Source organism: Zootoca vivipara, chromosome 4 (assembly GCF_965207765.1).
Source record: "Zootoca vivipara chromosome 4, rZooViv2.hap1.1, whole genome shotgun sequence".
In the NCBI taxonomy this organism is placed as follows: Eukaryota; Metazoa; Chordata; class Lepidosauria; order Squamata; family Lacertidae; genus Zootoca; species Zootoca vivipara.
Window position 1 is genome coordinate 90,958,537 of NC_142587.1, and position 286,545 is coordinate 91,245,081.

The following is a 286,545-nucleotide window of genomic DNA, read 5'->3' on the forward strand; positions in this document are numbered from 1 at the left end:
TGTCCTGAATTCAGTTCTCTCCAGGCTGACATGTGCAACACTGAAATCCCCCCCAATGTTTTAATGTGTGTTGCAGCTGGCTGTGTTACATGGCTGCTCTGTCACGTTTGTGATTAAGTATTTCTCGCTTAATATCACACTGCATTCTGCAAATCAAGTCAGATGTTGGCCATTGCCAGCTGTAACAAGCATTGGATTTGGGGTGGGTGGGGGTGGGAGGGAGGGAGAAGGTCCAGTGCTTTTAATACTGCAATGTGGGCCTTTCTGAACTCGCCCCAGGCAATGAAGCCAAACTTGTCCCAAGTCGAGTTTCATTCCAGAGGTCCCAGTTTGTGCTGAAGGAACATGGGAAGCTGCCAGAGCCCATGAGAACAGCCAAAGTTGGCAATTTTATTGATAGATTTGATTTGTCTGGCTCTCCCTCCCAAAGCAGCCCAAGCCAAAAAGGTACTAATCATCACGTCAAGGTTTTGTGGCCATTTAATCTGCTTTCAGTGGTGGCGTAAGGTGAACCCCCTCACACATTTATGGTCTCATGGCCATGCCCTCTGCTGTTGTTTTGGTGTCACCCACTCTGCCACCCACAAGTTCAGTGCGAAACGTCCCTCGGCACATGCATGAAATGTGTTCTTGTGGATATTTGTGGTATCAGCAGTGTGTGTATGCATTTAACAGATTTTTCAACAAAATGGTCTCTTCAAGCTCTAGGTCAGAAAGCCTGGCGTCTGAGAAACAGGTTCCGTCAAATAATTTTATTCTGTTAAATCAATCCAAACATTACAACCTGTCCAGTAAGGAAATGTTTTAATAATCAGAGATGAGAGGTGGCAAGGCTCACTGTTTCCTTCCAACCGTTCCAGTTAAAATCACAGGCTCCTTAAAATGTTTTTTTTTCTAATGGATCATTACACAAAAACCATGATCACCAAGAAATATGGAACACAGAGGACAAGATGAATGGCGGAAGCAGCCTTTGCTCCCAGAGTCCCCAACTCACCATTTCATCCTAATGAAGAAAAACTCAAAATGCCCCACACTCATTACTTTGGATTCTAAGCCTGTTCACTTGAAAGCAATCCCACTGATTTCAGAGAAACTTGGAATAAACATCAGGAAGAACAGTCAGACAGTAAGAACTATTCAATGGTGGAATGGTCTCCCTCAGGAGGTGGCAGACTCTCCTTCCCTAGAGTTTTTAAAGCAGAGGTTGAATGGTCACCTGTCATGGATGATTCAGCTGAGATTCATGCACTGCAAGGGGATTGAAACAGATGACCCTCAAGGTCCCTTTCCAACCCTATGATTCTATGATTCTTCCAATTCTATGATTCTATTTCTGGTGTTCAAATAAAGAGGTGAAAGAGGAAGTGTGAGTTGTGCTTCTCCCCATACTGCTAGGTTTGGCCCAAAGTGATGGATGGGCATTCATCTGATCCCTTGCCTTCTTAAAAGACCAGGAAGCCTACAGAGAAGAAGCCGCAACATTCTTGTGCCCCCCTCCTCTGCTTCCTGCAAACATTCAAGGCAACTCCTTCCTTCCATGGAGTTTGTTTGAATCTGACCTCCAAGTTACAGATCCTTATACATGAATCATGTGGACAGTATTTTGGTGGGGGGGGGGGAGAGAAAGAAGAGACATTGGCCTCTGTTTTTGAGTTTGCTTCTCAGAAAAAGGGAGGATGAGAAGGTCCACACTTTGTGCATATTACTGTGGAATGAGTCCTTTAAAGTAATCTCCAGGAAAGTGTGGACCATTTCCTTCTCCCTTGACCAGTGCTTTGGACAAGAGAACTCGAGGGACTTTGCAGTGAAGAGTAACGCCTCCTCCTCTTCCAGGAATGCTGTTCCTTCAATCAAAACGTAATGGCCCATGAAACGCCAGTTTTCACTGCGAAAACGAAAAATCTCAAGCCTCATGAAAATTTGGCACAGCCTCAATGAACAGTTTCTAGTGGTGAATGAGATCATCAGGACCTGCTGGTTTGTCTTCTGGGGGTTGCAAAGGGACAGTCAATTTTCCACTTGTGACACAATTCTGCTTAAGTAAAACTGGGGGGGGGGGATTCTGTTACGAGGGAATTTCAGTCTGACAGAGGATTTCAAGCCAGCACAGAGACAGAGGTGGTTCAGTGGCCTGAGCCAAACTGTACCACTTTAGATGTCATGGCACAATTACAGTACGTTTGGTTGTGAACAAAGGTGTATAAAAAGATCTCGGCTGAAATAGAAAAACATGTTATAGACCCGTAAGCCAAAATGCCCAGTAAGGTGTTCAAACTAATGAAATAGAGTACAGAAGAAACATAGATATGGTCCAAAAATCGGACTACCCTATTCTGATGGGTGAATCTCTCCTTTGCTGTCCATGTACCTCCAAGAATGGACGCTCAGCCTGGTTGCTGAGCTGCCTTCCCCCTTCCACACGCTTTTGCTGCCAAGTTAGCTCCACCACGAAGCTCAGAACCACTGCAGGCATTCATGACACCTGGGCACACACTGGTTGCTGAGCCATTTTCATGGTATCACGATCCTCATTCCAGGTCTTTCAATCGAACCATCTCCATCTGCTCTGGGGCCTCCTTCCTTGAACGTCCCACGTTGTCCTGGAGAAGAAAGAAGCAAGGGCCAAGCACTCAACTCTTGGTAACATCAGGCATGATTCTGGGCCACTCGTACTCTGGAGAGCAGGAAGTGCGAGCTTCTGGTGGCTTGTCACCCACTGCACGACACCAGAGAATTCAGGCCTCTGAGCACAGGTTGCCCATACAAGGAGGAGGACCAAGCTTCACACACGAAGGTCTGGACGGTTTGATACTTTGGGGCGGGAAATCGTGTCGATATAGCTCCAAGTGCATGGTTGCTTCTGTGTACTGCAACCACCAACTCTAAGCCCTATAAGTTAGGTTCTTGACCCATACCAGAGCTTTTCTATTCATGGAATTACATGGAATAGTCAGGCAATGGGGCTACTGTTGGCTGTGGAGACAACTTTCACTTCCAAGGGGTTTCTCTTCTTTTGGGGTTCATGTGGGTGGCATAATGTCCCTGAGTTCAATGCCTGTACTCTTTCTAGAATCTTTACCAAATAAACTTTTGCCACTGGTATCCCAGTCAGGGGATCTGTTAATCATCTCTTGTAGGTATGCAAAAAAAGTTTTGTGTAGCCAGCTGTTGACGTTTTCGTTCTTCAAAGACACTTCTGACAATCATTCGGCAGCCGTAGTGGTTCACTCATCGGGTGCTGTGTTAGTTAATCATACTTTTCCCCTACCTCAAAGAGAAGCTATGGATTCGTTTGGCAACCCTGATATAAAATTTAGTGCATGAGGAAAACCCAACAACATGTAACAAGTATGACCAATACTCACTTAAAAGGCCAACGTGCAAGTTTATGTGTTAGAGCAGAAAATAAACGGAGGCAAATATATTGGTCCATTTTTTTAAAAAAAATCAAACAGCAATGGTAGCATAATACCTTTATTAGTTTTAACTAAAATTAAATAGTTCATGACACAGTGAGTGTGCTTTTTGAGTTCACCAGAAAAATTCATTGGGAACGCTGTTAAATTTTAAGAAGAAATAGGAAAAAAAGAACTTGCTGGCTTTTTAAAAAAACAAAAAGCCAGAATCAAGAGTACTTAAAACTACAGGCTTTTACATCATATTTTTCTTCCAGTGTTGCGCTTTATAACCAGCTTGAAGGAAAGTTCTCACAAACTCAAAATATTGCTTGCTCCCTGGGATGTTTTAAATAGATATTATGCTACTGCTGTTCTTTGGGAATATAATTTCACTGTTATATAGAATTGGAAATTATTCTGTTAGGTAATTTTCATGTGCACAAATACACACACTGCTGGAAAAGCGACAACTCTGCAGCAATTGAAGAAGAATCTGAACAGTATCTCTAAACTTTCTGTTGTTTTTCGAAGCACAGACATTCCAGCTTCTGACAAATTGGACGAATCAAAATACAATGTCTTTTCCATCCAAAGGTTTGGGAGCTCCTTCACTGCAGCCCACACCCAGCTGCACTGAATTGATCGTAGAAATGGAATCTGGACATCAAGGTTCCATAGGGATCAGACAGGGAAAGAGGGGCAGTGGATTTCGAGCAATGACCAGCTTGCCCTAAATTTAACATACTTGTAATATGGCTCTTTTATATTGGCTACACTTTTTTTTTAAAAAAAGAACAAAATCTGCAGAAGCAAACAGCATCAATGTTCTCAACAAAATCAATCTGTTTTGCTCCAACTTTCAAACTTTGGGGTTCTGACTCCTTTGGAAGGCCACTGGGTTACTGACATAGTACGGAGGCTTACAAAAAATCAAGTCAATTCCATATTCTAGGGCACAATCATCTTCTTAAGTCTTTTGTATATAGGTTTTCAACTTTTTGCTCTTCAAACCATCTAGTATCTTGTGAGGCTCAGCTCAAAACCTGAAGAACACGACTACATTCCATTCTGTGATGGTCTTGTCCTTTCTAGTTATTCATACACGTATCTGAAGAACTACATTACTCAGGCCTAAATGCCCACTATTTTTTTTTTAAATCTCTCGGCAGCTTTCGAGGTATGCAATTCGACTTAAGGGAAGAGATGCTGCTGTGGGGGGGGCTTTTTCAAAGCCAAAGCTGGATATAAACAGTACAGTCATAAATATGGTACTAGACATTGGTACCTTTAAACATTTTCCAGTAACAATGTTGTTGTTTTTTAACCAACTATCTGGAACAGAGAAAACATTCCCCACTAAAATCTGACTTTTAAAATAAAATCTATAGAATTCTGACATTGCTATCGCCAATGTCCCTTTCATTATTTTCTAAATGTAAAAATATCGTTATTAAGTTATCTACCGGAATGAATTAAAATGAATTGTTTTCAAAATGGTGTTATTTTTATTTTAAGTACATTCACGTACTTTAACCCACCCACCCCGATCTTTTTTGATATATTAATCCATTGATATATAATTCTGTCAAGAAATCTACCAGGTTGCGTCAACCAGCCACAGTGATCCAGAGACACTTTCTACTAAAGGAGCGGCAGAATTAAAAGCCGCATCTCGCTACGGTGCTTCAGCAACGCTTTGATTGGTAAGATAACGCAACTCACTGAAACAATACTGAAGTGGAACACAAGCCCTCTTCGGTCTATTTGACTGTTAAAGTTAATTTGACTTCTCAGCACAAACACCAGCCAGACTTCGTCCCAGGCCAACGTCTCACTACCAAGATCGCTCAACAGGCCTCTCTGGTGGAGCCACTGAATATCTTGGGTCAAGCGCAGGTACAAAGTCCTTGAAATGCATAGATGCTTCAGTACCAAATACATCCAAAACTTTCCTGTTCATGACGGCAAACCTAGAAAATACAAGGCGGGGGTTTAGCACATTGCATCACTTGGGAGCGTAAGGCAACTCTGATTCTGAATGAAACTTGGTTCCTGCAAAGCATTCACTTATGAAATAAGTCATGAAAACTCACAGAATTGTGCCTGCCATTGTTTTATTGAAAATGGAGTCTGAAATTATGGATTTATCAAAAGGAACATGACTATATATATATATATATATATATGATAGACCTAGCTAAAAACTCCCTCATACTAGATACACGAGTCAGAAAGTAACTTTTATTTGCTTTATAAAAGCTTTTGAGTGTTTACAAGACTCAACCAAAGTCTTAAATGGTTCAAATGAACTCCTTTAATGGACTAGGATTTGGTGGCCAGAGAAATTTTGGATATTCTCTTCTGAGGACTAACATAGCAATATCTTTTGCAGACTGAGCATATATTCACAGCAACCCCTTTTCGTGTGGCTCACTACTCTGTCAGTAATAGCTTGCAATGTGCTGCACACTAATGTGTCCTGCGTCAAACAAATCCCTTTCTTTCTCCTCTTCTCCAGTCTGTAGCTCCTCCTTCTAGTTGAAGGAAGTGTGGCAATGTGACACCTTACCAAGTGTTAAGTCCAATGCATTAACAATTACGGAGTTCCTGGGTAGCTTGAGGTTTCTCCTTCCCTGTTTGCTTTTCTTCTCTTTTTATTTTTATCTACAGCTATCTCAATTATTAACCTATGTCTGCGTTCAGATAAGCTACCCACCCTGTCCCTTCCTTTTAATCTAAAACTTGGGAGCATTGCACACAAACTGCATTCTACCCTAATCACTGCAAATCAAAGAGTGAAGCCTCTTGATGCTATAACCCTTACAGGTGTCAGGTATGACATGATTTTCAATTGGTTGCTTTAGCATTATGGTGTATTTTAATATATTTTTAACCTTCTGTTGGAAGCCGGCCAGAGTGGCTGGGGAAACCCAGCCAGATGGGCGGGGTAGAAATAAATTGTTGTTGTTGTTGCTCCTGCTGTTGTTGCTGCTGCTGCTGCTGCTGCTGCTGTAAGTAGTTGACTGTTTTTAAAAACAAGTCAGAATCGAAATTATCTTCCAGAAGTGCCAATGCAGACGACCCTTTTAAGTTAGGATAAAGACACAACCACAGACATGTAGGCATGTTTATACTCTACATATCACAGGACTTGTGATGGTGTGCAAATGCAAATATCCATTCTTAATCCTGAATTGAGAAACACTGTTGGTAATTGACATGGAAATGAAACCTTGAGATACAAGCAGAAACCAAGGAAATTCAAAGGGAATGGTGCTTTCCTGACGGCAACCATCCTATATTTTGAATATACAGCCAGCAAGATACTTGGGGGTGGTTGTTCTTTCTGATGGCCTCATTTAGCAGACTGTACAGTGGTACCTCGGTTTATGAACACAATTGGTTCCGGAAGTCTGTTCATAAACTGAAGCGTTCATAAACTGAAGCGAACTTTCCCATTGAAAGTAATGGAAAGTGAATTAATCCGTTCCAGACGGTCCGCGGAGTACTTAAACTGAAGCGTTCATAAACTGAAGCGAACTTTCCCATTGAAAGTAATGGAAAGTGAATTAATCCGTTCCAGATGGGTCCGCAGCGTTCGTAAACCGAAAATTCATAAACCGAGGTTCCACTGTATTGATCTTTCTCCCAAGAAAGAGTACCAAACGTCTCACAGAATTGCAATCTGCAACTGCTCTATTAAAATTGCTGCTGGTTACTTACCTTCCCCTTGTTAGCCGTAATAGAAATTTCCAATATGAAGGTCTCAAGTTTTGAACTTCCATCACGGCCTACAACAACAAAATCTGAATTTAACCATATTCTTATTCTTACTCTTCTTATTTCAATTCATGTACCACCCTTTATCAAAAGATCCCAGGGTAGTGTACAACTCTAAGAACACATTTTACAGAGCATCCATAATAAAAAGACATAATAAAAATCATAACAACAGTCAGCGTAATAAAATAATCATAACAGTCCCACCTGCCACAGCTTTAATGTCACACAAAGGAAGGGATGGGTTCAAGTTCATTGGCTGCTCAAGTCAGCAGACAGCTGCTACATGTTCCAGGAACACACATTTTTCCCCATGAAAGCCTCAGCAAGTCTTTGCGTCTAACAGCATAAAAAGCTCTGGCAATCTTGCTATTGGGAAACACAGGAAGGAGGCTACCGACCTTTGTGTTGTTGTTGTTTAGTCGTTTAGTCGTGTCCGACTCTTCGTGACCCCATGGACCATAGCACGCCAGGCACTCCTGTCTTCCACTGCCTCCCGCAGTTTGGTCAAACTCATGTTCGTAGCTTCGAGAACACTGTCCAACCATCTTGTCCTCTGTCGTCCCCTTCTCCTAGTGCCCTCAATCTTTCCCAACATCAGGGTCTTTTCCAAGGATTCTTCTCTTCTCATGAGGTGGCCAAAGTATTGGAGCCTCAGCTTCACGATCTGTCCTTCCAGGGAGCACTCAGGGCTGATTTCCTTCAGAATGGATAGGTTTGATCTTCTTGCAGTCCATGGGACTCTCAAGAGTCTCCTCCAGCACCATAATTCAAAAGCATCAATTCTTCGGCGATCAGCCTTCTTTATGGTCCAGCTCTCACTTCCATACATCACTACTGGGAAAACCATAGCTTTAACTATACGGACCTTTGTCGGCAAGGTGATGTCTCTGCTTTTTAAGATGCTGTCTAGGTTTGTCATTGCTTTTCTCCCAAGAAGCAGGCGTCTTTTAATTTCGTGACTGCTGTCACCATCTGCAGTGATCAAGGAGCCCAAGAAAGTAAAATCTCTCACTGCCTCCATTTCTTCCCCTTCTATTTGCCAGGAGGTGATGGGACCAGTGGCCATGATCTTGTTTTTTTTGATGTTGAGCTTCAGACCATATTTTGCGCTCTCCTATTTCACACTCATTAAAAGGTTCTTTAATTCCTCCTCGCTTTCTGCCATCAAGGTTGTGTCATCTGCATATCTGAGGTTGTTGATATTTCTTCCAGCAATCTTAATTCCGGCTTGGGATTCATCTAGTCCAGCCTTTCGCATGATGAATTCTGCATATAAGTTAAATAAGCAGGGAGACAATATACAACCTTGTCGTACTCCTTTCCCAATTTTGAACCAATCAGTTGTTCCATATCCAGTTCTAACTGTAGCTTCTTGTCCCACATAGAGATTTCTCAGGAGACAGTTGAGGTGATCAGGCACTCCCATTTCTTTAAGAACTTGCCATAGTTTGCTGTGGTCGACATAGTCAAAGGCTTTTTCATAGTCAATGAAGCAGAAGTAGACGTTTTTCTGGAACTCTCTAGCTTTCTCCATAATCCAGTGCATGTTTGCTATTTGGTCTCTGGTTCCTCTGCCCCTTCGAAATCCAGCTTGCACTTCTGGGAGTTCTCGGTCCACATACTGCCTAAGCCTGCCTTGTAGAATTTTAAGCATGACCTTGCTAGCGTGTGAAATGAGCGCAATTGTGCGGTAGTTGGAGCATTCTTTGGCACTGCCCTTCTTTGGAATTGGGATGTAGACTGATCTTCTCCAATCCTCTGGCCATTGCTGAGTTTTCCAAACTTGCTGGCATATTGGGTGTAGCACCTTAACAGCATCATCTTTTAAAATTTTAAATAGTTCAGCTGGGATATTATCACTTCCACTGGCCTTGTTGTTAGCAATGCTTTCTAAGGCCCATTTGACTTCACTCTCCAAGATGTCTGGCTCAAGGTCAGCAGCCACACTACCTGAGGTGTACGAGACCTCCATATCTTTCTGGTATAATTCCTCTGTGTATTCTTGCCACCTCTTCTTGATGTCTTCTGCTTCTGTTAGGTCCTTACCACTTTTGTCCTTGATTATGGTAATCTTTGTACGAAGTGGTAATTATGATTATGGTAATCTTTGATTATGGTAATCTTTGTACCGACCTTTGTACATGGGGTCAAACTGCCTCCTTGCTTCTAAATATTTTTACTCAACTAAATATTTTTACTCACATCAAGCAGCTTCCAACTAAAGATCAAACACTTACTGCCTGGAAGCAGATGGCTGTGGACACAGCGTAGATGATACTGTCAGCATGGGGAAAATAAGGTACCTTTCCAGCTTCGATGCCTTTGAAATACATGGCCTGTTAAATGAAAGAAGCACAGAGCAAAGTATTCTTACAAAGGCAAGAGATGCAACAGAGCCAAGAAGAGAGTGGCCACTGCTTCCACTTTCCTGCTCTAAGAATGCCAGGTGCTGAAGGAAGAAATGGCCAATTTCTGCGAGGCAAAGTGGGAAACTGAAGAAGGAAGGAGCTAAGAAGAAGAAGAAGAGTTTGGATTTGATATCCCGCTTTATCACTACCCTAAGGAGTCTGGAAGTGGTTAACAATCTCCTTTTCCCTTCCTCCCCCACAACAGACACTCTGTGAGGTGAGTGAGGCTGAGAGACTTCAGAAAAGTGTGACTAGCCCAAGGTCACCCAGCAGCTGCATGTGGAGGAGTGGGGACGCGAACCCAGGTCACCAGATTTCGAGTCTACCGCTCCTAACCACTACACCACACTGGATCCCAAGAGGGGAGCTTCCTGTTTGAATTCTTTATTTCATTTTTTTGCAAACTTGTGATGCTGCCTATTGACCGCCATGTGGCGCCAAACTCAAATCCCAATCTGGCCACAGCTTTTACAGCGTCTCCAGAATGCTGGGGGAAATGTCCAAATTCTGTGACAAGGAAACATGTATTGTAGACTACCTAAATGATTTTGCATAGCTTACAATGCATCTCTTTTTAGCATGGAACTGAGTGAGGAAGAGGGGAACAGTACTAAGACGACACGATCAGTTGCAGCAGGAGTGGGAATAAGCTCTAGGAATTATATTGGGCAGTACTTTCATGTTTGCAGTTTTGCTAGTTGCCGTATTTTTCTGTGTATAAGACTATGTTTCCCCCCAATTTTTTAAGTTTGAAATTGGGGGTCGTCTTATACATGGGGGTGTCTTATAGACAGAAAAATGCGGTATTGCTAGTGTAAACAGCTGCCTAACATCATATTGCATTAGTCGATATTTTAGGTCCAAGCAATATAACTCCCTCCTATATAGTGTTGGTGTTCCTTCCTTCCTTCCTTCCTTCCTTCCTTCCTTCCTTCCTTCCTTCCTTCCTTCCTTCCTTCCTTCCTTCCTTCCTTCCTTCCTTCCTTCCTTAGAGCAGTAACTAATCAGCCCTCTAAAAGCCACTTGAAATGGCATGCTCTTTCGAAGCATTTTTGGTTTTGCTTTTAAAGAAAACAATGGAAGCTTATTTCCAGCCCCACCGTTTCTCCTCCTAAGCAACACGTCCCTCTTTGGTCGGCTAGCTTTTGGCCGCCATGACGTAGCAATTCATGCAGAGATTCTGCTTTCACCAGCGTCCTAGTGCCCTGGAGTAAACTCGAGAGAGAATAAGCAGCCGCTGCGTGGTGCAGTATTACACAGCAAGTCTGGAACCAGTAGACCTCATCATTTAGTGAAGTGAAAAGATACAAAAGGGAAAAGCCAACAGGTGCATGAAATGCTATCCTTCCAAGCTGATTCCTGGTGTTATTTCCTCAAGGGAAAAATTAACATGTGGAAGCAACCTTTTAGCTTTCCATGCGAGATATACCAGTTCAGCAACAAAGCAAGCACACAAACACTCAGGGTGCGGTTCTCAAAGAAGCAGCCTACACCTGCTGGTCTGTGCCTTTTCCATTATTATTATTATTATTATTATTATTATTATTATTATTATTCTGCTGAGTGGGGTATCCCTGTTCTGTTGCCTATTCACACAGAGCTCCGTCTTCCTAAAGTGAAAATATGCAGGTCAGATGTGGGTGTAACAGACCCACTGGCTCCAAACTGGTACAGAGGAGTAGATGTGCTCAGAATTTTCTTCCTCCTTATTGTTTTACACACACACACACACACACACACACAGAGAGAGAGAGAGAGAGACACATCAAGCTTACCTCTACTAGTTTGGAAGCCAGGTACATAGAGATAGTAGTACTTTTGTAGAACATCATTGACATTCCTGCCAAGGATCCTGAATGAACAAGGAACAAATCGGTCACCTTTTTTACCGTGTACTACATGAAATTCTGTAGCAACAATGATCCAAATAATGGACAACAGAGCTTAGGAGTCCAGCAGGATCAGACCAGAGACCAACATAGTCCACAATCAAAATTCACAGTGGCCAGGAAGATGACTTTGGAAGCCCAAAGGCAGGGCATGGGGGCAATAACTCTTTCCTCCTCTTGTTCTGTACACAGTGTTTCCCTGCACAGGGCCAGCAGACATAAACTGTCCTGTGAAAAGGAAGGTCTGAGCAGGGTATTGTGTGGGTTTACTTTTTATCTGCAGGTGTATATAAATGGTATATAAAGCCATTTACAAATACAGTGGAACCCCTACTTACGTATTTTATCCGTGTTTCCCATAGGAATTCATTGCCTTACCTCCCTCGCTGCCTTGGGCTCGCCGCCGGATCGGGCCCTCGCTGGCCCCGTTGCCCCGCGCTCACCGCCACTGCCAGATCAGGCCGTCGCCGGCCTCGCCTCCCCGTGCTCACTGCCACCGCCGGTTCGGGCCTTTGCCGGCCTCGTTGCCCCATGCTCGCCGCCATCGCTAGTTTCTGCCTTCACGGCCGCTGCCGTAAGGCCGGCCTTCTGCAGTGAGTGGGGCCATGGAGGAGCGAGAGGCAGAGGCCTCAGCCGCCCGCCCAGCCCGTACCTGTAGCGCGCTCGCCTGCCTGCCTGCCTGCCTGCCGATGGCTTCTCTTTCTCCTTCGCCTGCTCTGAGCTCCGCGAACGCTCGGATCAGGCGAAGGAGAAAGAGAAGCCATTGGCAGGCAGGCAGGCAGGCAGGCGAGCGTGCGTGTGCTACAGGAAGCGGCCGGGCGGGCGAGGCCTCTGCCTCTTGCTCCTCCGCGGCCCCGCTCGCTGCAGAAGGCCGTCCTCGCGGCAGCGGCCATGAGGGCACGATCTAGCAGTGGCGGCGAGCGCGGGGCAACGAGGCTGGTGAGGGCCCGATCTGGCGGTGGCAGCAAGCGCGGGGCAACGAGGCCGGCAAAGGCCTGATCTGGCAGTGGCGGCGAGTGCGGGGCAACGAGGCCAGCGAAGGCCTGATCCGGCGGCGGTGGCGAGCGCGGGGCAACGAGGCCGATTAGATGTCGAAGAAATTCGTAAGCGCACCAAGCAATGGGAACTCACTCCGTCGCGGGGATTCAAACCGCCGACCTTCCGATAAGCAAGCCCTAGGCTTTGTGGTTTAGACCTCAGCGCCATCCGTGTTCCCTCATTCCAAGGGCACTTATGGTATTGATTGGTTTTTTTATACATAAAGTCAATGCAGTCTTTATATAAAGGCATTCCCATGGCCAGACCCCCCCCCCCTGACCTGCCAATACTTGTGACATTGGCACTCTCTCCCAAGTCCCTACTTTCTCCAACATCATGCTTTCACCTTCTCCTATATCCTGGAATACCTGCTTTCCAGCCCTCTGCAAGCCCTACCATAACTTCCTTCTGGCCTTGCTTAAGCCAAATGAAAGCTAAGGGGTTTTTTCTTTGCTGACGGAAGCTGGACGTATTGCAAACATTCTGTCCCTGACACTGTCCATGGCCAATTCTTACAACATTTTGGGAACTAAGCTGATCTCCAACAGAGGCTGCCTCACTGCTCCCATCCCAAAATCGACAAAACCGTATGAAACAAGGAAGCAGAGGGCTCAGGTTCCAAACCAGCACCTCTCTAGCGGGTAGGCAAATACTTGGCAAGTGGGCCACTGCCATGGAGAAACATGGAGGTATACCTGCAATAAGTGCATGCAGTTCATCATCCAGGTTCCGTACCCAGCGCAGGAAGCAGCTTGTACCCTGTGGTTTGAGGATAATCACATCAACCTTGTTAGAGCTATAATCTAGTAACAAAGCTCTCAATTATATCTTAAAAATTTAATCAAGTCAACTTAAAGCCTCTGATTACGGCTCTGGCTCTTGATGAACACTTAGTAGCTGCTCAGCATGATGATTTATAAAGCAATCTCAACATGGTATTTGGAGATAGACTAGAAGGTCATTCTGAAACAAGGACAAAGCCTCAGCCAAATCCGAAATTGTTCATATATACACAGCCTCTTTGTTTTTCAAAATATCATTTCCTTCCTTTCTATACATTTTACCCAAACTGCTCCTCACCTGAGTCAATATACTACTTGGCTGCTTGAAAACTGGCCAATATGAAGGAATTGCTTCCAGACATTCTCCACATTATTTGGAATGGGGTGGTAAGAATTCTGGAGTGTACTGCTTGGGGGGGGGGGGGTTGTCATATTAATGCTAGTGGAAAAAGCTCTCTGCATGTAGTAAACTGGTGCTTCAGGGAAAGAGACTCCTCTCTCTGATGTGCTAGCTTCATATACGCAGGGAGCTAATTACATGGGAGAGCATTAAAAAGTAAGAAATCCCCCTGCCTTGCAATCTACAGTCTTGAAGAGTACAATGCAGAATTCTGCCACCAGCACTTTTAGGGTCCTGGAAGGTATACAAGGGAGCCTAGAGCAATAGGTCTTCCAGAGGAAAAGTTCCAACGTGCATTGTCCCTAGAAAGAGTGAGCATACAGGTAAACCTGGACTTTGCTTGGGTACAGCTCCATTTATATATATCCTCAAGCGGTGTGGTTGCTCTCAGAGAATCTAGTGGGTTGCTCAACAGTATAACGATACAATCTGCCATAATCAAATGAGTAGAATATCAATCATGAAGGCAGAAACCACACCTCTCCAAGCAGTAGGTGAATGGTGCTGTGATGCACTAATAAATGAAGACTTCTCTCTGTCTTGCAAACAAGGTATGTGTCATGCCTTTCAGACTCCCAGTTCATTGATGTGTTCTAAAACTGCTCATCACATTGACCCCCTCACCTCTTTTCAAGCTAAGCTTGTTTCCTTTTTGTTTGTTTTCTCCCTTTTAAGTTACAGAAACAATGCAACCCGACAGTGGTTACAAAATTCCTCCATGGTCAAGGAAGCAGAAATCAAGGGGATTCTCCCCACTTGCAACCAAATGAGCCAATATTCTACTAACACTCAATAAAAATGCTCCCCATTTAGTAAAAAACACTCCCCGTACACACACACACACACTTCAACTTGCTGATTAGGGCCCTTAATGCAATTTATTTTTTAAAGAAAAAAAGATGGTCCGCATGAGTGTGTGGTAGGTTATGTGGCTCAGTCCCTAGAATGATACAGATGCTCGTTAAATATTTCTGCTGCTGTAAAAGAGCAACTTTAGGATAATTAAATTCCAACTTTTTAACTTTTCAGCACTTTAGAAACTTACTTTGTATATACTGACAAATGACCCCAGAAAAGCCCCAAGCTGGAAATTTTCTTTGTTGTAGAGGAGCGAGAGCAGCCGGGAAGGTTTTGTAAACAGATGCCGGAATGCTGACGGGATCCGAAGGCAACACTGGATCAAGTAACCAACGCTAAACATCCTAATGAAGCCCTAGAGAAGATATTAAGAACGTGACATTTAGAGAGAGGGAGGCAGAGCAAATGAAAGAAAAACAGCCCTGTCAGGAACTTCACAGATAAATCTCACTTATAAAACAAAACACTGGGAAGGTATGCTGTGCAAACATTCACAGAAACATTACCTTGGAACCTACAATCAAAACGTCCATCTAGTTTCCTCCTTTTTTCCCGATTCCCAAGGGTTTCAGAGTGTAAAATTTCTCCCTATGGATAGTATTCAAATTAAGTTGTGCTCAGAGTAGACCCATTAGAAGTAAGGAACCCAACATGGCCATGTTCATTAATTTCAGTGGGTCTACTCTGGGTGAAATTTAATTGAATACCAACCATAGCTTATTACAGTTTTACCCAACCCTTCATCCAAGGAGCTTCGGGCTCACCTTCATTTTCATATAAACCCTGTAAGGAAGGCTAGGCTGAGGGATGGTAAACAGCGAAAGTAATGGGTTCAACCCCCAGACGGGGCAATCTGAATATTCCTGCTCTGCTGGGGGTTGGACTTCCCTTCCAACTCTACAATTCAATGATTCCGTATCTGAAGGGCACCCAGTGACCTCTGTGGCTGTATCTATCCTGTGCCAGACCAACAAATCAATCATTATGCCCCAGTGGCTCTCTGTAGACATTGAAACACCTGCTCCAGGAGGACTGAGCCTGATTCTCTGCCCAACCCAAAATCCTCTGTGTTGAGTGGGCCCTTAGACCAAGGGTAGACCACCCACTCCCTTGCGCATTCCCTTTAGTGTAACATGACAGCTGTTCGTGTCTTGTGTCAGCTGATGGCCCTTGAGAGACTGACAACAACCAAAACAACGCAGGGCAAGAAATAGAGAATTACTCCACTACGGTCTCCTCCAACATCATAGTGGCAGTAGGAGTATCCGAGGCCTGGAGGCTTACTGGGAGAGGGGGAGGGGACTTATTAACACTTCTGATTTTCCAGTGCTATCTGCACCTGCAATAAACATGAACAACAGTTCAGTGAAGAAGGCAGGTGAGGGGCATAACAGCAGCTATTTCCAGGCTAGGCGATTCAGCTGCAGAATGGGAGTCAGGACATCGGAGCTTTCTTTTCTAGAAAAATAGGTACCGGTACTCCCCGGTGAAGTTACAGTAAGTGCCACACTTTTTAACCATCCAAAAGAGGTGCTGGTGCTGCGTACCTTTGAGCACTCCTTGAAAAACAACAACACTGTGCCAGAGATCTATGGGGAAGGCAGAGCCAGGAACCTTTTTCAGAATGAGGGCTGCATGCTCATCTCAGCAACCTTTGTGGGGCGGGGCACATGCCTCTAGTGGAGGGAGGGGCAGAGGCAAAAGCAGGCGGAGCAATGAATGTGGTTTTTTTCCTTTGTGCAGCAGAATAGTTTTCTACCCACACCCCTTCTCTATCCTCAAAACAGGCAAGTGAGAGGCATTATCAGAGTTCAAAGACACATCCCAGCCATGCAAAAATACTCGAAGGAGAAAGGGAACTAGGACTGGTGAGGGGCAGAGTTCTAAATTCCCTGGGTGCCAGGCATGTCTTGCCACTGGCGCAGATCCAATTGCAAACTACATGGAGATTTCCGAGCACCAGGTTGGGGACTGACATCTCCTTTGAGTCAGCTGACTTGTGCAGAGGCAAAGACATGTGTCTTGTGCTTCTGCGCTGCCGCACGAATCATGGACCCCTTGCTGGGCATCTTAATCCTCCATCATCACATCAAGCAAAGTAAGTGCAGGGCTGAGTACAGATCTATCGTGCTGCACCGTAACGGAACTCGCAGGCCTCAGTTTCAAAATTACCAGTTAATACCATTTCCACTGTGTGGGTGTGGGTGTGTTTCTTCTCCTTGCATACTGGGGCAAGTGAATTGTTGTAAGAGCAGGCTACAGTCAAGCAATGTAGCTGAGATAATAGAATCATAGAATTTCAGCATTGGAAGGGACCGTGAGGGTCATCTAGTCCAACCCCCTGGCAAATAGACATTCTGTTGTGGTGCCAGCCGGGCCAGATTTCGGTTTGATGAGGCCCTAAGCTACTGAAGGTAATGGGGCCCTTTATATTTCCAGCTGTCCTTTGTCTACAACAAATTGTCACTTTTTTTTGTTGAATATATGCTATATGTACTTTATGTATCTTATCAAAGTAATTGTTGAACTTAACCTTATATTTTGAAAATGTACATCCAGGTTTTTTTCCTTTAGATTTTTTTTTGGGGGGGGGGGCAAGATAGTGGAGCCCTAAGCTATAGCTTGTTTAGCTTATACGTAAATCCAACACTGGGTGCCAGTAACTAGGTTTAAGGTGCCACTGGGCCTGAGGTTCCCCCCCTCCTCTTACAGGTTGATATCCAACTAAGTCATACTCAGAGCAGCCTGAAGTTACTTACGATCATACTCCTCCTCAGAGTATGATCAACACTGCATCTCACCCATATACACCTTTGCCCTGCCCTGGTTAACTCTTCTTTGTTTTATTATTTTTGGAATATATTCTATGCCACATCGAAAACTTCAGTTAGTAGCTTGAATCTAAATCCTGCAAATGAATAAGCACATTTGTCCCCCTCCCTTCTTTTTTCACTTAATTTGAAGGCAGACTCCCCACGAAAAGTTCGGGAATGTTAACTTGATGGAGAAAAGAAACATTCAGATGTGCAAGGTATTTATTTTTCTCCTTAAATCCATGCCAATGGATCAAGTCCTTCTCCACACAGTTGTGGAACAGAAAAGGAAACAATGAGATGGGGAAAGCCTTATGCCTCGCACTCAAACATCTGGAAGACTGTGGGAACTCTGAAAACAAAGATCTTCCTGAAAACACAAGCACTAGACAGCTATATTCAATCTCCAGCGTATTCAATTCCTGGGTTCTTTCAACAACCACTCTGCAAGGTGTCTTGCGAAGCATGCACTAAAGCAAAAGGATATCCATGTACTGAACCGTTCAAGCTGCTCAGCCAATGTTAACAATATGTGGTTTGTTTCCATGTGCAGTCCAACCTCAGGGTGTATTAGAATAGAAGTTAAGAACATGGGGGGAAATCCTGCTGAATCAGACCAAGGCCCCATCTAGTCCGGCTTCTCAACAGCGGCCTGCCAGAAAGTTCTGCAAAGCCCACAGGCAAGGGTGGGAAGGTTGCTTGTCCTTAGCACTGAGAATTAAGAACACTCAAATGCCAACCATCATGGCAAATAGCAACTGAGAGTCACACCCTCCATGGATTTGTCCATCCTCCCTTGTAAGGCACCACCACATATTAGGAGTGGATTCCCTGCGTTAATTACATATTGAGTAATCTCTCCTAAATGTACTGCCAGTTAATTTTAGACCAGACTCTGGGTGCAGTGGGAAGGCAGGGCGGAGGGCTAATAAATGAGTCTGAATCCTGGCAAGATAGAAGCTATGTGGGTGAATGGTTCTTGGATCCAGAAAGCAAGTCAGTTGCCTGCCCTGGATGGGGCTGCACTCTCCCAGAAGGAGCAGGTGTATATTCTGGGATCCAGCTCCATCACTGGAGGCAAACCTATTTGAAAGCTTTCCCACAGCAAAGTCTTCCAGCGGACACATCGGGGAGCAGGCTAACCCACAGTGATACAATTGAGACAAAGGCTGCATCATAGCTCACCCTCCTCCCAAAGAAACTTGAACTTAGTGCTGGCAGGCACACCACCTTCTGAGCACAATTTTAGTTGGGACAACTCTGTTTTGCAATAAACTGCAGCCATCCAGGTTGAGAGCTTGTGAATGGGGGGGCTCAAACACAACAAAATCCATTTTATTGTGTTTGATATTGTGCCAATAGCTATAATTCTAATTCATGCATCAAATGAAAGATTTCACAGGCGCAGAAAGTCTACCGTGAGATATAAAAGAGCAGAATAATTTTAACCAACTTTTATGGCCCGATATGCCCTCTCTGCTAAGGATTACTTTGTGAAACAGGTTTTTGAAAAACGATTAAAGGATTCAAAGACCTCTTCCACATATACTCTTACAAATATCATCACACAATCTTGTTCAACAGACATATTTTTAAAAAACCTGATTCTGTTTCTCACATTGAAACTCAGTACTAGGTAAATATTCAAAACAGAGAGTAACAAATCAGATTGCTGCAGGTGCAACACATTCATAAATGGGGCTGGGGTGACTCACTGCTTACTCGTTTTATTGGCTAATTTTCTCCTATGTATCTGCTCCCCCAGCCAACTTCTAAACTCATGGCACTTTCAGTACAGGTTGTAGTCATAACAATGATGATATCAGCATGGATCATGAGATCTAAACATTGCCTGTTTCTTATTTAGCACCAGCTTTTCTACATGTATGGTTTCTCTTTTTCTCTTTCTTCCAAGGTTTACTCCTTGTTTCTTTTCTTAACCTTTACAAAACAGGCTCTTGCAGTACTCCATTTGTTCCACAAGTTAAGCTTCCATACAGATTAATTGTATGTCACCTTACCAGCGGTTTGGTACAGGGATAAGGTTGCCTCTAAGTGCCACAGTGGTTACTAAACCAGTCTGAGAATGCTCACAGCTTGTCCCGTGAATTATTTTCACCACGGGGATCAACATCCCCTTAGTACATTTCCCACCCACCTCTTCCTGCAAAACTTACTTTGTGCGTTGGAGCCATTACGTAAAAGTGCCCCTGCCTCCAACCATCGTTTGCCATTATTATCATTGTTATTGTTATTTTACTGGAGGGGGAAGGAAATTTGCTACATCTTTGCCCTTGTTCACGCGGCAAATTCAGCGTAAACAGAGATGGGTCAGTGGGAAGCTTGTGGTGGAACTTCTGTTTCCTATCACAAAAGGAACACACAGACCAAGCTCTCCATCTTCTTTGAGGCTCTCTATAAACATTCAAAGTTACTTGCACACCAGTAAAATGTCAAGAGGGAAGCAATGACAAACCTTTGTATCATAGGTAGCCAATCTGGTGCCCTCCAGAGGTTTTGGGTTACAGCTGCCATCACACCTAACCATTGGACATGCTGGCTTGGGCTGGAAGGCACCACAATGACTACCCCTGCTCTATATTCCTTTATTATTATTATTATTATTATTATTATTATTATTATTATTATTATTCTTCCCTGTGAAGATCCCACTTCTCTAGACTAGGCTCTTGAAATGTCTAATGTGCAATAACTGGCTGTGTCATCTGCTGTTCCAAGACTGGTGAATTTTAAGTATTGGCCACTTTTTGAATTAGGAGAATTTATTTGTTAAGTGCATTTTGTCCAGGACATAGGAAGAGTCCTGAAAAAGTGGAGCAAAGGTCCATCTAGCTCATTAACAGTGACCAACCAGAGGCCTATGGAGAGCCCTCAAGCTGGAATTAAGCACAACAGCACTATCTCCACTTTTCTTGTCGCAGATTGTGCCCACTTTGTGGGAAAACCAGACAAAAGCAAACACACAAGCAGGTATGACGATAGGAAGACAAGCTGTTTGGCAGGAAAGGAACGTCTGACAAATAGGTCAAGCCATTGGCAGCCATCCTTCCCAGACTTTGGGGGGAGGGGGGAGCCACAACCCTTTCATAATGAAAATTACAAAACCACGTATGTTCTTTCTTAGAAGACAGCTCCTGCTGATTTTGTCCAGAGACATCCTTAGGAAAAGCTCAACAATACTGGTGGCTCTCTCAAAAACCTCAAAGCACATGTACCGAGCTCAGAATAAATTATCAAAATAGCAAGGTTTTGCTTCTGTTTAAGTGATATAAAACATGATCACATGAAACCAAGGCCCAGCAACAATGTTCAAAAGTGTTTGTTCCACTTTAGTCTGGCCCAGCTTCTGTAATGTAATACCAAGGAACTTCAACAACTTCGAAATCGAGCTGGACAAGCCTACGGAGCAGATTACAGAGGTTTCTCATCTACCGTCCCAGCTGCAAATCATAGGCTAAGCAGGAACCTAAGTATAGACAACATCAGGCATGGACAACATCAATGCTGGTATAACAATTAAAAGAAACCTGGCTAGGAGGAAAGGGATATTTGTAAAAGAAAGGAGGCATAAGTTGTCCTTAAGCCGGTTTCTCTATATTCCTTAACCAAAATCAAAAAAATTGACAGGATAATGACTTCACCAGCTACCGAAAGGGATGAGAAACTTGAGAGAAATCAGATGCAGTTTGCTGGATCACATGGAAAAGAAGGGCTATCCAGTTTCCACTTTACCTGGAAACTTGAATCCTGAACCAGCAAACTACCATTCAAGTTAATAGGTAGTTCACCTAAACAGATGAATGTCTGCTCACATTGCCTGCTGAACATTTGGCACTGACTTCTTAGGAAACCGATGTCTACTACTTCTGTTACTACTAGCGAGGGAGGCTCCTTTCTATTTTAAATATATCATTTAAGAAAAAATCTCGTTGATATATTTATAGTGCTGATTGCTGTGTGAATATCATTTTACTGGCTCAGTGTATAAGAATTTTGGGTGCGATTAAATGGGCCAGTGAGCATTGATAGCTATGACGGCGGTCATTACTTGAAATATGCATGTACAGTGAAATTGAAACCAGCTAAGACTCTTCAAGTGGAAGACTTCATGTCTTGTGCAGGACTTGAGTCAATGCATAGATTTATAAGTAACTCAAACCATCAGCCTCTCTTATTGATTTTCTACCCTGACAACCAAGAATGTTTAGTGGATAATTTTTTTAAAAAAAGATCAACCGCTTACAGGTTTTTATGATCAAGCGGCATGCTAATGGTTAAATAAATAATTAGAAATATAAATCTGAAGGTAATCAGCTTTTCCCTATATAACTGGGAACAACAGAATTAAGTTTAAATCACCACCGCCAAGGTAAAATTTTAGAAAGCAAAAATTACACTTTTAAAATTTATTTAAAATATGTGTTTGCCCATGCTGGCTGGAGTTAATTGGGATTTTATACTAACATACCTGAAGGGCAATAGAATGGGTAAGCCTGGTGTAAAACATGGTGTAAAACCAAGGTCTTTAGTGCTGAGCTGGCTTACCAGCCCATAAGGGAGGTGCTGTGGTCTAAACCACTGAGCCTCTTGGGCTTGCCGATCAGAAGGTCGGCGGTTCGAATCCCTGTGAAGGGGTGAGCTCCCGTTGCTCTGTCCCAGCTCCTGCCAACCTAGCAGTCCGAAAGCATGCCAGTACAAGTAGATAAATAGGTACCGCTGCGGCAGAAAGGTAAACTGTGTTTCCATGTGCTCTGGTTTCCGTCACGGTGTCCCGTTGTGCCAGAAGCGGTTTAGTCATGCTGGCCACATGACCCGGAAAGCTGTCTGTGGACAAACGCCAACTCCCTCGGCCTGAAATCGAGATGAGCGCCGCAACCCCATAGTTGCCTTTGACTGGGTATAACCATCCAGAGGTCCTTTACCTTTTACCTTTTACCAGCCCATATTCTCAACTGTAGCTGTGTGCCTGCTTATGTGTCAATTCTTAGTGTGGTAACCAAACACACAGAAAGAAGTTTCATTCTTTCCGTGTGCCAAAGATGTGCCCATTAAATTTGCAATTTCTATCCCAATTATCCTGCAAGTTTTGTTATATGTTTGATAAGGAACTGAAACCTGTACTTATGTCTGTGTGGCGACCCAAATCTGTGCTTAAAACAGCTTCACTGGCTTGGGTCATGCTGCTAACCAGCTGGCTGTAATGCACTTCAAGACACTGACACAATGGCACATGGCACCTGCCATATTTTGAGGCCGAGTCAAAATATGCAAACTGTCAAGCTGCACCTTCTCTTTCACATGCTGTTCTTCACACTTGTTGTTGGAGAGCCATAACAGTTTACTATGGAGATCTGAAGGGGAGAAATATCACGGCCAATAAAACTGCAGACACTTCCCAAAAAGCTGCCTCGCCCCGTACACATTGCTTCTAAAACGCAAGACCAAAATGAGCTGGAGTCCTACCAAAGGAAATGTGAGCAGGTGCTCCCACCTGTGCCAGTCTAACTGCAGCCAAAACAATCTCCCCACACAGTTCACTCTCTCTTCCAAGGGAAAGAAAACCCACACCGATCGTATTCTGGGAGAGGATAGTTCATATCAATGAACACGGACCGCCCTTCCTTCGTGCAACAACTGTGAACTTTCTCCCATTACCCTTAAAATACATTCACAGGCTCGGAGAGTCCAAAAAAATCGACCCCAATGTGCCAGGGAGGCACAGCTGTATAAGTGCCGCCTCTGCCGAGAACAGCACATTCCTGGTACTTGAGTTGAGGGAACGGCTGCAAGTGCGATCTGTTACACGGTTCTGCGCGCAATTAAATCGGACAAGGCTCTCAGAGACTTGCTTTTCACTCACTTTAGCAGCTTACCACAGGCACTAAATGAACACCAGTGACAGTGGTTACCACGTAAAGAGAAGCGGGCATCTACTGAAGAACCTTTCCAATGAGTCAGTTATGTAAAAGACACCGCAGAAGGCTTCACATATTGGAGCTTTGAGGTCCCCTTTGCCCGTTGCACCTCTCTTTTTAAAAAAATGCTTTTCTAAAAGAACACAAGGATTGCCCTGCAGAATTCACATGAAAAATCTAGCATTCTGTCTGCAACAGCAGCCAGCCAAGTGACTCTGAGCACTCATGAACAGAGCATGAAACTGTGCTCTTTGTCCTCAGCACACGGGATTCAGTGCTATACTGTCTCCGTACATAAATGTGATATTCGTTTACTGCGGCTAGCTAGTAGCCATGGAAAGACCCATTCTCTGGGAGGGTATTTCTAAAGAACATGGAAGACACAGTGTGTGAAGCAACTCTTAGAACAAGTTCAGTGGGGAGGGGGAGAAATATCACCAGGGGCCTGGAACTGGGGAGACTGGCAGTCCAGAAACCCAGCCAGATGAGCAGGGTATAAATATCATCATCATCATCATCATCATTTGCACCTTACTCTGCACCAAACCATCTGCCCCCTTCCATTTATGAAGCTTGTGTGCCTGTTCCAACCACACTACAATAATAATTAAAAACTATTGTTTTAAAAAAGCAAGCCGTTTACATATATGGAATAGACCATGAAAGGATAAAATGCACAGTCTTGATGTTTCCTGTTAGATCCCTTGTAGATAATACAGCACAGACATCAAAGAGGAACACTGCATTACCCAAAGAAAATGCACTTTTCACACTATGCACTCTCCCAACTCCCCTCTGCCCTGAACACTGCAATTGATAGAAATCTAGAAACCACTACAACATTTTTCCAGGCACATGCATACACAAACAGGACCCAGAGTAGGAAAACCTTTTTGTGACTAGGGATGGATGGATCACTCTTATTTCTGGTCTGTGTCAATTCTACCGTGTATGCTTATTTGTAATTACAGGTAGGTAGCCGTGTTGGTCTGCCATAGTCGAAACAAAATTTTTAAAAATTCCTTCTAGTAGCACCTTAGAGACCAACTAAGTTTGTCATTGGTATGAGCTTTCATGCACACTTCTTCAGATACACTGAAACAGAATATAAGGGTCTGGTGACTTCTGTTTCAGTGTATATGAAGAAGTGTGCATGCACACGAAAGCTCATACCAATGACAAACTTAGTTGATCTCTAAGGTGCTACTGGAAGGAACTTTTTTAGCTTATGTATTTGTAAGTGTCTGTTCTGTCCATCTCCACATTAATCTGCAGATAGATTTTTTAAAAGTATGAAATTCTTATTTTAAAAGGTACTTAAATATATAATTACACATGCATTTTCTCACTAAATATGTATTTTGTGATGAAATACATATTTATGTATTCAAATACACATTTCAGTACTGATTACTTTATCTCAGTGCACGCACTTCTAAAAGTATCCTATCCTAAAATATGAACTTTTATAAGGCATTTTGGTATGTCTTTTGAGCCAAGAACTGTACTGCAAAATTTGAAGAAGTGCAAAATCAGGATAATTGTGCTCCAATCTTAACATGAAGCTGGGAGGTACAAATTAGCTCAGTTTGCTAAAAATGTGGACCAAATTCCCCCCCCTCCATCCATATTAGTGACATACATCAACTTTTTATCTCTAAATAATAGTTTTAAATAGTTTTCTAATGGTGAATTATGTTATTTTTTCCACTCACTTTAACACAATATGAGATGCAATTATCTTCATAATGCTTACAGCATCTGTGCCTTGGCCCATGTTTGCATCTGGAAAATAAACACAAAAAACAGAGCCCTGCATCAGTATTAACCACCAAGTTGCTTTTTGCATACCAAACACATAAATTATCTACTTCCACCAAAATGTGCAGAATGTTCTATAGCTACTTCTTCTTTTGTTATAAGTGTGAAGCAAAAAAGAAGAAAAAATGTAAAAGTACTTAAAGATCCTGTACAAATAAAGGCAAGACCTTTGTTCTAGGGAGAGCTAACACAGCTAAGAAATTGAATTGCGAACCAGGAAATCCTCTTTTCAAATCTTTCCTTTCCCATGAATTCACTAGGTAGCCTCAGAACCACACTTAACATTACATTAAATGAATATTCACATGCATGGGATTTTAAAAAAATCATTATTATTTTAATAAAAAGCCATGGAGGACATTGATCCAGACCGGGACCATGGGACAGGTGGAGAGACGTTTGATCCTGGCTTGGTCATTTTAACCATTGCAATAGTTCCATTTAAAGTAGCACCCCACCCCACCCACCCACCCCATATCCAAGTTGCTACTTGTTCCGGGAAGGAAGCTGCTGCCTGAACCTGGAACTTGTAAAAGAAACAGGATTTTGTGATCTCTGACTTATGTGCATATTGCACAGAACAAAGTCAGAGGTGAGCCCCCACATCTTGTTCATCTTTCTGACTTGCCCATGTGCTCCATGATTCAGCCAGGATTGTGGCAAGTGGTACAGTGTGGGCTGCTGGTTGGAAGGTCACAGAGAGGGGCACACAGATGACTGGAAGGTTGCATATTCCTCCCTCTAGGTTTAGGGGGAAGTTGTACTCTTCGCAGCTCACAATACTTCACTTTTCATTTGCATTACAGCTATGTGGAAATTCTACTGTTGTGGATTTGAAAAAGATAAATGCTTTGGGGAGGGCTCTCCAGTTGTTGGGACATATCAGGTTGACTTACAAGAAAATCAATTTGATGCTGGTTCTAGAAATTAGATTTTCTTGTAGTCAAGTATTTGCGGTTTGAGGACAAAATAACATTACTCAATCTCTCGATTGTGCCAAATATTTTTGGAAGCTTTGAATTATGCGCTGCAAAAGCGTATCAGTCATAAATCACCCATGAGGTCAGTTTGTGTAGCAAAAATTGTAATGAGGATGTGATCAAGTTACAGACATTCAGACTTAGTTATATCTGAAAGGAAACATATGGGAGAGAAACTTGAGAGAGGATTAAGATTAAGAACTCAATGGTTTTTTTGGTCATATGCAAGTGGGTCGGTAGAAATACCAAACAAAGATCATTCTTCTTAATTGTTGATCATTTGGGCCTTTTCTTGAGAACCCCTGGAATGAGCAGTTTCGTTTCGTGGGGCGACTGCATTGCCAGCTTTCGTTATATCTTGTATGTGTCTCAGCTGAATTATCCTAGACTAATCCAGTGATACACCAAAATGAGCTCTTCAAACCAAGTCTCCTGAAAATCAGACTCTTGGCCTCTCCTATTCAATATAATTTTCAGGCTTGAGGGACTGTTCTTTGTAACATCATGGGAAAGTCTACAGGTCATATATAAAGGCAATGCCCTGGACCAGAAGTGGACGGCATTGCTCCCCTGGCTTCCCTAAGATGAGCATCACTGCTATATATCTAGGTACCAGGAAGCTTGAGTGAGTAGATTGGCCTTCCCAAGGTCCCTGCTGTCTTGCCCCTTTCTTGGTAACTGGCAGCACTGTGTGCCAGGTGTCTGGAACCAAGGCTTCTGGTAGCAGAACTCAGGTGTCACTAAGTTAGCTGGCCAGGGTATGGAGCGGTTGGGAAGTTTTCTGCTCCACTTCAGAGCCACTAGTGTGAATGGCAGAGAACAGCTAACAGTTGAGCGGAAGACAGGTAACACAAAGGGTCAAGCTAAAATGCTCAAATCTCATTTGACCATTTGTCAGTGACTTGGCAAACTGGTTGGCACGGCAAATACAAATCCATGAAATTCTACACTCACACTTTGTCCACAAGTTTCTTTGTTGCCGCCACTATGTTCATTCGCTGTGTCATTTCTTCGCTGTGCTTTGTTTTTCTCCCTCTCCTTAGAAAGGCTGCTTCCGGTGCAAAAGAATGTGTGGGAATTTCTTCCTTCCCTACAATGAATCTGGAAGAAAAGAAACAGAGATACACACAAGTCACCAGCTACCTGATTTCTGCAATGCCATTTTCAAGCACTGGATTGCAGTTGCCTCTGGCTAGCTTACTGCTGGAGCAATTTTATAGCCATGCAATTCCTTAAAATATGGCATGTTGCCTAAAACTGCAAGTTTTAACGTTCTGTTGGTAAATAGTATTAAATAATAGTGTTCAGAAAGTAAAAACAAACAAAACAGGTAAACATATTTTATTTACGAAACGATATATAAATGCAGGTGCTTTCTTGAGGCATCTGTTATATTAAGCAATGTCGGGGGATGATTATCCAGCACATAATGAAAGTATTATAAATGGAAGTAGTATATGTTTTCCATCAAAAAAATAAAAGTAAAAAGAGCAACAAGGCTGGAAATCATGCTTTGAAAAGAGCTTTTGTTTCTTGCATGTCTAATTTCCTCCCACTATGTTTGCACATATTTCACTCAATCTGGTCTGATCACTTTGGGCTACAAAGGAAAAAACACTTGCTTTGTTTTACTTACTTTAGTGCTGAGAATGTAAATCCTTTCAAGCCATCCTTGCACCTGAAATATAAACCAAACGTTTTGGGTGTGGTTAATTCGATAGTTCCCAAATTCAGAGCAGCCAAACAGCAGAGATCATTTAAAGCATCAGAGTCTTGCAACCTTCTTCTATACAAGGCCAGAAATTCAGAGATAAAATGACCATATGTGTACCATAATTATTTCGTTATTGTTTGCCTTTGCAATTTTTTTAATTAGAGCGTGTGCAATATAAACTGAACCCAACAGAATTCCCTCCAGATGACCAAAAAGCAGCTTATGTAAGCTTTGGCAAAAGAAAGAAATGCCTCAAGCCCGGCAACGGAAAAAGCCAGTTTGGTTTCCATTTCGACACTTGCCAAGAAGTTCTACCATTCTGCCAGCAGATGTCCCTGATCAGCAGCAATTCAAAAGTCTGTTGCATATGCCAAGAAGTTAACCAAACAAGTAATTCTGCTGCTGGCAAAGAAGGAGCGGGGGGGGGGGGGGGGAGAGAGACAGATTTTCATTCGGTCAAGCGCCAAGGGCAGCTTCTCATAACGCATTTCATACTCAAGTGCAGATGGCAGAGGACATGGCCACGACATCAGTGACCCCATCAGCCGAGTCATAGCTGAGTGGTGCAAATATGTTTCCAACACAACTTTCCCCTTTAAAGGACACAGAAGCAGCAGCCTTCTGGCTAAATGGACTGGCCATGCATTAATTTATACCTAATAAATGCTATGGAGACTAGTCACGTCAATACTTCAAAAAGAAGATAATGCTGTGACTTTTTTTACCATTGTTATAAGGGGGGGGACTGCTCCTTTTCCCTTATGAGGTACCCAACAGCCCATATAGAGTCCTTGTGTCTAGAGTCTCTATCAGTAGGAGAAAACAACAGAGACCAATCAGAGAATACTGAGAAGCAAAGCAGCTACGGTAGTAAGCCTGATCTTGTCTACAGCAGAAAACCTGTCTGCCAGGATACCTGCTAATGGTCACTGATTGCATTACTTGGGCAGTCTGCCATTCCTTTGGAGATGCTAAATAGGTAAAGGTAAAGGGGCGCCCCCCCCATTCATACATACCGTGGTTCTCCTAAAATAAGACATGTCTTATATTTATTTTTCCTCCCAAAAAAACACACCACGGCTTATTTTCAGGGGATGTCTTTTTTTTAAAGCTTTTTTACTTTTTACCGGTATTAAGCTTTCAGAGGGTTTTGCTGGGTCGGGGCTCCGTGCGGCGTGCGCTGCTGCCCTTGCCGGGTCCCGCTGAGTCGGGGCTCGGCGCAGCGTGCACTGCTGCTCTTGCCGGGTCCCGCTCAGCCGGGCCTCGGCGCGGCGCGCGCTGCTATCTTTGCCGGGTCCCGCTCAGTCGGGGCTCGAGCGGGAGCCGGCAAGGACAGCAGCGCGCACTGCGCCGAGCCCCGACTGAGCGGGACCCGGCAAAGACAGCAGCACGCGCCGTGCCGAGTCCCAACCCAGCGGGACCCGGGAGAGACAGCAGCGCGCTGCGCGCCAAGTCCCGACCCAGTCGGGGCTCAGCGAGGCGCGCGCTGCAGAAGGGCCATGCAGACCTGCTCCCACCACTAACAATACCCCAGTGCATCTTATTTTGGGGGTATGTCTTATATTTTATTGCCTCCAGAAAATCGTGCCATGGCTTATTTTATAGGCACGTCTTATTTTGTGAGAAACACGGTACAGATAAGCCCTTAAGACAGGATTTGAGAGCAAGGAGACAATGGGGAGGTTTTCCCATTTCCTTTGTCCTTGCAGAGAAACATTTGAGGTCAATTTGGGAGAGTCAAAATGGTTTCAGGACTTTTTTCCTGTACTGTTTCAGACATGTGGTTTATATATTTATGCATGTGTTTGCCTGGTACATTTATGAACATTTGTATCTTAGACCTTATAATTCTCATAACATCAAGAGCATTAAAAATACAAAAAACATTCTTTATTAAAGAATCTTTAATAAAAATTCGTTATTTATTTTTTAAATGTGGTACATGCCACTGGGTGGCTCAGTTGGTTAGAGAGTGGTGCTGATAATGTCGTCAATGTGGCAGGTTTGATCCCCGTATGGGAGAGCTGCGTTTTCCTGCATTGCAGGGGGTTGGACTAGATGATCCTCAGGGTACCTTCCAACTCTACAATCCTATGATTCTATGAATGCCTAGCTGAAGAAAGCTTTCTCAGGACATAAACCTCTCAAGCGTTCTAAAAAGTAACATTCAACAAGTAAGGAAGGGGGCTGTAAACACAGTGTGAGTAAACTCTGCACACAAACGCTCCAGTTGCAATTCCAGTTGACACCATTACGAATTTATCTGTGGCCTGTCCATGTAGTACGACTGGCAGTATGATCTGAATTTGGGGGATTATGGCTGAGAAAGGGTGATAAAGGTGCTTTCGTAGGATTTGCCTACCAGAGTTAATCAGCATGCTACTAAGGAGAATGATTTGCCATGGAATCCAATATAATTATTACTTTTAATAATTCACAGAACACACACATTTATTGTGGCAAATGCAGCTGTGAGAAGGGACTCCAAAACTCATATCAGATTATCTGTTTTAAGTTTCTGAGCACAGGGTCATGCAGAATGGAACCGGTTTCAGCCACAAACCTATTTGTTTCTTTTTATCAGCTGCTTTTATATAGTTGCCCCCAAATGAGTGTTATCTGGGCAGCTCAGCTCACAAAACAAAACAAAACAAACTTTCATAGAATGTATTTTAAAATGAAGTTTTATAGTTCCCCATCCTGATATCTTAGCATAAAGGTATAAATATTTCTAAGTAAATAAAATACAGTTTAAAACCAATTAAAAATATTTTAAAATCCGTTTTAAAAACCAGAAACACAATTTCAAACTCAATGCAAACTCAAGGGAGTGGGCTTGAATGATATCTGATCTAGGGAAAATGATGAAAATCAAGTTAGCTCTTAGGAATCAAGGAACACTTTCACACAAAATGGTACAGGTGTTAATCATGTAGTTTATAAGGTAAGCAAATGATATTTTTATAATAGAAGGCTTTCTGTGGAGAGCCACCACCACAATTTTTAGGAGAACAGAGGGAAGCCATGACAGAAGAACTGACTTGAAAGCCGTTTCCATGCGCTCTGCATCTGTGACCTGAGCTCATAACATGCTGCAATCAACCTTTAAATAGCTGTTAGCGTGTATCATGATTTTTCTCTCTCAGCTGTTTGGCGCTATCACCATCACACCTTAAGTCATCAGAACATTTGGCCTCCACTATGATAAGTGTGTGTACTTCACAGACTTCAAAGTGAAACGGTTCATTTCGAGTCCCCAATCACTTGGTTCAAAAACATTATACTGCAGCTGCCTAGAAATATAATTCCCACGTTTCAAGGAACACAACGAAGTTCGGGAATTATAGTGTGTGTATCAGGGGCATGGGAAAGATCGCTTTGTCTTGCAGCATTTTAAGTCAGAAGGGTAACGATTCTGGATGAGTTTAAACCGACAAAGCAAATTCTACTTAAGGGTATTATTTCATGCTCATTCTGAACCATAATGGTTAAAAACACACTGCCTTACCATTCTCAAAATCATGTGCAACAGTCTCAAGTCCTGAGCATTAAAACGAGACACAACCATGTTGCTGGCAAATACCCACCATACAGTAAAGTGACTTTCCTGCAACATTTTTTTTTTTTTGGAAGAGCACCTGAACCCTTGTAATGAAAATGAACTCCAGAAAGGCTCTATACTACATAACTTTTGAGTCAGATACACTGAGCATCTGACAAGCAGGCCAGCTTCTCTATGTGCAAGTCAGATGTTCAGGAAGTGCCATGAAACCACACTCTTTTTCCTATTTTCATAATAAGTGAAGCAAGTTGCTGGACTCAAAGGAATCCAAAGGTCACCTGAGTTCATGCTCCAGCACCAAAAGCAATTAGCATCTGGGCAATGATTTGAAGAGAAATAAACTGGCAAAGGCAAGAAGCTATTTGCTGAGACAGAGGACGACAGAGGACGAGATGGCTGGACAGTGTTCTCGAAGCTACGAACATGAGTCTGACCAAACTGCGGGAGGTAGTGCAAGACAGGAGTGCCTGGCGTGCTCTGGTCCATGGGGTCACGAAGAGTCGGACACGACTAAACAACAACAACAGCATTTGCTGAGACAGCCCTCATTCAAAAGCAGAAAGAAAGGGGGGGGGGAGCCTCTATTCAAAACTGGGTACTAATCTGTGGCTGTATAAGAACATTTCCGAAAGCAGGAACAACCCTTGCCCCAGGTTAGCAGAGCTCCCCTTTTACTGAAGCCAGCTTCTGCCCAATTTCAGTCTAGCCCCAAACCAAGACTAATTATTCTTGGGCTGTGCATGTAGGCATACCTAATCTTCCCCCCACCCCATTGTGCAGAAAGGCAAAGAGGTCTCCACACCACATCGTAAGGCTAAATGTCACCAATTAGGTTTCTAATTTTTTTGATTAGTGTTTCTTGCTGAAAGTCTCTCAAAGGTTCTCATTCAGAGACTGACTGGTGATCCTTCCACAAGGGCCCTGCTGATGAGGTTTAATTACTGTACGTTTTGAACAACACGCACCACGTGTGACGAAAACAACAACATCCAAAAGTAACCCTCAGAGCAAAAGCAAATGAGGGGGGAAAGGGGAAGCAACTTTTCTTATAGAAAAGCTGTCATTAGAGCACACACAATTCTAAATGTGTTCTATCTTGATAATGAATTGGATCCAGGCTAAATTAGTTGCACTTAGGTCCCACTGAAACCAGAAAGACCTCGCTTAGGCATAGCTACCTTTTCACACCGATGTCAACAGGACCCAAATACAACTAAGCCTAAATCCAACCTAAACTTCACATTTCTATTCTATTAGAAGTGATGAAGTAGGACAGGGCAAGGAGATTTCATACGCAATGATGGTCACATCACGAAGAAGGATGTTACAGGGGGAAAGTCTTTCCTTTGGCATTTTGGTCTCCTACAGCAAGTAATTTAGGATTGAGAACTATTACTTTAGGTTTCAGAAAGGAGTAGAGCTTAACAAGCAGTATACAACTACCAGCAGCCTAAAACCGATGACCAGTTAACACACGTGTAGATCGCAAAGTGACAAATTAATTCTTACGTTATACACAGAAAGGGACAGGTGATATCAACAGGTGATATCAGCAATGGCATCACAATAAAGGAGTGCCCGCCCCTCTCAGCATGAATAGTCGCAACGCTGGCAGCAAATAACCACATCTTTGCTCCCAGGACTTTAATTTATCACTTGGTGGAGAATGAGGGTGCCCTCTCCAATGTGTTTGGCCTCTGTTGATGTTTTAGAGTTGGTTTTTCTTTTCTATAACATGCTTTATTATGCATTATGCTTTTTATACTGGGATTATTTTAATAAAGAGCAGGTTAGAAATCTCCTCAGTAAATAAATAAATGAAGTCAGAGTACACACAGCAAAATCAATGGACTTAAGTTACTCTGGTTAAGACTGGAAACCACCCCAACAGACATGACTTCTCAAAAGTCACAAAAAGCCAAAAGACAGCAAGTTCATCTTTCTAAAGTTACTGCAGAAAGGTATGTCAGAATGAGAAAGCTAGGAGCAATGTGATGGTTCCCAGCATTTTTTAAAAAACCTATAGCTGGTTATGGCTGCAAAATTATGCTTGTAAGCATATCTGCTGGAATCTCAATAGTTAAAATCAAGATGTCTCTTTGTAAACTGCTTTGGATGTTTGTTTTTTTAAAAGCAATCAAGCTGTGTATACATTTTATAACAATAAAAATAAAATAATTAAGAATACTGCATTTCCTTCTCTTTCACATGAAGATGGAACATAAAAATAGTTTCAAGGAAATTACATTCATTGGGAAGCTGGGTACAGGATGAATAGTAGGTCTTATCTTTAGGTAAAGAAAATAACATTTCAGCTTTATCCACAGAGAATCTTGTTACCATAAACTAGCCAACTACAAAATAAGAAACGAAAACAACTGCTTCAGACTCATGGCAGATACTGCTTCCACTTTTAAAAAATATAAACAGCTCACAGTAACCAAAGATTTTCAAAATGAAAAGCAAGTGTCAGAATTCATTAACTGTCCACAAAGAAGTTAAAACGTGAAAGCTGAAAGTTGACATGTTTGGTCTAAATTTTGAAAATGCACTTTACAAGCTTTTCTTAGGAAATATGTGCCAAGAATTGACGGTCCCCAAATTTTCAAGAAGGATTTAATAAAGAGGAGAGATTAAGACTGTTCGGGGGATTGCACCAGGAACAAATCTCCAAGTTGGCAACCAGGTTGCTAGCAACATATATGCTTCTATCAAAATCATTCCAGAAATGTTCCCTTTCCAAAGCAAATGATTTGCAGGATATTTCAGAATCTGCTGTTTCATTACAGTAATTAAAGGGGTCATGAGATATAACCAATGATTCCATCCATGCACCAGAAATCAGCTGAAGCAATTTCACAAGACAGGAGGGAAATTATTATTTTTAACAGCCTCCTCCACCAGAGAATATTTTACATTTAGCTTCTTCCTCTAGTTGCCTATAGCATTTATAGTTTCTTAGGTAGCCTAGAAAAAAGTAACTTTTAAAAGCCAAACTTTCCTTGACTGCTATTTTGGTTCTGTTTGTATCATACTGTGAAATTTGAAATATTAAGCTGTTTAGAGAAGCTTTTGGATCAAATGAACAGTTAAGGGCATGAACAAAAAAACCCTTGTTCTGATTATAAAGTCTACCACATTGGCTGACATCACCCAATTAGGATTTTTAAAAATGAATTTTGTGTTTGGAGAGAGAGAGAGAGAGAAACACTCTGGTAGTTACTTCAGCTCCATGTGTTCAACAACAGACTTAAAGGGAGAAGCGTTTTATGGCATGTGACTTGCATCAAACACCCTGAGAATGTTTTTGAAACATGTAGTTTTGCACAATTTCCGGGGTTGATTTCCACACTTCTGATATTTATGTTTTAGTACCATCAACATTTCACCTCTCCCCCCTCCACCTCTCTCGCCCTTTCCTTCCTAACGTCTCAACAAACAAAACTGATCTGTAAAAAATGTTACTTGGGGGGAAAAGAGATAGAGAGAGAGAGAGATTACACATACAGTGGTACCTCGCTAGACGAATGGGTTTTGCAATCGGAGGTTGCCTCGCAAGACGAATTCATTTTGTGAAAAATTTGTCTAGCGAATCGCGGTTTCCCATAGGAATGCATTGAAATTCAATTAATGCATTCCTATGGGGGGAATTTTCAATGCATTCCTATGGGATTCGCAAGACGAATTTTTCGCAAAACAAATTGACTCACAGAACGAATTAAATTCGTCTTGCGAGGCACCACTGTACTTTTGTAAACCAAGAAAACCTTTAATAAAAATACATTTAAAACAACAACAACAACAACAACAACATTTGACTACTGTAATTGACTCTACATAGGGCTAGTTTGGTAGTGTAGGTGGTAAATTGTGAAAAGCAATGGTTTTTAGCCTGCATCATATAATCATCAAAAGGAAGACTAAGATATATCTTTTAGACAAACCTTTCCCAGGTATCTTTACACTATTACTATGATAAACATAACCCCAATGCCTCTTATACAGACAAGAAGCAAGCATTAAATAATTCACCTCCTAGTTCATATTGCCAGGGGGACTCCCTGCAGAGAACCTCCCCCCATCATCCTGACCAGCACTTCGCCCAGCGACAGCGCTAGCAGCAGGTCAGGGGAAAGCGGAATGGAAGGGGGAAGGCTCAGCGAGGCATCAGAGCCCTGGCAACGCTCTGGGGAACAGACGGTGGAGGGAGGGCTCGGCGAGGCTTCAGAGCCCCTGCACCACTCTGACCAACAAGTGGAGGAGGGACAGCCAGGCACTGCCCCAGCCAACAAGGGGAAGAAGGGGCACCACTCCTTCTGGCGCCTGAATTGAGGTGCACGCCCAAACGCAGGGCTAGGGGACGGCGTTTTGGGGTGCCCAGGCTATTATGCTGGCCCCGAAGCAGACGGGCGCCATTGCCGGATTCTGAGAGTGACTAGGAGGTCATGTTTTCTGCTATCTCTGCACTGTAAATAGTATGCACAATAAAACCTTAAAGACACAACAGACTGGAGCGTCTTTACTCGGGAGTTGCCACAACAACTCCCTGACACATATGAATTAAGTCAGGGGTCAGCAAACTTTTTCTGCAGGGGACCGGTCCACTGTCCCTCAGACCTTGTGGGGGGCCGGACTATATTTTGGAAAAAAATATGAACAAATTCCTATGCCCCACAAACAACCCAGAGATGCATTTTAAATAAAAGGACACATTTTACTCATGTAAAAACATGCTGATTCCTGGACCGTCCCAGATTTAGAAGGCGATTGGGCAGCATCCGGGCCCCGGGCCTTAGTTTGGGGACCCCTGAATTAAGTAATGTTAGATAACATTATATATACCGGTGTATCTCTCTCTCTCTCTCTCTCTCTCTCTCTCTCTCTCTCTCTCTCTCTCTCTGTGTGTGTGTGTGTGTGTGTGTGTGTGTAACAACTTTTTCTTTGACAGTTACTTCAACCTTCTCCACCATGAATCCATCAAGATACAAAATATATCCATTCACTTTCTGACATGCTAAAAGTACAAATGTAAACATTTTTGACAGGGCAAACAATTGACTGTGGCAAACAGGAAGCAATCAGTCAAGAATGATTTCTCTGAGCAAGCTGGGAGACCTAAAATAGCTATGGGAAGCTGCAATCTGGAGTGGGAAATGAGGGGGGCTGGAGGTGCTGTAACACTTTCTCTGGAAGCTATTTTTCTTATCAAAATCTCCCACTCTCCTCCCACCAAATGCTTCTCACCTAATTGGGCAAGAAGGAACTTTCTGGTCACACAAATTTAATTTGAAGAGGCTGGGAAGGAATGTCCTTAGACAGAAAGTGAAGTGCCCCTTATAATATTCTGCTGATAAGACAGACAGACAGACAGACAGACAGACAGACAGACAGACAGACAGACAGACATGGAAAACATTCAAATGACTGGACATAGGGATAAGGGAGAAATTTGGTTTGGTTTGCATCCTAATTGTGGGCCTGCAGAATCTGTACTTCCTGAAATGTGACCTGAACCATATCTACAGGTGAAACTTGGGAAATTAGAATATCGTCGAAAAGTGCATTTATTTCAGTAATGCAACTTATTATTTTTTTATTTTAATTTTAATTGTTACAAATGCTTTCTTTTGAAAATTCCACAGTAATAAAACAAATAGTTACAATAATACAAAAATAAACAAAAAATAAACATCGGTATTACATTTCATTAATTACATTCCATTTATAATTGACCTGCCTAACGACAAATAATTACAATTACAACAAAAAAAGGCTTGATATATCTTGCTTTGCATGTCATGCATCTATCTCATATATTGGTTTCACCTTTTAAGTTGCATTACTGAAATAAATGCACTTTTCGACGATATTCTAATTTTCCGAGTTTCACCTGTATTCTTCGAAATTCGCATTTTGCCAAATCTTGCTAAACAGTTCTCAAACAAACAAACAAAATCATACAAAAAATTGTATATTGGGAAAAGGTATGAAATAAAAATCCATGTATTTGTGAAAACATTCGGAAACCAAGATGCGGCTTCTGATTGGCTGCAGGAAGGTCCTGCAGCCAATCGGAAGCCACGTCGGATGTTCCATTTCCAAAGAACGTTAACAAACCAGAACAGTCACTTCCGGGTTTGAGGCGTTCGGGAGCCAAAATATTCAATTCGCAAGGCGTTCATCAACCAAGGTACGACTGTATTTTTCTTTTTTTGGCTTCATTCAGAACTGGTTTACTGTACTTGTTTTTATAATGGTATGATTATATTGTTGTAACCCACCATGGACCTTATGGTGAAGGACGGATAAGAAATCTTATATATAAATATATAAATAGATAGATAGAGTCCTCCAAAATTAGGAGCTGCTGTTTTATGAAGCATGAACCATTTCTTTCCCCCCACCCCAAATTATGAGTTTCAGATACTGGGAATAATGAAGGGATTCATAACATGGATTAGGATGTTACAAATCATAGTTGACATGTGAATAGGAGTCTTTCTAAGTATCAATGGGCATTTTAATCTCTGAACCAGAAGCTATATTTAGGGCACATTCTTTAGTGAGAACGCTCCTGGGCTGACAACATACTAAATTATTATGCCCGAGTTTGACAAAATGTAAATGGCTTATTATAATCACATCTTGAAGTAAGCCCCTTATTTATCTTACTTTTATAATGTTTATTAAATCAACAGGAGTTATTTTTTTCAAAAAAAAGGGGGGGACTAAGGCTGTGTTAATAAAAATAAAGTATCACAGCAATTTTTCTATTTATTTATTCTTAAAAGGTGTATGAAATTTGCCAGTTGCTACACAGGACTATGGGGCGAGAATAATTTACTGTCCTCTTCTCTTATGCCCAAAGTCATTCTGGCAAATCCTCCAAAATTATTTCAGCAGCCTGAAATGTTTAAGGTAGTATTCAACTAGGTTTTGCTCAGAGTCGCCCTACTGAAATGAACGGACTGCCGTAAGTTAGTCATGTTCAGCAATTTCAAGGGATCTACAGTGAGTCAAATGTAGCTGAATACCATCCAGTATATTTAATCATAAATATGTGGTGTCTTTTTCACCACTGTTGCGCTCTGCCTGTGTAGATACTATCCAATTTGTATACCTCCCAAGGTTGGGGGGACAGGGACATGCAGGCAAGCAGCAGGACACCAGCTTAAATAGACACAATAAATCAAACAGAAATGAATACTACTCGGCAACGGCTCTATCTTCCAGTGCCAGGCTGGAATCGGACTCAAGTAATTGCAAGGAGCCTATGTCAATAGAGGACTTAAAGGAGTTGGGCTCAAGCACTCATCAAGACTGTGCACAAGTGACGAAAAGAAACAAACCGCCAGAGAACATTAACATCCCTGGAAACCAATGTTTACCAGTCCTGTAGCTTCAACAGGAAAGCACAGATTGAATGAAGCTGGCTGATAAGACTATGGAACTCATACACCCCACACAATATCCTCAGCAATAAAGGTCGCAACCTTTTGCCCTCCAATCAATCACATAATAGAGACAGAGGTCCCACTCCTTCACTTAAAACCTTTGTAATTATTTGCTAGACACTTCAGTAATTGAGAAAGCACACATGCAGCGTTTCATTGCTGGCTATTTCCAAATGACACACACACACACACACAAAGGAAACACTTGTGTGAAAAAGAAAATATATTCCTTATATTTAATATATAAATACAGAACACTGTTGCTTTTTCAGATCATTTATAACCTGCTTTTAAAAAAAAAGTTCATAGCTCATCTACAAATAAAAAGAAACCAAGGCACCAGAACTGTAGTAAGAACAAGCCTCTTCTCTCCCACAACCTGGTTAATATTAAAAGAAGTTGTTCTTCCAAAGATTGATTTTAAAATTAACATCCTGCCATACTAGCTAGTAGAAGGCGCTCACAGAAACTATAATAAAGAGCATGATATATAATAAAGATCTTTATATAATAAATATCTTTAAAATAAAAAACACACACAGAACTTAAACGTCACGTTATCAGTAAAAGTTGAGAGAATATTTTTGAATTTCCAGAAGGTAGGGGTATGACAGAAACAGGCCCGTTTTGCAGAAATTAACATCAAATCAAAAGCCAGACAGAGAACACAACAGCTATGGATCTTGACACTTCCTTGATTGTCAAACTCTTACTACCATATATAGTTAGTAAAATTTACTCATAGTGGCAGCTGATTTCAACCTAGGAACAGATTTAGATCAGTTTGACCACAAGTGTGGTAGAGACCGTGTATATGTGTGTATTTTAAGTAGATATATATACATACGAAATGGTGATGCATCCATCATTTCCTTGGCTTGAATAGACTAAAAAGAAAATCACCAGTACCCATCTGTGCATGTACAACAATGAATCAGGCTTAGGACCCACTGCTGCTTCTGCTATGCCTAACACTTTCAGCTCCAAAAAGTGTCTGGTTCCATAAGCTGCCATTTTGTTTTCCCACAATGCCCCAGAGTGACACTACACTGGGGGTAATGGGGGGCGGGTTTTACATGGTGGCTCCCAGTCCCAGCTATCTGGGACTCCCCCGTATCCCCAGAGGGTCCACCAGAGGGCATTTTGCCCAGAGTCCCCTTGAATCTGGAGGTGGCCTTGACAGCTCTCAATTTACTCTGGAGCAGACACTGTGCATGTGGCAGCCTGCTAGGTTTCCAGTTACAGGTATAAACTTCCAGTGAAATGAAACAAATTCCACAGAACAGCAACAGACCTAATTACAAATAAAACATTCAAAAATAAAAATCCCAACTCTACACCCAGCCACAAGCAAGGAGCCTCCGCTGGTTTCAATAAAACGTAGATGTGTGTAACTGAATGCGTGGTTGCAGCCAATTTTGCCAACTGGGTATTTTCACCTTGCTGTCATCCCTTTGTGCTCACCCTACCCCAAAATGCTTCTTTTAAAGAAGATTTGGGGAAGGGGATGAAAACTATGCCTTGCACTTCCAGATTCCAAGAGTTTCGCTGGGCAAAACAAAGAGCCCAGGCTTTCTCTGGACCCATTCAGAATCTCCAATGAATAAATCAAAAGCCTTTGGGAACTGGGTGGCCTGTATAACATCCAGGAATATATGAACTGGCATCCTCGCAAAGTAAATATTTTCCTTTTTTCACACAAAAGAAATTGCTTTCTTAGCCCTGCGATGGTAAAGGAGGTTACAATAAGCTGCTGCTGTATAAACCACCCAATGTTTGGTGCAGTCCCAGCATTAGTGTATCTTGTAGAGAGATCTCATTTCCACCTTCAAACAGCAAAGCAACAGGGGACTCAAGCAGGGCTTTGAACAAAAGCCTCAGACATTACAACACACATCTAACTTAATAAAGTGGCTATGGAAATGTAATTTTAAATGTAACCTAGAAACCAGGCTTTCGACTGTTGTTTAGCTGTGTCTTTAAAAGTCAAGCGTCTGGTCTCTATTTCGGGTAACTGCAGGCAAGAGAGTCAAATATTGCTGCTTTTGCCTGCTGAAAAGCAAGAATATGCAGAAATCCTAAGAATGTACAGATCCCAAACTCGTTTCCATTGCTTGAACTGCCAATCCCCTCTTGTTCACAATCCAATTATTCCACAATCACAAAAACAAAGTTTAAATATCACAGGCTCCTTAAAAGGGGTCATCTATTTCAATAGTATTATTCTCATGCACTTAGACCATTGAGAAAAGCCCTGTTTTATATCCCAAGCTCAACCAGAAGCATGAGAGAAATGTTTCCTATACAGGAACTTTAACCTCATTGTTATAGCAGGCTTCTGGTATGGCTGGCCTATAAAACTTTTTCCCCCTTGGCAGTGTTGCATGCATGTTGTTGTTTTAATATTGTGATTGCCAAGTTAGTTGTTTTGGAATTCCAGGAAGTAAGACACAAAGGCAGACTAGAAATATCTAAATTAATTAATTAGTTAATTAAAATCAAATTGTTTCTAAATGAAATGTTAGGTAAATTCTTCATCTTGCCTGCTCAACCTTTAAAGTCTATCAAGTCAAGTAGCCCAGTTTTCACCTGGGCAAACCATTGTTTCACATGATGTTCAAGTGAGCCACAGGCCTGGTTTAAGCAAAATGCTTATCAAGGATTATGAGGAGCAGTGAGCTTTCAGTCTGTATGTTTCTCCATCCTTCTTTTCCTCCGGCATGGATGGCCATGAGGAGATCAGAACAATCTGATTTCAAACCATCCAGTGTCACACTAGGTACAAATTCAAGGAACTCTGGGGAGTTTAAACTCTGGTTTGAAAGCAAAAAAAAATCTTATACCATGATTTGATTCTGACGTGTTTGAACAATCCAGAGTTTTACCAGAGTTCCCTCAAAGTTCAGCCATGACAAGGAACTCAGGAATCTAAAGCTTCCTTGCAGCTCTGCCGCAAGAGGAGAGCATGGGTCTGAAGCTGGCTCCTGCTCACTCATGTAACCCTAAAAGACAGTGGGCAATCAGCCTCTTATCAATTCTGACATCCTCTTTGTTTTGTCTCCTGTTTTCACATAGGAGAAGAAAAACTGCAGGTTTGTCACCTGGATTTGCAACAACACCTGCTTAAACACAACTGTGGTACAAGAGCAATGGTTATTGGCTTCTTTCCCGCAATTGCAAGAGCAAGATGACATACGGGCTTTGAGAAAACCAACTTTCAGTATTTTCACAGACACATTAAATCCTTTATTTTTAAAGCATCTTTCAGCAGTTTGCAGAGGTCAGTAACAGACACATTCACCGCAGTGCAAGTTAATTCTCCCCTGTGCTCCCAAATGTCTTGGTCTGAAAGCCTATCAAACCCTGTTTTCATAAACCTCTATACAGTACACTTCAATTCTGCTCTGTTTCTTAAAGTTTCCAGGATGGCTTAAGCATAGTGCATCAGACTTGAAGGCTCTATGTCCTTGATTTAAAAGTAAATGCATACCTGAATAAAGTCTTTCACTGGCTTCACACTTTCTTTATTAACACAACAATCTGCACATGTGCTGTTCAACAGTTGAAAAGGACCTATGCAGCGTCTGAATATAAATCAAACAAAATCCTTGTTTTGTCATCTAAAATGTCAAAGCAGGTAGACAAGAGGTTTTGCCTTTTAGCGCAAACCACTGCTAGTCACATGGCAAGTACAGGGTTTCACAACGCAGAAGGGAAAAACATTACTATATGCCTGGACAGTGCACAGAGTCATTTTTTTACTGCCCACTTGAAAGACAAGCCCTCCTCCCACAACCCCTGCTATTCTGTGAAGCCAGAACACAACTGCAGCAGCACCTGTGGCTATTAATGGACCTTTTCAATGCTGTATGCAGGACAACAAGAGAAAACTGCAGGTTGCCATATGCTGTGGCAAAGAAAATGCACTGGCATAGCAGCGATATTGAAAAGCTGATGAAATTTCTTTTTGAGAAGTTTAGTAGAGACAATGCCATTTGATCCTGGGTTATAAAATACCACCAGAATCTGAGGCTAAAAGTCCTCTTTTATGAAACTATGCAAGATTTTAAATTCCTCCCAGAATTAAATATCTTTTAAAAAACAACAACTGCCCTGGTCTTGAGGACTGAGAAACTCTAGGCAAAGAGAATGAGAGGGGACCAGAGATAAAGTGGGGGAAAATTCTCCAGGAAGGTTATGGAAGGTGTCGCCAAAGCTAGCCCTAAGTAGGGGCAGATGGAAGTCACAAGAAAGTGCATGCAAAGAATTTGAGGTAATAACAAGCTCAGCCAAAGTTTTAAAAAAGGAAGTAGCAAGCTCCAGATTAATCCCCTCTACAGTTGTACAATCAAGGGGTTCACTGGCATAGTTTCAAAAAGGAAGAAAAGGAAGGGGGGCCCCACTGCCGTGAAACAATTTCCTGTTATTCGGTCCAGCAGGAACCATCTAGCGTTCTTCACATATGGAAGAGGTTCGTCCTCTCCCATGGGGTTTGGATTCAGTCACTAGATGTCTCCTTAATGAATGTGCCAGACAATTGCCTGCACAACCAAAATATAACACTGTCAGAAGTGACAAGGCCTGAACTGGGCCCACAACCAGATGAATCCAAGCTGTCTATGTTTCTGCTTCTTCGTACACAAGTGTAAAAATAAATCAAATGCTGCTGCGCTGACAGCACACACAGTGTTCCACACACCACAGACAGTGGGTTAAAAAAACAAACAAACCCTGAAGTTAAAGATAACTTAGGTTTTAGGTATGTTTCTCTCTTTGGTGATCACTCATGGCCAAGTATGATTGTCTTCCATGAAAACGGTCTTAACAGTGAGTCCATAAGCGACTGTGGAGGCCAATTCTGGATCCACACATCCTTCCACAGTGGGGACATAGGTTTCCGGGAGGGAGGTGATCATGGTGAGGGTTTGTCAAGCATGTCTTCCTCTTGGCATGTTTCTCCCTTTCGTCCTGAGTTCGAGTGTCTTCAAAGCCCATGGCACCTTTGGTAAAGGTTGTTCTCCAACTGGAGTGATCACAGGCAAGTGTTTCCCAATTGTTGGTGTTTATACCACATTTTTAAAAATTTGCATTGAGACAGTCTTTAAACCTTTTTTGTTGACCACAAGCATTACGCTTTCCATTTTTAAGTTCAGAATAGAGTAGTAGCTTTGGAAGACGATAACCAGGCATCTGCACAACATGACCAGGCCAAAGAAGTTGATGTTGAAGAATCATTGCTTCAACACTGGTGATCTTTGCTTCTTCCAATACACTGGTATTAGTTCGCCTATCTTTCCAAGTGATGTGTAACATTTTTCGGAGACACCTTTGATGGACTATTTCAAGGAGTTGGAGATGGTGTTTATAAGTGGTCCATGTTTCACAAGTATACAGTAAGGTTGGTAGTGCAATAGCTTTGTAAACCATCATTTTGGTTTCCCTTCAAACGTCCCGGTCCTCAAACGCTCTGCACTTCAATCAGGAGAAAGCCACACTTGCAGAGCTCAGGCGATGCTGGATTTCGGCATCAATGCCAGCCCTTGTGGAAAGATAACTCCCCAGGTAGTTTCTTCTTTTCACCCTGAGCTCATGCTTCTTTGAGGTCCACGACACCTTTGGTAAAGGCTGTTCTCCACTTGGAGGACTTGCAGGCCAGTGTTTCCCAGTTTTCAGTGCTTATACTACAACTTTATAGATTTGTATTGAGAGCATCATTTTGTTGTCCACCAATATTTCACTTTCCATTCTTAAGTTTGGAATAGAGTAGTTGCTTTGGAAGACGATCAGGCATCTGAACAACATGACCAGTCCAACAAGGCAAGGAGTTCAAAGGGGTAGTTGTTACTTATTTTATTTCTGATCTACCCTTCCTTCCAAGGAGCCCAGGGTGGCAAACACCAAGTGGTAAAAGAATACTATTCAAAATAAAATAAAATCATATTTAAAACAAGTATAAATATTCAAAAACATTAACATTATCTAAGAATGTGTCAAAGACACATAAAAGTTGAGCCATAAGAGCTCCTTCTTACTCAAGAAAATAAGAAATAAGGTAAAAATGCACTTGCTAGAACAAGTAACTTTTCATTTCCAAACTCTGGTATAGGCTTGGCAAAGGTCCTGGCATTTCCATATTCTCAGGAATATGTGTTGGTCTCCAGAACATCAGAAATCCCCAATAGCTCTTGCAAACCGCAAAATCAGGAAACTGTGGTACAAAAGCTAAACAACTGTCCCAGAATTGACTAATATTTGGGGGGCGGGGGAAGGTGGGTTGTATATGGACCACAATCCACAGATTAGATGGCTGGCTTTAAATAAAGTATATAAAGGGTTCCAGCTGAAATCTGTGATGGCCAAATCAGACTTTTTCACATCTTCCTGGTCACCTCACCACCAACACATATCAACACAGCAACAGGAAAACAGAAAAAAGGATGCAAATATTTTGAAAATAAGTCACTTGGCAAGCCTGAAACTGTGTGGGAGCTAGACTTTTTCATATCATTATCTGTTTGTGTACTGCTCACCCTTCAATAATCTTGTACTTATCTTATGGCAAAACGCCCAAAGAGAAAACCACAAACGTCTAACCACAAAGTATCTTTACTTTTCCTACTCTGGGCTAAGAACTTAGCTCACAGGAACAGAATTCTAAGTATTTTGCGATGTCTGAAGTAAAAGCTATGCATTTCTAATGTGCCAATTTCCAGTAATCTCTGAAAATACACTGTGGAAACATGTTTATCTAAATTGATTCTTATCAGGCCAGCTGATAATATAACAATGCTGCGTTGTATATAAAATCTATGGAGTGCTGACACGTACACAGTGTCATCCAAACAAGAATTTTACACACTGTTCCAAACAGAACAAAGACTTTTTGCAGTTAACAGGTGGTGTCCTTCCTGCTTCTGCCTTTGGTCCACACCTCCAAATATAAGAACACTTTAGGTATCATGATTTTGAAAGATCATCATTCTTAAATGCTATTGGAACGACACTGATTTGGACCAAAAAAATGCATAAATAAGGAATTTTTTGTTCTTCTTTTTAATAGTGCTGGTTGTATTGATTAATTCTGCTAAATTACAGTATTTAAATAGTGCTGTCAAGTTAGATATTACCTGCTAGCATTCATTTTTTTAAAATAATATTTTATTAATTTTTCCAGAAAAAAGGTTGACAAAACACTAAAAACAATAAAAAGAAAGCAAAATAGAAAAGAAAAAATACAAATACAAAAAGAACACAAAAAACAAAAACATATAAAGCATTGTATCTTATCTCCCTCACAATGTATATTGGGACCTCCTCGGGTTCCCGTCCCTGCGGTTCTTGTTTACATTTCTAATTAGCAGATTCTATATCAAAATATTCACCTTATAAAAACTTCTTCTTTCCATCTAAATAACATCTTCACATATTCCACAGTTCTATTTACAACTTAATTTCTAATCTAAAATATTACTTTAGCATGTTTTTTTAAATACAATTTAAAATCTTTCCATTCTTCTTCCATCGCTTCTTCTCCCTGGTTGCGGATTCGTCCGGTCATCTCAGCCAGTTCCATTAATTCCATCATCTTCATCTGCCACTCATCAATCGCCTGCTAGCATTCATAAGCCAAGATATGAGCAAGCCTCGTGGTTGTGCCTGCAGGCCCTCCACTCAAGCCAACGAACAAGCCAGAAACCCTTCAAATAGTTTTATCCAAACCAGGAAACTATGGTTAATGGTTTTAGAACAAACCAACAATGGCCTGATGTCCTAGTTTTTACTAGAGCTGTTAAACCACAGTTGGCTGGCAAGTTGAAGCAGGAAGCAATAGTTAATGGAAGGTCTCCTGCTTTGTTAGCTTGCTCAAGCAAAGGGATGAATTAAGAGGCTATGTGTGTGATGAAAAGGCTCATATATTGTCTACAGTCTATTCAGAATTACATCCATGGAATTCAATTGAACTTAGTTCAAGTAAGTGATTACAGGGACTGCAGCCTTTAAGAGAAATAGAAACACACTTATTGTCAAGTTAGGCAAATTGGTCCATCTAGCTTAGTATCGTCAACACTGAGTGGCAGGATTCAGGCAGGAGATTTTCTCAGCCGTGTCTGGAGATGCCTGGGATTGAACCAGGGAATCTTTTACATGCAACGCACTGAATTATGGCCCTTCTGCTTAGCATAGAGCAGGCATAGGCAAACTTGACCCTCCAGATGTTTGGGGACTACAACTCCCATCAGCCCTAGCTAACAGGACCAGTGGTCAGGGATGATGGGAGTTGTAGTCCCAAAACATCTGGAGGGCCAAGTTTGGCTATGCCTGGCATAAAGCTAGCAAGGTTGGCTACATAGGGGTTTCTCTGTGGGGAACTTGATCATCCAGCCAATCCAGCCATGACTTTACCTACGCCACACCTGCTGTTCACAGGGAACTCAGCTGCCCCAGGTGTAGGGCAGTTGGGTGTGGTTTGGGGAAAACAGTGCTGCAGGCCGAATTAGGGTCCGTACCAGTCCACACTGGAGTCGTGGGCTGGAGGTTCCCTAACCCTGACTTAGATGACAGAATGCATGTGTCAAACAGCAAAGTTAACTGTAAAATTGCAATCGATATCTAACCCTATCCAATTCAGGCTTATTCATAAGTAAAACCATCTTAATTCAAGCATGCATTCTCCCAAGTAAATGTGAACAAAACTGTAAACCAAGAGCTCTAACCAAAGAACTGCCAGGCTATCAAGTCTACATCTCGGACAGCGTGCATCAACTATTATAGAACTAAATCACAAAACATGTTTATATGGGAAAATAAAAAATTCCTTCAGTAGCACCTTAAAGACCAACTAGTTGGTCTTTAAGGTGCTACTGAAGGAATTTTTTTATTTTGCTTCGACTCAGACCAACACGGCTACCTACATGTTTATATGGGGTTACAGAATAAATGCTAGGGCAGCTTTGCAGGCAGTAAAAATGTTTAGGAATGCAAGATGTATAACAAAGAAAATAGATTATTATTTCTGCCTCATGGAAAATCTAATACACTAAGAAACAGGCCTGGAAATGCAAATTTTAAAAAGAGTTGGATATTTAATCTGAGACTGCCGGAAGTTTCACGCATGGGGCACTTCCACTTTTAAACTGTGGTGCCTCTGTGCCAGGCCCAAAGAGAGAAATCAAATCCGCAAAGCTCAATTGCTTTCCCATCATCAGCCTTGTAACATCAGCCTTGTTCTCAGCAATGCCCCAGGAACTGAAGCTGCAAGGGTAATGCACATCATTGTTGGCGATCCAATCGCAAAAGAAAAAGCATTCTGGGCAGCTGGGACACAGAGGTCTGCTGTAGCCCCAAGCAACTTGTTCCACGAGGCCTGAGAACCCGAAGAGCTATTTCCCCGCTCTTTTATTTCGCATCTGAGGATGACAAGAACATGATTAACAGCCAAAAGGCCAGTCACATCAATGCATTAAGAGGACAAAAGAGCTTTGTGATTGACAGAGGGGACCTAAAAAGGAAACCCGCTCATTCTTCCCCCAGGAATGGCTCTGGACAGAGACGCCTGAAACTCTAGCCCTTAAAAGCTTCTCTCATTACTACCAGCTCACCTTGCAGGTAAGCACCTTCCTGGTTCAGAAAGTCAGTCACATATCTGAAATAGAGCCACCGCTAATAACTGATAATGGTAGGGGCGTGGGGGGGGGGATATGCGCAATCAGTGGCTGGTTGTGCTGTTGTAGTTTTTCCACTGCTTGTCTGCAGGCAGAGCAGAGAGGTATTGTCCCTGCAACTGGATCTGGGGACCAACGATATAACCAAGGAGAGCATATGATTTACTGTTTGGAGAGAGCCAGTATCAAGGAATTCCCAAACAACCACACAGAAGCCAACAAGGGGAGAAGTTACAGTTTTGATCAACCTGATGAATATGGTAACTTGAGAAACTAAGGGCTGTTGCATCAAATTGGCTGTAAACGTTTGAGAGTAATGAGGGGACTCTTTTTTCTACTACAACCAAGCTGTATATATATTATATGAAATAAATAAATAAACAATGATGCTATAAATTTCCACAGAACAAAAAAAAAAGACGTTTCAAATCCCTAGGTGACCTTCCGGGGTGGGTAGGGGGAGTAATACTGTTTATTTGAAATTTACCAATGGACGGAGCTAAATAGATCATGTGCAAATGAACTCTCACATAGTAACACAGGTGGCGCTGTGGTCTAAACCACTGAACCTCTTGGGCTTGCCAATTGACAGGTCGGCAGTTCGAATCCCCACGACAGGGTGAGCTCCCGTTGCTCTGACCCAGCTCCTGCCAACCTAGCAGTACGAAAGCACGCCAGTGAAAGTAGATAATTAGGTACCGCTGCGGCGGGAAGGTAAATGGAGTTTCCGTGCGCTCTGGTTTCTGTCACAGTGTCCTGTTGTGCCAGAAGCGGTTTAGTCACATGACCCAGAAAGCTGTCTGCGGACAAAAGCCAGCTCTCTCGGCCTGAAAGCGAGATAGCACCGCAACCGCATAGTTGCCTTTGACTGGACTTAACGGTCCAGGGGTCCTTTACTCTTTTTTTTTATAAAAAAAAGCATAATAATGCTTTCCCCTCTTATCCCCAGATAAGAACACATGAATATATACACACACTTGCAATTTATCCCTGCCTTGGGCGTTTAAGAGGCACAATTCCATACACAGATACGCGCTGATATTTCTCCTCTTAAACTACAGCGGAAAGATGCTGAAATTAGGAATGGGGGAGAAGGGGGGATGCTCTCAAACCTGCCTCTCTGGAGAAAACCTCTTAGGTCTTCCCTTCTCCTTCTCCATTAGAAAGCCCATTCCTAGTTAACACAACCCAGAAAGATGGGGCCAAAGCCAGGCCAAACCAAGTTAACAATGGCTATGAGGCAGTTGAGGGGGTCTGCTGGATCCCAGGACTTGGACCATAAAGCAGAGGATTTGGACCAGATGTTCTTCAGATTCTTTCCAACATTGAAAGCCTGACTGCATGAATTTCATCAGAAAAGACACATGGAGCTATGGAACATGACGACTTCCTTTGAAAGAACTCCAAGTATAACGATCAACAAGCTGCAATAACTATTATTTACTGACTTAATCTAAAACATGGAATCAAGCTGAAAGGAAGTCATCCTTCTCAGTGTTTTATTTTTCCCAAAAATTTAAGAAATAGATGTCAGCTGGATATAAAATTAAGGTATCATAAGACGTGCACATTATGCTTCCAATTCTCTCTCCCACCCCCACCCTCTTTTTTCAGTAATGAATGCACAGTAGTAGTTATTTGCAGTAAGGAAAACCTCTAAACATCTACTGCATGATACTGGGGCCTCAGTATAGAAAGTGGAAGCTTATTAAATTAGAGCTTGTATAATAAAACACTCTCAGAAAATGGACCCTGGCTCAAAAATATCAGATGTGCCTCTCACTGGCACAGCTAATGGAATTACAGCAGGGATTAAATTTCACCCACTGAGACTTCAGTAATTACTGCAGAATACATTTCAATTTCATGTGGTATGTTGGTATAGTCATACGTTTTCACGAAGGCCAACACTTCTTCTTACTCACTCACTCTGTCAATAGGAGAAGCAGTGTGTAAATGGAAACATTAGGCATATGGACTACCAAACTCCGAAATAAACTGTATCAGAGTAACTTACTTTAAAAACTTGATCTTTAAAGGAAAATAGTCGCTACTTGAAATCTGGAAATACAAAGAAGCCTGTTTTTCCCTCACTTGACCCCAACTAGTGTGAACAGCAGTATCAAGACAACTCGGTTCTCAAATGGAAGCAAATACATCTTGTTTGTTTGATCACTTAGCCAGGTTGAAATCATAAAGCCCACTGGGAAATTATCTATACAGTAGAACCTCGGTTTACAAACGTGATCCATTCCACGGAGGCGTTCGTAAATGGAGGCATTCGCTCCCCGAAGGCACGCTTTTGCGCATGTGCGACGCGCCGATAGAGCGCTTCTGCGCATGCACGAGCTGCGCAAATTGCGTCTGCGCATCGAATGCCGCGGAACCCGGATGTAAACACTTCCGGGTCCGCGACGTTCGTAAACGGAGGCGTTCAAACAGCCAACCTACTGATCGGCAAGCCCTAGGCTCTGTGGTTTAGACCACAGAGCCACCCATGTCTGCCGTAGTGGAAACACCCGTTGGTCTGCCATAGTCGAAACAAAATAAAATAAAAGAATTCCTTCCAGTAGCACCTTAGAGACCAACTAAGTTTGTCATTTGTATGAGCTTTTGTGCATACACATGAAAGCTCATACCCATGACAAACTTAGTTGGTCTCTAAGGTGCTACTCACTGGAAGGAATTCTTTTATTTTATTTTTACATTGTAAAGACTCACTCCGCTCCACTCCTGCTGTGAATGCCAAGTTGCGACCACTGATTGCCGCCGAACTTGCCTGCAAGTACATGGGCGAAGAGGGTGAGAGGAGCCGCTGCAGCAGACTCCTCTAGCTAGCCTCTTCCTCCTCAGCGTGGAGTGGTCGCTCCGGAGCCCGATCCTGTGGCGGAGGCAACCATGGCGAAGCGCACACACACACACACCCCTCCCCGCTGAAGCAGCTCAGGAGCCAGGTGGGAGGGGAAAGAGGCAGGAACACGCGCCTCCTCCTCGCGCAATTGGCTGGCTATGATGTCGACGCCCCCCGAAGGGGAGGCAGCGGTCACGCGGTTCTCCGCAACCACTCTTCCCTGCCAGCCACTTTTTGCACTGAAACAAACCGCGAGCTGTAATTTATACCTTTTTTCCCCTTCCTTTTTAGCTTCTGGGGGGGCAGCTGCCCCCCCCCGTACGCCCATGTACACTAATGAGCTAGAATGTCAGTATATGATAAACAACACATGCCTGAAAGGTAACAGTTAAGTGAAGATGCTCTGACACTGATGTAAGGAGTTTCCTTTTTAAAAAATATTTTATTTTCCAAAAGATTTAGAAGGCGATTGGGCTGGATCCGGCCCCTGGGCCTTAGTTTGCCTACCCATGTCCCAATGCATCCCCAGGCACGGTGGCTGAATGCCTGTTCTTGCAACTACAGTGGTATCTCTAATTACGAACTTAATTCGTTCCGGAGGTCCGTTCTTAACTTGAAACTGTTCTTAACTAGAGGCGTGCTTTCGCTAATGGGGCCTCTTGTGCCGGCAGCAGCACACAATTTCCACTCTCATCCTGGGGCAAAGTTCTCAACTCGAGGTAACTCTTCCAGGTTAGAGGAGTTTGTAACCTGAAGCGTTTGTAACCCGAGGCGTTTGTAACTCGAGGTACCACTGTACTGTTTCAGTGTGGATCATAGCAACATATGATCAGGGGGGGGGGAAACTCCACCTGGAACAGCATCCAGCTCTCACAGTGGCCAACCAGGTGCCTGTGGGAAGTTCACAAGCAGGATATGGGCACAACAGTGATCTGTTGGCTTGTAATTCCCAGTAACTGGTGTGCAGTTTCCTGAAGCTGTGTTTGGCATTATTACGCCAGCCACTACACAGCATTAGCAAGCAGTGATTTCACAGTGGCCTTACAATCTTATGTGCGCGCAAGTCAAAGAAATGTCGGTCTCCAGAATTTAACGAACGCCTACATTTTAAAAGCCTTTTTGGGGATTTAACTCCCCTAATCTGTAAGCAGAGCAGCCAGTGCTTCCCTGTGGGCTTAATAAAGAGACCCATTGTCAAATACATTGTTAGAGGCTGCTTTTGCATAACAGATTTCATTTGCTCCTCATAATCCCACAACACGATTTTTAGCTCCGTAAATCCAGCATTTCATTTAGGTTTCTTGTTCTTCTGGTTTGATTTCTTCATTATACTAATCAACATCAATCCTCATTAAACACCAGAATGAACACTGCTGACTTCCGCAAGGAACAAAATTCCACCAGTGACTCAAGTCAACCATACAAATCTATTAACATTCCTTCATTTAAAAATGTCAAGCTAATGGGTAAGGACTTGCCATTAAGGGGGAAGGGGGAATCCTAAAGGCATGAGAATTCTACCACAATACATAAAATGTATAATGAGAACTGGTAAAGTGAATTATAAGGATTTCTACCTTCAGGGCACAGAATACATTATACAAAATATGCAATTCAAAAGGGAAGTAAATTGAAAGGATGAGCTTTTCTATTTGCAATTAAATGAAAGAAAAAATTACTATATGGATGTGAATATCTAATAGTACTGAGTATTTCTACAAAGGTGTTTCATTTTTAAAGCTTCATTTTATGAAAGCTTATTGGACTGAAGAAGAAAGGGATGTATTCCCAACAACAGTGGGATATGTTGTTGAGTGACCAGTGGTTTTATAAGTAAACAAATGCTGAATTCTCATTTTGGCTAGAGAAAAGCAGTCAAGTGCACCTCCAGCTAGAAAAACCAAAAGAAAAATCAAAACAGCTTGATGTTTCATCAGACAATTCTAGTAGATCAGTGGTGTCCAAACTTTTTTCAAAAAGGGCCAGATTTGATGAAGTGAAGGGCCATGAGGGCCAACCAAAGTTGTTAACCTTTTTTTACGATTGAAGTTGTTGAGCTTTTTTATGATTGAAGTTTGTTGAGCTTTTTTTTAGGGTTGAAGGTTTTTTTTTTTTAGGATTTTACCCCAGGAAATAAACTGCCACAGGGGCCAGATTAAACTGACAGGCGGGCTGAAATTGGGCCCCTGAAACCGACTTTGGACATGCCTGAAGTAGCTAAACGACTTGACTTTAACTGAAAATGTTGCAGTGTTTAAAGGTTGGTTCAAATCTCAATATGTTAGATTACCAATATTAAATGGGGCTGGTTTTAGGGACGGAAAAAATATATATGCGATGAGCTCATTTATTGGCAAACTAGTGTTATTCAGCCCGTTCACTAAACGGGCGCTAGAACATGTGAGAGGAGCGGCAGGGCCGCGGCCTTCCCTCCCTCTCTGCGCTCGGCTGCTGCGTCTGGGATGAGAAGGAGAGGCAGCCTTCTGAAGCCCGCTTCCTCCCGAGTAGACCTGCCTTCCCTCCCTCTCTGCACTCGGCTGCTGCGTTTGCTGCGTCTGGGAGAAGGGGATGCAGCCTTCTGAAGCCCGCTTGTCCCGAGTAGACCTGCCTTCCCTCCCTCTCTGCGCTCGGCTGCTGCATCTGGGAGGAGAAGGGGAGGCAGCCTTCTGAAGCCCGCTTCCTCCTGAGTAGACCTGCCTTCCCTCCCTGTGTGTGTGTGTGTGCGAGAGAGAGAAAGAGAAAGAAAGAGAGAGAGAAGCGCACGGGTCTATCTCGCAGCCTCCTCCTCGCACTGCTGCTTAGAAGCGAGTGGTTGGCGGCCGCAGGTAGGTAAACGGTAGGCAGAGGGGTTGGGGGGAGAGCGCGCGTGCGTGCGTTCCAAGTCTCTGGTCCAATCCCTGTGTTCCTGGGGCACATGCGCAGTAACCCAGGGACACTTGGGAAAACTTGGACGCAGAGACACTTGCATATTATTATATAGGATATGCCACGGGGCAAAGCACTAATTAATGAAATGAAGGAAAGTTGCAAGACCAGGATGTTTGTTGAGTTTACACACAGTACGTCCTACATGTGACCCACAGAAAATCTGTGAGAAGGGTTCCTTGCAGACACCCTACATTTCCAAAACAAGATACTACATTGATACACATCAGATGTTCAAGCTTGTTTCCAGTTCTTATAACACTTCCCCGCTTTTGCAACTAGATCTTGAAGAATAGAAGAGCTTAGATATGTCACCCTCAATTATGGGTAAGATAAAGAGACATAATCACACAGCTGGTGAGAAGATGTCCACTCAAGAATGAATGCACAAGATGAAATTAAAATTATTGCTGGTCAAAGCTTCTGGATGGAAGCAAGGCATGGCTTTTTATGCATGCACTCCCTGTGTTACACACAACTTATTGCGCAGTACATATTGGTTTCTCTTTTTCTTGATTGACGTACATCTGGAGGGAAGCTTACATAAACTGTTTTTTGGTCATCTGGAGGGAATTCTGTTTGGTTCAGTTTATGCTCCACACGTTCTTATAAAATTTGCAAAGGCAAACAATAACAAAATAACAAAATAAATAATGTATGGACATCTTCCCAACACTACCCACATTCCTCTGAGTTCATAAATGTGGAAATACAAGATTCACATTTTCATGTACGATTATATCCAGTGTTAGGTCATATCTAGAGAAGACCCACTGAAATTGATGGACATGACTAATTTAGGTCCATTAATTTCAATGGGTCTGAGTGAAACCAAGCTGGATATAGTCTATAATGTTGTCTATTTTCCTTTAAAACTTTGCAAAATGTATTACATTATCAACTGAGAACGAATCACATGGATTACACTTTCCTTGCATTCTGTGTCCCACTGCTCCCGCCCAGCTCTGTTACCTTTGTGCAAGGCCACAATCTGCCATTGTTTGCTATCAGAATCCTTCAACTGCCCAGCAATCTTTCCTCCCATTTGGCTTTATTTAAAAATGAGGTTTTCTTTAATTCACAAAAACACTCACACAAATATTTTCTCAAAAATCTCCAAGAAGGACCCAATCCTACCCTCTTTCTAACCCTGTTTCGGCACCCTATTTAATTGCCATGCCGGCCCCATGGAAGAGATACCCTAGATCAGGGGTCAGCAAGGTTTATCTTGCCTGGGCCGGATTGGTCCTGCAGAGATCCGTCCATGGGCCGGATCGTGCACGTGGGTGGGTGTGCGCCCGCCCCCTGCAATTTTCAGCATCTACGCATATGCAGACACGATTTTCGGTGTCTACACATGCGCAGACACAATTTTCGGCACCATGAAAGCAAGTTCTTGCGCTGTGCTGTGGCGGTTTGGCGGTTTAGCGCAGTGCGCGAGCGGGCATCTCAATTTGGGGGCGGCTCATGGGCTGGTCAAATGACCTCCATATGGCCGCTTCCGGCCCATGGGCCTTAGGTTGCTAACCCCTGCCCTAGATAATCAACATGCAAATGTTGGAGGAAGTGGAATTTGAAGACATATGGTTTTCTTTTTATTTTCCACAAGCTTGGGTGTTCAGGGCAAAAAGAAAAATGTTGCTGAATGTCCGGGCTGAACGAATGGCTGTCTGGGTATTCTGTTCTGGGAACAAAGGAGGAGAAAAGATTGCATTACCGGAATCACAAGTTATGAGGCACTACCTAAATGGCATTGGGGTCATATTTCACTAATCATCGTTCCCCGCCCCCAACACTAGTGCAGCAAATAAATTTATGCAGCAAATAGAATACCTTCTATCTCAAGTTCCATTAAGATTTCAAAGAGTTCTCACAATACGGAGAACAAACGAGGCCAAACAAAAATGGTAGCTAAATGGGCACACATTATTTTGTGGGATTTCTCGCACTCATCTCTTCAGAAGTGGACTTGGGACTTTGATCTTGCAGACAATAGGACTCCTTTTGTACAAGTTTGGGAGACTTGTCTTGAGCTGTAACTGAGATGCACTCATATATAGGAGCAAAATTAAACTGAGATAGAAACATAGAAAAGGGGAGGATATACAAGTGTATGTATCAGGGTGCCAGTTTCATTCTCCTCCTTTTTTGTTGAAATAAATGGACAGAAACCTCTTGCATCCTTAATAACTAGTTTCTGCTTGCAACCCTAGCTTTACACTTTCCTTTCCAAAGTTTAGAACAGATGAATTAAGACATGTCCATTGTGAATCACCAGTAAGGATTAATTACCATAGCAACCAATCTAAGCCATTGCCCATACAACATCAAGAAAATTGCTGGATTTTCTTAAAGGTATGTTTCAGTAAGCTGGCATTTAGGTATGTGTCATGAATAGAACAAAAGGTTTGGCCTATTCTATATGGATTTTTACCACCATATGAGGTAACTATTTTAACATCAACCTAGTTAATTTTGTATTCTTTGACTATATAAAATAACAGTAAAATGTGTAAGAGATTTAAAAAAACCTAAAGTAGAAGATACTGCACATATTATGAGAATCTCTTTATTTAACAAACTAACTCCCTCCTTTTATTTATTTATGTTTACAAAAGAGCCTAGCACTGGCAACATATGGAAGAGGAATTCTTGGAAATTTGTAAACTCTCCCTTAAACTGAGTTCAAGAATACACATGGATAAAGTAAGATATTCATCTCCATATCTACTGATACAAATTTGATTTGGTAAAAAGGCAGGAACAAGTAAAGAATGCTCTAGACAATTATCACAGTGGTTTTTAACACATGCTTTTGAATTATGCAGTCAGCAATTTTGAACACATATTTTTTCATGCTGCAGTAGATAAAAGCCAAGCACCACTCATGCTTCTGCCTTCATAACCATCATTTGTGAAACTCTGTCATAATTCAACAGAAGTTGGAGAAACCATTTATAGCACAATCTGAACCATGTCTACTCAAGACCAAGGCGCATTAGACCACAGAGGGGCTGACCGCCAGGTAAACATGTACAGTAAAGGATAGTAAACATATCTGTTTGGTTTTCTAGGTATCTAAGCCAGCTATTACTGAGTAGGTTTTTGTTGTTTCTTTTTTAGTTAAAAAAACCCAGAAAACCTGAAAGACACACATTGACCATATTCCAATGCTGTGGAAAGGATGAACTTGGACACAAGAGAAAAAATATAAGGAAAAGATGAAGGAGATCACAGAAAAATCAGGGCATGATTTATGAAGGCCACAAAGCTTCAAGGTCTAAGGGACACATATAAAAGTTCCATGTGGCCGACAGCCACAGGTGATGCTTAATTCTTGACATGTCACTTTTTTATGCTGCAGGAGCTTCTCCCATCTTTTCCTCAGCCCCATTTCATTTTCCAGTTACACCAGGCTGCCTACTGTTTCTCCCGCTCTAGTTAGCCTTCCTGCCATAGTACCTGCAGATCTCTTAACTTGGTGTCCCATATCAATGATGGTGCTACTGCTTCTTGCGATGCCTTCAAGAATATGGCTAGGGAAGGGGAGCTGGAAGACGAACTGAACTGATTGTCCTCTACCATAGGGAGCCTGGAAGCCACACTTTTAACGAACGACAAGCTATTTTATGCTGCCAAGCATTCAGTATCAACATACACATAAGCATACACACCTGGAACACAAAAGAATACCGCTGCATGGGCAATCGTTTAGCCCGCAGTGACTTTCAAAACCAGGACAGAGCCATTTCAGTGTTTTCTACAGCACCTAACACATCACTAGCGCTAAATAAAATTATGCTGTCACAAGAGCTATATGTGGCTTCAAGATGAACACGCTCTTCCCAATGCAAAGTAGCACATTTTGCAATGTTAGTCATATTCAGTGTAGACATATAGAAATTAGTGGGGTGAAGACCTTTCATTTCAGTGGGTGTACTGTGGATGTGACTTGGATGGATATCACCCATACAAAATTGTGGGGAAATGGAAATGGGAGAGAACTGACCATCTCATACTAATCACATTAGTGCTGCAGAATATCTTGTTGCTTTCGAATAATGAGTAATCTAACCTAACAGCCAGCAAGATGAACTGCTGGATTTATTTTCTGCTCACATTTGTTGTAAACTCATTTAAGCTGTTTGCTAGACTGCCGGGATCACAGACTGGTTAAGGGAGATGCCTTGGTAAAATGCCTGATTTTAGCATGCATCACCACAGCCAAGTTAAGACAATGAAAAGAGCTGTCAAAAAGCAAAGGTCAGCCACAAAACGATGTGATCATCATGAAAGACGCCAAGTGAGAAATAAGCTAGCCAAGGAAAAAGCAGACAGAATTATGACTGTTTTCCTCCTTCACAGATCCCATGAGCAGGTTTATAAGAGGTTTATGCAATTTGTTCAACTTAAACTACTTGAACGACTTACCAGCCACAAGCTTTGTCGCCAAGATTTGGGGGCTTGTTCTCCCTTCTCAAAATCAGCATTATAGAAATGCTGACAATATCCAAATGAAAATATCTATGCATCTTCACCAAATGAAGCAATTCAAACATACTGAATGCTTTGAGGCTTTCCTGTCTTTGCACACACCCCATTCTGTTTTAAGCACGATCCTAAAGAAGAATTCTGGAGAACTTGGTAGTTTGGTCACAACTTCGTGGCATTTTGGTTTATCCTATTATCACTTACCCTATTGTGGCTTTTAGAATTTTTCTGAAGGACCAACACAACTATCTACCTTTTCTGTCAACCTTGTAACATAACAGATTCCCCAGGGCTTTTGGAATATGGAAGCAGAATCTCTTTTAACATTTTAGTGGCTTGTAGTATTGTGGAGCAAGATGGTTTGCGCATATTACACAGATACTGGCCCGATTGCACCGGCTGCCCATTGGTTTCTGAGCCCAATTCAAAGTGTTGCCCTTGATGTATAAAGGCTTAAGTGGCTCAGGACCACAATATCTCATGGAACACGTCTCCCCATATGAAATGACCTGGACCCTGTACTCCTCATCTGTGACCCTACCTCATGTGCCTTTTTGCTGTGGCTCCCCATTTGTGGAATGCTGTTCGTAGGGAGGCTCGCTTGCTGCCTTCATTATGTATCTTTAGGTACCAGGCAAAAACCCAAGGGAAACCCAGCCAGATAGGTGGTGTGTGTGTGTGTGTGTGTGTGTGTGTGTGTGTGTATATAATTTCTTTCAGGTCTCTGGCTAATTAAGCAATCTATTTGTTGTGGGGGGGTGTTATTATTTTGATTATTATGTTGTTTATTTTTGTGTTTTTATCTTGCAAACCGTCCTGTGATCCTAGGATGAAGGGCAGTATCAAAGTTAATAACTAAAATAAAATAATAAATAAAGGAGGGGCTTGTTTTAGGAGGTGTGTATTACATGTTAATTTATTGATACTTGCACTTAGACTCTCGGCAAGGAACAAAATGAATAAAAACAGATAGATATGAATTATATTGAATAAATATTTGCATTCATGTTCTAATTTGTGTTCAGGCCTACTTTATGATTTTCCTCAAAACTACAGGAAACATTGAGAAGACCCTGTAGAAACTGGTAAAATTCTGAACCTTCTATGAAGTTATTGGCCAGTTATTCCCCCCCCCCCCCGATAATCTGGGAAGGCCTCCCGTGTCAACTGTGTAACAGCAGAAAAACAAAACAGAGATGGCTGCCATTTCCCCTCCATCTTCTTCCTCTAACAACTTCTCCGGCTCCACCTCAATATATGCACCAAGTACGGTATGTTCCTAACCAGCAGTTGGAAATTACGTAATGACTGGAATTATTATAAAAGAAAAGCTTCCAAGTTTTTGCAGCTATTTGGGAAAGTCACAGCTAACAAATGGAAGTAACCATGTTTTCTTCAGAAACCTATAAGACCTGGAAAGTTGTAGTTACTGTAGCAGGGTACCCAGTATAAGGCATAATGAAGCAATTTAGGGAACGGAGGAATCAAGGGTCAAAAGGTGCCTTAGCACAGCACCTTAGAGACCAAGAGAGGAATTCAACGCCATGCTGTTACAAGCATTTCACAAGCACAAGCATTTCTGGATGCCCAACGGAACAATCTCCCCTCTCCACCCCCTTCACACTGTTTTTGGGGTTCTCTCTACACACACACAGGGACGCGGATGGTGCTGTGGTCTAAACCACAGAGCCTAGGGCTTGCCGATCAGAAGGTTGGCAGTTCGACTCCCAGCGACGGGGTGAGCTCCCGTTGTTCGGTCCCAACTCCTGCCCACCTAGCAGTTCAAAAGCACGTCAAAGTGCAAGTAGATAAATAGGTACCACTCCGGCGGGAAGGTAAACGGCGTTTCCGTGCACTGCTCTGGTTCGCCAGAAGCGGCTTAGTCATGCTGGCCACATGACAAATACCAGCTCCCTCACCCAGTAAAGAGAGGTGAGCGCGCAACCCCAGAGTCGTCCGCGACTGGACCTAACAGTCAGGGGTACCTTCACACACACACACACACAATCTGGGATGGGCACAGGGGGAGGATAGCAGGGAAACTCCATTACACTAGCAGAAGTCCTTACATCAGATACATGAAATGAGTCGCAAAGATTGTAGGCATATATGGCCTTACTACGAGGGCCATTAAGTTTCAGCCCAGTTAAGGAATGAGTTCTTAAAAACAAGAAAGAAGCTTGTGGCGCCTTAAAGACTATCAAAATTATTATGGTATTATTTCATGCATTGTACTAGCCTACATCAGATTTGATTCATTAGCAAAGCATCTAATAAGTGGCAAAGGAAATGGATTTTTCGAATATTCAGAAATGGAAAGCAGCCACAAAAAAGGATTTCAAATGCTTCATGGCACCAGGAACCACCAGACCTGAACTAGTGTTTGTAGCATGCAGGGAAAATATTTTGCAGCATTAACGAAATGACCAACATTTAAGCCAACTGTTGTGTGTGAGAGGCGAGAGTGGATTTTGAGCTATGTAAATAATCCGATTATCACTTTATTTATTAGCTCCTGAATTCTTTTATTTACTTGTCAGGGTTCCTAGCCCACCCTCCAAATGGAAAATAACTCAAGGTAATTAGGGCAGAAAACAAAAAATATTAGTAAGACACCATTATCCTAAAGAGAATCAAAGGAAAGGAAAGTTTATTTTTCACAACATCATCACAACTTTTTCCAGTACTAGCAATATTTTGGCTGGTTTTTAAGACTACCAATAGTAGGCAGTTGCAGAATTTCATTAGTATGTGGCAGTCCATGAAAACATTATCTTTTTCTCTTTATACCCAAATTAATAAGTGGATCCTTACAGGACACTCCTCTTTCCACTGCCTTTTTAGCAGATGGTGCTGCAGAGTAAGATTTCAAGAAGCTTAAAAATTTGCAGTGTAAGGTAATTACTACCAAACCTGTTTTTTTGGAATAAATCTAAACTTTTTTTAATTTGGGGAAAACGTGAAGTTATAAAAACCAGCCAAGTTTTTCAAATTACCCTTTAACATAAAGTATGAAAAAATATAGGGCAACATACCTGAAAAAGAACATAAACAGGGCAGCAGTAATGCAGAACAAAAGGACCTACAAAAAGGAAAAATAACATTATTATAAATAGTTGTTACCAAGAAGTGTGTAGACACTGATTCTGGGTTGTGAAAAGCTTGAAAAAACCGGGGGGGGGAAGAGGCGTGAGGATTCAGAATTATCTGTATTTTATTTTATTTTTAAAAAATAATTGAAGTGTGATAGTATAAGTGAAATAAACTCTTGCAGCATGGTTATCCTGAATTCTCTACATAATGCATATTAATAAAAAATGAAATTTAAATTATCCCTTAGAGCACAATTGTAAGGGAAATGAACTTGTTTCAGATCACCTGATTCCGTGAGATCGGGATCCCTGACTGCACTGGATTCCATGGAATAACCAATCTTATGATTTTCAGCTCCCCCAAACACATCATTTTGGGAAAAAGATCAGTGGGTCAGAATAAGAGTGCCACACTATTTAATGTTTTCAAATTTAACAAGTTTGAGGTCTCTTCAAGACCCCCTCATTTCCAACGTGCTTTGATTCCAACATTCTGAAGATTCCTGCCTCCTGATGTCCAAGTGCTAAGGGATTTGGGAACGCTGCATGGAATACTACAGCAATGAGATGACAGAGCAGGAGTCCAAAAAGTTTTATGGGGGGGAAAAGAGCCCTGCCGTTTTGATACTGTTATGGCCTCATCTTTCTTTCTGGTTTCCAAGCCTTCTTTTTAAAAAAAAAAAAACAAAACTTAAATTTTCTGTGGAATCATTCTTCTGTCAAAAGTTGTCACTAATGAGAATGCTCCGGGATTTATTCTAATGTTTAGCTACACATGTTTTGTGCAGTGTCAAAAAAAAACCCTGTGTGAAATATGTTTTTGTCATAAGATGCTAAGTGGTTTCTTTAAAAAAAAGGAACAGATGAGAAATGAACTTTGACGTTGAAAGTATATACAGATGATTAGCAACTGACGTGACGGAATGAAACATGGGTTAAAAGAAAGCTGCACAGGCAATTTCCCCCCTCTGTCTCTATCTAAACATCCCTACGGACACAAACTTTGTCCTTGTCCTAGGCAGCACAGAACTCCTGCCAAAAGCAAAGTAGTGTGGTTTCAGCAGCCTGTGGTCCAAAAAGTGCCTCCAGCAGCTGCAGTTCTCCTCTGGCCTTGAAGGAACTCCCTCCTGTTCAACCTTCAGAAGAACTTTGGCTTGGGAGCACAGTTAGTTCTCTCTCTTTCAACAGGCAGCTTAACAAATCACAGGACAAGCTGCTGACTCTCCTTTCAACTCCTTGTCCTTCCTTCTCCCACCCTTCTGTTTTCTTTTCTCATGTATAACATGAGAAGGATAGGTCTCTGCTGTGACCTACTGCCGTTCCCAGGATTCCTGGAGCTGTGATCCTGTTTGCTAGTCTTAGTTTTGTCCTTCACCAGTCCCGGAGAACTATTCCTTGAAGAAGACCCAAAGATTCGTAGACTTGTAGAGTTGGAAGGGAACCCAAGGGTCGTCCGACCTCCAGCAATGCAGGAAGCACAGCTAACTCACACCACAATGACTAAGCTTCTGGAAAAGTGAGGTCAACAGAAGGGAGCATCTCCCAGGCTGAGATGAGTCCTCCTTCCTCTGCTAGGCCCAACAGACAGAAGGCGGGTTTACAGACTGAACTAGACTGGCCAAGAAGTACAAAGTCACCAGACAAACTGAAGGATGGGTAGATATACAGTACAGAAATCAGTAAGTTGGCATCCTGGAGTGGATTCTAGAAAGCACTGTAAATAATATACGAATCAGAAGAAATAACTACTGGCAACTTCCCATTTGTGCACATATAGCTCACATGGGCCATTTTGGGCAATGGAAGGTGGCGGGGCAGGCTTATGCTGACCCATGTGGGGCCTTGGAACGCACTCCCGTGTAAATGGGGAGTTGCCTGTATAGAGTTTTCAAGCAGCCATTTTGTGAAAATCCTGCATTAACCCTTAGTATACCACAACATAAAAGTAAATAAAAACAGAAACTTCAGCATATTTTGAGGGGGGTAATAGCCACTTTGTAACAGAGAGAAAATCCTGGTCACAAAAATTATAATTTGGGGTTGAGGCTCGGCTTTATGGTGGAATGGAATCCCGGTACCAAACTACAGGATAAGGATAAGGAATAATATCTCTCCCCAAACGACTTGGGGGGGGGATGTCCCTTTACTCCCCCATTCTTTTCAAGACACATCTATTTTTCTTCCTCCCTCGCTGTCTTTTTCACTTCCCCAAATTTCCTGTTTTTTCTTCCTTCCTGTATCTTTCTCTGTTGATTCTTATTTTCTCTTTCCTCTTTCATGTTCTGTCTTTCAGTTGCAAAAAGTTGCAGGGAAGACAAGCATTGTGCTGGTTGTTTGTAAAGAAGAAAGCTTGGGATATATCTCCTGCATGTCCCCGACAGACATGCAAGTTAAACCTAAAGAGGCTGGAATTCTCCCAGTCCTGCTCCCTTCCCCAACCGTTAATGTACATTGGAGGCATTCGTCAAGATTTGGGCCAAGCGACAACTAGCAAGTCCACAGAAGCATCCAGACTATGGGCTGACATACAATTATTGCAACAGTTAACTACAATTGCACATATATAAACACTGCTTGCAACTCCCTGCCGTTTTCTCCACGTGCTTCCATTGCTACCTTCTGGCAAAGATCCATGCATAATTTCAGCACAGATATGCGGCCCCAGTTGCATCTCAGCATGTTGGTTTAAGTTAATTATTTTATTTTTCCAGCAGTGGGCGATGCTGGCAGCAGTTCAAATTGCTACAAGGCCTTTTTGATCATTAACAGCCAACTAGGGAGCATGTGATTAAAGGCTGGATTCAAACTAAGCTTGCTCCACTGGGTTTTTTCTCCCTCACAAAAATAGCCTCTGTTGGTTTTTTTCAGATTTAAAAAAAACCAAACACTCAGACTATTTGTATTGTTTCTATACTTCATGACAAAGATGATGAAATTTAAAAGCACCTTTACAAAAATCTAGGTCACCTGCAGGTACAATAATGTTCTAAAACTTAACCTTTGATGTTTGCCAACTCCACAAAACAAACTCTTCTCACTAGGGAGCTTGGCTTGAACATTATGTACAATGCATTGTACAAATCAGCACAATCCTGAAGGTAACCTTGCTGTAGTTGTGTGTTTTTTTTAAGGCTTAATCTTCTACCAGATAAATTGCTCCTTTACCTTTACCTTTTACTTCTAGTTAGATGAAACTGGCAGGAAGTTTCTCATGTAGCTACTTAAAACATTTTTCAGTGGCTAAAAAGTGGGCGATTTCAGGGACGTAGAAGCCACATTCACACCATACATTTAAAGCGCTGTGATACCACTTTAATCAGCCATAGCTTCCTTCAAAGAATTCTGGAAGCTGTAATTTCTTAAGGGTGATGAGAGCTATTAGGAGCTTATTAGCCCTTCCCAGAGCTACAGTTCCCAGAATGGTTTAAGAGTCAAGCCCTCTTCCCAGAGAGTGTGAATTGTGGCTCTGGGGCGGAAATGGGGTCTCCCAGCCACTTTCAGCACCCTTAAGAAACCTCTGTTTCCAGAATTCTTTGGCTGTGGGGAACCCTGACTGCAGGGCCGTCTTTACCCGAGTGTGCAAGGCACCCGGGCACCGAATTCTGGGGAGCACCAAATGGATACCTACTGTATACCAGTCCCTCTCAATCAGAGGCAGTGAAAAGCAATGGAGCGAAAGTGTCCCGTCCCCCGTCCCCGGGTTGCTCTGTTACTCTGTCAAAAGCAGTTTTTCCTGCTGCTTCGTTACAGGTGAGCAATTCCCTGCCCCCCCAAAAAAGCTCAACAACTTTGAGTCCCCCCCAAGAAAAGGGTCTTTGGCTTTTCCCCCCCTAAATTTGGGGGCGCAGGGCAGATCTTTGCACCCCGGCAGCACATATGCTAAAGACGGTCCTGCTGACTGCTTTAAAGTGGTGTGATAGTGCTTTAAATGTATGGTGTGAATGTGGCCAGAGACGAAATCCAATCCTCTTGCACAGGATTGTAATATTGGGAGTGGTATGCACTTCGGGTAGCAATACAACACTTACGGACAATGGTTGTGATTCAAAGGGCTGTTTTGCTAATTGGCCAGGACAGCCTCCCCAGATCAAGTCCTCTGTGTCCTGGCAATACTGCCTAACTGGCTCTGCTCCAGTCCTTACTTGAGTGTTTTTGCCTGTCTGGGATGTTTCCCTGAACTACGGTGATGCTTCTTGCTTTTTATCAGGGGCATGTTTTTAAGCAGGGATGCTACAGCACCTCCTGCATTTTTAAGCATGGGGGGTTGTCTCTCCACACCTTCCTTGATAGTGGTGCTACCTGTAGGAAAAGAGCAAAAGTGAATGTAGTCTATGATACAGAGATTAGGTGTCACCTAATGAGGCTGAAAAAGATTTCCTATCTCACACTCTACACAGAAATCCCTTTTGTATCTAAATAGTGTTGTAGCAACAAGCTCTAAAGATAAATATCCAACTATCCCACACGCCCACAAAACAAAACAAGCTAAAGTTATATCTCATAGCCAAAAAAGGACAAGAAACATGGATAGTTATTTTTTAAAACAAATAGATTTCATACTATATAAAACCATAACTGTGTGTTCAGTGGAAACCAGAGCTGTAAATTAACCTGCACTCTGTTGGAATTCTACTCCAGATTTTTTGCCTTGCCATGACCCATTCAGAGTTGATTGATGTCAGAAGGTCAACAAGCGGAGCTCTGCAACATATAGAGCTTGAAATCTTCCAGCTGTACAAATAACTACATCCAGCCGAAAGACTAAAAGTATCTTGAATGAGTGATATATGTTTGACGAGTTCTTTTTATATCATTTACTTTCCCTACGCTGTTTTTATTAGACGCTCATTAAACAACCTAGATTTCACACATCGGCAAATTGCATGCATAAAAGCACCAACTGTTGCTGATAACTTCACAGTAGCAAATCAAAAATTCATTTCTGAACATTAGCTGAGGCAGAGGTGCAAAACCTGCTGCAAAGCAACTAGATTTTCTAGGAGTGCTATATAGTTTTCCCTCCTATTCATATCAGTCATAAAGTTCCACGCAAATGAAAACTGGAATGCACAACGCAATTTGCTAGTTTAACTAACATTTAATTGGTTATTAATAACTCCTAACCAAATTTTAAGTCATTTGTTATGACTGAGCTTAAAAATATTTGTAGTTTTTGCCCTGTTACTTCCTGTGTAACTTAACTTTAAGTTTTCACAAATTCCCCCCCAAAATTAACAGCTCTCCCTGAAAACCAACCTCCTACCCCTTGCTCAGTATTCCTGTCTACTCTAATCCAGTAATAAGCTCCAGTTATCTGTCAATATTAAAGGGGCAAGATGGCTAATTAAAAGAGAAATTACAGTTAATTACTTAAAGGAAGATGATTTCATTTGGTGCTATGTGTCTTCAAGTACTTTCAACTCCAGGTGTTATTTAACAAAGAGTTCTTAAACCCCATTCCAGATCTCATAAAAACTCTTTGAACTATATAATTACAATAAATGCATATATATATATATATATATATATATATATATATATATATATATATATATATATATATATATAATGTGCAAAGGGCACACACATCCACGTGAAACATTTTGTTTAAAAAATCAACAACTGTGAAAAAACAGGGAGCTACTTGGCTGTATAGTTACTATCGGACTCTATACATCAAGCACCAAGTCCTTACATCCTATGACACTGTGCTTTGAGGTGTGAACCACAGGCAGTTGTGGTCAGAATGCTACCACCACACTGGCCAGAATATTCCTGGTCATTGGAAATCAAGGAGTCAATTCTATGCCAACAACATTTCTCTAACTTCTTCTGCATTTCCTTAGTCACAGCAACTTGTCACCAAGGAAAGCCAGGAGGTTCTCCTACATATGAAGGGTGGTATACGAATTTGATAAATAAATAAAAATAATTTGCCCGCTTGTCAAATCTGGTGCTCCAGGCTACCTTCCAAGCTTCAAGATGCTGACCCTTCCCACCTAAGGCACAGAGATACTTCACAGGGCCTTCAAAAATCCCACTGCACAGGTTTCGGCCTGAGTTAACATCATGCTTGCTTTCAAAATGGACTGTTGTGAAAGGTTTGGCCTAGGAGCCCTCAGCAATGAACAGAAACACTAACATGTTTTCTAATTGTATTTCTATCTGCCTAAGGCATGTACTTTTTAATAAGTAACGCCAAGGAATTTTAATGTCTCTAAATTGCTGCCCTGCAGAAAACGTGGCAAATGCGAGCTCAAGTTTTAGGAACATGAGGCTGCTGGGTTTTTTTGTTTTTTTTCACACACTGTCATGCAGCTGTCCTGGGTTTATCGTGGAACAGCTGTTTTGGATATCACTAACAGGCAGAGCACCTCAGTGCTGGGGTTTTTTTAAAAAAGAGGGAGGGAGACCTCCTGTATTCTTTCAGCACAAAATATGATGGGAAAAGGGAGAGATGCAGGGTACTGGTGCAATTTACTCTTGAATAAGGTAAAAGAATAAGCAAGAAACAAATAAATCCCCTCTTCAGGAAATGAGGCCTCACCATTCTAATTTGAGTGAGGTGGTGCTTTTTTAAATGACAATAAAATAATAGTAATAAACCTTTTAAGCAATATGTTTTAAGAGGCCCGGTCAGGATTGCTTTTGTATGTCAATTTCCACATCATGCTCAAGTTTAGTCACCAGTGAATGCAATTCTTAGGAGGCAAAGTTTAAAACAAATTCTTAGGTGGCATTGCAACAAATTTTGATACCTTGGATTTAAGATGCATCAGTATCGTACAGGGGCCAAAGTTTTTAATTACGGTTTTTAACTGCTTTCAGTGCTAATTTCAATCTCTCTTGTAAGTCACTTAAGAGGTTTTGCTACAATCAGGCGGCATACGAATTTTGTTAATAATATAATATAATATAATATAATATAATATAATGCCTCTCCCCTGGCCTACCAGAGTACCTTCTGTATTGCAATGGTCTTGGTGCTCTCAGTGGGGGAAATCAGCTCACTCAAAGTGTGTGGCATCCAGGGAATAATGCCACAGTTTGCTTCCAGTTTGTGTGCCACTACGGTAGTACAGGAGTGTCGAATGCCGGCATTCAGAGATTTCACCATACAACTGCTGTGGCATGACTTGGAGAGCACTAGGTATAGAATCTCTGGCCCATGGGCCAAACTTGGCCCACCAAGGTGTCCAATTTCTCACAATACCTTCTTTCCCCATACTACGCCTAGCCACCCATCAGCTGGCGTCACTGTTGATGTCAGCTCATAGGCAGGAGGGCAGGGTTTAATCTTGTAATGGCTGCACAAACCCATTCCCCACAAGAGATAAGACTGCACAGCCAGGGCTAGATTAGCAGAGCATGGATTAAAGCCCTCTGCAATTGAAGCAGCTCTTGAATGAGAGCCCCTTCAGAGGGGCAAAGGCTTTCTGACTGTTCCTGTGCTTCCATCTGAGCCTCTGGAGCATGGGTAGACAAACTATCCAGCCCAATCGCCTTCTAAATCCAGCCCACAGATGGTCCGGGAACCAGCGTGTTTTTACTCGAGTAGAATGTGTCCTTTTATTTAAAATGCATCTCTGGGTTATTTGTGGGGCCTGCCTGGTGTTTTTACATGAGTAGAATGTGTGCTTTTATTTAAAATGCATCTCTGGGTTATTTGTGGGGCATAGGAATTCATTTTTTCCACAAAAATATAGTCCAGCCCCCCACAAGGTCTGAGGGACAGTGGACCAGCCCCCTGCTGAAAATGTTTGCTGACCCCTGCTCTGGAGGCTCAAACAGGAGAGTATCAGCTTCCTTAAAGCCTTTTGCAGGTCTACCCCTTTCCCTTTAAGCCTCTGGTCCTTTTTGTTATGTCATAATGACACCATTGATTGACAGATGAGCGGTCTCACGCACCTGTTGAATTTGACCAGCAAGACAGGTCCTGATGAGTGCCTGGCCCACGGAGCCAAAAGGGCTCCCCACCCCAGCGCAGACCTTCATTCTTAATTTGTGGACGTGGCTGGACCATATTAAAAGAACAGGAAAGGTACACTGCATACAGGGCCAAGGATGCAAAATTCACTAGATCTAACTTTCAAAGAGCCGAGCAAAGATATGCATATGAAATGTGTTTGTACACAAGTCAAAATTCTTAAGTACTTTCCACTTTATCATCTCCTCGGCTATCTTGAAACTCTTTAACTGCTGCAGAATTATAGCAAATATTTTGTACGCCTGTTGCCTACGGGTAACAGGAGTTTGCCCTGTAAGAATCGTGAAGCTTCTTTGGACTTCTTAAGATCAGCAGGCAGGCTGGCATCCAGTATTTCACATACTGTTTCACAGTATGCCAAGGGAAAGGAGATACTCAAGAGACAATTCACCAGAGCTTCTTGACCTTTGCATGAAAGGCTGAACCGACCTTCATCGGGTTCACTTCTATAATTGTTAGTTTTTAATTTGTTAAGTTTTTTTTAGGTATTTCTTTTTAAAAGATTATTTAAAAGAAAAAACCAAAAGCATGCTATAATACTACAATATATAACTATTAATGCAATTTACTATATCAATTAAACTTATTTTCACAGCTACGATTTAATAACCCTGCAAGTCTTCAAATAAGAACAAAGATCAACAAGATAAATAATCACTTCCATGCCTGCCGAATGTTATTTTACAACCATGTTCTTAAATATCCCCCAGCAGAAAATATAGATTTCCTGAGGCTTACACTCAATTATTCCAATATTAAATAAAGAAACTCAACTTTAAAAAAAAATGCCTTGCTCTCCACACACACACCCCAGTAAGTAGGTTTCTTCACCTTACCGGGCATACCATTATCTTATGCTTTAATTAATCAACAATCTGTTGATTGATAAGTGGTATTTTTCCAATTCTGGCCTATTACGGTAGTATTCTAACAGTTGTCACCAAATAAATTATCATTTCTATGTCATCTTCTTGTACTCAGCCTATAAAGTAACCTAATAACATCACCATTCACCCTCTTGGAAGATCATAACCCCCCAAAATTATTTTATTTCTGATATAACAATATCCCAGAAAAACTGGATTTTTTTTATACACACATAATGTGGAATAGGCTAGCTCCCGGCAAGTTGTATCTCCAGCAATGATCTGCATGCTCAGGGTATATTTCATTGGAAACACAAAATAAATTTAACACATATTTATTTGGCTTGCCTATTCCATTAATTTCAACAGAATAAACATGTTTCCTTTGGACAGGGGGATGAAGCCAGAGACTACAGGAAAAGTTAACAGTGATCTCAAGGTATCTCATAAAAATTCCTGTGGAATACTCTGCCCACAGAGATTCAGCAAGCACCTTCTGTGCCAACTTTTAAATACCTGCTGAAAGCCCATTTTTCTGACAGGCCTATGCAGGAGCATTTCTCTGACAATGGTTTACTGATTGTTTTTTAACTTTTTTCTTTTATTTTATTTTTTAAAATGTGTTAAGTTATCATTTTAATGTTGTAAACGACTCCAATATGTTTTGCAATTTAGCAGTAAGTAAGTAAGTGTACTCAAAAAGACCTAAGATATATAATACAATTTACAAATTGATTCATACTGTGTACTTATGTCATAAGCTGAAGATGACAGCTTTCTCCTTATATACAACTTATATAATATTAATTTTATCTGATAACAAAAAACACTTTATCTTGCTTGCATAATCACTACATCAGTTCATTTATCATTTACACCAGCAAGGCTTCATTGCGCACATAGATAGTTTGTCCATGAACATTTCATACTGAGGTATAGAACATTTGCATGAAATTGCACAAGGGGGAGAATTGCAGATTTTCAATGAATTTCAGAGTCTTCACACTTGCAAATCCTTCAAGGTTAAAAAATAAAACTAGGAAGAAGAATATTAGTCTCAGGAGTCTGGAAAGGAAAGGAAAATTGCTTAAATCTAGGTAGCCTGAGCGGCTGAAGTATTTTCTGTATTAGGTTCTACACCTAGTTTTGTCACAGTCATCATGAATTTCCATGCAATTTTTGCAGGGCTATTAGGTAGCATAACAAACTTAGTTTCCAAGCACTTTTTGGGCAATTGTTCCATAAATATGATGGCAGTATAGTGCAGGCATCCCCAAACTTCGGCCCTCCAGATGTTTTGGACTACAATTCCCATCTTCCCCAACCACTGGTCCTGTTAGTTAGGGATCATGGGAGTTGTAGGCCAAAACATCTGGAGGGCCACAGTTTGGGGATGCCTATAGTACGACAGCTAGACTGGTGACTGGGAGCGGCCGCCGAGACCACATTAACACCGGTCCTAAGAGACCTACATTGGCTCCCAGCACGTTTTCCGAGCACAATTCAAAGTGTTGGTGCTGACCTTTAAAGCCCTAAACAGCCTCGGTCCAGTATACCTGAAGGAGCGTCTCCACCCCCATTGTTCAGCCCGGACACTGAGATCCAGCGCCGAGGGCCTTCTGGCGGTTCCCTCACTGCGAGAAGCAAAGCTACAGGGAACCAGGCAGAGGGCCTTCTCGGTACTGGCGCCCGCCCTGTGGAACGCCCTTCCATCGGAGGTCAGGGAGATGAACAACTACTTGACATTTAGAAAACACCTAAAGGCAGCCCTGTTTAGAGAAGTTTTTATTCTGTGATATTTAAATGTATTTTGGTATTTGTTGGAAGCCGCCCAGAGTGGCAGCGGAAACCCAGCCAGATGGATGGGGTATAAATATAATAATAATAATAATAATAATAATAATAATAATAATAATATTTTCTCTCCGAGTTCATACAGCTTTTGAACTTAGCAATCCAATTGCTTTTGTCACAGTCATTGCAAACATTGGTGTGTTTAGCCATTGTGTAGTTGTGTGTAGTTCAATAAACATTTATTGTTTTTTCATTCTCCTGTTAATCTGTACTATTACTGAGAATTCCTGTTAAGATTTTATATCATCTGCTATCATCACAATCAGATGGAGAAGAAAAGTCTAGGAATGGTGATGGTGGTAAGGAAACATCCCAACCTCAACAACCCAAAAAACTTTCTGCACTCCCGTAAATATTTGTCATCACTTTTCAGGCCCGGGGCAAGGAATTTAGCAGCAACCCGCCACTGCTCTGCCTCCTAAATTCATGTTTTATGGGAAATGAATAAAACAATTTGTCAGGCGCGGATTGGGCTCCTGGCCAAGTTAGCTACACCTACACCAGCACAGCTGTTAAGATACTCTTGAACATTTCTGCCAACAAGCCCCAAGCAAACTGCAGAGAGATAAGATCAAAAGGATGCCTAATACATGATATTAAACCAGAGATTGTGTAGATTCTTGTTAAATCAGTGTTGTCTGATCACAGTGAAATTATTAGAACTGGCAATTACAGAACACGCCTGAGCCAAAATAGAGAACACCTGTCATTAGAGAAGGGAGGGTGGAGGGGAAAACCAATTAAATCCCTAGATTTTATGGTTCACTAACTCTATATAAACATACATGCTTAAGTACTACATCAGTTCTTTGTAACTACAAACCTAATTGCTTAGCCTTTAAGCTGATATGTTTTGTCCTCTTTGCTTCAGATAAATAAAACAGAATGACAGAACGGCCACAAAGCTCTCATTTTGTCCCTTTCTGCTGAACCTTGATGCAAGTTCATTTCTCAAACTACGGCTTGAAAGGACAAGAGCTTTGCAGATAGGGCAAGCTTTAAATCTCAGCATGGTAAATTATCTCCATTGTGACTGTGGTAAGCAGTCTTCTAAAGGTCTTCAAGAGGGGCAGTGCACATCTGTGGTTAGCAGAAAGGAGATACTGTATAACATCTTTGGTGCATCCAATCCACCTCCACTCTCTCACACCCAAAACATTTACAGTACATGCGTACATGTCATGAAACTGCTTGGGTGCTCTGTGGAGGGGAGTGCAGTATAATACAAAATTAAGAAACTATATGCACTTCATTTAATGTATTTTCCCCTGCTCAATAGTAAGTCAGTCCCCGCCCTCGGCTTACAGTCCAAAAGACACTACACAAAAGAAGGGATTAGAAGTGAGGAGGAAATAAGCAAACTCGGGCACCAGTTCTTAGTTACCAATTTCTTCTGTTTCAGTTTCAGTGTATCTGAAGAAGTGTGCATGCACACGAAAGCTCATACCAATGACAAACTTAGTTGGCCTCTAAGGTGCTACTGAATTTTTTTAATTTTGTTTCAACTACGTCAGACCAACACGGCTACCTACCTGTAACAATTTCTTCTAAGTATTATTTCTGGCAGGTAGAGAGGTAACAAGCTTACTGAAGGAGCTCATTCTTTGGAAATTGGAACATGGTGGGGCCATGTTCGTCTTCCCCTTGCTATGATGATGTTTCTTAGAGGTAGGTGGGGACCCTTGGGCTATGGTAGGGGTCAAACATTAGATGAATAAATTTCTACAGTATAGCACTGTTTTGTCCATTATCAAATGGACAAAAAAAACTCACTGGTTCTCTATTTGCAGGAAATTATGTATTATATGACCCAAGACACTACAAGTGAAACTGTCAGTAGGTTGCCCCGTGCTTTTACTTTTAAACAAATATTCAACTTGTATCCATTATCATAAAATCAACTGCACAACAGTAAAACACATCCTGTTTCCTTGGTGAAAGGAAACTTCAAATTTTTTGTGACTTTAATACTTGGAAGAGGCAGGGAGAAAATGGGGAATGATTTCGTTTTTAAAGGGAGTGTTGCTGGGCCTTTCAGGGAACTAATGAATTTTGCCTCTCAGATTAAGACACCTTTAAGCAGGAAGTGTTGGACAAGCAAGTCTCACAGGACCTAAAGGTAAAGGGACACCCCTGACCATTAGGTCCAGTCGTGACCGACTCTGGGGTTGCGGCGCTCATCTCGCGTTATTGGCCGAGGGAGCCGGCGTACAGCTTCTGGGTCATGTGGCCAACATGACAAAGCTGCTTCTGGTGAACCAGAGCAGCACACGGAAACACCATTTACCTTCCCGCTTGGAGTGGTACCTATTTATCTACTTGCACTTTGACGTGCTTTGGAACTGCTAGGTTGTCAGGAGCTGGGACCGAACAACGGGAGCTCACCCCATTGCAGGGATTCGAACCGCCAACCTTCTGATCAGCAAGCCCTAGGCTCTGTGGTTTAAACCACAGCGCCACCTGCGTCCCCTCGCAGGACCTACACACTACTAAAAAGCCTGCCTATTTCTCAAGGCTTCCCCGCCATTCTCAAGATTAAACCCATTTCAGATGAAATGGCTCTACAAAGCCTATGGACAATCTCCTCTAGAGTATTTTCAAAACACTCACATCACTGTAAAAGGTCAGCCTGGCTGCGTCCAAATACCAGTGTTGTCCCTGCCCAAGAAAATGGAATGAGAGGAATAAGCAGGATCTCAGCATGGCAGAACTGCTAATAACTTCACACTGAGATGATGATTAGGAGTGAAGTGGAGTCATATGGTCATATGTAATCCTTTTGTAACAGTCGGGCACTCAAACTGAAATTCTCCAGCTCTTTCAGCTTTTAGTACTCAGACCCTCACAATAGAAGCAGGTCTAATTGGTGTGAAGGGCGATGCAAGGAACTACCCTGCCCAGACTGTGTTTTGCAGGATTCTTACAGGTGGATTAAAAGTTGTGCCTTTGAGAATTAGGGTTGGCGAGGAGAGAAGGAGTAACAGATTCTGAAAAACACAGAAAGGAGGAGGGGTGGGTCAAACACAGACTCATTTAACTAATGCTTTAATGGGAAATGCTCTTAAGGAGAGCGGGTGGTTCCTGGTACTTATTGTTTAGCAGTTTGGGGAGCTGCCCTTTGCTTGCATTCCTTCACACTAATGAAATGGGGATGGCACTGTAAGGAGTGTGGCTAGTTCTGAGTATTTTCTGTAAAAAGATCGGGAATTGAGATTGAATGTGGATCTAATTCAACTAGTATCCAAGATGTATAACATTTGTGGCTGGGATTAAGCTGCTTCTAGGGTCTTATCCAAAACCATGATGGATAGGAAAATACTCTTTGACTCGAGGGGCCCTGAGCCATATAATGCATAATTTCCTTCAAGGAGGAAATCGGCACTTTTCTGTCTGTTACATGGAATTCTGTGGATGGATTGTATAATTAGAAGAACACAGTGTTCATTTGGAAGGACAGCACAATTGGGGTGGGTGTGGTATTAGTAGGATGGTGTGTACAAAAGTGTGTGAGAGTGAAAGAGAAGAAATGTAGGCTATGGTTAGGATAAATCCTTCCACACGCACACAGAAATATTTCACACACAGTCCAAAAGTAGGGAATCCAAATACCACACACCGAAAAAATTAATATAATTAGTTCATTGACAATTAGTTAATAACTGTTGTTCCCCTGGTGATTAATGATAAATTAATACAGGGGAAAGTGGAACAGCCAGAATAAATAAAGCTCAGTTCCAAAGTTAAAGCCACATTGTTCTTTTCACTGTGATAAGTGACAAATCCTTTAAAATCACACCAGGAAAACAACAAATAAAGCTTACAAATCCATCAAAAGGTCTCAGTGACATCACAAACCACAAAACAGGGTTGGAGTGTTTTGGACGGTAACCAGACCCCAGAATTAGAGTCTGAAACAACAAATACCATGACAAACTTGATTGCAGTTGCTGTACTTGTCCTCCCTTTTGACTTGACGTAATTGCTGTACCTTTCAAAAACACAACGGTTCTCAGAGCACTAACTCAATTATATCAAGCAGCGCACACTCATTGCTGCTGCCTCTATCACAACTGCTTTTTAAAACTGCCCTAGTGAGATTGGCTGTTATTGGCAGATGATTCTGTACTTGGCTGAAATGAATTCTATTTTGCTAGTTCGGAGCACTACAATCAGTTCCTTATCAGAGCTGAGCACCCATCTTTTGTGTATCTGGCAGGATGCAGGTTGTCATAAAAGTAGTATTGCGTGCCACCTATCAAAATAATGCTCCTTCCACTGACAAAAGGAATTAGCTTCTACATTTCCCCAAGGGAATGCCAGGTGGCACTCTCTGCATGGCATTTGCATAAACACCTGCCTTATAGAGACATGAGCCCATTAGGACCAGGAGGAAGAGTACACTGGAATCTTGATACTCTCTGGTGGCTTTAAACATCTGAGACACCAAGGGAAGCACTCTAGGACTCGGAACAATGTGAGCAAGCAGCCAGCCGTTTGCTGTCTTCTGTTTTCCTTCTTCTTTCTTGGTACAGTGGTACCTCTACTTACGAATTTAATGCGTTCCGAACACACATTTGTAAGTCGAAAAAAATTGTAAGTCGAATCCCATAGGAATGCATTGGGAGAAAAAATTCGTAAGTCAAAGCAACCCTATCTAAAAATTCGTAAGTAGAAAAAAATCCTATCTAAACCGCATCCAAGATGGCGGACGGAGCTCCATTTGTAAGTAGAAAAATTCGTAAGTAGAGTTATTTGTAAGTAGAGGTACCACTGTATTCACATTGGCCAACCGGATGCCTCTGGGAAGCCCTAAAGCAGGCATCCCCAAACTGTGGCCCTCCAGATGTTTTGGCCTACAACTCCCATGATCCCTAGTTAACAGAACCAGTGGTCAGGGATGATGGGAATTGTAGTCCAAAACATCTGGAGGGCCGAAGATTGGGGATGCCAGCCCTAAAGCTTTAGTTGATTTCCCATAAAAATGTCTAAAACAGTTAGGGCACTGTCTAGAAACCCTGTTTATCACTCTTTATTTTTAGCTTGGTGCTGCCTGTGACACAAGCCCACCTGTCCCTTTTATAATTGCCTAGTTTCTTGTGTTCTCCATTCTCTGTAAATGTCACATCCTCCCTGCCAAATTCCCAACACAGGAAAGGCTACCATTTTACTCACTGACAGTCCTCCCCATCAGCCTGCTTGCATTTCCCTGGCTAGGTGACTATGGTTGGCTGGGCAAAGTCACCTGTCAGTCGGTACCTACCTGGGGCCAAAGGCCTTCAATGATGCCTGCTGCCAAACAGCCCTTTGTCTTTCTTGTTTTCCCCAACCTGCAACTGATGCCAGACACTGACAACACCAGAGATGACCACTAAGTACTGCATATTCTCCATTGTTTTCTTGGGAATATTAGAAATATACTGATGTAGTGTTGTAATTCAGTCTTGATATGCATATTTACTGTTTCTTTCCCTCTTCCTTAGTGCATATACACTTTCTGAATAAACTGCTGAATTGCGCTGGGCTGTACTGGTTTCTGCATACACTCAAAGACTGGTTGTCCTCCCGTGTTGCTTACACCATTAAAGTGTCAGGGAGAGCAGAAGGGGGTATGGGCTGAAGTTGTCAAGAATCATAGAATCATAGAGTTGGAGGGGACCCCAACTGTCATCTAGTCCAACCCTCTGCAATGCGGGATCTTTTCCCTGAGACTTCATTGGCGACTGGCTCCATAACCCAATCACTGCAACTAGCTTCACACACACTGCCATTTTGTGACCAATCTCAGGTGGGACCCTGTATTCACAAAAGTAAATACTGCAAGCCTGAAGTCTGCTCATCCCTGAAAAAGAGCCCTGATGGCCCACCATGAATCAACGGAAATCTCATTCCATCATGTCATTGGCACTGCTTACATACCTTCAGGACAGATCCTGAAGCTGAGGCTACAATACTTTGGCCACCTCATGAGAAGAGAAGACTCCCTGGAAAAGACCCTGATGTTGGGAAAGATGGAGGGCACTAGGAGAAGGGGACGACAGAGGACGAGTTGGCTGGACAGTGTCTTGAAGCTACGAACATGAGTTTGACCAAACTGCGGGAGGCAGTGGAAGACAGGAGTGCCTGGCGTGCTATGGCCCATGGGGTCACAAAGAGTCAGACACGACTAAACAACAACAACACATACGGTACCTTCAAGCCACAACCGCAAGCTTGTTTTAACAAAAGAGAGAAAATTCAAAGTAAATAATCCTATATAGCTAATTTCTGAACCCAATTTATTACAATCGGTACTTTTTCTGCCCTTGCAGAGAGTGGCCCTACACATACAGAACTGTTTTACATGTGCACAGGCACCTATAGATTAGAATGTGTTGTAATGGATTTTGTTGCCTCGGTTTGTTTCACATTTTTGTCATCCCTTACTGCCAATTTTTGTCAACACTGTAGTTTTTTTACTTGTTCCATGGAAGCTTTAAAACTGGATTTATTTAATGATTCTGCCAACTTACTGATATTTTTATCTACAGTCTTACATATCAATATATTTTTAAATGAACACTTTCATAAATAAAAAGAATATCCCTTCTATACTGAACAGATAAGAATTTTTCGGAGGATGCTGAAACTCATCCCTGTATTCAAAACACTTGTCAGATCTACCTTTAAATTTAAAATTAAACATACAAAAAAGCTTTCTGGAAATCTTTGTTGGTCCTTTTTTATCATGCATTTCTACTAAAAAGCTTCAGTTACAGAGGTTGATGATACTTTGCATGTAAAACAAACAAACAAAGAATCCCTGTTATTTGCAGTTGCTAGCAAATATATTTCATTACATGCAATAATTGGGCATATGACTTTTACCACCAGGCAGACAAAATAACTGCAGTCGTTTCATGTAAGCTTCCTTTGTAACATAAACCAGATTTTTAAGCCATGAAGTCCATGCAATTTTCGTTAAGCAGCAGCTTCCTGAGAACATTTGGGGGGGGGGGAGAGAGAGAGAGGTCCCAAACTGCAGAGTAAGCACAAATCTAAAATACCTCTCACATTTCCTGGGACAGGAAACTCTGTAATGTACAGCTGACGTTAGCTGTCACCATATGATAAAATTAACTTCTGGGGGTAATAAGGTCTCAGAACAATTAACATTTTATACTTGTTGATTACTTTTGGAAACCCACGAAATCAAAAGAATTGCTAAAACTATGGAAAGCAAAGATAATTCCTTGTGACGAATGAAAAATTGAGAAGTGTAACTTTGTTGAAGCTGACCTAGAAGCCACAAGGGCTTTCATATTATGATCTGAATACTTTGGGGTATTTTGAGAGGAGGAGGAGGAGGAGGAGGAGGAGGAGGAGGAGGAGGAGGAGGAGGAGGAGGAGGAGGAGGAGGAGGAGGAGGAGGAGAAGAAGAGAGAAGAAGAAGAAGAAGAAGAAGAAGAAGAAGAAGAAGAAGAAGAAGAAGAAGAAGAAGAAGAAGAAGAAGAAGAAGAAGAAGAAGAAGAAGCAGCAGCTATTAAACTTATTGTGCAAGAAACTATGTTAAAATTATGTAAGGGCCAGTTTTATATCTATCCTAGTAGTGTGGGGAAATGAAAGCCCCACATTCGGAGTGAAGTTCAATATGACTGATTTTGCAACACACTAGGGAGAATAAAGCTCAGCATTTTGCCTTTTACAGATGTAGACTTTTCCACTTAAACATAAAACAAGACATTTTTAAAAACAAAAACAACCCCTCAGCCTGTCTCCCACATCTGTTCTCTTTTATTTGGGGGGGGAGGGGATAATAAGGATGAATAAGGTTGGGGAGGAGCCTACACAACAGGGTAGAAATTCAGCTTCGCTCCCTCTGCACCAGTGAAAGGATAAAGGCTGAGGATGGATCACAGCCCCCCCCTTCTTCCTGCTTCCTTCAGAGAGTAATGCAATGGTGGGGCACATACTGTAATTTGCACACACAGGGTCCCAGGTTCAGTCACAGGCATCATTAGGTAAGGCTGGGGAAAGACCCCTGCTAAGGTTTTTGGCTAAGCTGCATATAGCACCTCAATACTTTCCGAGCTATTGGAATTAGCCACCAGTTGGGTGGCATGGAAACTGCCACTCGAGTGTTTTCTTTTGGAATGACTGCTGCAAAAATCAAATCCCTCCAGGTCAAATGAGCTAGAGAACAAGGAGGTGTGGTGCTGTGGCAGGGTTGGCCCGGCCATGATATATCTATGCTCATTAAATGTTTTAGGCATTCCTTCTGCATTGCCACACAATTAATCATGCGGCTATCCTTGATTAGCTCTGGACAGGATAGCCCTGTCTTGCAAAGGTCAGTAAGAAGGGGTTTCAAAATTCCTTCTTTTAACTTATCTAGCTTGAAATTTGAAGCTGCTTTTATCTCTACTAATGTGCAGATTTCTCCACAGGTTCCTGACAGGTTCGCTACCCCCTCCCCCTTTCTCCATCAGCTCACATTCTGCTCTCAATCTACCCATTTTGTAACATTTATCGGAAAAGCAGAGCAAACATAGTAGCATAAAGACCAGTGCATGCAAAACAAGCCTATATAGGAAGCCAGCAAGACTACAAAAATCCATCTTTCCTTTTCCTCCAAAGACATTGCCTGGAAAATTACCTGTAGCATTATGTCTCATATTTGTCTCTAAGTAATTAGTTGCTGTGAGGTTTACTATGACAAAGCCAAAATGTTTACAACTATTACATTTTCATCTGGGGTTGAACAGAATGTAGAATATGCCAGTTTCAAAGAGTATTAACCTATTAACCTAAACCTACTCCTGCTAGAAGAAAAACTGTTAACTTTTGGGCCTTGCAAAGGAATGGAAATGGGAAAGAAGGACAGGCGCCTCATTTATGAATTTTCATAGTCCATGAAACTGGTATGAATTTTTAAAGGATATTTCTTAAAAAGCAAATGTAAGCAACTATATGTATACCACATCCTGTCTCACAAGACAGACTTGAATAGTTGACCTCCCGATGACCTCCGTAGAGCTTATCACCTCAGTTATGGAAGCACTCATTCTCTTGTTTCAAATGGACACCACAAGAAGAAAAACCTCCAGAGCAGCCGCCCTTCATTATACCCCACCTGGAGCCCATACAGTCATACAAATATACCGTATTTTTCAGTGTATAAGACTATGCTTTTTGCTTTTAAAAAAAAATAGGCAAAAATTGGGTGTCGTCTTATACACGGATAGTGAATGCAGGGGGGGGGACGTGCGATTAATGGCAGCAGCAAGCAGGAGATTGGCAGCAGCGATTGGGCAGGTGATCGGTGGCTGTGGCAAGGCCAGCTTGCGATTGGCTGCGGCAAGGCGGGCAGTGATTGGTGGCTTCGGCAAGTGGGCAGGTGGGCTGTTGGTGGCGGCGAGCGGGCAGACAATTGGCAGCTGCGGCGAGGTGTGCGATCGGCATTGGTTGTGGCAAGCGATCGGCAGTGGCGGGCAGGCTGGTGAGCGATTGGCTGGAAGTGACCTCCCCCACCCCCACCCCAAAAAAGCTAAACAACTAAATTTCTAAATTTCGGGTTAAAAAAAATAGGGGTCATCTTATACATGGGGGCGTCTTATACACAGAAAAATATTTATATCAAGTCTTGGGAGTGGCCCCACTAGGTGAAAGCAGAATTAGGAGCAGCTGATGTTTGAAGATCAATCACTTCCTGTCCACTAGCAGGAAATTTGCACCCTCACTCAAAAGCTCTCCCAAAGTTCACATCCCTTTCAGCAAATTAATTGTAAGACACACCAGACTGCCACATCACTTGACTAAGTTGTGCCTAAATTGCTTTCAACAGTGAGTGTTCTGCTGCTTAAAACGTTACATATGAATGATTTTGTTCCATTTCTCATTATAACCTTACTATAGAGAATATCTTACACTAGGAAGGGGGAACCAGCAATGTTCCAGATGCTGTTGTGTTACATAAAATGTAATTAAGGAAAGAATTTTCTTTGTTCTATACACATATTACAACACACATTTAGTTTGCTAAAAAAATATCCAGAGAAACTCTGACCTAGAAAAAGTCCAATTTATTAATTTCGTGCTGTAATTCTACAGCCTTGGCCATTACAATGAGATGTTCCACCCCACCACCCGCCGAAGTAAGCTATCCCTTTTTGGTCCTGAAACAGGACAGAACAGTATTGTTAACATGGCAACAGGCATTGAATAATGCACTATGTTTAATTATGCTATCATTTTAGCATGTTTGCAATTTCAGGTTCAGAAAGCTCAGGAACTGGCAAGCCTCATGAACATTTCATTCAGGTAATTGATGTTAAAAACTTTGTGTCTTTCATCAGTGAACAGGAAGTTCTAAATAAGTCTGCAGCTTTTGCATAATTATATTTCTGGCCTATTTCCTGTGAACTCTCAGTAGACTCTCCTGTAAAGCAAAACCCTAAGTTCACATCCTCTGCAACCAAGCCCAAAGCCCTCTATCCCTTTCCCCCCAAGAAAACTGCTTCAGGCACGTACACGAGAAACCATTTTTTAAAAAACTGCCAGAGCATGCAAGCATGGTTAGGTCACACAAAACAACATTGCCAAGAAAGAGAGGTACGGCTTTATCCAAATTACTGTCTTGTAGAAACAACACTAGTAAAGAAAAATATTATTTTTCTTGCTGCTATTGTAAAAAGTAATTCAATATTAAAACCTAAGCAGCAGGGAATTTTTGATAACTGCTGCAGCTCCCTGGGGTGTTCAATTAAGGTATTTTTTATATTTAAAAATACTACTTCACATGTGAAGCCCTTGTTCATCTGTGGAGTGTTTTGTATTCTGAGAACTCAACAAACACTGGTAATCCCAGGAACCCCAAACAAGTGGATTTCAAATGACCCAGTGAGTTAGTTCAAAGAAATAGCTGACTTCCTTTAGCCTGGTTTCAATGGACCTGACAGGGTGCAAGTCTTCTTTTGTGGCCCATGTCTTCATTATACTGTGGAGTTTCATTTGTTACAATGTTGTTGTTGTTGTTTAGTCGTTTAGTCGTGTCCGACTCTTCGTGACCCCATGGACCATAGCACGCCAGGCACTCCTGTCTTCCACTGCCTCCCGCAGTTTGGTCAAACTCATGTTCGTAGCTTCGAGAACACTGTCCAACCATCTTGTCCTCTGTCGTCCCCTTCTCCTAGTGCCCTCAATCTTTCCCAACATCAGGGTCTTTTCCAGGGAGTCTTCTCTTCTCATGAGGTGGCCCAAGTATTGGAGCCTCAGCTTCACGATCTGTCCTTCCAGGGAGCACTCAGGGCTGATTTCCTTAAGAATGGATAGGTTTGATCTTCTAGCAGTCCATGGGACTCTCAAGAGTCTCCTCCAGCAATTTGTTACAATACCATGTGATAAGGTTGAGTCTTTGTTTGGTTTTTTAAAAAGCAAGATTTTGCCCAGGGGGCTGAACGACAGCCACACTTCTAGTCATCATTATCCCACCTATCTCCTTTAAAGGCACAATACATTTTTGGCATGGGGCATTCTGAACACTTTTAGCCTTTCCTGCAGCCATAATGCAAATACAGACCTACGTTACATTCTACAGTATTTCAAAATCCTGTTATTCAGTTTTCAGGTTATCATTCACAGAATGTTCAAATATTGCCCCCAAAGGAGCCAAGCCCTGAGGAAGAATTTCAGCACCTCCTCCCATATTCAAAAATTACATAACTAGAGAAGGGCCCTTTAAAGAGCATGTCAAGCTCATCCAGGGAGGTGGGGTCCATAGCAGAACAGGCCTTGCAATCCTTCAACTCTTTGCTGAGGCAATATCCTTGCCTACAATAGAAACAGAGCTAAAAACCAACAGATCACACGGAGAGCTTTCCATGGTCCTGATAAGACCTGCCTGAATCTGGATGTATCTTGCCCAGTCTAGCTCCATTCTCTTGAACCTGAGTTCACGGACGCAATTTTAAATAAGTACATGCAGTACCATTTCCACCAGGAGGTCTCCACCTGCAATATGGCCATTACTTATTAACTTCATACAAATTTTGATGATTCTGCTTTAAAATACTTGACAGTCCTATCCATGTTATAGGGATGTCCAGTGTTGCCTATGCCAGTACTCCTTGCTCTCTGCTAGGGACACAGGTGGCACTGTGGCCTAAACCACTGACCCTCTTGGGCTTGCTGATCAGAAGGTGGGCAGTTTGAATCCCCGTGACGGGGTGAGCTCCCATTGCTCTGCCCCAGCTCCTGCCAACCTAGCAGTTTGAAAGCACACCAGTGCAAGTAGATAAATAGGTACCGCTGCGGTGGGAAGGTCACACTTTTTCTGTGCACTCTGATTTCCATCACGGCGTTCTGTGCACCAGAAGCAGTTTAGCCATGTTGGACACATGACCCGGAAAGCTGTCTGTGGGCAAACACCAGCTCCCTCAGCCTGAAAGCAAGATGAGCACTACAACCCCATAGTCGCCATTGACTGTACTTAACTGTCTAGGGGTCCTTTATCTTTACCTTTACCTTGCAGCTTTACTGTTTTTAAGACCCATCCAGAATCATTCAATGATCAATCCCCAAATTACATAAGAGCAGCAGCTAAGCATTCAAAACCTCAGGACCATATAATACTATCCTGTCATTCCATTACAACTCTAAAGTGGTAGACAATTCTATTCAACATTGCTGAAGAGATTTATATTAATCTTTATGATATCCCAGAATAATATGTGCATGAGACTCTTAATCTCAGGGTCATGAGTTTGATCCCCATGTTGGGCCAAAGATTCCTGCAATGCAGGGGGTTGAACTAGATGGCTCTCATGGTTCCTTCCAAGTCTACAAATCTATGAAAATCCTTGCTGGGTGGGAGGACATTTTATCTACTCCTGCAAGAAACATCCCTTGGTTTGTTCATAACACTCTTCAATAAAAGGCAATTAACAATATTGTGATAGTTCCCCTCCCCCCACCCGCACAAAAAGCCACAAGCAGTAAGCCAAGAACAAACCTTGGTTCCTAGTCTTATTTCTTGCAAGCGCAGCAAGAGCAAGGGAGAAGCAGAGTAAAAACGTTTTAGCTGCATGTTCACATTAAACCATAGTTTGTTTTAACTATAATTTAATGTGACGTATGAACTCAGACATTATTTACATGAGCATATGGCAATTTACCAATCTAGTGTCACTGAAGTAGGTAGGTACACTCCTTTTTCTCCAAATCCCAGCTGATACTTTATTTGCTATTCCTTTATGTTTAACCAGCACTCACATGGTTTGTAAGAAATAAAATAAACCCAAACTGAAGATTTAGTACCCTTAACAAGAGCCTCATTTGAAGTCATCAGATATCCTTAATATTAAGACAGTGACTTCAAATATTTCACGGAGGCCACCAAGAAATGGATTACCCACAAGTGAAATATAATCTTTGCCTTTAAGCCCTTGGTTCTGCTATCCCAGCCCCACTTATAAGAATCCAGCAAAAAGACTCCTGCCCCTCACCTTTCAGAATCACCGGTGTCTCACTCTCCCCTCCCATTATTGCTTTCATTGTATTAAGAATTATTAAACAGATTTCTTAAACACTATTTTGCTACTTGACCAAGAATCCCAAGAGTTCATCCTGCTCCCCGCCACATGTACACCATACTTTAAGTAAAAAAGAAATGAACAGGAGAAAAGATAAACAAGAAGAAAAAATGAAAATTGGGGAGGGAGCGAGTCCAATGTTACTCAATTCCAGACAGGGAGATTCCTCTTGTAAAGCACTAAATGCCTTGCAAGTGTCTGATCTGGTCAACAGTTGAATCAGAGGCAGCATACTTTAATTACCCATATTTGCCCTAACTCTGGCCTACAGGCTTATATTGACACATGGGTTATTCCGCAGCACATATTTACTCTGTGTAGAAGCCTCAAATAGAAGAAAAGTAGATACAAACCACCAAGCTCACAGAGACACCAGAATCACTGTTGTATTAGCCTTTTATATTAAAGAGACTCTGAGTCCAAGCTGAATGAGCTCAGCGGAACCCTAGTTACCTTGCTAGACAGCACCCCTTTACCAGTATTGTCCTAAAAAAATTGCACCATGCATTTCTGGTCATTGTACGGCTCTGCAATCCAAAAGAGTGCAGAGAACGAGCTTTATTTCAGAGGGCTAAAGTTGCACAAAACTTCTGAGAACACATGTGTTCAACTAAATAAAATGTTTTACCCTGCCTATGTGGGCTCTCAGCAGCAATTAACCAACAATATTATTCCCAAGCTGTTCTAATTTCCTCTTCACACTTTTGAACCGAGGTGCTGCCTAACTAGAAACAGGTTTGCAAACCTAACTTGATTGAAAACATTGAAAGAAAACATGTGCCAAAAGGAAATGGGCAAAACCTATAAGGAAAACAAGAATCCCTTCCCCATTTTAAACAATGGGTAATGTTAAAAAGAACTGCCCAGCAACTCCAGTCTGAACTCAAAGATAAATTCTGAACTTTGCTCCTTATTTTTATAAGTCTGAGAGTATATGCCATTAAAAATCATCATCCTCAAAACATTGGGAGGAAACAGGAAACACCATACAACTCTTCATATGTGTCATATTTTTTTTAGCTGAGGCTTAACCTGACCTCAGGAGGACCCTAATGTTTATGGGCCAAAGGGAATAATTACCAAAAGTGAAAACAACTGAGACAAAACCAGAACAGCCTAGGCAGGCGGCACATTGCCTTAAGACAGCCAGAAGTCTGACTGTTGAATCGAGTAACACATGCTGATGCTGACATACTTCATCACTTTGCATCAGTGCAAGATATAAATTGATATTTGGAGCTATCACGTTACTGAAAAAGAGCTGGGAGAAATGCTGTCTTTTCACACAAAATTATCTTTATGTCATGAGCAGGTAATTTTAAACGTAGTACATCGGAGCCCATTTACCCTAGGGCTCTAAGCAAAGGAATGCTATTATGCCATTATACTTGTAAGCAAACTGAATGCTTTCTATTTTGAATTATGTTCTTTTTATTTTTTAAAAAAAATAAAGTATGGACTGATTCATACCCTCCAACATTTCATGGATGAAAACAGAGACACTCTTGTGTATGAGAAGGCAGAGCCAGGGGCTGTTTTGCAGCCCAGTGCCATGGCCTCGGAGAAAATAATGGGTCAGCCATTTCACCAGGCTATAGCAAAGAGAGAAGTGCAGCAGAGCAGGGGCCACTCTGTTGGCATCGCTAAAAGAGCAGGTGTCGTTGGCCTCTCCTCTCCCTCAATGATTTGAATTCAAGCTGGTAATCAGGGCTGGCCCTACCATTGGACAGAGCGATGCAGTGGATCTTTCTTGGTATTGACATCAAGATGATCAATAGTTACTGAGTCTTTTTTGAAGATGGGGACAGCATTTGCCTACCTCCAGGGACCCAATAATGGACCCAATAAATGACTAGTGAAAAGATTTGTCAGTGAACCCATGCCCCAGAATTTTTTTTAACAAATATGGTACAGTGCTTTTCTCCTCACCACTGAGCCACGACAGCCTCCCCTTTCCCAACACACTTCAAATTAAAAAGAAGGCTTACAGAGCAATGGCATATCTCTGACATGGATTGGAGTCCTAGCAGCCTCCTTTTTAATTCATTTATTATTTCATTCATTTATTAAATGTATATCCCACCCTTCTTCCCAAAGCAGCCCAGCATAGCAAATTTATAAATATGGAAAAGGTTATTACGCTTGGAACAGCCCAAGCTGCAGCCACAAAAATGGTCGAATTTAGGGAGGCTATATCTACGCACCACCAAATGCCTTTTCATTCAGAATGGATCAAATGTTTCAAAAGCTGGTGCCGAAAAGTACGTATAGGAAAAAAATGATGTTAAAATCCAATTGCACACATAAAGGAAAAAGCCATTCAAAGCTTGCCCTTCCTGGGATGCTGCTGTGAGCTAATGTAGTACGGACAACTCTCCATTTACGCATTTTCAAGGTGCACACACACACACACATCACCTTGAACCTGGAAGTTGCATGAAAAATGGCAAAAAGTGCATGAATCTTTGCCAGTGCAATCCCAGGAGCCTTCGCACCAACCTTTGAGGCCTGTGGAGCGTTGGCGTTTGAGCAAGGTGATTTGGAGGAAGTGATTGTAGTAGAGCAGGGTTGTCCAACTTCCAAGAGACTGTGATCTACTCCCACTAAAACAAAAACAAAAAACAGGCAGTCATCTGCCCATTGTATTGACCAAAGTTGTTGAGCTTTTTGGGGGAGAGTTGTGGAGTGCTTGTTGCTTGCTTGCTTGCTTGCTTGCTTGCTTGCTTGCTTGTGGCCGGTCGATCAGGATCACACGGTCGACCAGGAACGATCCACAATCGATCGGTAGATCGCGATCAACCTGTTGGACATCCCTGTAGTAGAGTTTGTGAGAGTTTGGGTTTATCAAGGGTTTCCAGAAGCTTAGAGGGTGTATGGAGGCTTCTCATTGGTGTTCCAAATATACACAATTTCACTTAAACGTGCGGTGCCACAGAATAGATGCGTAAACAGGGAGTTGCCTGTACCTGTATCCATATCTGATTTTAATGTCAATGTTCTAGTAAATAGGCATCCTGTTCATTTCCAAGACCCTGCTTAATTGCATTTGTGTAAAATAACAGGATATTTCACTGCTATAAAATGTTAGACAATGGAACAAGGTTCCAAAAGAAGCTATCAATGAGGCTATTCAAATCAGGATACTCCATCCATCCATTAACAGCCATTTATGAATAATTAACTCAATCTGTACAACAATGAGGGTGGCTAGGCCAGCCTGCTCATTAGAGGACCACTTTTGGCATTAGTGGCCACAGGCTGAATTGGTACTGATGAAAAGAGAATTTAAAGGGGTGGGGGCTTCGGCGAAATTAAACTGTTATCTGAGGATTAGCAACTGCGGCTGGCAACAGAGTGCAGGCAGTGCTAGAAAGTAACTGAAAGCAAAGCTACATTTGTTCAATACTGTATATTGTATCTGAAGAAGTGTGCATGCACACGAAAGCTCATACCAAAATAAAAACTTAGTTGGTCTTTAAGGTGCTACTGAAGGAATTTTTTTTATTTGTTCAATATGTGAGTGTCTTACTTAACCAGAACACAACATTTAACAATAAAATGTATGGATGTTTCTCCCACGATTTGGACGTTACGAGTGTAGCTCATTTCCAGCATCTAAGAACTATGGGGAGGCATACCACATATGCCTGGTTTCTTGATTTGGGGAAAGAGCAATAATTTAAAGGCGAGGCAGCTGGCATTTTTAAGGAGAGATACAAATGCGAACTCCTGCTTTCTGGATGTTTGTGTGTCAGCTTCAAAGTTTTCCAAATTGTGAAATATATCTCAGCCAGCCAGCTGGCGGTACACGCTCATATAAGAGATAGTAAACAACTCGGAATCCTTCAAGAGAACTTGGCAGCCGTTCCATCAGCTTTATGAAATCAAGATACAATATGGACATTGAATTGTACAGAAGTTCCTCAGCGATGTAACTCAGGAACCTAACTGTGCCTCTTTAAGTTTACCATGTGACTAAATGCATTCTGTAATTCAAAAATGTCAAGTATCTTGGTAGAAGCCCAGTGCAGAGATTGCTTCCAGTCCTCCACATCTCCCCGGAATCCTTTGTGTGTGCTAGTTATGTAAATATACAATATGAGCTTGTGGGAACAGAGACTGTTGAGAGATGTGGGGCTTGCAGAGGAAGTCAGCAACTCAGGCCCTGTTTTGGTGGCGTGGAGCCATTGATTCACAGCTCCTTCCTGTTCTCCAAAATACAATACTAGATGTCCTGGGCTATCAGAAGGAGCCCATGTTTAAGTTCTTCCCTTAACTCCTGCTGCCCCAGTTTTGAACATATGTAACACTGGCATGGGGAAGAGCCATGAGAGTTGTTCTAAGAATTTTAAGGTCTCAAATATAGAATATTCATAAATGCACAAATATCTAAATATATGAACCATGTGTCTGAAATAGTATAGGAGAGGAATCTTGAAGCCATTTTGACTCTCCCAATGACCCCAAATATTCCTCTGCAGCAGCAAAGGAGCCAAATGGGAAAGCCTTCCCATTGTCTTTTTGCTTGCAAATCCTGTCTTAAGGGCATATTTGTGTATAAATAGGGTGAGCCTGTGACCTAGATTTAGGAACTAAAGTATTAACCATCACAAAAGAATAGCCAGACTGCCCAGGTAATGCAATCAGTGACCATTATTAGGTATCCTGGCAGGCAGGATTTCTGCTGTAGACCGCCTCCTTCTGTGATGTATGCATGAGGTTTTGGGGGTGGTCTAAAAAGGGACGCGGGTGGTGCTGTGGTCTAAACCACTGAGCCTCTTGGGCTTGCTGATCAGAAGGTCGGCGGTTCGAATCCCGATGACGGGGTGAGCTCCCGTTGCTCGGTCCCAGCACCTGCCAACCTAGCAGTTCGAAAGCACATCAAAATGCAAGTAGATAAATAGGTACCGTTCCGGCGGGAATAGGTACCGTTCGGCCTGTAAAGCGAGATGAGCACCACAACCCCAGAGTGGTTTCCAACTGGACTTAACTGTCAGGGATCCTTTACTTTTACCTTGTGCCTTGGGCTCCATTACACCAGAAAAAAGTAAGGCAGTGGGTCAAGGACGAAAAGTCCCATTTCATATTTTTGCAGCAGTGCCTCAACTGATTGACAAAGAAGAAATGAGGGCCACGCATTAAGTCGCTTTGATAATTTTTCCCCCAGAAATGTAAAGAACAACAACCAACAATGTGCTTACATTGCTGTTCTTTGGAAAGACAGCTCCTTGGGGGCCTGGCTGCAGGACCAGATACGTGAGGCAGAGGCCTTTGCCATGCCTGTGACAAAATGGAATTTATGCAACGGAGAAGAAAGACACACAAAAAGGGGGAGACTGCAGAAACCATAAAAGACTGGAGAGATGAATTCAGAATTCTCATCTCTGCCAAATATTTTCCTCCATTATTTTTGCAGTTCTGGGCAGCCAGGATATAGAAAGCTTCAACTGCAGTGCCAGCAGAGAAGGCTGCAGGAATTTTTACTCCTCTGGGTCCCAGGGACCTTCCCACTTCCCAGCAGAGCCCTGTTCCTCTCCAGCCTCTTCAGTTGCTGGTCCCTTTCTCACATTTATTAGAAGTTGGCTGCAGGGCTTACTGCACATAGCAATTTTTTGAAGAGACCATGGTAGGGACAACCACCTCCTCCACCGTCACCATGGATAGGCTTCATTGAGAAAAGCCTTCTATCATTTTACTCCAGTTTCCAAAACAAGGAAAGAAAGGAAAAGCCTGCATCCCACAAAAGCACATGTGGAAAGTAGTGGAAATTGCTGAACTGCTTTATATTTCAGTCTCATCTCATTAAGTTGCATTGCTTACTTACTCATTGTTTTGTTTCTCCTCAAACTGCCTGCTTACACTCACATGAAATTTCTAGTTACGGTGCTTCCCTCCAAAGAGCTATTAACTTGGGAGTTGGAAGGAATAGGGCATGATGATTGCTCTACCTCCTAGCAAAACCTGAATTTGGAGGTTTGTTGAACCACAGAAACACACAGAGAGAGACAAGCAAGAGGTGGAGAAAGAGCAATGAGGAACTTTAATACTTGCCACACTTCTGCAAGATTCCAAAATCCAGTAGCAGCCCCAGAGCAACTCGTTTTTCAGTAGCTTGAACACACGGAGTCCTCTCAAAAAACAGAAATACTTACATTTCTATTTTTGTGTAATGAATGGAAAGACAGATCCACAGCTATAACAGGAGCTTCTATATAGGAGACTAATTAACGCCATATGTCTGTGCAAATTACTAAACCAGATGTGCTCCACAGAGTAAGAAAATACTTCATATTCCAGTTTTCCAAAAAAAAAAAAAAACACCACCAAATGAAAAAAAATGAGTTAGAGAACAAATAATAACAGTAGTCATCAATGATTTCTTCTTAATATATCTTTATATTCTGATTTTTATATATTATATTCTATGGGGGGAGGGATTTGAAGGTCTAACAACAGAGAGTTGGGTAGCCAAAAGCCAAAATACCCAACTTCAGCAGTATGCCATCACATGGGGCCCCAATTCAGCAATGTAGCATGACAGAGGTTGTGCACCTCCTGCTTGGTGGTTTTTCTTATATATTTGCTGTTGTTGCATTCTTTCTCCAAAATGACAGAAGGAGGTTTTAACATCACCGTTTTTAAAACACAATTAGTGGTTTGGCAGATGACTGAGAAAGGCAAAATGGAAACAAAATGTGCACTTCATTGTATCCCAATTTAAAACAAAGAACTACTCACTGGCAAAGAGAGAGGATGAATGAGTGAGTGTGTTAGGGGAAACACAGACATGACATTTGTATTGTAGTGAGACACCACACTGGAAATGTGCCCCCTACATTCAGTTCAATTCTTCTCCAGAGCTAAAACAGTGGTAGATGGGAAGGCGAGAAGGTTCTTCAAATTTTAAATAGAAAGCAGCTGTTCATGTCTCAGGTTGGCTATCCTCCCTACATGTTTTCAGTCACCTCAACCCAACCTATCAGTTTTAACAAGGAGAAATAGCAGGGATGGGCATAACCCAGACGATAACAATGAAAACCTTCCCAACAAAACGCTATTGACTAACAACGAAAAGCCCTGACTAGCAACCAGAAGTTGGTTACCATTTGTAAGCTGGATTGCCAACTTTAAGGAGTGCCATAGCTCAGTGACAGAGTACATACTTTGAGAGCAAAAGGTCCTCCCAGGTTCAATCCCTGGAATCTCCATGAAGGACTGGGAAAGAATCCAGTCTCAAACTCTAGAAAATCACTGCGAGTCAGTGTAGGTAATGCGGAGTTTAGATTTGGTGGACAGAGTGCCTGAAGAACTATGGATGGAGGCTCGTAACATTATACAGGAGGCAGCAACGAAAACCATCCCAAGGAAAAGGAAATGCAAGAAAGCAAAATGGCTGTCCAACGAGGCCTTACAAATAGCGGAGGAGAGGAGGCAAGCAAAATGCAAGGGAGATAGGGAAAGATACAGGAAACTGAATGCAGATTTCCAAAAAACAGCAAGGAGAGACAAGAGGGTCTTCTTAAATGAGCAATGCAAAGAAATAGAGGAAAACAATAGAATGGGGAAAACCAGAGATCTGTTCAAGAAAATTGGAGATATGAAAGGAACATTTCGTACAAAGATTACCATAATCTAGGACAAAAGTGGTAAGGACCTAACAGAAGCAGAAGACATCAAGAAGAGGTGGCAAGAATACACAGAGGAATTATACCAGAAAGACATGGAGGTTTCGTACACCCCAGGTAGTGTGGTTGCTGACCTTGAGCCAGACATCTTGGAGAGTGAAGTCAAATGGGCCTTAGAAAGCACTGCTAATAACAAGGCCAGTGGAAGTGATGATATTCCAGCTGAACTATTTAAAATTTTAAAAGATGATGCTGTTAAGGTGCTACACCCAATATGCCAGCAAGTTTGGAAAACTCAGCAATGGCCAGAGGATTGGAGAAGATCAGTCTACATCCCAATTCCAAAGAAGGGCAGTGCCAAAGAATGCTCCAACTACCGCACAATTGCGCTCATTTCACACGCTAGCAAGGTTATGCTTAAAATTCTACAAGGCAGGCTTAGGCAGTATGTGGACCGAGAACTCCCAGAAGTGCAAGCTGGATTTCGAAAGGGCAGAGGAACCAGAGACCAAATAGCAAACATGCGCTGGATTATGGAGAAAGCTAGAGCGTTCCAGAAAAACGTCTACTTCTGCTTCATTGACTATGCAAAAGCCTTTGACTGTGTCGACCACAGCAAACTATGGCAAGTTCTTAAAGAAATGGGAGTGCCTGATCACCTCATCTGTCTCCTGAGAAATCTCTATGTGGGACAAGAAGCTACAGTTAGAACTGGATATGGAACAACTGAGTGGTTCAAAATTGGGAAAGGAGTACAACAAGGTTGTATATTAAAAAAATTCCTTCAGTAGCACCTTAAAGACCAACTAAGTTTTTAGGTTGTATATTGTCTCCCTGCTTATTTAACTTATATGCAGAATTCATCATGCAAAAGGCTGGACTAGATGAATCCCAAGCCGGAATTAAGATTGCCGGAAGAAATATCAACAACCTCAGATATGCAGATGACACAACCTTGATGGCAGAAAGCGAGGAGGAATTAAAGAACCTTTTAATAAGGGTGAAAGAGGAGAGCGCAAAATATGGTCTGAAGCTCAACATCAAAAAAACCAAGATCATGGCCACTGGTCCCATCACCTCCTGGCAAATAGAAGGGGAAGAAATGGAGGCAGTGAGAGATTTTACCTTCTTGGGCTCCTTGATCACTGCAGATGGTGACAGCAGTCACGAAATTAAAAGACACCTGCTTCTTGGGATAAAAGCAATGACAAACCTAGACAACATCTTAAAAAGCAGAGACATCACCTTGCCGACAAAGGTCCGTATAGTTAAAGCTATGGTTTTCCCAGTAGTGATGTATGGAAGTGAGAGCTGGACCATAAAGAAGGCTGATCGCCGAAGAATTGATGCTTTTGAATTATGGTGCTGGAGGAGACTCTTGAGAGTCCCATGGACTGCAAGAAGATCAAACCTATCCATTTTTAAGGAAATCAGCCCCGAGTGCTCCCTGGAAGGACAGATCGTGAAGCTGAGGCTCCAATACTTTGGCCACCTCATGAGAAGAGAAGAATCCTTGGAAAAGACCCTGATGTTGGGAAAGATTGAGGGCACTAGGAGAAGGGGACGTCAGAGGACAAGATGGTTGGACAGTGTTCTCAAAGCTACGAACATGAGTTTGACCAAACTGCGGGAGGCAGTGCAAGACAGGAGTGCCTGGCGTGCTCTGGTCCATGGGGTCACGAAGAGTCGGACATGACTAAACGACTAAACAACAACAATGCGGAGTTAAATGACAAAGTGGTCTGGTCTCTGTTTATGGCAGGTTCCTGTGTTCCATAGTGCAACAAGCATGTACAGATTTCTTGAGGGGGTACCAAATAATGATCTGTGGAACTTTTAAGCATTTGCAGATGTCCAAGCTCACAGCAAGTTTAAAATGTCCCCACAGCATTCAAATTTATTTGCTTTCAGCTTTAATGTTTGGGGTCACTGCCTTTCCCAGCACATCCTATATGTAGATGGGGATACAGGTTTTCAGAGATGCCAGGAAATGCTTTCTGCAGTTGCTCCCCAGGAGAAGAAACAAGGAGTTCTCATTCTCTAAGCCCACATGGCCTTGTAATTGTACATCTGCCGGTTGATTTCCCATTATTCTTTCACTTTATTGGACAGGCAGAATGCCAACCACAAAGGCTGCTCAAGCAAGTTGTGGAAAGAGAGGATAGGAGAGGAGAGGAGAGGAGAGGAGATCCATATGTGGTCCAAAGGAAAGCAGAGCAATATCTTTGGCACCAGCTTGGCTGCAGGAGTTGCCAGAAGGAGGCCTTTTCTTCTCTCAAAGAAGAAACCTGCTTTTAGTTTATTGCTTATTTCAATTTTTACAATGTTTTAAATTCTTGTTAATTGTTTTTATCCATAATTTTACTGTTTTATATTTTTTGTAAACTACTTTGAGACTCATTTTACAATCAGGCAGCATATACATTTTATGAAATAAAGAAATAAACCTCCTTTAGAGCTTTCTAAGTTGGTGGCCATCGCAAATTCCATATTTTAACTATGTATGTGTGAAGAAGCACTTTCCTTTGTCTGTCCTGAATCTCCAACATTCCGTTTCATTCAGTATCTCTGAATTCTAGCATTATCATGAAGATGCCAGACAGAGAATTTGGCATACAGAGCATGTGCTATAAAATGAGCTCCAGACTTTCCACATTGGCACACCTTTGTTTCAGTTCGTAACACTGTGGATTTCCCACCTCTTATCCCATTTGTGTGTGTTTCCTGTACGTATGAGTTTCTTCTCATAAAAGGTGGGCTGTTCTATTTCAAGACAACTCAAAGGTGCTGAAGATATACTGTTAAAGCATCAGTGTGCTTCACCTTAAAAAAAAAAAGGTACAGAGGGTCCAGTCCTGCAGTTAATAGAATGCCCCGATCCACAGTGCAGCAAAGGGGGTGTGCCGTCAAAATAATTTAAAGAACCTAAAGAATTTAAAGAACCTAAAAAATAATTCTAATTCAATAAACATTGTGTAATATGAACTGCAACGTAGTGGATTTGGTCGGTTTCACTGACTTTACAGTTCTATTACTCTTTGTTAAAGCATCTCTTTGAACTGCTATGTAATGGAATCCCTCTCTCCTAGGAAAAAAGACATATTCACACTTTTAGTCTTAGTCAAATATTGGTAGAAATGATTTGAGGAAACACAGGATTCACTGGGCAAAAATGGTAAACTCCGACATATTCTGGAGCTGCATGCATTCTGCTAGGCACAGAAAGAATTGCATGGCGTCCAACCAATTTCAAATAGCTGGCATTGTCATAGGCTCCTATGATGTAATTGGAGGGAAAATTCCACAGTATTAACTTGCCCTTAATCTTCATTTTGCCAAGAGTTAACATTCTTCAAGCATACATGTTAACAGGGTTACAGGGTTACAGAATTCTAGAAAAGCATTATTTTCTCACACTCTGACTGAACATTCCAGGAAACCTTTACTGTGCTCAGCTTTTCACAAACATCACATTTGAGACAAACAAGTGTGAGATGTTTCAGCTCCTGGGACCATATTCTTAAACTCACCTGTTTCTAAAAATCTGGAATTTCTCTAGACCATAAAACTAGGGTTGCTAATACAGAATGCTCAAATTTTAACAAGTGTGTGTTTGTATGTACAAAGGGAAAAGAATACATGTAGAATCAAAGTTTGTTATCTTCTCCACAAATTAACATGATAGCAGCAAAGCATTCAGACAACAAGGAGGGAAACCAGAGATGACTGAACAATCCGTGAGAACGGAACTTTTGAACCCACTATAATAATGACATCTTTGTGATACGAAGGAGAGGGGTGAGGAGATCAGATGTCTAGGATCACATCACTATTTTGCTCCATAATATGCCTGTGACTGGGGCCTGGCATGCCCTCAAGCTGAAACTATACATGAAAAAAAGGCAAAACATGCCGAAAACAATATTAATTAAATCAGAATCAGCTTTAAGAGTAACTTTCACTGCTTTTTCAGTCTATAAACTGCAGGAAGCAGTTTGTGAACTGAAGATCTCTTTCATGCACTATACATCTTATCAAACAGACAAATCATTATGCTGCTAAGTCAAGAGTTAAAAATAAAAAAGCACAATTATTCAGCAGTTTCAAGAATAAATTCCTTTCTTAAAGAAGAAATGCCTTGTTTTAAAAGGTGCATTTCAGAATTACCCTTGTTTGGACTGTGTTTTTAAAATTCCTCTTTTCTAGCAGCCTCTCATGCCTGGTACTGCCTGGGAATTCTACACCACCACCACCCATTTTTTAAAAAGTGGTGGTTAAAACCAGCACATTTTTAAAAAGGTTAGTCCATAATCTTCATTCAAAACAGTGTCCAGTTGTATCACATAGACAAAAAACTAACTGCTCCTTGATCTCAGGAACCATCGTGCAAACTTTGGTTACAATATTTTAAAAGGTGCCCAAATGCAAACCAAACAGTCAAACAACTTTCCAAAATATATACCGATAGTAGATAAATCCTGGTATTAAAATTAGTGTTTTTTCAGATAATAAAATAAAAAGTTCTTTACTAAATTTGCATGCAACCAATCAGTCCAAGGAGCTCAGACAAGTGTTTATCCTCAAAGCAACCTTTTGAAGTAAGCTAGGTTGAAAAATTGTGATTTACTTGGTCACCCATTGAGTTTCATGTGATTATGTTCTGTAAGACACATGTGTTGTGCTTTTGAGGGGTGCAGTTGGCAATTTCCACAAAGTTTTACCTAATTAAATGTTTCCATGGGGTAGCAATGATAAGACTTTTGCAAAGAAAACCAATCGTGCCTTAAAACCTAATAAACTGGCATAAGCATTTGGGGGTTCAAGTCCAATTTTCCATGCTGTAAGCATTAAGTGAAATCTTGGTTTGTAGATATACAAATGAGAAAATTTTATGGTGGGCATTGAACAGTAATAGTTACTGTAAGTGATAATGAGAACTTAAATAAATAAACTTTTAAAACCTTTTAATAACACTTTTAACCTTTTACAGTAGCAACCTAGTGATGACTGTATTACTAAGATGATTGCATTGACACCTACAGTCAGACAGAGAACCATTATACAATAATATAATAATAACAATTTAATATTTATACCCCACCCATCTGGCTGGGTTTCTCCAGCCACTCTGGGCGGCTTCCAACCGAATATTCACAAGAAACACAGGTGTCCTGGCATGGGTAAGGCAATTAACACACGTATTTTGATTTATTTCTTTATTTTTTATATATTAAAAAAAACAAGTAGCGGCATTAAGACAAAGGATTTTTTACCATTCTACAGATGTGATGTACCTGGTTTACCAATGCCAGGATAGCTACAGTTTCTATTATTGATCCTTGCAAATTATTCCCAGTCCCACTACTAGTAGTATCTCAGCAATTATCCTCCCTACCATAAAAGGTTAAAGCTGTGTCTACGTGACATAAATTTAAACTCCAATCAATCTCTTCAATGTTTGCATCTCATGACCATGCAACTTCCACAGTACAAGTTTCTCCTTTATAGACTTGCCGACTTGGATTTCATTTCATGCATCTGACTTGAGTGGGCTTGAAAGCACAGAAGCTTATGCTGTAATAAACTGGTTAGACTTGGAAAGGGCCTGTTTAATATCTTTAAACCCATCCTCCCTGTGCTCACTTCAAAACGAACTAGCATGCTTAGAAATAGGGAATTAGGAAACTAGTGGTTCTGATTAAATTGTGAGGGTTAAGGTCTTGTCTCCAACTGCTATGTTTTAAATAGAATTTCAGTTATGAACTGGTTTCATTCTTTGCTCTCTTCCATAAACACATATACAATGGTACCACTACTTACGTTCACCTCCGGTTACGTATCCTTTGGGATACGTACGCAGGAAACCCGGAAGTATTTTTCCGGGTTTCACCACACACACATGTGCAGAAGCGCTCTACCGCACCACGCGCATGCGCAGAAGCGGTCCACCCGGTTGCAGAAATCTCAGGATCTGACTGGAGCTCCGGAACGGATCCCGTCCGCAACGGGAGGGACCACTGTACCGTGTTTCCCCTTTTTTAAGACACCGTCTTATAACTTTTTTTCCTCAAAAAAACACACGGTGGCTTATTTTCAGGTGGTGTCTATTTTTTTTTTATTACCACATAAGTACCGGTATGGTAAAGCAATCTACAGTACATTTATCCAGGGCTGTCTTAAGGGTGCTGCCGGCGGGGCTGGAGCTGTTGCTCAGAGGTGCAGTGTCCAGCCTCGCCTCTTCCTTGGTGCCCTCCAGAACTGCGCCTATCACTATATCTTATTGCCAAGTCTTGCGGGGGGCGGCGCGGAAGTGACACCACCGGCTTGGCCACCTCCTGCGATGCCAGAATGTTCCCAATCAGAGGGGAGGCAAAGCGTGGTGTCCAAAAGCCCCCCCCCCCCAAGAGCTGGGTCTCTGAAGGTTTGTAAGTCCTACATACCAGATCCTCCTCCAGGAGAAAAGGAGAGAGAGAGATAGATTATTCAGAGCCCACCAGAGCCACTCCTCCTCCAGATTTGCAGTGGGTCTGTTGGCAAAACGAGACGGGGAGGGGATGTCAGTTTTTTAAAAAGCCAGAATGTGAAGCCATTCTGAACCACCCTATGGCCATAGAACATCTGTAAGCAGCATTGCCCAGGAAGATACCATTACCTTCCCCATTGGGCAAATGTACACCCAACTGGAGCCACTTTATGCTTCCAAAAGCATGAGAGAGAGAGAGAGAGAGAGAGAGAGAGAGAGATGTGCACACGGGGGGGGGGGGAGAGAGAGAGACGCGCGCGCAAACACAGAGAAACAGACGTGCACACGGGGGGGAGAGACGCGCGCGCAAACTCACACAGAGAGAGAGAGACGCGCACGCACACAGAGAGAGACAGAGAGAGACGCAAGGGGAGAGAGAGACGTGCGCGCGCACAGAGACGGACGTGCACACACACACACACACACAGAGTGCGGCGCTGCTTTGCGCTTTGTCGGAAGCGGCGGTGGCTGCAGCGTTGACAAAGCACGAAGCAGCACCGCACTTAGGGGAAGATGCCAAAGGAGGGGTCTGCGGAGCCGAGGCAATGTGTGAAAGGGACGGATGGTGAGGAGGAAGCGGGGAGTGAACCGAATGGGGCTTTAACACGCCCGCACGCGCAAAAGGGAGGCTCGGAATGTGGAGATCGTTTCTCTTAAAGTGCCGCAAGTAAAGAGCCTCTCTCTCTTTCCTCCTGCCGCTCGTGCCCTTGGTGCTCCGTGCGGCGCTGCTTCGCGCTTTGTTAGCGCTGCAGTCGCCGCCGCTTCCGGGCGCCGACCTGACCCGGCAGGCTTCCTCCTCCTGCCGCAGCCGGCATTGCAGGAGCTGGATCCTGCTGGCTTGTGCCCTCGGTGCTCCGTGCGGCTGCTGCACGCTTTATCGGCTGCTGCGCAGCCGCTTCCGGGCACTGACCCGACCGGGCAGGCTTCCACCTCCTGTAGCGGCCACCGTGCTGGGTCCCACTAGCTGGCTGGGGCACTTGGTGGTCTTGCTCCGCGTGGCACTGAAGTATGGCTTATTTTCAGGGTATGCCTTATATGTCTCAAATGCTTAAAAACCCTGCCCTGGCTTACTTTTTGACTATGTATTAAAAAAGGGGAAACACGGTATGTATAACCCTTCCTTCACCCCTTTCACAAGCACACCACTAGAGCCATTCTCCTCCCTCTCTCCCTCCCTCCATACACATAAATGCATCACTCCTTTTGCAGTCACATACCCTAATTTTCATGCTTATGTGCACACTATTATTATTATTATTTCCACCCCTTCATTTGCCACTCAGCTGTCATATTCATACCTCTCTCATGACATTTGCTAACATATCTACAAACGTTTCTCTTCATTTATTTGGACACACTCTGCAGTCCCAATGTAATGATTTGCCCTGGGACTTTTAAATTTGGTGACTCATCCCCATCCCTCCTCCAGAGAAGTGGAGCTAGGGTCTATGCAGCATCTTGTGCACCCACCCACCCATGGTGCTAGGCAGCATCCTAAATCTATGACCTCTCCCTACTTTAATGCTAAATGTTTCTCTTGGGGCTCCTTCAAGTAGAATTAATAGATCCTGACTTGAACAGGAGTTAAGACAAATTAGCAACTTCTGAAGTTGATGACACGGACCCTTTAAATTCTCATTATTTTTGATGAGCGGAAGTTGCTGGGCACAGCAACTTAATTCAAGGAAGCCCAACGTGACACGATTGTGGAGCTTATTCCAAATATGTCTCTGCGGAAGAGCATGTTCCATCACAAAAGGCCTTTTCCTGAAACATCCCAAACCTTACTGTGTGTTTCATTCTTGTCCGATCAGCTGCTTCAACCAGTGGAAGTAGATCATCTGCTTGACCAAGCAGATGCTATCAGTTCCAGAATAGTCTATAGATATAAGACCTCTTATCGCTTGTTACACTCTGGGGAGAAAGCTCAGAACAGGCCCAGTCCAATACATCCCTGCCCTCACCACAAAGTAGCAACTGGAACAAGCTGTGCCTGCATTTATTTGGATATGATTCCCTTCCTGAATACCAGATCCGTCCCCAGAAAGAAGATCAAATAAACACACCACAGCCCAATTCACTTATTTCTGCTGGGAGGGAAGAGGCTTGCGAGACCTCGAGACTCACAAAAGGTGAAATGTTCTCCATCTGTAATTATGAAAAGCTGGGAATTAGATGAGCTAATCCTATCAGAGACCATTTTATAGCCTCCTCCCCCCCCCCCCACAAAAAGAAAAAACTCCACACCATCAAGTACCTGCTCTAGGGACTTGGCAGAAGCTCATTCACAACACTTGCCAGGCAGCTGCCGAGATATTGCTTCAACCCTGGCCATATCCCAGTTGTTTGGCTGCCCAAGAAACATGATCTGTGTAGAAATCTCAAAGCTATTTGTGTGTTCATTAGAATATAGATGGGCAGTAAGAGATCCTTGAAATTCAGCATTCAGTAGGAACCTGGATGCGAGCCAGATCCTTCTCAATCTATTGCTGAAAACAGGAGCATTTTGAGATGCATTTTCACCCCTGCAGGCTAGCAGAGAAAGGTGTGTAAGACGGTCATAGAAATCAAGTTGGCAGCTTGCCCTAAGAGAAAAGAGAGATGCTGGGAAGAATCTAAAGACCGGCTTCACAATGTTTAGGGAAAACACACTGCTCCTTAACTCAGCAACCATATATCACTTGCCATCTGCAGCCTGACTGTTCTTCTGCTGGCATATGGATATTATCTTATACCTCCAGCTTCCCAGTGCCCTTTTGCAGCCAATAAACAGGAAATTTGCTGACATGGTCCTTACTGTTTAACCCCCGAGACAGAAACACCCATTCATCATCATCATCATCATCATATTATTATTATTATTATTATTGATTGAGTTTATGTACCGTACTACCCTTCATCTTCATCTGAGGATCACAGGGCAGTTTACAATATAAACACATACAAATACATACCCTCATAACAAACAAATATACTCCACAGTATATTTTACAGTGTTTATGGCAAATACGTTCACATTATTGCAAGTTTAATTTGAGAATTACAGCACAAAATTGCCCAGGATGTCTTTTTATAAAATAAAAAAAACCAACAACCTCAAGATTTTGAGTAAAAACCTGTGGAAATCAGGGGAGCAAAGGGTTGGATTTGTAAATAAGACGGGTGTTGCTTAGCAGCAGGCAAACAGTGTAATTTCCTCCAAGAACTTCCCTGAGAATCATACCATTTTGGGAAACATGGGAGAGGATCACAGTTGCCTTTGTCCAGCAAATCTTTATTCCCAAAGTGATATTTTCAGAATTCTATCCAGCTTTTCTATATCTGATATAATATGGCAGAAGGCGGATGACACTGTGAAATAAGCCTTCTTAATGACAAGTATCTCAGTTAATTTATTTGGGGCCTGAGAGGCTTCAAGAGGCAGGAACTTAAAAGACAGACGTCTTGCATCTTTCATGGTCCCTTGGTGATGGTCTCCAAACTCAAATGACAACTATTGTTAAAGGCAGAAAAAGAGGGTATAGAGAAAGACAGGAATGGCTAGAAATAAAATCGCAGCTCAATGCTCTTTAAATTCCCAGTGCTCTAAAGTTATGTTCAGGGCTGACAAAACCTTTACAAAATAGTCAGACATCAACATAATGGCTAAGAGCGAGAGGAGAAATGGGTGACCTCTGAACCACTAAACATTCTCCAAAAGGCGAGTCTTGATGGAAATACTTCAGCAACAAGGAGAAAAATGTGCTCAATCCTGAAGGCAATTATATTCTTGAATTTCATTACCTCCCCTGATACTATTAGACATCTTGGAGATTAGTCAACTTCATGACCATAACCAGTCTTGAGGTAATTTTTCACAACCCTGTGACTGTTGCTGAACAGGAAAACCAGTCCAAGAATTATCTGTCTCACTTGGATGAATGACACTTGGCAGCAACGGATTCCAAATCTCATGCCAAAACCTTGTCAATAATTCTGTAATCCATATGTAAACAGCAAATAACACAGCTTTCAGCACAAAAACCTGGTTTCTTATGTGGAAAGGTTGACAAAAGTAAACTATATTCATAGCCAGAGAGGCTATGGGGATGACTCTCCTGGCATGCAGAAAAGCTGTAAGCAGGAAATAAGGGGGAAGATTTCCCTCAAATATTCCAGCATTATAAAGTGCAAATCCATCTGGACCTGGAAACAAGCCAACCCTGAAGAGTCCTTAGTGATTTCTCTTGTTTGAACAGTATTTTTTTTTATTTAAGAAAAGTTGTTTGCTTCAGTGCAGTGTGAGGATCTGTTATTAATTCAGGACTAGTCTTGCTTTTCTCTGCCTATCCCCAGCACCAGCCGCGCTTACCACATTGACAGAAATTATCTTAAATTTGTTTTTAAATAATGCATTATTTTAATATATACTAGGTGATGTGTACTTATTAAAACCAAACACCAAGGATCTGACCACAGGCTTTTCTGTCTATACTCATCCGATCTGTATCCTTTCTTCAGCTTCCCAACTATTTAGCTTTTGGGGATTTCACCACCAGATTAGCACTTCTGAACTAAGCAAGTATACTTGGAACTTCCAAGTATTAATCTCTCCAATTCTGGGTTTAACTGCATTTTCAGTAAGAACACGGAAACACTCAGCATCTGCAGCTTTCTTTTTACTTTTTATTTCTAAAATGTTTATGCCACTTAACATAATAAAATAAACTCTACACAGTTTACATTAACAGATCAAATCTGTTAAAATTTTCTAAAAATGAATTAAAAATAAAATGCAACTATAGATCACAAACAAAACAAATTAATTATCTTCATAGCCACAAATCTGAAGGTTTGGTCCTTTTATAGAACTCTGTTATATATGCTTTCCACTTTCAAAGTACAGGATAATCCTCACAAGTACAGCATCAAGCTCTTTCTAGATAGATACACAGGCTGAACAAACCTATGAAGATATTCTTGCAATCCTTTAGTTGCAAGTTTGATTTTTTTCCCCTGGAGATCATAGCATCACCCTTTAAACAACAGTTCATTCACCTAAAGGCAATCACGAGCCCGCTATATGCTTGTGTGACTATGTTCATATTGGTATTCCTGATAAAGGCCAAAATATATGGTGTTCCATGGTGTACTCTTCCCCATTAACTCATACAATATATCTTGTGAACTCTGATCCATCTAAAAGGCATACACATTTCAATAAGCAGCAAGCCATGACACGCATGCGTCAGTAAACGAGGGGAATTAAGAATAAGAGAGCTGAGTGGGGGTGCTCGTGTAATCTCACTGTATAAAAGTTGTACAAGTGACAATAAAGTATTTCAATTTCAACTCACACATATACTCCAGCTTTGCAATGTGTCAATTGACAAAGAGTTTTTGAAGAACTCCCTGGACAACAGACTGCAGGATGGTTCACCTGTTTCATTGGTAAAGCCTTTAACTGACCCTTTTTTACTGAAGGTGCAAATCATCTTTGATTGGTGATACTATGCCCTGTTGTGGTTGAAGCTTGGTGGGCAATGGCTTTGAATTGTTATATGGTAGGCTGGTGGGCATGTGCATTTGTACTCAGGAAAAACTGAGTTGAACCCTTCTTTTCAAAGTCTCAATTCCTACTCCCGCTTACACAGTCTGTAGAACCCTTCTAGTTGCTGTATTTTGACTGATGTTCTAGTTATTTCAAATATTTTATATTGTGTTGTGATGCAACATGCCCAAAGATCAATAAAACTGGTGAAGTGCAGGATATAAATTGAACAAATAAATAAATCCAATATAAAGGAACAAATCTTGCTGAAACTGAACATAACACACATTCATCAAAATTGCTCATAACCTCTCCATCACTCTGGATTGCATTCTCTTCGGTCCATTGCAGATGGAATACTGGTCAAGAGATCAGGAGCACCTCCCTTCTCCCACTTGAATTCCCCTACCTTTTCACAAAGTCAGGGTTCCCCATGATTACTATGGCACTGCTGCAACTTTGTATTGTGGTCACCATGAAGCTTTTACTTTACGTCTTTGGTAACAATCACCACTAAGTTCAACAATGAAACAGGGTCATGTCACAAATATTATACAAGTGGGATCTGGGAGGGAGGGAGGTGAAGTTGCAGTTGGAGGGTCCCTATTGACTCATCCACACCTTATTTCAATACATTCAACATCCTTATTTCTCAACATTCAGCATCCTATGGCAGGGGACCCCAAACTAAGGCCTGGGGGCCGGATGCGGCGCAATCACCTTCTAAATCCAGCCCACTGGCGGTCCAGGAATCAGCATGTTTTTACATGAGTAGAATGTGTTCTTTTATTTAAAATGCATCTCTGGGTTATTTGTGGGGCATAGGAATTAATTCATATATATTTTTCAAAATATAGCCCGGCCCCCCCACAAGGTCTGAGGGACAGTGGACCGGCCCCCTGCTGAAAAAGTTTGCCGACCCCTGTCCTATGGCAACTGAGCATGCTCAGTCCTCACCGGACTAACGGGAGTGTGCCTCATTAGGTTTATTTTCTTCTAAAGATTTATTGTAGTTCTCCTTAGCCTGTCACCTACCCTCCCTCCTGTGTATGGTGAAGAGGTCCTGCTCTTTTGACAACATAAGAATTGTATCTCCCCCGCCCCGAACAGGAAATAATGATGATCTACATACAGAATGATCAATTTCTAAATCATCATCATCATCTTTCACAACTCTAAGTATTTTCCCCCAAGATAGCACAAAGTTCAGTTCTAAGACTATAAAAGGCAGGAGAAAACAAACATAGTCTTACCTCTCCGTGTCTTAAAGGAGTAATTGTTCCTCTTGACACCCCCATGCGAAATAGAGTTTCCGTGGCCTGCATACAAAAAAGTAAAGTTATTTCCAAAAGCAGTCAAATCTGGAATCCTTTTTTCAAATATCTGCAAAAATAAAACCATACTCACACACACTAGCTTAAGAGGTAAGTTCCACTGAAATCAATGGGACTTACAGTACTTCTAAGTCAACAGAGAGAGGACTGCAGTTATTAAATAATTTCTGTAAAACCTACATTGCATTCTTTCCAGGTGAAAGTGCTAAATGAAGGAAATTTTTACACAAAGAAGTTGACACTGCATGCTGATGGGGAAAAACAAACATGAACATACACACACACCCAATAAACAGCATTTAAAACTGTTAATTTATTACAGAAAAGTAATAACAGATATATCTCATGAAATGAAGCGATCTGTCTTCTGTGTAGCTCAGCGCAACAGCTTTTAGAGAAAGCTAATTATAAAGAAAACATAAGCCTTTTCAACAATGGTCACCCACAAAATAATGCAGGCACGGAATAATCCTCTTTTGATAAAACAAGAAAAGAGAAAAACAGTTGAACAAATTGCTTGCCGTTTTTATCAGTGTTTCTGACTGAATGAACTAAATGGTTGGCGTTAGAAAGACTCGTCCCATTACAAGAGGAATGCCCTTTCATTAATTGTAAGGAGAGGAACATGACACAGATAGCTTTTTAAATGCACAACATACATGGTGAATTGCTTTCCTAAAATCACAAAGTGAGGTGAACATGAATGCATAATACTTTTAACTGTCCCTCCCACTTTCCACTGGTTTATAAGCATTTTTATTTCCTCATACTTTTAACTTTTTGTTTCCAATGAATGACACCGCCTACTCGCAAACTTTTATTTATTAGCTCATTTACACCCACGTAAGTCCATACCAGCTCCAATACCTACTTCTGTTTCTCCCTCTTGAAGATTAAAGGGGTGAGAACCTCATGCAACCTTTTGTGTTCTTCAGAATTGATTCCTTTCATCCATTCTTTCCACCAACATTTTAAGGATGTTTCACCCAAATAGAACATTCTGTCAAGACTGCTAAGCTCCCTTTGTTTCCATTGAAAACCAGTGGTGTGTGTAACTTTCCTTCTTCTCCCACTGGCAATAGATCTCTTTTAATATGCTTGTACTCACACAGCTAAAATAGTCAAAGCTCCTAAAAGAAAAAAGAGGTGTTCACATCATTTGTGAATCTAGGGCCACAGATTCCTTGATAGGATCACCCCTCACATGCGCTGAGTGCAGATAAGAAGATTAGAACTAGACTTCCTACTTAAACTGGAGGGAAAGGCCTAGCATTCACAAAAGCTTCAAGAACAGGGGCAGCAGCAGCAGCAGCTGACTATTTAAGGGGTTATGTAATTAGCCAATACAAAGAGCAAGACTGGGAAGTATAAGAAGATGTCCTGTTAACATAAAAACCCCGTGGCTGTAGCAAAAATGTTAAGTGAGTTAATAAAGTCCACCCTTATAAAATTATTTTAATTTTTAAAAAATGTTTAAAACCTCATAACATAAAGAGGAAATTGAGAATTTTGAATTTGGGGTGGAATTTGGGTTGAATTAACACGGAAATTTAAATGCTTTGGAAATTTCATACACAACCTCAACATGCTCAAAGTGTCTTTCAGATTTTAATAGTGCACTACTGCTGCACAGAATTAGGGCTGCAATGCACCTAAGCTCTGCTTCCATGAAAGAATCCAACCGTTTTAATATTCTAATCAGTTTTAATATTCTACATCAGAATATGACTTGACCACCATACTTCCATGTTCTGATAACCTCCAGATTGTATTATGGCAATGCGCAAATCTTAAAGATGACTCAGAAACTTCCACTGGTCAAAAATGTAGCAGTCAGATAACTGGCTGGGAATCTAGATCACATGTTAAAGTGAATGTATTTGCCATATAACCCATGTTTTAAAATAGCTGTATTATTTGCCAGTTCACTTCTGGGCCCAATCCAATGTGCTTGAATAGAATCTCATGAAAAAGCGCCCTGAACTATGAAAAAACTACCATAGTGGGTGAGTGCATGCTGTTAGTAAGCATTCCAAAAAATCCAGCTTTTGCCATGGTAGCCTGCACCTGAGAAGGGAAGCTCTGGTTTTGGCCTAGAGAAGCAAGGGAAGAGCCTCCATTACTGTAACTGAGGCTGTGAATGTTCAAGCAAGCTGAGTTACACCACCTCTCCTCTTAAATGCACTGATTGCTTTCTCCTTCACTGTAAATCTCTGCCATACCTTTAGTTAGGAAACTAAAACATCAGACTCTTTGAAGTGTTGAGTCAAGATATGATCACCTAAAATGTCACTCCTTTGGCTCATAGCTGTCAAGTTCTCCCCTTTTTTAAGGGAAATTCCCTTATGCTGAATAGGCTTCCTTGTGAGAAAAGGGAAAACTTGACAGCTATGCTTTGGCCTTCTCCTATCCTCCTTCTAACCAAGTTTGTTTCATTAGCTACAGGCTTTTGCCACAAGAGCCAAAAAGACATGTTGATCCCCTTTCCCCTGGGAAAACAAAATAAGGATGAATTTTCAAAAGATCTTTCTCAGACATTTAGAACAAATACTTCCTGGCTGGCACCATTGCAATACTTTTAACACCTGATCATTGCCAGCAAGACAGTATTTAAGAGTCTTTGTCTTTTCTCCTTACCAACAAAGGTATAAAAGAGCTATCAGCTTTCTGCACAGGGCCTTTCTTATGTACTTTCCCCCACCGCACCCTCCCTCTCCTTCCATTATCTTTCTCTTTCTCTTGCTAAAGAGGTACCTCAAACTACAACACATCTAGCAGCAGAACAAGGGCATGTATTAAATCTGCCTTCTCTTCTAAGCTTCTATCCCGGCCCCCACCCTGCCTTTCCATTTTCAGCTTGCTCTATTTCCCTGGTATTTCCCTGGATATGCTCTTTTCTTCTTCCTGGGTTGTCTCCCCACAAAATCCCACTCTACTTTGCTCATTACACACAGTGCAAAAGCAGAGTTTTAATACTCTGCCAATGACCCCAAAGTCTCCCACTTGCATTCTTTTTAGTCGAAACAAAATAAAAAAAAATTCCTTCCAACAGCACCTTAAAGACTAAGTTTTTTATTTTGGTATGAGCTTTCGTGTGCATGCACACTTCTTCAGATACACTGAAATAGAGGGGGTATCACTCAGAAGGGTGGTGGAAATGGGTGATTGATTGACTGACAGATAGCTGTTGACAACTGTAAACGACTGCAAATGGTCTTGCATGAAAAAGCAAGAGGTGAGATGGCTGAAGATCACTTTATCATGTATAATGAGATAATAATCCAGTCTCTGTTCAAACCAGGTCTCTCCATGGTTTTAAGCTTGGTGATAAGTTGCAATTCAGCAACTTCTCTTTCCAGTCTAAAGAGAAGTTGCTGAATTGCAACTTATCACCAAGCTTAAAACCTTGGAGAGACCTGGTTTGAACAGAGACGTTGAATTCTTATCTCATTACTAGCTAGCCCTGCCACACGTTGCTGTGGGTCATCCCTGTGATTCCCCACTCCTACCCTGTCCCGATCCATGACGTATCCCGCCCCTCCTCCCTCCAACCCCCTGGCTCATCCCTGTGTTTCGGTAGGATACCCTTCCCTCTGTTTTCCCCGGGGAGTGTTGTCCCCTGCCCCCTGTATCGCCATACATTGGCTCCTGCGCACGCATCGTGAACATTTTTATATATTTAGATTAAAAAATTTTGAAATAAGAACATGAGAAGCAGAAGTTATTATTGTTTAATTTTATTTTTGGGGTTGTCATTTATTTTGGTGGGTATTGTATGATTTGGGCGTTGTTGTGTGTTTTGGGGTTTGTGTGTATGTGTGTGTGTGTGTGTTGTTATTTGGATTTTCTATTTTTGGAGTTGGTGACCCAGAGAACCTAGAGAACTACTTTAATAATCCCGACCGGGGGGGGGGTCAAATAGTGAAGACCCACAGCCCCGTAGCAACAGAAGGCGAGTTCTGACGCACCCGAGCTGTTCAGTTCCATAAAAAATATTCGAGGACTTAAACTGGGGAGAGAAAGTGCATGGTTTTGGTTTTTTTAAAAGACGCAGAGGCTTGCAATCCCCAAACTTTGGCCCTCCAGATGTTTTGGATTACAATTCCCATCTTCCCTGACCACTGGTCCTGCTAGCTAGGAATCATGGGAGTTGTAGGCCAAAATATCTGAAGGGCCGCAGTTTGGGGATGCCTGGTATAAGGCGTAAGTAAAAAGGGGAATGATTGCCCTTACTTAAAATGGCCGCCGGAGCCTCACACGTGACACAACGCCTGCTAAATGTTAAAGTAAAAACCCCTTGCCGTGCCCCCAAGTGCGTTGCTGTGGGTTATCCCCCCCCCGGGCCTAGTGGGGGCCTGGCAGCCTGGCAGGGGGCTACATAAAACAAAGGCCGTGCTGCAGCCTGCGATCCGGGCACTCCCCCTCTCCCCCCCGGGCCTAGTGGGGGCCTGGCGGCATAGCAGGGGCCTAGGGGTCTGATAATGGCCTTGGTGTTTCAGTTGCTTGGTTGATGATGTCATTATTTGGTTTGTGGGTGTGGTGTATATTTCACAGGAAGGGAGGGGGTGTACTGTGGGAGGAATTCCACTTGAGGGCGCTGTTTTACTTTGTGGAAAAACAGGATTCTACCTGCCCAGGTGTGAGATTTGAGGGATTTTTTTTCTAACAACGCTCGGGGAGTGGCCAGGATCGTTGTGTCAAAATTTCAGGACGATCGGTCAAGCGGTTACGGAGAAAATTGGAGCCCGCACTTTCACATTTTTTATATTTATATATATATAGATACATGATAAAGCGATCTTCAGCCATCTCACCTCTTGCTTTTTCATGCAAGACCATTTGCAGTCGTTTACAGTCGTCAACAGCTACCGGTATCAGTCAGTCAATCACCCATTTCCACCACCCTTCTGAGTGATACCCCCGCCCCACCCTTTCTCTACATATAAGGTTGGGAAAGTTCGCTTCAGGTTACGGTAAGTATGCTTCAGGTTAAGTACAGACTTCCGGAACCAGTTGTGTACTTAAACCGAGGTACCACTGTATATATCAGAGAAAGTGTGCATTCCGTAGAACACTATAAATTGGCCCTCATAATACCCACATTGAAGCTGCTAGATGGGAGCATTTTCCAAAACAATATGCATTTTATAGGCGGCAATTTCCTTCAAAATGACAAACAATGCAAGCACATTTGACTCAAAGCTTATCTTTCACAACTGAATAGCACATTGTTGTTTAAGAGACTAAATGTCTAACAGCACAAAAATTTGTTTCTGATTGGTCTATAAGAGGGACGAATGGCTGTACTCTAGGGAACAGCACTGATATGGTGGCCAACCAACTGCAATGCTAAGAAACAGGTGAGTATGTTGTAAGAACCCAAGATTTTTTTACATATTCTCACGGTGGCAGAATCCATGTATCATGCACCAGAATCCTGTATAGACTAAAAATCAAATTTAGACAATGGCTGTTTTTGCACATCCAGGAAACCATATTTAATTGTTTAGCATGAAGAAGCAGGTGGTTCCCATGCATAGGCGTAGCTAGGGCGCACTGGGCGCCACACTGCAGGGCGGGGCGGGGCACTTCCCGGGGAGCCTGGCCTGCAGCGCACCCGGGCCACGCGTCTCTCCTGGGAGTAACTCGGTGGCTCGGGGTGCCTGCAAGCTGTGCTGGCCAAAATGGCAGTGTGGGGCTTGTGTCCACCCGCCGCCTCTCCCTCAGCCGCCCTATAGCTGAGGAGGAGGCAGCAGTGGACTCCGTGGCGGCTCCGCACCCTGCCCCAATTTGCCCCGCCCCATGGGCGGCTCACATGCACCACCCTGGGCCATAGCTGCCAAGTTTTCCCTTTTCTCGCGAGGAAGCCTATTCAGCATAATGGAAAATCCCTTTAAAAAAGGGATAACTTGGCAGCTATGCCCTGGGCGCCTGAGTGGCTAGCTACACCACTGTTCCCATGTCTCCGTTATCACAAGTAGGAACAACAAACAACAACCCCCGACACACGTGTTATGAACAAACCAAGTTTCATAGTTTGCTTTACTCCAAGTAAGCCAAGCAAACCACAACCTATTATCTATCTATTTATTGAATTCATATCCCACTCTTCATCAACCACGTGATTCTAGGGTATGTAACAATAAAAAAAATGTAACAATAAAAACCAAGGTGAAGCCAATGTTTGTTCTCTACTTCCCAATCATAGTTTGTTTGGAGTGAAACAAGACACAATTCCTGGTTTGAATATAAAGTTAAACCAGGGGACGTAGTTTCTTGCTCCAGCTTGCACTATTTTATTTTATTTTATTTATTTTAGATTTATATACCACCGTTCATCATAAGATCTCAGGGCGGTTCACGTTATAAAATACAGGGTAAAAACAAGAAAATAAATAAAACGAAACAGCAAAACAATAACCTCCCCTTCCCACAGACACATTTAAAAGGCTGTAGAATATTAATCAGCCAAAGGCCTGGTGGAAGAGGAACATTTCCAAGTGAAATCAACAGGATGTAAAAGAACTAAATTTATGCCCAAAGAAATACAGCAATATATTTTAGTCCTATAATATGTAGCAAACAGTTGTATATTATGCTCCAGTTCCATGTCACATCCTTTTTCCAAAGTGTTTACTCAAAGAGTAGGAGTCTCCCTCACCCGACATTCCAAGAGATTGGAAACATGGGTCACACATAGGAGTAGTACCAGATTTAAAGTGCCCCTCCTTCTGTTTCAAATCCTGGATAGTGGCCAGACATCCCAACAAAAAATACAGTTGAATTTAAAACAAATGATCTTGCAGCACCTTAAAGGCACATGTTTATTGTAGCATAAGTTTTCATGGGCCACAGCCCGATTTATCTGAGGAGTTAATAATTAAATTCAATTAAAATGTGTGCTTTCCCCCCTAGAAATGCATATTACTTCATCACAGACCAGATACAATGTGACAGCAGGCTGCAGTATTATATTTCCTCATAACATTTAAATAGCAAGCCAATTATTTTGCAAGATAGCATGCCAATTATTTTGCTCATATCAGTTTTCTATCATGCACAGCATGGATTCAACCAAGAACTTGCAAACTCATGAAAACCTCTAGTTCCAGTATTCATAGCTATCAAAAAAAGGTTTTAACAGCACATCTTTCACAGAGATATAATATGGTATTATTGTTAGAATTCAACCCCCAAAGAACAGCTGAAGCATTTCCAAGAGAGTTACAGTAAGTCAGCCATGCTACTTGACACTTGACAACTTGCCTGAATCCAGCAGAAACTGCCACAGATAAGCAGCCCATCAGGCCAGCCCAAACAAGTGAGATGCAGGTCTGCACCAGGTGGCAAACATCAGGAGCATCTTTTTGCATTTTATTGTACTATATTCCATACATAAATAAGCCATGGGAGCCAAAACTGCCAGAAAATGATGCAATTTAAACTCAACCTTTTCCCAGATTTGACTTTTTGAAACCAACTCACAATTTTTTCCTTAAACATGGATGTAAGAAAATTGCTTCAAAGTTATGAACAAAGATAAAGAAGATTAACAAAAATTAGCAATCTTTGTGTTGGAACTATCAACAGCTTTTCTCCCCATGTCATGGAAATTAAAGGTGTAAGGGGGGGGAAGCTTATTTGTTACATTTATATACCACCTTTTTCATCTATGGAGCTCAAGTACATGGTTCTCCTATCTGTTTCATCCTTACAACAACCCTGTGAGGCAGGTTAGGCTAAGAGATGGTGAGTGGCCGAAGGTCACCGAGTGAGCTTCATGGCCGAGTGGGGACTTCAACCCTGCTCTCCCAAGTCATAGTCCAACACTCTAACCAAATTCACCTTCCATTATTTTCATTAAACTATGTGAAAACAATCAGTTAGATCAGAAGGAGAACTGGTTTCTATATGGTTGCTGCAGTCAGAATTTGGGGTTTTGAGGTTATGGTCAAACAGATAATTTATTTAAAGTATCAAGAAGGAAGACGGAGTCAAGGTAACTTTTTGTTACAGGAAAATGTATGTTGTGACAATAATAAAGTGGAAATGGGGGGGGGGAATCTGAATAGAGGAATTCCTGATCCAGCTAGAGTGATACTGATTTTATATAAGCATACTTGTGCATTTTTTAAAATTAAATGGCAGGGTAAAAATGAATAAATAATATACAGGAGCTGGAAAATGTGAACCAAGGAGCTATGTCCTATGCATACAGTAACTTTGCAGTAAAGGTAAAGGACTCCTGACAGTTAAGTCCAGTCGCGAACAACTCTGGGGTTGCGGTGTTTGTCTGCAGACAGGAAATCAGCCCTGAGTGCTCACTGGAAGGACAGATCGTGAAGCTGAGGCTCCAATACTTTGGCCACCTCATGAGAAGAGAAGAGTCCCTGGAAAAGACCCTGGTGTTGGGAAAGATTGAGGGCACTAGGAGAAGGGGACGACAGAGGACGAGATGGTTGGACAGTGTTCTCGAAGCTACGAACATGAGTTTGACCAAACTGCGGGAGGCAGTGCAAGACAGGAGTGCCTGGCGTGCTATGGTCCATGGGGTCACGAAGAGTCGGACATGACTAAACGACTAAACAACAACAACAACAACAACAAGCTTTCCAGGTCATGTGACCAGCATGACTAAGCCGCTTCTGGCAAAACCAGAGCAGCGCACAGAAATGCCGTTTACCTTCCCGCCGGAGCGGTACCTATTTATCTACTTGCACTTTTTGGGGTGCTTTCGAACTGCCAGGTTGGCAGGAGCTGGGACAGAGCAATGGGAGCTCACCCCATCGTGGGGATTCGAACCGCCAACCTTCTGATCAGCAAGCCCAAGAGGCTCAGTGGTTTAAACCACAGTGCCACCCCAACCCAGCTTTGCAGTAGAGCACAACATGTACTCATGCACCAACTCTGGTGCTCCATCATAGCTCGAAAGTTTAAAGTAGTGATCAATATACCGGACAACAGGATTCCCAAGCAGAGGAAGTTTATAGAACGTCTCCAAGATGTTACAGGTCAAAAAGGGCCTCAGATGTGCTGCTGACTTTGTCGTTTCAACATGAGGAACAAGAAAGTTTCTGAAGTGACTTGTCAGCACCAGGGGCTAACGCTCATGAATAATAGTTCCTCAGCCACAACCTGCCTTAGAGGGATGAATATCTTGCTGTGCAGAGACAGGGCACATGCTGGTCTGCTTGCATTAACATAAGCAACAGAAACACTTCTTGCTTACAAAGCTACATTGAGAAATATTAGGTTTACGAACAAGATGAGGGCAACTTGGAATACAGATTGTACAGATCCTGTTGAGAAAATGTAAAGTGGGCAGATGTGGGACAACAGACTTACTGTAAGGTTCAAAAGATTTTTGTTTTATATATTTCATAATTATAACAGTTTCAATTGGTAAAATTACGCTACCTTTTACATTCCCCTAAAGGCCAAAACAGGTTTATGTGTGCAATATTTATAAAAGGAAGACGTCACCATCCCTATACTAGTTGTTTTTCATGTATATTGATTGAGTCCCATGATTTATACATATTTTAGGAAAGTAGAAAATGCATCCTGTCCTGGCTGCCAGTGATTTATCACAAGCCCTTGGTAAACAATAAATATTACCAATTGCATCTAATTTGGGTGACAAAGCTTTTTTGTTCCAATACACATATGTCATGCAATCCCTCTGAACTAATCAGAAACAGAACAAGACTTAACTTATTTCACATTTCTTGACATTACCCCGCCTCCTGTCTAGACAGATGGCTAATTAGAACGGAATCATTTCTTACAGAGGATACGTAATATGATACAGAACTAGTTGGTGCAATATTTACTTTTGGAGTATAGTCAAAGTGAACCAAAGACCTATAATTAATTGGATAGGAACAGTTAAAAGCTCAGGAATATACTATAACGGTGATATTTTCATTTTAAAAATTGAGCATTTTCCCTAGAAAGTGCATTGGTTATGTAAAGGAAGGCAAGGAATAATGGGCTTTGAAGACTGACTTTTTTATTTTCTTACGTAAGTTATATCCTCTACCTTTGACATAAATTTTGCTGCCAAGCAGTAAAAAACAAAAGCATAATTTAATAATAACTAATATAAAGCAAGGGACGCAGGTGGCGCTGTGGGTTGAACCACAGAGCCTAGGGCTTGCTGATCAGAAGGTCAGCGGTTCGAATCCCTGCGATGGGGTGAGCTCCCGTTGCTCGGTCCCAGCTCCTGCCAACCTAGCAGTTCCAAAGCACGTCAAAGTGCAAATAGATAAATAGGTATCGCTCCAAGCGGGAAGGTAAACAGTGTTTCCGTGCGCTGCTCTGGTTCGCCAGAAGCAGCTTTGTCATGCTGGCCACATGACCTGGAAGCTGTACGCCGGCTCCCTCGGCCAATAACGCGAGATGAGCACTTCAACCCCAGAGTCGATCACGACTGGACCTAATGGTCAGGGGTCCCTTTACCTTTAATATAAAGCATACAAACTAAAGCAGTAAATTAAAACAGCAACTGAAAGCGGAAATAACCCATTCAAATAAACAGTAAAATTAAACTGCTCTATTCTTTTATTTTTATTTTTTAAAAAACCCACTTAATTTAGCAGTTTTTTAAAGCCTGGGAAAACAGATATTTTTGTCTGTCTACATAATAGTAATGAGGCCCCAAGACAGGCTTCTTTAAAAAGAGCAATACAAAAGCAAGGAGCCACAACAGAAAAGGCCCTCTCTCTAGTTGCCAGCCACACTTCACACAGAAGGAGAACCCAGAGAAAGTTTTTAGATTACAGTCTCAGTGGACCAGCAGAGTGATATACAAGGCGGCTCAAAAGCAGCACCTGTATATTGTCAGGATTGAGTTTCAATTTATTGACTCTCATCCAGTCTGACACTGCTCCCAAACACCAATTTCAGTGTCACGTGACTGAGCTGGAAAGACAAACCTGGAAATGTCATCAGCATATTGGTGACATATTTGTCTGCATCCTGCAAAGGTTTTAAATTTAGTAGACATTTTGATGCAACTGAAAGTACATCACAAGCCGCTGATGAAGGCAATTTTCATAGGACAGAAGAAAGGTTGTAAGGGTAGCTTAAGCAAAACTTGATCCACCCTTATAACTTTTTGGCTAAGCTTTGGGACAACCTTTGAGGAACGTGCAAAACAAATTACAGTACTTGCAAGTTGCAAGATTGTGCCAGGAGAGACTTTTGGCCACACAAACCCTTAGTATGCCGTTCTTATGCTCAGGGTCGGCCCTATGGGCAGGCTGTGTGGCGCAGGGCACCACGGCGCCGGCCCGCCAGGGGGGCGCCGCAAGCTGTGCCCACCCGCTGGCCGGCCGGTCCGCCAGTCCGCCGCGCAGCTGCGCCCACGGCAACTGCGCTGTGCCTGCCCGCCCACCGCGCAGCAGCGCTTGTGGCAGCCGCGCTCCGCCCGCCCGCCCGCTCACCGCGCTGGGAAACAGGGCGGGGAGGCGTCGGAGGGATCCGGCGCACCACGGCGCCAGGGGCGCTTAAGACGGTCCTGCTTATGCTTAGAACTTCTGGTTATCATAAAGTTTCACCAAGTCTGAAACAAAAATGAGGAATGGCCTTTCAATTCCCCTTTTCATTTAAAAAGCCATGATATGAAGGATCCGTGGAAAATAAAGAGTTTTGGTCCGGCAACAATAAGAGTGGCCCTGCCAAGATCAGCCTGCTGAAATGAATATATTTTTATTCAAAGCTCCCTAGTATTACTTGTTACAGGCTCAAAGAGAGAGACAGGGGAGCATGGCTGATAAGAGCTTGCTCCCATTCCAACTATGAGAAAGAGAAGGGGGAAGAAGACATCAAAACACAGCTTAAGGCAGGAGAATCCAACGAACGTAATGTTTAGTGAAAGGGCTGTGCTATTCATAAAACACCTCAAGTCTGCTCTGATTACCTTCAACACAAACACACACACAAATTGTCCAGAGATGCAGTATCAAGGAAAAGCAACCTTGAGAATCATGGCATCTCAATAAGGATTCTGACTCCATGCTTTTTTGCCTCTGAATTACCCAATATTGGAGCAATCCTTCTTTAAAGTATTTTGAAGACAACCATGGTTAAACCTTCTTTGTGCAATTGCACACACACCAGGCACTCACTACCAAATCAAAAATAAACTTAAAGGCATGGCCAAAAGCTTTAAAGCAAAAAGTCTATACTACTCCCTACAAAATGGTGGTGTCACTGCAGTGCAAAGACAAATCCTTATTAGATTCCAGAAGCTGCAGTCTCTGAGGCTGGCGCCCGTGGAGCTAGTAATTCAGGAATGAATGAATCCCCCAGTGTGCTTTACAGCAATTAAAAAATGTATATTTCATAAACTGGCACTCCTGTCGCTTCATTTGTGCTAATTGACCACAATGCAAAGCATTATCCTGATATACCGAACTGCAAGTTTTAACAGCCATATAAACAGGGCACCAGGACAGAATTCTTTGTGTGATTAGGGACAAAAAGGGGAGCAGATTAATTTGTCACTAGCTAAAAAAGAGCAGGGCTGGAAACAATCCAACACTTCTCAGTAAGTGTTGTTTTACTAGCACAGTGCTGTTGTTAAGTAGACTGTAAATGAACTTCTATCCTGCCTAGATGAATACTGGGAAACAATCACATCACTGTTTTTATAAAATGTTTAAGGTGTTTCAATACTACCCCCATCTCCCTCTAACACTGTTTCCTACACCAGCTTCCTTCAGCGACAGACTTTTATTTGGGCCATAAATCACTTAAAATTCAACTTGGTACCCAGACACATAGCTGAAACTCTACTGGCAAAATGCAGTCTTATAGTAGTCTTAAGTCACAGCTCCAACAAGCCATATGTCCCTACCACCTACCAATAATTCTGGAGCAAAAATAAATTTCCACCAGTACTTGAATCCTAGATAAATTTAGGAGGTGTTTTCAAACACAAAAATGTCCATTTTGGGGGGAAAAACAGCATATTCTGAACATAAAGACTCCTCCTTTAAGAGGATTGACCCTGTTTTTTTAACGTAAAAAATACTTGCTGTTTATTAAGATTTACACCCTACCACTCAGGAATTTGTCAGGGCACCTCACAGCAACATATTTAAAACAAAAAATACATAAACGTAAGTTGAAAATATCAAATCTATTAAAGTACAATTGTTATCATTAAATATATAAATTGAAACTTAAAAGCCTAAAAAAATACAAACCTCTTTGCCTAGCAAAAGTCATTAGAGTGGACACTAGGTAAGTCTCTAGAGGAGAGTGTTGCAAAACTGGGGTGCCACTTTTCCCTGGTAACCACCAGCCACACATCTGAGATGTCGAATCTAGATACAGGCAGACACCTTTGGAAACAGGATCTTCTTTATGTACCCTGGCTCCAAGCTATAAAGGGCTTTAAAAATTCAAGACCACTGTGAATTGGGCTGAGAAACAGACCTGAAACCAAATGAATTGGTGTAGGATGCTAATAACCAGTCTCAATTAGCAGATGAGCAGTCATTTTGTGAACCAAGTACAGTTTCAGAACCATCTTCAAGAAGATGTATGGATCTGAGTATGTAGAAGAAGTGTGTATCTGAAGAAGTGTGCATGCACACAAAAGCTCATACCAATGACAAACTTAGCTGGTCTCTAAGGTGCTACTGGAAGGATTTTTTTTATTTTGTTTCATCTTCAAACAATTACCATAAAACAGGTAACTTGGAGATTACCAAAGCATGGATGTGCCAGCCTTCTCTGTCTAGGTGGGAACCCAAATGGAATGCATTCTAAGTTGGCAAAAAGGCTGTTCTACTTTTGCTATTAATATGCATTTAAATAATTCGGGAGTAAAACCCATCTAGAATAAAAGCAGCATGGGGAACATTTTAATACTCATATGTGGATTGAAGTATTTCTCCATCTTTATTCAAGGCTGCAATGAAACGGCTGTGTAAGAACAAAGAGCTAATTATAGAAAGTCAATCACAATGAAAATTAGGAAGACTAGTAAAAAGGAATTCAGATAGGTAGCCATGTTGGTCTGATGCAGTCAACATAAATTAAAACATTGAAAAATTGTCCAGTAGCACCTTAAAGCTTATACAGTGGTACCTCTACTTACGAATTTAATGCGTTCCGAACACACATTTGTAAGTCGAAAAAAATTGTAAGTCGAATCCCATAGGAATGCATTGGGAGAAAAAATTCGTAAGTAAAAGCAACCCTATCTAAAAATTCGTAAGTAGAAAAAATCCTATCTAAACCACATTCAAGATGGCAGACAGAGCTCTATTCGTAAGTAGAAACATTCGTAAGTAGAGTTATTCATAAGTAGAGGTACCACTGTAACCAGAACACACAAAAGCTTATACCCAGAACAAACCTAGTTGGTCTCTAAGGGGCTACTGGACAATTTTTTTAATTTATTTTATTTAGTAAAAAGGAAGGAGCATTCATTTCTTTATCCCAACGGATAATGCTGCAAACACAAAGGTCTACACAGCTGTCTTTGGATACTAACCCCTTTCTCCAGGATACCTCATTCTGATTCGATATGACCGTATCACATTAAGTTTAAATACCCTTTGGGTATTTGGGTGGAATCCAAATTTTAATTTAAAAAAATCTGTTTAAGTTATCCTCTCATTGTTACTTATTTTGTTATGGGTGAATGCTTAAGGTTACATACAGGATGTGTATGTACAGTGGTACCTCAGGTTACAAACACTTCGGGTTACAGACTCCTCTAACCTGGAAGTAGTACCTCAGGTTAAGAACGGTTTCAGGTTAATAATAATAAACTGTATTCATATTAGCCAAAGGCCATAGCAACACGGTTTCAGGTTAAGAACGGACCTCTGGAACGAATTAAGTTCGTAACCAGAGGTACCACTGTATTTAGCCCCTTCGCAAGCATTTAATCAATCTCGGCATCTTTGCGACCCTGCAGCACTTATTAGCTGTAAAACCTTAGCAATAGCATAAATAGAATAGGATAGGATAAATAAATACTGCAGAGCAGTAAGTACAAGTGTTTTGTTGCCAAAGTGCTGCCTGGTGAACCAACTAGCAGGATTACCACTAGCAAAATCTTTAAAGACAGGCATTAATGGTTGACAACTTCATCCCCATTCAGGCAGCTCAAATTAAATACTGTATGGCCAGGAATACCAGTCAAAACAATTTCAGTTTTCAAATATCTGGAACCAATTAGCTGAGGGGGAAAGTTTCCAAAGGGCCACCCATTAATAAACACAAAATAATTTGCGTCTGCTGTCTTGTTTGTGATAATTTTTTTATTGCTACCTCAGTTTCAGATGTCACAGTAATTACTTCCACATTCTGATTAAAACACGAATTGAAGCCACATGTTAAAAGCCTCTCTCTCTCTCTCTCTGTCAAAAACAGAAGGAATAAGCTCGGTTTTTAAAGTTATTGAAACACTGACAGCTAAAAAGAGTGCTGCCTCATTTCTGAACAACAACTGGACTCCTAAGTTTCACTGCCCTGAAGCAATAAACCATTGTAATAGCTCCTAATTGAATCCCTTCAAAAGAAAATTTGTTAACCCTTCGATGAAAAAGTAACTAGGCTCTCTCAAAGATTTACAGTAATTAGAAGATTAAGAGCTATATTAAAGGCAGGCAGTACCACTGTGACAGAGACCCACAAATTTCCTCTTCCATTATGTATTTATTTTGATTTACAACCTCTCATCCCAAAAGTTTGGGATGACATCATTTAAACCTACAGTTTTAGTTAAGAATGCTGAAACAAAACATCTATCAATATAGTTTTATATACATAGTTCTCTTTTCATTGTTAGCTTTCTTTTCATACATACACACAAAGACACATGCACAAGCGCAAGTCTCTGTGCGGGAGTGAGAGGTAACTAGGCACAAACACACACACATGCTTATATAAATTAATGTACAGTGTATTGCAAGAGGAGAAGCCATTTCCCAAATATTTTAGGCACACTTTTATCAGATGGCTTTCCTCTCTTTCCGACAGGAAAGCTAATCTTTCAAATTGTGACAGCTGGAAAGGAGTCAGTCCCAGAATGACTGGTAATCTCCCCACTCCCTAAAAAGTTCTACTTCCAGCCTGCTTTTATTTATTTAATAATTTTATTATTATTTTAAAGTATCCCATTTTTTAGAGCAATGTGCTCCCCCGGGGGAGGGGCATACAAATCATTACAGAATATAAACACAGCGATTTATAACAGGGTGGGAAGCCTATGACTTTTCAAATATTGTTGGACTACTATTTCCATCATCTCCAATCTTTGACCATGCTGGTTGGGGCTGACAGGAACTAGAGTCCAACAACATCTGGAGAGGCAACTGGTTTCCCACCCATGGTTTAAAAACATCAGTTAACCCCCTTAAAATAGGCTGCAAAGGCACAACTAAGCAGCAGAAAGAGAGAGAGAGAGAGAACAGCAATAGGGCAACGGTAATGCAAGGGGGGGGAACTAGAAGATGTGAGACTTCCCAGGAGATCGCGTTCCAAAGTTATGGGGCCACCACTCTAGAGACCCCATCTCTAGTGTCCATCTAATGTCAGGCCAGAAAGCAGGGCCTGCAAGGCTGACCGTAAAGCTTGGGCAGGCATAGGTAGCCATTCAGGTAACATGGTCCCCAACTATTTTATTAACATTCCCCACTTTAAAAAAATAATAATGGATGAAGTACTTATAGATTTAAGTAATGAGCAGCATAATATTGATTGATTGATTGCGTTTGTATCCCATGTTTCTTCCAAGGACCTGTAAAATGGCATACAGTAGGCTGAGAGAGATGCTCACTGACCAAGTTCATTGCTATGAAAGGATTTGAAATGGGATCTCCCACATCCTAGTTCAACACTTTGACCACTATACTACTCTGACTCTTACTTGTGCCTTAGTGCCCCTATTCACCTTGCATTTGTGGAACAGGAGCCACCGAGGCACTGCCCCTTCCCATTCCATGAAGGCAATACAGTACTGGAATCCAGGTCCCTCCCTCCCTCCCTCTAGGAACCCATCCTTAGCCTGCCATGAAACATTCCCTTCCTGTGTGCTTCCTCAGAACACCTGGCCTCTTTGTAGACTGGGTAGCATGTTGGTGCAATGTTTGCCCTGGAATCTGATGGGTCGGAGTAAGGCTTTGTTAGTTATATCATGCCTGTTTTAGGTTTCCAGTTTTATAGAACTGCAGCTAGCTTTTAGGTCAAAGAGGTTATCAGGATGAAACAGAAATATTGAATAGGACGAAAAGAACTGTATAGACTGTGGTGCCAAGCTGCACTTTGCACCCCGTACCAAAAGCTGTTTTATAAGCAAGCACTTCTGCACAGTACCAGCCGCAGCTTCTGAAGAGTTTTAACGCAGCAATTGGGAAACTCTTGTGGTGAAGTTAGCAAGGGGGGGGGATTACGTGCTCATCACCAGTAAAATTTACTAAAAGCTTTCACCGGGGCACTGACACCAAAAACACACTGAATGCCAAACAGTTTTCAACAGCTGACAATAATTTTATCTGGCAATTCTGACCAGAACACTTTTACTTACAAGACTCCATGACAGGGATCCAAGCATTAGTAATACAGAATGGCAAGAACTTGTTCGCCAATCTTATTTAAGTCATTTCATGACGAGAGCCAAAACTGGGGAAATATTTTCCAAAGTTTAAAAGGTGAAGCAACCTCAAAGTGAAAACTTCTTGACTATTCTATTATTTTAAGTTTATGGGGAACATTTAATGCATTTGGACTTTCACTCAATTACATTTTCCAAGAATATTTGGTGGGAGGGGAAGAGAACCCCTTTGCTGCACATTACACATTTTCTCAACAAGCTGACTCGCTTTACAGCAAGGATTAAAAACTGGACACTCTTAAGCAGTCTATGAAATGTAGACTCTCTTATGCAGTTATCCTACATGCAATACCATTACTCCTCTCCTGTGAGGTGATTTTGGGACGGGGTGCTCAAATACCTTCTCAAATACTTAAATCCACGTGATGCAAAGGTCACTGCAAAGATGCAAGTCAGCCAGAAACTTCGAAATAGCTCAGATAGCTTCTGTACATAAGCAAACAGAGTTTTGAACTGGCCTCTTAACTTTTCAAGTAATTCTCTTCCCTAACTTACCTAGCTGCCCAGCATACTTCGCATGTCTAAGATTTAGCCCTTCCGGGGAACAAAGTTAGTTTGAACAGCTACAGGAAGAAGATTGGGCAAGACGAAAAGATCCATCTATATGACAGATCATTCCAGGTATAGATATTTTGACTTTTTTTCTATTTAAATCAGTAATTTTCTCTCAACAGTTTTCTTTTCTTTTTGCCCCTTAAGTAATCAACTTGGGGGATTTTCTTTTCCTTTGGCTTTTAGCAACACCAATCCTGTCTGCAAAGTGACCTGCTTTCCATCAAGATTGACATTTACAAGCTTTCCTAGAGTGTACCTTCCTCCACTTTCTTCCATTAATCAAGACATAAGGAGCATATCACAGAGACATGATTCCACCTCCCCCATATGCCAACTCAGGGGCTGTGTTTGTTATCTGCCTTGGTTCCAGCACACTCAAGTTCCATTTAAATCTTTCACTCTGCCATTTCTACCAAGCACCTAGCTGTCCATTTCCCAAACCTCTGACAACTTTCCCCTGAATTAAAGTTGTTTGTTTATTGATCAGGGGAGATAAATATTGCCTTTGTAGTAGCATATGGGAGATTGGAAATTCAACAAAACAGATGTATGTACACAAACACACTGCTAATCCAAATAGAAGGCTAGGACCTTAGCAGGTTGCATAGCTCAAAGACAAATGATGACAGAATCAGCACATTTCTTCTGCTTCATGGCTGAACTTGAGCCTGTCACCACAGCATAGCACAGAAAAAATATGCAGCTATAATTGCTCAGAATTAAACTCCAATGTGCTAACAATGAACATGCATATTGAAAAGATCTGATTTGAGTTGCATTTGCAGTTACATAATAATTGCATTCAGAGTCAAAATTCTACACAGATACTGATAGGGCTGGGCTGGGCTGGGGCAAATAATGAAGCTTAATGCAGACCAGGCAGAAACTTCCAAATTGCAGCCTAGTCTTAATCTGGTATTCCATTTTTCTGTTATGAAAATGGAAGTGTCAGTGGCAGAAAGGATGTGCAGGGAGAGAGTCTTTGTACTGACCACCTCCAGCGCAAGGATCCTTCAGAAGCAAGTTGCTGCCAGGAACGTTATGTACAGGTGTATTTCGATGCATTGAATAGAATGGAAGTTTGTGAGTCATGGCGGTGGGGAGAGCATGTGTACAAATTCAACAGGGCTTTGTTTGTTTGTTTTGTTGCTATTTTGTTAATGTTGTTAATATTGTTTTATAGATATGAATGCTGTAGTCCTTTGTGAATCCTATAATAAGATTTTTGGTGTAACTGTGATGTTTAGCTTACAGTATTTGTTAGTTGCTTTGTTAATAGTGTTACATAGATGGCAATTATTTTATTTGTGATTTGTGATTGTTTTGCTGGTTATTTGTTAAGTATTCCATACGATTTATGCTGTACTCATAATGTTCCATTATGTTGTTTTTATCTTTTGTTTGTAAGCAGCTGTGGGATTTGATTAAAAGGCAGCATAGAAATAGAATAATAAAAAAGTCAGTTTTTATTGTTTTATTATTTAGTAAATGTCTATGTCGCCCTTCATCCGAAGATCACAGGACTGTTTGCTTGATCAGGGTGTAGGTGACTGGTCCTGGATGGAGTTTTCCACCAAGGTCAGGAGCATAGCACAGAAGTGCTCCTAGATTCAGCACTGTCCTGGGACCAGGTAAGAGCTGCTCTGATCCATTCGTAACAGACAAGGCTGCTACAGGACCATTCTCAACATACAATTTAGTAGGATGGACAATGCAGACGTGAAGTGCTTTACTCCTTCAATAAGTCACTATTTGAGAGGGCCGATCTTACATGTCAGGCATTTGCATGATTTTTCTAGTCCTTACATGATTTTTCTAGTCCTTACATGATTTTTCTAGTCCTTCCCCAACACATCTCAAGTTTGTACACTGCAGAAAAATATAAATGCTGAAGTGCATTCCCATATCAAGCTTCTAAAGCATTTCTTGGGAGAGTTGTAAAAAGGCCACAAAGAGATGCTTTATCTGGTTCCTGCCAGAATTTCTGGGCTGAAGTGACAGATGAGATTTCCTGGGGCTAACATGCCATGGCCAATTAGCCATGTCAATCCACAAGTATGCCAGCTGCCAGGATCTAATATTATTAGTGCATGATTTTAAAAAGTGAAGACATCAGCAATGTTAAGAGTTCACATAACTCCTAATTTTAAAACTTGCCTCAAAAAGATTTATTGAGGTGGCAGCAACAGCGACCTTAGATTTCAGCTTTTAAGAAGTCAATATGAGTACTCTCCATTTCCTTTAACCTGATTATATAATGCACTGTTAATCAAATTAGCTTCTATTACAAGCCTTAAAAAATCTGAATTATCATGTATCTTTTGCTTATGTTTCATATAACTTTCTTATTTTCAGGGTATCAGTTCATAGCAGTATTGTCTTTGCTACAGCCCAAACTGCTTATTCCACAAAATATGAGATGCTTAATATATACACGGCTAAGCAATGAGGGCATCCATTTCAAAGGGTAGAAATGCATTTTTGCAAAGTGTACTGAGCACTTTCAAGCTAACGCAAAACATGCTTGTTCTGTGATTGCTTTAAAACATGTGCATTTCATTTTAAAACAAGAATCTCAGTATTGTTGAAAGTTCGACTAACTTCCTTACAAAGTCACCAAAACAAGCTGAAGTCATAGAGAGCAGAGATGGTTTTTCCCACCAGTTGCTTACATGAAGTGTAGTTCTAGAACAAACAGAGAAGGCTGACATACCAATAGCAAATCCCTTTAAGCCTACACAAAGCCCACCTACCACTTTCAGGAGGGGGGGGGCTGATTTATTGTTAAGACACTAAGTAAGTCCTGGAAGTTCCTAAATTCTCAGAAGTCTGCTACATAGTAACTCAGTGTGGCTGCCCCTGTTCTGTGTAATGGCATTCCTGCCACGATACTAGATGAGCCTGCTTACCTGCACTTTCTGGAAATGACTGAACACATTTTTTGTTCTGCTGGGCTTTCCCAGCTGGATAAATGGATCTTTCTCATAAGTGTTCATTTGTTCGGGTTTTTAAATCTTCTTGTTAATGTAGTTGCTGTTTTTTTGTATTTTTAACCTTTTTAAATGATCTTGTATGCAAATCTCCTTGAGACACTGATTTAGAAGGCAATTAATAAATCAATGGTAATAAAGTCAGATAAAAAGCATTTTATCTTTTTCTTTGCTTACATCACTTCCAAGGCTGTTTTAGCATTCCTGAAACTGTTCATTAAAATGGACTACAATTTCACTGAAATATACTGCGTATCACTTGGAACATCTTTAGTCTCTTCCCGTGCAAAGCACACTCCTACGTGGTTATTGCGGTATATTGAGACATAATTATAGAGCTGATACATACTTAAAGAACCACGCTCTCAAAGCTACACAGATCGCTGTTTCCTGGAACCTAATGGCGAAACACCCCTACATGTGCCAACTGTGATATAGGTGAGAGCCTTCTCCATACTCATACTCGGTAACACCTTACTGTTGGTAAAAAAAACCCAACCCTGGTTTCTTTGAAAGCTGTTCTGCAGCAGTTTGATTATTTCTGCATTGACTGTTTTCTTGAAATCTTGTAGCAAATTTTTATGTTCTATGTACGGTAGTTGTGGCTATGGTTTTGCAATTACAATGGAACCTCGGTTTATGAACACCTCGGTTTACGAATTTTTGGTTTACGAACGCCGCAGACCCATCTGGAACGGATTAATTCACTTTCCATTACTTTCAATGGGAAAGTTCGCTTCAGTTTATGAATGCTTCAGTTTATGAACAGACTTCCGGAACCAATCACACCCATGCTTCAGGTTGAGTACTCCGCGGACCCGTCTGGAATGGATTAATCCACTTTCCATTACTTTCAATGGGAAAGTTCGCTTCAGTTTATGAACGCTTCAATTTAAGTACTCCGCGGACCGTCTGGAACGGATTAATCCACTTTCCATTACTTTCAATGGGAAAGTTCACTTCAGTTTATGAATGCTTCCGTTTATGAACAGACTTCCGGAACCGAGGTACCACTGTAGATCTTAAAGTGTGTTTTTTATTTTAAAAAATTGTTTTGGATGCCCTAGGTGGCAGATAATCATGTACTTAAGTTTTAAAATAAAGGAAGTTCTGAAGAACATTAGTAGTCACACTGTCTTCAAAAAAGTCAACAGATAATTCCACCAGCCAAAGCAGGATTCATTACCTAAGTTCAACCAATCCTCAAACAGCATGTTACCTATTTCTGTACCATTTTCTAAAAAGCCATGGAAAATATGCATGTGACTTTCAAACAAAAATCTATTAGAACGATAGAAGGCAGAATTTGAGTATACACGAGAAAGTGTTTTGAACACCAAAAATATTCTAATATAGAGACTTCTACCCTGCTGATTTGAATTGAGTAGCAATAATGAGTGTAATTCCGGTTCACTACCACAAATCTTTCTTTTTCTTTGTCCCATAATGGTATGAGTGTTCTCCAACAGCAATTACTCACAAGTGGGGAGGGAGGATACTCGTCTGCAACATTTTATGGTCTTCATACAGCTCAAAGGGACACAATGCATCAGTTTATTAGTATTATAGCACAAGGGTTTAACCATGCTCCACTTTTTGCTTTCTTCTACATATGTAGCATGTAATAATTATAATACATTTATTATATTTATAGCCAGCCCATCTGGCTGGGTTTCCCCAGCATACCTAAAAACATGATAAAAACATTAAGCATTAAAAAACCTCCTGGTACAGGGCTGCTTTCAGATGTCTTCTAAAAGTTGTGTAGTTCTTTATCTCAACATCTGAAGGGTGGGTGTTCCACAGGGAGGGTGCCACTACCGAAAAGGCCCTCTGCCTGGTTCCCTGTTAACTTTGCTTCTCGCAGTGAGGGAGCCAGCAGAAGGCCCTTGGAGGAGGACCTCAGTGTCCGGGCTGAATGATGGGGGTGGAGATGCTCCTTCAGGTATACTGGGCTGAGGCTGTTTGGGGCTTTAAAGGTCAGCACCAACACTTTGAATTATACTAGGAAACATACTGGGAACCAGTGAAGATTCTTTAGGACCAGTGTTATATGTTCCCGGCAGCGACTCCCAGTCACCAGTCTAGCTGCCGCATTCTAGATTAGTTGTGGTTTCCAAGTCACCTTCAAAGGTGGCTTTTATGCTTTATTTCTTGCAAAATGAGTTGCATTTCCACACAATAATACTAAAACATTTTGGGCACTCTTTACATCAGGTGTATTCAGACCTAGCAGCAAGCCATGGTTTAGTCTTTTGTGCATGAGCATCAATAATCCTTGGGCTCACAAACCCCTTCTTCCCTACTTATGCCTCACCTTGTATAGTACAGCCTTCTAACTTCCCTCATCCATGACTATTAGCCAGGAATCATCATTGGGGATGATGAAGTTGTAATCCAAAAACATCAGGGATTGAAGTTGTGGGGGACTGCTATGGCTAATTCTATCTACGGTAATTTATATAGCAGACTTCTTCAAAAATTAAATAACCCATTGGCCTTGTTTGGACATAACGGTAACCCACAATTTAGCATTATGAGCATTGGTTTTCCAGTTTTTCTTCCAGTGCTCAACAGAGGAGAGGGGATGCACTCGAGGCCAAGGCCCATGCAGATATAGTACCAAACTATGGCACAGAGGTATGCCTGAACTGGGCCAATATCTTAGGAAAAGGAAAGGGGGGGGTGAGAGTAAGGAAAGCCACCACTGCTACTGTTTCAGTAACCTTAGTTCCCCCCTATGATTGCTACTCAGAAAACAATCTCTTTAGAATCTTTTATCATTTTATTTTTACTTCATTCCTCTAAGTGGAAAGAAAACTTTGGTAAGTAATGGTTTGAAGCTTGGGGGGAAAGCTGGAAGTTTCAAACGACAGCATTAGAGAAATAAGAACCAAAAAGGTAATACTGGGTTTCATAACTACCCATTTTTAATTGTTCCATTCCCTTTAGTTGCAAGTTCTCCAAGGACACACATTATTTTATAATTTTTATTGCTTTCTTTGCAACTTAATTATTCTACTCAGTACTGCAATCACCATGTGAAGCTTTCTGAATTACTCCCACTCCTGCCACTCGTTTTTCCTTCTGTTTAAGTGCCTAGAATTTTACACAGCTTTATGCGATTCTTCTAGCTCCAAAGCACTTTATTCAAATGGAGAACATTTTGCCAACTTGTCATCTACTGTGCCTTTTACTTTCAAGGAATCTAAGAGGGATCTTATTTACAGTCCTCTCCTACCTTATTATCCAGAAATAACTGTAGTGATCACGTTTCACTTTCTCCCTCCAGCTGGAATCCTGGGGTTCGCTTTGATCCCAATATATCTTTAGAGGGATCGTTTTATATATACACGTTACCAATACACCCCTTTTACCATCTTAGAAATGTCTTGCCTTCAACATGTGCAATCCAAAATAGATCTGGAAAGACTTGTGCATGTTTGTTGAGCCTCCAGGACCAGCTACTATCATTCTCGGTTCCTTGGTATTACAGAAATGTTGATTCATTGATTGCAACTGGTTCAGATTCTGTAGCCCACATTCTCAGCTACATAAGGTCTCATATTACTTTATGTGAATTCTTTTTTTATTTTTTACACTAACTTCCAGAGAGATCAATTATTATGTTATTCAACTTGCATGTCACAAATAAAGCCTATGGTGCTGTACAACATCTGCATTCATCTGTCTTAGTGTTTGGGTACTGTTAAATTCAAATTTTCAGAACCGCAATGTACCCAAGACTACAAGATCACCCATGTCAGTTCAGTGGTGACAACCTCAATTTTAGTTCAGTATCTGGAATCCTGGTGTCTATGTTCACTTGACAATACCAGGGCTCAACAGGAAGTCCACATTAGCAATATAATTCCTTCGGACATATTTATTCTTGTGACAATAGAGAGCAGAACTTAAAAATTAAGAATCAAAGTTCTGATATTTTAAAAAAGCCAACCTTACATCATATTATTTGCAATGCAGATATCAACCAAGTATATGGAACAATAACAGATGAAAAATAATATATACCACTTGTGAAATCCTAAGCAATCTTCCCAATTGAACCTGTCATAGTTAGAGATAGTTGGAGATCTATAAAAGTCCTTTTTGGTAATCTTTTACCTTAAGGCAGTTCACTGAAGACTCCCCCCTTGTGATCTTAATTTGACCATGAATAGCCTACACACATCTAGAAGAATGTTAAATGACACAAGCATGCAGAAGACAGCTAAATAAATTATTTCTTATTCACAACTGCCTTATGAAATTTGTATTCCCAGTGCTCTGATGCTAAAGGTGCTTTTTATTTTTAAAAATCTGTAAAATAATAGTCTACTTTGATAATTCTATTCTTGCTCATATATATATAGTACCTATCCTAATACTAGAATTAGTTATCCATACACCTCAAGGAAATAATTCTCTCTACTACCATGGAATTAAAATAAATAATTTTAATTAGAATTAAAAATATGGTAGTTATTGCCACCATAGGTCCATAAACACAGGAATCACAGCTTACCAAGTATGTATTTCTAAACTCCCCATCATTTGGTTAAGAAACAATCTGGTTGTGGCCTGGAAATATGATCAAATTATTCCTCTCTATAGACCTTCACAGCACAACTTTGCTTTGCTTTATTAATAGGCAGCTGTGTTATTGTATTACTGGAGCAAGCATGGTATAATTTCCTTGATGAATCTGAGAGACTCCAGAGAAGCATATCAAGAAGGTAGCATCAAAAGAACACTGAAGAATGACACACTTTGAATTGTGATTGTATTTATTTTCAAAAAAATTCAATACAGAAAGCTGATGATGGAAAGTAAAAAAGTCACATTAAACACACTGTTCAGAATAAGTACCCACTTGACATAAAATTTAATATTTACATATGCAAGTACAATACGCAAGAGAATTTATCTGGAAGAAAAATAGTTTACCCATTTGCCTACAATATTAGAAGTAAATAGAACATATTTTCCACTTCACCATCTAGCTAAGAACCTTCAGGATCTCTGAATTAGTTGGTGAAATCTAGGTACTGACTGAGCCAGTAAATTATGTATCACATTTAAGGGAAACTCGTCTTAATAACAGCTTCCAAAATGATTCCATTTTAATACGTAGATGAAATGTTAAGAGTATTACTTACCAAATTTGCCATGTAAATTGTAAGCAGCCCTCTCCTAGAGACAGAAACCAAAACATAGAATTATTAAGCCATACTGAGCTTAACTGCTGATTTATTGCACACAAAAAAACCCAGAAGTTCACTTTAAGTCTACGGAAAAATTCTACCCCTGCCTGAAACCCCAGAGAGCCAGTCAGCATAGATAATGGTGAGAATGATGAACCAATGGTCCAACTCATTGGCTTAGCACAAATGTGCTGGCTTCCAATGAGAAGATTGGTCCTCCCAAGGGGGACCCCACACCCACTTTGCTCCTCCCGTCCTTTTTAGCTCAGTGCAGCATGATCCTTGACCATTATCTGTGGCCAATGTTTCGCCTTTGGTTAAAGATTGTGGTTAAGGATGAGAGCTCCTCACCAGGATCCCAGGTTCAGATGGCAGGCAAAGCCAAGCCTTGCTTTAGCTGCCATCTTGCCCTGATCTAAAACCTGGGAAGGAAAAAGTGGGGTGGCTTACAATGACTTGTGAACCAAAGCCGGTATAGGACAACTTCCTATGTTCCTACACACTCAGCAGCCAGAGGGCTGAAAACACCAGCTCTGCTTTAGAACTCATTCACACTAGTGTTTTGCTTTGGTGTTTATCCCACACTGGTTGTTAGTTTGAAAGAGGTGATTTGTCATTACATTTGCATTTCTACGGTAATAGCTCCTTGTTCACTACAGAGTTCAGAGGCTGTGTTTGAACTGTCCATCTACTGCATTTGTATCTTTATCCTTCCTCTAAGGCAGGCATGGCCAAACTCAGCCCTCCAGATGTTTTGGGACTACAATTCCCATAATCCCTGGCCACTGGTCCTGTCAGCTAGGGATGATGGGAGTTGTAGGCCAACAACATCTGGAGGGCCAAGTTTGGCCATGCCTGCTCTAAGGCAACATGGTGCCATCAGGATGTTATGGACTAAAACCCATTGGTCATGCTATCTGAGGCTGACAGTAGCTGGAACTTCTAAGTTCAGAGGTGTGTAAGATGCACAATTTCCCCGCTTATCAGTGAAGTAGTTTAAGGTGCAAGATAGTGATTGAACCTGTGTGAGGATTTGAACCCAGCTCTCCCCAGTCCAAATACCACACTGGTCATAGGTCTCAGACACTACATACAAAGACCCCCAGATTCCAACTCAAGCTTTGATCTTCAATAAACTAGATCTGATCTCTTGTTGATGCTATGAGAACTGCTGCTTCAGCTCTATTCAACTTTCCATGATCCAGTTACAGATGTTGTAACTTTATTTCACAATAGCTCTATCTAGTAATACTCTCAGCATATGTGCACATGTAGCATGCACATGAATTTATACTCAGTGCTCCCTAGTAGAGTTATACCAGGTATATGGTTTAATGCAGGAATAAGCAAACTCAGCCCTCCAGATGTTTTAGGACTACAACTTCCATCATCCCTAGCTAACAGGACCAGTGGTCAGGGATGATGGGAATTGTAGTCCCAAAACATCTGGAGAACCGAGTTTGCCTATGCCTGGTTTAATGTTCAGCTCCTTGCCTGAAGCAAGTAGAAACTTCCCTCCCAATGAATCATCTGGAATTGCTCAAAAGGGCAAGTGAAAATGCTGCTGTCGCTCCGCCTGGAATAGAGGTGAATGCCTGGGTGAGCCAGGAAGAGGACAGGATGCCACTGCAACCCTTCCCTTCCCTGACCATGGGACCATCTGCTGCCATCAACAGAAGCAATGCTTACCTTCCCCCCACCCCCACCCCCGTGCTGCTTCGCCCAAATGTCATGCTGAGCCAAGCAACACCATACTGTACCTTGGTAGCTTTTGACTTTATCTTGTTTTAAGATCTTTCAATTAAAATAAAATACGTTTGGCAATATTTCAATAATCATTTTGCATTCTACAGGGGCAAATCCCTGTATTTATTTGGCTTAAACTGGAGACGTGAGTTAACATCAGCATTATTTTCTGACCATAAATGTGATAGCATAAAACTATTCATAGCTGTTTTTCTTCAGCAGGTAGAATCTGATCCGCAAATACAGACCTTTTTATATAAAAAGTAAAACATACCACTTAACCTGTACAGCTAAATCCAATACACATAATCCAAACCCATAATCAAATCAAGAAATCACCAATTTTCCTTCCAAACAGCTGCGTAACACCTATTACCAAACACTGAAAATCCTACAATTCCAGATCTAGAACTAAGATGGGGATGGAAGGGAAGTCTGAAATAACAAAGCATTACAGTTGATGTTTAGGTTATGCTTAATCACTCACACCCACCTATTTCCTACTTTCAGCAGAAGTCTGACAGTGAAATACCAGTGCAAAAGTTCACTTAAAACCAACAAGAACAGCTAAGCTTTCATAATAATACAGAGAATGCAAAACACAGACTTAAGCAGTGACTTTTCAATATAAAAAGAACCCAAACATAAGTTGTTATGAAAGCAAATACCTATCATGACACATGGTTTATAGTGTCCTGTACAGTCACCATTTCAGACCTCCAAAATGCCTTTGAGTAAAGTAGACTCAAAAATAGAATACAGCAGGAGAGCTGTCTAAGACCAATATTCACTTGAACACGCACACACAGAAAGCCTGATCAAAATGGCCAATGCTAAAGAATAAGCACAAGATCTATTCTACAAAACATTCCAAAATTGTTTTAAGTAATCTGGAGTTGGGGGAGGGAGGCAGAAAAAATACTTGTGCTGTAGCTTAAGCATATTATCAGTCAATTTTGCACTACTAGAAAAAGACATATTTATAAACGAAAATGTTGCATGCATGTAGCAACCATTTTGCATGGGGGTTCCCATCCAGGTCCCCACATGCATTTAGCCCACCCTGTTCTGCCCTCTTTCGGGTCCAAATGGACCTGCGCGTTGGCAGTCACATGTTAACTGGACACACGCACTGCTTGTACTTTAATGTATCCACTAGTGCTATTAGCATTTTCTTTGTTGTTTAGTCGTTTAGTCGTGTCCGACTCTTCGTGACCCGATGGACCAGAGCACGCCAGGCATTCCTGTCTTCCACTGCCTCCCGCAGTTTGGTCAAACTCATGTTGGTAGCTTCGAGAACACTGTCCAACCATCTCGTCCTCTGTCTTCCCCTTCTCCTTGTGCCCTCAATCTTTCCCAGCATCGGGGTCTTTTCCAAGGAGTCTTCTCTTCTCATGAGGTGGCCAAAGTACTGGAGCCTCAGCTTCAGGATTTGTCCTTCCAGTGAGCACTCAGGGCTGATTTCCTTAAGAATGGATAGTGTCGCGGTCACCCTGACCTGCACAGCACCCCCGGACGTTTTATGGTCTATTGATGACTGCGCCAACGACAAAATAAATATCTGCTGTCACTTAATAAGCACTTCAGACCAGGATAGTGTGAAAGTAAAAATATGTTGCTTTATTGTTCATACATAAGCGTAATGGTTTCAGTATTAGTCTTAGAATGTTCCAAATTACAGATGTTTCCTATACCGGCCTATTACCTCTAATTTATAACTATTACCGGCCTATTACTGCTAAAGACAACTAACTGTATTCGTAAATGAGCACACAAACTCTCTATCCTGTCTGATTAATAACCCACACCATCTATGCTTCACCTCAATATTTAAAATCAGCTCTCTCGCTACTAATAACCAACCGACTAACTCCAACCAACTACCTCAACTAACTGACCACCAACTGACTCTCTGACTCCAGGGGTGGGGTTTTTATACTCTGCCAGAGCCCACCCCCTTGGGTTCTAACAGTTCTGTTTTATTTAACCCTTAGTAACCTGGCTTAACGTTTAGGCCAGGGGTTCCCAACAAAATTTTCTTGAGGACCCCTCATCGAGCCGCTATTGTGACAAGGACCCCCATTAATTCCTAATCCTAAAATTAAAAAGTGAGAGCCAAATTAAGAGTCTTTTTATATTTTATATTTATACGTTTTTTACAGTTGCTTGAACATCAAACGCATTTTCTTCCTCTTCATCTGTAGGCCTTTGTCCTTTTAACGAACCACTTTTTAACCAACGGTCCATTTTTAACTACGCGAACTGTAGCTTCCGCGAAAAACAACACTTTGTTTACAAACACTACTGATTTGCAAAGAGGCAGCGTGCGCCAGGGAGGAGGGAGGGGAATGGAGAAGACAGGGTACCTGCGCAGTAGCGCACAAATGAAGCAGACGTGCGCAAAGCATCTTGGGGAGGTGAGCGTTAGTAGAATGCGCGCGCTGCCTCTTTGCAAAACAGTAGTGTTTGTAAACGGCATACAGCAGAACTACTGCCTCTATCTAATTCTAGTTTTGCTCTAGACTCTGCTCATGCAGGAAGTGGCCAAAACAAAAAATCTGTTATCATACAAAATATATTTAATATATTTTTTATTCTAATAGCATCCTGCGGACCCCTCTGGCATAGCTTGCGGACCCCTGGGGGTCCCCGGACCACCTGTTGGGAACCACTGGTTTAGGCTGATCGCCACAGATAGGTATTAGCATTTTCTACTAATGTCTATTTGATTATCTGGATTCAGATACAATGATTTTACAGTGACCAAAACTTCGTTGGGGGAAAGTTTACTAAACTGTCAATCTTATTTTATAGATGGGCAATTTGTTTGTTTATTTTGTCAGCTTGCTGTTATGTGATTCTCTATTTAAATGTTAATTGGTTTGTTACCTAGCAGAGGTGTGATTATTTAGTTCTGCTGCATGCTGTCATTCATGACTCTGCCAGCCCTAATAGGCCCATGAAGCGCCTTCCAACTCTATGAGATTCTATGAAAATGTATTATAAGTGCAGCTTATAGCTACCTTAAAATTAAAGCAAGTGACCTGTAACATCAAAAGATCGACGACTAATTAAACTAACCAAGACCGCAATCTTCCAGGAACATCCTCTCTTCAAGCCCTAATGAAGAAAGATTGATCATTATGTGCTGCTATAACATTTGACTCATATGCATTTCTCAAGGCGGCATTTCAAACAGTGGCATGGGTGCCTATCCATCTTTCTTTGCTAATATGCAAAGGGGCAAGGCTATGCACCACAAGATTAAAGGAACTATATATGGCACAAAATCCTAATGAATACACTGACTCGCTCTTATGCAAAAAAAAGAAAATGCTAGTGAATAGTGCCATGTCTTAAGGATGCATGTTAATTCACGAGAAAAGGTGGTCACAAAGCTTAATTTGAAATTTAAAACACTTTATGAATGCAGATCTGGAATGGAGATGAACTCCAGCCAAAAACATTAATTGAAGTAATGTGTGAAATAACAATCTCATACATTTTTCAAAATAAAACTTGGATGCCTTCTAACTGGAAAGTAGTTGATACTGTGCCTATGTTTATAAAAAAGGAAAAAACAGAAGAACTAAGCCCTCTGTTGATTTGACCTCAAGAAAAACTGCAGAACAAATATTTATGGAGGCAAGAATTCAAAAATATGGAAGGAAATAACAAGTAGGTGGTTCGTGTTCACCAAAAGCTGATTGTGTCAAACTAATTTAAAAAGATAACTAGTTTACTGGCGTAGAGCATGACAATTGACAAAGTTAGCTCACCTGCTTGAGAGTTTACTACTATTTACCAGACTACGTAGCACCATTCATGGGGCACACTTCACTTGCTCCCATGCACGCCTAAGGATATGTGACATGGGACAAACAAAAGGAGACCCAATGTACAATGCAGCTTGCCATAGGGAAGACAACTCTTGACATGCCTCCCAATAGCCTGTAGAAGCCTTTTCCACATTGACATGGGTTTCTTTTCCTCCAAAATCTCTCAAGATACAGTGGTACCTCGATTTACAAACACAATTGGTTCCGGAAGTCTGTACTTAACCTGAAGCGTACTTAACCTGAAGCGAACTTTCCCATTGAAAGCAATGGAAAGTGGATTAATCCGTTCCAGACAGGTCCGCGGAGTACTTAAACTGAAAATACTCAAACCGAGGCGTACTTAAACCGAGGTATGACTGTAGACAGATGCCAAGAGAACCCATAGGATGGAAAGAAACCCATAACAGCAATTAGAAAAGCCATGTAATTTTTTGAACTCTGGAAGTTTGACACTTAAACGTTGGGTAGATGTGTATCCTAACCAGGGGTTGGAAACTTTCATGGAGAATAAGGCTATTAATGGCTACCAGCCATGATGGCTGGGTACTACTTCCACTTTGGACCTTGTTTTCAAAACTGAGCAGAAAGAGGGTGATCTGAAGGTGTGGATATTGGCAGCAGTCCCTTGTCATGGCCAGATCACTTCCTGTTGAGATTTAGTCTTTCGGCACCTTTTCCCCTCTGCAGAGGCCGGGGTACTATTATGGTCTGCCCTCAGAGGCTGATGGATCCAATGGGTTTTCCGATGGCTCTGGGATGCTTTCCCGCTAATATGACTGGCACGCCTGTCAAAGCCCTGGCTGACCTCTAGAACATCCGAATGGCTTGGGTCAATGGCATGATGGCCCCTGAGTGCATTCTCCTGCTTTGTGGAGCCTGTTTGGCTCCCTGCTATACTCTAGAGCAGAACTTTCCAGACTTTTTATGTTGGTGAGACACTTTTTAAACATACATCATTTTGTGACACAGTAATTCAGTTTTACTAGCAAACCAGAGGTTAAACTAACCCCTTTCCAGTCCCGGGAGGAGCATGGGGAGCGTCTGCATCACACACCTACACAATGCAGCCAACACACTTGAGGATAAAATTGCTTGCATCCACCAGGACATGGGTAGGCAAACTACGGCCCGCGGGCTGGATCAGGCCCAACTGCCTTCTGGATCCGGCCCGCGGACGGTCCGGGAATTGCCACATGGATCGCACACATGTTCTTTCCCTCTCCCTCACACGGCAACAGTGGCAGCGCCTCCTCCCTCCCTCCTCCTGGCTTCTCCCACTCTGCCTAGAGAAGGAAGAGGGCTTGGCTTTGTTGGTGCCAGCAGTGGCAGTGCTCAAGCGGCCACCATTTTAAGCAGCCCCTCTCTGGAGCCCTGCCGCTCGCAAGACACAGGTAAGCAGCCACCGGGGCTCGTGGTGCTCTTGCATCATTTTTTCCCTTCAAAATATAGTCCGGCCCCCCACAAGGTCTGAGGGACAGTGGACCGGCCCCCTGCTGAAAATGTTTGCTGACCCCTGCACCAGGACCTTCACTGTTACAGCAGATGACTCTCAAGAGGTGTCCAGAGCACTAGTCCTGTTATGCTGGATGAGTTTTAGCTAGTAAGGCTCAAGGATGTGGACAAGGTTCTTGGATCGGTCAGGGCAACCTGACCCTTGCCCCTCTTGGCTGATAAAAACTAGCAGGATTGGGATAGCTGGCTGGGCCAGGGGGGTGATAAATTCCTCCTTGCGAGAGGGAGTGTTCTCTGCCTGTTTGAAGGTGGCAGTGCTGAAACCACTCCTCAAAAACCTTTCCTGGGCTGTTCTTATGTTCTTACTACATCAGTAACAAATATTTCCAGGGTAGCTAACAATAACAAAAAATCAAAATACTTGCTAATGCTGCACTCTGGTGATGTTCACAGTTGTTTTTTAAGCAAGGAATTTAACTGGATTTTAATTTGATCATAAACTATGCAACACTGAAATATCATTCAAAACAAATTTAAAATTGACATGGTTTTTACAGAGCACTCTGGACCTTGAGCGGAAGAGATCCCTTCCAACGGATGCATTTATATTTGAACAAATGAGTATAAGAATCTAACAAAGGAGATAAAAGGTTATTTGAGGAAGGTCAGAAACCAAATAGGCATGAACCAACCTAATAAATATGAGGAAACAACTAATCTTCCCCCTCCACTTTTACAACAACACCGAAGAGTTCAAATACTTGGAAGATGAGACAATAAAACTCCTACATATCTAGTACAGGAGCATTCATCTAAAAATTCCCAGGACATTTTTGGAAACTGCTTCGGTGGTCAAAGCCTTTCTGCACTTTTGTGCAAACTGAGTGGGAGAGTTTCAAAGGCAAGCAAAATTCATGGTAAGCTCCCAAAGCTTAATTTTCACTGAAGTGCAGGCATCCATCATTTTTGCCCCTAGAAAGAAAAAGGAGGGGAAGCAAGCACAATTTCAAAGACTTAGCATTGGCTCTGCAGCCCATTCAAAGGAAGAGCTTTTGACTCTACTGTACTTTTCCAGTTTGGTATTTGGTTCACTTTTTGCCAGGATCACAATGTCATTTTCCCACCTCCACAGCTATATGACAGCATAACTTCAATGACAGCTACAATCCCCAAGACACTGAAGACTAACTACTCAGGATATTCCCTAAGGCTAAGCCATTAAAAGCTTGGCTATTTTCCCCCTAAAAGAAGCCTATAATTTTCCACTGCGAAATGAGTTGTGTATCTGAATAGCTCATCCAGATTTACATATTATGGGACATATCTTCTGCCGCTAGTATTTATGAAGAAGGATAAATATCTGACACAAAATACCTATTCTGTGACCATAATTCCTTCATGTTTTTGAAATTTCACACATTGGCCAAGATTTCTCTTTTATTATTAAATACGATATTCTTACAGATTTCTCCTATTTTCATCTGTTTTGAGAATACTGTTTCACTAGTTTTAATGATTTATTCTTTTTACACCGCTAAATATTTTAAATATTACATGATTCAGACATGTTTTAAAATAAGTACTTTGCAAAAAAAATTCTATACAGCCAACATTAAGGAAAAAAACATGGCAATGATCTGCATCAAAACAAAAAAAAATACATTAGCAAAATAAAAAGAAAATAAATCACTAATCATAAGATCATATTTTATTTTTATTGTTGCGAAACAAATTAAGTTATTTGATCGTACAAAATATAATGGCAAACTGAAGAATGTTTGCCTATGAATTGTTCCCTCTCCCCTAAAGATATAACACATGATATAATTTGAAGCATTTCTCCAGTGTTCAGGGTTTGAAATTAGCAGAGTGCCAGGCGCATTTTGCACCTAAAGATTCTCCATTTGCGAGCACCTCAAAAAGCCTGGGTGCAATTTTTTACACCTGGCTGACACTCAAGGTTTACTGAAATGTATGTGCTTTGAAGCCCCGAAATATATGTTAAGGATAGACAATATGTTAAGGAGTTTAACAATAAAGAATAGTGTTTCAAAAACTGAAGTACGGTACCAATAACAATTTCCGCTAAAAATGTGATATTAACAATGTGTCACTTACGTGACATGCTTATCAAAATAATAGAAAAAAAGTGTTGCCAATCCACACAGTGGCGACTAGACAGTCTGTTTTGGCACCCACAACCCAGGTCCCCGAAGCCATTCGGCTCCTAGCTTTTCTATCCCAGTTTCTAACACTGCTGTTGTGCCAAATTTTTAACTATCTTGAGATCAGAACTGTATTTCCTTGTATTACCCCATACATAGGCGTACCCACCACGGGGCAGGGGGGCAGCTGCCCCCCAAGCTGGCCCAGACCTCTCCGCTGCGCACGGGAGAGCCCAGTGAGTGACGACGAGCGGCTTTCTCTCTGAGGCGGAGCAGTAGCGCAACTTGCAGCCAGCCACCCAGTACACCAAGAAGCAGCAGCAGCAGGAGGAGGATCTCATCTTTAATGTTCTAAATATATTAATTTTACCTAAGTCTACTTTACAAACTTAATCTATAAATGTTCTCCTTAGAACATGTTCTCCTTAGAACAGTGTTTACTCATGTATTGTTCAAAACATTGCCATTCTAGCCTTAGTTTCTGATTTGTCTGGCATCTTATGGCTGCTGTTAATTTTGCCATTTTGAGTCCTACCTCTGTCTTCAAAACCCCTGCCCTTCTATTAAAGTTATGCTTGGGGGAGATGGCAAAACACACACACACACACACACACACACACACACACACGGTATTATGCTTCAGTCGGAGAAAGGAGGGGAAATAACCTGTCTTCTATCAAAACAAGACAGGAGGACATATTGGCCTTTCAGAAATCATATTCTCAGAAGCCCTGGTGGTTTATTGGTTTCAGACTTACATTTCTATTAAAATGAAGAGGTTTGACTGATTTGTACACCTTGCTTAATGCCCACCACAGTTGCTGCTTGCCAAAGAATTTCAAGACTGGTTGCAAAACTCATTTCGTACACAAAAAAGCTCATATCAAGCAGGCAGAAAGCTTGAAAGGCTGCTCTTGCATCTTTTTAGGAAAGTGTAAGTCACAATACACAGCAGAGAGTTAACTTATTTTATCCAAAACCATATTTTGGGGGGCTGCCAAAAAATCAGCCCCAAAAATCCACTGCCTTACCATCAGCCAGGTTTTTTCCCTTCCCAACTCCTTGCTTTGTTTACTGTCAGACGAAGAGGTCCAAAAAACTCAAAAACCTTGCACACTATTCTGTGAGCTTTTTTCCCCAGGGCAATACCTTTATTATGCCAAATATGAATTTCAAAATGTATTTTAACCAGACTGCTGCCTTGTGAAGTTAAAATAAGGCCATTCTGAAGCAGGGGAAAGCTCCAGGGAACAGAAAGTATTTTATGGAATTAGCTGGTAAAGTTTAACCATTCCAAGCTGCCACAAACATTAAATTGCAATAACATTCAGCCCATGTACAATTTGTGTTCTAAGTTGTCAAATCCACAAAAGCCACAGCAATTTTCTCATGTTTAGCTTATAGCACATATACTGTGGCATATTTAATAGGCAACATACTATAATCAGTAATAACAGTATGCCAAACAATCAATCTCTGTTAAGAAAGTGTTTATTCATGCACCTGGAGAGCCAACTTTAAAAAAAAATTAAAAATGACAAAAAGATCCATACATATGCCTGCCAATTTTGCACAGGCAATTAGTAACATTCCAGAGTAACCATGTTTAATATATTTATGCTTGTGATCAATACAGACTTAACCAGAACTCTGCACAGTTTAGATTCTAAACAGAAAAGGGCAAACTCATTATAAGCATAATGCCAGTCTAGTATTAAAATGAACACATTTAAATTTCTTTACTGCGAGGGTCCCACCTCAAACTCTGGAACGATCTTTCTAAATATCCAGCAAATGTTAAGGGCATTATCCTCCCTTCCCACCCATCCCCCATTCCCAAAAGGAAGTTAAAAGGTGTTAGAAGTAGCCTATGGTACATTTTTATTGCCAAATTACAGAACCTCAACTCAGGGCTTTATAATGGCACCAATGACAGAGCCTGCTCTACAGCAAGGAGACAGGCGCCACTATAATGTTAACAGCAACTAAGTAAACACTAATTCTGCCTAGAGGACAGGGCACTTGAAGAAGGGAAAAGGAAAACACACACAGAGGTCCCTTCAAAACCACTCTAGATCTTTATTTTGATTAGTTATAATTAGGTTTCTTTTCTCCAGTTCACAGTGGTGTAATTAACCAAGGTAAAGAGTAAAGGGCTAGGCTCATTAGGCAAAAGAATGCACAATTAACTTCTGGAGAGATCTAATTGCCTTTTCTCAAACTGTGTGAAAATTAGCACTTTACTGTTATTCAACATGCAACTCCATTTCCATTGCTAGGCTAAAAATGACAGGGTCTAGGTAGCAGAGTTAAAATGAACACATACATTTAGCTGCCCTATCTTGTATCTAGGTGCTGCTTGACTTGTTGTTGTTGTTGTTTAGTCGTTTAGTCGTGTCCGACTCTTCGTGACCCCATGGACCATAGCACGCCAGGCACTCCTGTCTTGCACTGCCTCCCGCAGTTTGGTCAAACTCATGTTCGTAGCTTCGAGAACACTGTCCAACCATCTTGTCCTCTGTCGTCCCCTTCTCCTAGTGCCCTCAATCTTTCCCAACATCAGGGTCTTTTCCAAGGATTCTTCTCTTCTCATGAGGTGGCCAAAGTATTGGAGCCTCAGCTTCACGATCTGTCCTTCCAGGGAGCACTCAGGGCTGATTTCCTTAAGAATAGATAGGTTTGATCTTCTAGCAGTCCATGGGACTCTCAAGAGTCTCCTCCAGCACCATAATTGTTAATATGATTAACAATATGATTAACAATTGTTAATATGACACCACTTGTTAATATGATTCAAATGCAGCTTTTTATCAAATGAGGGGGGGGGGGACACACAGAGAAGCACCAAACATTTTTCCAAACTTTTAATTGCGCTAGAACGTAATGCTAGAATGCCAAGACAGAGAGAAGATGTGCCTTTACCCTTCTTCTCAGAAAGAAAAAGGAAGAGAAAAGCACTCCCTCCTTTGTGGCCCAACTCAGTCATCTCCAAAGCAGGCTCTCTGGGAAATGGAGAGGTGAAATTGGCAAACAGGAATTTCACCACTTCCTCTTAATCTACCATATATAGAACAAACACATATGGAGAGAAAATTAAGTACAGTGGCACCTCGGTTCTCGAACTTAATCCATTCTGGAAGCCCATTTGGCTTCCAAAACATTTGAAAACCGAGACATGGCTTCCCATTGGTGAGCAAACATGCTTAGAAGAAGAAGAGTTTGGATCTGATATCCCGCTTTATCACTACCCGAAGGAGTCTCAAAGCGGCTAACAATCTCCTTTCCCTTCCTCCCCCACAACAAACACTCTGTGAGGTGAGTGGGGCTGAGAGACTTCAGAGAAGTGTGACTAGCCAAGGTCACCCAGCAGCTGCATGTGGAGGAGCGGAGACGCGAACCCGGTTCCCCAGATTACAAGTACCACTCTTAACCACTACACCACACTGGCTCTCAGTGTGATTACACTGCAGGTTGCATATGAAGAGACAGGCAACAGCTTTCTTTTTTCTTAACAGAAAAGAATAAAACATTTTGCCTGATTTCAAGGTAATCAATTTGATAGCACAAACCCACTGCCAGATTACTGTGCTTTATGCACAGCTTTGATTATGTTGACAATCATTCAGTGTCAACTAACTGAAGGGAAAATAGAAGGCTTTTAGCCATTTGCTAGCTTGCCTTCATGTTCCCTACATTTTCCTAAAGATACAATTGAATATTGCATACAATAGTCTGGCCCAGAACCTGAACACATCAACACTTACAATGGAGGTCTAATTTATAAGCATTTCATTCCTGAACTCAGTCTGATATGGATGCTCTGTAAGCAAATGCCTGCAGGGAACTTAAAATAGAGTGCCCACTGGGAAGAGATTAAGTGATTATTTGTTACCAGCTGCTAGATATGTTTAAAAGGCCAGAAACGTATTTAAGAATTTTAAAGTAAAACAATTACTGTCCTGCACAAATTAGACCCACTGAAACGGGTTACTAACATAAATCCATTCATTCCAACGGATCTGCTTTAATTTAGCTGGATACAACCTATAGCTTCTGGAAAGCCACCATTCCTCAAAAGTACAGAAATTGCACCAAATTTGAAATGAGCAGAGAATATCCATTCCTAACAAAATTGGGGGGGGGGGTTGAAGGTTGTTTGTTTTATCTCAGTAGCCAGAAGAGTGGTTGTATAAAATATTCAGTGAGTGGGGAGCAGCGAAAATCTTCAGTGCTCTGCATAATTCATTGCTCCTCCCATAATTTGCATAGCTATTTATTTGCCAAATAAATCTGCGTAATTTATACAGGCCTCTAAAGACACTGGAGGAAAAGTATTGTGCAATTAGAAAGCAACTATCCCACAGTCATGAAGATATATGATCGGGTATTCCGAAGTTTACTTCTGGGTTCAAGGGCATATACATTTCAGTTCTTTTTTCAACATTCCCAAGTGAGCTGCCTTTCAAATTTCAGCAAATAACTAATTGGGAACTAGCAATCAACTTCAGCATCACCTTGTCTTCCCCTCTTCTATCCACCCTCACTTCTTCACTCATTCTGATCAGTTTTTTTTTCTAATAGCAGCCCCTACTCTGACTAGTTGACAGCTGTAAAGGTCTCTGTGTTAATGAATAACAGCAAGTTAGCTCACCCAAGTACAAGCCTGAATGTTCCCCTGCTAGACAACCAGACTTCTGTGCCTGAGCAGGAGAGATAAGAACTTGCACTGCACAAGAGCTCAAAACTCCATACTGAAAAGCTGTAAGGGTGGGAGCTTTATTGAGCCTTTTTTAGAAAAAAAGAAAATCCACAGATTTGGTTAAAGAAGACCAAAAGTGGGGGGATTCTATGCTATAGGAGTGATGGAATCACCTTGAACCTAATCTGCTTCTGAACCAGATGTCTGGAAATGGACTTCAACACAATTCTGGATTAATTAACAAGCACCTTATTTCCTTGCAAGCAAAAGTGAGAAAAATATTTCAATGCCCTAAAATCATGGTTAAACAGAGACCAGTGCCCTGGAGTTTAGTAATATGAAACTCTGAAAATATCTTAACACCACACAAAAGCAGCAGTAAAGTGAACATTTGCATCAAACTCCACAAGTTGCTTGCCCAGAAATTATCCACTACTGTATTTCCGTATTACCCTGACCACCGTTCGCGGTGGGGGAAATACTACATTTCTTCGCAAGTAACAAACACTGACCCAAACACAAGAAGGGTACCAGGGCAAACAAAGCAGGGAGGTTACCCCATAAGACCTAATAAGAGACAAAATGGGTTATGGAGTTGCCACCCTGTAAGAAATTTCTTGCAGTCTCCCAAGTGGCTATCATGTTACATTAAGTTCTAGTTACAGGTAGGTAGCTGTGTTGGTCTGCCATAGTCGAAACAAAATAAAAAAGTTCCTTCCAGTAGCACCTTACATGCACACAAAAGCTCATACCAATGACAAACTTAGTTGGTCTCTAAGGTGCTACTGGAAGGAATGTTACATTAAGCCACCTTAAGGAGGGATCATTTGGAGGGGTAGGGAAAGGGTGTTAACAGGTACAGTTCTTTTAATGCTTCTTGGGAGACAGTATGAAAATCTACTGCCAAGCTCTGGCTTATTCTTAACAATGTGTGTATTTTTCCAAGCAACATTTCTTTTTCCTTAGTTTTAGACGTGCAATAAAAAGAAGTTCAAATTGTCCTTGGCAGAGATGCAGAAAGCTGTCCTGATTTTCCTTGAGGAATGAAACAGTAAAGCCAATTGGAGTGATAGCGTCAAAGAAGCTAACTTTCAGGAACCCTATCAAGCCCACTATCTGAAAAGCGGTTAACGAAAAAAGGAAAGTTTAATTGCTTTCAACCATTAGAAACAGGAGCAAGCAGAAGCAGTATTCTCTTCAAAAATTGGCTTTAACAGTCCGTGTCATTTTCCCTTCAGCAACACTGAACAGCAGGAATGGGTAGTCACCTTCCAAAGACTTTTAGGTTCCAGGAGGAGGAGTTTGGCGAAATACATTGCCCTAAGATGCAAAAACAACAAGAGCGTAAGCCTGCAGCCAATTACGCCATATGCCTGAAGATTGTTTCTGAGACCATCTCTTTGGGCAGGCAGCTGCCATTCTGCCGCAGAGAGGAGAGGAGGGGCATTCATGTGGCTCTTGCACCATTCTTGACTCCCAGGTGGGGTGAGGGAAAAGAACACAACATCCTTCCCCAAGCAACTGCAACTTAAGTGACAAGACTTGTGTGCTCTCTCACCTGTTCCTTATTCCCAGCTACCAGTGTGAGAGAGAAGCTCCATGATTATCTACTCAAGGCAGATGCTAGCACATCAGCCATGGCACTGTAAAAATGGCATTGAGCTCCAGTACTCCCTACCCCCTACATGCACAGTTTTGCACAGTTCTGGTTAATGTTATCTTCCATATCTATAGTATGGCTCAGGCTTGGTTTCTAACTGCCTCAACCATTCCTCATAAGGCTTGGTTTCCAGACCCTTCATCCTGGTCACCCTCCTCTGCTCAATTTCCAGCTGCTCAATATCTTTCATCAACTAGCCTGCACTGACCGGCAGCAGCTCTCCAGGGTTTCGGAAGCCTACGCTATGGAGACCCCTAGCCTGCCTAGAAGGATGTGGGGATGGTCTCCATTTAGAAATGGGGCTACAGGAAGAAGGATGTGAAATGAAGATGCAGCCCAGCTGCAGGCGGAACAGCAGGTGCCTCTGAGTTCTGATAAAGGAGCATCACCTCTCAGGAGGGGCCAGGTCCAGGTGGGGGGGGGGTTGCCACGGTGACAAGGACCCGCCCTCCTTTGTGACATCTCTTGCTTCTCCTTGAAAAGCCACTGACTTGGAGCAGGCCATTGTGGGTTAGTAGTGAGGAGAGTGGAGAGGAGTTAGTGGCGGTTGGTGGAGATTAGGCGGAGGATTAGTGAATTGTTATTTTTTCATTTTCTGATTTTGATTTCATTTATTACTTTTATTTGATTTATTTTGATTTTCTTTTATTCTTTTAATTTTTTAACTTTTATTTTATTTTGTTCTTTATTGTAATATTTTTGTTCTTTGTTTTTTGTGCACATCTGTGCATATTTTGTATATATTTTTATTTTGTACATAGAATAGTAGTTAGGGTTAAGTGTAGGCTTAGGGTGGGGGTTAGGTGTAGCTGCTGGAGGATGAACAACTATACCTCCTGGGGGTCATCCAGAGGTGCCAGGCAGCTGAGCTCAGGGGGGCTCCAAACCCTGAAGTGCTCCAAGCAGGCTATGGCCCAAGCCATTCTGGTGAGTGATAAGAGGTGTGAGGGACCCCCACAGGGAGGTGGGGGGAAGGAGGGGCTTTGGGGAAGTGATTGTTCATCTGCCGGAGAGGAGGACCCTGCCAGCTTAGGGCATGGGGTTGCCATTCCCCAGGAAAGCCAAGCCTGGTGTTTGGGGTCAGAGCTGTCCTCCGGAGGCCCTGGAAAGAGCTGGTTTTATTCCTCTGTTCTCTTCCAGGACATCTTGGGGCCCTTGGAGCACTTCAGGGATCGCCCCCTGGCCCTGACCCTTTCCTTGGAGGTGTCTTTGGCATGGACGGGGTTGTGGGGGGTGGGCTGGGGGGGGCAGAACTCCAGGGGGAGTTCCAGGTGGGAAAGAGCAGGCAGGAGGGAGAAGGGGGCAAGGGAGACTCGGAGGAGGTAACGTCTAACCCTCTCCCTTTCATCTCTGCAGCACCAAATTTCAGGTCAGATATCATCAATGCGATCCTGCACTGGACCTTTGAGGCCGTGCTGAAAGGGGCCAAGCTCTCCAGGGTTGAGAGCTTGACTTCCCTTCACAGGCTCTTTCTTCTTCACATACTTACAAGATTTAACCCAGCACTCAACTTCTCTTCTCTCTTTTCCCGCAGAAACTGAAGCGGCACTTCCGGCTCCTGCTGGGGAGTCTCCTTATGGAATTCCCCCAATCCCAGCACCCTCCTCCAGTAAGCATCCTGGTGGCATCAGGAGAGGTTTTAGGGTTGCCCCCTATCCCTTACTCAACGGACTGCCCCATTTCTGGGGCACAGAGCCTGTTTGGCCCCCAATTTGGTCCAAGACCAAACTGTTAACCCTCATTGTTCAGGAGTGCCAGGGACTCTGTGGTGGGGGCAGTGGGGGACGCTTTGGCCCAGACTGGCCCCTGACTCAGAGACGCTCTTTCCTCCCGCAGGACCTCCAAGGATACACCCTTGGGGAAAGTGGGGAGGCTCAAAAACCAGCAGCCAGCAGCATTTCTTTGCTGCTGGCCATTGCCTGGAAATTCACCCACCTCAGAGTAAGTACCTCACCTTCTTCCATTTATTTCTCTGGTTGCTTCCATCCCAAGAGCACATCCCCAAATGACTTTCAAGCAGATGATGCGGTGTGTGTCCCTGGGGGCCAGGATGAGGCCAGAGGCTTTGCAGAAATGTTATCAGTATACCCTTGCAGAAATGTTATCAGCAAAAGAGGGCAGTAAGCAGGCACTAGGTCTGAGCAGGGACAAGGGCTTAACAGTGCTGGATGAAGGAAGAAAGCACAGCTCATTTCCCCAAGCCAACACAAGGAGCTGCTCCCGGCCCCCTGCAATGGTCACTTTGGGACAGAATCTGACCTTGTGTTCTCCTCCAAAATGGTCTAGGTGAAAAGAGAGGGGAAATGACACAGACGTTGCTCTCTGCAGTTGCTTTGGAGGAGAAGGGAGGACTCTGATTCCCTTTGCACAGAGAGGACCATCTGGGGAGAGAGAGGGCTGGTTTCCTGCAATTAACTCTCCCTGCAAATTTTGCAGGGTTCCCATACTTGCATGCTCATATTTTAAGAGATAAATGGTACAGACCAACAGAGCGAAAACAAACTCTGTGGGGAGGGGAAAGTAGACAGTCTGCCCATTTTCCTTCTCCAGTTCTTGGCAATCTCTTTATGCCAGCTTCTTGCCAGGCCTATTTCCTTTCAAGGACCTTAGCGGCAGTTCATGAATACTGCACCTGTTCCCAATAATCCTTTTCGCCCTCTCTAGTGACTCCTTCAGTTGTAAAGAGCAGCTATGGATGAGAACAGCATGAGCACAGCAGGAGGGGAAAAGGAGGACTTCATTCCTAAGGACATCTTTAGGAGTCTCAGGAGAAGCAGGAGACTGGAGAAGGGCAGGCAGGCGTCTGAGATATGTGTAGAGGTCAAATGGAGTAATATGAATGGTACTTTCATGATATCTGGACCAGTGCAATGTATGGGAAAGCTGCAGGGTGTGTCAAATCATGGAGCAAGAAAGTCAGATTGTATGTTCTGCAGATTTTTACAAAGCCAGGGTTTTTGAAGAAGGTCCTCTGTGAAACCCGCCACTCCAGAGAAGTAAAGAACAGTGGTACCTCAGGTTACAAACATTTCGGGTTACAAACTCTGCTAACCCGGAAGTAATACCTCGGGTTGAGAACTTTGCCCCAGGATGAGAATGGAAATTGCGTGGCAGCGGCAGTGGGAGGCCCCATGAGCGAAAGCGCACCTCAGGTTAAGAACGGTTTCAGGTCAAGAACGGTTTCAGGTTAAGAACGGACCTCCGGAACAAATTAAGTTTGTAACTACCGTGTTTCTCATATTATAAGACACGTCTTATATTTATTTTTTCCTCAAAAAAACACACTATGGCTTATTTTCAAGGGATGTCTTATTTTTTTCCTCCTCCTCCTGCCGCGGCCGGCATTGCTGCTGCTCCTATCACTATGGCTTATTTACGGGGTATGGCTTATATTCCTTGAATGCTTAAAAATCCTGCTATGGCTTATTTTATGGGGATGCCTTAAAATATGAGAAACAGGGTAGAGGTACCACTATAAAGAGTAACACTGCTCATTCAAAGCACACACCCCTCCCTCTACGAATCCTGGGCACTGCAGTTTACTCCTCACAGAGTTGCAATTCCCCCAGAATTCTTTGATTCAGCCATTATACAAACATCTTTTCTAAAAAAAGTGATGAAGTTAAATTAGAGAGTAGGTTAACACATACATATAAGAACATAATTGATTACACCAAAGGTTTAACTAGCCCCACATCCTGTTTCCCAGAATGGAAGCCCACAACCAGGAGATGAGGCCAAGACCCCTCTCAGGCAGCTGTTTCCCCAGCGACCGCAATCCAAAGACATGCTGCCTCTAGTCCTGAAGGTGGCATATAGCTATCATGATGAGTAGCCATGGATAAACCCCTTTTTAAAAAACAAAAAAGCCTTTAAGTCAGTAACCATCGCATCATGAGATAGCAGAGTCCATCATTTAACCACGAAGAAGTCACACAACTCCATACAGATTCTGCACAAGAACAAGCAGAACACGAAAGCACTCATTTATTCCGGTGGGAATTCCTAGCAATTTTATGAAATTGTGGCTATTTGGCAAGGAGGTAAGAAAGCAAGGATTCTATTTGTATGAGGCAGGGTCACAAACCTGAGAAAGACAGGCATGGAGAGATTAAGTAGTGACAGCTTCAAGCGTTGGGAGGAGCAACAGTATAAACACAGCAGAGGGCTGGCAACCATGACGTTTACAGTTATTGCTGAGGATACATTAAGAGCAGAGGGATGAGGACTAGGAGTAATGGGGAATACCTGGACCTATACAACAGAGAATTCTTATCCTCTAGAAAAACTTCCTGAAAACAACAGAACCTTAACAGCAACTAGCTGCGCATTTTTACTCATGTATATATAAACCAGCAACCCTAAACAAAACCACCATGTATTTTTTCAAGTATTCTACCTATCCACACTGCAAGTTCTTAATAATAATGATAATTTTATTATTTGTACACTGCCCATCTGACAGCTGCATACGACACAATATATTCTCAACTTGGCTCCATGCAATTGGCTCCCACCTTCTGTAAAAGAGTGGAAGCAGGTAAAGGATATATGAATACATACCTGCTCTTCCTTTCAATAAGAATAGCCACATAAGAAGCTGGCAAAGCAGCGCCAAAACCAGGAGTCCAAAAATAAAATTTTCCAAGTATCCTCCTGAGGAAAAAAATGTGCAATATTTGTTATTCTGCATCCTAAAGCATAAAGAAACATTATTGGGTTAATACACAGCATCTGGTAAAAGAGTACATCTGTTCATATACAGTGGCTTAGATCCAGAGTAATTCCATTCATAGGAAACCCCCACAGTGGGAGGTAATTTTCACCAATTCCTCTTCCTTCAGCCTTCTGTACCTCCCAGAAGTGTGCTCCACAATGTTGGGGTACTCTCCAGGAGTGTGTGGAAGGGGGCACAGGGGATTTAATGGAGAACCAGCAAAAATTGCTTCCTCCTTCCTCCTTTCAGCAGGAGCTGTTTGCAAAACAAAAACTCTGGATCCAGCCCCGTATGACAGATACAAAGGCTGCATCAGGCAAAAAGCAGCCCATTGCCATCTCATGTTTCTTCTTAACAAGTACATCAAAGAACCTCATAAAATTTCATTCTTGTAACACCCAAGGAAGAACATCAATTTTACATCCACTACATTTCAAAGGATTACTTTGTTACAAGGCACTACATGTATTTCCCCAGTGACAAAATATATTTGTTATCACAGGACAAGCTGTAGACTGGTCCAGCCTATGCCGAAAATGTTGATTAGTGCCCAATAAAAAGGACATAATTAAAATATGCTTGTTTAAACATTAAAAGATTGAAATGCCTAGAGTCCTGTATTTCTTTGAAACTCCTTCCTTGTAATTTCCCAGAAGCATCGATACTACCTTCTGGAATTATTCTGTGTAATCAACAGGGAACCATAGCACAAAAAGAGACACTTTGCTGACTTCCTTATGCCTATGTTTTCCCCTCCTCTAGAGTGAAAAGCATGTCAATTTGGTCAGGCTTCTGGTGACAAGGGTTAAGACTTTAACATATGTTTTGTGTGGTCTGTTTTCCGTTTAGATATTTTGTATGTGCACATTTTATACTGCAATTGCTTTGGGTCCTTGGAATAGGGTTGGTTACAAGTTCAAATCAATAGGTAAATTACATTTCCAATGCTCTCATGGAATTTTATACCACTGACCTGATATTCAATTATTTTTATTTTTGAAAGTGGGAGTGGCTGCCTGGGACAAGAAAGATAGAATCATAGAACTGTAGAGTTGTGGAAGGAACCCTGAGAGTCATGTAGTCTAACCCCTCCAATGCATGAATGTCAACTAAATCATATATGACAGAGGCCATCCAACCTCTGCTTAAAAACCTCCAAGGAAGGAATGTCAACCAGACAACCAACCAAGCTGTGAAACTTCACAAAAGTTGTTTCCCCCCACCTTTAGTTCATAAATGACAAACGTAGGCACATGCAAACAAGAAACCTAATAAAAACATTTGTGGGCTGGGGAATTATTCTGAACTTCATAACAAAATTTCTCTGGGCAAAGCAACTTTCATGCTGTTCTTGGGCAGAACCAAAAGATGAGTTTCTAGTATGATGCCCAGTTTCACTCCTTGAACTATAGAAGTGACAGCTGTCACTCCAAGAAACAAAGATAAATTTGCACTTTGACAGCTTGGAAAATATCAGAAGAAAACCTTTTCCCTGTCTAACACTCTAAAACAGGGGTCAGCAAACTTTTACAGCGTCCAATGTCCCTCAGACCTTGTGTGGGGGCGGAATGAACAAATTCCTATGCCCCACAAATAACCCAGAAATGCATTTTAAATAAAAGCACACATTCTACTTATAAAAACACACTGATTCCCAGACCATCTGCGGGCCGGATTTAGAAGGCAATTCGGACGGATCCAGCCCCCGAGCCTTAGTTTGCCTACCCATGCTCTAAAAGTAACCCTTTCCAGGTTTATGTGTAAGAACAGGCAGCCCATTCTCCATCTTTCATGTGGCACTGCCCTCCTGAATGGAAAGAGGCAATTCTAGAACAGTGACTCATGCCAAGATGGAGCAGGCAGCCTTCTCTGGGGGCATGCTGTTCTCATGCATGGTCAATTAAGTAGCCCAAATGCAACCAGGACAGATACACATCAGAATTACCAACCTATGGTCCCCGTCCCATTCCCCCCCCCCCGTTCCCCCGCCACCACCATGGTTGGAATGAAAGTTATTTGGGCTTACATTTCTTTATTTTATTCTTACAGCACATTAGCAGCTCTCTCACAGCATATTAAAGAATCTGGGATGTCTTTGTTATTAGATAATGTCAGAAAGAGGAAAGAAGCATGATTGCTGTACTTTGCACTGATTACTGCCCTTACCCCTTCCCTCAAATGACAACTTTGTTCCAAATGTTAACAGTTGAAGTGGCAAATAGATTTGTGTGGAAAGGAAGAAATAACACAATAAAAAACTTCTCAAGCTCACATTGCCCTAGAGAACAAAACACGATTGTGTACTTGGTAAATATTTCATTGTAAGCTGCTGATCTGTGCAAATGAAAGAGTTAAGAGACATTTCCTGAACAGAAAAACGGGCTTGTTTTCATAATCCCACAGGATGACCCTTGATGGCAAGTAAGCACTTTTTAGCTAGCAAAGAGGAAACAGTACTTGTCTGCCATCTCCAGAATAGAGAAAAAATGTGAATGTAAGCTCAGCAAATAAGCCCTAGGGATGGGGTGGGATAGCAATCTAAACATAATAATAAATAATGATGGGAGGGTTACATTTTAGCAGATACATTAATCTTGATCCCAAAATAGCTGTAGCCTCTTTAAAAAAACACATAGAGAATTAGGACAGAACATGTCAGCCAGGAGTCTAAGGACCACTGGGATGGTGCACCTCAAGATGAGTATCACAGCAAGGAGGTGACCAACCTAGTCCTATCCATCAGCCACAGAAGGAGCAGTTGCAAGGATTTTGCTTCCTTTCTAGACAAACACAAGAATTTTCTAAACACTATCAGCATGCTTTTTCCTCCTTCCTCCTAATCACTTTTTCTTATGTGTTGTGTGCATTCGATTTTAAGCTTAAAGGCAGGGACAGTCTTATTATTGGCATGTGTATGCCACTCTGCAAATCTTTTTTGCAGCTGAAGAATAAGGTACAAATTCTTCAAATAAATAATTTCATTCCACAAGTCAACATTAATTATAGAAAATGCTATTTTACCACCCGCAAAGATGTAAAATGGAGTTAAACCAACCTTAAAATGCAGAAAAATGCAATATACAAACTTCCATTTGCTGTCAGAAAGGATGTTGATTGCAGGATCTCAGGGAGCAGTTTGTGCAAATAATAATCTAGTTTTCGTTTCCGGAGAATTGCAGCAATCTGAAAGAGATAAGCCAATTCAAGTTTATGTATTACATTTTTTATTTCACTGTTCTGCCAATGAGTTCACATTAGCATACATGGAAATCATACTCTAAGAATGAGATTTGAATTAAACCCCTAACCAATTCATGAACTTTGGCTAACAAAATGAGTATTTTTTGTAGAACTTCATGCAGCTGTTAAACTACTTCTTCCAGACCAGAATGTATCAGGCATTCCAAAACTATGATCATATGGGGAACATTTTAGCCAGACACAAGTATAAAAGTTTAGCTACTGCATAGAACATACTAATTAATTACTGGACAAAGTACTTTGTGCTCCAGTTTGAAGAATCATCTTTAAACTCCCACTGGGAAGTTTATACTAGTTTCAATTGCCTTTGCAAGGCACTTACAATATAATGGGTTAGAGTCATAGAATCATAGAATTGTAAAGGTAAAGGGACCCCTGAACCATTAGGTCCAATCGCGGATGACTCTGGGGCAGGGGTATGCAACCTAAGGCCCGGGGGCCAGATACGGCCCTATCACCTTCTCAATCCGGCCCGCAGACGGTCCAGGAATCAGCATGTTTTTACATGAGTAGAATGTGTGCTTTTATTTAAAATGCATCTCTGGATTATTTGTGGGGCACAGGAATTCGTTCATTTCCCCCCAAAAAATATAGTCCGGCCCACCACATGGTCTGAGCGGCCCATGGCTGAAAAAGGTTGCTGACCCCTGGATTAAAGGGAACAAACTTTCAGTCTTTTGATATTGTAATCCTATGCACACTTACTTGGAAGCAATCCTTAACTATGTCAATAGGACTTACTTCTGAGAAAGAAAGCATGGGTATTTACTGTGAAAGTACTTTCCTTAGTGGGGTAAAGGCGGTATCTATCCACTAATGGGTTAATCCCTCCCTCCAGTTTTTAATGGCTATCCCAGTCCTGCTGTCCCCTTCCGAGTTTTCATCCACTGCCAAGCCACTAGTAGACAGATATCAAGGAGGTGAGACTTCAACAAAAAGCCAGCAATTCAGAGCCTGCCAGAATCACACATACATAACTCAAAAAGGTCCCAAACGAGCCTAGATTCAACATGAATATACGGTACATATTAAAGTATAACACTGGCAAGCAGGGGGAGCTCTGGATGCCTCATTCACTCTATCCCAGAAAGAATACACTTTCACCCAATTTGCCCAAATTATCTTTGACATTCACCCACTAATCGGATGTACCTTAGCTTCGTTCCTATAGAGCAGGAATATACTGTCAGTGCTAAAATCTAAGAAAGGTGAGCGTTTGGTGGAATGCTCTCCTACTGAAGGTCGCCTCTACAGAAGCAAATAATCCCAGTTTGTAGTGTCTAGTGAAAGGAGACAGACTTCCATGTAGAGGCCCTACAGAACTCAGCAGGTGGGGAGTTATTGGAGAGTGCTGCACACACAACTGAAGATCTAATGGGGTATGTTGTGATGTGGGGAGGCTTAGAGAAATAGTGTGTGTTATAGGCTTGATGGATGCATAGTCTGAGTCAGGAAGTGGTAGTGCAAAAGGACTTTGTAACCTAGAGATCTAGGGTGATAGAACACAGAGAGGAAGCATGTCTGACAGAGCTCTTACAGCATAGTCTCCACATATTGAGTCTGTGCCTTCTTGAAAGAATGGGAAGGCTGGGGAAGAAAGGAAGTAGAATCAGATTCTGTGATCCATGGAAGATGGAGACCACCTTCAATCTGAATGTCACGTCAAGGAGCAGGATGACTCTCTCCATATACAGTAATGATATCCACAAATAGGGCACCCAGTTCAGAGATTCATTGAGCAATTGTGATGCCCATTTAGATGGCCATGTGGACATATATTATGCTTCCTTGAAGAGCAGTTATGTAAGGACCTTGAGGACACAGGCTCTAGAAGGGGAATCAGTAGGTGATTGGCAGGCTGAGGCTACTGTCGCAGATTAGGGTCGACCCCAAAGGATTTGTGCCTTCCCCTGGTGAGCATCAACAATGAGGCCAAAGTCTGCCCAGAGAGGCTGCCTACAGAGTGTAACAGCACCATGCTGAGGCCTTGTTGTAGGAAGCCTAGAAATAGTTGCTGAAGGAATCATAGAACCAGAGCTGGAAAGGAGGTTCTATGGGAGGCAAATATGCTAATCACTTAATTTCTTTAATCAGAAACATCATACACTATCATTCAAAATTTGACTAATTGTGCCTGCACTCTTAAATTTCAGAAAAATTAAACACTGGCCAGCTGGAGCTGAAAAGGGGGCTTAAAAAACAAAACCTGAAGCTAGACCTGCTCCTTGATACAATTTTCCTTTTGGAAATTAATTTTGTAAAGAAGGTCTCACATGAAACTGAAATGTTACTCTGGCATATAAGCATGTCTGGGCCACTGAAGGAATCTTTTATACTGCTAGCACATTTTTAGCAGGCACACACACAAATCTCTTTTTAAATACTATTGTTACAAAAAAAAATCTCCATCATCTCACCCATGCATTCTTCAGTGATATCTGAAATTATGGTACCATATGTTTATCAAATGATGGGGGAAAACAGCAGCACTTGGGAAGAAACCCCAATTTTATCAAAGAAACCTAGCTTCAACCTATTAATATACATTATTAATTCTTCTTAATGCATCTTGCTTTTAAGAAAATATCTTGGTTCATTCATGAAAGATGCCACCTACATGCACAGCCACAGAAGACACACTCCTTTGTGGTGTGATCCCTAAATAGCGTACAGCACTACCTTAACAGTGAAGCAGTACAGTACAGTACAGTACAGTCTCTTCCACCCAACCGGCATCCTCCCTCCTGCCTAATAGCTGAGAGAGACTCACAAGCAATCTCACCCCACATTGCTCTGTCTTTCTCCTTCTCCAGCCATCTCATGACAAACCTCTTCTGTCTGATCCTCCTTCTGCTACCCTAACCAAAGGTCCCTATTTCTATTTACTATTTTCAACAAATTCTCCTTTTTCTCCAAATCCCATCTCCACTACTCAACCTCTCTTTTCACACCCACAAATCTCTCCACTCCATGCTACCCCTTCTCCCCACCCCTGCAATGCCCCAGTAATTCACAGAGTGAAAAAGTATCAGAGGCACAGTGAGCTTCCCAATGTGGCTGGATTCAACAGAAAGACCATGTGCCTCCAACTCTAGGAAGATAAGGGATAATGCTCCCATTCTCACTTCCACGTTTATGTACCTGTCAGAAGTTAAAGGTTCCCACCAAAAGTAGAAAAGGAACAGAAACAATAGGTACAGTATTGTGAACTCCTCCAGAAGAACAGTCAGACAAAGGAATCAGTTTGTGGGCCTGGTGTTGAATTGGCTTGCTCTAGCTCATGGACATCCAACTCCCAATAGACTGTGATCTACTCCCAGTATTAAAAAACTGGCAGTGATCTACCTATGTTGTTGGATGAACCAAAGTTGTTGAGCTTTTTATAGGAAGCCACAGTTGTGTGTGTTGTCCCCCCATTTTGGGGGGGGGGAGAGAGATCACTGTGGTGCCAAAGATCTACCAGGAATACCCCACAATCTACTAGTAGATCAATATCTACGGTAGTTCATAATAGTCTTTAAAAAACACACAACTAAGAACACTTTTGAGACATGCTGATTTTCTTCAGATTTCACAATCCAACAGAGTTTAATGTGTTTATGGACACAATTCAATGAATGTTTACTCAGAAGTAAATCCTACCAAGTTCAAAGGGAGTAACTGCTAACTGCACCAAACTCTTTGCTATTTCATAACAGAACAGCCTTTCGCAAACTAATTAAATGTTTACAAGACACTCAAAGTGTTAGCAAATCCAGCTTGCACATACAGAAATCTAAACATGGACTACCGGTAATTACAGCAGCCATATACATTCGGAAATGAATTAATTATTATCCTTCAAAAGCAAAAACAACACAATCTAATCTAATAGCCAGTTTCATCTAGTACTGACCAGCAGTGGCTCAGTCCTCAACAGAAGTCTTTCTCAGCCCTGACACCTTACATCCTTTTACCCAAAGATGTCAAGGACTGAACCTGAGGTCCTCTGTCTGCAAAGCCAGATCCTGTCCCCCCTCATCTTTCAACCTTCATGTGTGCCTACCACTATTGGAGCATCCACCATGACCAAGGGTCAAAAAGCAATGCAGGCAATGACATGCCGAAAAATTTGTTAGAACCAAACTCTGCTTGTATGAGCAAATGCACTGTAGCCACAGCTCAGTGGTACAGCAAAGCATATGATGTTTTGCATGAAAAATATCCAAGATGCAGTCCCTTGCACCTTCAGTTAAAAAGATTAGGTAGCAAGCTGGGGAAGACCTCTGCCTGAGATCCTGAAGAACCACTACCAGTCAGACTAAATATTGGGCTGGGCTGGTAAGTTTGATCTGAAAGAAAGCATTCTTCTACATTCCCCAGCTTCCTAAACTCAAAATCTTAACCAGGATCACACATCAACTCTAGCAGTTTCATCTGCTGAAAAGCTCCCCCCATCTGAACCCCTAGGGAACAGCAGCCAGTCAGCATGGACAATACTGAACTAGATGGACCAATGGTCTGACTTGATATGGGTCAGCTTCCAACACATTTGGGCCACAGCTCAGTAGCCAAACAACTGTACTGCATGCAGAAGATCCCAGGTTCAATTCCCCAGCATTTCCATGTAGACCTGGGAATGTCCCTCCACCAGAACTGTATAGAGTAAGAAAGGATCCTGAGGGTCATCTAGCCCAACAAACTGCAATGCAGGAATCTCAACTAAAGCATCCATGACAGGTGGCCATCCAAACTCTGCTTAGAAACCTCCAAGGAAGGAGAATCCACCACCTCTGGTCCATCCCACTGTCAAACAGCTCTTACAGTCAGAAAGCTGGATGAACTGGTCTGATTCATCAAATATTTGACTCCCAGTGGTATCCTTTTCCCTCCCCCTCTGCCCCTTTCCAGCCTTCAACTGACACCCTACCCAGCAATTGCCACACATCCCTCTTCAATAACCCATTTTATTATTATAACAACAACAACAATAATAATAATAATTTATTATTTATACCCCGCCCATCTAGTTGGGTTTCCCTAGCAACTCTCGGCGGCTTCCAACAGAAAAATAAAATACAATGGTCTGTTAAACATTAAAAGGTTCCCTAAACAGGGCTGCCTTCAGATGTATTCTAAAAGTCTGGCAGATGTTTTTCTCTTTGACATCTGATGGGAGGGTGTTCCACAGGGCGGGTGCCACTACCGAGAAGGCCCTCTGCTTGGTTCCCTGTAACTTGGCTTCTTGTAGAGAGGGAACCGCCAGAAGACCCTCGGCGCTGGACCTCAGTGTCCGGGCAGAATGATGGTGACTTCTTCGCCGTCACTATCGCCACTTGGTAGGCTCGACATTGAGTTCTAACCCATGTCCGGTCAGCTTCAGAATGAGATATCCTTCCCACCCCACAATTGTCACCAGTCTGGCAAGGGATCATTTTAATACCCTCCCTATATATCTTTCCTGCTTCTCACCCCAACATCGCCACCAGTCTTTCATCCCCATCCCTCTCCAAGGGACCATTTGAATACCCTCCCTATAGATCCATACATACCTACAAATCCTTCCTGCCGCTTCTTCCCCCTTCCCACCACTGCCGCCTACCTGTCCTCCATTTCCATTCCTCTCCAAGGGGTCATTTCAACACCCTCTCCCTATATACCTATACTGTACCTATCATCTGGGGGTGGGGAGAGAGGAGCAAGCAAGCCCTGCCCCGCATAATCGATGCCAAGACGTGGGGGGGCACACACACACACACACACACCATTTGAATGGCAGTGCCCATCCACTGGGGGGGGGCCCTCAAATATTTTATTTGGCTCCCTTCATTTCCCCACCGGGGGGTGGCAGGAGAAGAGATGGGTGGGCCCTTCCTCCCCTTCCTCACCAGGTACAGGGTCCCGTAGATGCGGAGGGATTCAAGCAGCGCCCCCTGGGTGATGTCCGCGAAGGCCCGTCCGCAGTGGGGGTGCCAGGTGTGCCCGATCTCGTAGCAGCTGTGAGGGATGGACTTGCTCAGCGCCGCCATCTTGGCCCGCAGCCGCTCTCTCTCTCGCGGAGGGGGGCGCGGGGGGAGGGGGAGGCCCCAAGCGCGTCACGGCCAATGCAGGAGAAAGGTCGCGCGGGGCGGCCCAAACCGCCGAGGTTATTCGCGGTCAACCGCCTCTCGCGCGCTCTGTGTGTATGGCCGGGCCGAGGGGCGGTTTGCCGGCTCGGCTCGCGTGAGCCGCGGCAGCCAATGCGGAGGCGGCTTTTCACCACCGGGGCTGCGGATTGGGCGGAGTTGGCGCGAGCTTGAGAGGCACGAGCTCCTTCTCGCTCTCGCTCTTCCCCCCCCCCCGCCCCGCTTCTCTCTGTCATTTGGGCCTCGCGGGCTGTCACTCAAGGGCTGCAATGATGCACGTTGATGTTTTTGCAAAGAGGAGCAGCCGAAGGAGCAAAGGTGGTCTGTGTGTCTTTAAATGCAGGCCCACGGAAATGATTTGTTTAAAAGGAGCATGTGGGTATATATACCTAGTACTTAATGCAAGCCCGTGCAAAAAGAAAAAAGAAATATATGCCCTCTTGGACTGGACTTAACCGTCCAGGGGTCCTTTAGTTTATCTTTACCTAACAGCACAGTACTTAATGCAAGCCCATGCAAAGAGGGGAAAAACGTGCCTTGAGGCTTGCATTGGTGGAAACAGGCAAGCAGAAGGCTGCGAGGACATCTGCTTGCGGATTGCATAAGCAAGCACTTGGTATGGCTACAGCTCCCCTTTGGCTTGAACGCGATGTCTGTGTCCTTCACCCCCGCTTTGGGTAGAAGGGTTAAATAGTCATCCACTGTGCTTAACCTTTCGTTAAAGGAAGTACAGGAACCGCGTAAGCCTCCCTTGTATGGCAGGTACACCTTGCTTGGCAGATTTGTGCCTGTCTTGAACTTCAGGCCATTGGTCCATTCGTAGGTTTGTGCCCTGGAGCATTGCACTGAAATGCTGCTTGGATTTCATCACTGTTAACCTCTCCCTTCCCACGCTCTTATCCATATGCACACCAGTTGTAGCTGGCAACATTTTGACTTGGGAGGGCTGAAATTTTTAACCTTGCTGTTCTCATCGGAACAGCAGTTATTTAGGAAAGTGTGCTGTTAGGCATGTGCAGAGTACCACTGTCTCCTTTCTACAGGAAATCAATCATTCTCTGCTTATCTGTGGACAGGGAAAGAGTTTTTCTGTAAGACAGCGCAAGTATGATTTTCAGACAAAATTGACCTCATTTAGAAATTAAGCCGTACGGTACCACATGACATAAGTTTTGGAATTCATGTATTGTTGACACCTGCACATCTGTTGCCAATAAACTAAGCACACTAAAAAAAAAACTTTTAAAATGTGGGGAAAACCTGCATGTGGTTTTCCTTCCCAAAAAATCAATTTAAACACTCATTATCACTTCTATTCTCTAAAGTAAAGGAACAAAGTATTTGGACCAATAGACAAAAAAGATTGTTTCATTTGGACTGGCACACAGCAGAGCACAACAGAACATATTTGTTTTGGCTGGACAGTCTTGAAAACGGGAAGTAACAGTTTCTGCCCATGTGCAGAGTACATCGCACCAGACTATTCATAAGCATCCTCTGTTGTGTCTGAGATTTGGGAGAATATCTTCCAGGTTTGGGGAAGGATGTGGCCATCATTTCCCTCCGTTCAAGACATTTCCCCTGCTTGGGGAAATGCTTGGGCTTGGGCTTGTTCGATGCAGATCCACACGTCTTTTCTGGGTGTCCTCAGTAAATATCTACAACACAGAATGGTTGAATCTCTCATTATCAATGGAACAGCGTTCTATAATGCAAGAGCAACGAATCTAAAGCCCCTTTCCCTGTTAGCTGCACTCCCAACACAAAAACACCACCAAGATATGTGGCACTCACACACTACCACCTGCCAACAAACCATCATCAGATTTATTTGTAAACCGCCATGCCATAAACATTATGCTCCGAACATGTTGACACTAGCAGTGGGAAGAGGACAATGCCTTGCAATAATCCTCCCTCCGGGATTATTCTTAATAAAGAGCAGGTTGCAAATATAAATAAGTGAGAGTCTTGCGGCCCCCTTAAATAACAAATTGATTTTGGCATAAGCTTTTGCAGCTCACTTCATCAGTTGCATGAAGTGCAATCCTGAGTTTGCAGGAATGTGTATACACATGGTTTGGGTGGGGTGAGGGAATTGTTAAAAAGGTTAGAGGGAAATTCAATGCAGAAAGTGTAGGAGCTAAGACGGCATGTGGTCTGTTGGTTGGTTGGTTACAAGGTGTTTTGTCCTTCAATGAAAAGGAAAGCGTTTGGGAAGTCCTTGAGAAATGCAGATACCTAATTTAAGAAAATAAGAGGGGCCTGCTGAACCAGGTCAAAGTCCCATTTGGTTCATCATGCTGTTCTCAAAACAGCCAACCGGAAACCCTCTAGCAGCACATGAGCACAACACTCAGCGCACCTGCAATTCCCAGCAAATGGGAATTTAATTGGCACAGGGTGGGGTTGCCAGGTGGAAACCATTTACTCACAATGGGAGATTAAGAACATGAGAACCTGCTGGGTCACACCAGTGGCTCATCTAGTCAAGCATCTTGTCCACGCAGAGGCCAACCCAACACCAGTGAGAAGCCCCAAAGCAGGACCCGAGTGCAACAGCCTCTCTTCATTGGTTGAACAGTCAGTGTTGCTGACATTATTACATTGGCACTGAGGAAACTGGGGCAAAGTGTAACCTCCTGCTTGCAACTGGCAAATGCCTACAGCTTACACCAGAGGATTTCCTTGGTGATTGCAATGACGTTGACGTTGCACAGAGCAAGGGTGATTTATACACCTAGCCTTGAGGCATGTACAGAGTTCCAGCTGAACTGAGCTTCTCGGGTGCAGCATTCTGGGTTTCTACCTCCAGGGGCAAAGATGGATCATGGAGCATCCCCAGTCTGGGCACTACTTACCGGGGGTGGGAGGAGGGACACAATCACAAATCCAGTCCATTACTGTGTGCCTTGCAAGGGGTTGGACTAGATGACCCTTGGGATCCCTTCGAACTCTATGATTCTATGTTGGTCCCACCACCTTCACAGGCACATTTGGTGATGGCACAAGACAGGGCCTTCTTAGTGGCTGCTCCCAAATTGTGGAAAACTCTTCCACGTGGGACTAGGCTGGCCCCCCACTCTGCTTTCCTTTCACGGCAAGTAAAGACCTTTTCATTCCATCCAGCCTTTGGCTATTAAATGGCTGTTGCGGCAAATTACAGGAATATGTGGAAATGGCGCAATTGACCAACAGACTGAGAGGCAATACAAGACAATCATTTACCTATTCAAAAATGGGATATGTATAAGAGTTAGTTACTTACAGAAATAGTGGTATAATATCTATGGCAGCATTTGAATGACCCTTATTTAAAGTAATTGTTCAGAAATAAGGTAACGAGTGCAAACTGATGTAAGGAGTTATTAGAAAATACAGAAAGAGTAAGGGAATAATGTTAAGTACATTCAACACTAGAAAAAAAAGTTTACATCGGGAAATGATAGGAAGTCTATTTTATGTTAGTAAAAAGATAGGAAAAAAGGGATTGTATAAATTTAAACTAAGTTTAATTTTTGTGAATCCAAAGAAGAGTATTAGTACATGGTTGTGTTCATTTTTGTCAAATGTATATATGTGTGTCATATAAAAGTGTGTATATGATGTACATTATGTACATTATTTATGAATTTCAATAATGTTATGTTTAAAAAAATTAACTGGCTGTTGCGGTAGGGTCTTCTGAGGCTGACTGTTGCATCTGTGTGCTTTTAAATGGTTTTAAGTGTTTCCCGTGATGTCTTTTTAATAGGGCTACTTAATTTGTTTCAGATACTTATATTTATAGTGTGCCTTTAGTTGTATCTGTTTTAATTTATTCCATGAGCCACTTTGGATTCTGCAGTGGGAGAAAGGTGGCACATATAAAATAAAATAAACAAATTGCCTCCCACTGCAGTCAGCCAGCCCCAGTCCAGACTGAGAGCCTTTGCAGTTTGCATTCATTGGAGGAGGGGGGAAGAATCCCCATTCAGATGGCATTCAAACGGAATCAGTCTATGCATTCAGTTTTAAAGTGAAATAAATGCTTGTGTGGACCAGCTGCACGTGTGGATCGGGTCACTGAGCAGAGAAGTCCTACCCAGCCCATATCCTTGACATATGTGCAGCAGCACTGGCCTTCAGGGAGCTCTTCAGTGCAAAACTCCAGCTTCTCCTCCAAATTTGCTCAGAATTTATAGCATTAAGCACCGAAGACCTTTCACATTATTGGAAGGCAGTCTTTATGGCATGTGACTCTATAAGTTGTTTGTTCTTTTCTCTCCCCCTTTAAAAGCAGAATATGATCTCAAAATACCCTTGCGTCTACTGATATTTCAAGGTAAGGGAATTAACTGGAGCCGTTCCCATTTTCCAGATGTCATTTTTCCAAAATAAATAAGGGGTGAGTTGTTATTCACAGCAATATCCTGCAGTTTTGTAAAAAAAACAAACCTGGACTTTCTCCAATGATAAATGTGTATCCTTTCTTACAAAGATATTGTAAGTCCCTTCTCTCTCTCTCTCTCTCTCTCTCTCTCTCTCTCTCTCTCTCTGTTAATCATAACTATTTCCACTTTTAAAGAAAGAAAAAAAAGAAACCTCATAAAACAAGCCAAAGGGCTAAATCATTTACTTGGTTCTTTATCTGCTCCACCACATCCCGTTCCCATGTAGTAGAAGACACGTTGTGAGCATATAAGTACAGGAAATCTTATTTGGAGGCAAGGGAGTTTTTCTGTGCACAGACGGGCAACTGATCTGTAGAACTCATTGCTGTGAGATTTTGCAAAAACCCAGTTTTGGGGGTCAGGGAAGAGGAGGGCATGTAGGCCACATTAAACAAAATAGCAAACATACCTATCACTCCTTTTCTGCCCCATGCCCCAACAAATCTCTTGGTGTGTGGAGGACTCCAGTCTATGGTATTAATTAAGGTAAAGGTAAAGGGACCCCTGACCATTAGGTCCAGTCGTGACCGACTCTGGGGTTGCAGCGCTCATCTCGCGTTATTGGCCGAGGGAACCAGCGTACAGCTTCCGGGTCATGTGGCCAGCATGACAAAGCCGCTTCTGGCGAACCAAAGCAGCACACGGAAACGCCATTTACCTTCCCACTGTAGCGGTACCTATTTATCTACTTGCACTTTGACATGCTTTCGAACTGCTAGGTTGGCAGGAGCAGGGACCGAGCAATGGGAGCTCACCCCATTGCAGGGATTCGAACCGCTAACCTTCTGATCAGCAAGCCCTAGGCTCTGTGGTTTAACCCACAGTGCCACCTGCGTCCCGTGGTATTAATTACACCATACCTAAGCTCTATGATTGGATAATGCTGGCCCCAGTTAGCTGCATATTCTCCCAGGTGAGTCCAGTTTTAATAAAACAAAAAAACCTCTAGATATTGGTAGAAAGGCTCTGCAAGACCCCATCTCCTTGGCATTCAAGTTTCCTACATGCAGTTTTTTGTTTTGAATGTATAAACATTCAACCAAGTGAGCTCCTACTTGCATTCTGAAGTGGGGCAGCCCAGACCCAGATTTCCCACCTCGATGAGAGCTAGGGCTCAACTTTGGCGAACACATTTTAAATCTTGAACAAAACCCTTGTGTACAGATCTCAGTCTCTTGGTGTTTGTATGTACAAGTTTCCCAGGCTTCCACACACAAGACACATGCCCCAGAGATCTGTTTATGGGGCCAAAGTAACCAAGGAGCAGCAGATCTGGCAGTAACTCCACCACACAAGACCCAAGTTACCACTTCCCATATTATTTTGGCTGCAGAAGCATCTCCCTGAAGAGTTAAAACATTCCAGGGAGAAATATTAAAAGCAAACATTAAAACTCACGTAGGCTCCTAACGTTTGCCATTCTTCTGGGCAGCCTTACAAGATGTTTTGATGCTCAGCTGATACAAATAAAGCCGTCTTATTCCTTTTTTATAAAAATAATAATAATAGTTTAGTGGGAATTCTAACATGCATCAAAATAAATAGCAGCGGAACGTTGAAATGCATTGCTTTTCTGTTAGAACGTTTTGCAGAGCTCGAGACCTTGCTTTGAACGGCTCCATGAAAATGTGTTCGGCTGGTATGTGAAAGTCATGGCATTAAACCATATGGGTTCCTTCCAGACATTTGTCTGCACAAAGTTTGTGGGGAAGGTTATATGACATCTGGTGTTGGCTGAACATTTGTTCTGATTTGTTTGTGGAAAGGTTATACATTGGCTCTGTCTGCACTGTATATGTAAAGCAGTGTCGTACCACTTTAAACAGCCTTGGCTTCCTCCAGAGGATCCTGGGAGTGTTAGAAGACCCTCCCTATCCCTTAACTGTAGCTCTGTGAGGGGAATAGGGGGGGCGGTATCCTAACAAATCTCAGCACCTTAAAAACAAATGATTGTTCCCACTGCAGTCCATTACTGTACTGGGCTCTATAAAGGGCTGTCCTTTTCTTGTTGCTGCAGAATCAGCTGGTGATTTTTAAGGACCACCTATGTGGATTTAACGGTTGGGACATTGCAGGGAGACTTTTAGAACACCCTTGCCCACGTTTCTCCTCTGTCTCTGTGCAAGGCAGTCAACACAAGCCGTTGCAACTACACACAAACCTTCAGAGGCAGTCCGCCATTTCCCATTGGTTTTCCCCATTCTCAAAAACAAATGCAAATGAAAGCAATCTCTTATTTACCAAAGGAAGACGGGGACTCGCACTGTATTCACTGTCTTTCTCAACCAATACTGTACAGTCGTAACTTGGTTCTCGAACAGAACGCATTCCAGGAGTAATTCGACTCCCAGAACCGTTCAGAAACCAAGACGCAGCTTCGGATTGGCTTCAGGAGCGTCCTGCTGCCAATTGGAAGCTGCGCCAGATGCTCAGCTTCTGAAAATAGTTCAAAACCAGAACATTCACTTCCGGGTTTTGATCGTGCGGAAGCCGATTTATTCGGGAGCCAAGGCGTTGGAGATCCAAGGCACGACTGTAGACAAACACTGCAATCCTAACCCTTGGTCACCTGAGAAAGAGCCCCACTGAATTGAATAGGAATTACTTCAGAGTAGACACAGTCAATACTGCACCAATAATAATTATTATTATCATTTATTTATTTATTTATTTATTTATACCCCGCCCATCTGGCTGGGTTTCCCCAGCCACTCTGGGCAGCTTACAACAGAAATATTAAAATACACTAATTTCTTAAAGATTAAAAGCCTCCTTAAACAGGGAAGCCTTCAGATGTCTTCTAAAAATCTGGTAGCTGTTTTTCTCTTTGACATCTGATGGGAGGGCGTTCCACGGGGCGGGCGCCACCACCGAGAAGGCCCTCTGCCTGGTTCCCTGCAACTTGGCTTCTCGCAACGAGGGAACCGCCAGAAGGCCCTCGGTACTGGACCTCAGTGTCCGGGCAGAGCGATGGGGGTGGAGACGCTCCTTCAGGTATACTGGACCGAGGCCGTTTAGGGCTTTAAAGGTCAGCACCCACACTTTGAACTGTGCTCGGAAACGTACTGGGAGCCAATGTAGATCTTTCAAGACGGGTGTTATGTGGTCTCGGCGGCCGCTCCCAGTCACCAGTCTAGCTGCCGCATTCTGGATTAGTTGTAGTTTCCGGGTCACCTTCAAAGGTAGTAAGTTGTAAAGATGCCCCAGAAAGTACCAACCACGGCCTTCAGCCATCCTACCCACGGAAGCCCCTTGCTGCTTTTTTCTCTGGAACAAAGACTTGCTCAAGGAGGAGAAAGTGCTTTGATGGAGTTGCTTCTCTCTCCCAGTGGGGCTCACTCAAGCAGCAGTAATGGCAGCAGCGAGGGAGGACAATGTGAAGAAATAACCACCTCCCTCCATTTTTAGCAAGACAGTAATTTTGCCATGCCTCCCTTCACAACCTCCCACCTGGGGCACATACCTCCTTTTGCCCCCTCCCCACTTCCTTACAGCACTGCTTGTACATCTTTTGGGGAGGAACCATTATTCCACTGTTTGACAGTGGAACGGTTGTCGACTCTCCTTCCTTGGAGGTTTTTAAGCAGAGGTTGGATGGCCATCTGCCTTGGATGCTTTAGCTGAGATTCCTGCATTGCAGGGGGTTGGACTAGATGACCCTTGGGGTCCCTTGCAACTCCACGATTCTATGATCTACCAGTAGAGCAGATGCCCTCCCCAGTCCGGCACAGTGGCCTGCTAGGAAGAGAACGCTGTGTTTCATTAATTAGTGTGCTGTGCTTAAATAATTTTAGCGGCTGCTTTTTTTTTTCTTTTATGTTTTTAAACTGATGGTTGTGTTGCCAATTGTTGCCTCATTTTGAAATTTGTGTAAACTTCGTTGTGGAGGCAGTGTGATCTGAACAGTGGTTGCAAATCCCTGAATAATAAAGCAATGCCCTCTCTGCCTCAAGACCCTGGGGAGTCGCTGCCGTTCAGCGCAGGAAGTACTGGACTAGATAGAGTAGACCGGGGTCGGCAAGGTTTACCTCGCCTGGGCCGGTTCACTCCAGCAGAGATCCCTCCGTGGGCCGGATTGCGTGTGTGTGAGAGAGAGAGAGCGCCTGCTATTTCCGGCATCTGCGTTTCTGCAGGTGCGATTTCTGGCGCCGCAGAAGCAAGTCCCTGTGCTGTGCTGCACCAGTTTAGCGCAGCGGGCGGGGCTCAGTTCGACGGCTCAGTTCGGGGGCTGCTCATGGGCCGGTTAAACAACCCCTGTGGGCCGTTTGTGGCCCATGGGCCTTAGGTTGCTGACCCCTGGAGTAGACCAATATGCATCCACTCTTTGGATCCCTCATCTCAAAGGCTATGGCCCTATATGCCAGGCAAAAACCCAAGTTCAGTTGAAAACCAGGAGTGTCACTCAAACTACATTGGGACTCAAAGCAAGTGGTCATTGGTAACAGCACCTTGGAACACACTATGAGCAAACCTCAGAGGGAAGGAACTGTAAACTTTCGCTGTTGTGCTCCAGGTGATTTTCACTGCTCCAGTGATGCAGAGCGACCATAAAAACCCAGCTAAACGAGCCGGTTGCACAGGCTGTAAAGGCGGCTTTGTTTCATTAAAATGATCGGAGCGTATCTGTGAATTAAAAGCAAGCTCTTTAAACACACTCTCTGCATCTTGCAGCGAAAGCATTGCGGATTGGTATGCTACGCTCAGTTGGAGCATGGTTTATATTAACTCTCATATGGAAAGACGAGGAGCTCTGATTTCTGTAACGCAAGCAGGTGTTTTTTTTTTTCCATTCTCCTGGGAAGCACTTCGCTCCCTGTGGGCATGGAACTCGATTGGTTAAATCGACACATGGGATTACCAGCTTTTAAAAACTGGCCTGGTACCTGTGCCTTTAACTGTACCCTAGCAGAAGTGGGGGGGGGCGGAATTAGGAGAAGGGAAACATTTTCCAATGGTTTTGCACTTTCTACTGCTCAAGGCGCAGGTTGCTGTTGAAGAAACAAGAGCAAAACCATTAAAAAGTTGGCAACTCTTCATATGTAAAATTGTGGATTCCATACCCTCCAACATTTCTCCAATGAAAATAGGGATGTCCTATTATTCCATTGTTATTGTTGTTCTTATTGTTATATACCCCACCCATCTGGCTGGGTTGCCCCAGCCACTCTGAGCGACTTACGACATATATAAAAACATAATAAAACATTAAACACAAAAAACCTTCCCTATACAGGGCTGCCTTCAGATGTTTTCTAAAAGTTGTACAGTTACTTATCTCCTTGGCTCGCGGGTCACATGACTCCATACCCTCCAACATTTCCCCGATGAAAATAGGGACATCCTAAGTAAAAGGTGGACATTCTGGGATCAAATTGGAAACCAGGATGGCTTCTGTAAATCCAGGACTGTCCCTGGAAAATAGGGACACTTGGAGGGTCTGGTACTAAGTATTGTTGACCTGACTACATACTCTTGGGCAAGATCCAGCCCAAATGATTCTTGTAAATCCTTTTGATTTCTAAATACATGCTGAAACCAGCAGGGCTTAGAAGTACTTAACTTAGGTTGGATTGTGACCCTTGGGTGCAAGTAATGACTAGGATTGTGATCTTACAGTTATTTAACCCAAGACGAAGCAGGCGTGTTGTCAAAATCCCTCAGTAAACAGGGGGGGGGGTTCTTTTCTTCTTGTAACATAGCATAGAAATCTTAACTTTCCTGAGTGGAATAACATCCTGAACGCAATCAGTCTACTATTTCAAAACTTTGAGACTCATTTGGTATTTTGGAATGAAATTTCCACCCAAACAAGGCATCGTTTCAGATTCCAAATTATAAAACCAAGCTGTTCGGGGAGAGATCAGTGACCATAATTGAACCAGAGAGCAATTTGCAAGGGAATAATGTTTTGGTTTTTTAAAAGGGGGGGGGAGAGATCAGTCATGGGAATTTTTAAAAATCCAAATAACAGAAGTGAAGCAAGTAGACGTTAATAGCAATATTATGTCTCCTGTTAGTATGGGTTGTTGTTTTTTTAAGACATCCTCCAGCTGTGTCAGAAGAGAGCATTTTATTAATCAGCAAAGTAGTCTGGAGCAGAAGTGGATTCTGGGAGCTCCTCATTTGATGCCACTTAACATTACCCTCTTGGCGTAGAGCTGCTGTCATTTTGCTGGCCCTGCTCCTATGCCTTTAACAGCAGAAACTAAGTACCGGTAGACAAAGCCCTTCCCTTTACTTATCTCTCAGCTAGGAAAAGGTTTGACTGCTTAATTTCCACGTGCCAAGACAGCTACAACAGCAAGACTGAGGTAGCCCCCTTGTTAGGGGAAAATGAGTGTTTGCAGTGGTATTTTTCTCAAATTTCATTTCACTGTCGTCCTTCCTTACCCTAATGATAACAAACATTTCTATCTATACAGGGGGTGGTTATACTGCAACAACTGGGGCTTTTGGGTTTAGATAAAAGGCAAAACAGAGGTGTGTGAAATTATGCCTGGCGTAGAGAAAGTGTTGTGGGTTCAAGCCCCACATTGGGCGAAAGATTCCTGCATTGCAGGAGGTTATACTAGACAGAGCCGTTTTTCCCATTGGGCTTACTGGCGCATTGCGCCAGGGCGCTGGCCTCTCAGGGGCACCCCAGTGAGTGAGGGAGCTGCGCGGCTTTGCCAGCGCCGTCGCCTCCCCTTTCCCTGCACGCCTACCAGCTGCGCCCCATCAACCATATGGCTGATGGGCGTGCAGCTTGCCTCCCAAACCTCTGCAGGGGGCTTGGGAAAAGGTCGACAATTCTGGGGAACAGGGTGGGCGCCAGAGGGATCTTTGCACCACGGTGCCGGATATGCTTAAGACGGCCCGGGTACTAGATGATCCTTTGATGCTATGAACCGATAAGTTTTTCTTCCCCTCTCGTATCTCTAGAACTCGGGGCTGTCCAATGAAAGTGAACATTGGAAAATTCAGGACGGACAATGGGAAGTAGTTCTTTGCACAGCTCAGAGCTAAACTCTGGAATTTGATGGCCACCAACTTGGGTGATTTTAAAAGAGAATCGGGCAAATTTATGGGGATCAGGCCATCAATGGCTACTAGCAATGATGGCTAGGTTCTGTCTCCACTTTCAAAGGCAGTATGCCTCCCAGATGCTGGGAATCACAAGTGGTGAGAACTCTGTTGCGCTCAGGTTCTGTTTTTAGGCTTCCCATTGGGAAATCTGTGACATCGGAATGCTGGACTAGATGAACCATTGCCTGACCCAGCAAGCTCCTTATGTTCTTACACATGCTTCTAAGGAGGGTGGTGCTATAAGGAAAAACTGCTCCCTTTCCTTATGGGGTATTCTGGAGCCCGTATAGAGTCCTTCAATGGGTTCCCTATCAGTAGGAAAAAACAGAGGCCAACCAGAGTATACTGAGAAGCAAAGCAGCTAGTAAGCCTGATCTTTATTAAAGGAACTGTTGCAAAAGGGTCCCCACTTACCAGACACAGGAGGAAGAAGAACCCTGAACAATGGTACACAATCCCTTATATAGACTTTTGAAATTGCCCAAGACCACCCCTTAAAACATCATACGGTACGTACATCACAGAAGGAGGCGGTCTACAGCAGAAATCCTGCCTGGATACCTGCTAATGGTCACTGATTGCATTACAGTCATACCTCGGTTTAAGTACGCTTCGGTTTGAGTACTTTCAGTTTAAGTACTCCGTGGACCCGTCTGGAACAGATTAATCCACTTTCCATTACTTTCAATGGGAAAGTACGCTTCAGGTTAAGTACGCTTCAGGTTAAGTACGGACTTCTAGAACCAATTACACTCATACTTCGGGTTAAGTATGCTTCAGGTTGAGTACTCCGCGGACCCGTCTGGAACGGATTAATCCACTTTCCATTACTTTCAATGGGAAAGTTCGCTTCAGGTTAAGTACGCTTCAGGTTAAGTACAGACTTCCGGAACCAATTGTGTACTTAAACCGAGGTACCACTGTACCTGGGAAGCCTGGGCATTCTTTTGCGATGGTTAACACTTTAGTTTCTGGATCCAGGCCACAGGCTCACCCTATTAATACACAAATATGTCCTTAAGACAGGCTTTGCAAGCAAAATGACAATGGGAAGGCTTTCCCCATTTGCCTCCCTTACTGCAGAGGAATATTTGAGGTCATTGGGAGAGTCAAAATGGCTTCAGAATTGCTCTCCCATACTATTTCAGACACATGGTTCATATATTTAGATACCGGTATGTGTGCATTTGTGAATATTCTATATTTGAGACCTTAAAATTCTTATAACAGTGCAGTTCGGAGACAATCAAAAAATTGTTAGAGTTGGAAAGGACCACAAGGATCATATAGTCCAACCCCGTGCAATGCAGGACTCGTTTTGTCCAGTGTGGGGCTTAAACCCACAGCCCTGAGATTAAGAGCCTCACGCTCTACTGACTGAGTGATCACCCTTCTAGCGACCCAGGGTTCCCCTTGGCGTGGAGAGAATTTATGCAAGCACATAGGGTTCCCTTATACAGTACTCTTATGAAGACTCAGAAGCACAAGGTCCACCTTCCTCATTTTGGCGAGATGTGCTGTATTTCTCTTGTAAATTACTGAAATTAATGACTGCTAAATTTGCCTCTGTAAATATATATGAGCATATGCCCTCCCCCTGCCCTTTTTTCAGTATGTGATTGCCCTTTTATATCCCTAGGCTATGCATCCACTCATATCAACTGGTCTCAGTTAAACGTAAGTAGAATTGCAAACTCTACAGCTTAATAAACAGCCCAACCTTCATCTTTGCTACTTAATCTGCAGAAACTGGTGATGTGCAAAATCTCTCCCTGAGAGTCCGTGGAGGTTGCCCATTACGGCAAATGGAGTGCTGCTCCACCAAGCTACACCAGCCCACACTTGCTTGTCTACATCCTTATTTAAGATTAGTCTAGTGCATGGGTAGGCAAACTAAGGCCCAGGGGCCAGATCCGACCCAATTGCCTTCTAATTCTGGCCTGCAGACAGTCCGGGAATCAGCATGTTTTTACGTGAGCAGAATGTGTCCTTTTATTTAAAATGTATCTCTGGGTTACTTGTGGGGCCTGCCTGGTGTTTTTACATGAGTATAATGTGTCCTTTTATTTAAAATGCATCTCTGGGTTATTTGTGGGGCATAGGAATTCATTCTTTTTTCTTTTCTTTTTTAAAATATAGTCCAGCTCCCCACAAGGTCTGAGGGAATGTGGACTGGCCCCCTGCTGAAAAAGTTTACTGACCCCTAGTGAGTGATCTAGTGAAGCCTAAAAGTTTGCTGACCCCTAGTGAGTGATCCTCCTTGGACTTGGTCCTGCCTTTGAAGAACTGAGAAGAGAGGAGGACGGGGACGAAACCAGAATTAGTTAATTCTGCTTTTCATTGGCTCTGGCACCACTGTCACAGACTGGTTGGACACAGGGGAATGGTGGGATGAACCAGTTGGAGAACCACCAAGAGAAGAAGGCTCAGAGCCCAGGGAGCGGTGGTGGGACAATAATAAGTGATCAGAGGGAGAAGACTGGGAAGAGGAGGTGTCAGAAGTTGAAGAGGCAACAAGGTTTCATGAGCAGGGAGAGTCTGTAACAGAGGGAAGTCCAGAATCAGAGGCAGAGGCCAAGAAGCAGAGAATGCAGTCATGGGTATCTTCCTCTCCTGCTGCAACAAGCTCACCCCCCCGGTCTCCCCTAACCAAAAGAGACATTAAAAGGGTGGAGGAGAGATTGGTGACATGCACACACAGTCTCCAATTTTTTTGGGGGGGGGGGACCCTGGAGAGGAGGGGATTTAGGCAGCTGTGGGAGGTGGGGACCAACAGCTTCATAGGGAGCAAGACCTAACAGAGAAGAGTTACTGAGCTCCTTAGGCCTAACACTTGTGTGCAGATCGTGTTTTTTGCTAATAAAGAGTTAACTCCATCTTGTACAGTGTGATTTACTGTGGGCTCGCTCCAGATATCCACTTACTGTTGGTTCCCTTGCCTTCCACACTCCCAGTCCCAGTGGGTACCAGCTTCCACTGCCTGAGACTCCGGGGAACTGGCACTACAGACGATGCAGAGCTAGATGGACAAATATGATGAAATGGTATAAGACCATTTCCTGCGCTCCTAAATCTGCAGGCAAGCTTCTCAAGACATTATCTTCCCACTAATGTTTACATACAAGTGTCTGTTACAAGAATCGGGAACTGGAGATGGTTAAACAAAGGAGTCAAGCCTACAGGTAAGTAGGTTTACGATTACAGGCCTTTGATGTTATGGTGAAGAAGGTCTCTTCTGACCTCGGAGTCTCTGAAACTCTGCAACATAATCCAACGTTGAGCTGCTTCAGCTGTGGGGAGGAAGGACTGCAGCTTTCGGAGCAGGCATGCCTAGTCTCCCACCGGTTACTTTTAGACTCGAAGGGCAATGACTTCTCCATCAAGCCCCAGTTGATCCTGCCAGAAAGCATCTCCTGTGTGGGTCATTATCTGCATAGCAAAAGCATTAAATCATTTCCTCCCCCAAAGCCTGCTGGCTCTCTGGGCCTCAAGGTGGGAACAACTCCATTCCAACCCACTTGAAGAAGAAGAAGAAGAAATAAAAAGTATCCTGAAGGTCATTCCTTCAGCTGGGGAAAAAAAAACCCCTGCAGAGATGCAGTTGGAAAGAAAATGAGAGGGGATAGACTCTTGCCTGCTGCCCCCATACTGGAACACAAAACTCCACTACACCCCACCCCCCCAAAAAGCTTGTGAGGGTGAAAAGCACCAAATCACAAAGGGGGATTTCCCATGAAATAGATTGTATTTTTCCATGCACAGTCATACCTCGGTTTAAGTACGCCTCGGTTTGAGTATTTTCAGTTTAAGTACTCCGCGGTCCTGTCTGGAACAGATTAATCCACTTTCCATTACTTTCAATGGGAAAGTTCGCTTCAGGTTAAGTATGTTTCAGGTTAAGTACAGACTTCCGGAACCAATTGTGTTTGTAAACCGAGGTACCACTGTATAAGGCAACCCCTATTTTTTTTTAACCCTAAATTAAGAAAATGAAACCCCAAAATAGAAGTGAAAATCTGGGTGATTGGTGGTGGCAAGTTGCTGATCTTTTGGGGGGCAATCGCTCTCAAAGCTTCCAGCATGGGGCTTGCAGTGCACAGTGGTGCAGAAGCAAAGGCAGCGCCTGGGGGGCACCACACGCTCCCCCTCGGTGGCAGCTGCTGCTACGGGGAAGCAGGCTCCCAAGCAGGATGCCAAGGAAGAGCCAGGGGGAGGCAGTGCCCACTCTGCGCCATCCAGCAAACTGAGCTGAGGAAGCTGGTGAGCTGGCTGGGGGCAGGGTGGGAGTTGGAGAGGGGAAGAGGCAAAAAAGGAAAGAAGGGCAAAGAGAGGTAGCTGAGGCAGCTCTCAGCGGTGGCAGCTGCTCTCGATCCGGTGGTCAAGCCAGCAGGGGCTTCAGGGGGCGAGCCAGTCGCCAGCATGCAGCCCAGGGGGGGGGAGAGAAAGGGGGTGGCAGCAGAAGGGACCACCTCAGCCCGCCCAAGCCAAAATCCCGGATATATGCTTAAATATTTTGCAAATTCCCCCAGATGCCCATGTTCCATGTACAAGATGACCCCCAATTTTTTACTATATTTTTCAATAGCTAAAAACCTTGTCTTATACATGGAAAAATACGGTATAAACCAGATATCAGCTCCATTTAGCGGGAAGTTCTGTTTTTGGGCTCCCATCTATTTTTTCCTTCCTTCTTTTTTCCCTCCAGCTCTGCTTCTGAGACTTAAAAAAAACATCTAGCAAGTGATGCTTCTCCTACAACTTATTTCCATCCTAGGAAAAAAAATTAACTTGCTTAATTTATGCCCAGCGCACTGCTGCTAAGAGACAGAGGAGAAAGGCCAGTTAAAGAGGCAGGACTCCCAAATGGAGTCTGCCAGAAGGAGCTTGGGCTGTTTTGGGTTCAGAGGAAAGGCAGGGAGGTGAAAGGGTGGAAGTTTTTTAAATTATGTGTGGTATGAAGACAGTGGATAGATAAAGGTTTTTCTCCCTCATAGCACTAGAGCTCATGAACATCTAATGAAGCTGAGTGCTGGAAAATTCAGGATAGATAAAAGACAGTACTTACCGTATTCATGCAGTGCATGGCAATGAAACATGTCTCTCCCATATCATTCTCTATGGCCACAGCAGGCGCTGCAACCTTCCAGCAGTTTGACTTCACTCCCAAAGGCACACTCCTCCTTTGTCTCCCGAGACAGACAGATGTCAACCAACATAATTAAACTCTGTATAGCCTTCGCTCCCACAGGAGGCAGTGGTGACCAACTGGCCATCGACCAAGATGGCTTTAAAAGAAGATAAGACAATAAGACAAATTCATGGAGGGTAAGGTTATCGGAGGCTACTAACTAAATGGCCATAACCCTGCCATGCTCTGCTGGAGGCAGAAAGGCGTCTGAATACCAGTTGTCCATCGCTCTGCCCGGACACTGAGGTCCAGTGCCGAGGGCCTTCTGGCGGTTCCCTCGCTGCGAGAAGCCAAGTTACAGGGAACCAGGCAGAGAGGGCTTTCTCGGTAGTGGCACCCACCCTGTGGAACGCCCTCCCACCGGATGTCAAAAAGAAAAATAACTACCAGACTTTTAGAGGCCATATGAAGGCAGCCCTGTTTAGGGAAGCTTTTAATCTTTAAGAAATTAGTGTATTTTAATATTTCTGTTGGAAGCCGGCCCAGAGTGGGTGGGGAAACCCAGCCAGATGGGCGGGGTATAAATAATAAATTGTTGTTGTTGTTGTTGTTGTTGTTGTTGTTGTTGTTGTTGTTGCTGCTGCTGCTGCTGCTGCTGCTGCTGCTAGACAGAGGGAAGAGGGCTCTTGTGCTTGAGTCCTGCTTGTCCACAGGCATCTAGTTGGCCACTGAAAGAACAGGATGCTGGACAAAATAGTGGACAATCTTCTCCAGAAGGAACATGTCCCCCACCAGAGGTACTACCCCTCCCCATACCCTACCATACAAAGGTAGAATTCATGCATATAGCCCCACCCAGGCCGACGAATGTGGCCCTCAGGCCGACGAGGGTTTCCCACTCCAGGTCCAGATTAATCAAATAGTTTTATTTTAACAAACAGTGAACCTGTAGCCTGGCCTCCAGGCAGGTGGAGGAGGGAGAAAGCTTGTGAGCATTTTTATTATGAGTTATTTCTCGTGCTCCCATGCCTCCTGGATCCATCACGTACCGTACACTATCATATAAAAATAATTAAGGTGTAGATATCCGCCTGCAGATCAAATAGACAAATGTCGATGTTGGCACGCAGGGACTGTAAAGGGTTTAAGATGACATTTACAAGCAGTAATCAATCAGTGGCTCCGTCAAGCTGCATTATTAAAGTATAGGCCCTTTAGGATGTTATCTGTGATCTTCCTGATAGGAGTCTGTGCCAGCTAAATATGCCACAGGCGGCTCATATGCTCCCTTTCTTGCCTCCTGGGCTCTGGATACCCCGCCCTCCTTGGCTTCTCCCTGCTTTGATCTATTTAAAGAACCAATTATGCATGTGCTTATCTGTGCTATGGAAGTGCTGCTAATATATGCATGAAGTAATTGCTTATCTTTTCCAACTGAGGTCACCAGTTTAGCTTGCTGCCGCTTTCCCCTAGGCTCCTGTTTTGAAAACACAAATTTGCCCACAGGGTATTTTTAATTTTTTTTTTTATTTTAGCTAGCCAAAGAAATGCACGGGCTTCAATCCATGGAACGCTCGATTGCTATCACCCTTGCTTAGAACATAAGAAACAGCCTGCTGGCGGATCAGGCCAATGGCCCATCTAGTCCAGCATCCTGTTCTCACACTGGCCAGCCAGAGGCCTGTGGGAAACCCACAAGCAAGACCCAAGCACAAGGGCACTCTCTCCCCTCCTGCGGTTCCCAGCGGCTGGTACTCTGAAGCATATTGACGCAGACTGTGGAGACAAAGCATAGCCATCATATCTAGTAGCCACTGACAGCCTTGTTCACTACAAATTTGTCCAGTCCCCTCTAAGAACCATTAAACCAGGCATCCCCAAACTGCGGCCCTCCAGATGTTTTGGCCTACAACTCCCATGATCCCTAGCTAACAGGACCAGTGGTCAGGGAAGATGGGAATTATAGTCCAAAACATCTGGAGGGCCGAAGTTTGGGGATGCCTGCATTAAACCCTAAATGGCCTCGGCCCAGTATACCTGCAGGAGCGTCTCCACCACCATCATTCTGCCCGGACACTGAGGTCCAGCGCCGAGGGACTTCTGGCGGTTCCCTCACTGCAAGAAGCAAAGCTACAGGGAACCAGGCAGAGGGCCTTCTCGGTAGTGGCACCCGCCCTGTGGAACGCCCTCCCACCGGATGTCAAAGAGAAAAACAACTACCAGACTTTTAGAAGACATCTGAAGGCAGCCCTGTTTAGGGAAGATTTTAATGTTTACTAGCTTATTGTATTTTAATATTCTGTTGGAAGCCGCCCAGAGTGGCTGGGGAAACCCAGCCAGATGGGCGGGGTACAAATAATAATAATAATAATAATAATAATAATAATAATAATAATCCAGGTTGGTGACCATCACTGCCTCCTGTGGCAGTGAGTTCCATAGTTTAAGGATGCACTACATGTATAGGATTGAGATGCACGTCTCACTGAGCTCTATGGGACTTAACTCTGGGTAAACACATGCCTGGGATCACATCGAAGACCACATTTTTAGTCAACTGTAATCCGAGAGGCTGAAGTGGGACTGGCCCTGACATTAGGCAACTTGCCTCACATGCTGCACATTTTTTTCTTGATTTTATCGCTTTATCTTCTTTGTAAGCCTCACTGACTGTTGCTGCTGCTGTTTTTACAATCAAGCACTGTATACAGTACCGGATTTATGTATAAGCTAAACAAGCTACAGCTTAGGGCCCCACTCTCTTGGGGGCCCCAAAAAAATTTAAAGGGGGAAAAACTGGATGTGCATTTCCAAAGCACAGTGGTACCTCGGTTTACAAACACAATTGGTTCCGGAAGTCTGTACTTAACCTGAAGCGTACTTAACCTGAAGCGAACTTTCCCATTGAAAATAATGGAAAGTGGATTAATCCGTTCCAGATGGTCCGTGGAGTACTTAAACTGAAGCATACTTAACCTGAAGCGAACCTTCCCATTGAATGTAATGGAAAGTGGATTAATCCGTTCCAGATGGTCCGTGGACTACTTAAACTGAAGCGTACTTAACCTGAAGTGAACTTTCCCATTGAAAGTAATGGAAAGTGGATTAATCCGTTCCAGACAGGTCTGCGGAGTACTTAAACTGAAAATACTCAAACCGAGGCGTACTTAAACCGAGGTATGACTGTATAAGATAAAAAAACAAATAAAATAAAACCTATATACTGTACAGCAACAGTGTTTTGTGTTGTGTAGGCTCCTATGATGTAAGTAATGGGCCCCACCTGCTAGCCTGCTCCCTAAAATATCACTGGTCTGCTCTTTTCTATATATAAGGTGCCTGCATTCTGCATGTGCAAATGGCTTTCGATACCTATTAAGTCCATAAATTACCATATAGCATATATTCAACACACAAAAAACAGCAACAATTTGTTGTTTACAGCTGGACATATAAAGGGCCCCATTCCCTTCAGGGCTTCATCAAACCCTGGGTGTATATATTTTATGAAATAAATACATAAGCTAGCACCTCTCTGCTGATGAATGAACATACTTTGTACAGAAGAATACAGAAGTGGAGAGCAGGGACAGGTCACAGTGTGCTGGGTAGACTTTGCCCCATGCTTGTGCAAATAGCAGCAGCAGATCTTACTTTCACAAAAAACAGTCAGTTTGTGAGAAACATATTGTGCAGCTTGGCCCTCAGTGATGCAAGACCAATTTTCAACCTGCAGTTTTCAACACTGTTTTTTTTAAAAAACAAAACAGCAACAACCAAAAGATCATGACTGAGGTTTAGGCAGCATTTCTACATGTTCCCTGGTAGCAAATCCATCGAGCAGACATGCATCAGGCAGGCCAGAAATCCTTTGCACACTTACTGAGAGAGTCACTCCGACCAGTGCCTGCAGAACTTCTTGTGGGAATGTTGTAGATACTACGTAGGAGAGGATATATTGATTTAATAGTGTCCTTCCTAACTCACACTTGTGAGTCAGCAGCAGAGGGCATTCCCCAATAATGGTACCTCGGTTTATGAACACAATTGGTTCCGGAAGTCTGTTCATAAACTGAAGCGTTCATAAACTGAAGCGAACTTTCCCATTGAAAGTAATGGAAAGTGGATTAATCTGTTCCAGGCGGTCCACGGAATACTTAAATTGAAGCGTTCATAAACTGAAGCGAACTTTCCCATTGAAAGTAATGGAAAGTGGATTAATCCGTTCCAGACGGGTCCGCGGAGTACTCAACCTGAAGCGTACTTAATCCGAAGCATGGGTGTAATTGGTTCCGGAAGTCTGTTCATAAACTGAAGCGTTCATAAACTGAAGCAAACTTTCCCAGTGGAAAGTGAATTAATCCGTTCCAGATGGGTCCGCGGCGTTTGTAAACCGAAAATTTGTAAACCGAGGTGTTCATAAACCGAGGTTCCACTGTATATAGCAGGGAGCTAGTTGGTAGATTCGTTTGAATCTATTTACTCAAGCATTCCAATCTGGCTTTGTTCAGATTGGAGTATATTCCTGGTAAGACTCCTTTTGTCCCTCCTATAAAGAATAAAGACACAAGAAGCTTCTTTTAAAATTAATTTAAGTTAACTCACATTCAGTTTACTCACATTCAGTTCACAGATGGATCCGTGAAGGCAGGTTTAGCTTAGAGTTACAGATACAGTGTAGCTCATATCCTTGGAAGAATGGGCCCATGTGCTGCTGGCAGAGAGACAGCTGTGCAGTCCAAGAGAAGAAAAGGCATCAATAAGAGAAAGGTGGCTGCATGACTGGACCTTTTGTGGGGTCTGCAAGGGTCACGCCCACCTACCTGGTTACATGCAGGGGGAGGATGCTCCAGACCAGGTGTAACAGGAAGTTCAACTGGCTGAATCAACATCCCCCCTGTCTGTGTCCACTCTAGGCAAACAGGAAGTGTTGTACAGTGGTACCTCGGTTTATGAACACAATTGGTTCCAGAAGTCTGTTCATAAACAGAAGCGTTCATAAACAGAAGCGAACTTTCCCATTGAAAGTAATGGAAAGTGGATTAATCTGTTCCAGATGGGTCCGCGGAGTACTCAACCTGAAGCGTACTTAACCCGAAGCATGGGTGTTTTTGGTTCCGGAAGTCTGTTCATAAACTGAAGCGTTCATAAACAGAAGCGAACTTTCCCATTGAAAGTAATGGGAAGTGAATTAATCCGTTCCAGATGGGTCCGCGGTGTTCGTAACCCGAAAATTCGTAAACCGAGGTGTTCATAAACCGAGGTTCCACTGTACACTACTTACTTGACTGCTTATGTTACATCCCAAACTTCTGATGGTATCAGAGTTCAAATGCCTCCTCACTTACCGGTAACTCATGCATGCTGAATGAGAAGTCTATGAACCCTGCATGCATCTTCCTACCAATGCCTTTAAGTTAGAGATCGCAAGCTGGCTGGAGAAGCATCACACAGCTAGATGAATTACCAACTGTTGGAGGTGTGCCATGACTGGAAGGAAGAGTAGCAAAGTTTCTGCAACTCAATTAGCCAACCCTTGGTAACAATAATTGCATTTTAAGTCCTATTGGTTCTAAAAGCAATTCATAAATGCACACATATCTAAATATATGAACCATGTGTCTGAAATAGTATGGGAGAGCAATTCTGAAGCCATTTTGACTCTCCCAATGACCTCAAATATTCCTCTGCAGTAAGGGAGGCAAATGGGGAAAGCCTTCCCATTGTCTTTTTGCTTGCAAATCCTGACTTAAGGGCATATTTGTGTATGAATAGGGTGAGCCAGTGAGCCTGTTAATTCAGGAACTAAAGTATTAACCATCGCAAAAAAACGGCCAGACTGCCCAGGTAATGCAACCAGTGACCATTATCAGGTATCCTGGCAGGCAGGATTTCTGCTGTAGACCGCCTTCTCTGCTGTAGACCACCTCCTTTTGTGATGTATGTATGATGTTTTAGGGGATGGTTTGGGGCAATTTCAAAAGTCTATACTATATAAGGGCTTGCACACCATTGTTCAGGGTTCTCCTTCCTCCTGTGTGTGGTGAGTGGGGACCCTGTTGCAACAGTTTCTTTAAAAAAGATCAGGCTTAGTAGCCGCTTTGCTTCTCAATATTCTCTCTTTGACCTCTGTTGACTTTCTCCTACCAATAGGGAACCCACTTAAGGACTCTATACAGACTCTGGAATGCCCCATAAGGGAAAAGGAGCAGTTTTTTCTTCTTCTTATAACACACGAACAATAAAGTTTGCTGCCAGGAGATGCAGTGATGGGTCCTTACAGGAAAATTTACAACCAACCCCAAAATTTGGGATCCTCTCCAAGTTTTGCAGTGTTTTTCTTTGCAGTGTTTTGCACCAAAACCTGGCGTTTTGCAGCACCCGACAAACTGAGCAATTGATACATCAAACATGGTGTTTGTACTTAACATTAATTACGAATCCCAACATTTGGGATCCCCTCCACATCAGTGCCCAACTGTTGCAGTTGTTTTGCAGCGTTTTGCAGGGGAAAAAACCCCATGTTTTGCACTTCTGCCATATTCTTTCAGGAAGGTATTTCTTAATGACGCATCCAAACCATACATTTAAAGTCAACCTCCTTGGGCACGATATGGAGGTAAAAATGAAGAATCTGACATGTGCCTTTGTGTAAAGTACGGTAAAGGAGGAAGTCACATCTGCAACATTCTGTGCCGCCAAAACCCTTCGGTGCTGACTCTTTTCAGTACTGCAAGGAATTATCTAGGTCAAATTTGGACGGCTGGTCATATAAATATATTTGTGGAGTGACTACAGTGCTGGGAAACAGCACTTTTCTTTGTTGCGCTGTGGGCATTGGTGTAAACTTCATTTTGCGTGATATATAAATATTTTATCTTTAAACACGTTCGCCCCATTCTCTGCATGTCATCTGTTGTGAGCTGAACGGAGCTCTTTCTTCCACATCAATATGTTGTTCGGTGGCTCCATCAATGGCTCGGTTCAACACATGATAAAGTCTGTAAATGTTTAATCTCATGCTGAGACGGGATCTTTGTTCTAAAGCCAGTCTCATAGGTGCCACCTCCCTGGGGCCCTGGGTGCCTGAGCACCCACAAAATTCCCCATGAAGGGGCTGAGCACCCACAAATTTAGGTGCCAGGGCCATGCACGCTGCATGGCACCCACAGCCCTGGGCCCCCATGGTTAATGGGCCAGGTTGGCACTCCTGGTCTTTTTGAATAAGAATTCAGTTGCCCTGTATCTGCCCCACTTGCAGAGAATTGTGTGAATCAGCCTTGAGTCAGAGCCGGCTCACGTGACCAAAGTTATATGCTGGGAAAATACAGTATTAGCAAGGAGCTAATAGAGACGCACTCCTTGCTAATACTGTATTTTCCCAGCATATAACTTTGGTCACGTGGGGGACCCAGGTGGCGCTGTGGGTTAAACCACTGAGCCTAGGGCTTGCTGATCAGAAGGTCAGCGGTTCGAATCCCTACGACGGGGGGAGCTCCCGTTGCTCGGTCCCAGCTCCTGCCAACCTAGCAGTTCGAAAGCACGTCAAAAATGCAAGTAGATAAATAGGAACCGCTACAGCAGGAAGGCAAACGGCGTTTCCGTGTGCTGCTCTGGTTCGCCAGAAGCAGCTTTGTCATGCTGGCCACATGACCTGGAAGCTATACACCGGCTCCCTTGGCCAATATTGCGAGATGAGCGCGCAACCCCAGAGTCATTCACGACTGGACCTAATGGTCAGGGGTCGCTTAATAGAGACGCAGGTGGCGCTATGGTCTAAACCACAGAGCCTAGGGCTTGCCGATCGGAAGGTCGGCAGTTCGAATCCCCATGACGGGGTGGGCTCCCGTTGTTCGGTCCCAGCTCCTGCCCACCTAGCAGTTCAAAAGCACATCAAGTGCAAGTAGATAAATAGGTACCGCTCCGGCGGGAAGGAAAAAGGCGTTTCTGTGCGTTGCTCTGGTTTGCCAGAAGCAGTTTAGTCCTGCTGGCCACATGACCCGGAAGCTGTCTGCGGACAAACGCCGGCTCCCTCGGGCTGTAGAGCAAGATGAGCATGCAACCCCAGAGCCATCCGCGACTGGACCTAATGGTCAGGGGTACCTTTACCTTTTAATATTGTCCTTAGTCCAGTAGAGTCCGGGGTGGTGAAGAGCAGCTGAAAATAATGATTATATACTAAATATATATCTTTACTTTATTTTTATAGTATGCACCATAAGTATACAATATAACATAATGACATGAGATACACCCCCCCCTCATTTTACAATGAGAAACCTAATCAAGTCCTTAGAAGGTTCCTCTGCATTGTCACCAGAAACTATGGATAACAAGCTCTTTAACCATGGGCAGATAATGAGGCTTATCTCAGCAACAGCATCATCCTAGAGACAACCCCAAAATAATAAAATCATGAGACCATGAGGGCCATCTAGTCCAACCCAATGCAGGAAACTTTCACCCAACACGGGGCTCAAACCCGTGACCCTGAGGTTAAGAGTCTCATATTCTGCTGACCGAGCTATCCCAATGGGATGGAAGAATGTTTTAAACGGTAACTGTTTATAGATTTTGGTGGAAACAATCTAATTGTTTTTAGCCTGTTTTAATGCTTTTTTGTTGTTTTCGTTCTTAAATTGTTTGTGCGTTGGCTCTATGTGGCTCCTCAGGGACAAAGAGCAGGATATAAATTCAAAAAATAAATGTATTTGCTGCTTTGTTTTCCAACATGAAATGCTGGCTGCAGTGTAAGTATATGATCAAGCCCTGCAGGGACCTGAGCACCACCACCACCAACAAAAAAGAACATGTAGAAAATTTGCTTTAAATTTGTGCTGTTTGTTGAGGAACATTTTCCATACCCAGTCCAGAATTGATTTATCTGCATCTACAAGCATTCTGAATATTGTGCTCAAATGCACTTTTATATTTTCTCAGAGAGATCTGTATTTTGCTATTAGCCTTAAAAGCTATATTATTATTATTATTATTATTATTATTATTATTATTATTATTATTATTATTACAGGTAGGTAGCCGTGTTGGTCTGAGTCAAAGCAAAATAGAAAAAAATCCTTCAGTAGCACCTTAAAGACCAACTAAGTTTTTATTTTGGTATGAGCTTTCCTGTGCATGCACACTTCGTCAGATACCTGAAGATACCTGATATCTGAAGAAGTGTGCATGCACACGAAAGCTCATACCAAAATAAAAACTTAGTTGGTCTTTAAGGTGCTACTGAAGGATTTTTTTCTATTATTATTATTATTATTATTATTAGCCTAGAAGATGACCCCCAGGAACACTTCCAGCGCCACAGTTCTGTGATTCTACAAAAGGCAGTGACTGGCCCGTGGTCACTCGGTGAGCTTTGTGCCCAAGTGAGAATTTGAACCCTGGGGTCCTAGTCCAGCACTCTAACCACTACACTGCACTGCCTCTCCAATTGCCCCAAACCCTGAAGAGCTATTTCCAGGCAGGCAAGACTAGCCTTTCCCAAGCTGGTGCCCTGCAGATGTTATGGACTAAAACTCCCACCACTCCTTCCATTGGTGGTGGAAATTGTAGTCCAGAACATCTGGATGACGCTTTATTGGGGAAGACCAATCTAAGCCATGAATGGATCATTCGTCTGATTTTCCAGATGTCTCCCAGCACACTGGCTTATCTTCTACTGGATTCCCATCTGTCTCTCCCCCCCCCAATTTAGTTGTTTGAATTGACCCTTATTCTTCCTATGCAAAATGGTTTATTAGTTGTTTGACGAGTGGAATACTGCAGCTGTCTGCTCTTATTTAGGGGAAAACAATGGCTCTTTTGTGATGGGCTGAATCTTATCAGGCACAAGTTGCAACATAATTAATGAGTGCAACTTACTGCAGAGGGTTGTAGATGGGTCTTATCTGAGAGAGGGTCCCTGGCATGATGTGCGAAGATTAGAAAAGGGTGTGAGAGACATTTGGGAGATGCAGAAGAGGGCGTGGAGATGAAAGAACAAAAGCAATCCTGTCACACTCAACAGTATTGGCACAGACCCAATCCTAGGCATGCTTGTTGTTTAGTCGTTTAGTCGTGTCCGACTCTTCGGGACCCCATGGACCATAGCACACCAGGCACTCCTGTCTTCCACTGCCTCCCGCAGTTTGGTCAAACTCATGTTCGTAGCTTCGAGAACACTGTCCAACCATCTCGTCCTCTGTCGTCCCCTTCTCCTAGTGGTTTTCAGTTGATGCGTATAGGATCGTACTGTAGGTGTGTAGAGCATTGCAGCCTCAGTAGGAATGCTTTGATGGTGTTTCCTGCTTGGCAGGGGGTTGGACTGGATGACCCTTGTGGTCTCTTCCAACTCTATGATTCTACGAAACGGGAAGTAGCATTTTCAAAGAGCCTGATGGAGCTGGGCTTTTGGCAAAGCTGATGCACTGAGTCCTGCTTCCTACCGGTATCTCTCCCACTGAGGCAGTGTGTTGGAATGGTAACAGCTCATAAAATCATAGAGTGCAGGAATTGCTTCACCCACCTTGGGGCTCGAACCAACAACCCTAAGATTAAGAGTCTCACGCTCTACAGACTGAGCTATCTTGTTGAGGGAGAAGAAGCCTGATAAAGCTGTTTTTTTACTCCAGCTCTCATCAACCGCAGACAACTGGAGTCCGACAACGCCCAGGAGGAGTTCACTACTGTATTCTTGTTCTAACTGATGGACATGCATAATAACAATAACAATAATTTTATTATTTATACCCTGCCCATCGGGGGGGCTTCCAATAAATATAAAACCATAATAAAACATCAAGCATTAAAAACTTCCCTGTACAGAGGTGCCTTCAGATGTCTTCTAAAAGTTGTAGTTATTTCCTTGACATCTGATGGGAGGGCGATCCACAGGGAGGGTGCCACTACCAAGAAGGCCCTTCTGCCTGGTTCCCTGTAACTTCACTTCTCGCAGTGAGGGAACTGGCAGAACCTCAGTGTCCGGGCTGAACAATGGGGGTGGAGACGCTCCTTCAGGCATTCAGGGCCGAGGCTATTTAGAGCTTTAAAGGTCAGCACCAACACTTTGAATTGTGCTTGGAAACATACTGGGAACCAGTGTAGATAACAGCATACAATTGTGTAAACTTACCATGGAATAAGCCCCATTGAATACAATGAAGCTTCTGACTAAGCAGTAGCTTCTGACCATAGCAATAGCTCCCCTTGTGGCATAGCTGGTGGGACTTAATGGACAAGGAACCTAACTTTTAATGTCATTCGCCCAGTTCCATGGATTCCCACATGGCAGGGTGGATGTTGCCAGCCTTCACGTCTTGTTTGCAGACATCTTGGTAACACAGAGTTGGTCTGCCAACTGGCCTGGTGACTGAAGCCAGCTCCCTATAGAGCACATCCTTGGGGGGATCCTGCCATCTTCCATTCCGTGGACATCACCTGCCCCAGCTGCAACCAAACATGTCTCTACAGCCACTGCGACCTTCCAGCAGCTTGACCTCACCCCCAAAGGGGCACTCCTCCATTATCTCCCAAGACAGACAGATGCCAACAGGTTCTGTCGAGTATCGTCCCAATAGCAGACCTTTAAACCTTTAAATGTTTGCTGAAAACAATTCTATGCTGCAAGGATTTTGAAAAATGAAAGAAATGCATCTGCAGTAATAGCAAGTGATATGTGAGTAAAGTGTTTTCATGTGCTTTTTCACGTAATTTACGTGTAATTGTTGCAAACCACTTCAATTTTCCTAAACGACATTTTGGCCCATGAGTATGCTTTATAAAAAAATTAAAAAATAGAATCATATGATTTGGAAGGGACACTGGTGATCATCTCTAGACCAACCTGCTGCAATGCCGGAATCCTGCCCACAGCCATCCCTGGGTGGCCTTGAACCGCTAACCTTCTGGTTAACAGCCAGACACACTGACCCACTGCACAAGGACTAGTGTCATGAGGCATAAAAATTTACCCTCAACAGCTGGCCAGTACAGTGAGTGGGATGTAAATTGTGTTCAGAGTGTCTGGTTGGTGGTTCCAGGCCACCCTGGGATGGCAGGAATCCTGCATTGCAGGGGGTGGACCAGATGACCCTTGAGGGCTCCTTCCAACTGTACATATCTATGATTCTAAAGCCGCAAAATGCATAAGATACCTGCTCATGTTCATGTTTGTTCAGCAGCAAACTCGAAGATCCTTCCGAGCAAGTTTGCAAAGAATTGCAGTCTTGCAGGGGTGCCAACTTGAATAAGCTCTGCCCCACATAATTGATCACGTGTTGGCACCCCCTCCAATTTAAATGGCAATGCCCATCAGCTTTGGAGAGGGCGGAGGCTGTCCCCCTCAAAAAAATTATTGGGGAAGGGGGACGAAGAGACCTCGGCCCCTTGGAGTTGGCTCGGTCATTTCGATTCCGCCGAATGTGCTAAGCAGCTAAGCAAGCTCCGCCGCGGCTCTCCTTCGTCCTGGAGCGCCAAAGCCTTTTGCAAACGGCCGCCGTCGCCCCGCCGCTCCCGGGAAAGTGACCCCGCGCGGATTTCTAACTTTCCCTCGGTGGGCGCGGCTCCCTATCGGGGCGGGGCGGCCCCGCCCCCGCCCGCCGGCCCCTCCCCCGGGCAGGTTGCTCCCCCCCACCCCTCACCGGCCTCCGCCATTGGCCGCGGCGCCTGGTGTTCGCTGGAGGGGCCGCCTCGGTTGGTGTCACCCTGAGCTCCGCCGCCGGCTCAGCCAGACGCGCGCTCCGAGGGCGCACGGGCCGGGCACACGGACTGTACGGGCGTTTTGGATCGGCGGGGCCGCTTTGGGGTGGCGCCTCGCGGCTTCCTCGTGTCTCTCGGGCTGGGCTGGAGCCCGGCGGCGAAGGGGAAGCCGGGCAGCTGGCTGGGCGATGGCCCCGGAGCCGGTGGAAAACGCTGCCCGGCTGCTGCCGCCGCTGCTGCTTCTGCTACTCCTACGGGCGCAAGGCGCGCGCGGCTTCGACGAGGAGGAGCGCCGCTGCGATGCCATCCGCATCTCCATGTGCCAGAACCTGGGCTACAACGTCACCAAGATGCCCAACTTGGCCGGCAACGACTGGCAGCCCGACGCCGAGCTGCAGCTCACTACCTTCACGCCGCTCATCCAGTACGGCTGCTCTAGCCAGCTCAAGGTGGGTCCAACGTCTCCTCCAACCCCGGCCTCTCCGCGCCCCGTCTGGGCTCTTTCCCTCGCTCGCCAAAAGCCCAGGGATTTATCCGGCCCTCGAGGCTGCCGCTTACCTTGGGCTGCGCGCCCAGCTGAGCCCCGCGGACGCTTCTCCTTGGGGAGTCGGCAGCCCTGAGCTGCGCGCAGTTCCCTCGCGAGGGTTGCGATCCTGAGCCCACTTTAAGTAGGAGGAGTAATCCCGTTCGGATCGGACCAGGCTTTAACGTCGGGGAAAGCGTGCGCAAAAGAGAACGCCGCTCAGCCACTTCTGGGTTTTTCAAAAGGCTGGTGTTTTTTTTAGCTCAAGCGATGAGCCAGAAGTGGACGCTGCGGCTGGAGTGAATGCATGAGAGGGTCTCGGGGCGTGTGCAGAGTGCATTTCCCTTACCGCTGTGAGAAGGTTGCGATTCAAACTTGTTTGGGAGCAGCGTCCTCTGAGGGTGGGGGGCTACATGCTCTGGAGTGGAATGCTTTCTGTGCATGCTTAAGGTTACTTTTCTCTTATTGCCGCACACAAAAAGGAACTTTAGCCAAGTATATTGAAGGTGGGTGGTGGGGCTCCGCCTCAGACCCAATTATTCTGCTATACCTGGCATGTTATTCACTGCTAGGATGAGGAAATGGGAGTGTCCCCCACCCTTTCGAAACACACTCCTGGCAGCAATGGAGAGCCTAATCCACTTCTGGGTGTTTCCAGACAGAAGGCTTTGGGGGGATAAGGTGTGCTGATTCAGCCGGGAGTCTGAAGCTGGCCAACTCTCAAACAGGGCCGTGCGTTGTGCATGCCGTGCCCACCCTTCGTAGTTCAAACCTCAGACTGGGGGCTTATTGGATCCGAGTCCAAAAGGCTGGAGATCAGAGTTGCATTTCTGCTTGAGTGTAAAGCCCTTTTGCTGTTCGATGCTACTTTTTGCTCTCTCTGCCACCTGCCTCTTTGTTTTGATTTCCACCTCCTGGTATGACTCTTCCCCATTTTGCTGTGATGACCTGATAACGAACCTCTGGTGCCAGTAGCCCTAAGCGCTCTGGGATCCCCGGTTCTCGGAAACTCGATAATCCAGCCTGCTGTCCCTTTCAGGTGTTCCCTCCCTCTGCCCCGGCAGTTTGGTGCAGCAGAGCTGCTGAGCCCTCCAGTGGCAGGCACCAATTTTAATCTAGCTCTGCCTCCGCATCGCATGCGTGTAGCTTTTGCTGGGCAGATGCTGCTAATTCTCAGCTGGGCAAAGCCACCCCTGCAAGAAGAACAGTGCCCCAGGAAACCCGTTTGCCCTGTGTACCTGACCCCTTGAAACTCAGATACATAAACCCGCAACTGCACAAGGACGGACACACTAGACTTCTGCACAGCCCCAGGGAATAGTGTCCCCTTCTCCTTGAGATGCTTTGTGGAACTTTGCACCAGATATAGACCATCTCCCTCCTTTGTAGAGCTGACCTGAGCCACACAGACACGCCCTCTGATTGCAGGAGAGTCTTCAGAAAGCGATGCTTCTGCAGGGAGATTCCCAGAATCTTGCATTCGCTGGGGAGCCACAGGTCTGCGGTAGACCTTCAGTTCTTTTAAATGAATTGCCACGGCTCCCAACCAGTCCAACGCCGGCTTTGCTATGCCTTGGCACAACCTGGCACAAAGAGCCCAGAGGGCAGAGAGTAGCTGACATTTAGGAGAGAGGAAAAACACACACAAAAACAACCTTTGCCAAGTATCTCAAAGCAGCAGGTGCAATTGGATATCTCCCCCCTTGATGGGTTCAAATTAGGAACGCAACACATTGAGACATCTTCACAGCTTTCTGAAGCTGGGTTGTAAATTCTTGCCATCCAAGGTGAAGAGGGTGGCAGGTGCATTTAAGCCAACCAGGACTCAACTCTGCTGCCATCCCTTGCAGTCTTGTTTTGGTAATTCTCTGTTCAGTTGCAGCGAGGGAGGTTGTTTGCTGCTTTATTTTCCAATCTACCCGTGGGCAGTTAATATCTAACTTGCAACTCTGGAGTGCAAAGCCACAGTTCGAGAAATCTCTGTGCATTTCAACAGGGTACTACATTTATTTCCTGCTTTTCCTCCAAGGAGTCTGAGGTTGCACATGTGGTAGTTCTCTCCCAGCTCCCGCCAAATTTCACAACAACCCTGCGAGGTTGGTTAGGCTGACCCAAGGGCATCTAGTGAGCTTCATAACAGCAGTAGGGATTTTAGACCTGCTCCTTCCTGGAACTAGTCTGAGACGAAATGTCAAAGCTGCTTACGCCATTTCCCTTCTATTGTACCCAGAGCAGCTTGCAACGTAAGAATAAAAACAATCAAACAAGTGAGTTATAAAATACGCAATCTCGGTGCAGACATGTGAGAAGGAACTTTTGGTGCAAACATTTCCACTGGGTGTGAATCTGCAGATAGGAAACCCACTTACAATAACATCTAAATCCAGGAGGGGCTGCCAGGGTGAAACAGAATATTCAAAAGATCTCTCCAGTTCTCTTTTGCTTCCCGTGTTTTGCTCCCCCCTCCCTCTCTTGAGGTTAATTTACCCATGAAGTCGGAAAGCAGTTGGCTTAAGAAACGATGGAGCCGAAATGGTCCCCCCCCCTTCTGATTGGCAGGTTATCCCTGCCTGAATGTATGTTCCCTCTGGCAGCTCAGGAATTTGGACTGCTGCTCACACGGGAGAGAGTTCACTCTGAATTGGAGTTAATAAACAAAACGAGGAGCAGCTATGCCTGGAGTATTTCAGCTATTTTCACACCACTGGAGAGAGAATCTTCGAGTTGACTTCTAAATGGAATGTGCTAAAGAAATGGGCAACTGTGCAGCTTCCAAGCGTAGGCAATGGCAAATGAAAAACTCATATTTTTTTCATGCAGTTAAGACAGCCTTGCAAATAAGCTCAGACAAGTTACTAGCCCACAAATATTTTTATTAGCCCACATTAGTAACTGCGGCCTAATATTATTGTGATGTTTTAAAGCATTCCTTCCTGGTCATAGTTACAGGTAGGTAGCCGTGTTGGTCTGGGTCGAAGTAAAATAAAAAAATTCATTCAGTAGCACCTTAAAGACCAACTAAGTTTTTATTTTGGTATGAGCTTTCGTGTGCATGCACACTTCTGAAGGAATTTTTTTATTTTACTTCCTGGTCATAGAATCATAGAACCTTGGAGTTGGAAAGGATCCCAAGGGTCATCTAGTCCAACCCCCCACAATGCAGGAATTTCAGCTAAAGCATCCATGACAGATGGCCATCTCAGATGGTCACTGAGAGAGATTCTGTGCTGCTGGCAGCTAAAGTGGTTGTTTACAAGCTTAATTTTCCTTCTTTCTTTAAAACCGTTTCTTAATGGGAAGCGTGGTATTCTCTTGCATGTTTGGGAAATAAAGATCTTCCAGGGTTTAAAGAGACAGGTTTAATTTAAAGAGCCTAGGTCTCTGTATGTGAGCTTGGACATGTCACCGAGCCCTTGTCTGAAAAATAGGAGTAATGAGACTGCAAAGCACTTTGCTAGACTTATACCAAAACTTTCAGAACCCTATAAAAGGGAGAAAGTCTGTCTAAACTTGGGAGTTATCCTTCCCGTGGTCACTTCATAAATGCAGAGTTTAAAAATCTCGCTATCTGGGGGCAGAACTCAAAACTTGGGTTTTGACACTTGCAGCAAATAATCTCCACAAACAATAATAGTGTGGCTTAGATTCATGAATTGTACAGTTGGAAAGGGGCACCAAGGGTCATCTAGTACAACCCCCTGCAAGTCAAGAATATTCTGTTTAATTCTGTTGCATGGGTTAGGCATGATAGCCAAGTCTTTATAGAATTGAAGGAGGAGATGCTCTGGATGGAATTGTAGTCTGGGGGGGGGGGGAGAGAGATATCATTGCCCTTTCCCATGAAATTCATGCAGAGCTTTTTGTTTCTTGGTTTAGCAGCATGGTGCACTCAAGCCCAGTCAGGACTGTAGTGTGGTGGGGGTCTGCAGTCTTAACCAGACTCCCCTCCCTGATCCTGCAATCTGCCATGGAAGGAGGAAAGGTACTGTCACAAATAGTAGGAAGGCAGGGTGAGTCCTGACTGGGACGGTGGGAAAGGCAAAGGGATTGAAACTCTCCCTTCCTGCAGGCCCAGCCTGGGACATTCCCCCCTGGAGCCACCTATTTCTTAAACAAGCAGCTACGCAGCATCAAACTACATGATAAAAGTTGGGGTTTGCCATATTTCAATAAGTGAAAATCCGGACACAAAATAAAATTGCCTATTTTTAAGGGAAGTCGGAAAAAATGACATGGATTGCCATACGTTCGGATTTTCCTGGACATTATTGCCGAATTCCGCCTGGACACTGCTTATGACCACAGTATTCTGGGTATGTCTGGGAAATTCCAGACGTATGGCAACCCTATAAAAGTCCCATCTGTTTTGGCCCATGGCCTTCAAGAGTGAATGATGTGCTTTCTCTGTCTGCGTTTTGTGAAATACAGCTCTATGCTGATCCCTGGTATTGCTGTTGTTGTTTAGTCGTTTAGTCGTGTCCGACTCTTCGTGACCCCATGGACCAGAGCATGCCAGATCCTTGGTATGACCTTGGCCAAATCTTAAAAGTGTGAGCAAAATGCACACTGAAGCTTTTGCAGCTGAACACTTTCAGTTTTATGTTCTGTATTAAAAAGCGATTCCCAAGTTTATTTTCTGTCAGTGGCTTGGAGAGAGAGCATGCGGGTGCCCACCTACATCCTCCTAAAGTTGTCTTGTCCTTTCTTTTCTCCCCCCCTCTTTCTTCCAGTTCTTCCTTTGCTCCGTCTACGTCCCCTTGTGCACGGAAAAGATCGACACCCCGATCGGCCCCTGTAGCGGCATGTGCCTCTCGGTCAAGAGGCGCTGTGAGCCGGTCCTGAAGGAATTCGGCTTCTCCTGGCCGGAAACCCTGAACTGCAGCAAGTTCCCACCGCAAAACGGCGACAACCACATGTGCATGGAGGGCCCGGGGGACGAAGAGGTGCCTCTTCACAGCAAGTCACCCCTGAACCCTGGAGAGGAATGCCATTCCGTAGGATCGAACCCGGACCAATACATCTGGGTCAAGAGGAGCCTGAGCTGTGCCCTTAAGTGTGGTTACGACGCCGGCCTCTACAGCCGTTCGGCCAAGGAGTTTACAGACATCTGGATGGCTGTGTGGGCTAGCCTGTGCTTCATTTCGACGGCCTTCACGGTCCTGACCTTTCTGGTTGATTCCTATCGCTTTTCCTACCCCGAACGCCCCATCATTTTCCTGAGCATGTGCTACAATATTTATAGCATCGCCTATATCGTCCGGCTGATCGTGGGCCGGGAGAGGATTTCCTGCGACTTTGAGGAGGCGGCAGAACCTGTCCTCGTCCAAGAAGGCCTCAAGAACACAGGATGTGCAATCATTTTCCTGCTGATGTACTTTTTCGGGATGGCCAGCTCCATCTGGTGGGTGATCCTGACGCTGACGTGGTTCCTGGCCGCAGGGCTCAAGTGGGGCCACGAGGCCATTGAAATGCACAGCTCGTATTTCCACATCGCGGCCTGGGCCATCCCCGCTGTGAAGACTATCGTCATCCTGATCATGAGGCTGGTTGACGTGGATGAGCTGACCGGGCTGTGCTATGTGGGGAACCAGAACCTGGACGCGCTGACGGGCTTTGTGGTGGCCCCTCTTTTCACCTATTTGGTGATTGGGACCCTGTTCATTGCGGCCGGCCTGGTGGCTCTGTTTAAAATCAGGTCAAACCTTCAGAAGGACGGGACGAAAACCGACAAGCTGGAGAGGCTGATGGTGAAAATTGGGGTCTTTTCGGTGCTCTACACCGTCCCAGCCACCTGTGTCATTGCCTGCTACTTCTACGAAATCTCCAACTGGACTATCTTCCGCTACTCGGCGGACGACTCCAACATGGCGGTGGAGATGCTGAAGATCTTTATGTCCCTGCTAGTGGGCATCACCTCTGGCATGTGGATTTGGTCTGCCAAAACGCTGCACACCTGGCAGAAGTGCTCGAACCGGCTGGTGAACTCGGGCAGGGTGAAACGGGGGGAGAAGAGGGCTGACGGCTGGGTGAAGCCTGGGAAAGGGAACGAGACTGTGGTATAAAGTGGACCAATGCACAGCGGGCGGACCTGCCGGGTGCTCTCTCTCTCCCCCTGCGGGAAGAGTCGGGTTCACGCGAGCCACTGCGGCAGGACCGTCGCAGTGGTTTGCGCACCACGGAAAGGAGCTGTGCTTTTGGGGAGGTGGTGGGGAGAGGGTGCACAGAGAAGGCCCTAATAAACTGCAAGGACTTGTTTGTTTGTGTGTGTGTGTGTGCTGTGAACAGCAGGGCTTTGCTCGCGCAAAAAACAGCAACAAAGGGAGCTTGCAGTGGCTTTCAGAAGCTGTGAAGACAAAAATGGGAACCGGTTGACACTTCTGCCTGAATGCGGCATCCTTGTGCCTTGAGGAGTCTTGGGACTTAGCACCTCCTAGTGACGCATCATGTGCCTTCTCTTTATTCCTCCTCACCCTGCCCTGAGTTGTATTTTTAGCTGTGTTTTCTTGTGCAGGAAAGAATTTAGAAAGTGGATCTCTGCTGCTGTTGTTCTAGGGAACTCGTGTTCAGGGCTGCTGGCTTCCAGGGACTTGAGATCCTGCTACGCAAAGGTCTGCCACCATGGAGGGTTGGAAGGTGAACGTTCGTCTTCTAGCGCCTGCTCTGATGTCTGCATGCCAATAGGGTTGTCAGATATTTGGAAGCCAAGCACAGTCCTTATAGTCTAAGCTGGCCAAGGACAATCTGGCAGCCTTCAGCTATTGCTGGGCTACATCAGCCCCTGCCCGCACCCCGTGCTGATGGGAGTTGTAGTCCCAACAACCTCTGGAGTCCACGAAGTTGTCCGAGGTCAATCCAAACCATGAGTAGGAAGAAGGTAGCTTACTGGTAGATTTCTGAGATGTTTGCTGTTGGTCTTCTGACTCGTAGATGTTCAACCATAGCAGCAACACAGTGACCCTCCCTGAATTATACTGCTGAAATGAAGGAACCCTGCATGTGTGTCTGTGTGGAAGGCCTGCAAGCTCTATCCCAGGCATCCCCAAACTTCGGCCCTCCAGATGTTTTGGACTACAATTCCCATCTTCCCCGACCACTGGTCCTGTTAGCTAGGGATCATGGGAGTTGTAGGCCAAAACATCTGGAGGGCCGCAGTTTGGGGGGTGCCTGCTCTATCCAGTTCTGGGACTTGGAAGCACATTTCTGGGCTCAGAATTCTTTCATTCTTTCCCAGTGTTAGGTGTTCTGCACAAGCTCCAGGTGCTGAACATCAGGCTCTTAAATTAAAAAGCAAAACCAAAGGCGATCCTTGAAATTCGCTGCCACATGGTCTCAGCAGTGGCACCCTCCTGGCTGCGAAGGCACTGCTGCTTACAAAAACTAGACAGGATAAGGGTGGTGAGTGCTGGGGTGGCAGCGTTGGGGTCCTGCTGATGTATGGGGGGATGCCGTCCTCCAGCCATACAGCTGCCTGTCCTTGCCGCGGCGACATCACAGCCAGGAGGGGGACTCTGCCATTTGCTCCCCCCCTTCCTATGCCACTCCTGCCTGGTCCACAGCTATAAAGCCACTGGCTTGCTAAAATTCAGGCATGTCCACAACCCCCTTCTTCCTGTGCTGTAAGAAACCCCTGGTTTTACTTTGAGAAGCATTCACTGAAGGGCTGAACTGGTAGACCTCTGTAGCTCAGGCAAGGGCCACACTCGCACCTTTAAAGTATTGTGACATCGCTCTAAACAGTCCCCCAAAGAATTCTGGGAGGTGTAGTTTGAGAGTTCGATCCCTCTTCCTAGGGGACTCTGGGAATCGTGGTTCTGTGAGGGGGATCTGGGTGCTTAGGAAACCCCTTTCCCCCTCACAGAGCTACTAGATGGGTCGACACCACTCTGAATTGTAACTTTTGAGGGGAAATAATCGGCGTCTCCTAACTCCCAGCATCCTTAACAAACTACACCTCCCAGAATTCTTTGGGGGACTTTAAAAAGTGCTAGCATGGCTCTTAAACACGGCAAGCGAGTTGATGCTTGGATCCTGTTTGCTTCCATGGGAGCCAAACTCAGCTCAGCTTCGGCCGAAACCCTCTGTTGTTTTTTTTTTTAAGGAATGGTCTCTGTAGCTCTGCAGCTGTGTGTCTTGCAAGGGGGTTATAGCTGAGCAGGTTGGATCTGCATATGTACTATACCACTAATCTTCCCAAAAACTGATCTACCACATTCAGAGTAATTGTACGGGGCAGCCTTGGTTGGACTGTACCATTTCCAGCTGCAGTTGCGAGACTAGCTGTCTAAATACGAGAGATCATTTACGGCACCCCCCAAATCTTCTTGCATGTAGAAAGCTAGCACCTCAGGGAGAGTGCTAGGCCCGCATCTGTCACCTTCATGGGCTAGTTTTCTTGTTTTCTTTCTTTCTTTCTTTCTTTCTTTCTTTCTTTCTTTCTTTCTTTCTTTCTTTCTTTCTTTCTTTCTTTCTTTCTTTCTTTCTGGCCATCCGACATGCAACTCCCACCTGTTGTCTGAAGAGGTTACAACCTTGATAGAGAGTGAAAGCGTGTGGTTGCTCTGAACGCTCAGGTCAGCTTTTGATAAGCCCGGTCCAGATCCATTCATGCAAGCTGTTGGGTTTAATGGGATTTGGATGGCGCCGTCCTTTGGGAAATTCACCGTGTCCTCTTGCACGGTTCTTGTTTCAGCGAGGCTTTGTGCAAGAGAGTTCCCTGCTTGGCTGTGCTTATCGGGAGAGACAAAAAAAGTTGGAAACTGAGAGCCTAACCTTAGCTTGCAGCTAGATTCCCATCTTTCTTCTCCCTCTCCTATTCCCCGAATCTCTTTCAGTCTTCCCCCCAACATTGATACATGACTCTGCTGTTCCCAGTGTCGCACGCTCTCCAGTCTCAATAAGAAAAAGTCCTCCTTTAGTTTTATAGTCGTCTTTCCGTCTAGAGAGCATGTGGGTTAATAAGGAAAAGTGAGTGGAGGGTCATTTCTGACAATTGGCTTATTCAGAGCCTGTTTTGTTTTGGTTTCTTTTTCTCTCCTCCCCTTGCCTCGCCAACCCCCCCTCATTCTCTCTCTCTCTCCCCCCCCCCCGGTCCACCGCCGCCCCAGGCCCTCCAAGTAAACCTATCAGTCCTTCCCCGGAGACCCATTGCATTAAGCAATTAAGGCTTAATATATTTCGCTCTGTGTGATTGCATCTGTGTCGACGCCGGTCTGGGCAAACTGAAATGTTAAGTTCCTTGGCAGCTTTGCCTCCGCACAGCTCAGTTGCATAATTTGTGTGTCAATTACAATTAAGAAGACATTCTCCAGCCATGAGACCAGGGGTTACATCTGACTCACTCCGTACCAAAATGAAAGCGCTGTTTGTGTGTGTGTGTGTGTCTTTATCAGTCTGAGAAGAATGTGAGCGTGTGCTTTCCTTTTTCTGGTTTTAGCTAAAAGGGTCAGCTTCCCCCTCACCCCACCTGCCCTGTTACATGACCCCAAGAGCATAAACCTGGCTATTGCTTGGTCAGTAATTCCATCTTAAACATAGGCAGATAGGTTCAGTGGAGCAACAGCCTATTCTAGCTGGTGGGAGTTTGATGACTGTAAACTTGGCTTTAGCCTGCAGGCAGTCGGCAGAAGTCGCTCAGATGTTTGTAGGAGAACAGAATGTTAATGGCTGCCCGATTGCCTGGCGGGCAATTGTGTTCACAGCACGGCTGTGCCTTCCTTGTGTGGGCCTTGAATTCAAGAGTTTTCTTCTTGTGTCCCTCCCCCATGAATGCACAGTCCTTTGCTCCGATGTGCAGACGCTGCGCATGGGTGGCACATACCATGGAGAGCAGCCGGGAGGGAGAACCTGCGGCCCCTCCAGATGTTGCTGAATCCCAACTCCCATCGTTCCTGACCTTGGCCGTGTTGACAGGAGAAGATGGGAGTTGGAGTCCCAACAACAAGCAGAGGCCCATAGTTTCTCTTTAGAAGAAGGGGGTGCCACTATAGGCATATGTGCAAGGGCTAAAATAATAATCCCCCCCCCCCGGGCTGGTGCTTTTGGGTTGGCACCACAAGCACAGAGCTGGGGGCGTGGAGAGCTGTGCATGTCTTCTGCTGCTCTTACTAGGCTCCTTTAAAAAAGAAAAGAAAAGCTTTCCGGTCTAGTTTGGCTGGTTTTAGAAGGAGTTGCAGCAGTATTTTCCCCTCTCCCTTTCCAAAGATCATTCAAGTGCCTCTCTCAAGCTGCCTGGGATCAATGCATATGACAGATTGTTTCTGCTGGGTGTCTTTTTTTAAAAAAAGCATCTGCTCAAACCTCTTGGCGCTTGAGAGTTCTGCTGTAGCTTCCTTTCTCCCTTTTCACCCACTTCAGTGGCTACTTCCGAGCTACTCCTCCAGAGGTTATTTCAAGCTCACCCAGAGTTCCTATGTTGCCAATGATAGCACAGTGCAGGGAACTGACCTGGTGCTCAGATACTAGTTTCCCCCCAGGAAGAACGGGGATTTTCTACCGCCACTGCTGCACTCAACGTGGCAGTTTATTCCTTTTTCACAACTTCCCCCTAACTCCTAAGTTTTGCATTCTATTTGAGCTTTTGCAAAACTTTAAAAGTCACTATCGTGCAACATCGTGTCCCTGTTATTTGCTTCCAGAAAAATAAACCTGTTTGCAAATAATATGGATGTTTAGTGCATAACCTGCGTTCTCACCCACTATATTCCAAGAAGTGGCTTGCTTTTGTGTCATGTGAAAGCTCAAAAAAATAATGTGGAAATTAAAAGTTAGGGAAATGTGGAGTTGGACTAGGCCGCCATGTGAATGCAGTAGAGTTCCTCTGAAGCTCAGGGAATCTTGCCATAATATCAAGGTGCAAACCCATTTGCTCCTAACATGCTATCTCCAAACTGGGGAGGGGTGGCACGTCTTCTAGATGCTTTGGGAACCTGTGCTAGGTGGAGCTGATGGGGGTTCAAGGGACCTGGAGGGGAGCAAAAATCTCCCTCTTGGAAACACTGGGGCAACAGCCAATTTGCTGTGCCACCTGGCTGCCCTCTCCATCCCTTTTGCCTCGAAGCAGCCAAGATTGTGACCAATCATCTGTGGGAGAAATCAGTTAAGAACACAAGAGCCTTTCAAGGCCCCATCCATTCTAGCATCCTGTTCTCCCAGTAGCCAACCAGATGCACATGGTAAACTCGCAAGCAGAACCTGAGCACAACAGCGGTCTCCCCACTTGTGAGTCAGCTGGACTAGCTTAGTCAGTAGAGCAGGAAAAGACTCTTAATATCAGGGTCATGGGTTCGAGCCCCACGTTGGGCAAAAGATTCCTGCATTACAGGGGGTTGAACTAGATGACCCTAAGGGTCCCTCCCAATTCTACAATTTATGATTCTCAACAATGTGTATAATTAATAAAGAATATAGCCATCCTGGCTAGTGACCATAAACGATAATTTCCACTTGCTATCACTTGGTCTGCCTTTTTAGATATTTAGATTTCCTTCCAGCCAGGTGAGGGGAAATCGTACCTGAGAACTGGAGCATAAATAAATGGTCCCAGCTATAGAGTCCCTGCCTGACATTGTTTCTTATTCCCCAGGTGCTCTTACTAGGTGATCACCCTCTCTGCTATTGGCTGTGGGGGGGGGGGTCATGTGGCCTGGGCCACCTTCAGCGCCACCAAAAACCATTACCTGGTGTGGGGGGGGGCAACCCTTCACGCAAACACTATCATTCCTGTGTCCCACATCCCAACTGTTGCTTGTGGGCCCGGGAAGCAGATCTTGCTGCCACGCATTCGGTGTGCAGATGTCCTCTTTCAAGGCCTCCATTCATGGAAAGGCAGTTTGGTGTGATCACAGAAAGGCTCTGCCCCAGAACCCCTTGCAAATCTTGCATCCTGAATAAATAAATGAATTCTAAGGACCCCCGTGGGTGCATCTCTCTTGCTTGCGAATGTAGAAATGGCCATTTGTCTTTTGGGTCCTAATCTGTGCATGACCTCAGAATAAAGGAACCCTGAATTGTCGAGAGAGGATTGTAGCATTTCAGGCTGCAGGTGTGAGCCACCAGCACTAAATGTCCTCTCCCACCTCTTGCTCCCTGCAAATTTTTGTGTTTTTTTTTTAAAAAGGCATATTGGAAGAGTTGAGCACAGCTCATTCCTTCCTGTCCTGGTTTTCTATTGTTAGCTAGCTTCTGCATAGACATAGAGGGAGGGTTCTAGGGTTCAAATTGGCTCTCCCCAGGCCAACACCCTTCGCCAGACCTGTTTTTGCATCCTCCTCCCATGTTTTCTCGTGGCTCGAATGTGCTTTGGATCATTCTTCTCGGTTTCCTAGCTAGGGAGCGGCATGTGAGCGCAAGGAAGCTCGCCCGCTGCACAGAATCCACATCTATTGGTCTCTCCCCCTCCCGCTCCTGGCAAGTGGCCCCCAGGAGGTTGTCCAGAAGGGAATGTGGCCCTTGAGTAAAAAAAGATTCTATCTCCCGTGTCATAAAAGGACATATATATATATTTTAAAAAGAAATGCCTGTGGTCTGAGATGGTACAACTGTTTTTTGCTCATCTCAAAATTCCTCACACCTCTTTTCTCTGCAGGTCTGGATTGGAGCTGAATGATTCGACTTCTGGGTTGTGGCTTTCATTTTTATGTATTCATTATTATTTTTTCCATTCATTGCTATTTGTTCTTCTAACAACGAAAATACGACGTTTCCAAGATTTAAGCACCTTTACTTCCGATCTTACTTTCCCCTTTAATAAAGTTCTCTTCTGTTCTGGAGCAATTTCTTCCCCCCTCCTTTTTGCCCTTTCCTTGCTCCCGTTAAAAGTAATTGTCCTAAAACAAACCAGGTTTCTTAAGCTGTTTGGCACACAGGTACATGTTTTATGTTACTCACCTTCAGGGCGATAACTGCTTATCCCTGAACATTTTTAAGGTAAATGGACACTGATATATATTTTTTCTTTGTTGGTGATTGTACAGAGGAGTTGACTACCGTCTATTGTAAATTTCTAATTTATCATTGTACAAAAGACCCCAAACTTTGCTATTTAATTTTTGTATCAAAATAAAAGAAAATGTTTTTATTAATATGACGAAGTGGCGGCAGGTTATTTTCCCTTCACAATGAACAGCGAGTGAGGGTGAGGTGAGGATTTGAGTGTTCAAACCCTTTAAAAGAGCTGCAGGCGGGTCGTGTCTTGAGGTCTTCTGCTCCAGCCCCCACTCAATGCTAGAAAACCATCCTCAGCAGATGGTTCTGCAACTTATTTGATGACCTCCAGGGAAGGTGTGGTGAGACAGAGATAAAAAATAAGTCATGTCAGACTAATCTGATCTCATTTTTTGACAGAATTACAAGCCTGGTAGATGAAGGGAATGCTGTGGATGTAGCCTATCTTGATTTCAGCAAGGCCTTTGACAAGGTGCCCCATGATATTCTTGTAAAGAAGCTGGTAAAATGTGGGCTAGACAATGCTACCATTCAGTGGATTTGTAACTGGCTGGCTGACCAAACCCAAAGGGTGCTCATCAATGGCTCCTCCTCATCCTGGAGAGTAGTGACTAGTGGGGTGCCACAGGGTTCTGTCTTGGGCCCAGTCTTATTCAACATCTTTATCAATGACTTGGATGATGGGCTTGAGGGCATCCTGAGCAAGTTTGCAGGTGACACCAAATTGGGAGGGGTGGCTAATACCCCAGAGGGTAGGATCACACTTCAAAATGACCTTAACAGATTAGACAACTGGGCCAAAGCAAACAAGATGAATTTTAACAAGGAAAAATGTAAAGTACTACACCTGGGCAAAAAGAATGAAAGGCACAAATACAGGATGGGAGACACCTGGCTTGAGAGCAGTACATGTGAAAAGGATCTAGGACTCTTGGTAGACCACAAACTTGACACAAGTCAACAGTGTGATGCAGCAGCTAAAAAAGCCAGTGCAATTCTGGGCTGCATCCAAAATGGTCAAAGGCCTGGAAACAATGCCTTATGAGGAACGGCTTAGGGAGCTGGGTATGTTTAGCCTGGAGAAGAGAAGGTTAAGGGGTGATATGATAGCCATGTTCAAATATATAAAAGGATGTCATATAGAGGAGGGAGAAAGGTTGTTTTCTGCTGCTCCAGAGAAGCGGACACGGAGCAATGGATTCAAACTACAAGAAAGAAGATTCCACCTAAACATTAGGAAGAACTTCCTGACAGTAAGAGCTGTTCGGCAGTGGAATTTGCTACCAAGGAGTGTGGTGGAGTCTCCTTCTTTGGAGGTCTTTAAGCAGAGGCTTGACAGGCATATGTCAAGAATGCTTTGATGGTGTTTCCTGCTTGGCAGGGGGTTGGACTGGATGGCCCTTGTGGTCTCTTCCAACTCTATAATTCTATACATGGTCCAGCTGCTATAGTGGGTCCAATGCTCAAGAAGGCGGTTTCTGCATCTGCTGTGGAGGGAAGTGAGGCGCAGATGAGGTTCGTTGACCTGGGAAGGCAACCCATTTAGGAGAAGGAAAACTCTGATCCTAAAATTTCGCCTCGCAGGATATCTTCGGGGGAAGAAAAGGCTCAGGAGTAAACCCTACGCAAATTCAGAGTGGAGTCCCTAAGACAGTTGGGTGGCACCTTCTAAGCCTCCTTCCGGCAACTCCTGCAGCTAAGCTGGTGCCAAACGTCTTGCTCTGCTTTCCTTTGGACCAGGCACCCCCAAACTGCGGCCCTCCAGATGTTTTGGCCTACAACTCCCATGATCCCTAGCTAACAGGACCAGTGGTCAGGGATGATGGGAATTGTAGTCCAAAACATCTGCAGGGCCAAAGTTTGGGGATGCCTGCTTTGGACCACCTCAGCGAGGCTGAGAGGGGTGGTGGTCTTGTCACATGGGCAGCCCAGGACCTCCACATGCACTGCCCAAGTTTGGTCAGTTCGGTGCTGCTGGCGTTTGACTTCACCCCTGGCAGCACACTCTATTGTCTCTCAAGACAGACGGGTGCCAACAACAGGCTACAAGTTCTGCAATTGTTCCCCAGGACAATGTGCCACCTAGTCGTCCGGTCTTATCAAAACACTTGTTTGACAGAGATCTACATTAGGCTGCCTTCCTTTTAACTCAGAGCCACAGTTCATAATATAAGCAGGTAGTGTTCGAACCCAAGAGGAAGAAGTGACAGCATTTAGCTAGCGCCTGTTAAGAAATAGCTCTGCCACTTCTCTATTTGCATTAGCCTTTAGCTAATTTCCTGACGGTTACTCCCATTTCCTGACGTTCATTCTAAGGAAGAGACACATCCTTCCTGAAATTCATTTGAAAGCCTGCCTTCGTGTTAGTACTGCTGAGTAGAGCAAAAAGCAGAGCTAGACACTGTCAGAGCAGCCTCACGTTGAAGGATGTGCAAGCTTTTGAGCACCATAGAGCTCTTTCTCCAGGCAGAATAAGAATAAACTACCAGCCCACAGCTTTGTCGCTTTTCTGCACCACTTTGCAAAGTTCTATATCACGTCCTCGTGAAAATACATCAGCATTCTGGCGCACACATGTCCTAATGTATAATCCCCCCCCCAAGCAATTTCCCCGAAATAGAATGCTTTTATACATAAACTAGTATCATGAAGCCCGTTAAAATAATGGGTGCTAGAGCAGACCTGTTGCTCTAACAACCTCGGGGACATGCGCAGAGCTGATGAAGCGGCGGGTCTGCGCTCGAAGTCCCAATGGATAGAACTGACCCAATGGGGTGTGAGTTAGGAGAAGGCCTCGCTTTCTTTCCTCCTCCACCGAGGCCAGCAAGCGGCCCTATGAATTCCCTTCCCGGACCTCCTACCTCAGCCCGGCTCAAGCGCCGCAGCGGCCTGCCCACCTCATTCTCTCTCCTGCCGGCGTCGCTCCTCGCGCGGATGAGCCGCCGTGCCCTGAGGAGGGCGGGCCTGCCTCTCCCGTCAGGGCCTACAAAGAAGCAGCAGGTCCTTGTGCCCGCCTCGCCGCCTCAGCCTGGCTCGTCTCCCTGCCGGGCTGAGCGGGCACCAAGCTCCCCTCTCCGAAGTGTCTCTGCGCTCCAAGTCCCAACGGCTGTCCGTGGGGCACATGCGCAGTAGCGCAACCCCACGGACACACAGACTGGACGCAGAGACACTTGCACTTTATTATAGAGGATGTGTACAAGGATGTTTATATGAATGGAAAGTTAATAAAACCTATGCATTGGTGAAAATACAGATTTTTTATATATAAAATGCACACTTATCTTAATACACATTATTGTGCATTCTTTTTAGTTTGATAACTGCACCACAGAATTCAAATAATTCGGAGAAGTGCAAATTTGAAAAGGCCAGTCAGATGGGTGGCATAATTGCTTATATGCCACCCATCTGACTGGCCTTTTCAAATTTGCACTTCTCCGAATTATTTGAATTCTGTGATGCAGTTATCCAACCAAAAAGAAATGTGAGACAGGGAACTTTTATTAAGTGCTCCAAGTGGCGGCACTTGCATTGGTAGATATTGTATGCATTTTGGCTGGTTCCTGTGTAATTTCAGATATGCAGGTTTGATGGAGCCCACCCCGTACCCAGTGGACCCTGGGGCAGTTGAGTATTATTAACTGGTGTAAAAAAACCATGCTATCAACATTAGGACAGATCACATGTTAAATTGAGTGTCCTCAAGCAGATGAGATGCCCAGGTTGTGTCACCATATGTGTGAACAGGCCTTAATCCTAAGAAGGCTTCTAGGCAGACTGTGACGTCAGAATATACAACAGAGTCTTTTCTCTGGAAATCAATTTGTTGTTGTTGTTGTTTAGTCGTTTAGTCGTGTCCACCTCTTCGTGACCCCATGGACCAGAGCACGCCAGGCACTCCTGTCTTCCATTGCCTCCCACAGTTTGGTCAGACTCATGTTGGTAGCTTCGAGAACACTATCCAACCATCTCATCCTCTGTCGTCCCTTTCTCCTTCTGCCCTCAATCTTTCCCAACATCAGGGTCTTTTCCAAGGATTCTTCTCTTCTCATGAGGTGGCCAAAGTATTGGAGCCTCAGCTTCAGGATCTGTCCTTCCAGTGAGCACTCAGGGCTGATTTCCTTAAGAATGGATAGGTTTGATCTTCTTGCAGTCCATGGGACTCTCAAGAGTCTCCTCCAGCACCATAATTCAAAAGCATCAATTCTTCGGTGATCAGCCTTCTTTATGGTCCAGCTCTCACTTCCATACATCACTACTGGGAAAACCATAGCTTTAACTATAGCTTTAACTTTGTCGGCAAGGTGATGTCTCTGCTTTTTAAGATGCTGTCTAGGTTTGTCATTGCTTTTCTCCCAAGAAGCAGGCGTCTTTTAATTTCGTGACTGCTGTCACCATCTGCAGCGATCAAGGAGCCCAAGAAAGTAAATTCTCTCACTGCCTCCATTTCTTCCCCTTCTATTTCCCAAATGAAAAGGTTGTATATTGTCTCCCTGCTTATTTAACTTACCGTATATGCAGAATTCATCATGCAAAAGGCTGGACTAGATGAATCCCAAGCCGGAATTAAGATAGCTGGAAGAAATATGAACAACCTCAGATATGCAGATGACACAACCTTGATTGCAGATAGTGAGGAGGAATTAAAGAACCTTTTGATGAGGGTGAATCAATATGTTAACGGATTGCAAATTTCCGCTTCCAAGCACTAGATTTTTTTGATGTAAAACAAGAAATTGGTGACATCTAGTGGTGGTCTCAATTATTGCTCAGTAACATTTCCCTCACCTCATGGGTGGAAAAATAAAAAAAATCCTTCCAGTAGCACCTTAGAGATAAATAAGTTTGTCATTGGTGTGAGCTTTTGTGTGCATGCACACTTCTTCAGTTTTCATGGGAAAACTTCGGGATAAGAAAAGGCTAAGGAATAAATAAACCCTACAAAAATCTGGAGTAGAGTCTTTTTATGGTTGGATGTTGCCTCTATCCAGCAGCTTCTGCAGCCAAGCTGGGGCCAAATGTATTGCTCTGTAATGCGGGTGGTGCTGTGGTCTAAACCACTGAGCCCCTTGGGCTTGCCAATCAGAAGGTCAGCAATTCGAATCCCCAAGACGGGTGAGCTCCCGTTGCTCTGTCCCAGCTCCTGCCCACCTAGTAGTTCGAAAGCACGCCAGCGCAAATAGATAAACAGGTACCGCTGCAGCGGGATGGTAAACGGTGTTTCCGTGCACTCTGGTTTCTGTCGCGTGTTGTTCCATTGCACCAGAAGCGGTTTAGTCATGCTGGTCACATGACCAGGAAAGCCGTCTGCGGACAAATGCCGGCTCCCTTGGCCTGAAAGCGAGATGAGTGCCGCAACCCCATAGTCACCTTTGACTGGACTTAACCGTCGAGGGGCCCTTTACCTTTTTTAAACCTCTGCTTTCCTTTGGAGCACATCAGCGAGGCCGAGAGGGAGGTCTTGTTGTCTGGGCAGCCCAGGACCTACTTGTACCCAGGAGAGGTCACTTTGGTGCTGCTAACACAGCAGTTTGACTTCACCCTCGGAGGTGCGCTCCATTGTCTCTCGAGACAGACAGATGACAACGGCTTTCCCCATCTCATGCTTTCTCCTAATATTATTCACTGATGGTAGTTTTTTTTGTATTGAATCTTTATTCAATTTTTAAAAACATACATAACGAAGAAAAATATAAACAAAAAATGAAAACTACAAATCATAAAGAACAAATCAGAAAAGGTACAAAGTAAAAATTAAAGAACTAAAGAATACATTTACAAAAAAGCAAATCAAGGTAAAAAAAAGAAAAATATGAAGAAAAAAGAATCACTTCCTGTTATTTACAGTACGCGTTCCTTTGAATATTCTCTCTCTCCTGCTGTTCCTCTTACTCCACTGCATTTCCATTTTTCTCTTTAACTTTTTCTTTTCTTTTCTCCTTTTAAATCTCTATTCTAAGCATTTCACTAAATTAACTTCTATATCTTCTTTTTCCAAGTAGTCTTGTACGTATTTCCATTCGCCTATTATCTTTTGCTTCGGAACGTGCCTAATTATTGCCGTTAATTTTGCCATCTTTAGATATTCAATTAATTTTTCTTGCCATTCCTGTACTGTTGGTAAGCTAGCACCTTTCCATTTTGATGCAATTAATATCCTTGCCGCTGCACATGCGTAGAGCAGGATATTAACTCTATCTTTTGGGATATTTGGTGGGGTCATACTTAGAAGGAAGGTTTTGGGATTTTTTTTGAAGGTACATTTTAACAACTTTTTTAGTTTTTCATATATCAAATTCCAAAATTCCGCCACTTTTATTATTCACTGATGGTAGATTGAGGCCTGATCTACACATGCCTCGGAAGAAAGGAGCAAGCATGCATGTCAAAAGTTCCTTTTGGGAAGCATTTTTTAAATAAAAAAAATAGAGGATACACGACACAGCAATTTGGGGGGGGAGCGGTGAGAGAATTGTAGCTTTGTGGTGGGGCAGCTGCCTTGCATGCAGAAGGTCACAGCTTCAACCCCAAAGCATCTCCAGGAAGGACTGGGAATATCCCCTGCCTGAAAAACCCTGGAGAGATGCTGCAAGCCAGTGTCTAGACAACAGCGAGCCATAGGAGCCAATCGCTCTGTGTTCAAGGCTGCAGAAGCATAGTAGGTCGGTGTCTGGGTGGTGTCTGACAGGCATCCTGCTCTGGGTCACCAAAATACAGTCTACCTGTGGAACGCCCTCCCGTCAGATGTCAAGGAAATAAACAACTATCTGAGTTTTAGAAGACACCTGAAGGCAGCTCTGTTTAGGGAGGTTTTTTAATGTTTGATGTTTCATCGTGTTTTTAAATATTCTTTTGGGCGCCATCCAGAGTGGCTGGAGAAACCCAGCCAGATGGGCAGAGGTATAAATAATAATAAAAATATTATTATATTATTACTACTACTATCCTGCCCTGAGTGACTCGGAATTAAGGTAGGAAGTGGGCGATTCTGCCAGGATGAGGACAAAAAAGGAGGCAGAATCTCACACCTATATTTTTGCCCAGGAGGTGCTTCAAGATGCTAGCAACGGTTCAGGGCTCGGGTGATGCATTTGAGAGGTCGGCTCTCTCTCTTCCCCCCCTCCCCCCCTCAGCGATTTGTCTGCAACACCCTCCCAGAAGAGAAATGAAGAGGCTCTTGTCTAATCCTCCTAGGGTATAAACAAATCCTTTCCTCTTTTCTGCCTTTCAGCAAGAAAAGAAGTTATTTTCTTTCCCCCTAGCCTCCTTTGAACCGTGATCAGTCTCTCCCCGCTGGAAGCCCTGCTGAAAAAAACACTCCTTTCTCAAGTCTTTTATTTGCACCAGCAAAAGCCAGCAGCATTGTCCCATTAGGTCCAATCGTGACTGACTCTGGGGTTGCGGCGCTCATCTCGCTTTACTGGCCGAGGGAGCTGGCGTACACCTTCCAGGTCATGTGGCCAGCATGACAAAGCCACTTCTGGTGTACACGGAAATGCCGTTTACCTTCCGCTGTAGCGGTCCCTATTTATCTACTTGCACTTTGACATGCTTTCGAACTGCTAGGTTGGCAGGAGCTGGGACTGAGCAACGGGAGCTCACCCCGTCATAGGGATTCGAACCGCCGACCTTCTGATCAGCAAGCCCTAGGCTCTGTGGTTTAACCCACAGTGCCACCCGCATCCCTGTAGCCCAAGACCACCCCCCAAAGCATCATACATACATCACAGAAGGAGGCAGTCTACAGCAAAAAATCCTGCCTGCCTGGATACCTGATAATGGTCACTGATTGCATTACCTGGGCAGTCTGACCATTCTTTTGCAATGGTTAACACTCTAGTTCCTGCATTCCGGTCACAGGCTCACCCTATTCATACATAAATACGCCCTTAAGACAGGATTTGCAAGCAAAAAAGACAATGGGGAGGCTTTCTCCATTTGCCTCCCTTACTGCAGAGGAATATTTGAGATCATTGGGAGAGTCAAAAATGGCATCAGGATTGCTCTCCCATACTATTTCAGACGCATGGTTCATATATTTAGATATGTGTGCATTTTTGAATATTTATTCTATATTTGAGACCTTAACATTCTTATAACACCATTATAATTATTATTATTACAGGGAACCAGACAGAGGGTCGTATCGGTAGTGGCACCCGCCCTGTGGAACGCCCTTTGCAACAGATGTCAAGGAAATAAGCAGCTATCCTATTTTTAAAAGACATCCGAAAGCAGCCCTGTTTAGGGAAGTTTTTAATATTTAATGCTGTATTGTTTTAATATTCGATTGGGAGGTGCCCAGAGTGGCTGGGGAGACTCAGCCAGATGGGCGGGATACAAATAATAAATTAAAACATTATTATTATTATTATTATTATTATTATTATTATTATTATTATTATTGATCACCTGATCCTCGGCAAAGGTGCCTAATCCTCTTTTAAAGCTCAATTGGTGGCCATCTCTGGTGCTTGTGGGAGCGAGCTCCACAGCTTAACTATATGCTGCTAATTTCTTTTCCAGGGCTCTGAAAGGAAAGAGAAAAATTAACATCGGCTTGTGTCGTTCAGCAAAGCAATTGAGAACAGGGAAAAAATAGCCACCAATAAGACGGTTCTAGTCCTTCACAGTGGACTCTTCGGGCTTCTACCCTCTCAGAAAAAAGGATCCGAGGCTTTGCAAAAGATTCCAATTAACCCCCAGTTAAGGAAAAGAAGGCCTAAGGCCTCTGGAGGACCAGCAGATTGAAGAACACAGGGAGGAGGCAATCAGGATGGAAATCTCCACGTCAAAGCAAAGTCCAAATTGCTACACAAGAAAGCAATGTTTGAGACTTTCCCACTGTTCAGGCTCTTTGTTGCTGTTTAATTTGATGGGCAAGACTTGAAATCAAAATAATCCTTCAGTTTTCTTTACCGCCAATAGAAAAGCTCAGGCTCCAGGCCCCTTTCTATATGCAATATTCAAAACTGAAAAAGGTTTGCCTGCAGGCAAGTTCTTGGCTGCTTAAAAATGTAGATGTATAATAATCGTTACGAGAGATAAGGGGAAGTTCTTACTTGGAGCACACTCCATTTTAAAGTATTTAACTTGGAACTGTTTAAAAATGTTTTGCATTTAGCCACCTTGGGGTCTGAATCATGGTATAATAGGATAGAAGTATACTGAATAAATAAATTGGGGGTTTGCCCCAAGAATATGTGATGAGCCTGCATAGTATTGTACCATGAGATTTCTTTATTGAACACATCAGATAGTCACCTCCTTTCCCCCATATTGGGCCACTGTTCCTCTTTAAGTTCATCCTCCTCTGAATTTTGTTGGAACCATCCTCGAATGAAGGGATAGCAAAGGGGAAACTTCAGCATGAAACCGATGAATTGGAATGAATCAAGAAGTTCAATTCCATTCATTTGGGTCTGAATGGAGACAACAGTTTCCTGCTCCAGTACAGACGTTGCTCCATCAGTAAGTTGATTATCGTCACCTATTGCTCTTGTTTTGAAAGATTGCCCTCCTTAATTCTAACTGAATTGCCACTGTCTGTACTCTTTGCAGTAACATTTCCCTGTGTCCCGCTGGATAGCTCAGTCGGTGGAGCATGAGACTCTTAAGCTCAGGGTTGTGGGTTCAAGACCCATGTTGGGCAAAATATTCGTGCATTGCAGGGGGTTGGACTAGATGACCCTCGTGGTCCCTTCCAGCTCTACAGTCCTATCATTTCTGTACTATGATTAAAGCTTGCAATTCCCTCGCCATATTTATAATGTGGCACCGGCTTTGTTTCTCACTACTTTAAAATATCTTGCTCTCCATCTGGTCTTGATGGTGGAGTCACTTCTAAGAGCAGGTGAAAAGCTACTAGTTCCACCTTGAAACTCTTAAAAGTGGACAGTTGCATCAGCTGACCATCAACACTTTACAACCATTTACACTCGAGGAGACCAGATGCCTGGCTGTAAGTAGCTGCAGTAGAATAGGTAGCCTCTTAGACTAAACTGTTCCGTAGTTGCAACTGAAAATATCCACACACACAAAAATCCCATTGCAATCAGGTTTACAGTATTATCAAGATTGACAGACTTTCAGCTGCTTGCAATGAGCAAATCAAACAAAAGCAATTGAAATAGCTAAATACAACAGATGCTTGAAGTGGTTTCCCCAAATTTAGCTAAAAATGCAATGTATACATATTGGAAAATCATTAAAAATACTGGAGAATCAATACAAAAATATATTTTAAAATGTCAATTTATACTGGCTTCTCCAATCTCACTATTATTCAAGGTTGTGGGGCGCTGCAAAACGAGGTGCTTTTCCTGCAAAACTGTTTCCAAAGATTAACACTGCTTGAGAGTAAGGTTACCAGACGTCCCCGTTTCCCGGGGACAGTCCACGGATTTACAAATCAGTCCCTTGAAAAAATCAATCTATTTAGTAGGAAGTTGAAAAGTGTCCCTGGATTCATTGGGGGGGGAATCTGGTAACCTTACCGGTAGTTTAGATTACAGGTAGGTAGCCGTGTTGGTCTGAGTCAAAACAAAATAAAAAAAATCCTTCAGTAGCACCTTAAAGACCAACTAAGTTTTTATTTTGGTATGAGCTTTCGTGTGCATGCACACGAGTAAATCAGATAATGTTCGGGTTTTGGATGTTAACTACGAAGATGGGTGTAGTAATGAATTTGGGGGGGGGGAGGCAGAACCACATATTTGTATTGATTGGTCTTGATTTTGATTAATTTAGGGAGGGCAGCTGCCCCCCTGCCCCCCTCTGGCTACACTCATGACTACAAACCCCATGTTTGATGAATCATAGAATCGTAGAGTTGGAAGAGACCACAAGGGCCATCCAGTCCAACCCCCTGCCGAGCAGGAAACACCATCAAAGCATTCCTGAAAGATGCCTGTCAAGCCTCTGCTTAAAGACCTCCAAAGAAGGAGACTCCACCACACTCCTTGGTAGCAAATTCCACTGTCGAACAGCTCTTACTGTCAGGAAGTTCTTCCTAATGTTTAGGTGGAATCTTCTTTCTTGTAGTTTGAATCCATTGCTCCGTGTCCGCTTCTCAGGAGCAGCAGAAAACAACCTTTCTCCCTCCTCCATATGACATCCTTTCATATATTTGAACATGGCTATCATATCACCCCTTAACCTTCTCTTCTCCAGGCTAAACATGCACAGCTCCCTAAGCCATTCCTCATAAGGCATCGTTTCCAGGCCTTTGACCATTTTCGTTGCTCTCCTCTGGACACGTTCCAGCTTGTCAGTATCCTTCTTGAACTGTGGTGCCCAGAACTGGACACAGTACTCCAGGTGATGTCTGGCCAGAGCAGAATACAGTGGTACTATTACTTCCCTTGATCTAGATGCTATACTCCTATTGATGCAGCCCAGAATTGCATTGGCTTTTTTAGCTGCTGCATCGCACTGCTGACTCATGTCAAGTTTGTGGTCTACCAAGACTCCTAGATCCTTTTCACATGTACTGCTCTCAAGCCAGTACCAATTAGTCAGTTTGCGGGTTGCTGCAAAACATGGCATTTTTGCTGCGCTGCAAAAAAAAACACTGCAAAACTTTGGCACAGGTTTGGAGAGGATCCCAAATGCTGGGATTCATAGTTGGTTATCCTCAGTGGGGTCCTTACTCAGGCGTCTGCTCCTTCCAATCTATTGAAGACAAATTCATCTCGCAATAATAGCCCATGTCCACCAGATGCCGCTATGGTTCAACATTAGCAAGGACAAATTGGCAGATTTGCCTGTACAGTGGTACCTCTGGTTAAGAACTTACTTCGTTCTGGAGGTCCATTCTTAACCTGAAACTGTTCTTAACCTGAGGTACCACTTTAGCTAATGGGGCTTCCCTCTGCTGCCGCTGTGCCGCCAGAGCACGATTTCTGTTCTCATCCTGAAGCAAAGTTCTTAACCCAAGGTACTATTTCTGGGTTAGCGGAGTCTGTAACCTGAAGCGTTTGTAACCCGAGGTACCCCTGTACAGTACAAAGATGAGGATACAGCTTTCATAGGATCATTTTCTGCTTTTCTAACTGGGGACAAATATGACTCAAATATTCATTATTTTTTGCCAGACATTTGTGCAAGACACCTGTGAACATGCATTTCTATCAACATCTTGGAGGCTCCGTTAACATATGTGAAAATTTGGCTTAATTTAATGCCCCGAAAGCTCAGAATTGGATAGCAGAGATATCACCTTGCCGACAAAAGTCCGTATAGTTAAAGCTATGGTTTACCCAGTAGTGATGTATGGAAGTGAGAGCTGGACCATAAAGAAGGCTGATCACCGAGGAATTGATGCTTTTGAATTCTGGTGCTGGAGGAGACTCCTGAGAGTCCCATGGACTGCAAGAAGATCAAACCTATCCATTCTGAAGGAAATCAGCCCTGAGTGCTCACTGGAAGGACAGATCATGAAGCTGAGGCTCCAATACTTTGGCCACCTCATGAGAAGAGAAGACTCCCTGGAAAAGTCCCTGATGCTGGGAAAGATGGAGGGCACTAGGAGAAGGGGACGACAGAGGACGAGATGGTTGGACAGTCAGAACCGTCTTTTCCATAGTGGTGCATTGCGCATGGGCACCGGCCTCTCAGGGGCACCCCAGCAAGTGGGGGAGCTGCGCAGCTTTGCCAGCAGCTTCCCCTTTCCCTGCACTCCCACCAGCTGTGCCCCATCAACCATAAGGCTGGTGGGCACGCAGCTTCCCTCCCAAGCCTCACAGGCCTCTGCAGGGATCGCTCTCCTCCCGAGGAGGCTTGGGAGGGAAGCTGCGCTCTCCTCCCATGGAGGCCTGGGAGGGGCACAACTTCACTCCCAAGCCTCTGCAGGAATCGCTCTCCCGCAGCTGCATGGGGGACAGTTGCCTCCCCCCGGATGGCTGGCAGTGTGCAGCTACAGCCACTCCAAAACTATCTGTGGTAATTTGGGGGCGCTGGGTGGATATTTGTACCCTGGCCTCGCATCTGCTAAAGACGATCCCTGTGGATCAACATGAGTCTGACCAAACTGTGGGAGGCAGTGGAAGACAGGAGTGCCTGGCGTGCTCTGGTCCATGGGGTCACGAAGAGTTGGACATGACTAAACGACTAAACAACAACAATGTCTTTGCAGATGAAGTATTGCCCTGGATTAGAAAGTGCTTACTGTTTTGTAACTTAGTTACAAAAACATGATGTTACTTAACAGCAAGAGGTTGTTATTAATAGCAATTACTGTATATTCCTGCGTATAAGACTACTTTTTAATCCAGGAAAATCTCAAAAGTCGGGGGTCGTCTTATACGCTGGGTCGTATTTCTTATACGGCTAGTTTATCTCAAACTCTATATTTTAACTGGAAAAGTTGGGGGTCGTCTTATATGCCCAGTTGTTTTATACTCCGGAATATACAGTAATCTGGTGCAGCTAATATATTGATTTGAAACTGTGAAATCTGACATTAAAGCTGCAATCCTACTGCACGTTCTCCCAAGGGCAAGACCCATGGAAAACAGCAGGTTACTTACTTATGAGTAAACATGTACAGGATTACTCTGTAAATGAGTTACAGGTAGGTAGCCGTGTTGGTCTGGCGTAGTCAAAACATCAACAAGTTTCCACACCCATCAGTCAAACACCCATTCCCACCACCCTTCTGAGAATACCTCTCCCCACCCTCTCAGTATATATAAGGGTCTGGAGACTTCTGTTTCAGTGTATCTGAAGAAGTGTGCATGCACATGAAAGCTCACACCAATGACATACTTAGTTGGTCTCTAAGGAGCTCTAATAATAATAATAATAATAATAATAATAATAATAATAATAATATTATACCCCGCCCATCTGGCCGGGTTTTCCCAGCCACTCTGGGTTCAACAAAACATTAAAATACAGAAATCCATCAAACATTAAAAGCTTCCCTAAACAGGGCTGCCTTGAGATGCCTTCTAAGGTCTGATAATTGTTGTTCTCTTTGACCTCTGGTGGGAGGGCATTCCACAGGGTGGGTGCCACTACCGAGAAATGAAGTGCCCTTTTAATATTTACTATATTTACTTAACATTTAATGTTTTCCTGAGGTTACTGTTTAGTCTGGGATTGCTAATTTAACTGATCTTGGTGCAGCTAATGGACACGAGTTTTTATTTTTAAAAAGATTCTGGTAATATTATTATTTTTACTTGCAGGAGGGATTCAGGTGAATACTAGCTAATTAACAGGAATGAAGGACTCTGTTGCCCACCACAACAAATCCACTTTAAAAAAGAAACCAACTTTTGGAAGTTAGGAATACGACAGAGAAAATCACTGAAAACTGCCATGCGCAAATTACTAACGGGAAGATATTTAAACACGTTTAAACACATCAGGATAAATGCTCGTTGTTTCATTTCTGCTGCAACCCGTGGCTGGTTGGCTACTCCTTTGACTGAAAGGATACAAGAGAAATGTTCCCTACACCATATAATGAGCTAGCGACAGGAGGATTTTTAAAAGTTAACTTTGCAGATCCTCTGTTGTGCTTATCTTAAAGGTACGAAGGCAAGGAGGGCGGGGGGCAGGCGCGTAGCAAGGGGGGCAGGCCGCCCCTAGCTCCACTCTGGCGGGGGCAGCGTGGGGGCAGTGCCCCCGGCCCTGGCACGTTCCTTGCCTCCTCCGCCCGAGCAGGAAGAAGCAGAGTGTGCTATGGAGCAGGTTGCTGGGCGGCAAAGCGCCGCCCGACAACCCGCTCCGTAGCGTGCTCTGAAGCAGAGCACTAGCCCAGCGCCGCCGGCCCAGCACACCAGCCCAGCGCCGCCAGCCGAGTGCTGCCAGCCCAGCGCCGCCGGCCCAGCACGCTGGCCGAGCAGAGCAGCAGCACCAATCCGGACGGACTGCGCATGTGCGGACTGCACAGTCTGTCCTGGCTCATCCTGGCGCACGCATTGTGTGTCAGGACGCATGCATCAGGACGCATGCGCTGCAGAGCGACGCCCTGCCCCCAGGGGGTGCCGCCCCGGGCAGCCAAGTGGCACCGTTCACCACAGGGGTGGGGGGGCTCTTGCTAATTGGCTGGCTGAAAAGGAAAATACGCAGGTAATATTCCACCCAAAGCATGACGCAGCCTCTGGGGTTTATTAGCATGTATCAGCATCTGCAGCTCACGACCCACAACCTCCTCTCGTAGACTTGAGCAGAGGAGAGACATAATTGGGAAGTATAAGCCTCAAAAATAACAAAAGGAGGAGCAAAGGTGGCATATATAAGACGCTGGCTTATACTAAGATCATTGGTTCATCAAGCTACACACTGTCAGGGCACATTCCCAGCCCTTCTTGGAGATGCTTTCTGCATGCAAGGCAAATGTTCCAGCCCTTCCGCTAATATCAGGCGGCTGAGCAGCTCTCCCAAAAGACTTCAATGCACAAAATAAGAACTGGGTGGTGCAGTCCTGCCGCTTTTGATGCTCTTTGCCAGTTGCCCACTCAGAGGCCAATATTTCCTAACTGTCTTGCTTTTGTGTGTGTGTGTGTGGGGGGGGGGGGGAGATATACTGGATAACTTTGTGTAGAAAAATGCCACCCTGGGAATAAAAAAAGATTTTTCATTAGCATTTATGTTGTCCTAAATTGCTGCATTGCCTGGAGAGATTATTCTCAGCAACAGACAATGTCATAAAGGGAAGAATGGACAAATGGCTTCACACATGACACACTCATCAAGTTATAAATAATGTGGATGTGTGAATCGCCTCCAGCTAGGCCAGGAATGGGAAATGCATGGCTCTGCGGATGTTGTAAGACTCCCATCAGCTCCTGGCAACATGACCAACTGTCAGGGATGACGATGATGACTATTTTATTATTTATACCCCGTCCATCTGACTGCGTTGCCCCAGCCACTCTGGGCGGCTACCAACACATTTAAAAACATAATAAAACATTAAACATTAAAAAAACTCCCAATACAGGGCAGCCTTCAGATATCTTCTAAAAGTTGTATAGTTACTTATCTCCTTGACATCTGAAGGGAGGGCGTTCCACAGGGAGGAAGGCCTTCTGCTTGGTTCCCTGTAACTTCACTTCTGTCAGTGAGGGAACTGCTAGAAGGCCCTTGCAGGAGACCTCTGTGCCCAGTCTCCTTTAGGTACTGTAGATAAGGCCAAGGCCATTCGGGGTTCAAAGGCCAGCTTGGAATTGTGCTTGGAAACATACCGGGAGCCAGTGAGAATTCTTTAGGATCAGAGTTATATTGGACCGGTAGCTTCTCCCAGTCATCAGTCTGGCAGCTGCATTCTGGATTAGTTGTAGTTTCTGCGTCACCTTCAAAGGTAGCCCCACATAGAGCGCAATGCAGTAGTCCAAGCGGGAGATAACCAGAGCATGTACCACTCTGATGATAGTTGCAGTCCAGCAACATCAGGTTGGAGAGCCTTAGGTTCCCAACCCCTGCTTTGAAGCATCCCAAAATGTTTAAAGTGTGTCGGTGGCCAAACCTTATAAATACGGGCCATAATCACCACAGAACCTTAACGGCTTGTTCCCGTATGATGTGAAAATTCCTCTGCCGTTTTTGAACAGCGCAAATGTGCCCCCAACTTAAGCCTCTTCAATGTGTAACCTTAATTTGTGACCGTATATCTGGTGCCAGGATTGTAAAATACATGAATCACACCATCAATGCTGCAAACAGATGGCAGATGAATCCCTTGAGGATATTCCCATGAGGATATCCAGAAGGCAACATTCATGAACCCAAGGCACACACAACACTTTTGTCGTCTTAGTGGGTAAGCAAAGAAATAAAAGGCTCTTGTATAGTGTTGAGCAACAAATGCCCCCTTGAAATGACCCTTGCATTGACTGAAGATAGTATAATGCAGGCATGTCCAACAGGTAGATTGTGATCTACCGGTAGATCACTGGACGTCTGTGGTAGATCACCGGTAGATCAGTGGCTCCCCCCAAAGAAGCTAAAAATTTTTTGGTTCCCCTAAAAAAAACTCAACATCTTTGCCCTGGACCCCTAAAATGACCTGAACCACCAAAAACAGGGCTTTCCTTCCTAAAAAAGAAGAAGCTCAGTGTCAATGTTGCTTTCCTCCTCCCTAAAGAAGCTCAACAACTTTTACGTGAACCCCCCAAAACAGGGCTTTCCTTCCTTAAAAAGCTCAACAACTTTGACCTGAACCCCCCAAAAGAGGGTAGAAAAATGCCAGTTTTTAACTCTGTGAGTAGATCGCAGTCTCTTGGAAGTTGGCCACCCCTGGTATAATGCATGAGTAGGCAAACTAAGGCCCGGGGACTGGATTCGGCCCAATCGCCTTCTCAATCCGGCCCGTGGACGGTCCGGGAATCAGTGTGTTTTTACATGAGTAGAATGTGTGCTTTTTATTTAAAATGCATCTCTGAGTTATTTGTGGGGCATAGGAATTCGTTCATCCCCCCCAAAAAAAATATAGTCCGGCCCCCGTAATGTCTGAGGGACAGTGGACTGGCCCCCTGCTGAAAATGTTTGCTGACCCCTGGTATAATGCGTTAGGAACCAGCCTCATAACAAAGGAGCACAGGAAGCTGTCTTAAACTTGGCCCATCTAGCTTGTTGGCATCCATCTGTCTTGGAGGACAATGGAGGAGTTCACCTTTCTACAAGAGCAGCACTGAGACTAAGCGGGAGGAAGCTGCCAGCGAGGGCTGGTGGTAAACATGAAGGCAGGCGGGTGGGTGGGGTCTAGGTGAGATTGGTGGGGCAGTGCCCCAGTCATAGAATCAAATCATGGAATTGTAGAGTTGGAAGGGACCCCCGAGAGCCATCTAGTGCAACCCCCTGCAGTGCAGGAATCTCAGCGAAAGCATCCCTGACAGATGACCACCCAACCTCTGCTTAAAAACCTCCAAGGAAGGAAAGTTCACAACCTCCTGAGGTTCCACCATCAATCAGCTCTTAAGCTCAGAAAGTCCATCCTAGAATCTCCTTTCTTGTAACCTGAAGCCATTGGCTTTAGTCCTATCCTCATGAGTAGGAGAAAACAAGCTTGCCCCATCTTCCATGCGACAGCCCTTTAGATATTTGAAGGTGGCTATCATATCTCCTCTGTCTAATCTACTCCAGGCTAAACATACCCAGCTTCATCATAAGGCTTTCATCAACCTAGTCACCCTCCTCTGCACACCTTCCAGCTTGTCAACATCCTCCTTAAATTGTGGTACCCAGAACCAAACACTATTCCAGGTGTGGTCAGAGCCAAGGCAGAAAAGAGTGGGACTGTGACTTCCCTATGAGTATACTTTGCAGCCTAGAATAGCATCAGCTTTTTTTTGCTGCTGCATTACATAGGTATGCCCTATGCTAAGCCTGTCCTGGTGATAGCCCTGCCACTGTCTCTCAATATGGGAGAAAGAATACTAGTCGTGAATCGTTACAGGTAGGTAGCTGTGTTGGTCTGACGCAGTCAAAACAAAATAAAAAAATCCTTCCAGTAGCACCTTAGAGACCAACTAGGTTTGTCATAGGTATGAGCTTTCGTGTGCATGCACACTTCTTCAGATACACTGAAACAGAAGTCACCAGACACTATGTATAACTAGTACTATGGTACATATAGTACATATTACTTGTGGAGGGCAGAAGGAGAAGGGGACGACAGGGGACGAGGTGGTTGGACAGTGTTCTTAAAGCCACCAACATGAGTTTGACCAAACTGCGGGAGGCAGTGCAAGACAGGAGTGCCTGGCGTGCTATGGTCCATGGGGTCACAAAGAGTCGGACACGACTAAACAACAACAACAACAACAACAACAACAACAACAACAACAACAACAACAGTACTATGGAAGGCACCACATTGAGCTGCCTCACTTACATAGGGTCTGGTGACTTCTCTTTCAGTGTATCTGAATCTAGTCATAAATAGTAAGAGTTACTACGTTAATGTTCGGCAAACACACACAAAAGAGAGCAGTAAGTACATATTATTATGGTGACGTTGATGTCCAGGCAAACATTTTGCTGCTTCAAGCTGTGCTGTGCAGCCAAACACATCCCAGCATCCTCTGTGAAGTTGCAAGGGCTTCTGTGGAATCCCCTGTCACAGCTTTAGAAGTGACATTGTAAACACTGTTGCCCAAATAATAATAACAATAATTTTATGGTTTTCCCAGAGGAGGAAAAGGGAGTGCATGAGCCTAAGGCTTGTGCATGAAGCACGATGGTTCATCTTCATCTCTTCTCACCCTGTGAGTCAGCTGATGTCATCATGTCAGGTGACTGATTGGTGAGTGGTCCCACCCAGCTGTCAAAGTTGACCTGTGGTGTGGGATGGAGTCTGCTTTGTAGAGAATTAAATCTATGAATGGAAAAGGGGGGAATCACCAGAGAGGAATTCAAACATATAGCCAGCACGTGTAGAGACAAAGTCAGAAAAGCTAAAGCACAGAATGAACTCAGGCTCGCCAGAGAGGTTAAAAGCAACAAAAAGGGCTTTTATGGGTATGTCCGTAGCAAAAGGAAGAACAAGGAAACAGTGGGGTCACTTAGAGGAGAAGATGGTGAAATGCAAACAGGGGACAGAGAAAGGGCAGAACTCCTCAATGCCTTCTTTGCCTCAGTCTTCTCCAAAAAAGAAAACAACGCCCGACCTGAAGAACATGGAGCAGATGATTCAGCAGAGGAAACACAGCCCAGAATAAGTAAGGAGGTAGTACAAGAATACTTGGCTAGTTTAGATGTATTCAAGTCTCCAGGGCCAGATGAACTACATCCAAGAGTATTAAAAGAACTGGCAGAGGTGATTTCAGAACCACTGGCAATAATCTTGAAAATTCCTGGAGAACAGGCGAAGTTCCAGCAGACTGGAGGAGGGCAAATGTTGTCCCTATTTTCAAAAAGTGGGAAAGAGAGGACCCAAACAATTACCGCCCAGTCAGCCTGACATCAATACCAGGAAAGATTCTAGAGCAGATCATTAAGCAAACAGTCTGTGAGCACCTAGAAAGAAACTCTGTGATCACTAAAAGTCAGCATGGGTTTCTGAAAAATAAGTCATGTCAGACTAATCTGATCTCATTTTTTGACAGAATTACAAGCCTGGTAGATGAAGGGAACGCTGTGGATGTAGCCTATCTTGATTTCAGCAAGGCCTTTGACAAGGTGCCCCATGATATTCTTGTAAAGAAGCTGGTAAAATGTGGGCTAGACAATGCTACCATTCAGTGGATTTGTAACTGGCTTACTGACCGAACCCAAAGGGTGCTCATCAATGGCTCCTCCTCATCCTGGAGAGTAGTGACTAGTGGGGTGCCACAGGGTTCTGTCTTGGGCCCAGTCTTATTCAACATCTTTATCAATGACTTAGATGATGGGCTTGAGGGCATCCTGAGGAAGTTTGCAGATGACACCAAATTGGGAGGCGTGGCTAATACCCCAGAGGACAGGATCACACTTCAAAATGACCTTAACAGATTAGACAACTGGGCCAAAGCAAACAAGATGAATTTTAACAAGGAGAAATGTAAGGTACTACACTTGGGCAAAAAAACCGAAAGACACAAATACAGGATGGGTGACACCTGGCTTGAGAGCAGTACATGTGAAAAGGATCTAGGAGTCTTGGTAGACCACAAACTTAACATGAGTCAGCAGTGTGATGCAGCAGCTAAAAAAGCCAATGCAATTCTGGGCTGCATCAATAGGAGTATAGCATCTAGATCAAGGGAAGTAATAGTACCACTGTATTCTGCTCTGGTCAGACCTCACCTGGAGTACTGTGTCCAGTTCTGGGCACCACAGTTCAAGAAGGATACTGACAAGCTGGAACGTGTCCAGAAGAGGGCAACCAAAATGGTCAAAGGCCTGGAAACTATGCTTTATGAGGAACGGCTTAGGGAGCTGGGTATGTTTAGCCTGGAGAAGAGAAGGTTAAGGGGTGATATGATAGCCATGTTCAAATATATGAAAGGATGTCATATGGAGGAGGGAGAAAGATTGTTTTCTGCTGCTCCAGAGAAGCGGACACGGAGCAATGGATTCAAACTACAAGAAAGAAGATTCCACCTAAACATTAGGAAGAACTTCCTGACAGTAAGACCTGTTCGGCAGTGGAATTTGCTACCAAGGAGTGTGGTGGAGTCTCCTTCTTTGGAGGTCTTTAAGCAGAGGCTTGACAGGCATATGTCAAGAATGCTTTGATGGTGTTTCCTGCTTGGCAGGGGGTTGGACTGGATGGCCCTTGTGGTCTCTTCCAACTCTATGATTCTATGATTCTATGAATTGCTGTGGACCTGCCTGTGTGGGGGAACAACAAAAAATTCGCTGGGTGCCTGGATTCAAAACAAGGGGCTGGCACACAGAGAGCCCCAGCAGCAGAGTATAAAAAAGTTGAGCAACACAGTAAAGCATTTGGCATATAGGTTGTTAGACTTTCCTTATCCTGTTCAGCTGCACACAGCAGGTGACCTCTTTCTACTCCTCTTGCAGTGAGCAGAGCACACACTGTTAAGTAATTTTTAGAATGCTTTACTTACAGATTCAAGGTCTCAGTCATGCACTGTTCCACGCAGCGGCACGGATAATAAATGCACAATTCTCTTGGGTAGAAAGTACAGGATATACCATAGTTCTGAGTGTGTGGTGTAAGCTTGGGGGCAAGCTCACACATGCCCATCTTATTACATGGTGCAGAGAGAGAGAAAGGAAGAGGAAATAAGCCTCTCTGTAAGAGGAGGAGAGGGACACGACCTAACTGAGTCTATCTACCAATACAACTCTATGGGCTTTAACCCTATCATGCACTAACTAGCAGTCATGCATAGTTAGATTCTCTGTCACTGAGCTGCACAATAGTCCAGTCTGGAAGTGACAGAAAAAGCATGTTAACACAACCGAAGCATCATTTTTCTGCTTCAGAGATTGTATGGAAGGAAACCAACATGGTTGATCTGCTTCTGGCTCTGCAGCGCCTGTTTAAGCCTTATGCGGTGGAAGACACCTGCTTCCTTCTTGCATCATTCATTAGGCCAGGGGATAGAAACACGCTACACAGTTCATCAGACTGGAACCCAAGACCTCCGTGTAGAAAGCAGAGACGTGTTCAAAACGGGAGCTTGCAAACCATGCTTCCCCGCTGACAGTTCAAGAGGGGGGAAAGGAAGCGAGAGCATGGGCACGTCTACCAACAGGAATTGTGACCGCAGAGAGAGTGCTAGACAAGCGCTTTGATGGGTTGAGGACATCTGCGGTGGAGAGGTGAGCAAACAAGAGATTAAAATACAATCAGATAAAGCCACATTTAAATGCAATGAATCAAATTACCAACCCATCAATCAGTTCAACTGCAACAGGATTATTTATACTGGCCTGCTTCCAATGCTGTACTCAGTAACTGCCCCACCAGCACAAGGATTTCCACTTGTACAATGGGACTTCCCCGCCTTCCTCTCCCTAGGTATGCCCCGTGCCCTCCCCAGATCTGCTCTGGAGGGTTGAGAGAAAACCCAGAGCAACTTTACAGGGTGCACTGGGGAAGGAAGTTGAGGGAAAGTCCTGTTGCACAAGCAGAAACCATTGTGCTAATGGAATTATTATTATTATTATTATTATTATTATTATTATTAAAAATGAAAAGTAGTTATATTTACACTTAATCTCAGCCAAAAGGCTGGGAAGCTATTGAAAACTAGTGATTTTGCATTCTGGGGGAAGTCAGCTCAGTTGGTTAGAGCATGATGCTGATAATGGCAAGCTTGCAGGTTCAATCCCCATATGGGACAGCTGCATATTGCTGCATTGCAGGGGGCTGGACTAGATAATCCTCAGGATCTCTCCCAATTCTATGATATAAAGCCATAGAAATAGACTAGAAAGTGAACAGTATTCTCCTGCCCTATCAAGAGCTCCCTCAGTAAAGAAAGTGGGGCATTTGGTTGACCAGTAATGTGTTGTTGTTGTTGTTGCTGTTGTTGTTGTTGTTTAGTCATTTAGTCGTGACCGACTCTTCATGATCTCATGGACCAGAGCACACCAAGCACCCCTGTCTTCCACTGCCTCCCACAGTTTGGTCAGACTCATGTTGGCGGCTTCGAGAACACTGTCCAACCACCTCGTCCTCTGTCGTCCCCTTCTCCTTGTGCCCTCCACAAGTAATATGTACAGTATCTTATTTTTAAAAATGGCTTATGCCTTTCTCCTGCCATATTGCAGCACTTGTGCAAATTGAAGGAATGCGATCTCACCTAGACAGCACACGCGGTGCTCCTTGGGCTTCGGTCAGGTCTGAGATGCCAAACACAGCAGCGAAAACTTTGCTGCGACCCACCTGCTGGTTGAAGACCAATGCATTATGCACTACGCGATTGTTTTAATAATGAACTACCCACACATCATTCTGTTGCTCTGCGGTGCTTCCCCAAAGGTATTGCATTATTGCCATCTGGAGGCAACAGAAGTGTGAGAACAAACAAACAAACAAACAAACCCTGGAACATTTGTGATATGAAAAGCTCCAGGATTTCACCAGGAAGCTAAGGGGCATGAACCTACTGGGAGGGAAGCTGTACGCCAGCTCCAAAATGATTGCAGGCACAAAGAGCATTGAAAATGGGATTGTCTACAACCACCCTGATACCATTACGAGCAGAAATCATGCACAATGAAAACAGCACCTGGATGTGCTCCTAGACTAATTGTTCCTTTTCTTTAGAAGTTAAACTGTGAGATGAATGGACACTTTTTACCTTTTAATTAAAATGTGCAGAGACAGATCAAGCTGCTGTGAAGCAAGGCTAGCCGCAGGCTGTTGCCTGGCTATCCTTTGAAAATTACCCTGCAGAGAAGACAACATGTGACCTCTCCGGAGCTTTCTCTTCCTAGAATATTGAACACAAGAACAGAACAAGCTTAACATTTAGAAGAAAGCCAGGGGATGTGTTTGTTGGTTAAGTGGCCGGATGCAAAAGGTGACTGCGGTGGCATAGCGTGCTGGTGGGGGGGCACAGGGGCGGTTTCTCCAGGCGTACAATTGTTAGAGGTGCAAAATGTCAACACCCAGTGCTACCTCACTACAGCTGCGTGCGTCCGTCGCTGGGCTGCATTGAAAACGGCTTCTCCATGCAAACCAGGAAGTGACCTCTCCAAGCAATGGAATGGCTCTCCTTTTCTCTGTGGCGTGCAATCTCCTGGCTGATGCAGATGCTGTTAAGAAGTTGAATGAGCATGCATACTCTGTCCCTTTCACTCCCACCCACTCACCATGGCCCCGGACACTGGCAACCCACGCTACACCACTGGGCGACTGGGTGCCTGCTGCTTTCATACTTATGAGAATGAGGATTTCAGGAGGCCTTGCAAGCCACACCTGCTGAAATCCCCTCTTCTGGACATGTATTAAATGCACAGGAGCCCTGATCTCTTTTGCATCTGGGTGGTGATGCAAAACAAGGTCTTCTCAATGACACTGTCCCAGTTATGGAATGCCCTCCTGAAGTAATTCCAATTGCACCCACGCGCCACCCCAAGCTATTATCTTTCAGGTTTCAAACATACTTGTTTGGGTGGGCCTTTGGGGAGTAAAATATAATTAGTCAAATGATTGCCACCTTCTGTATTGCTCTTAATGGTTATCTTGGTTTTGAAGAGTGTTTTAAGGCTGGGATACAAGAATCACCATTGTAATTTGTGGAATGCAGGAACCATGTGTGCCACAAATGGTTTGTTGGGTAGGATGTACTGTTCACTCAATACTCCAAGATAATGTAAATTGGATGGGACCTTAGCCGTGCAAGGCTTAAACTTCTGTGTCATTCGTGCCAAATAGGATGGATAATGGACTCGCTGATGCTCACTCTAGGGAGCAATGCTGAGAAGAAACATTATTTTGTACTGCTACATTCTTAATGGAAAAGACACAGCGACCTTATTAAAAGTTCCTTTTGATTTCCTTTCCTTTATCTTCTCATACACATCGTACCAATGGAACCTATGCATTCTATGTTGGAATTCATGTTTACAGGCCAATCTATACATGGTGCTTAATCTTGTGCATTTTGTCTTTTACATTTCCCATTTTTTTAAATAAAAAAATGTAGCCATAACGACTGCAATCTGCCTTAGAAACCCACACAGAAGAGTGTTTGTTTGCTTGTTTCTATGTAGTCTCTCTTGGCAGGTATTAGCTGAAATCTTGCCAGAGTGGAGGCTTCACGATGTCAGCATGTACCGTATTGCATCCCACCCTGTGCTTGTCACATTGTTTCCACTCTGCTGCAGTTCATCTTCTGCCAAAAACTGCATTATTCATCTCACTATTTGTTGTGGCAAAATTATGTAACTCCAATAACTGAGGCAATTAATTGTGGGAATTAGGTAATTATGTTGCCACCCCAATCATTTCAGTGCAGAGAAAACACAAGCCAAATGAGAGGGGAACATAATCAGTTCCACATCGTTTGCGGACTGAGAGCAGCAACAAGAGTGAATACCAATAACAATAGGAGCCTGCTGAATCAGGTCAGTGTCCCACCATGTCCAGCATCCTGTTTTCCTGTATTGCAGGGACTACTGTTTGTATAGAAGGTGATAAACAGTCAACTCCAAAGTTTTATAACGTGAGGAGAGTCCTCCGCTTTCCATTTTAGCCACATACACAATAAGTGCCATTCAATTGCAGAAGAGTCTTTGCGCTTCGAGCCTTGTGCCAAATTTATTTTATCGCTTGGTTTTTGCACAAGCACTATTTACCATTTGTGCCGGGTGCATGATATGTTCGCAAAGCCCATGGCGTTTTCACCAATGCTCTAATCCTCAAGGGACCAGGCTCAAAGCGGGTCAGCTGGGCTCCAAGCTTGAATTACATCAGCTGATTGTGTAAGCCAATCAGGGCAAACCAGGTCCTACCGTGTTCCCCCTATTTTAAGACACCGTCTTATAATAGTTTTCCTCAAAAAAAAAACACAGGGTGGCTTATTTTTGGGGGTATTATGTCAGTATGGTACGGTACAGCAATCTACATTTATTCAATTATAATTAAGTCGTCTTCTTCTGGAACATACAGCAATCTACATTTATTCAGCAGATTTTAAAAAATCCTCCCACCTCCAGCCAACAAACACCAGTGGCTGGGCAAGGAGGAGGAGGGAGGCGATCCTTGGGGCAAAGTTAGTAAACGGGAGGAGGAAGGGTAGGAGAGAAGCTTCAAAAGCACCAAGTTCCCAACAGGGGTTCCCTCTTAACCGTACCTGTATTTATCTCCTTGCGCGCGACAGTGCTTCTCGCTCCCTCAGTCGTCTTCGGCGGCAGGGCCCCTGAGCTCTGGCAGGATCCAGGTAAGAGGAGTCTCTCCCCCCCCAACCTCTCGCTCTCAGGCTCCCTGGACACCAGAAGCAGGCTGCAGAACTCCGGCAAGAAGCTCCTTCCCCCCCCCCGTGCCTCTCACTGGTTTGCTGTTCCTGCGCATCAGGAACAGGAAGAGGCATCTTTTTCTTTCACGTCTCTCCCTTTTGGTCTCCCCATGTGTCAGGAACAGGCAGGGCAGAATTCCGGCAAGAGGCGCCTCCCCCCCCCATGCCTCTCGCTGGTTCACTGGCGATGGGGACAATGGCGGCACCATGGCTTACTTTCCGGGTACGTCTTATTTCTCGCAATTGTAAAAAAAACAAACCTGCTATGGCTTACTTTATGACTACGTATTAAAATAGGGGAAACATGGTAGGTGAAGCAAGGCCAGTGTGGGGTGTGGCCTGGGGAAAGAGGGGTGTGGCCTGGGAGGGGGCATGGCCAGGGGAGAGTCCCAGTGACCAGAAAAACAAAGTCTGGAGGTCACTCCAGCCTGAGGTTCTCTGCTGCTGTTGTGAGGGATTGTCATCAGCGAGTTGTAGACCTGGCCAAGATGCTGGTAGCGCATGAGGAAGCCAGGAGTTGGTGCCTATCCACATAAGTGCAGAGGTCAAGCGACTTTAATTATAATAAAAACTGGCATGCATTCAAGCTTATGCATGTATGCTTATGCCGTCACATATCTAGGATTTTAGGCAACTTGTATTAAGTGTTAATTTGACAGTAGGGACTCTGCTGAACTGCTCATTGTGTAACATTTGATCTATTTATTGCCACAAGCATATTTGTTGGTTGTGTGGGCGGACATTCTGGTGAAAGGTACATTTTCCTTTCAGATGCCCTTGTACAGTATCTCCTTCTATCCCTCCCAAACGCATATTCTGCTTTCTTTTTCTTTCTTTCTTTGACTCACCTTACCACAACATAGAGGAAGATAAACCGTCACAAAAATATAATGGAAGCAGAAATGAGCCGAGATTATTCGCTGCTTTTAGCAAATGTTTTTAGCAGTGATGGAAAATGCTTCTTTCTTTCTTTTACTGTGTGTGTGTGTGTGTGTGTGTTTATATATATATACACACACACACACACGGACATGTCCATTTACTTCTGTTTAAATGGCCCACACTTATTGTCACTCCCATGACCATTAGAGACCTTATCACTTAGGCAAAACTGATCGGTTATAGAGTATTGTGACATAACCCCTTCACTGTGTGATTGATTCCACACTGAGTAGACTCACCCAAGTGATGAATCCAACAGAGAGAGAGAGAGAGAGAGAGAGAGAGAGAGAGAGAGAGAGAGAGAGAGAGAGACGGCCATTGTGAGAAACCATTGTGCCATATGGAATTATTTTTAAAAGGTGTTTTCTACAAAGTAGACATTTCTTTCCATCTTTCCTCCAAGTAGGTCAAGGTGGTGTAGTGAACACCTCTCCATTTTCTCTTCACATCTCTATGAGGCAAGTTAGGCTGAGGCTGCGTACACAATAGACCTGCAAAGCACATTCAAAACACACCCCTTCCCTCAAAGATTTCTGAGAAGTGTAGTTTGTTACGGGCTGCTGGGACTTGTAGCTCTGTGAGGGTAAACTACAGTGCCCAGCATTCTTTTTATGGGGGGGGGGGCGGGAATGTGCTTCGAATGTGTTTTTCAGGTACATGAGTACACAGCCTCAGACTGGCTCAAGGGCACCTGATGTGTTTCATATCCAAGTGGAGATTTGACCCCCTGGACTCTTAATTGAACCCTGAAACCCAGGAGTGAGGAAGTGGATCCCTCTGTGGGCCACTTTGACACGCCACTTGTCAATCACCCAATGTCATGCTTAAACTTCAAGGAAGAAATGAGAGTGCCCCCCTCCCAGTGCACTTCTCATTCCTAATCTGCAGCCCTGGCTTGAATTCAAAAGGGAGAATCTCTGTGTCAATCAGATGACGGACAGGTGAGTGTGGTTTGGGCCAAATCACATTGCAGCCACATGGGGAAGCCTGGCGCGTCTAATTAAGCTTGCAGGCTGGAGGTTCACCACCGCTGCACTTTCCACTCCAATAAAATTATAGGCTTTAAGCTGAAAATTGAAAGTGGGGAGCAGTCAGTTGAAACCTGGATGGAACGAGGAGAAAAAAGCGAAACAGCAACTGTGCAAAATTTGCTAACAGGGCATGGATGGGGAATTCTGGTGCAAGCTGTAACTGCATCCTTTTTTAAAAATAGGTACTGCTGCTCATAGCAACCCTTGCAGAATGACCCTCAGCATCCCAAGGTGGACAGCACCACACACAAGGCTGCATATATGCTGATGAGAGCTCATGCAGAAAGAATTATGTTTTTCAGATGCCAGGAGCACTTTGCCAATTACTTTCGCTGTTGGCAATCGAAGCAGCAATTTCATTTTCAAGGAGAAAGGTTGTGTTGACGTCGAAAAATGGTCCATTTGATGAAAAAGATTCTTAGGTACACCTTTCCCAAAAAACCTGAGGCATTTCTACTAGGACTTATTGGACAAGAGATTGCAAAGGAGGATTATATAATATTTTTGTATGCGACAACCGCAGCTAGAACTGTATTAGCCCCAAAATGGAAAACTCAGGATTTACCAATGATTGAAGAGTGGCAGACAAAAATGATAGACTATGCAGAATTAGCAAGACTGACTAGCAGGATCCGGAACCAGGGGGAAACAAGGTTCCAAAAAGATTGGGGTAAATTTGTGGACTATATGGAAAAGAACTGTAGAGGTTTAAAGACACTTGCAGGACTGAAATAAATCCTACGAATTGACTTTAAATGGATGGAATAAAGGAACTGTGAGATAAGAGCTGAAAAGAAAACCAAATGAGGGGAGGGAGGGAAGTAAAGCTCGGCAGAGCATTGGGAATGAGATATTTGGGAAGAATTGCTAAAAAGATAATTGTGTGTGTGGTATTTGTTTTTTGAATGTTTGTTTTGTTTATCGTCTTTAATGTGTTTATTTGGAAAACTCAATAAATTGCTTTTTAAAAATATATATAAAAATTGGTCCATTTGGGAAGTAAAACCACCAGCCCACAGACCATGTAGATAGGGTTGCAACTTAATTTGGGGTAGGAAAATCTGTCGGTTTCAGTTTCTCTCATTTTCCACTCTTAAGTTCCGTTCTCTCCATTTCCATATCAACTCATGGTTTATTTATTTTAACAATTCCTCATGGAAATTCACCAGTATTTTAAGGGATTTTTTTTGCTTAATATACACATTTTTGCAAAGCTGTTTCCCCTCATATAATGCTGTATTTGTGTGTCCCTGCCTATAGACACCAGGCAGGCACCTTCACTTTGCTCTTTTCGACACCTAACACATTGATACATGTTTTAATCTTGTTTTTAGCTTATCATTGGTTTTAATTATATTTTTAATGTTTTAAATAGTTGTTTTTAAACTGATTTTATTGTTTTATTCATTATGTAAACTGCTTCAAGGTTGATGGCATATTAACTTTGCAAAGTAAATAAAATGAATAGAATTATTTGGCTCGGGAACTGCATGAAGTGAAAATTTCTAAATGATGTTTTTGCCATGACTTGTGTCTCTTTCTCTGAAAGTGCAAACTTCAGATGTGAATTGAACTGAATTCTCCCCTTGCTTTAGTCTTAAATTGAGCCCAACCAGAACCTGGCATGGTCATGGAATTAGAAGTTCTGAAAAACATTTGGCACCCCAAATTAATCTTCTCAATTAGGGATATTCTCAATTTTGCACCCCTATGGCCATGTGCGGAGGAACCGCCTACACCACCATCACTAATAATAATAATAATAATAATAATAATAATAATAATAATAATAATATCTGACACTCTCCCCTCCCCACTGCAAAATATTATGGGACAATTATTTATCAGGGACTGTTACAGGTACCAGTAGGTAGCCGTGTTGGTCTGACGAAGTCGAAACAAAAAATAAAAAAAAATTCCTTCCAGTAGCACCTTAGAGACCAACTAGGTTTGTCATTTGTATGTGCTTTCATGTGCTTGCACACTTCTTCAGATATCCAGATATTCTTATCTGAAGTGTGCATGTACATGAAAGCTCATACCTATGACAAACTTAGTTGGTCTCTAAGGTGCTACTGGAAGGATTTTAAAAAAAATTAATCAGGGACTGGTACCAGAAAAAGCGCTGACCTTAGTAACCAGAAACCATCAGCGTATATGCAAGGTGTTTACCCTTAGGAAAATAAAAAAATTCCTTCAGTAGCACCTTAAAGACCAACTAAGTTTGTCTTTAAGTTTGTCTGTTGGTCTTTAAGGTGCTACTGAAGGAATTTTTTTATTTTACTTTGACCCAGACCAACACGGCTACCTACCTGTAACCCTTAGGAAAAGTTACTCTATTTTGTTTTAGAAGCAGAAGCAACTGAATGGTCATACACTTGGTTTGATTTGAACCATGCCTTGCTACTTGTAAGTTTCAGATGAGCAGGTGTTGCCTTGTGAAATATCTTCCCTTCCCTGGCAGGGTGTTCTGTTTTATTATCCACATATTCTGACAGCCTTGCATTTCCCATCTTACCTACCTGCCCTAGATGAAAACAAACTTTCTGCTTGCATGCTGGTGTGCTGGCGAAGTTCCACTTTCCTTCGTCGCAGGATGTCTCCCTGAAGCAAGGTGGCTGGGCTTTGGCCAAGCTCTAACAAAGTGAGCTCTTAACAAAGACTGACAGTAGCGGCTAAGACATGAGTTCCTTTCCTTGGTGCATGAGAACTTTCTTGAGGTGAAGTCATTTACCGGTAGCTGCTGTGGTACGAGACAGCTGAGCATCTCCTGTCGCCTCAGTTTATTAATTCTGCGTGTTGGCCAGGCTATGGCTGAGGAACAGAACTGCTGGAGAAAGGGACGCCATTTTGATTGCTTCAGGAGTTTTTGGACCATTACTGGTTATGGGCGCGAGAACTGCATTGCAGTAGATTGATCAAAGTAATAATATTGAGGCTGTTGTGGATTCTTTGATTTTAATATATATATATATATATTGACCCAGTGTGTGGTAGCTGTGAAAAAGGCATTTATGCGGATTTATTGCGCAGCCATGTTGCAAATAATATGTATAGTTCTGGTCACCATGTCTCAAAAAGTCTATTGTTCAGCCACAGAAGGCGTAGAAAAAGGGAACCCAAATCATCAAGGAGCTAGATAAGCTCTCCTATGAGAAGTGATTATAAAGTTGCAGGAGGTTAGTTTCAAAAAGAATGAATGAGGGAACATAACGGTTTGGTGTAAGTAAATAGAGAGGTTTTCTCCTTCTCATAAGGTTTTCTCCCTCTCCGATTCTGAGTCAGGATTTTTTGTTTGAGAAAGGGTATTATTATTAATATTATCATTATTAAATTAATTTTGTATACCGTCCTATACAATGAGGTCTCAGGGCAGATCACAACATCAAGTTACAATGTAAAAAACACAGAATACATAATAAGAATAATTCAAACAGTTAACAATACTAGCTGGTGTATACAAACTAATTTTAAAAACAAAACATTCCCCAACAAAAGCCCCTAAACAAAAGCCCCAACCAAAAATAATATCTAGAACAAATAGAATTGGGAAAACCAAAAGGAAAGGGGAGAAAAGAACAAGAACAAATAACAAAGAGAAGAGAGAAAACAGAAACATAAGGAGCATTATTGTGTTCAATCACATGCCAAGAAGTGAATCTTCCCAGCTCTCACCCGGAGAAGCTTTACATTTCTGCAAAATTGCAGCTTAAGTTTCCCCCAGCACCTTCAGTGACGTCAGCGTACTGTGGCTCAGTTGTAAACAATGTGTGTGAGGAACGGGTGCTTAGCTTAGAAATGAACACTCTGCTGCCGAGAAAGGAGCAACAGGCAGCATTACTCTCACCACATGTTCAACAGGAAACATTAAAGCTCATACAAATGACAAACTTAGTTGGTCTCTAAGGTGCTATTGGAAGGAAACATTAACTTCAAGTCAATACTGCAAAAAAACCAAAAACCCATCCAGAGCCTGAGATGCCTGCCTCCTTTGAAATTCAAAGATCAGCACTCAGCCACGTCCTTGTGTGACCTCAGTCTGGAAGAACAACTCAAGACCAGCACTGACATGATCCATGGAGAGAACAAACCGTGTGAAAGAAGGAGGTTTCAGGGACTGATGCTCTGAGAGCGTGGGGGTGGAGTATAAGTCTGAGCAGAAAACAGCATCGCTTGGGCAAGAACTCTGCACCACCTGGAGCAGCATGTGTCTGGTGGCAAAGCCCCACACCTCCTCTTTCTCTTTCCTCCTCATCACTCTGAATGCCTAAGACTGGGCATTTAGCACTCAGGCACCTATCCCTGTTAACTACAAGAGCTCTTTGGATTTTCTGACCTGTTAGAATCAGTTTTGAGGACGGATGCAAAATCTGTGACTTAGAATTTAAGGGCCCAGGTAGACACACAAGCCCCACCCCTTCCCACGCACAGTGCCTTAGGAGAATGTGGCGCTTGCTGTTATATCACAGCGGTCCATATTTCCTAGCCCCGTCTTGCTTTGGCCAACCAGGGTGGGGAATGTTCCTTTCATTTTCTGACCTGTAGCATATAAATGTGACGCTGTTAACTTTGCCTCTCTGCCCAACCCCTCCACTGCCATATAGGAACCTCGCTAGTTTCCTCTTTTCGTAAGTTGGGCTTTATGCAAAACTAAGTGTTGGGATTAAAATATTTGATGGGAGAACCTATAATACATGCTTAAAGGAGTTGAAAGGCTATAATCAACTCAATTCACAACTTTACTTGGACTGTACTTTTTTATTGAAATACATGTAGTTATTTTAAGACATGAAAATTCAATAGCATACTTTTGGGGGGGGGGAGTAAGGGGGCGGGCAGAATGAAGGCATTGAAAACAGCAACATACTCATTTAAGCAGACCCAAACAGCCATGGCGCTGGATACCTTCATTATGTCTCACTGGTGTTCCATTATGTTCCCGACTAATTTTACTGGACAATGCTTAAGACCGGTGTACGGTATCTAATCCACAGCCTCCAAGCAATTCCCCCCCCCCCGCCCCACTCTCCAAGGCTAACTGATTTTTGGCAGCAGCAAATAAAGTAAGTACAGGCAGTGACTGTTTTAGGAGTGTCAGATACATTCACGACCGCACACATGTGCATTGCACCGAACCGAGAAATGACCAAATAAATAAATAAATTCACAGAGGGTGTTACAGGCTGTTTGCAGGCTTTTTCAATGGGTGTTCCGATTATACGGTACATGATTTTATGCAAGCCTGTGGTCCCTCAGAACGTAAACCCCACACAAAGTAGTTGCTGCCTGTAGATACACATTTGGCTGAGGAAAGAAATTTAAATCTCTCCGTTCAGTCAAACACTCTGTGGAGGTTACAGGTACCGTGTTTCTCCAAAAATAAGACCCCGTCTTATATTTATTTTTCCTCAAAAAAAAAAAAACACAGTGGCTTATTTTCAGGGGATGTCTTATTTTTTTTATTAAGTATGGTACAGTTTAACCTACAAGGTTAAACTGCCTATCACTATGGCTTATTTTCGGGGTATGGCTTATTTTCGGAGAAACACGGTAGGTAGCCGTGCTGGTCTGACATAGTCGAAACAAAAAATAAAAAAATTCCTTCCAGTAGCACCTTAGAGACCAACTAAGTTTGTCATTGGTATGAGCTTTTGCATGCACACGAAAGCTCATACCTATGACAAACTTAGTTGGTCTCTAAGGTGCTACTGGAAGGAATTTTTTTATTTTTTGTTTTGACTCTGTGGAGGGCTTGTTTGCTTGCTTTTTTTTTTTTTTTGCAAATCACCCCCTTCCTGGACTTTGGATTGATCATTTGGTGATCAATGAGGTGTTAATCCCCTTCGTCAATTGGTCTGCACAGATCACATGGGGCAGGGGGCTGTGTGCCTTTATGTATGAGAGAGCGGAGGGGTGGCCACACCCATCATTGGTATGCAGCCCTCAAAGAATTGGGCCAGGTTAGACACTCCTGGCTCAAGGGTAGAGAGCTACTGTAATTCGACAGTGTCTGAATATAACAAAGTTGGACCATTAAAATGCCAAGTGGAAGGCGACCCTACTGCAAATCAAATAACAGCCCCCTCCCTCCAAGCCAAAAGGAAAGCACGACCAAACAAAACACCCCTCCTCCTCATCCTGAACTCAGTAAGTTAGTGCCAATAGAATTGTAGCCAAAACGGAGCCAAATAATGCCAGGTCTCCTTTAGCACCGATAAAAAAGGTGAGAGTTGCCTCAAATGCACCTGTCCACTTTAAAAGAAATATGGCTGGCAATAACAATCGCCATGAAACACCAGGAAGCCCTTGATCCCTTTCACCCTGCTCTGTGTCTTGCCAATGCAGTGCCCATGCACTGAGGAGTAAGGTTCTCCTCCTTAATGGGTTAGCTTGCTTTGTCCTGCACTGCTTTGCAAAGCGATGTTTTGTGGAGCAGGAAGCAAAAGCTTCTGAACACAGCAGGGTACTTCATGCTTTTTGCACTTTGGGGGTGTGGGGGGGGTGTGTGCTTCTGTTTATCCTGAGCTCTTGCATACTCACTGCTTCTTCAGCTCAGTCAATGAGGGTCTCTTAGCAACCTAGCCCTCAGTGTTTCTGAGTTTACTCCACAGACAACAGGATCCTTAATAAGGAATTCACACCAGTCTGCAAAATCACAAGTTTGTGTAATCACCTTTGAATCTCTGTCACAGGAGGGACCAATGCTTTCCCCCCACCCCTTCCATCTAAGCTCTTGTGTCTCTCATAAGTCATACTATTTTCTTTCTTTCTTTTCTTTATTTTGGAGCAGAGCAAGCCTCAAATTTGCTGGGAACAACAGACATCTTTTGCTTATCAGCCTCATCAGTGAACTGAAAGATACTGAAAAACCTCCCTGGCCTCTTCTCCAGACACATTCAGCAAAACGGCAGATTGGAATCTGTCCCAAAACCTGCTCCCACCTTATCCAGTTCTTGGTCACATTGCTCTGAAGCACCAGCTTCCCCAGGGATGCTATTTGTCCCACTGTGCTGGGGTGTCAATGGAGAACAAGACCAACTCTGACACCATATAAGTGTCATTCTAAGTGGCATCAGATATTGAGCTTATCCACAACTCTGTTTGCTCCACTGCTTTCCCCTGGAATTTAGCCCTGAATAAATGGCAACTGGGTTCATTCCCAGATTGCTACCGTATTTGTTCCAATTTATCACTAAAGAGTGGGTTTTCTGGGGGAAAGTGGCAGGGCAAAGGCAAAACCGCTTGGACTCATGCCTAGAAAGCACAGGGCAACTACTCAAGATCCGTACTTTCTAGGCATGGGTCTAGCAGAAGTTTGGACTACTCCAAAGTCAGTAAATCATGCTTTGTTATATTAAGTCCAGATATTAAAAGTCTTGCTCTCAGAAAAAAAACACCCTATTTAGTTATTGGCTTTTAAAGAGGTGTCACAAAAGGGCTGCAAATAGTCAGATATTTAAATTGTTGTTGTTGTCTTTTTATTTCCAGGGATGTGGAGATGTGTTCGTGTCCTTGCCTGGCGTTGGATCCCACCAACCTTACCTTGCCCTGGGACGAGGTGTGCTGTTTGCGGCTCCACCTCACAGGGACATTGGAAGCTGCATTAGTCTGAGCCAGCCCGTTCATCCACCCAGCTCAGGATTGTCCCAAACTTTCCCCCTGCCTCATGGACCACTTTAAAAATGCAGAGTCTTGGAGGACTGCTTCTACTTCTTGCAGCTTTTGCAGCATGCCGCCCTAGATGCTGTATGACTCTTAATCACATTGTGATTGCTTCGCTTATTTTTCACGTTGCCTTTTATTATATTGCGGTTTGAACTCCACACAGTGCCACAATAATAAAACACAAGAACCAAAAGAAGCAATAACAACGAAGTTAAAAAAATAATGTGAATATTTCACGGACTGCACCCGCCATTCGCAGCTGCTGCACCTGATGTTCTTCAAGGCCAATGGCAACTAACCATGACATGATTATTGCTCTTCTCTCTGTTTGCACCAGTTCACTAGTGTGGTGTAGCACTCAGAATGTCAGACTAGGGTTCAAATCCCCACTAAGCATCTCCCATCATCTAGCTAGCAGGACCAGCGGTCAGGGATGATGGGAATCGTAGTCCAAAAACAACAACAGATGGAGACCCAAGTTTGGGAAACGCTGAGCCTCACAGGGTTGTTGTTGGAGTTCAAATGATGAAGGCAAAAACCATGCACCTTGACCTCCTTGGAGGAAAAGGTGGGCTAGAATTTAAATGCAACAGAATGGATTTAAAAATAATTAAGAGAGCTGATTCGCAGTGTCACGAAAAGGCCAGCAAATTGCTGGTTGCTTAATTGGTCACTGTTATCTTCTGGGACCCAGGTGGCTCTGTGGGCTAAACCACTGAGCCTAGGGCTTGCTGATCAGAAGGTCGGCGGTTCGAATCCCTGTGACGGGGTGAGCTCCCATTGCTCGGTCCCAGCTCCTGCCAACCTAACAGTTTGAAAGCACATCAAAATGCAAGTAGATAAATAGGAACCGCTATAGCGGGAAGGTAAACGGCATTTCCATGTGCTGCTCTGGTTTGCCCGAAGCGGCTTTGTCATGCTGGCCACATGACCTAGAAGCTATACGCCGGCTCCCTCGGCCAATAACGCGAGATGAGCGCGCAACCCCAGAGTCGGTCACGACTGGACCTAATGGTCAGGGGTCCCTTTACCTTCATCATTATCTTCTGCGCAATTCGACGCCCTTCAGGAAGGAAGACGCTTCATGGCGTCGCCAAAATAACTTTGTTATATCGCCTTGGCACGCGTTGGACTGCCTGCGGTGATAGCTCTACTACGAGTAGACCCACTGGAATGAACGAGCCGAACTTGGCCAGGTTTCTGAATCCCAACGCAACTTGACGTGGTTGAGGCGGGGAGAGGAGGAGAAATTTACTAGTCGCCCGCCTCCTCCCCACCCCCCGCTGCAGCAAAGTGGTTTGGGCCAATCCCCTGACCCGAATCCCACTCCTCCGGCGGAACCACTGGAGAAAAAGGGGCTGCCCCGCCCACCCCCACCCCCCTAGCAACTCCGGAGCCACGGCGGTGCGCGCTGACCCTTGAGGGCGCCAAGAGGCTTCTCCCCTTCCCCCCTCCCTTGGAAAGTGGGCGGGGGGCGGAAGGACCCCTCCCTCCGTCTCTCTCCGCCCCCCTCAGGTATGGAGTTCCTCAGGAAGCGCCTCAGCCCTGCCGACGCTGCTCGCCGCGGAGTCCGCGATTTGAGCCCGAAGGAAGGCGCGCGCTGAGACCCGCGTCGTCTCCCGCGGCGACCGGGGGACTTTCTCTGCCTTTCTCCCAGAGATGCAACCATCGCCCGGGGTCGGCTGAGGGGCTTCGCTCGCCAGCCCCGCTTCTGGCCGCCGCCGCCGCCGTAGTTCATCGCCACAGCAGCCACCCCTCGGAGCCCGGCGGACCATGCTGAAGGAGGCGGGCAAGGAAAAGACGCCTCCGGGGCTCTGGCTGTCGTGGCTGCTGCTCCTGTTTCCCCCCTCCGCCGTGCACGGTGAGTGGCGAGCCCGTTTCGGGAGCATCTGCGGAGCGGGGAAGCCAGAACACCACCCAACCCCACCCCGGGACCCCTAACCCACCCCACCCGTCCCCGGGACACCCCCCCTCACCCCGCCTGGCCGGGCCGGGCCCTTCTGCATGCCAAAGGGATGGATTCTCTAACTACGGGGCTAGGGCACTTCGTTTGCTGGGTGGCGCGTTTTCCTTGCCAAAGGCGTTATTTGTCTGAGGTCACTTGTTGCAGCTGGAGTCATGGGGCAGGGGGCCAATCTAGGTTTGTTTCTGCAGAGCCGGCAGCAAAGAATGTTTGTTGGGTTGGATCCGGATGTGCAGTGCAAGTGTATTCCGAAGTAACTACCAGTTCTCGGTCTGGAAATCAACCTTATGATGAGCGGTTGAGGGAGCTGGGTATGTCTAGCCTGGAGAAGAGGAGACTGATATGAGAACCATCTTCAGATATCTAGAGAGGGCCGTCACATGGAAGATGGAGCAAGCAAGCTTGTTTTCTCCTGCTCCAGAGGGTAGGACTCCAATCAATGACTTCCAAGTTACAAGAAAGGAAATTCAGGCTAGATGTCAGGAAGGACTCTGATGGCAGCTGTTGTACCATCAAAGGAACTCCTTCGGACGGTGGTGGGCTGTTCTCCTTTGAAGGTTTCGAAGCAGAGGTGGAATGGCCATCCATCTCAGGGATTCTTTGCAGTACTTGTGATTCCTGCATTGCAGGGGTTGGACTAGATGACCCTCAGGGTTCCCACCCAACTCCACCATTCGACGGTTCTTTAAATTCTGTGGAGCATACACTCGGCCAAGTGGGGTTAAGATTGCAGCCTTACTCCCTATTAAGTGTGCGTTAGGTTTGCAGGGCAAGAAATTCTACATCAGGCTCACTTGTGAGTAAACATCAGTAGGATTGCACTTTCTGGCTGTGTTCATGCTCCCTTTGACAGTGCACTCACTGCATTCCCAATGCTGGGTTTTTAATCTGTGTTTGCATGGCATTATCTAGAATACATGTGTATCCTGTACTTTGTTATAACACACTAGTGGGGACTGTCCAGCACAGACAGGCATAGTATAATTTGTGTGTTTGGACCAACACACTAAAAATCAAGTGAAGTCACTCCAAAGCCATATTTTGGTCCTACCTTCACCTCAGGAACATTTGGCGATGATGTCACATGCAGTGGTCAAACCTATGTACAAAAAACGGAAGTCACACCACAGTCTCTGTTTAAGTGTAGCGTCCTGATCCAAAATGGCACCCAGCCAACAAATGACAACAAAGACCCCTTGTGCCAAGTTTGTCAATGAAATCTCAAGAAACGGCCAAACCTATGCAAAAAACGTTGTGTTTCAGTCCACCCTCTTGGCACTCAAATACCGTGTTTCTCCAAAAATAAGACACCGTCTTATATTTATTTTTCCTTAAAAAACCCCACAGTGGCTTATTTTCAGGGGATGTCTTATTTTTTATTACACGTCCAGCCTTGCCTCTTCCTTGGGGCCCTCCAGAACTGCGCCTATCACTATGTCTTATTTTCGGGGTATGGCTTATATTGCGCAAATGCTTAGAAATCCTGCTATGGCTTATTTTATGGGTATGTCTTATTTTAGGAGAAACAGGGTATCAATGTACCGCCCCCACCCCCCACCTCTGGAAACTTCATGCCATGTTTGGTGACAGTATCTCAAGAGGCAGCCGAACCTATTCCGGAAAAAACCGAGCAAAATCATGACAACGTGATGTTTCAGTCTGCCATCTTGATTCAAAATGGCAGCTAGAGTTCAAACACTGATGAAGATCATCCTCGGAAAACCAAGGATCTCAAGAGGCATCTGAATACCTGTAGAGAAAAAAATGGATAGACAATGCCAAACTATACTGTAGTTTGGATGGGTTGTTTCTCTAACCAGCTTCTTCCCACCAATTGTGAGTCTTTAAGCTGCTCCTAATTCCCTAATTCGTTGCTAGCCAAGGTGTGAACATCTTTCCATAAAGTAAAGGTACCTCCCCCCGCATAACACCTGCTGGTGTGGAAACAAACCCTACTGATGTAATCAGCTGGCAGTGGCAGACCTTGGGGTCTCAAATTCAGTGGAACCATGTGACACCAAAATTGAGTGCCCCCTGCCTCTCACCTTCCATTCAAAACCATGGTTGTGCTCCTCCAAGGCTCTGTGCCCAGGGTGACCAAACCAGTCACACTCCTCTAAATACGCAGCTGGGGGTGGGAGGGAAAGCACTGCTCTCAAGGGCAGTAATGTGAACACCTTAGCCATGTTCAGAGTACCTCTCCTTAGGGCATTAGTTAGTCATGGAAACAAACCCATGTGTTATAGTTATTTTTAAATCTTATTTTATTTCCGTATATAGTAAAAAAAACACAACAGAAAATAAATCCTTCTCCTAGCGTAGCATTGCACAATATAAAAATAAAACAGGGATGAGAAATTATCACTGTAACCATCACCGCAGTGCTTACTAAGGAGTAAGTTTTCTATGGTCTAAGTGAGCCTTACATTGTGATCATAGCCTACTCAGAAGTAGGTCCTGTTTAATTCAGCGGGGCATGCTCCCAAGTGAGTAAGATTAGGGTTGCAGCCTTACTCCCTAGTATTAAGTGTACATTAGGCTGACAGCCCAAGAGATTTTTACTTTCCATTTCTTGTCCCACTGATGGGACTCTGTTGATAAGCTTCGGAAGTAAATTGTGGCTGGAGCCAATCCCAGGAGCAAACTGTTCACAGGATGATAGCTTTCCACAGTTGTTAATTCAGCTTAATAGCTTTAAACACACACACCTGGGGGAAATGTACTCTCCTTACCTGCCATGGTGAATTTAGTGTTTTGGTGACTATGCGTGTTTTCTTGCATCACTGGACTTCCTTGCAAGTAATTGAGGAGAGGTTTGCAGCTTTAGAAGCAAAGGCAGAGCGACCTCCTGTAGCTCTACAAAAGAGCCCTCCCAACCTGCAAAATTCCTGTCTCTACACATCCATCCTCCTTGTTGATTTCATAGTTTGTGTGCCAAAGAGAATTTCAGCCACTGCAAATTTTCTCATCTCTGCAACGCTGCAGTGTGACCAGATGTACTGCCAAAATTCACCTTCTGCACAAATGTCAAGGGTTCAGTAGCCCAGCCTCCCTTTTTAATCTGGTTATCTTGAGGAGAGGAAATGCAGGAATAGGCAAAAGAAGGGCTGTAAGGTTCCCAGCTGTTCGGCAAAAATGACCTGACCTGCTATTGCGCCTTTAACAGCTGCAGAAATTAACATCGAAAGATGTGTGTGTGTGTGTGTGTGTGTGTGTGTGTATGTATGTTTGTGTGCGCATAAATATATTCTGCCTGCTGACAGATGCAGATCAGACATCCATTAAGACACAGCTACAGGAGCTGCTTAAGAAGCTGCCAGCCCTACGACACTTTTAACTTTGATTTTTGGAACGCTGTAGGGGTGCAGCAGATGCTGAGCTTTGGGTTGGCAAGTCGTGGGAGGAAGCTACATTAGTAGAACCAACTTCTTTCCAAATGAGGTGGTGCTGAGCCTTTGACATCCAGGGTGTCCGAATGCAGAATAACACAGGATTCCTGTACCTTTTCTTTTCTTTTAAAAAAAGTTTTTTATTTTACACTGATATATAATAAGCTCATATATAACATACCATTTACATCAAAATCTATTTATTTATCCTGGCGACTTCCCATCCTTACATCTGTGATGGTCTAATTCTTTTTCCTCCCTGCTGCCTGTCCAACCTTATCTGTTCATCTAAATACTACATTACAATCTTTTCTTGCCATTGCTCATAGTTTTGAAATTTCATTTGGCTGTATTGCGTTCTTATATAGACTGAAAAGGTTCTCCTTTCTTCCGCATATATTTCACCTTTCTAATTCCTTATTTTAACAATGTCTCAACAAACGAAACTGAGTTGTAAAAATGTTAAGAGAGACATTGTTCTTATCTTTGTAAACCAAGAAAACCCTTAATAAAAACAATTAAAAATAAAAACAATTCCTTATTTTAGCTGTGGGTCCCGCCATTTCTGAGTAGTAGCTTGAAGTACCCATTCCTATTTCACTGGGATGTCTGGTGCTTTCCATTTTTGTGTGTAGAGTACTCTGGCTTACCAATTTTTTGGGGGATCTCTGCTCCACGTATTCCCAGAAGAAATGCTCCTGGCTTTTTGGGTATATCTATTTCGAACATCTTTTCTAGTTCATTATACATCATCTCCCAATAATTCCCTGTTACTTTTTTTTGCACATCCACCAGGTATGGAAAAAGGTACCTTCCACCTACATACACTCCCAACACTTATCCGAGACTATTCTATACATCTTAGCCAACTTGCATGGTGTCAAATACCATAATTTTCCTCAATGGCATAACAAACGGTGAATTTTCATAGCTTGGAGGAAGAGGGTCACAGCAGGCAGGTGAAGCTTTCAGGCGGGGATGAGAGAAGCTGCAGTTTCTTCCTTGGCTAAAGTAAGGAAGGCACAAAATCCTGACCAGCCTTTACAGTCCTGCTTCACCCTGTTGCACTTTGCATTAGCGAACCAATATTGCAGAGCCATAGGGAGGAGCCCCAAACTGGCTAGTTTCCTTCCGTGGTGCTGACTGCCAAGGCCACGGAAGTCCCAGCAGCATCTCCCATCTGTGTTTGCTGTGTTTTTGGAAGAGCGTCAAAAGCAAATCTGAAAGCCTTTATGAGGCCGACCTGCAGGTGCTTAATTCATGCCGAGGCTGCCTTAGAACTTCCATGAAATGCAGGTGAAAATTGTGCAGCACAGGACGGAGGGCAGGGAGACCCAAGTTAAAATCCACACTCAGCTGTGAAGCTGACTGCTTAACCTTGGGCCAGCCACCATCTCTCAGCCTAGCCCACCTTGTGTAGATAAAATGAAGGTTGTTGAGAGAACCATGTCAGCTTTTCTGATTGTCTCGGGGCAAAGGCAGGGGATACATTTAGTGAGTGTATAAATTAGAATAATAAAAAATAGGGAGGGAAATATAGAAGAATTAAAATAGGCTGTGCCCCCTGGGCATGTGCAGAGTGGCTTTGTAGTGAGCAGCAATGTTTTGCCATCACCACACATTGGGTAATAAAGGAGAAAGAAGGGTTTTCATCTTGGAAGGTGAAAAATTCCAAGACTTTTTGCATCCTGTTCACCTGTCTTCTGAACCTCTCTGTTCCCTCAACCTTCTTCTTCTTTGGTGATCACTTGTAGCCGAGTAAGATTGTCTCTCATAAACAGGGTTTTAACAATGAGTCTGTAAGTGACTGTGGAGGCCAATTCAGCATCTGTCCACAGTGGGGACATAGGTTTCTGGGTGGGAGTTGATTATGGTGAGGGTTTGCCAAGTGTGCCTTCCTCTTAGCACGTTTCTCCTTTGCGTCCTGAGTTCGAGTTTCTTCAAAGCCCATGACACCTTTGGTAAAGGCTGTTCTCCAACTGGAGTGCTCGCAGGCAAGTGTTTCCCAATTGTTGGCGTTTATACTACATTTTAAAAAATTTGCCTTGAGACAGTCTTTAAACCTCTTTTGTTGACCACCAGCATTACGCTTTCCATTTTTAAGTTCGGAATAGAGTAATTGCTTTGGAAGACGATCATCAGGTATCTGCACAACATGACCAGTCCAACAAAGTTGATGTTGAAGAATCATTGCTTTGACACTGGTGATCTTTGCTTTTTCCAGTACACTGGTATTAGTTTGCCTGTCTTCCCAAGTGATGTGTAACATTTTTCGGAGACACCGTTGATGGAATCTTTCGAGGAGTTGGACGTGGTGTTTATGAAAAACCAGCAGTGAATAAGTAGAGGTGGGAGACATGGGGGTTGCAGAAGTGCCTCCCATGTGCATTCACTCTGTCCTGTTTGGCCACATGAATGGGACTTCAGAAACAGCTGGATGTGCTGCTCACTAAAGCAGAATGGACATGTGCAATTTCCTTTCTTAACTTTTGAATGTTGCCAAGAGATTTTATATTTTTTATTTTAAACCCGAAGGAGATGAATCTGTATGGAGCAGCTTTACTTTTTATAATGAAGAGATAAACAGACTCGCAATTGCAGCTAGGAAGAGGTTTTAAGCTGCCTCTGCAGGGAAGCTTAGGCATATACTCCCCTTTGATAATATTATGTATGTGTGATGCAGCATTACTAGCCGGCAACTGAATGTGGAGGAAGAGACTTACCGGTAAGTGTTTAACGCTGTCTCTAACAACACCTGGGACCTGCACCAAGGAAGCAGTGATGTTGTCCCACGTCTGGCAAGTGCTTGCATTGCTGAGGTTTTGTTGTTCCCCGGGACTTTAGAGGCACGTAGGTGCTGCTACTGGAAACAAGTGATTCTTCTTCACTGCACAAATGAGATTGTCACACCTGTTGAAAGAGGATCACAGCTCAATCCAAGCCGAGCTGCTCCTTAGTAATGATATGCGTAGGAAGTAGATAAAAAGAAAATCCAGGTTCTTTTTTTTTAAGGCACATCTTACAGTGCCAGATTTACGTATAAGCTAAACAAGCTATAGCTTAGGGCCCCACTCTGTTGGGGGCCCCAAAATAATTTAAAGGAAAAAACAACTGGATGTATATTTTCCAAAATATAAGATAAAAAACAAATAAAATAAAACCTACATACAGCAACAGTGTTTTGTGTTGTGTAGGCTCCTATGATGTAAGTCATGGGCCCCGCCTGCTAGCCTGCTCCCTAAAATATCTCTGGTTTGCTCATTTCTATACCGTGTTTCCCCTTTTTTAATACGTAGTCAGAAAGTAAGCCATGGCAGGGTTTTTAACCATTTGAGAGCTATAAGACATACCCCGAAAATAAGCCATACTTCCGCACCAGCTAGCAGGACCCAGCATGCCGGCCGCGACAGGAGGAGGAAGCCTGCCGGGTCGGGTCAGTGCCCGGAAGCGGCGGTGGCTGCTTTAGTGCCAATAAAGCGTGCAGCAGTGCCGCACGGAGCACCAGCCAGCAGGACCCAGCTCCTGCAATGCCGGCCGCGGCAGGAGGAGGAAGCCTGCGGGGTCGGGTGGGTGCCCAGAAGCGGTGGCGGCTGCAGCGCTGACAAAGCGTGAAGCAGCGCCGCACGAAGCACCAAGGGCACGAGCGGCAGGAGGAAAGAGAGAGAGGCTCGTTACTTGCGGCACTTTAAGAGAAGCAGCCAGAACCGATCTCCACATTCCGAGCCTCCCTTTTGCGCGTGCGGGCATGTTAAAGCCCCGATCACTTCACTCCCCACTTCTTCCTCGCCATCCCTCCCTTTCACGCATTGCCTTGACCCCGCAGCCCCCCTCCCTGGCCATCTTCCCCTAAGTGCAGCGCTGCTTCGTGAGCGCTGCAGCCGCACGCTCTCTGTGTGTGCTGCAGCCGCACGCTCTCTGTGTGTGCGCGTGTCTCTTTCTTTCTCTCCCTGTGCGTCCGTCTCTCTCTGTGTGTGTGTTTGTGCGCGTCTCTTTCTTTCTCTCCCCGTGCATCCGTCTCTCTGTGTGTGTGTGTGCGCGCGCGTCTCTTTCTCTCTCTCCCCCGTGCGTCTCTGTGTGTGTGTGTGTGCGCGCGCGTCTCTTTCTTTCTCTCCCCCGTGCGTCCGTCTCTCTCTGTGTGTGTGTGTGCGCGCGTCTCTTTCTCTCTCTCCCCCGTGCGTCTCTCTCTCTGTGTGCGCGCGTCTCTTTCTTTCTCTTCCTGTGCGTCCGTCTCTGTGTGTGTGTGTGTGTGTGTGTGTGCGCGCGCGTCTCTCTCTCTCCCCCCCCCGTGCGTCTCTCTGTGTGTGTGTTTGTGCGCGTCTCTTTCTTTCTCTCCCCGTGCATCCGTCTCTCTCTGTGTGTGTGTTTGTGCGCGTCTCTTTCTTTCTCTCCCCGTGCATCCGTCTCTCTCTGTGTGTGTGTTTGTGCGCGTCTCTTTCTTTCTCTCCCCGTGCATCCGTCTCTCTCTGTGTGTGTGTTTGTGCGCGTCTCTTTCTTTCTCTCCCCGTGCATCCGTCTCTCTCTGTGTGTGTGTTTGTGCGCGTCTCTTTCTTTCTCTCCCCCGTGCGTCCGTCTCTCTCTGTGTGTGTGTTTGTGCGCGTCTCTTTCTTTCTCTCCCCGTGCATCCGTCTCTCTCTGTGTGTGTGTTTGTGCGCGTCTCTTTCTTTCTCTCCCCGTGCATCCGTCTCTCTCTGTGTGTGTGTGCGCGCGTCTCTTTCTCTCTCTCCCCCGTGCGTCTCTCTCTGTGTGTGTGTGTGTGTGCGCGCGCGTCTCTTTCTTTCTCTCCCTGTGCGTGTCTCTCTTTCAGTGTGTGTGTGTGTGTGTTTGCGCGCGCGCGCGCGTCTCCCCCCCCACAGAGAAAAGGTTCCGCTTCGGCTCGTCATTCAGCCGCGCGCGCGCGCCAGGGGCATGGGCCCAAGCCTCGTCCCCCTCGCGCTTCCCTCACAAGCATCTCAGAGCGGGACGGGTCACGGCCTCCCTCCTCATTCCTCGGCCGGCGTGAGAGAGCCCGGGGAGCAGAAGGATCCCAGGTTTAACCCCCAGGTACCCCCAAGTTTGAAATTCTGGAGAGCTGCTGCCAGCCTGGTTGACAGTAAAACCTGGATAGCACAGTAGGCTAGAGTGTGGTGTTTATAATGTGCGCGGAAGAGAGCACCGAGTGTCCTGAGCCAGTGGGACCCAGTTGTACCAGCACTTTAAAAAAAAGACACCCCCTGAAAATAAGCCACCGTGTGTTTTTTTGAGGAAAAAAAGTTATAAGACGGTGTCTTAAAAAAGGGGAAACACGGTATATAGGGTGCCTACATTCTGCATGGACTTTTCAACAATTACTTTGATAAAATACATATTTTGTTATGTGCAAATGGCTTTAGATACCTATTAGGTCCATAAATTACCATATAGCATGTATTCAACACAAAAAACAGCGGCAATTTGTTGTTGACAAAGGACCTATAAAGGGCCCCATTACCTTTAGTAATTTAGGGCATCATCAAACCTAAATCTGGCCCAGCACATCTACACTACAGGATTTCAGTTTTTTTTTGCAACTGCTCAGGAACCACCTTAAACTATGCTATCTGCCATGTTTTAATTTTTAATTTTGTTATATTTTGACTTGGAGCTTCTGAAAGCCATGCCGATTCCTCCCTCCCTCTTTTACCTGAGGTGGTGCTGAGGAATATAAAATACCAATATTTGTTTCTTGAGAGCTGGTGAGCTACAAATCCTCAAGGGTTAAGACTATTGGCGATGATGGCTGTGTGCTCTCCCCCACTGTTGGAGGCAGTGTGCTTCTTAGTATCAGCCGCTGGGAATCACATGTGGGGGAGAGGGTTGGGGCATGTGCAGAGTGCATTCAGCGTTCCAGCAGGTGCATTAAATTGGACTCAGGCCAATTGCCGGTCGGAGAAGAAAGACACCAGGCAGCTCAGTATACTGTATTTACTGACAGGTAGTTCACAAAAAGTGTTCTCAGCAGAAGTTCTCCCAGCAGAAATAGACATACAGTGGTGCCTCGCTAGACAAAATTAATTCGTTCCACGGGTCTTTTCTTATAGCGAAAAATTCGTCTAGCGAATCCCATAGGAATGCACTGATTTTTTTTGACCTTTTTTGCCCATAGGAACGCATTAATTGAATTTCAACGCATTCCTATGGGAAACTGCGATTCGCTAGACGAATTTTTCGTAAAATGCATTCGTCTAGCGAGACAACCTCCGCTCGAAAAATCCTTTCGTTAAGCAGAAATTTCGTTAAGCAGGGCATTCGTTAAGCGAGGCACCACTGTATCTAGATTCCACCATCCCAAAACACCCACGTTACACATACAGGGCTACTTATTTGTGCTGAGTCATTGGCCTCAGCCTCTGCCTCTGCCTCTTACCCCACGAGCTTCTGACCTTGCAGGTGCAAGCAAATAACACTAAGCCCCTGCTTTTCTCCCTGCAAGCATGAACTTACTCCAACAGAGAGTGCCGTTGCGCTCAGGCCCTGCCTGCAAGTTTCCTACAGGCACCCTATAGTTGGCCACTGTGAGAAAAGGATGCTGTACATGATGGGCCTTTGGCCAAATCCAGCAGAGCTGCCCTTGTGGAGAATAGGAACTGTGGCTTGCGAAGGGTGTGGTGAGTAGGGTTGCCAGACTCAATAGTGGACAGGACTTCTGTGCCTTTAATTGCCCCGCTCTCTTTTGAGTCTGGAAACCTTAAAGAGAAACTAGCAGACCCTTTGTTTAATTTCCAAGCAAAGGGTCTGCTGGTTTCTCTTTAAGGTTTCCAGACTCAAAAGAGAGCAGGGCAATTAAAGGCACAGAAGTCCTGTCCACTATTGAGTCTGGCAACCCTAGCTGTGAGTAAAGTCAGCCCTTATTCTCTTCATCTCACAAGTAATGGGGAGAGAAGAGCAAAGCTGAGAGAGTGTCAGTAGCCAGAGGCTGTTTAACGAGTTCATTGTTTATTGCCAAACTGGTCTTGATAGCAACAGCCACATTCATTTATTTGGACGGCTGCCCCATGCCTGTGTATGGAAGTCTCTGCTGAGTGACACGTGTCAATTGTCCACGTGAGCTACATTCAGGTGACAGGTGAAAACATACTAATTTGCCCACGACCTTTGGAACCTGGTAGTGTCGATGCTGCTTGGAGTTCAGGATCCGTGTTGCTGCATTTGTAAAGGATGTGCTCTCTTATTTTGTTATGTTTCATTCAACTAAGTATATTATATCCTGCGATTTTAGCTGCCCTGTGCTCTAACCTGAAGGAAAGGTGGGGTAGAAAATGCCGAGAGCAGAGCAGGAAAACTTGGGTTCAAATCTGCGCACAGCCAAGGAGCACACTTAGTCACCCTGAGCTAATCGCACGCACACTCAGCTCAAGCTACTACCTCACGGGGTTGTTGTGAAGACAAAGAAAAGGACTGGGGAACCAGGTACACTTTCCAGAACTCCTGGGAGAAAAAGGGGCAACATTAATGTAACAATACAGCCCTGTTTGGTTGTTTAAAATGCCTCTAGAGCAGCGGTCAGCAACCTTTTTCAGCCATGGGCCAGTCCACCGTCCCTCAGACCTTGTGGGGGGCCGAACTATATATTTTTTGGGGGGGGTGAACAAATTCCTATGCCCCACAAATAACCCAGAGATGCATTTTAAATAAAAGGACACATTCTACTCATGTAAAAACACGCTGATTCCCAGACTGTCCGTGAGCTAGATTGAGAAGGCGATTGGGCCGGATCTGGCCCCCGGGCCTTAGGTTGCCTACCCCTGCTCTAGAGTAGCCAGTTACTTCAGTGATTGCTTTGTTCTGCTTTTAAAGGTTGTGTGAGGGGACAATATATAAATATAAGTAACTAATTGAAAACTATTGTTAAAACATGGTTGACTCTGTCTTTGAGAATAAAAGGGGTGGGCAGGAATCAGAACCCTCCCATTCGCTCATTGCCTAACCCCTCCGCCCAACCTCTCCTAACTCCACCCTCCCCAATCCCCCCCCACAACTTTCCCCACCCTCTCCCTTCTTCCCCACTCCACCCCTGGAGGTTTTTAAACAGGTTGTAAGGCCACCTGCCAGGGATTCTTTAGGTGTGATTCCCACATTGCGGGGGTTGGACTAGATGACACTTGGGGTCCCTTCTAACACAACAATTCTGTGGTTCCATGAGAATCTTCAGTGCAAACAGGAATTCTGCACCTGTGGCTCCCTCTTCTCTCTCTGAGCACACAGGCATAGTTCAACCAGGTCTTTCAATAATCACTTACCTGTACAGCTATGGAAGCTAAAATAACAACTTAGTCATATGGAGGGAAATCTGTTAAAATTTGCAGGATGAGCTGGGATTTTTTTTTCCAGCTGTGGAGGCTTATAATTAACCTGCGGATAGACAGGCAGGTTAATAAAGGCTTTTGTTAAGCTGGTGGCTAAAATAAGATGGAATGCGAGATAATTGTATTGGCTTTCCTGACATTTTGATTTCAAGGCCCCCTGAATGGTTGAGGAAGTGGTGCTAGGGAAGCATTATTATTATTATTATTATTATTATTATTATTATTATTATTATTCTCTTTGCTCCTGAGTGGTATGCCCTGACCTAAATTATCCCCCACCCCCCCAAAAGCTGTTGGTAACCCTTCAATGCAAGCGCACCTGTATGTTATCCTCAGTAGCTTTGGGGAGGCAATGGTGTTGGGTGAAGGCAAGGCTGACTAAGTGGTATAAAACTATTAGGAAAGAGGTTGGTTTCAGCCTGCACTGAAGGAAAAATTCAACCGCTATAGCAGAGTTATTCCACCTGACTTGCAGGCACAGGTCTTTTGCTAAGTGTGAAGTCACCAGCATGAGGTATGTATGGTAGCATTCAATCAAACTACAGTAACTACCTAGGGAAAAATTGATTAATGGAAACTAAAGAGGAAGGAGCTTCTCCGGCTTTTCAATTAAGCTGTCCATGGTTCTGTTAGCTGCTTCATCATGGGAGATTGCCTTTCCTCACGTGTTGAACCGAAGGGGAAATATTCAATTTAGAAAGTGCATAGAGGCAGAGTTCTCCACATTCAGGCATTGATCTCAGGCACATGTACATGTTTGATCCAGACATTCTCCTAAACACCAAAAGATTTTGTTGTGTGGCTGGCAGGAGCTTCCTGTCCGATAGCAAATCTCCACTGTATTTGCTCGAATAAGTTTTTTGTCATATATTTATGATTTACACATAAGAGAATTAAAAACAATTAAAAACCCCACAAAACCAGCAAACACATTTAAAACAAGATTGAAAGCCTAACAACCGGACACTCATGGCAAAGATACATTTGGAAAGCCTGCTGGAACAAAATGTCTTCCAACTGTTTCTGGAAAGTGCAGATAGTTGGGTCCCTGTCATATCAACAGGAATACATAGCAGAAGTGAGGTAGTATATTTGGACATCAGCATTTGAGCATATGTGCTTGCGGTGATACACAGAGAGGCAGAAAGATTAGCCAAGGACTGGCATTCACTGGGGTTTGGTTGGACTTTAGTTTGGTGGGCTCTGCTCTGTGGAACTTTTTGCTACTAGTGGCTTGTCAGGGTCCGTCCCTTCCTTCCTTTCGGACGTCTCTTGAAAACTGCACTTGTTTAGGCAGGTTTTCACAGAACGAATTGCTCTTCTTAACAGACCAGTATCTGATGCTTTGTGGATGTTTTTCGATCATGTTTTGTGGGTATGAACTGGTTTTATTATATTTTACATGCCTTGAGCTGCCTCCAAATACTTCATAAAAGTGCAGGTTATAAATATTTGAACAAATAAAATATATATGAGGCTCTCTGCAAAGAATGAGAGGACAGCTCCCTACTCCAAAGGGCTTACTGTTTAAAAAATAAACACTAGAGAAACAACTTTACAGTTAAGGAGTATGCAAACACCACCAAATGGATGGATAGATAAGATTATGTTTACAGGGTCATGTGTACAGTCGACAGAGATCCACTGTAACATTCTTTAATTGCCCTGTGGTGTGCATGATTCTGGGTGTATCACTAAAATATGACTCTTCTCCTGCTAGTTCAATGCATATTTTAATCCCTTCCCAGGTGTCCATGATTTTTCCAAGTTAGCCAGAGGCTGTGCTATTCTGGGACACTTGCCTCTGAGTGACCCAGTAACAGCCTGAGCTGGATCTACCGTGTTTCCCCGAAAATAAGACACTGTCAAAGGCCTGGAAATGATGCCTTATGAGGAATGGTTTAGGGAGCTGGGTATGTTTAGCCTGGAGAAGAGAAGGTTAAGGGGAGATATGATAGCCATGTTCAAATGTATAAAAGGATGTCATATAGAGGAGGGAGAAAGGTTGTTTTCTGCTGCTCCAGAGAAGCGGACACAAAGCAATGGATTATAACTACAAGAAAGAAGATTCCACCTAAACATTAGGAAGAACTTCCTGACAGTAAGAGCTGTTCGACAGTGGAATTTGCTGCCAAGGAGTGTGGTGGAGTCTCCTTCTTTGGACGTCTTTAAGCAGAGGCTTGACAGCCATATGCCAGGAATGCTTTGATGGTGTTTCCTGCTTGGCAGGGGTTTGGACTGGATGGCCCTTGTGGTCTCTTCCAACTCTATGATTCTATATTTATTTTTCTTCAAGAAGACACACTATGGCTTATTTTCGGGGGGAGTCTTATTTCAGTGGGAAGGGCTCTGCATGGCCACGGCGCGGCATGGCTGAGGGCAGCGAGCTGTTGCCGGGAGGCGCCATGTCCATGTCCTGGGTATGGCTTATATTGCGGAAATGCATAGAAATCCTGCTACGTCTTATTTTGTGGGTATGTCTTATTTTCGGGAAAACAGGGTAGGTGCAAAATTTGGATGTCTCCACTAAAAATTCCCTTCAAAAATCAGAGTTCTGCCTTGGTTTGTGTCTGATCTCCCACCAGTATGTGTTTTGTGCGATTTAGCACTTCTGTGCATGCGCGCAGGTCACGGACACGCTGAACCCAGAAATAACCCGTTCCGGGACTTCCAGGTTTGGTGTGTCCATAACCTGAAAAGACTCAACATGAAGCGGATGTATCCTCAGGTATGATTGTAGTGGTGTTTCTCATGTGACCAAATGTGGGTCGTGATTTGCCGGTAGGGGATATTCTTTCTTAATGAATATTTTGCAGCTTTTTTTTGAGCGGGGGTTGAGGTTTGGGGGTTGTTTTGCCTCCTTCCTATGCCAGATGGCAGAGCCTGAATATTCTAGACTGGATGCAAGGCCAGTTGCTATCGGGTGCTGTTCTGATTTTTAGATGTTGCTCAAGTCTGCTAAAGGACAGACTCTCCCTCCCTTTCTCTCTCTCAGTCCCTTAAGAGCCATATCTTATGCACCATCTGCAAACAATCATTCCTCTCTTTCTCAGCTGAGAATCTCCTGACTTACAGAGCAGCTTTCTTTCGAATATGTTGTTTTGTTTTGTGTGAAGCACAATCTTGTTAAGTATTTTATTTCATAAAATTTTCATACAGCTTGATTGTAGAGAAAACCCTCAAAGCGGTATACAGAAGAGACAAAACAATAAAAATGACCACTAATAAATTCACAACCATGATTGAACACACACAGAAAGCGAAAGGCACAATAGAGTAGACCGAAACGCATACAAACTTTCTAAACAGCTTGGGCAAGCTTGTCTAAATAAGAATGTCTTCAGCAGGCACCGAAAAGAACGCAGTGAAGGCACTTGCCTCATATCAATAGGCAGGGAGTTCCGAAGTTCTTTCACATGTGGTGTCAGCAATGGTGCTGCAGCATTCTGCACTATCTGCAGCTTCCTGCTCAAGCGTGAGGGAAGCCCCACACAGAGCACATTGCAGTAATCCAGTCTTGAAGGTAGCCAGTGCACGAACTGCTGTGGCCACACATTCCAGGCCCAGGAATGGCCGTAGCTGTCAAACCATTTGCACTTCTAGCCACTGATACGCTGTGTTGCCAGAGTATCTTTGGATGGGGCCGGATGTGTCCCTGTGCCCAACGCCTCTCAACTCAGTCAGCCTTTGCCATTGGTGGGGAAGCCTCAACTGAGAGTGACGTTAGAAATTCAGGTGTATAATCTGGGCACCAAATGACTCCTTAAACCAAGGTTGCAGTCGCCAAAGCGGGATGTCTAGTTGCCATCTTTGGGCAAGATGACTAAAAAGTCTTGGTTTTCTCAAACGATGGACTGGCTGTGATTGATTCTCGGTGACACATTTGCCTGGTTCAGATGATAACCTAGAGCTAGGTTAAGAACTTTGAGAACTTGAAGAAGAAAAGCCCCTTGATCCAGGGATGGTCCACATATAGACTGGCCTATTCCGACCTCTTTTTCCTAATGGTGGCTGCTCCTGCTCAGGCTGCACAAAAAAAGCATTTTTGTTCCAGAAATTCATTCTGATTGTGCAGATAAAATATAACCAATAGATTTCTACAGCATGGGGCAGTAGTGTGTGAAAATAGTCCCGATCTAATGATCCCCAGGTGGTGGAGATGTCAGGCGCCATTCTGGCACCCAAGCACCTTCACTTGGTCACAAGTGGTAGGAAGCCAGGTGCAAAATAATTTTGAACACTGCCTGTAAGAAACGCCCCAGTGAATCCACCTAAACAGCAGGTGGGTGGGGACTATCGACAGCAGTAACCCCAAAAGCGGGGTTTTAAAGGCTGGGGTTGGAGCACTGGATACTGCCAAGCCTTCTGCCTTCACGCAACAGCATTGGGCTCTTTGAGGCACCAGCATGCTAGCTGGTGCAGCCAAGGGGTACTTTTCTCTTGCACCTTCCTGCTTAGCCAGTGCCAGCTGTGGAGGTGGTGATGGCTACACCTCTCCATCAAGCCCCACGATTTGGAATTGGAATTGAATGCCTTAAATGTGATACTGATTCCTCTTTAGATAATTTATGTACGCTACCACCCTTTGTGCAAGCCGTAGGGCGGTTTGCAACGAAGCAGAGATAAAAATAGATAAATTGCACACACATTCATATACCCACACCTTTCCAAATAACATTTCTTCATCTCTATGTGCCTGTTGACTTCTGTTCTATACACTCCAGTTGGGTTTCTCAAAGCATATGATCGGTTAGCTTGCATCTATGATGACACCAGCCTTTCTGCTGCTTAAAGACCCAACCTCCAGGACAGTTTAGATGCTGTGACTATTATGGGAACCATAATAAACTTCCAGCTGCACTTGGCTGTTTTCTTCTTAAGCCTTTGCTCATTACTCCTTCAACATTTCCGGTTGATGGAGATCCTGCGTCAAATTGCAGGGTATTTATTTTAAACATAAAAACTGCAGACGAGTGTTTTCTTTTTGTGTATCAAAACCATAACTTAATTTTTCTTTTCTCCCCATGCGGGAGTACAGTTTAATGCCTATCATTAACCACACACTCCTGAAAGAGGCGTATCTGCTGGGTGGAACAGAAAACTTACGCAGGAGCATGACTTGGGAAGGCGCAGGATAATAAACTGTTCTATATTTTGCAGAGTAAATGTTAGAGACTGCTTTGGGGAGTGATGAAAAGGGGCTTTGGTTAGTTTACTGCAAAGGGTTCTGGGAAGCGGGGCTCCACACATTTGCAATTACGCCACTGCTGCCTAGTGAGCAGAATCAGTCAATTTTGTTTTAACATTTATGCCCCTGTTCTTCCTTGGGAGCTCAAGGCGGCTTAAAAGCCAAATTAATCCATAGATGTTAAGGTTAGAAAATGTCACCTTCAGTCTAATCCAAGACCCTGAATATATTAAAATGGCAGCAGAAAACCATTATATAGCAGTAAATAAAATTATTTTTCTTAAAGAACCCCCCCCCCCCGGAAACTTTAAATATTATTCCAATAAAACAGCCATTTGCGAGCTGACTGACCCATGTTCACCCAGTGTGAACCCTGGTCTTCTGGGTCCTACTCCCGCCTGGAAACCAATGCCCCCACTGTGGAAGGACGTGTGCATCCAGAATTGGCCTCCACAGTCACTTATGGACCCATTGTTAAAACTGTGTTTATGGAAGACAATCTTACTCGGCTACTACTGATTGCCAAAGAAGAAGAAGTCTGGCACTCTAACCACTGCACCACACTGCCTTCCCCCTAGGCACACCCCCAGTACATTGCTGATTCAAGGCTCCTGCTGTATCCAAGCCTTGTTTCAGACCTCCCCACAACTTCCCAAACATGGGACCCAAATGGGACAATCAACTTTCAAATACTGCCATTTCCTATTCTCTTTCTTTTATGGCTGGTTTAGCACTTCAGGGAGGGAGGGATGCTTGATGATTTCTTTTCATGTGCCTTTCTCTGTAATAAATAACCGTCGAATGTGTTAAAATATATTAGCAACCATCTTCCTCAAGTGCAAAGTGCTTGCGCTTCTCCGTGGCAGAAGGAAATAATTGGTGGGAACATCCAAGATCTCTTCAAAAGCCTCAGAAGTTCATGCTCTTGTCAATGCAAGCCCTGTTCTGCTCCCCAGGCGCTGAAATCTATCCTTCATGTAGCAAAATTTTCTCCTCTCTGCTGTGTTGTGGTGGGTTTTTTTTTTATGAAACCAAACAACTTGCTGGCTCTTCAAGGCCCCGAAGGAGCATTGTACAGTGGTACCTCGGGTTAAGAACTTAAATTCGTTCTGGAGGTCCGTTCTTAACCTGAAACTGTTCTTCACCTGAGGTACCACTTTAGCTAATGGGGCTTCCCTCTGCTGCCGTGATGCCGCTGCACGATTTCTGTTGTCATCCTGAAGCAAAGTTCTTAACCCGAGGTACTATTTCTGGGTTAGCGGAGCCTGTAACCTGAAGCGTCTGTAACCCAAGGTACCACTGTACTCAGAAATGCGTAGAGCTAAATAAAAATCTTGTGAACGCAAATGCCAGGGCCTGCCCTCCTCTTTGGATTTTAGCAACTTGACTCACGCTGAATGGATGTGTTTTGTTAAAGGAAATTGCCTTTCTGTATTGGAAGAAAATGTATGAAAAGATACCTCTTTGTCCCCATTTTTCATCTTGTGTATTCTGAGATGCCTCTGCTTCTATTGATAACAATTGTTCTGCCTTCCACATGAGGTGCAAAGGGCTTTGCGTTGTTCGGCGTGAAGAAATTTGTTGGGGAGTTCTGTTTTTTGGCCTGGAGATGTGCTTGGTCTCTGGCAGTGTTGATGTCTATGTGTATTCTTCAGAGGCACAGTGTTAAACTGCTGGCTGTTATGGATGAATTGGATTTACTGTATAGCCCCAGCTTTTTCTCTCAAGGAGCTCAAGGTTGTAGGGATGTGTGTAGCTGCTAGTTGAGGATACTGTATATTTATTAGATATTATCCTTCCTGAGTGCTCCCTGGAAGGACAGATCGTGAAGCTGAGGCTCCAATACTTTGGCCACCTCATGAGAAGAGAAGAATCCTTGGAAAAGACCCTGATGTTGGGAAAGACTGAGGGCACTAGGAGAAGGGGACGTCAGAGGACAAGATGGTTGGACAGTGTTCTCGAGGCTACGAACATGGGTTTGACCAAACTGCGGGAGGCAGTGCAAGACAGGAGTGCCTGGCGTGCTATGGTCCATGGGGTCACGAAGAGTCGGACACGACTAAACGACTAAACAACAACAACATCCTTCCATAATCACATTTGTGAGTTCAGCAGAGTGCATCCCTTTGCAGCTTAAAAGTGAAAGACTCCCTTCGAAGGTGGTGGACTCTCTTCCTTGGAGGTTTTTAAGCAGAGGTTGGGTGGCCATCTGTCATGGATGCTTTAGCTGAGATTCCTGCATTGCAGGCTGTTGGGCTAGATCAGGCATCCCCAAACTGCGGCCCTCCAGATGTTTTGGCCTACAACTCCCATGATCCCTAGCTAACAGGACCAGTGGTCGGGGAAGTTGGGAGTTGTAGTCCAAAACATCTGGAGGGCTGAAGTTTGGGGATGCCTGGGCTAGATGACCCTCAGGGTCTATGATTCTATGTTGTTGAGGATTTGTTGTCATTTATGCATGTGTTGCATTATGCTTGCTGCTGGATGAGACAGACTGATCTATCATCACCCATCATGGCTTTGATGTTATGGAGGGAGAAGCCCTTGTGTTCAAATTCTTGCTCAGAAATGAGCACAAGACCTGGCAAACTGTGATATGATGAGGCAATTTATAAACCACATTGTGTTTATATTCTGCCTTACAGAAATGTCAAGGTAACACCTACTCAGATTTATGCTTCCTGTGTTCCCAGAAGCTCACACAATACAACAAGCTTCTGTTTGTAGGAGCCAGGAATAGACTAAATCAGGGGTCGGCAACTTAAGGCTCATGGGCCGCAAGCGGCCCATGTGGGTCATTTAACCAGCCCATGGACCCCCGCTGCCCGCTCGGTTGGTTCCCATGAGCCACGCTAAACCGGCACGGAGCAGAGTGGGGACCGCATTCCGCGATGCTGGCTGGCTTCCCATTGGCTGCAGGAAGCTCCTGCAGCCAATGGGAAGCTGTGCACGCCTCCTCCGCGCCGGAAGGAGTGGCAGAAGTAGCATTTGTGCTTGCGCATGCGTGCACTCCGGCCCACCGTGAGATCTGCAGGACTGTGAACTGGCTCAAGCCACAAAAACTTTGCCGACTCCTGGGCTAAATCTTCTGTTCCTCCCATGAGGAACAAAATCCAATATGTTTCCTCACCACCAGAGAGCTTTTTTTTGTGTGTGTGTTGGAGATGTAGGCAAAATCAACAGCTAAGTAATATAATTTATTCCATCCTTATTAATCAAACTTTTCAAGGCTCCTCTGCTTTTTCTTGTATCAGAAATGACCGTCCATATTTATCTTAAAAAAATTATGACAAAGAAACCCATAGACATGCTTTTTTTTCCAGCCTCCATCTAGCTAGGTGGGGTGTAATCAACAGATGTGCCTCACCAGGGAGAACCTTTCACAAAAAGGGAGCCTCCACCGAGAAGGCCCTGTCATGCCCAAAGTTTGCTGCGTTTGCAGCGCCGAGGTGCAAGCCTGGCTTGTGTGTTTGGAGGTCCTGGGCTGCCTCTATCTGTCCCAAAGTGCCCACCTACAAGCTCCTCATTTAAAATCATGCAAAACCATATATAGAAAATCAGTAAAAAGGGTAGGTCCATTAGGTCCAGTCGCGGACAACTCTGGGGTTGCGGTGCTCATCTCGCTTTACTGGCCAAGGGAGCCGGCGTACAGCTTCCGGGTCATGTGGCCAGCATGACTAAGCCACTTCTGGCAAACCAGAGCAGTGCACGGAAACGCCGTTTACCTTCCCGTCGGAGCGGTACCTATGGTATTTATCTACCGTGTTTCCCCTTTTAAAAGACGTCATAATGTAAGCCATGGCAGGATTTTAAAGCTTTTGCAAAATATAAGACATACCCCGAAAATAACATGACATGTGGAGCGAGACCGCCGAGCGCCCCAGCCAGCCAGCGGGACCTAGCAAGCCAGCTGCGGCAGCAGCAGGAGGAGGAGGCCTGCGTGCTGTCCCGCCGCCCGGATCTGGCTGCTGGAGCGCGGAGCGCCCAGCAACTCGGAGCGCCGGGCAGAGCGCCGGAGCCAGCGGCCTCACCTCCACCCAGCCGAGGAGGCCTGCCATCCCGCCGCCCTGAACCGGCTGCTGGAGCGCCCAGCAGCTTGGAGGATCCAGCAGTGCCGGGCGGAACGCCGGAGCCAGCAGACTCACGTCCTCCCGGCTGAGGAAGCCTACCATCCCGCCGCCCTGAACTGGCTGCTGGAGCGCGCGGAGCACCCAGCAGCTCGGAGGGTCCAGCAGCGCCAGGCGGAGCGCCATCCCGCCGCCCAGAGCAAAACAAGCGCCTGCTTTCCCTTGACTTGTAAGGCTCTTGCTGCAGACAAGTGTGTTTAACGGCACTCCAGCCTCTGTTGTTTTCCCCAGCAGAAAGTGCCATGGGGGCACTCAGCCATACCACAGCAGAGTGTGTCTGCTTCAAAGGATGAGTTTGCCCCTGACGAGTGCCAAGTGTGGCTTGCTAGCCCAGTATTTCTGTGGTCCCTGCTCAGGCTTTCCTGTATTGAGATACCCAGTTCTGGTGACAACTGGGGTGTCTTTTAAAACCTCCAATTTACAGAGCTACCTGACCTTCTAGAGGCAGCTGCATTCTGATCTGGTAGATTCTAAACTTGCTCTTTTTCAGTCAGTGGGATACTTCCAGACTCTGCTTCTGCTCTATCTGCCCTGGCTCTGTCTTCCAGCCCTGTCTTGAGGGCTATTGTTTTTCAAAGCAAAAGTCTGCAATCCCATATACCCGTAAGTGGACATATCTAACAATTGCTCATAAAATTATGCTGATGCCCTTCTCCTTCCTCAGAACAGGTCTCAAGCCAAATCATTCTGAAGTTGAAATTTAAGACACAAGCTAGCCTAATGGCTGGATTTCCAAAAGATAAAAACACAATTCTGACAACCTTTGAATAAGCAGCATTGCCCATTTGGGCCAGGGCATGGGAATCTGGTATCTGTGGACAATGGTGAGTGGAACTGGCGGCTGCTGCAGCGCCGAGCACTCAGAGAGCCCAGCAGTGCCCCGAGCCAGCGACCCGGCCGAGGAGACCATAAGGTAAAAACCATAATAAAAATAAAGACATCCCACCGAAAATAAGCCACCCTGTGTTTTTTTTTGAGAGAAAAAAGTTACAAGATGGTGTCTTAAAAAAGGGGCAACACGGTACTTGCACTTTGACGTGCTTTCAAACTGCTTGGTTGACAGGAGCAGGGACCGAGCAACAGGCGCTCATCCCGTCATGGGGATTTGAACCGCCGACCTTCTGATTGGCAAGCCCCAGGCTCTGTGGTTTAGATCACAGCGCCACCTGCGTCCAGAAAATCAGTACTACTGCAGAAATCTATCAGCACAGTGGGATAAGCTGTCCAGAAAGCCAGATCGAGTTTCTTTCTCTCCAATTTCTCTTGCACCACTGAACTTGCTGTTTATATTTTTTGGAGTACAGTCATACCTCGGTTTAAGTACGCCTCGGTTTGAGTATTTTCAGTTTAAGTACTCCGCGGACCTGTCTGTAACGGATTAATCCACTTTCCATTATTTTCAATGGGAAAGTACGCTTCAGGTTAAGTACAGACTTCCGGAACCATTTGTGTTTGTAAACCGAGGTACCACTGTATTCTTTTCAAATGTTACACAAACAGAACTCGGATAAACCAAATTGTCTCTTTTATAGATCCACCCTTTTCTTCTAACTGTAAATTGCTGTAATTGGTTTTGCATTAAAGGTGGGTACGATGATCAAAATCAATGATAACACAACACTACCAAAAAACAAACAAACTATATGCTGCTAGACCCTTATAAAGGGAGATACAGGGTATGAAATAAAAGACCAACAAAATCTGGAGCATCTTGGAGGTGGGTTTCCCCCCCTTTTTTCTTTTTTGCTCTTTTCGTCCAAAGCGTGACTGAAATTCCACCATTCATTTTCTTGCCGTCTGCAGTGAGCTTAAATTTTTAAAACTTAAGCCTGCCACATGCCTTCTTAAATATGAAATGTGCTGTCAGAAAATAAAGCTGGCTGTCAGAGAAGCCTTTGCCATGCCTAACACATTTTTTTTATAAAAAAATCCTCCAATATTAAAAAGAAGGACCCAAAAGGGGGGGAGGGGGAGAAGAGAGAATTATGTATTAATGGGCAATTACAGGCTTTCTGGCTGGCCATAGCCCTGAGCTATCTAATTGTGCTTAGGAGTAAGGGAGTTTGCATAGTGATTCCCCCCCTTCTTTATTAATGTGATTTTTCTGGGCCTCATCATAGCCATAATTACATTGAACTCTGCCAGGAGCTTGACATTTGTGGTGACCCAAGGAACAAACTTGACATTCTCAACCAAGGCAGTGGGAGTACTGATGAGACTCAGAGCACTTTGAGAACAATGTTTTCACGAGTTTAGAGGGAATCTGTTATCGGTGCCTTTGCAAGCTCAAGCGTTGTTGCTAGCCCTTTTCTAGAAGCTGCTACAGCAGGAATGAGGGGCTACATCGGCTGAAGTTACCCCCTCTAGAAAGTCTACTGGCAGTTCTCTCTCTTTTCTTTCTTGTCTTTCTTAAAGCATATCTTTTCAGAAGTTTGTGTTCCAAAGATGAGCTTCAAAGATTGCTTATCCGAACATTGTAGATGACCTCAGTAAACCTATCTGTCACAAGGAACGCTCCTAAGGCAGGCGAAAGTATATGCCTTAAAACAAGAAATTCTTATCGGTGCTATAAATAAAATAGGGACGCAGAGACTGGAAATGGAGAAGTTATATTTAAACAGCCACAATTTCTTAAGATGTTGTTGAAACTGCAGGCTTTCCATGGGTGTAGTAGATACAAATTTCTTTTTAATGAGCTGTGCGTTCCTCTTACGGGAAGGGGACAGAGGAGGGAGGGGTTGTGTAGTATAAAATGTACTGTACCGCCTTGCATGACGAGGCTGGGCCATCCAGTGTCAGGGCCTAGAGACAGATTTTGCTTTTATCTCTTATGAATGAGGGATGGCAAACCTGTCACCTCCAAATGTTGTTGGACTACAACGTCCATCATCCCAAGCCGGTGCAGCCAATGGTCAGGGGTGATGGGAGCTGTAGTATTTCAACAGCATCTGGGGATCCAGGGTTGAAGAACTCTGGCATAGAATGCATCCAGATGAGCATTTGTTGAGCAACTTGTTGGCATCTTTCTGCCTCGAGAGAAAATGGGAGTGCGCTTCCGGGGGGTGAAGTCAAACAGCTGTGTTAGCCAGCGCCGTCTTAAGCGCCCCTGTCGCCATGGCGCGCCGGATCTCTCCGGCGCCCTTCCGCCCCGTTTCCCAGCGCGGTGGGCGGGTGGGCGCGGTGCTGCTGCGCGGCGGGCGGGCAGACACAGCGTGATCTCTACGGCGCCCTCCCTCCCTGTTTCCCAGCGCGGTGGGCGCAGTGCGCAGCTGCGCAGCGGACCGGCCGGTCAGCGGGCGGGCGCAGCTCGCGGCGCCCTCCTGGCGGGCCGGCGCCATGGTGCCCTGCACTACTGGGGGTCTATGATGAGCCGGCCCTGGTGTTAGCAACACCAAAGTGACCTTCCTGGAGTGCAAACCTGGGTGGTGTGTATGGAGGTCCTGGGGTGCTCAGATGACAAGAGCCCATTATTGGCCTTGCTGATGTGGTTCAAAAGAAGGCAAAGCAATATGTTTGGCATCAGCTTAGGTCCAGGAGTTGCCAGAAGAAGGCATACAAGGCACCATCCAACCGTCTTGGGAATCCATTCCACATTTGTGTAGGGTTTGCTCTTACTCTTTAGCCTTCTTCTTCTCTTGAAGAAGGTGGAGGTTTGGGACCAGAGTTTTCCTTCTCCTAGATGGGCTACCTTCCCAGATCGACGAGCCCCACCTGCCCCTTACTTCCCTCTATGGCATGTGAAGAAATCACCTTCTTGACCTTTGGATCCACTCTTCATCCTGTCCGCTCAATCTGCCAGAGCCTGTCTTTGCACACAGGGGAAGTCCCTAACTCACTGAGGGTTTGAGACCCATCAACTACCCTTCCCTGGTTTAGGCAGCCAGTCTAAGCCTTTCCTGGGGTGTGGGCACTGTCACGCACCGACAATGTCTAGCAGGCACTTGTAAGAGCTGAGTGCAGGGTGGGGGCTGAAGGTGTGCATGTGCTTTGCCCCTTAGTGTCCTCCCTCTTTGGGTGTGGGTTGAACAAAAGCTTATGACGTCACTGAAGAGACGCACTGCAAACCTTCCAGCAGCCAACCCAGATGAAAGTCACATGTTGCCTTTCACAGACGTTGTGCCCCCACCTCTGCCGTCATCATCACTCGTTATTTTTGATGCTTATTTTGTTCTATTGTACCTGTGCTCCCATTCATCCCAGGCAGGAATCCATGCTGATTCTTGAGTCTAAATGTAGCCGCATTTCCTCCTTGTAATTCAACATTCTGAGTCTAATTCATTGGCAAGCAATGGGGATGCTGTTTGTAAAATTCTGTGTTATTTCAGAAAAGCTAAGGAGTACTTAGCTTACAAAGTTGGAAGGAGGAAATGCATTCTGAGAAACAAATGAAAGGTTCATTAGGACCGGGACCAGAAGTGCCAAAATTAAAATAAGATGCTGGCTGATTATTTTCTGTGTGGGACCCTCCTCTTCTCCTTTGTTTAACCCATGGGTAGGCAAACTAAGGCCCCGGGGCTGGATCCTGCCCAATCGCCTTCTAAATCCGGCCCATGGATGGTCTGGGAATCAGCGTGTATTTACATGAGGAGAATGTGTCCCTTTATTTAAAATGCAAGTCTAGGTTAATTGTGGGGCATAGGAATTCGTTCATTATTTTTTTCCAAAATATAGTCTGGCCCCGCACAAGGTCTGAGGGACAGTGGACCAGCCCCCTGCTGAAAAAGTTTGCTGACCCCTGGTTTAACCTATATAGTGGTACCTCTGGTTGCGAATGGGATCTGTTCCGGAGGCCTGTTTGCAACATGAAAAGGCCGCATCCTGAAGTGCTGCACAAGCACGCGATGCAATTCTGCGCTTCTGTGCATGCACAAAGTGCAATTTAGTGTTTTTGCGCATGCGCACGCCCCGGACCCAGAAGTAACCTGTTCCAGGACTTCCGGGTTCGGCGCAGCCGTATTCTGAAAAGACGTAACCTGCAGTGGACGTAACATGAGGTATGACTGTACTGTGCTGATTTTGTTTGGAGATGTTTTACTTGATTTCAGTTGTATGCTTATACTTGTTGTAACCCACCTTGGGACATTACGGTAAAGGGGCAGCTAAGAAATAATGATAAATAGTCTTAATCAGTGGCTCCCAACCTTTACAAGTGTGATAAGCCAGTGTGATAAGCCCCTTTTAAACTTCATTTAAAAAAAATAGTAAAAAAAATTACATGCTAATGGTTGTAATTTCAGGCTCTGCTAATCAAGAAAATACGAGCAGTTAAATGAATTTTGCAAAGGTGCCAAAATCAAAGAAGGCAGCAAAATTTCATTTACTTATGTATAAATAATCAGTAATTAATTCCAAAAGGTGTTAAATATAAATTCATTTATTTCCCCAATCCAATAAGATAACCCAAATTTATGAAAGAAATTTTATAACTATGAATTCATTCATTTATTTCATCAGTATACCCAAGGATCAACAACCCAAATGATCCATCAAATTGGATGAAATACAGATTTCATTATTTCCAAGTGAACTCAACTGAGGCAATCCCCGAAAGAACGAAAAGGGAAACTTTTAATTGCCACCAACGTACGGTAATACATTATTATGTATGAAATAAGGACTATCAGTTGTATGCCTAGAAGTTAAGCTATTCATATAAACGATTGATTTGATTCGGTTCTATTTATATTTATTATTTGTTTATCATTTTTCTAAGCCAGCAGGCATGAGTAGCAAATGCTACTTGGAACAACAGACAACCCCAAAAGGTCTGCCCCTCCCCAAACAACCTAAGATAAATGAAAGCCAAAAAAACACCCCACCCCCGAAGAATTAGGCACCCCCCCCCAGAAATCATCCTGATAAAGCAGCAGAAGGAATCCCCAATATTGCCCCAGACTTAAGGAGCCCAAACGCAATCAGTAATTAGTAGGCGGAAAGCCTGCCATCCGTTCACAATGCAAAATCCACTAAAGTCAGTGCCGCCCTGGGTATTCCACCTCCCACCAATAAGCCCTATTTGTAGTACAACATGAAAGAAAACCCTGGGCGTAACATGCCTCTGCAGAAAAAAAATAAAGTGGGAAAGGCAAAGCTGAAACCTCCCCCCCCCCCGGCATGATCATGCTTTGTGATGGAGCTCTTCAAAGCGCTACTCACATTGATGAAAGAAAGTGGGGGAGGCATAGGCCACCGGCACTGATCCACATTTCCTTGCTCAGCAACGCCACTGCGGAGATGACGAGGGTGGTGGAGGGAATCATTCAAACCTCCAGCTGGAGGAGCATTAATCGCAGACCCTCTTGGGATAACTGCCCCTGGGGTCCATGGCCTACAGGTTGGGAACTTAGTTTAGACAAGGAATAAGCAAACTCTGGCCTCCAGATGCTTTGGGACTACAACTCCCACCATCCCTGACCACTGGTTCTGTTAGCTAGAGATGATGGGAGTTGTAGTCCCAAAACATCTGGAGGGTCAAGTTTGCCTATGCCTGGTTTAGACACACAGCCTTCAGGTGTTGAGTCATTAGGTGGAGATACGGTAACTCCTAGTGTTGATGCAGCCAAGCTGAAAACAGTGCATGTAGCCTGTCCTCACTTCACTGTCATCCTGTCTGGAAGTCAAATAAGGAAGCTTGCAATACTTATTTACTTACCACATTCAAATTTATTTTTATTTCACATATTTATATACAATCTCCAAGTGGTTTAAAGGATAATGAACACAATTTGTATGTATGTTAGACTGAGAGGTGCTATGATAGCCATCTTCCAATATCTCAAGGACCGTCACATGGAAGATGGAACAAGCTTGTTTTCTCCTGCTCCAGAGGGTAGGACTCAAACCAACGGCCTCTAGTTACAAGAAAGGAGAATCCGACTAAAGACCAGGAAAACAGCTGTTCAACAGTGGAATGGACTCCCTTGGGAGGTTGTGGGCTCTCCTTCCTTGGAAGTTTTTAAGCAGAGGTTGGAGGGCCATCTGTCATGGATGCTTTAGTTAAGATTCGTGCATTGCAGGGGGTTGGACGAGATGACCCTCGGGGTCCCTTCCAACTCTACGATTCTATGATGCTTGGTCTAAGAACTACAGCATGACACAATGCAATGCAATCAGACCACCACAACAAAAGCACAGCAGCATATTTGTGAAACATCTTTAGAGAACCAGAGAACCCTCCCTCTTCAGCTTCTCTCCTGCGAAGGCACATCCTGATTCACTAAACACAACAATCACCCCACTGACACATACACATCACACTCCCAGTTCTGTCTTATCCAATTCTGCCCAGATCACACAACTCTTGTTATTTCAATGTCACTCACCCAATTCTTCCAGCAGTACTTGCAAACGCTCATCCACCCAATCACTCCAGTACCAATCAATATCTCCTACTCAGATTGTTCATATTGCTCTGCAAAAGCACTCGAGACAAGCTTGCGTTTTTCATGAATTGCTTGCGAGCTCGGAGATGGAATGGAGAAGGAAAAGGAAGGAGGAGTGAAGAGGAAAAAAAATATTCATTGTGTCCAGCTGCAGGTGGTTCTGAGAGGAGAGGATCCAAATGGTGGCTGCCAGATCCCATAAGCTGGTGAAGTGGGACCTTTCTCTCTGCTGCAGCCTGGTACAACAGTAGCTGAATCCCTTTTTCCTGACTCTACAACCAAGTCCTCTCAATCAGCCTTGCCTGACTCTGGGACGGCCTGCCCTGCATACTCCCTCCGTCAAAAATTTCTTGTCTTTGCGTGCCTGCCTCTTAAACCTTTGTGTTCCAAGGCTAAGAACGTAAGAATAGCCTGCTATATCAGGCCAATGACCCGTCTATCGTCCAGCACTCCTGGAGCCCAAGCACAATAACGTACTGCCCTCCTGTGGTCTCAGAAGCGTTGCTAGCTACAACTGTGGAGTCAAAGCATAGCCATCATGGCTGGTAGCCATCGATAGACAAGCCACCAACTAGATCAGTGGTGGCCAAACTCAGCCCTCCAGCTGTTTTGGGACTACAACTCCCATCATCCCTAGCTAACAGGACCAGTGGTCAGGGATGATGGGAAATGTAGTCCCCAAACAGCTGGAGGGCCGAGTTTGGCCACCACTGAACTAGATAATGAGTGGCTTCCAAAAGCACATTGGGTGGTGGGCTCACCTGACCTCCTGAAAGCTGAGTCATTGCTGCTTACCAGGAAGGAGAAAGTTGAGGCAACAGGGAAATCTCCAAGGTGCAAACCTGCCAATAGTAATAGTAATAATTGTAATAATTGGCTACACCTGTGTGTTAGCACCATGTTGGCTGTGCCATCTGAATCACAATAGTTCTGTTAACAGATTAAGAAAGGAATTTTTTTTTTAATGCACCTTCTCACTGCCTTGAGAACTTCTACAACTTACACCTGGAAAAAGAACGATCCACTAATAATGGATTGTTTATTGCCAAACTGGTCATTTGCTGATCTTGGGTGTTGTGCCCTTAATGAAATCTAGTCAGCCAGAGAACTAATATATTGAGTCAGGGGTCATTTTTATAATGTTTTTGAATTGCAAAATTCTGCATAAACTTGTACTGTATTATCAGCTGTTACTTGATAATCTAAAGAAAAGCTTTGATTAGCTGGCTCTTCACTTATTATTATTATTATTATTATTATTATTATTATTATTATTATTATTATTATTATAAATGATGGCGATGCCAGGTACTGGTGGGCAAATAAGTTCTGGATTTCTGCCTCTAGACGTCTGAGTCTCCAGCAGTGACTGGTTTAGCTGGCTGTTGGTGAACAGAATTAGACAGGCAATTTTGCTGGATTCAGTGAGCCCGTTCTCCTACTGTGCTTAATGTAGCTGTGAGTCAGAATGATATACCATTACCTTTCCGATCCACTTTCAACTTCAGGTTTGCTTTATAAACCTCGTTTTAAAAACAGGAATAAGTTTGAAATGGCTGCTATTTTTCTTTCTTTTCCCCCACTCTTTCCTTCCTGATGCATTCATACATATACTCTTCAGACCTTCAGACACTTTATTTGCAGGCTGCTGGCTTGTTTCCCTGGCTCCCTTCTGTGTAGGTGGTTTTAAAATACAGCACTCTCCTATGTAATTGGCGGGGGGAAAGGCTGCCTGACCCTGTCGCCCTGGTCATTTTCTATTGCTTGGCCTCCCCTCCCTCCTTGGCACTTATTACAATCATGTAATCATCCTCTGAGATGCATTTGCCTCTCCCTCTCCATCACTTCACATCTTATTCTCCGACACCTTACGCAAGAATCATTTGAGGACTCTTCTTCCATATTAATGGCTCTTAAAATATGGACTGTTAAGGTAACTAAGGAAGTGGCTCTGTGCCAGACAGTGGCTCACTAGTACTTAGAAAAACAAAGGCCAGATTTGGGAGTTTTGAGTTACGTGAGCTAGAAGTAGAAGCTGGAGGCAGAGCGGCAGGCTGGGAAGCTAGAGAGCATAGCTGTCAACCCTCCCTTTTTTTGGGCGGGAAACTCCCTTATTCCAAGCCACAGCTGTCAACCTTCCCTTTTTTTGCTGGAAATTCCCTTATTCCAGTGCCGTTTCCCACTGCTATCCTGGATTGTTAGATATACCGTAGACTGTCCCCAGCACAGGTGAGGCTGCTGCTGATCCCTTATTTTCAAATCCGAAAGTTGACAGCTGTGCTAGAGAGACAGAGCCATGCCTGATTTTTGTTGGAATCCAAGACTGTGACTATGGAAGAGGCAAGATCCTCTTTGGGGTGTTAATGCTGTGAAGCCTTACATAGGCTCAGGTTGTCTAGGCTCAAGTTGTATATATGTGTAAATAAGCCGTTATATCGTAAATACACCGCAGTATTTGCTGTCTCTCATTGCAAAGGAAACACGAACCCAGAGTAAGCGCTTGGAACCCTTGGAATCTTGCACTGCTCTGAGATGTGCAATAATATAAAATCTTGAATGCAATAATAATGATGTTATTATTTGTACCCTGCCCGTCTGACTATGTTGTCCAAGGCCTGGTCTCATGTTTTCTAGGGTTGTTTTTTTTAAGCCCACCTTTGATCAGGGTATTTATGGTAGTGGGACTAGGATGAGATAATACCTTTCAGAGAAGCCACATGGACAGGCATGCGATATGGTATTGATTTACTCAGAAGTACGTGTCAATTCATAAGAACATGGGGCTTCCTTATACTGAGTAGCAGCAGCAGCAGCAGCAGCAGCAATACCCCACCCATCTGGCTGGGTTTCCGACACCCTTGGTTGACTGACAATGGCTCTCCATGGTTTCAGACAGGAGTTTCTTCCAGTCCTACCTAGATATGCTGGGAATTGAACCTGGGTCTTCCTGTGTGCAAAACAGATTCTCTACCACTGAGTTATTAATGTTCCTTCAGTTCAGTGAGTCTAAAACCCTCTTTACGCATATTTGCATTGGTGAGGCTGCTCCCAACTCCACCATATGTCAAAACCCTAATGGTTTGTCTTCATGGGCAGGTTTGTATTGCAGTGTTAGTTCTGGTTGTTACTAGTTTGTGTTCATTCCCAACACACACTGAAATGCAGCCATCTGGTTTTCATTCCAGATGAACGGGTTATAAATAATAAAATTATTATTACCATTAAGTCTTTCCCTGGTTCCCTCAAAAACCCTGAGCCTCCTCACCCTCCTGCTTCCCCTTGGTTGTGAAGTGGTGGTCATGTTTTCTTTTTCTCCATTAAAATGGATACAGTGGTGCCTTTGGATACGCACACCTCTGGTTGCGTATCCTTCAGGATGGGAACGCGGCAAACCCAGTAGTATTTTTCTGGGTTTCGCCCCGCGCACATGCGCAGAAACAGTTGCGGAAACCTCGGGATCTGACCGGAGCTTCCGGAGCTCCGGAAGTTAAGGAGGAAGTTGGGGGAGTGGCGCTCTTTCCCGTATCCCTGAGAAAAGTGAAGTGCATGCACACATACACACTGTCCCTCGTGGGGTGGAGAAGAGACATGTGCCCCACAGGCCTAAAAAAGACTGGTGTCGTCTGCTGTGTGTGTGTGTGTGTGTGTAATATTCTGCCAAAACCACTTACAACGGCTGGGATAATGACACCATTCTGCAATTTAGCATGGCAGATTTGGGCAGGCATTAGCGTAAGTTGTATGAAATTGCAGTGTTATCATTCTAGCATTAGCTGGGATAGAACCCGATTGCAGTATTTCGGAGGGGTACACCTGATGATGAGAAGCTGCTTATCCTGAATCTCCATTCAACAACCAGATGGCACGCTTGAAAAGCTTCAGAGAGCTGGAATGTATGGGGAGAGAAGCTTAAGCAAGCTCCACATGGAGAAACAGGAACATTATATATATATATATTTTAAAAAAACCAAAATTAAATTCATATAGCACACCCCGATTAAATTAAAAAACTAAATAAATAAATAAAATCATGTAGCACACCTCAATAAGCAACCCATTAGATAGCTTTTAGGGTAGAAGCCCATGCTAGAATGAAAGCTAATCGCTTTGGTTTGTTAGGTTTCATGCTTGACGGGTTTTTTAAAAAGGCTTTTTAAAAATGGCATTCAAAACCTTGCTGGCTGGCTGAATGCCATTTAAAAACCATACACACACACAAAAAACACCCTTGCTGGCTTTAAAGGGGATACAAAAGGAAAATTAGTTAATAGGTTTGCATAATGGTAAATGACACAAAATAAGTAACCGCAGAAAGGGGGTCGGGGTCTTGAGGGGGAATTGGCATTGTAGATCCATTGTATAAAGTTTTTTTTCCTTTTCATTAAAATAATTGTAAAATGAGAAAATGAAAAATAAAATTAAAAACAAAACAAAACCTTGCTGGCTGGCAAAAAAATACTCCACAGGTTACATTCTCCCTCCCTTCCCTCCTTACATTATAATTTTATTCTGCTTTTAATATTAACGCAGAAAACTGCCTGCAGCAGAGGATTATTATTATTATTTTATCTATGGTAGGTGTCTTTTCCCTCTTGACTCTTAAACAAAGATGTGTTCCAGAGACAACATTTATTTTAAGAGCAAGCCATGGAACAACGTTCTTTGATTCCAGTCAGGAAGTGTCAGTCTGGCACAGTTGGGTCCTCTTCAGAAACCTGTATTTGAAGTAGTTTCCCTTTCCCCTCCAGTCAAAATAAAGGCCTTTAAAAATCAGCATTGCATTATTCATCAGTAAGATGGCAATAATTTATTTTACTAGATGCTGGTTGTCACTTTGTCTTACGGGGAAGAAAGAAGTTTCTCCTGGGCACATCTGGAAGGCAAGATCTGTGCAATGGGGACCTGATGCTCAGCTCATCTCCAAGGCCAGCTGCTAAGCTTCTGGATGTGTAACTGTTGTCAGAATCAGAGAATCATAGGATTGTAGAGTTGGAAGGGGATCAAGGGTCATCTAGTCCATCCCCCTGAAATTCAGGAATCTCAGCTAAGAGGGGCGTTCATTAAAGATTTCCCCTGACATACTTCCCGTGGACGGAGACAAACGAAACTGGGCACAGTTATTAGTCCTTCTCATAGCTACCAGCAAGAGTCAAACATTTCTCCCAACGTTTTATGCAGCTGTGGAGACCTCGTCTGTAGAAGTCGGCAGGTCGTGTCAGAAGCTACAATTTGACCTTAGAAATCAGCATTTAATTGTCTGGAAAAAGCTTGCCTTTCAAAAATAACTCTCCATTCAACTGGTTCCATTATCAGACGTTCCTCCATGTTAGCATCCGTAACAGAGAAACTGTTAGGAGTTCAGAGCTACAAATGACTACGTTACCTATGGAGAGATATATCATTATAAATGTGCAATAAATGTGGTGAATAAGTTCTGGTCAGTGGGTGAGAGGAGGCATGATGAAGCAGATTGATTTATTTTTTAAATAAAATTATTAATCACTTAAACAGCCACAACCTCCAAGCATTGTACGGGCTCGATGATATATAAAGCATGACTAAAACATAACATCCAGTTGAAAATGTTGACATAAAGCCCATAAAACATTTTAAAACAAATTTGAAAAGAAGTGTAACTAAACTGTGGGTCTTGAAAAGTTTTCAGTAGGCAGTATAGTTAAGGTGCCTGTCTGATGTCAACAGAATTGTAGAGTTGGAAGGGACCCAAAGGATAATCACCTCCAGTGCAGGAATCACAGCTAAATAATTGCTGGCAGATGGACTAATGATTTTGTAAGTTTAATAGGTACCAGGATATATATACTGTACTTTTGTGTGTATAAGATTATGTTTTTTTACTCTAAAATAATGTTCAAAATCTGGGCTCGTCTTATACACAGATAGTATCTCCCCGCATTTTCTTTAAAATAGAGGGCATCTTATACATGGGGGCGTTTTATAGACGAAAAATGTGTTGTATATATATTGCTTCAACCCGAATTGGCACCCCTAGGGATTGCTCCTAGAAATTCAGTAAGCATTGGTTTGGAGGCATTTGCTTTTCTGCTACTTCCGCCTCATGGGTAATGACATAGTCCTCAGGGACGGATCCAGGTGACTGACGCCAGCACAGCAATTTAAGCAAACAGTGACAGCACTGAAAAATTTAGAAGGGAAAGGAGCACAGCTCAACTGTGGTAGCGGCCAGGCTGTGAGTGAACTGCAGAGCTGGCGGGGGGGGGGGTTGAAAGGCTGGCCTTGCAGGGGTGCTCATGCACTGACTGCTTATCAGCCTTGGGAGTTGGGAGTTTGGGTCAGTGTAGTGCAGAACAGAATTAGGGTAGATACAACAGGAACTGGGACGCAAGAAATGCAACAGTAGTGCTTAGTCGGCAGAGCATGAGACTTCTGTTCTCAGGGTTGTGGGTTCGAAAAACATTTGTAGGTATTGAGAAGGAAAAAAAGAACTTTCCAATCACCTCCGTAATCCCAATACCATGATGAGAATCTCTTTGAAGTCTGAGCTTAAACAGCAGGGACTATGCAATTCTGCAGGTTTTTTCTCAGTCTTCTTCAGTCCAAACAATTTTTTTTAAAAAAAATCCTTCCAGTAGCACCTTACAGACCAACTAAGTTTGTCTTTGTCATGGGTATGAGCTTTCGTGTGCATGCACACTTCTTCAGATACACTAAAACAGAAGTGTTAAAGATGCCAACTTTGCTGCCACATACACCCGGACAAACACCAGTCATTAACAGTCGTCAACAGGTTTACCACTCCTATCAGCCAATCGCCCATTCCCACCACCCTTCTGAGTGATACCCCTCCCCACCCTCTGACTATACATAAGGGTCTGGTGACTTCTGTTTCAGTGAAGTAGTGTGCATGCACATGAAAGCTCATACCTATGACAAACTTAGTTGGACTCTAAGGGGTACTGGAAGGATTTTTTAAAAATTATTATTTATTTATTTTGTTTTGACTACGTCAGACCAACACGGCTACCTACCTGTAACTAGTTCTTCAGTCTAGACTATGTCTGTTTATTGTCCAAATCTAATTATTTTATCAAACAGATATTTCCGGTTATGAGAGTGGCTTCGGAGATTGCCAGCCGTGTCGTGCTCGGGGACCCAATGTCCTGCCACTTGCACCTTGATGCAAGCTGACAATCTCGGACAATCTGCAGGTCTACGAGACAGTCCTCCCCCACCCCGGGAAGTCTACCAGGCTAATTACCCCCGTATCAGCCCTGAATTACGGGCACAGCTGGGGTCCGATCGTATGGGAGTCAGCCATTTCTCACCACTGGAAACAGGAAGCCCCAGGAACAGAACTTTCAAGGTTGAATTTGTGCTTGAGTAATGACATCCAAATACAGGTCAGGAGAGAGATGGAGGGGAGAGCAGACCAACTGGCATTTAATTCTTCATCTGCAAGGGAAAGCAGGCTGAGCGTGCCCCTCTGAAGGTGACATTTTGAGGCCATAAATTAGTGTGCACTGGTGTGGGGCTACAGAACATGTACATTTCCGTTGTGTGCATTTAGGAGAAGCACTGTAGCTCAGTCATAGGGAGTCTGCTTTGCATGCATGCACAAGGTGCCAGGTTCAATCCCCGGGATCTCCACGCAGGGCTTGGAGAGACTTAACAGCAATATTTTATTACTCTGCCACCCTGGGCTCGTCTCAGAGGAAGGATGAGTTGGAAATTGAATGAATAATCATATTACTTTTCAGGCAACAGGCTCACATAGAACAAACACCTTAGAGTTTCACCATAGTATTCAGAGGGGAGTTTAGAGGATGGAATGTTTTATCTGCAGTGAAACATTGTCCACACAGAGCTCATTTTGTCCCTGTTTACTGATTAATTTCATCTGCTCTGCTTCTGTATCTATGTTCTCTTCCTTTTGTTTCTGTTTTTCTGTTTCTCTCTGCTTACCGATAATTATAAACCTATTAAGGTCACTCTGAAAGCTGCCGACTCTCTGGCTCGTCCATTGCTGGCAAATATCAGCGAGCCCTTGATTCTTCTCGCCTGGCGTATTAAATTCGTCACACCTAATATATTTGAAATGAGCAGTAGGTGTCAATGGGACCCCTTCCTGAACTTTATTACAACGCTGGGAGCAGCTGGCTTTGCTATCTCGATAGAGGAATTCTGTTCTGACTTCTACTTTAATTTCCCACACATACAGGTTGCTTATTAAGCAACCCTGTTAAGGAAGGGACTTGAAACCTGTGTCCCCACCCCGATGTTGTTGGACTACAACTCCCATCATCCACATGCTGGCTGTCAAACAACTTCTGGAGGTCCACGGGTTCCTCATCCTCCCGTTAAGCCTTAACTTCAGGGATGGCCAGAAGTTACAGCACCACCAACCCCAGCCAGCATGGCCAGTGACCAGGGATGATGGGAGTTGTAGTCCAGAAACATGTGGAGGTTCCCCAATCTTGCATTAAGGACTTGGCGCCATCCTGATCCTCACCTGCCTGTCCTGTTGTCCACAAAGGGGTTGGGAATACAACTTCTTTGTATTCAATTTTGCCAGCGTGTTTTCTACTCCTAGTGTATTCTAAAGAGACTGACCGAACCCTGTCTCGCATTTCTCTTCTGTTCTTAGGGGAGAACACAGAACTGCCAACCTTCTCTGCCACAGCGGGGCTCCACTCTGTCCTGGAGGACACGGTATCACCCGCATTCAGTGCCACCGTTATCATCATCATCACAGTCATCATCTCCGGGAGTGCCTACCTGTGTTTCTTGAAATACATTTGCGCCGGGTGCTGCAAATCCACACAGGTGATGCCTGTCAGGAGGCTGGACCCCAGCAGATCAGAAGAGCAAGTGTAAACCCTTGGTTCTCATTCGGCTGTTGATGGCTCAGCCAAGAAGAACTCATGTCCACCTGTGAATGAGAACGGAAAGACCAGCCTGTTCCTGATGGTGCAAATAAATGTTGGGAGATGTCTAAAAGGGGAAGATGACCTGCCCAGGGAATTTGGTGGACCAGAAAACACTCATGAAACTTTGTGGCTTAAAATCTGGTTATCTACATATGGTTTATCTGCCCTGGATAATTGATTGACGTGGACGGGCCAAAGTCCAGCAAGTCACAGCCTGCAGGGCTAAAGGTAAAGGTAAAGGGACCCCGACTCTGGGGTTGCGCGCTCATCTCGCATTATTGGCCGAGGGAGCCGGCGTATAGCTTCCAGGTCATGTGGCCAGCATGACAAAGCCGCTTCTGGCAAACCAGAGCAGCACATGGAAACGCCGTTTACCTTCCCGCTGTAGCGGTTCCTATTTATCTACTTGCATTTTGACGTGCTTTCGAACTGCTAAGTTGGCAGGAGCTGGGACCAAGCAACGGGAGCTCACCCCGTCACAGGGATTCGAACCGCCGACCTTCTGATCAGCAAGCCCTACTCTGAGCCAAATGCCTGGTTCTACTCCCTGGAAGCCGAATTCCGTTCTTGTGGGTCGGAGATGGAATATTTGGGTATTGCTTCTTCCTATCCCACACCCAAGGTTTGAAATGCCCCTCCACTGCCCCATCACTAGGGGGGTCTCCCTTTGCAACACCTGCTGTGAGAAGAATGGGTCCGACGTAGTTATGGGGTGGCTCAGATCTCTGGGGCTGAGCCCTTGATTTCCTGCACCTCTCCCTCCCTTCTTAGAAAAACTTTGCTCCTGGTTTTACTTTGCCTACAAATTGCAGTGCTGGTGAAGATCCCAGCAACCCGCCACCTTAATTTGTCCAGAGGCAGCTATATAAATTAGTGCATTGGCAAATTGTGTCATGGGCCTGTGCTTGTAAGACTTGTAAGTACCTAGCAGCATCACTGGGCCATTCCTAGTTCTTTGATGCTAGTTCTTTGATGCTAAAGTCAACATGGTCCAATTCACCTGATGGAAAAGTTGGTCCATCAAGGACTTGCTCTTTTGAACTTTGAGTGGATGCTTCTAAGACAGGAAGCCCGCTCCTCCTGTGTTGAAAAGAGTCAGTGGTTGCTCTGTATCTTCTTCTACTGTATTTTCTCCTACTCTTACCTGCATCACCAGGTTTGTGCATCCATCAGTGCCACTTATTTAAGCATACCTGTGTGAAATTGACCTTTGCTGTTTCTCTGTTATCGGAGCCTCCTCTGCCCCCACACAAAACAGGGAATCGGTACAGCTACATGTGCTGTAAAAACCTTGCTGGCTTACAATGCAACCCTACATTATGTCTAACTCGGAAGTAAATCCCACTAATTTCAATTGTGCTTATTTCTGTGGCGCAGTGGGTCAGTGGGTCTGGTTGTTAACCAGAAGGTTGGTGGTTCAAGAAGCCCACCCAGGGATGACCATGGGCAGGATTCCTGCATAGCAGGACGTTGGACTAGATGATCCTTGGAGTACCTTCCAACTCTACAACTCTATGATTTTCCAAGATTTCTGAGGCTGCAACCCATTATTGGGTTCAACTGGACTTTGAGGAGGCATGCGTAAGGTCACTGTCTCTCTGCCTAACCTACCTCGGAGGGTTGTGGTGTAGATAAAATGGGGAGGGAAGAATCCTGCACTTGAACTCCTTGGTGGAAAAGGTGGTATTGTATATAAATGTAATAAATAAATAAATGTGAGGTGTCTGCCTGCTAATTTTTTTCAACGGGTGGTAAGCCTATTGCTCCTCCCCAGAGGTGCAAGTTGTGTAATTATGGGTTTTCAGCACCTGTTGACAATCTTATCTCTTCACCCATTTGAAGATAGTTGATTTGACAAAAGCAGAAGTAAATGGATAGGTGCTGTCTGCTGCTCTGGTTATATGGTTTTGTTTTAAGCTGGTTTAAAATCATTGGCCTAATTTTCATGTACATTAAATGCTTGAGTTATAAGTTGCCCTGGGATCGAAACTGATGAAAGGTTGTGAACAAATGAATAAATAAAATTCCCAGAATCTCTTTACTACCCCAGCTCATCACATTTTGGAAGGAATGTCAATCAAAAGGGGTGTGCTGTGTTTTTCAGTGGGATTCATTAGATGTTTTCTCCAAATATCTGAGTGATTTAAAATAGTCCAATAGAATATAAGCAAATTCAGAATCAAACCCTTAGATGAAACCAGTTATCTGGGAACGAAACAATGAAAATACTACGCTCTTGATGAAAGCAGCAAAGGTGAAGAACTAAAAAGCATTTGTAGATAAAAACAAGTCTTGAGATTTCAATCGACACACTTACCTAGGAGGAAGTGCCAATGAACTCAGTGGGGTCCACATTTGAATAGGTGTGCACAGGATTGCACCCTTGTATGGGAGGAGACACAGTGAGAAACCACCAGACTAATAAATAACAAGTGATAACCCTCTCTAAGCATATGCTTCGTCTTCAGAGCTTTAGAAACTGCTAAAGCAGGTTTGTGTGAACAGTGTTGGGGAAGACCTTGCTTCCCTTCTACTGACACTTGGAGCCCTCAGGTGGACAGACCCTGGGGAGGCCATCCCAACCGAGATGGATCAGACGGTAGAGCATGAGACTCTTCATCTCAGAGTTGTGGGTTCAAGCCCCATGTTGGGCAAAAGATTCCTGAATTGCAGGGTGGTTGGACTAGATGGCCTTCATGGTCCCTTCCAATTCTGTGATTCTATGAGGGATCATGGAATGCAAAGCTGTCTCACCAAGAAGGTTCTCTAACCTGCTGGGCTGCGTTCTGCCTTCACCATCAGAAGGATCATGCCGCTGAATACCAGTTTCTGGGAATCTCAGGTGGGGAGAGGGCTGTTGTGTTGAGGTTCTGCTTACAAGTTTCCCATTGGGGCATCTGGTTGGCTACTGTGAGAACAGGATCCTGAGCTAGGTGGGCCATTGGCCTGATCCAGCGGGTCTCTTCTTATGTTCTTTAAGGATATGGACAGTGGAATTGGGATTTGGTGAGTGTGTTCCCCTCCCCGCACTCTTTGCTCTGTGAATTTCCACGTGTCCTCGACAATCAGCGTTTTGAATTGGGTCCAGGTATCAATGGGAAGCTGCCAGAGAAGCAATATATTCCCTGTTAAATGAATGTAGTGTTTATTTCTTTAAATGGGTGGATGCGCCCTTCATGGGACAGTTCGCCAGGCTGCACAAAAGTCAAGTTGAAGTGGCCGCCAGAGGGAGCCCCAGGAACGTCTCAAAAGGATAATGGTTCTTGGAGGAATCGACTGGTTCTCTACAAGAAAACCAAGCACCAGCCAAGACCTTTGTGGCTGATCTCAACATATGCAAGTCCTTTTTTCACCACTATCCCCGAACAACAACAACAGCAACAACAAAAATTATCACAGCCTAGATTTTGTCAGCAGAATCCTTAGGTATGTCTACTCAGAAGTAAGTCCTGTGGAGTTTAGTGGGGGGATTGCTCTCAAGTAGGTAAGTAGAGAATTGTAGCCTCTGTACATCCATTTACAATGCAAATAATTAGTTCTTCTCAGGACTGTGCATGCTCATCCCTCACCTGCTGCTTTCAAGCTAGTTTCATTCCAAATCCTGCCATCTGCCAGGATGGATATGGTAACCTGATAGATATTTGAAAACCCTTCCCTTGATTAGCTCATCCATACCTTTCCCTTACCACCCATGCCCCAGTGAATAAGGGAGGAGAAGAAGAAGAGATGAGTTTGGATTTGATATCCCGCTTTATCACTACCGAAGGAGTCTCAAAGCAGCTAACAATCTCCTTTCCCTTCCTCCCCCACAACAAACACTCTGTGAGGCGAGTGGGGCTGAGAGACTTCAGAGAAGTGTGACTAGCCCAAGGTCACCCAGCAGCTGCATGTGGAGGAGCGGAGACGTGAACCCGGTTCCCCAGATTACGAGTCTACCGCTCTTAACCACTGCACCACACTAAGGGAGGTGATTGTGATATTGGTGTATGCCCACCCACAACATCACTGGGCAGGTGTGGATACACCTCACAGTGCTGAGTCCACCTCCATCCATTTTCAGATGGACACACTATGTGGTAACGCAGGATCAATCTGCACTGAGCTTTTATTTTTGGAAGGAAACTGGTTGGTGAAAGTACTCTTCATAAAATACACAATGGGTCTGTGTTGCGTGTGGACTAGGTAGGAGAAACAAGACCTCGGTGTGCATTGCATGTAGAATATAATGTTGAGTGCACACAGCCAGGGCCGGATTTAGGTTTGAAGAGGCCCTAAGCTGCTGAAGGGAATGGGGCCCTTTCTATGTCCAGCTGTCCTTTGTCAACAACAAATTGTCACTGTTTTTTGTATTGAATACAGTATATGCTATGTGGTAATTTATGGACCTAATAGGTCTCTGAAGCCATTTGCACATAACAAAATATGTATTTTATCAAAGCAATTGATATAGAAATGAGCAAACCAGTGATACTTTAGGGAGCAGGCTTGCAGGCGGGGCCCATGACTTACATCATAGGAGCCTACACAACACAAAACAAAACACTGTTGCTGTGTGTAGCTTTTATTTTATTTGTTTTTTATCTTATATTTTGTAAATGTACATCCAGTTTTTTCCCCTTTGAATTTTTTTGGGACCCCCAAGAGAGTGGGGCCCTAAGCTATAGCTTGCTTAGCTTATACGTAAATCCGGCACTGCACACAGCCTTAGTCTGTGATTATAAACAAAGTGCAAGTCCCTTTCAAGAGAAGCTGTACTGTTGTCACACAACCAAAAAACCACCCCAAACAGCCCCTGAACGGTTGTTGCAAAATGCCACAGTTTTTTTTAATTCAAGGAAACTTGGGAAAGGCTATAACTCAGTGGAAGAGAATGTGCTCGGCATGCAAAAGGTTGCAGGTTCAATGCTCTGCATCTCCACTGGGGCTGGGAGATGGTTGTTAAAATATAAATTTGTATCATTTAAATTTGTATCCCGCCTTCCACCCAAAGGTCACAGGGTGGTTCACAACATGAATGAAAACACAAAATACAGTGGTACCTATACTTAATGCGTTCCGAATGCACATTCGTAAGTCGAGAAAATTTGTAAGTCGAATCCCATAGGAATGCATTGGGAGAAAAAAACCGTAAGTCGAAGCAACCCTATCTAAAAATTCGTAAGTCGAAAAAATCCTATCTAACCCGCATCCACGTTGGCGGACGGAGCTCCGTTCGTAAGTAGAAACATTCGTAAGTAGAGTTATTCGTAAGTAGAGGTACCACTGTACGTAGTAACACGAAGACAAAAACAA

At 43.8% G+C, this 286,545-nt stretch overlaps 3 protein-coding genes and 1 long non-coding RNA gene across 5 annotated transcripts; 2 read left to right on the forward strand and 2 right to left on the reverse strand.

Moving 5' to 3' along the window:
• Window positions 1-3,461: 3,461 nt before the first annotated feature.
• Window positions 3,462-163,107, reverse strand: TMEM135 (transmembrane protein 135). Of its 2 annotated transcripts, XM_035116527.3 has the most exons (15): window positions 162,941-163,107; window positions 156,868-156,995; window positions 153,659-153,751; window positions 133,490-133,523; window positions 107,064-107,129; window positions 61,804-61,850; window positions 27,746-27,787; window positions 27,064-27,210; window positions 25,024-25,093; window positions 14,747-14,914; window positions 13,215-13,278; window positions 11,368-11,444; window positions 9,422-9,520; window positions 7,125-7,192; window positions 3,462-5,371 (listed from the first exon to the last, which is right to left on the reverse strand). In XM_035116527.3, the coding sequence occupies exons 1-15, from the start codon at window positions 163,079-163,081 to the stop codon at window positions 5,236-5,238; spliced, it is 1,380 nt and encodes a 459-aa protein (XP_034972418.1). In that variant the 5' UTR covers window positions 163,082-163,107; the 3' UTR covers window positions 3,462-5,235. The 2 variants fall into 2 exon arrangements, 1 of the variants encoding a protein (XP_034972418.1); XR_015949735.1 differs by lacking the exons at window positions 3,462-5,371; window positions 7,125-7,192 and adding an exon at window positions 7,468-7,582 and having other exon boundaries at window positions 9,318-9,520.
• A 1,410-nt stretch (window positions 163,108-164,517) lies between these two features.
• On the reverse strand, window positions 164,518-169,238 carry LOC148686044 (uncharacterized). Its single transcript, XR_015949736.1, has 2 exons — window positions 169,009-169,238; window positions 164,518-164,835 (listed from the first exon to the last, which is right to left on the reverse strand). It is a non-coding gene; the product is annotated as an uncharacterized LOC148686044 (long non-coding RNA).
• Window positions 169,239-192,454: 23,216 nt separating this feature from the next.
• Window positions 192,455-199,278, forward strand: FZD4 (frizzled class receptor 4). Its single transcript, XM_035115541.3, has 2 exons — window positions 192,455-192,945; window positions 197,750-199,278. Exons 1-2 carry the CDS (start codon window positions 192,685-192,687, stop codon window positions 199,079-199,081), a joined length of 1,593 nt encoding a protein of 530 aa, XP_034971432.1. The 5' UTR covers window positions 192,455-192,684; the 3' UTR covers window positions 199,082-199,278.
• A 42,824-nt stretch (window positions 199,279-242,102) lies between these two features.
• LOC148686045 (uncharacterized) lies at window positions 242,103-282,978 on the forward strand. Its single transcript, XM_088668811.1, has 2 exons — window positions 242,103-243,835; window positions 280,971-282,978. Exons 1-2 carry the CDS (start codon window positions 243,748-243,750, stop codon window positions 281,198-281,200), a joined length of 318 nt encoding a protein of 105 aa, XP_088524937.1. The 5' UTR covers window positions 242,103-243,747; the 3' UTR covers window positions 281,201-282,978.
• Window positions 282,979-286,545: the final 3,567 nt, after the last annotated feature.

Excerpts from the sequence above, each read along its gene's own strand:
- TMEM135 (XM_035116527.3), bottom strand. The coding sequence starts at position 163,081 with ATGGCGGCGCTGAGCAAGTCCATCCCTCACAGCTGCTACGAGATCGGG. Across the intron at positions 156,996-162,940 it reads TCTACGGGACCCTGTACCTG|ATTGCTGCAATTCTCCGGAA; the intron begins GTGAGGAAGGGG and ends TATCTCTTTCAG. Across the intron at positions 153,752-156,867 it reads GCATTTTTCTGCATTTTAAG|GAGGATACTTGGAAAATTTT; the intron begins GTTGGTTTAACT and ends TTTTTTCCTCAG.
- FZD4 (XM_035115541.3), top strand. The coding sequence starts at position 192,685 with ATGGCCCCGGAGCCGGTGGAAAACGCTGCCCGGCTGCTGCCGCCGCTG. Across the intron at positions 192,946-197,749 it reads GCTGCTCTAGCCAGCTCAAG|TTCTTCCTTTGCTCCGTCTA; the intron begins GTGGGTCCAACG and ends TCTTTCTTCCAG.
- LOC148686045 (XM_088668811.1), top strand. The coding sequence starts at position 243,748 with ATGCTGAAGGAGGCGGGCAAGGAAAAGACGCCTCCGGGGCTCTGGCTG. Across the intron at positions 243,836-280,970 it reads TCCCCCCTCCGCCGTGCACG|GGGAGAACACAGAACTGCCA; the intron begins GTGAGTGGCGAG and ends TTCTGTTCTTAG.